We start from the raw sequence: 288,358 nt of genomic DNA on the forward strand, positions 1-288,358 counted from the left end.
GAATTTTACAATTGGTATTATTTTTCAGTGAGTAATCTCAAATTTAATTTTGCATATGTATTATCTGAAAAAACTAAATTTAAATATCCCCTGCTGTCTCCATCACTACACTAGTTGCTTTAGCATTGATAAGTTGCCTCATGATTAATTCCAATGAATCTGCTCCCTCAAAGGCAAACAATGCCTTATTTTCATCGTCCAAGGTTAGCTTTACCTCCTGTTGAATTCTATATGGACAGATTCATCCAGTATGCATTCATTTGTGTGTAGGGTTGGTACTCAGCATAACACTTTGAGAATCACCCATAGTTTACGTCTATAAGTGCTTCATTTCTTCCTATACTGAGTAGTGTAGACACACAATAGCTTATTTATGCATTCACCTGTTGATGGACACAGGATGTTAGCATTATTAACGATGCTATTTCTATAAGTCTTTTTGTTAGAAGATGTTTTCACTTATCTTGATAAAATACCAGGGAATGGGATTGCCTTCCATAGAGTAGTTGTTGGCTTTACTATTACCTGCCAGATAGTTCCATGAAGTGTTGGCAATATTTAAACTTCCGTTAGACACATGATTCATCTCTAGGGGCTCCTGTTTTACATCAACATTTCAAACAATCAGTAGTTTAGAATTTGGCAATTCTAATATCTATAAAATGATATCAAGTACCAAAAAGAATGTAGAAGTTTCCAAGTATAATTGTGAGTTTGTCTATTCTTTTGGTTCTCTTCTTTTGGTATTTGCATCAGATATTTTGAAGATTGTTTTTCAGTATATACACATATGTCACCATCATGTCTTGTTTAATTATCTTCCTTATTATTATGCCATGCCCTTCTTTGTCCTTAATAATATTACTTGTTCTGAAATCTGCATTTTTAGGATTACTATGGTCACTTCAACATTCTTTGGGTGAGTGTTTGCATGGTATATAGTTTGCCAACCTTTCACTTTTAATCTATCTTTTCCTTTGAATGTAAATTAAGTTTCTTATAGACACCTTTTAACTAGGTCTTTTTTAATGAAATTAAAAGCCTGTTTTTTAAAAGTGATTTGCTCAGCACATTTTCATTTAATGTAATTATGTATATGATTGGACAAAATTTACCATCTTGATAGTTGTTTTATCTTTCTTACATCTGTTCTTATGTCATGTTCTCCTTTATTTTGCCTGCTTATTCATGTTTGTAGTCACATCATATCTGCACTATTGGCTTATACTTACTTTTCTATACTTTTGGGTGGCTGCTCTAGAATTTACAATATACATGTGTAACAAACCACAGCCTAACTTCAAATACCGTTATACCATTTGATGTATGTATGGCTTAAAACTTTTTTTTTAAAGTCTATTTATTATTCCTCCTTCCCATCTTCTGTCCTGTTGTTATCAAATACTTTATTTTTATACATGCCATATGTCTTAGTTCAGGCTGCTGACACAAATCACCATCACCTGGATGGCTTAAACCACAAAACATTTGTTTCTCACAGTTTGGGAGGCTGGGAAGTGTAAGATCAAGGGGTCAACAGACTTGGTGTTTAGTGAAAACTCATTTCCTGGCTTGTAGGTAGCTGTCTTATAGCCCTCATGTGGAGAGCAGAGAGAAGAAGCGCACCAATCCCATGCATGCGGGTTCCACTGACATGTCCTGATTACCTCCCAAAGGCTCTATCTCCTAATACCATTGGAATAGGGCTGAGTATTTCAGTATATGAATTGGGGGGAACGTGCTCAGTCCACACAAAATTGCTACTGCTTTTATACTGGACAGACAAGCCTATTTTAGGGCAATTAAAAATGAGACAAAAAATATCTTGTATTTCCCAATTATTTTTAACCATTTCAGGGTGTCTTTTTTGGTTTATGTGGATGCCCGCTTCCACCTTAAATTCATTCTTCACGAGGAACACTTTTTACAATTTTTTGTTGAGAACGTCAACAAAAAAATATCATGAAAAAATATCATGAAAATATCATGAAAAATATCATGTATCTTTATTTTTAAAAGATGGTTGTGCTATACTCAGACTTGCAAGTGGGCAGTGTTTACCTTTTAGAATTTTAAAGACCTCATCTCATTGTCTTCTGAGTCACCTAGTGGCAGGAAATCTGCTCACAGTCTCAGCTTTATTCCTCTGCATGTAGAATGTCTTCATTCTCGGATACATTTGCGATTTTTGTTAATCTCTTTGGCTTTGAGGAGTTTAAGGTTTTTTTTAATGTTTATTTTTGAGAGAGACACACACAGAGTGTGAGTGGGGGAGGGGCAGGGAGAGATGGAGACACAGAATCCAAGCTGGCTCCAGGCTCTGAGCTGTCAGTACAGAGCCTGACATGGGACTCGAACCCATGAACGGTGAGATCAGACCTGAGCCGAAGTTGGACGCTTAACTGATTGAGCCACCTGGGCATCCTGGTTTTGAGGAGTTTAAAAATTATGTGTACAGATTTTTTTCTCTCTGGGTTTTCATTATTATTTTGTTTTTAATTTTTCCTGCTTGGGTTTTCTGAGAATCTTTATTTGTGGCTTGTTATTTTCCAATGTTTTGAAGAATTATCAGCAATTATCTCTTGGTCTTATTTCTTTGAAACTCTTCATTTCTTCTTTTTCTGGAAGTAGCTTTATGTATGTTAGAAAGTTTGGCATTGTCTTACATCTGTTGTAGTGTCTGTTTTAAATCTTTATATAATTTTTATGTAATTTATATAATTTTTAAATTTTTGCAGCATTTTATTTTGGGTCATTTTCATTGACCTATTTTCATCTCCACTGATGCTTCCCTCAGATATAAGGTCAACTGATGAGCCCCCCAAAGCATTATTCACCTCTATTAAAGGTTGGGGGTTTGTTTTGTTTTTTAGAGGCATGCTCAATTAATTACTCCTTGTAATTTTGATCACTCTGATGAAATCCTTCACATTTTCATACATATTTCCCTTTATTACTAGAGTCTTTAATACATTAATTATAATTATTTTAAACTCTCTGTGTGAGAATGGCATTTCCAAGCCATCTCTGAGTCTACTTCTATGGATTGTTTTGTCTCTTCACCATGGCTTCATTGTTAGTTGTTTTTCCATGCTTTTTTTAGGTGTTTTGTAATTTTTTATTAAAGGCTAGACATTGCATGTAAGAGTAGAGATTGATGTAAATGATACTTATGCCCTGAATAGTATTTATCTTCATTCAGAGTTTCTCTTGTACTGGGTGGCAGGCCCTGAGTATGGGAGGTTGACTCAGTCTAGTCAGGAGAACTGGATTTGGGTTTTGCAGTTGCTTTTGTCATGTTGAACGTTCCTCCAGGGGCACAATTCTCCAGCCTTACCTTGCATGGACTGTGGCAGCCTGAAGTACCTGAGGAAATTTCTCAGTACTCCTGCTCTCCCTGCAGCTGTCAGACTTTACTGCACATCTATAGATCAAAAGGAATCTCTATTCATGCATTTGTTCCTCCTTTAATGGCAAACTGTTGTTTGTTACTCAGTATTTTCTGCATTGGTCCCTCCTTACAAGGCCCTTTCTTTCCTTAGATTTTATACAATTTGAAATGGACTCTTTGGTAACCTAACAAATACTATGATTATTTAGATTATCTGATTTTTCTTGTTTTCACATGGGTAGCAATGCTTTTTTCCAGTTTTTATCATTCAAAGTATAAATAGGATCCCACATAATTGAAATAAAATAATATACCACATAGATTAATAAAAGCAAAGTTATATCACAAGTAGTGTATTTAGGATTGACTTTTATAAGTAAACTTCTGAAAGAACATGAAGGTAAAAATGATACATTTTCCCCTGGCTCACTGAAGAGTACAAGTTCCCAACAGGAAGAATGTATATGGATAATTGTCCTTTCAGTAGGTGAGGAAAGGAAAAACAACGCACATTTCTAAAGAATCAGCAAACTTGCACACATCTATCTCACTGTCTTGTTTTCAACCAAGTGATCTAAATGTTAAATGGGAATGTAACTTCAGTAATAAAGAAACATATTTTGAAAGGTTTAGATTAAGTATCCACAGTTAAAATTATTCTTTTCCTCTGGGGAGGGCTTTTTACTAAAAATCTCCAGATGACATATGTATAATAGAAAGATGTTCAAGCTATAGCTACATCTACTTTCTTTAAAAATCATCAAATATAGGAGCACCTGGGTGGCTCAGTGGGTTGAGCATTTGATTTTGTCTGAGGATCTTGCAGTTTGTGAGTTCGAGCCCCACATTGGCTCACTGCTGTCAGCCTGTCAGCACAGAGCCCACTTTGGACCCTCTGTCCCCTTCTTTCTGCCCCTCCCCTGCTTGTGCTCTCCCCAAAATAAATAAATATTAAAAAAAAATCATCAAATATAGTCTCAACATAGCTCTCTAGGATCTGAAGTCCCAGAAGAAAAAGAGACACCATGATATCCTCTTAGGTATTCATGTAATACTCCATTCTAAATAAATATTCTGTGGATTTGCTGGAGGTTATTTACCAACTCTTAAAATATAGCCTCTGGAAAAAAGGGAGAAAACTTCTATTTGCTAGTCATTATGGCACAGGAAAATGGCCAAAAGACTTTTGGACTTCTGGCCATAATTGGTCGTTACATTTATTATGACTGGAAATTTACATCAATGCTATTCACTAATGAGGAGGGAGACAAGGATGTACCTCTAAGATGGAGGTAACCATCTCTCAGATCGCCCGGTCCGTGTAATGATTAATTGGGAAATGACGTCATAAAGATGAAGATTCCACATAGAAATACAGCCCAGTAAGTATCAGAAATTGGAAGTTTTTAGACAAAATTCTCCAAACGTGATTTGCAATCGAACTGTTTCTTTCAAGGTCATGTCTATAAAGAGTGTTTTAGGTATGTAGACATAATGAAAAAATGGATAAAGATGCTCAGATATTGCTCGCTTGAACATTTGTAGGCTAATTCATGTAGTCAGTTGTGTAGGAGTTTTACAAGAAATAGAAAACAAGCAAAAGTAAGTTTGGGATATTTGTCTTTGTGGATACCTGCTCCATTTTTCCTCTGTTCACTAAACTTCCACCTAAGTAACCTCACTTCTGTTGTACTTGGAAGAACAATTGTTTGTTTTGTAATTCACAAATATTGAGGGCAGACATATTGAAATGCTGGTTGTCGTCACTTTCTGAAAAATATCATGCCACAACAGCAAATATAAAAGATAAACCCAATCACAAGGGTCAGATTTGTTGATTGTAAATAGAATGTTTGCATCTGTGTAAAAATATACCTCTTTTAAATTTTCTTTAACGTTTATTCATTTTTGAGAGACAAAGAGACAGAGCGTGAGTCGTGGAGGGGCAGAAAGAGAGTGAGACACAGAATCTGAAGCGGGCGCCAGGCTCCGAGCTGTCAGCACAGAGCTCAACACGGGGCTTGAACTCACTGAGCGCAAGATCATGACCTGAACTGAAGTCCAACACTTAACTGGCTGAGCCACGCAGGTGCCCCTAAAAATATATCTCTTGGTTCTGTGCAATGATGGTGACATTGACAAACAATATTTATACCCCTTTCTAAATGCCACTTAAATGTGAATTTAAAACTAAATTTTATTATATTATGTTTTACTATAAGAAGAACAATGTAAATAATATAAGGGTGAACACAAATCACAAGTAAGAAAAAAAAATTATACCTGAACCAAGAAAGGGATAGCCTCTTTGAAAGCATTTACTTTAGAAAAACTTATAATTGTGAATTCTTTTTTCTGTCCCTTTATGATGTATATAAACCTTTTAAAAGCTAAAAAAAAAAAAAAAAAAAAAAAAACAATTGCTAGTTTTATAACCCTAGAATGTTATTTTTAAGGACCTGGAAGCCATCCCTTTGAAATGATTGGGAGATAAAGCCCCTATTTTCTAACTTCCAGATGAGGGTAAGAAGCTAACTTCTGGGTGCCTGACTCCAAGCTGCAAACCTACATATTTTCACAAATATATTGGAAATATGTTTTTTTCCTTCCTGTAAAGGCAATTAGCAAGTGCAAATGGTCATCTGATTACTGGGTGAATTTAGAAAGAACTGTGAGACAGATGATGCTGTCAAGTTCTCTCCTACTTGCAGACTAATTATTGTTTATCCTGAAAACATGTATGTCATGGGCTGCTCGGGCTGGCTGTAGAACCGCGAGCTCTCTCTGTCTTTGTGTCTTTAGCGAACTGCCTATGATAAGCATCATGTTCTGGTTGACTGATTTCTCAGTAATAAAGCCTTTTTGTTCTCTTCTGGTTTCGTGGAGAAATTTCCCGAGTTGGCAGGAGATTTTGTTTTTAATTACATTGTCTCAACAATAATGCTCCATTAGTAAGGAATAGTTATGAATAGAAAGTAACAATATTCAAAGCTATGCTTTCTTCCCAAGTCCCCTCCCCATGTTTAGCCCCGTTTCTAATAATACACCTGCTTCTTTACCACTACATTTCCCATTTGGAAAGGTATATTATGGCTCCTGACTAGGAATGATGAGGAATTTATGACATTTACACTCCCTTCAATCCTACCTCCGACCTGTATAATTCACTGTATTTGCCTATTTTATTTTTTACTCTTAACATTTCCATTTTAATTCAGAATTTAAGCTACAATGGATTTATCTTAATAAATCTTCTGCCTCTTCACTATGTCAAACAAGGGAGCTGGTGGTATTGCATTACTTTCTAACCCTCACTGCCAACGTCCACACCTCTTGACTTCTGTCCAATGATGTTCTACTATTATCTTTACCTTGTTAACTATGACCAAATCTTCACAGCTCTCACATTGGTTTATTCTTGAAAAAATATGAAGGCGCATAGTATATTTAGGATCCTGTGGTGGTGCAGTGGTGACACGGCACACGCTCCATATGTTTCTGTGTGCCAATGTGCTTTCCGTGATTTACCCACCTGATCTTTACGGTAATTATATCCAATCAAGGGTACACACTTCCCGTGTTTATTTGGCTCCAACTTCCTCTGAGCCATCAGACATTTGCACAAAGGAAAGTGAAGCCACCCTATACTCTATTGTCCGAATACTGACAAAATCTCAGCCTTTTCAAGTTGGGTTCCGGCCTGGCCTCCACTGGGCACACCTGACAGAAAACCTGGACATTGCTGACCAGACTCCAGCAAGCTATGGTCACTTCCACCACATCAGGACTAAGAGGTACATGACTGATACCACCAGGCTTTTTCAACTACTGCTCAGAAGAGCCTGGGGGCAGTGCAGCAGTTTGGGAACATTCATGTTCTATAGGAAATATTTTGACAAGAGACAGGAGATGAGAAGGAGCTGACCGAATACAGTCTTTTCTTTCCTCATCCCTACCAACTATTCCAAAGCAGGAAGTTTCCATGGAAATTTTCTGCAAGTTCTTTCGCACTGGCAGGATAAGTAAAGGGACAAGAAGGCCGCCTAGCTGAATTTGAATTTCAGATAACACATGATGTTTTACATATATTTTAACTATTTACTTATTTTTATTAGCAGTCACCCTAGCATTTGCAATATACATCTATAATTAATCCAAGTCCCCTTTTACATACACTGTACCACTTAATGGGTAGTGCAAGTACCTTATAATAATAACATATTCTTAATTCTTCCCTCCTGTGTCGTGTGCCATAGTTCCATCCCTTTAACTTATGCATAATCATTATACGTGTGCACACACACGTGTATGCACAACCACATGCATAATCAAATACATTATTGCTATTACTTTTGAAATGTTATCTATTAAATCAATTATGAATAACAAATTAAAAATTTTAGTTTACCTTTCCATAATTTGTCTCAAATGATCTTCCTTCCTTCATGTAGAACCATGTTTCTAATGTACATTATTTTCCTTCTTTTTCTAAATGTTCGTTTATTCATTTTGAGGGAGAGAGAGAGAGAGCATGTGCAAGTGGGGGAGGAACAGAGAGAGAGAAAGACAGAGAATCCCAAGCAGGCACTACGCTGTCAGTGCAGAGCCCAATGCAGGGCTTGAACCCAGAAACCATGAGATCATGAACTGAGCTGAAATCAAGAGTCAGATGCTTAACCAAATAGCCACCCAGGTGCCCCTGTTTTCCTTCTTTTAAGAACCTTGTTAACATTTCTTGCTGGGCAAGTCAACTGGCATCTCTTAATTTCTGTTTGTCTGGGAAAGTTTTTCTTTTTCACTTTTGCAGTAAAATTTCGCAGGATAAGAATTCTGGGTTGGGGAGGTTTTTCTTTCTATACTTTATTTCCCCTCACTGCGTTTGCTTGCCTGGCTTCTGAGAAGTCAGGTGTAATTCTTTACTGTTGACACTCTATAGGCAAGGTACTTTTTCCTCTGATTTTTTGAAAACTTTTTCCCCTATTTTTGATTTTCTGCTGTTTGAATGTGGTATGCCTAGGTGTTTGTGTGCATATTTGTATGCATCTTCTATAATTGTATTTTGTACAATTTATTCTGCCTAGTGTTCTCTGGCTTCCTGTAGTTAGGTGTCTGACAGTAAATTGGGGAATTCTCAGTCACTCTTGATTCAATTGCTTCTGTCCTTTCTCTTTTCTTTCTGGTATTTCCGTGTGTATATGTTTCACCTTTTGCAGTTGTTCACAATGCTTGCATATTCTGTTCTGTTTTTTCCTTTCAATTTTTTTTTGTTTTTCCATTTTGGAAGTTTTTTTTTTTTTAACATGTCCTGAAGCTCAGGGATTCTTTTCTCAGTTGTGGAAAGTTTATCAAAGGCATTCTTCATATGTGTGACAGTGTTTTCAATCTCTAGCATTTTTCTTTTTTCTTTTTTCTTTTCTTTTCTTCTCTTCTCTTTCTTTTTTTTTCTTTTCTTTCCTTTCTTTCCTCTCCTCTCCACTCTTTCAAATGTAGTTAACACCCAATGTTAGATTAGTCTCAGGTGTACAACACAGTGATTCAGCTTCTCTGTATGTTATGTTCTGCTCATCACAAGTGTAACTGTCAGCCTTCACTACACAACACCATCACAATGCCATTGGCTGTATTCCCTATGTAACTTTTCTTTTATCTCTGCTTACATTACTCAGCTGTTCTTGTATACTGTCTACTTTTTTCCATCACAGCTCTTAGCACATCAATCATAGTTGTTTTAAATCCTAGTCTGATAATTTCAGAATCCCTATGTCTGAGTCTGGTGCTGATGTTTGTTCTGTTTCTTTGAATCTTATTTGTTGTCTTTTAGTATTCCTTCTAATGTTTTGTTGAGAGGTGGACAGGATGTACTAAGTAAATGCTGGTAAACAGGCCTTTAGTGATGTGATGGTAAGACGTGGGGAAAGAGAAAGTGTTCTATAGTCTTATGATTAGATCTCAGACTTTTAGTGAGCCTGTACCTTTAATGAGACTATGAACTTCACATGTATCTCTCAGTACCTCCCCCAACCCTTAGGGGATTTGTCCTCAAAATAATTTGCTCTCAATCTTGAGAAAAAAAAATTGAATTTATTCTAAATTTCTGTGCTACTGATAAGAAATATTTGGTACGCCTGAGTGCTCAGTCAGTTAAGCATTTGACTTTGTCTCAGGCCATGATCTCTTAGTCTGTGAGTTCGAGCCCCACATTGGGCTGTGTGCTGACAGCTTGGAGTCCGGAGCCTGCTTCAGATTCTGTGTCTCCCTTTCCCTCTGCCCCATCTCTGCTCACGCTTTGTCTGTCTCTCTGTCTCAAAAATAAACATTAAAAAACAAAGAAATATTCTATCGTTCTGATTTGTCATTTTTAATCTCTCCAGAGTCTACTGCAGTGCTTACTTTTATGGTCTAGAAACCATTGATGAAATCGCTCAATTCATGAATCAAAAGTTCAGTTTCATACTTGCCTTTGCTAGCACTGTGGTTGATAAAGAAGCTCCTGTTTCCCTTTCCACGTAGGAAGTTTGTTTGAAGGACCCCCAGGTGGGATTTTTTTTAAAACAAAAATGAATGGCATAAATGTGTTGCTAAATGTTTTACGTTTGTATTTACATTAAAAATAAATAATGTCTACATATTTATAGCTCCTTCCCCTTGGGTGTCCTCGTATCCAGCACGCTTCAGGACAGCGTTTAGCTGACGTAGCATTGTGAACTGCACACCCGCATTCTGCATATGTTCGTTTGCCACAGAATTCTTGCTTTTGCGGCTCTAGCCAGTACTTAGAGTTCCACATTTTGATATATGATGTTTGGATTTTGCAAAAGTCCTTTCATTACGACTGATTTTCCTAAAGCCATCTATATCTAAAGAAGGTAAACAAAAAAAGGTTCAACACCTGCATTCTTTTTAACTCAAATTGTGGTATGACTCTTGCTGGAACATTTTTCCATTTCCACTTTTCTTCACTTGGCCTCATTTCCTCCATTAAATTCTTTACCTCAGTATTGCTGCCACATCCACTTCAAAAGATAATTCCCGGGAGGACCAAGGAGACTGCCTGCTTCTCTAAAAGACAATGCCTTGTTTAGAAATCTGGTCAGATGCTTCAGCCCAGCACAATTGATTGAAAAGCTGCCATCTGTAGAGACGGTCTGAATTAAGTTCAGTGAGCTTAACCAAGGTACTCGTCACAAATCAAGCCCATCACACTCACCAAATACATTTCTAGAATTAGTACTTAGGCTCATTTCCTTTGATTTTTTTTTTCCTAGTAAGTAGAAGCCAGAATTACATTAGTGTAATCCACTGAGCAAGAGTGTTTCTTTGCATAAAGTTCAAAATCTTACAATACCAGAATAAAAATTTTTGAAAAACAGGCAATAGAGAATGTCAAGCAGTCCAAGTTTGTTATAACAAATAATATTTTTAATGCAAATGGAATAGGGTCATGTGTACACTAAAACAGGAGAATGTTTCTGCCACTAAGATTCTGGCAGTGGTACGAACAAGTAATTGATTAATAACAGTTTTGTTCAAAATAAAAGACAAATGTAAGGAGATTTAAAAATATACTTTTTTTTTTCTAAATAAAAAACTGTTCCTAACCAAATCCAAATAGTTTTGGATTTATGGAATATTTGAACAGAAGGTACAAATTTCCCATGTCACTACTTCACAAGCTTTCACCTATTACTAACATCTTGCATTACTGTAGTATATTTGTTGTAGTTAGTGAACCAATATTGATATGTTATTATTAACTAAGGTTCACAGATTATAGTAAAGTCCACTTTTTGTGTTGTATAGCTATGAGTTTTGACAAATGCATAACATCATGTATCCACTATTATAGTATCATACGAAATAGTTTAGTCTTTCTCCTTTTTGAGTTTCGTTAGTTTATGTCTTTTAAGGAGTTGATCCATTTCATTGAAGTTATGGAGTTGGTAGCCATAGGGCTTTTCATAATATTCCTTTATTATCCCTTTAATATCCATGGGATCAGTAATGAGGATCTCTTTCATGTCTGGAATTAATAATTTGTGACTTTCTCTCTCTCTCTCTCTCTCTCGGTTATCCTAGCTCAGTTACCCTATTTATAGATTATAAATTGATCTTTTCAAAGAAGTAGATTTTGGATCTATTGATTTTTCTCAATTGTTCATCTGTTTTCAGTTAAACTGACTTATGCCCTTATTTTTAACATTTTATTTCTTCCACCTGCTTTCCTTTTTGTCACATTGTGGTTTCCTAAGGTGGAAGCATATATTATTGATTTTAGATATCTTCTCTGTGTGTGTGTGTGGCCTTAAATCCTGGTGATGAGACCTACCAAGGTGTTTTTTGGACCTTTTTCCCCCCCTTCCTGGGACAGGAAGTCTGGTGTTGGAGAGGTGATGGGGGGGGGGGTGTTGCTTAATTGACCTTCTCCCTGATAAAGACATAAGCTCTGATAAGCCTGATAACTGATAACTACTGATAACTACTCTGGTAAAGTAGTTTCTCTTTCAGGGCAGACCATTGTTATGAAGAATGCTCTGGGCATATTTCAAAATCCTTGTTTTCCCCTCCCTTCCTTGAAACTGGAGATTGTCTCTAATCTTTATTGTGAGAACTCAGTGGAGCTCTTGTAGGTAAAGTCCAAGATCATACAGAGACCTCCTAGAGCAAGAACCCTAAGAGCTTTTAACTCTTAAATTAATCTACCCTAGCCTCCAGCAATTCATCAAAATTTATTCATCTTCGTTCTTATTGTTAGGATAAAAGCAATGACTTCTAAGCTTTTTTCATGTCCTGGCTAAAACTGGAAGTCCAAGAACATATTATTATGAAAGAGTTTTCTCACATCTAAGACAACTTATAATTACATCTCTCTAATTTTGAAGTTGGGCTCTCTGATTTCAGTTAAAGGATTAAACTATATTCATTTCCAATACTGCTCTAACAAATTACCAAATTTTAGTGACTTAAAACAATAAGGGAGCAAGACTTCTTGTCCCCTCAAAGGCCCTTTGAGCTGGACTAAGAATCAAATTGACCTGAGACAAATTAATAACAGAAAATCAAATTTAATAAGTATTTAATAGTAATCTACACAGTCATGGAATAAAAGATAGGCAAAAAGAGGTATATGTGTCATCCTGAGCTAAGGAGAAGGGGGTAGAAAATTAAGGTATGGAGCTTGAAAGGAAAGGAAAGTATTTCATGGGGTGATAATAAGAGCAAATGTTTGGTAATGAGATGTTTGTCCCGACATACAGATAGATCACTCAGATGAAATTTATTTCTGCTAATAACCCTTATTCTGGGAAAGACACCCCCCCCCCCCAATTTAGATTCTTCTGTGTGGATAAGGGAGGGAAAAATTGTCTCTTGAGCCTGCAGGGTCTCAAGTACCTTCAGCTCAAAATAATCCACATGCTAAAGTAACACATTCTTAGGGTGGTCTGTTCTGAACCCCTTTGCATCAAAGGTCCAAAATCATCTCCCTAGGCTAAGGTCAATGTGTGGGCAAGATTAGTTCTTTCTGGAAGTTCTGAGGTGAGACTCATATCCTTCCCAGTTTTTAGAGACCGCACAGTCCCTTTCTCCATGTTCAAAGTCAATAGTGAAGCATTTCTCCTTTAGGACTGCTGCCTGCATCCTCCTGTGTTTGGTGATTGTGCCCCTCCCTCACTCTCTTATGAGGACCCTTTGTGGTTTTATTGAACCCACCTGGATGATCCAGGCAAATCTCCCAATCTCGAGATCCTTAGTATCTCATCTTCAGGGTCTCTTCTGTCTCATATTCACACGTTCTGGTATCTGGACATGAACATCTTTGGGGGCTATTATTCAGTCTACCATAATGACTAAGAACAAATACAATTTCAAATGAGATACGTGTTTCTTATTGTTGCTTTTAACTACTTTTGTATCTGTAGCAACTTTATTTCACCCATTTGCTTCTGTCAGGATTTTTAAAATTATGTAGCCTGTGCCTACATATGTCCATTGTTATAAAGGATGAAGTTGTTGAAAAAGAATTCCAAATCAGGGGCTCCTGGGTGGCTCAGTAGGTTAGGCAGCCAACTTTGGCTCATCACGACCTTGCAGTTCCCGAGTTTGAACCCCACATAGGGCTCTATGCTGAGGCCATTTGGGATTTTCTCTCTCTCTCTCCTTCTCTCTCTTCCCCCTTCCATGCTCTCTCCCTCTCTCTCAGAAATAAATAAACTTAAAAAAAACAAAGAATTCCAAATTAAATTTGGTATACTATTTTGTATACCTTGTTGTTTTGATGTATGTATCTTAGTTCTATAACCCTTAGTTTTGTTGAGCAAGTGGAAACAAAGTTAGGTAACTGTCAGAACACTGGACAGCATCAGCAAAACCACTAACATGGGGAACCTAGAAACTATCAACATCACCACAGCTGCAGTGAGCCTGCTCTATTAGCTCAATACCAAATTGTAGGAAACCAAACCTGGTATAATTTTCTTACTCTGCCTGAAACCAAATTACTTTTTTTTCTTTTGTGGAATATCTTTTTATGTGAACTGTGTCCAGTTTTACATTGGCAGATAATGGTGTTTTAAATTTTTTTGTAAGTGATTCTTTAGATATTAAGTACATCAACATGTTCGTTCACATATTGCAATTTATTTTTTTAATTGGTCATTTGTCTTTTAATTCTATTTATTTTTATCATATAAATGTCATCAACTTTTATTTGGTCAAACTTCTCAGCCTGCCTCTTTTGTATTTGATTACTAAAAGAATTCTTTCCAAAAAAAAAAAAAGCAAACAAACAAACAAAAGAATTCTTTCCACTAAATGTAGGCTGACATTCACTTATGTTTTTCCTTTTTGTAAAATCTTACTTCTTTTAATGATCTTCTAAAAATTTAAAATTTAATGTAGTTATATTTTTTGTTTTATATAAGAGTTTTGTTTTCAGTTTCTGCATATTTAAATAATTGTTAACAGCATAATTTAATGAATAACATGTATATATTTAAGAATGCATGGGGGCGCCTGGGTGGCTCAGTCGGTTGAGCGTCCGTCTTCAGCTCAGGTCATGATCTCACACTCCGTGTGTTCGAGCCCCACGTCGGGCCCTGTGCTGACAGCTCGGAGTCTGGAGGCTGCTTCGGATTCTGTGTCTCCCTCTCTCTCTGCCCCTCCCCTGCTCATGCTCTGTTTCTCTCTGTCTCAAAAATAAATAAATACAAATTTAAAAAAATTAAAAAAAAAAGAATGCATGTATACGTTTTTTCTTAATGTGCTGAGAACAAGTCTAAAGCCAGTTTATTTTCATTTTTCTGTATGGGTAAACTCATTTTTTTATCTTGTTTGGATGCTCATATTTTTATGTTTTTATTTTTAATTTATTTTTAATTTTTTAACGCTTTTATTTATTTTTAAGAGAGAGAGAGAAAGAGAGAGAGAGACAGAGTGCAAGCATGGGAGGGGGAGAGAGAGAGGGAGACACAGAATCCAAAGTAGGCTCCAGGCTCTGAGCTGCCAGCACAGAGCCTGAGGAGCAGCTTGAACTCGTGAACCAAGAGATCATGACCTGGGCCACCCAGGAAACCCTTTTTTCAAAAAAAAAAAAATTAATGTTTTATTTATTTTTGAGAGAAAGAGAGAGAGCATGAGCAGGAAAGGGACACAGAGAGAGGGGGACAGAATGTCTGAAGCAGGCTATGCGCTGACAACAACAAGCCCAGTGTGGAGCTTGAACTCATGAACTGTGAGATCTTGACCTGAGCTGAAGTCCATTGCTCAGCCAACTGAGCCACCAAGGTGCCTCATATGTTTTTAAAGTTCAAGGTTTCAATCTTGATATTTATAAGAGTTAGTCATTTACATTAATAGCATCTGGGTCCTAGTATGCCTTTCAAAATAGAGGTAAGATTTCCAGTGTTACCCTGAAATAGTGACTGGAGTACTGACTCTGTGTCCCTTATTTTAAATACTAATATCCTTTATTTGTATTATGGAAATAGATAATCAAACTGTTTGTAATTTTTTTAAGAAAGCTTTTGTTTTCACAGATAAATAAAAATTAGCATTGGAGTCGGGGAAAGAATATATTTTCTAGATAAAGGGAATAGCGAAAAAAATATCAATAAAAGAGTGCCCTTCAGAATTACAGGACGTCCCATTTCCTAAGAATGAAGGTGGGCCAGAGAGGGACATTACCTGAGGCATAAGAGATTGGACCCATATCACAAAGGACACTGTGCACTGAACAAAATAGTCTATTTGATATAATTTATATATTTGTATTTATTACTGAAATATATTTGGCATATAAAATCGTGCAAATTGGGCAACTGGGTTGTTCAGTTGGTTAAGCATCTGACTTCAGCTCAGGTCATGATCTCACGGTTTTTGGGTTTGAGCCCCACATCGCGGCCCTGACCTGACAACACGGAGCCTGCTTGGGATTCTGTCTTGATCCCTCTCTCTGTACCTCCCCTGCTTGCTTCCTCTAGAGAGAGCTCTTTCTCTCTCAAATGAATAAGCATTTTTTAAAAATTGTATAAATTTAAAGTATACAACATATTAGTTTGATACATTTATATATTGTAATATAATTGCCATTGTAGCAATTAGTATCTCTACCATGTTACATAATTATTTCTTTTTAGTGGTTTGAATAATTATATCCCAGTTTGTTAGCAAGTTGGAAAATTATAATGTAATATTGTTGTCTATATTCAATATACCATGCATTAGATCTCCCTTTATACATACCACAATTTCTTTATCCATTCTTTCATCAGTGGACGCTTAGGTCATATCTTGGCTATTGTAAATAATGCTACAATGGATACGAGAGTGAAGATATCTCTTTGAAGTATTGATTTCATTTCCTTTGGATATGTACCCAGAAAAGGGGTTGCTGGATCATATTTGAAGAACCTCCATATAGTTTCCCATAATGGCTGCATCAATTAATATTCCCACCTGTAGTGTACAAGGGTTCCCTTTCTTTTTGCATCCTTGCCAACACTTGGAATCTTCTGTCGTTTTGATAGTGACCATGCTAATAGGTATGAGGTGATAGCTTGTTGCGGTTTTAATTTTTACTTGCCTGATGATTAGTAAGTAGAACACCTTTTAATTTATGTGTTGGCCTTTTTAAATAGACATATGTCATAATCTGTTAGAAATAAGGTTCTAGAACTTATAGAAGACATCAGGAACAAATATGAAACTTAGATATTTAAATAAGCTTATGGATCAGTAAATTCTGAATATTTCAAGTGAGTATATACATATTGAGAAAATAAGACAGAGAAGGCAACACTAGGGAACATTTGTGTTTAAGGGAAGGGATGGGAGAAGAGACTAGGAAAATAATGAGGAAAAAAAACTATCAGAAAGAAAGAAGGAAAAGTAGGGACAAGGGATTATCACGCAAAGGATTAGAAGACACAAGGCAGTCAATTTGATGCAATATGACAAAATGGTCAGAAAATAAATGGACTGAACCTTTCCCCAGGGATTTTGAGATTTCGAAGATAATTGGTTACTTAGGATAATCCAGTGAGCCATCGGGCTGGAAGACAAGTGGCCGTGGACTGGCGAATGTGAAAAAGGAGAATCAAAAACTCTCTTCTATATTTAGAAGCTTTGTTATGAAGAGATTGCTTTAACTCTATGGAACATGGAGAAAGATCTCAGCGAAGATTGCAGTGATCTGATAGTGTTAATACAAGACTATGTTGAGGGATGGGCTGATAAACTGGAGGATATAAGCAGGTCCTCAGACAAATGATACAGGGATGGAATGCAAACACAGCAGGGCCCTTGGCCTTGGGAGGAAACGGCCATCTTCCCTTTAGATCATAAAGGTTCCAGTAAGACTGAGCAACCAATAATGGATGGCTTTTTATGTGTGGAGATAAGGGAGAGTAAATTATTCATCTTGGGTGGTAGTCCTCTAAACTGCCAAATAGGGAGGGATGCCTGTCATGCAAAAGTGAGCTTGAAATGATACTAAATTTTCAGATAGACGGTCTTAGAAATGGAGAGGGAGGCCAAAGGACTAGGTGTATGATTTTTATTTTATTTTATTTTATTTTATTTCATTAAAAATTTTTTTAATGTTTTTATTATTTATCTTTGAGATAGAGAGAGACAGAGTATGAGTAGGGGAGGGGTAGAGAGAGAGGGAGACACAGAATCTGAAGCAGGCTCCAGGCTCCGAGCTGTCAGCACAGAGCCCCAGGCAGGGCTCGAACCCATGGACTGTGAGATCATGACCTGAGCTGAAGTCGGACGCTTAACTGACTGAGCCACCCAGGCACCCCTAGGTGAATGATTTTTCACACCTTTCCTGACCAGGGTAAGTAAGATAAACAAGCTGGGTCTCCTCCTATCTTATATCACTTAAATATTAGCTCGATATACATTAAGTGGTGACAAGGGAGGTGAAAATATTAGCTTGATATACATTAAGTGGTGACAAGGGAGGTGAAAATAAGTAGTTCTTTTAGATGTAATCAACTGAAAGCCAAGTTAACTGGCACCTCATTTGCCTTCTATAAATTGCCCCCTCCTCAAGTGACCTACCCTTTAATCTGGCTCCGCATGTGATGTTCAAAATTAAAATTTGTTTAATGTTCACAAGTTTTTTTCATATTTCATCAGGAAAGTATATTTTATAAGCTCTAGTGGTGCATTTATGATTCCTGTACATTCAAATTATATTCTTTGTGAGTTAAGCAGATTTTAAACCATCTAATAATTTCTCGTTTTACACAGACAAAAAAGTCAGAGCCTTTAGTCACTCAAAGATCTGACATGAGCTTATCCCCTGCTTACATCCTTCAGCTCAGATCCCAGCTCTCTTTTCCAGTGTTTTGCTGGAAACACAGCAGCTGGCTCAAAAAAGTCTGGTGAGCGCCTCTCATCCCATCCCCCCTCCCTCTCATCAGGTCTGTAGCTTGAAATCAATCATGATGCTTGTATTTACAACAGAAATTGACAAAGCCTAAAAATTGTGACTTGTTTTCTCTTCCTTCCCTCCTTCCTTCCTCCCTTCCTCCATCCCTCCCTTTCTCCTTTCCTTCCGTCCTTCCTCCCTCCCTCTTGTCCTTCCTCCCTCCCTCCCTTCTGTCCTTCCTTCCTTCCTCCCTCCCTCCCTCCTTTCCTTCCTTCCTCCCTCCCTGTCTTCCTTTCTCCCTCCCATCCTTCCTCCTCCCTCCCTCGCTCCCTCCCTCCTTTACTATTTTGTAAAAAATGGTCTCTTATTTTTTTGCTGCTCATTAGTGAGGCTCTATGCAGTGTCCTTAACAGCATGTGGAATGGGGCCGTGTGCTATGACTGTGTTTATTGGTGTACGTCTGTGAAAGGTACATGATGCTAGCAGTGATCAGTGCAGTCCTATCATGCAAGCGCTCCCCACATAAATTTATAGCAGGTGGGTATTGTCATGAACCCATAAAAAATAATTTCCTTGGAGAACTATTTCAACTGTGAACACACAACATATATTTAAAACGTGCTACTTTACTCATATCCATTTTCCTGAACTGTATTTTTATTTTTTCCTCCCATGACCATGAATTATAAACCAAAATTGATTTGATGGCAATCTTCTGCTTGCTTCAGTAATAATGAATTGAATCAGTGCCATTCAGCATTTGAATAAATTTTTGATACGGAGAAAAAGTCTGTGCATAAGTGGATTATTTTCCAAAATCTGGTACTGTTAACATAAATAAGTAAACAGAAAAAGGGCTAAAATATGAAAGCAGTAAATTTGCACAGTCAATATGAGCAAAGCAAAGGAAAGCGACAGTATGGAGAGAAAGAAACCAGTCTGGTTCCGTATTAACCTCTTTCTCCAGAGAATCAATTGGACCATTTTGTTTTATTTTATTTTATTTTATTTTATTTTATTTTATTTCATTTTATTTTATTTCATTTTACTTTATTTTACTTTACTGATTTTATCATTTTTTCATTTTTTATTTTAGTTTCAGTATCATTGACATATAGCTTTATATTAGTTTCAGGTGTACTTGGATCCCATTTTCCTTTTTTTCAAATTTTATTTATTTGAGAGAGAGAGAGAGAGAGAAGTATGAGTGGCTGAGGTGCAGAGAGATATTGAGAGAACCCCAAACAGGCTCCTGGCTGTTGTCGCATGGAGCCTGACCTGCGGCTCAGTCTCATAAACCGCGAGATCGTGACCTGAGCCAAATCAAGAGTTGGACACTTAACCGACTGAGCCACCAGGTGCCTCTTTAATCCCATTTTAATCTACTCTTTATGAAACTCACAAGTAAAAATAAATTGAACCATCTTAACATGTGAACTTTAACTCGGAACACTCTGTTGATAAAATACTTAAAATTGTTGATAAAATACCTTATATATATATATATATATATATATATATATATATATATATATTATGCACATCTGGATTTTTAGATTTAGGCCTCCACCCCTTCTCATGGTCTTTTAGCAACCATACTCCAGGCATTTACAGATCTGTTTTAATTTACGTTTATAATCCCCTTTCTTTCCTCTCTCACTTTTTCCACTCTTCCTATAACCTCACCAAGAGCTCTCTATCTCCTACCATTTCCCAAACATTTTGTGTGTTTTCTTAACTCTGAGCTCTGTATCTACTTCTTCTTGGAAACTTAGTTCTGCTTTTCTCCACCCTTTGACCTACATATATCTACGAGAAAGTCAGATCCTATTTCCTCTGTAAAGTTTTCCTTCTCTTCGAACCTTTCAAGGAGTCTGCCATCATCTCACTCGTTCCATAGAACTTTGTCTGTACCTCTATCATTGACATTCATATGCAAGTGTTTTATGACACAGTTTATTTTAAAGATTGTTTGTGTGTCTCTCAATGTCTGTACTGTTTTTTATTTAAAACTGAAAATAAGAGTTTATTCATTTTTTTATTGCGACACAAATCCTATTTTCTGGCCCTTTGTAATTTACAAATTTGTTGTTAATTATGGAATAAAAATGAGTAAGCAGATTGTGTAACATGAAATTCTAGAAAGGCCCTCCTCCCAGGATTCCTATACTATGGTTATTCAATCGAACGCGGATCCAGGTACTGCTGTGAGGGATGTTGCAGATGGAATTAAAGTTACTAGTCGGCTGACCCTAAATTAGGCAGATTATCCTAAATTACCTAGTTGGATCAAGGTAATCATGTGACCCTTGAAAGCAACAGAATTCTAAGGGACCAACTGGGGCCTTGTCGCACACAGGGATGGAAGGAGAGGAGGCAGACGGAAAGATGAGAGGCACTTGGAGCACAAAAAGGACTTCCTGTTGATGCCTTCGAGAGAAGAAGGAAGAGGGCTGTGAGCCAAGAAGTGTGGGTGGCTTGTGGAAGCCACGGATGACCCTTGACTGACAAGCAGCAAGAAAACAGAAACCTGAGAGCCGCGACCTCCTAGAACTGAATTCTGCCAACAACTTGAATAAGCCTGGAACCCATTCATCTCAGAACATCAGAAAGGAACACAGCCTTGCTGACACCTCGATTTCAGCTTTGTAAAACCTTTGTCGGGATTCTGACTTCCAGAACTATAAGATAATAGATAAAATCGTGGCAACTTATAGTGATGGTAGAAAAGAAATATAGAAGCAATGACTTGTTTTCTCTCTTCAGGAAAAAAAAAGACATTATTCATTCAGTGTTCCACTTAAGGCTCATCACCTTAGGTGCCCTTCCATGGGCTAAAAACACGATGGTGAACAGGGCAAAGCCTTGGCTCTCATGGAGCTTAATTCATCTTTCCATCTTTATTACAGGATAAAACTTTTTTTTATCATTAATTATTGCATGACAGCAAACAATCCAGTGACTAATCAGTGTTGAGAATTAAGGTTACTGCAATGAAAACAGATTCACTGTCTCCTACTACCCTTAATTTAGGATTTATGTTCATATACCTACTCTAGTAGAGGTTCTCTGGAATTATTTTTTCCTCAGTGACTGATTGTATACAATCTTTTTTTCTAATATAATGTAGTTTTTCTTTAGTTCTTTTGAGAAATCAGATTGCCTAATGGTAAGAGGCACAATTTAATCCTGTTATTGAGATTTTATTGTCTTAATATTTAGTTTTCTGAGTGATTTTGCAGAAACTGCCACATGTACAGATATGGAAAGTGATTTTCATAAATGTCCCTCAAATTCCATACTATTTCAGCTTTTTTTCACCAAAATTGTATGCATATTTTTAGTTAATAGTATGCATAATAACATAGTAAGTTCTCTATAGGACAAAATGTTTTAAGAATTATGAATATGTTTGAGGCGCCTGGGTGGCTCAGTCAGGTACCCAACTCTTGGTTTCTGCTCAGGACGTGATTTCCCAGTTGGGGAGTTCAAGCCCTGCAATGAGCTCCACGCTGTCAATATGGATCCTGCTGGAGATTCTCTCTCTGTGTCCCTCTCTCTCTGTGCCTCCCTTGCTTGTGCTCTCTCTCTCTCTCAAAAATAAATACGTAAACTTGAAAAAAAATATTGATATGCTTTTCTTTTTTGCCTTTTTGATGACAAAGTTTCATTCTGTTGGGCCCTGGGTGGCTGTTTTCTGTTTATTCCCTCTTGGATTGAGAGATGGAAATGGGTTGAAGATTAGGGTATTACTGTATTCATGTAAAGAGAAAGAGGAACACAAGGACTGTATAAGGTTGGGGCTTAGAAGAAAATATAGAAATAATATAAAGGGTTTTGAGATTAAAAATGGGGTGATTTTAAGGCCCTCCTTTTGCTTTGAGAAAAGATTTTCTAGCATCATTTTGTTCCACGTAGGACATCAAAAGCCTGATCTAGGGAATTCAACTCACAGAGTTGATTCCTCCTATGGAGAAGACTCCCCCTCACCTCTGCCATCAGAGCCTGGAGATTTGCTCATGAGGGTGTCAGAAGAGAAGGAAACAGGACTCACTCACAGATAACTGTGAAATAGTAAGTAGAAGAAAAAGGGAAGCTTAACTATCACCCTGTTCTCAGATTTGCCCCTTTTATGCCTTGGTCTCGAGGTGGGAAATTTTATTACATGAGAGAAGCAGGTGTGGAATCTTGCTTTGGATTCCTCTTTGGTGCTCTTAGGTGGAACCACTGCTGTGCAAAGATGGCTCGTAGGTCTGCATAGTCCAGCCTGGTGGAGAAGGTGCAGAGGAGTGCATGGAGGAAGAGTAGGCCAGGCTCCAACAATGGCTTAGAACCATGAAGCATGGCACAAAGTTGGGCAAGACTAGGCACAGCAAACTTTATTCCTCCCAGGTCAGGGGCTCCAGGAATGGAATGGGTCTGAAGCCAGAGAAATTCTTGAGGAAAAACAGAGTCTTCAAGGGTGTAGGTCAATGATCTCCAAGAGTCTTACTTGATCCCAAAAGACAGACTGTATTTAATAACTACAAATGATGCTCTCCGTAGAGAGAAGAGGGATATTGCCCTGGAAGCCAGGGAGACTCATAAATGCACTTCAGTAAGTCCATGCTCCCAGTTCACAAGGAGCCCACAGGCTTCTACCTGCACGTCCCTGTGGAAAGGGCAGGGAAGGGAGGTGGAAGTCAGAACTGTCTGAGCCTGAAGATGTGACCGAATCCCAAGTGTACCGCTTGTCACTCGAAATGCCAATACTCAAGAGACCAGTGTTGATTGGGAAGGAATATGAGCTTCATGAAGGAGGCCAGCTATCTGGCAAGAAGGTGGACTCTTGTCCAGTAGCCAACTCCATGGTTCCTGTCCAGTCAAGAAGTTTTCAAAGGGACAAAAGGTGGTTAAATGAGGAGGGCAGGGGGGTGGGGGTGCAGTGGCTGTAACTTTTCCTGATTCCATGTAAATGTAGTGGCAAATATTTACAGCTTTCACTGCTTGGGGGTTGGACATGAGGTCTAATTCCTGTTCCATGGGCTGTGAGGGCTTTCTATGCTTCTCCTAGAAAAGGATGTAAGATTTACAGATACACAAGGAGGGTTAGTAAACCAATCATATGAACTTAAGAACACCTATTAAAAATCACCAAGCTAGTTATGAAGATCAAGGCAGCCTCAAGGTTCTTCTTGTTTTTTTAAGAAGAAATAAAATTATTAAATTTTGGGAACTGACAGAGTAAAATCAGCTTCGACTAAAAATCACATAAAAAATCATTATTATTCTTTTTTAGCATTAATTAGCACGTGGAGGATCCTGCTAAGACCCAGATTCGCTGCAGACCAGTCCAAGGCATATTTTGTTGGCACATTCAAACGTCAGTGCAAATTAGAATTTGCTAGCTGCATCATATATGTTTTGGAAGTTCCTTTCTCGTTTTGCGTTTCTGCATTTTCTACAGCTAGGTTACAATTTTTCCCATTTAACAAGATTTTGATTCGTGTATTCTCTGGAGGCATATGAAAACGAGTATTTATAATCCTAGCACCTTGTATTCATATAATTTTTTATAGATTCAGTGTGCTTTCTCATGCATTATCCTTCTCGATCCTATAAAACCTGGGAAGGGGGCAGTATACAATTTCTCTGCAGCATGAAGTGGCATAAATTACTTAGGTTTTCCATCATTGCAGCTCCTGAGAGAAAAATCACTAGGCTGCAGAAGCTGAAGACTGGTAAGGTTGATCATAACAGGAGTACTAATGGAAGCTAAGAACTATTAAGCCTTATTTGCCACACACCCCTTTTACACGGTTTATACCGATTCCTTCATTTCATTTTTATGCAAACATTTCTCAGGGAGGCCATCTCCGACCTAAGGAACTAAAAGAGGCCAGACTTCTATGTCTGGGTTCTGAAAAATTTCTCCAAACTTCTATACTTGATTTTTCTTTAAATATATGGGGATTTAAAGAGTTGAAAATGCAGAAATCTTAACAGTTAAAGAAATTGCTTTTTAATATATAACCCTAGGTCTCAGGGACAATTTCCTTTAAAACAATATCTTTTTTAATGTTTATTTTTGAGACAGAGACATAGAATGACGGCTGATGGGCAGAGAGAGGGGGAGACAGAATCCAAAGCAGGCTCTAGGCTCTGAGTGGTCTGCACAGAGCCCAACACAGGGCTCGAACTCAACCACAAGATCATGACTTTAGCCAGTCAGAGGCATAACCAACTGAGCCATCCAGGCGCCCCTTCCAGGGACTATTTCCAATACCACTCGCGTTTGGCAGCTCTTTGTCATTCAGCTTTTAAAAGATCATCAAAGTAGGGTATCATTTTTGACCATAAACCTTTATTTTCTCTGGTAATTTTATATGTCAAAATTTTTCTCTAAGATATTCTCAGTTTGTTGAGTAATTTTTTTGTATCTTTTTCCTTGGATACCAAGTGACTGATGAATTTAAATATTTTCAGTGCAATATGTTTTTCTTGGAACAAGCTTACTATAGGAGCAGAAAATTCTTTCCCTTCTTCCCTCCAATGTACTTTGGTCTAATAATTAAATTGATATAAGACAGATTGATGGAAGAAAAACAAATTTTGTGCATATGGGAGCCCCATATAAATATGAGACCCAAAAGGTAGTCAGTTAATAGGCTTGTATAACATCCTGAACTAAGGAAAGTGTAGGAGTCTGGGGATTCAGGGGGGAGGAGGGCCATTCAAAGGAAGGCAGGGATGTTTGGAAAACAAAAGCTGCTTTGTTATGCAATATGTTTTTTAGGTAAAAAGGTTTCTCTAGTAATAGCTTTCTTTCTGGTACAGGCCCCCTTTCCAATGTAAATGTATGCAGTTGAGGGGGAGGTAAGGAGCTTTTCCTGAATGTGTTGGGTTTTGATTGCCTTTAGCTCAAAATAATCCTTCTGCCAAAGAGACATATTTTGGGGTGGCAAATTCTGTTCCCCTTCATGGTTAAATAAGGATTCTGTGGTTGTTAATGAAAGATTTGGAATGCCACTTGGTAAACGCAGCTTTAAAAAAATATCAAACCAGTGTAACAGCTTTTTTGGGGGTAGACAAAGGTCCTTAATCAAACTTTGGTTGTTGTTTTCATTCTGTTCAGAACTCCTTGATTTATAAATATGTTTTTGGCATTTTCTCCTAACTAAAATCATATCATGTTAACCAGTTTAATTCAAAAGATAATATTCAAGGCTGAATTAATGTAAATAATTTGTTTTATTCATGATTCCACCATATCATTTGCACGAAATAGGAGTATTTTGTTCAGAATGAGAGATTATTCTAATAATATATGTAGACTAAGGAAACGCGATCAGAAAAATACATTTATTACAGGGACCTAGGTTCCATGTGATGTTTTGAGGTATTTATACATTTATGTCATGGATTTTATATAAATTAATTATCACGGTGTTAAAAATAGAGTCATAACTTGTATTCAAACAAATAGGAAAACAATTAAATTTAGGAAAATCAAGTGTTTTAATGCAGAGCATCTGTTATTCATGCATCCATCATTGTGTAGATATTTATTGTTCTAGGCTACAGAGATGTGTCAGCTCTAAAATAGTAAAATAACCAATCTGATAATTAAAAAAAATTTTTTTAAAGTTTATTTGTTTATTTTGAGAGAGACTGAGACAATACGATCAGGGGAGGGGCGGAGAGGGGGGGAGAGAAAAATCCCAAGCAGGCTCCTTGCTGTCAGTGCAGATCCTGACATGGGGCTTGAATTCATGAAACTGTGAGTTCATGACCTGATGAAACCAGAGTTCGTGACCTGAGCTGAAAGTAGAGTCAGATGCTTAACCGATTGAGCCACCCATCGCCCTTGATCATTTATTCTTCTCTGGATAAGTTAGACGCTCTAGTCCAGATCTTGGTACAACATACATGCAAAATATATTCAATCTCTGGGCGGAAATTACGGAGAGGAATCAGCAAAATAATGGCACCTGTCAAAACTGAGAAGTACAGGGAATGAAGAAGACTTGAACCATGATTGGACCAAAGATACACCCGGAATTCAGAGAAATAGACCCAGCCCTCATTAGGTCTGTGACCTCAGAGAAGCAAAAAGACCTTTCCTGGCACTGTGTTTGCATCTGCAGTATAAAAGGACTTGACCAGAAGTTACCAAGTATATTAACGCAGCTTCTCTGGAGGCCAGGAGAAGGCTGATCCCCAGCTCCAAGAGAGTCAGGCAGAGAGCAAAGTCTCTCCCACTCAGCCTGTGTTTGTTATATTCAGGTTCCCAAGGGATTGAATGAGGTCCATCTGCATTGGAAAGGACCAAGTGTCTGACTCATTCTACTGATTCAAAAGTTAATCTCATCCAGAAACTCCCTCACTGCAGCACCCAGATTAATGTTTAACCAAATTCTTGGGTCCCCAGGGTCCAGTCAAGCTGACATGTAAAATTCACTATCACAGTAAACTCTATTCCAGATATTCTCTGTTCTGGTTTACTAACCTTTTGCTAAATCAGATTCTCCACTCTTTTCATCTTACTTTGACTACAAACCACAACATTTCCTTCAGTTAAAACATGTGCTGTATTTTACTGTTTTCTCTGGTATGCTCTAATTGTACTAGTATTATGAGTGATAACACATTCCACCACATGCTATCTCTTTAGCAGTTATGTTCTCTATTCTTCACCCCAGATCCCAGGGTCATATCCTTGGACTTTCATATCTCTGAGATAAATTCAGACAATTCAAAGGGATCACCTTTTTGCAGAACGAAAACGGAGAAACATTGGCAGTTTTTCTGCCTCAATGTCATATTACCAGCATACCTGTTCTGGAACAAACCAGAACATTCAGTTCATTAATTTTCTTCCTTATTTCTCTAATGTTTATAGTCTCTTATGCTATGTTGTTCTCCTTGCTTATATGCTTAGATTCTATCATCTCCTATCAAAGCATTCTTTAAACAGTACTCTTATCCCAATTTTCTAGTATCTTTCAGCCAAGTAAATCTGGCAACTGAATTACTGACCAATTTTAGAGGAAAATTGCAAGTGAACAGCCCAGATTTACTCTGATCTGTAACATCAATCAGTAAGACCTCTAATTTCACCCACCAATCTGACTCAGTTTTCCTGTTCAGTGCTCATTCCAATTTTCAAAAACAAACATTTCAATATTTGCCTTTGCTATCTCCCCTTTGTTCTCAGCAATTAACTTTATATTCTGTATCACAGCAAATGTAAAAACCATAAATGAGGGTTTTCTTGAACTTTCTATCATTAACGAGAAAACCAAACATCAGGTATGCACACATTTTCACCATACTATCTAGTTAACATTTAAAACTTGTCATTTCTACTATGTTGCTGTTTATTGACATGATTTCAAATCTGCCTGTTGGTGAAAAAAAGAGAAAAAAATTGGTTTTAGAAGTAAAATTGTTTTGGGGCATCTGGGTGGCTCAGTTGGTTAAACAGTTAAGCATTTGGCTCTTGATTTCGACTCAGGTCATGATCCCAGGTTGTAGAATCAAGTCCCATGTCGGGCTCTGTGCTTTCAGGGCACAGCCTGCTTGGGATTCTTTCTTCTTTCTTTCTGCCCCTCCTCCATGCTCTCCCTCTCTCAAAATAAATAAATAAACATTTTAAAATTATTTTAAAAAAAGAACTAAAGTTGTTTTGATACAAGAATGAAATAATTTGTGTCAGGTCAAGGTAGGAACCATCTAATCTCTTCTCACCCATAAGAGCTCTGTACCTCAGCTACTGAGGGGCCCTGCTGGGGGCTTATCAATAAAAACATATGTAGAAGCAACAGTGGCAAGGGCACCTTTACATAAGTACCTAGAGTCTGTGAAAACTCCCTGAGAGTGTTCAATCTGGTCCAAGTGGCTCTCCTCATCTAAAATAGCACTCTGAAGACCTTGGGGCAATTAGCTCCTGTTCCAGTAAAGGTGACTCCTTTACCAACAGTGACAAAAGCCAACCATGCAGCAACCCCAGAGGGTCATCTTGCCCATCAACACCAGTGTCCTAGTTCCCTAGCAATGTGCTCTAGCAAAGGGCACTGGACTTGGGCTCACCATTGGCTAAGCTGTCTCTCCTGAGTACTCACTCATATAAAAGTACACCTAAACTAAGTTTGGACTCTATTCCTTGCATCTCCCCTTGCCCGGAACAATAGTGTGATTAATCTATTATTGGTTTGGACTATGTTATTTCTTTATTGGCTCGTTAAATTTTTATTTATTTATTTATTTATTTATTTATTTATTGAAGTGGGAGGGGCAGAGAGCGATGAGGGGAGAGAGAGAATCCCAAGCAGACTTGGCCCTGGCAGCACAGAGCCCAATGTGGGGCTCAAACTCGCGAACCATGAGATCATGACCTGAGCTGAAATCAGGAGTTGGAAGCTTAACCAACTGAGCCACCCAGGCGCCCCTTCATTGGCTTGTTAATAGACATTATCCTGTATGCTATTGGCTTATAAAATTCCTGAAATGAACCTGTATTAAATAAACTATTGGCTGGGGCGCCTGGGTGGCGCAGTCAGTTAAGCGTCCGACTTCAGCCAGGTCACGATCTCTCAGTCCGTGAGTTCGAGCCCCACGTCAGGCTCTGGGCTGATGGCTCGGAGCCTGGAGCCTGTTTCTGATTCTGTGTCTCCCTCTCTCTCTGCCCCTCCCCCGTTCATGCTCTGTCTCTCTCTGTCCCAAAAATAAATAAACGTTGAAATAAACTATTGGCAAGACCATCTTAGTCTCTGAGCATTGATTTGCTTCTCCAAATGAAGCAAAAGTTAAGTCAAAATTACTCTTCCACTCTGAATTCAAAATCTGTTTTTTCAAGTGTCTTATAATACCAACCAGTTTCCAATGGACTCTGCATTTCTATTGATTTGTTTCCACCACCACTTAAATACTCAACTCCCACCCACAGAGTACAATGTATGACCTCAAGTCTACTATCAGCTATCACCTTTCTCTCTCCTCCCATTGAGTTTCCTTTGACATTATCAAAGTGGAGTTATTTTTGGTTTAACACGGTTTTGCAGTTCTTTGCTCCTAGCATATACAAATAAAATTGATTTTTGTATATTAGCTTATATCTGTGTACTTTGCCTAATTCATTTGCTACTTCTGCTAGTTTTCTGTGTACCATGTGTACAGTAATGCTGTCTGTAAGAAAAGACAGTTTTCTTTTTTTGCAAATTTCATGCCTTTAATTTTTTTCAACTTGTCTCATCAAAATGGCCCGAATCTGCAGTAGAATGGGGCACACATGTGGTAAGAACAGGCACTTTTGCCCTGTTTCCTAATTATGGAGGGTGCAGTTATCTTAAAGCTGGGCTTGGGGCGGGGCGGGGGAATTTGTAAGCTTATCTTTAGGGATGCCTTTATGTCTGCTTTTGACTGTTGATCAAGTTGAAGGCTATGGGATTTGTGGTATGTAGTTAAATTTCTAAATTCTCCTTGTAACACCAGGATTTATTTTATTTTTGATGGCTTTCAATTGATATAACTGGTTAGACACCTTGGTTTGGCTGCAAGACCAGAGAAGCATGAGCCAAGATTACCACCCAAGTCTTGATGGTTCAATGTGGAAACAGAACTTTTCTGCATCAAGGTTTACATAAAAAGGACCTTGAGGAGCTTGTGCCTGGATATCAGACGCACAACTCTCATTTTCTTGCTGTACCATATATTTTGCCTTTAGGTGAATAAGCTCTGTGAAGTCTTTTGAGCCCCTTAAAATACTCAACCTTGAGAAATCTTTGCTCTATTTTATGAGGAAAGCATTCAATTTTTCATCATTAAATATAACATTAGCTGCTGTTACTTTTATTTTCATGGCTGCTCTTTATCATGTTGAGAAATGTTCATTATATTCCTAGCTTCAATGTTCATTTTGTTTTAAAAATTGGCATCTTCCATGTGATACACACACACACACACACACACACACACACACACACACAATGGAATACTACTCAGCGATAAAAAAGAATGAGATCTTGCCATTTGCAACAACATGGATGGAACTAGAGTGTATCATACTAAGTGAAATTAGAGAAAAACAAATATCATATGACTTCACTCATATACAGAATTTAAGATACAAAACAGATGAACATAAGGGAAGGGAAGCAAAAATAATATAAAAACAGGGAGGGGGACAAAACATAAAAGACTCTTAAATATAGAGAACAAACAGGGTTGTTGGAGGGATTCTGGGAGGGGGGGTGGACTAAATGGGTAAGGGGCATTAAGGAGAACACTTGTTGGGATGAGCACTGGGTGTTATACGTAGGGGATGAATCTGGATTCTATTCCTGAAATCGTTATTGCACTATATGCTAACTAACTTGGATGAAAATTAAAAACATTCTTATGGGTTTACAGATTCTAATAAAACATGACATTTTGATTGCCACTTGCCCCCCCCCCAAACTGACATCTTCCAAAATGGTCACACAGTTTTTGTTCTTTATTAATATGGTGAACTGCACTGTTTAATTTTCAAAGTAAACTAATCTTGCTTTATGAGGACAAACTCTTCTTGGCCATTGCACAGGATTGTATTTCTATAGTGTTTAATTCAACTTGCTAAGATTTTGTTAAGACTTTCGCAGCTATACTCATGAGTAATATTGGTCTTTGGGGCTTGCTTGCTTTCTTACTTGTTTTCAATATCTTTCACATATACTGGTTGTATGAAACAAATTAGGAGCTCTTCCTTCCCTTTTTATTTTCTGTAGGTCTTTGGGAAAGATTAGGCCATATCTTCCTTTCATGTTTGGCAGAATTCAGCACTAAAGCCATCTGAGGTTGGGTTTTTTTGAAGGAAGTTTGTTGAATATAAATTCAATGTTTTTAATAGAAATGGAGCTACTCACATTTTATGTTCCATCTTTGTAATTTGTGTCAAGTTGAATTTTTTCAAGGAATATGTGTATTTCACAAAAATCAAGTTGTCAAATTTTTTGGCATAGTGTTGCTCACAATATTCTCTTATTATTTGTATACCGTCTCTATCATCAAAAGCGATAAGCTCTTAGTCCTAGTTGGTAATATATGTCTTTTTTATTAGTGTATTCAAGGTTTATCAATTTTACCAACTTTCTCAAAAATCAACTTCTAGCTTTATTAATTTTCCTTATGAATATTCAACATTTATTTGCCTGATTTTTATTATCTCTTTCCTTGTACTCATTTTGGGGATATTTTGGTCTGACTTTTCTAGCTCCTTAATGGTTTTGGATCTTTGGGATTTGGGATGTTTCTTCTTGATTACACAGTTACTTCAAGCTACAGATTTCATATTAATTACTGCTTTAAACTAAATCCCACAATATTTGATATGCTGAGTTTCTACGATCACTCAATTCATAATCTTTTCAAATATTTTCCTGTGATTTCTTTTTTAATACATAATTTTAAAAGTCTTTTTTAAAGTTTTGGAGATTTGTATAGATATTTTATTATTTTTACTTCTCAAAATTAATTAATTAATTAATTAGAGAGAGAGAGAGAGAGAGAGGGAGTGAGCACATGGGCAGGGGAGGGGCAGAGAGAGAGGGAAAGAGAATCCTAAGCAGGCTCCACTCAGTGTGGAGCTTGAGGCAGGGCTCAATCCCATGAATGGTGAGATCATGACCTGAGACGATATCAAGAGTTGAAGGCTTAACTGACTGAGCCACCCAGATGCCCTAATTATTATTACTTATTTTAAAATAAATTTAATTTTTGGTCAGAGTACAGAATACTCTGTATGATCTCATTCTTTGAACTTTATTAGAACTTATATTTTGGCATGTAATCTATCTTGGTGAATGTACCATGTGCACATGAAAATAGTGTGTATTCTGCAGTACTCAATGTAGTAGCTATAAATTCCAATGGCATCAAGATAGTTGATGATGTCATTACCGTTTTCTATAATTTCACTGGTTTTTGTTTTGACTACTAGTTCTAGTAATTGCTCAGAGGGGTGTTAAAATTTCTACCTTGGTGGAATTCTTCAATTTTTTCCCTTTAATTTCATCAAATATTGCATCAGGTATTTAGAAGGCTTATTATTAGGTGCATTACACATGTTTTTTATGTGATCCCCAGTAGCCACTCCAGTTATTTTATGCTTATAGACTTTAAGTGTCTATGCCTTTATGAAAGTCCTTTTCGTAGGTATAGGCAGACCCTTCCACTAGAATGCAGCGAAGGTGATGGGGTACATATGATTACATGCGTGTGAATGTGATTCGCTCTGCAGTACCCATCACACTAGAACCTCTCTCTGGCCTTTCTGGTTTTGAAGAAGCAAGCTTCCCTGACTCCTACAACCACAAGGACAGAATGGTACCAAGATCCCGGCTATTGGGGAAGCAGATTCTTCCCTAGGCGAGCCTTCACTTGAGACCCCATTCTTGAGTATGGTACTCTGAACGCAGCTCTGTGAGACACCAAGCAGAAAACTCAGCTGAACTGCGTGTGAACCCCTGCCCATGAAAACTGTGAGATAAGAAATGTGTTACAGTCCACTACTGTGTTTGTGGCAATTTGTTATACAGTAATAAAAAGTGAATCCAGCAGGATTCCATTTGTTTATGTTCAAATAAACTCTGTGTATTCATATTTTTTGTGTATCTCTGTAGACAGCAAAGGTTTGGAGCCTGCCTTGTTCTCTATTATGGAGCACTCCTCCAGCGGTGGTTCAGGAATCTATGCTCCTTCTAAGTTGTGATACAGTCATTTCAAAACATGGGTTCTAAGGTTTCTGTGAAAGGGAAAAAGAATTGGCTTTTAACTGCTTCTGCTCAGAAATGACGTGTTTCAAATACGTGCAGTCCATTCGCCAGAAATAGACACATGGCCCCCAACTCTCCCCAGCAGAGGCTGCGGATTGCAGGGAACAAAGAGAACATATAAAAGTTTTTGTCTGTGCCAAATGCTTAACAAGGAACCACTGGTAATAGTATTAGGATAATCAATTTCACAAATGTTACTGTGCTTTCTGGAAGTTCTGGAGAATATAATTATGCAGTGGAGAAAAAACCCTTTAATTTTTAGAAATAAAATAATGAAGTCATCCTTAAAGTATTTGAAAATTAGAGGCTTATGTAATTGGAAAACAGAAGAAAATCAATCTTCATGATGATTATTTTCTCTATTCTCTGTCTTTTTAAAATCCAGTCCAGTCAGGATACAATGTAATCTCCGTTAGTCCAATGAAACTAATCTTGTCCAGTTGTCTATTCTTTGCCAGTATTAATCGACTTCTCAGCAGTGATATGTATATATTTGTGTGTGTATATATATATATATGTACATATATAGTCTTTTATATATTTATATGTATATATCACTTTAATTGTATATTCACTATATGTGCATATGCACACAAACTGAACATATAATAGTGGTTTTACTTTCTACATTTTTATCACTTTTTTGGATGGATTGTTTTATATAATTTATATTTTATATTTTCAACCTCTGTATTTTAGAGTTCCCCAGAGCTCAAACACAGTCTATTTTTTCTCTACAAGATCTCTAGATGGTCTTATCTAGTCTTATGGCTTTAAATGCCATCTTACAGTAAGTGGTTCTGAAATTTATATCTCACAGTTGTGGTCTTTACTGTGGGAGCTTTTAAGATTTCCTCTTTACTATTACTGCTCAAGTTTTGCCAGAATGTATCTAGTTATGTCTTTTAAAAAATTTTATACTGGATCAAAAAAAGAGACAGAATTGAGCATATAAGGGTCAGTAACACCAGATAGAATATGAAGACACTTTCTCCAGATTGAGAAAAATTTTATTCCATTTTTAAATGGAATTCCTCTTCACCATTTACTTCTCTGTCTACATTTAAAATTGCTGCTGTATTGAAAATGTGGTAAAGTATTGCTTTTCCTATTACAACTGCTTCATTTTTCCTTAAATTTTACACAAGATCTTTCTTGTTTCTTAAGGTGAACATTTTCTGGAATATGGTGATATTAGTTAGAATAAGTGTGTGTGTGTGTGTGTGTGTGTGTAGAATCTCATGTCATAGAGTGAAGCAAGCCTCTTGGTTAGGTTGTCCCTAGTGTGTGAGGTCTTAGAGCAGGCACTGGGCTAGGAGTTCCTGAACAGTTGGCAAAGCAAAGTTTTCCTCTGGGTTTAGAAGGTATTCCTGTGGCACCTTCATAGATAGAACTGCTTCTTCTTTATTTTCTTTTCCACCTGGCCCCATGAGGGGTTCTAGATTTTCCTCATGTTTCTACTATGATTGTCATTCAGGTCCCAGTACTTCACTAATAGCTTTTAAGTTCCTGGGTAGAATATGGAGAATGGAGTTATAATGATGAGTAATAATGGATTAAATGGATATATGGCTGTTTAGTGTCTGTTTAGAAATATTAACACTTCTCTTCTTGAGCATTGAAGGCTACCTGTAAAACTAGTGAAGTGATTACTTCCACAAATGAATCATAAATGCTATACTCTTGAAAATAAGAATGGTGTAGCCATATCCCTGTTGCTGTACATGTCCTATGGGCAGTGTTATCACTGTGTCTTGAGTTTGTATAATGTAATGCTGGTGAAATATTTGCTTTCCCTAGGCTATAAGCTGTAAGAAAACAGTAGAGCCTACATTCAAACAGAAATTGCTCTGTAAATTACTTGAATATTTTAACTTGATAGTATTCTCAGCGAAAGTCAAAATAGTTATTGTAGACTCAGCTTTGCTGATCAGAAAGACTTTAGAAAATGAAATATTAAAAAAATTTGTTCCATATAATAAAAATAATTAAGAAACATTTGCTTGTTGGAATGAACATAAGCCAGTATTTATCACCAGGTATGCTTTTGCAAAAAACAGTCTTCAGTATATTAAAGATAAACTTCTATAAAACAGACATCATAGGGAAGAATGTAATGCTGAGAAGTATGGTTTTACTATGTGCCAAATAATAAATCCACCAGTTTCCATGCATATGTCATACAACAGAAACTAAAAAAAAATTTCAAATTCTGTCTTCTCTTACAAATACATGTAAATTGTATTTGTGGGTTTTATATACTATGAAACTGCCAAACAGTTGATGGTGAGGATCAACTAGTCATGTCCTTGCTCAGGACAGAAGTCATGTATCAGAGGTAGTTTGCACATCCTGGAAGACGACAAAGTGTTTAGATCTGTGTATCTTGGAACAAAGTATTAATACCAATAAATAGAAAAATAAATATCAACATAAGCCACCTTGTTTATATTACATAATATCAACAATATAATTGAGCTTATATGTCATAGAGAGCATTATACAATTACTGTTGAAATTTGTAATATTATTAAGACATGATTTGTCTCCAGGTTAATAGACGTAAGGAATACTTACAGTCATCATAATTCATAAATGGTTTTGTAAAAGACCGAGGCTGAGACTTGACTGATGCTCATGTTCTAATCTTCGTCCCCTCTGGCTAGTCTCTTGTCATCTCTGGTCCTCAGTTGCTGTAATATTATTGAATTGGCATAATTGATCTCACAGATCACTCCCTCTCTAATATTGTAGGATATTGTGATTCTATAGCAATATGATGTATGGTGAATGTTACAAGGATAGTACTTAGCAGCTATGATAAGGGGTCTGGTATTTGACTATATTAGGGTATCCTAGCAAAAAAACTTTTCTCTGCTAAAATTACAGCTCCTAGTGTTTGCACATTATTGAAGTATGCATCCTTAAAAGAAAGTGCTACATTCAGAGGGGTGGGAGAGACAGTGAACATGGCCCATTTACCACTACCGAAGTCAAAACAGAGGATTATGCTTTTAGTGTATTAATAAGATCTCAAAGTTTGCAAGTGAGAGGAAGGACACTGGAATAGCAGACAGGTTGACAATTTATTAGCCTTTTGGCATGGGTTCAGATAAATCAAAGCATACACTGTAGAGATGATAAATTTAAACAGTCTTTTAAATAAGTGATTTAATAATGACAAATAAATTTATAATGATAAGACATTTGCTTTACATCCCTAATCATTTGAATTGTTCAAGTGGGAAACAAACCTCAGCCTGATGTAGGAGGGGAAATTAGGAAAAATTTCCTTTTTTTTTTTAAATGTACAAATAGAGTTTCTTCCAACCATTGGAAAAACTGCAAGGTGAAACTATAGAAACTGGGATTCTTCCAGCCCCTCAAAATAAACTGAGGTCCTGAAAATGTGAAACAAAATAGTAATTTTTATAACTTCAAGGGGTTTAGGTAGCTATATTCAGTAAAATTTCTAGTCAAAATTATATGAAAAACTAAAGAAATTTGTTTTAAAGTACTCAGAACAATATGTGAAATAATAATAATGCCAAGTCAAGAACCTTCAAATCTGAATATACAGGCATTCGTAAAAATCTTCAGTCTTGGATAGAGTCGTCTCTGCAACTTTGCAATAGCTAAAGCTTAGGCCGGCAATAAGAAAATTCTTCATCAAACAGGTGTTGCTTTCAGCATTAATCAATACATAGAATAGCAAGCATAGTGAGAAGGAAGGATTGATTAATAAGAGAAATGCAAGTTCCCAATGAGGAAAATGCTTTAGTCCAGGTCTTACTATGATTTCCTGACTGATACTAGCAAAATTTAATTTCAGTTTTAAAGAAGTCTTCAAAGATGTACATCTCTTAGAGTTTTAAAAATAAGCCAAATGATGTGGGGATGTATGAATATAGAGCTAATGTTTTTCCATGTGTCATATGGTCCATATTGCTTTATGTCAAGTTACTACATTCTTTGTTGATTATAGCCCTGGTAGGCCATCTGTTAATATTAGATTATACAGCTTTTAATGTAGTAAAAAGTCATAATAATGTTTATTTCACCTAGGCACATATTATTTTTGTTTTTATTGAAATACATTTGGCATATAACATTGTGCAAATTTAAGGTGTACAAGATGTTGATTTGATACATTTATATATTGTAAAATGACTGGTATTGTAGCAGTAGTTAGGAACTATCACATGTCACAAAATTATCATATTTTTGTGGTGCGGAATAGTTAAAATCTAGTCTTTTAGCAAGTCTGATAATTATAATACAGTATTATAATATTATAATATACTGTATACTGTATCATATAATATTATAATAATACTGTATTCCTAAAATTTGTATGGAACCACAAAAGATTCCAAATAACTCAAGCCATCCTGAAAAAGAACAAAACTGTAGGTATCACACCTCTGGATTTCAAACTATACTACAAAGCTGTAATAATTAAAATGTATGGTTTTGGCATAAAAATAGGTAATAAACCAATGGAACAGAATAGAAAGTCCAGAATTAAACCCCCACAAATACAGTCAACTAATATTTACCAAGGGAGTTAAGAACATTCAATGGAGAAAGAGTAGTCTTCCAACAAATGGTGTTGGGAAAACTGGATAAACAAAGCAGAAAAATGAAATTGGGCCCTATCATCTACCACTCATAAAAATTAACTCAAAGTGGATCAAAAACTTAAACAGAAGACCTGATTCTATAAAACTCCTGGAAAAGAATGTAGAGCAGAGTCTCCTTGACATTGGTCTTGGCAATGATTTTTTAGATATGACACCAAAAGCACAGACAACAAAAGCAAAAATCTAGTGGGATTACACCAAACTCACCCAGGTACACACTAAAATTTTCCAAGAGTCTATTGTTGACACCAAAACACTTTATTTAGGTTTGTAGAATCATAAACAATTATGGGATTGTTTTCAGATGAAAGTTACTCAACATTAATATTACTAAGTATCCTGAGTATTTTACTTTGCAGTTCTGATTAGATTTGGCCACGACAGAACAACAAAGCGCCAACGCAAGAAACATACAGATAACATTGAAAAAAAAATAGATGAAAATCTTTAAATATGTTGGTGTCTCTGGTTAATATTATTCCTCAAAATAAATGAACTAAAATTTCTATACTTGAAGAATTTGTTTCATAATGCATCATGAAACTAAACAATGGTGAGCAGGTCAAGGGTAAGAGATGGGGCTTTCACTAGCAGAAAAATAAAATTATTTCTTACACTGAATAATTCATTATGTTTGTAGAGTGACATATTATATAGTAAACTATTAAGTATTGAGGTCAGAAACTTGTATTATTCAAATTAAGATTCAGTAATAAAATTACCCTTTCTTTAATAAGGGACATTATAAACAAAGGCTGTATTTCCCTTCAAAGGTATTTGTTTTGCTAGAGAGGCACTTGGGTGACTTAGTTGGTTAAGCAACCAACTCTTGATTTTGGCTTGTGTCATAATCTCATGGTCCATGAGTTCAACCCCTTGTGGAGCCTACTTGGGATTATCTTTCTCCCTCTATCTCTCTGCCCCTCTCCCCTCTCTCTCTCTCTCTCTCTCAAAAATAAATAAATAAACTAAAAAAAGGTGTTTGTGTAGCTAGAATATTCTATTGCTTTTGACATTGTATTTGAAAATACCTTTGCAAAGACCATCCTTTGCCATAGACACATTTGCCACAGACACCACATGTTTTTATTATTCAGGCCCTTCCTTACCTAATGTTATTTGCTTTATCCCACAAGCATTTGATTTTATGACTTTAGGACCACTGGGTTGGATTTTACTTGAAAAAAGTAAAGCATACTATAACAGACTGATTGTGACTCAAATTATTATGTTTTTCTATATCATATCTTTGAAATATGACTTTGCTTACTTCTCATCAAACAGTGAAATCACTTTCCTGAAGGCTTTAACATGGGCTAAACTGGTGACGTATTTCTTCCAATAGAACATGACTATAGTGATGTTCTGCCATTCATGAGACTAGCCTTCATAATGAGGGAGACAGAGCTTGGAGGAGAATAAGAGAGCACTTGAAGAAGAGTTAAGTTTCTGGAGCTGAGGCTGTCTATTAGCCTCCAGCCAAACATGAGAGAGCACCTAACCACTGTCAGGTTACATGTTCATCCACAGCTGCATGCAGACACATGAGTGAGCCCAACTGAGAATTAAGATTTCCCGTTGATTCAGACTATTAAGCGTTAATGCATGCTTCTTGTTTACGCCATTAAGTTTTGGTATACCAGTTCCCGGCAGCAATAACAACTACAACAAAAACTGCTTATGGGTACACAAACTTCACTGGTAATTTTCTGAAGGCCAATTGTACACAAAGCCATCAGAATGCAGCAAAACTAAATCATATTACCTGGTTAAAAATGGCAACATTCAATTTTTCAATCCTTGCTATTGGCTGGTAATTTTCTCAACCAGAACCATGCAAATAGGTAATTAAGCAAAATAGGTAATTAAGTAAAACCTTCCACTACCTTTTGTTGCCCAGAGGTCAAAGTTTATTAGTGTACCGTTTGAGGCTTTTCACAAAGTATTCTGAACCAAGCTTAGAGATGTCACCTGCCATAAAACCGTAGGCATCCTCATCACAATATGTCAGTGCATAACTCTTGGATGCACTCTACTTGTTTTTCTTCATGACTTCACTCATGCTACCTGTCTTACTGATAGACTTTTCTACCTGAGGAAAGATGGGTTATCTCTATGACACAGCTAAAAATTCCTCTCTGCAGTAAGGCTATACTTGGTTCTGAAGACAATAGAATTGCCTCCTATCTTGTACTCTCAGAACCTGAGTCGTTTTGAACTGCTTCATGAACAGTCATCATAACAAGGCACTCACTAATATAAAACTGGATTCTCTGCTTGTGGTCTCACATGGCTGATTCCAAGGTCAAGCCACTTCCATGCTCATTAAGGTTGTTGGTCAAATTCATTCCTTGTGGTTATAGGACAGAGGTCTCTCTTTCCTTGCTGGATGCCCAACAAGGACACTCATGTTTCCAGAGCTATGTGCCTTCCTCATTACATGCTCTCCTCCACCTGCAAGCCAGGAATGTCACATCAAAGCCTTCTCACACTTCAAATCTCTCTGATTTTGCTCTCTGTCACCAGCCAGAGAATAACTCTCTGCTTTCAAAGAGTTCATTGTCTTGGAGATTAGATAACCTCCATGTAAACCAGTAAACAACCACATAATCTCCCTTTTCATTACCCCCTTTTCATTACTTCAAAATCAACGGATTGGTAACCTTAATTGCATCAGAAAAATCCCCTGCTGTGTAACACAATAGGATTACAATGTTCTATCTCCATCATATTTACAACCTTAGAGATCAGTGTAGGAAATCTTAGGGGTGAGTGGGAGAGAGTTGGTGTTAGGATTCTGCCTAACACATATGCCTTCTGTAAATTGGTCTGACACTACATAGAGTGTTGTGGTAGAATCATTGTTTAAATATCTTTGTAGCTAGATCATTGGTTCCCTCAGCACAAATATTGTGTCTGCATTCATCAATTATTCCCAAAATCTAGTATGTTTGGTACCTAGCTCGGGTTAAGTATATAACAAATATCCATTAAAAACCAGGATTAATTATTGGTAAATAAAAGAATATGGAATCCCATTCTTATGATGCAAAAGAAGAAAATAAGCACAGACCATCATGTCAGAAAAAAATATCAAATTGATTGACTCTTGGAAGTAGCTTTCTTATAAGCTACTTTATCACATTTACAAATCTCAATCTAAGTAAGTTATTCGAATATTTGAAAAGATATTTGAATATAAATATATATTTATAAATATACAGAAATAATATGTATTATAATAATTATATATAATATATTATATAATTATATGCATATAATTACATATAAAACTATAAATAAAAGTATAAATTTATTATATTAAAAATATATAAAAAGTTCCTTTGTTGAACTTTGGGTCCACAATATAAAGGATTTTTTTTACTTCCTTGTCGCAGAAATTAGAACATTGATTAATTATTATTACTTATTGTATAAGAAAATTAGCAAGTAAAATTATTCTAATCTAAATGTAAAATTAAACCCTTACTTACATGTTATGAGTCTGTAATAATAATTCTCTTATGGCTCTAAAAATCCAATGGCAAAGGTAAAGGATGTTGTGATGTTTTAGTTTACAGATTTCTATTTTCCCTTTTCATAGAGCTATTTTATAAGTAATACATTTCTGTTTCCCTTTTATGAGATGACATGTTACAACAATTCTTGCCCTCTTGACAATGTGTAATACCATTTCTGCTTTTAGTTCCCTAAAGCAAAGCTATTATCCATGTAGGGAAAACAGCAAGTTAGCATTTTTGATGTAAATCTTTCAGTTGTTATGTATTGTATTTTACTTAAAGGCATTTTCTTCCTTAACATTTTATGCAATTACAGCTGGGATAAAAAAACATAACATTACCACAAGAAGTAAAATATTGTTCCTGTGGGTCTGCCTTGAGGTAGCAGGATGAACAATTTTCCTTCTGACATGGATGTCAGTTAACATTAGCAAAATGACCTGAAGTGATGTATTTTGTTGTTTTATTAGAGTAATGCAAGACTAGCTAGACATTAAAAAGTATTCACAATCATCACATCATCCTTGAAATACTCATTCTTCGATAGTTACATATTAATGTTGACAATGGCAAAAACTTTTCACAAATTTATGAGTCCTACATTGTTTTTTTTTTCTTCTCTTTTTGGATCCTTTCTACGCAATTAAATTAAAATATGTTTGACAAACATTTAATTAACATCAAGGATCCTATAATCTAGTTTCTAATAGAAATAACATTCGTACACCTTAATAAGCAAATAGTAGTCTTTAGAGATTCTTATAACCACTATACTATTTGATGCTTATCTATTCTTTTTTTATTAAAAAAAATAACATTTATTCATTTTTGAGAGACACAGAGAGACAGAGTATGAATGGGGGAAAGGCAGAGAAATAGGGAGACACCGAATCCCAAGCAGGATCCAGGTTCTGAGCTGTCAGCACAGAGCCCAACATAGGGCTCGAACTCACGAACCATGGGATCATGACTGAGCTGAAGTCAGATGCTTAACTGAATAAGCCACCCAGGTGTCCTGATCCTTATCTAGCCTATAGTGTATAATGTACTGGCAATTCACACATTTATATCTTTAGGTTTAACCTTCAGCCTTCCATTTCTTTTATCTAAGGCATTTGTCCAATAAATGAAAGATACTGACTATGTATTTTGATGCCATGGGTGTAGCTGTAAGATGTTAAAGTGATGTTTCAGCTACAAGGAAATGAATGAGAAATTACTTTTCTCTCCATCTCAAGTATATAAGTTAGAACTTTATAAACCCAATATTATAAAATTTTTTTTAAAAGTAACATGACTAGGGGCAAAGATAAAGCTATAAGCATCTAAGTGCTTCAGTAAAGAGTCTGGTTAGATAGTTTTCTCCTACACATAGAAGAACTATTTACCCCTTGTTAACAACAAATGTTGTTTTAACAGTGATAAAAATAAAAGTAGCATATGTTAATTATTATGACTGTAAAAAATATAAAGTCATAAGGAAAGGGATGTCAATTATCCCTCATTACTCACTTTGAGAAAAACTGTTATCAAAAATCTTATAAAGTTCCACATTTGAGGAAGTCATGGAGAAGTCTGTGGAATCTCACAGATTAGGGAATAAAATGGAAATTTATGTAAACTAATTATTAGAAATGAGTGGTCCTCAACTAACATATAGCGGATTGTTTTTTAAAATTATGCACTCGTTTGTTTATTCAGAAATCCATACGTGGACTTAATATAGTGCAAACACTGTTCCAGTACTTAGAACACCTATGAGCCAGATAGACAAATGTCCCGAATGTCCTGGAGTTTATATTCTGGTGGGGAAAGCAGGGAGTGAACAATAAGTATCATAAATTGTAAGTTGTAAGTATTGAATAACACGACAGGACTTCATTGAAAATCTGAAGGAGGCAAGGGTTAACCAAGCAGGTGCCAGAAAGAAAAACTAGAACAAGAGTTGTCGGGAGGCTCCTGGGTGGCTTCCGCTTAAGCATCTGACTTTGACTCCGGTCATGATCTCACAGTGTGTGGGTTCGCGTCCCACATCGAGCACTCTGCTGTCTACACACAGTCCACTTCAGATCCTCTGTGACCCCCCCCCCCTCTACTTGATCTCTCTCTCTCTCTCTCTCTCTCTCTCAAAATAAATAAATAAACTTACAAAGCATTGTCAGGCAGTGTGGGGCCTGGCTGAGCTTAAAGAGAAGAAAGGAGATGATATAAAAATTATAATAAAGCAGAGACTGTCCAAGTAAGGCATTAAGATGATCTATTAAATAGCACGTTTGTTTGATTCTGTCAGAGGAGCGTGTGTGTGTTTTCCCTCACACGCAGAGAAAAAGCATAGAAGAAAATAAGAATGGTAAAAAAGGAGTAAACATGTAGAAGCGGCATTGAGATTTCATAGAAGTATTTCACCACCTTACATGTTTTAATTACTAAAGGAGTACAAATGTAGAAAGGTAACAACTATATTCAAGTAAAATATAAAGAAAGAAAGAAAAGCACATTAGACAACACAGTGTGAAAAATGTTGATTTACAAAGCAGAATACCTTTATAATGTAAACAAAGCTGAAGCGGTGTTATAAGAACACAATTTTATCATTATTATTGAATTATAGTTGACACACAATGTTAGATTAGTTTCAGGTGCACATCATAGTGATTTGCAGTTATGCTGGGCTCACAAGTATACCTGCCATCTGTCACCATCTAACACTGTTACAATACCATTGGCTGTATTCCCTGTGCTGTAGCTTTTATTCCTGGGACATATTCATTTCATAACTGGGACCTGTGTCTCTCTTCCTCTTCATCCAGTTTGCTACCCCATCCCACCCTGCGCCATCAGTTTGTTCTCTGTATTTATGGGTCTGCTTCCACTTTTTGTTTGTTTATTTATTCATTTCTTTTGAAGAGCAGAAAATATTTTGAAAAGAAAAAAAGAAAGAAAGATGGAGGGGGAAGAAGGAAATAAGACAGAGAGAGAGAGAAAGGAAAGGGAAAGAGGAAGAAGGAAGGAAGGAAGGAAGGAAGGAAGGAAGGAAGGAAGGAAAGGAAGGAGGGAAGGAAGGAAGGAAGGAATGAAAGGAAGGGAGGGAGAAAAAGGAAAGGACAGATAGAAGGAAGGTAAAATGTAAAAACCTCAGCCAGTCTTCCTGGACAGACTGGAATGCACCTCACAGCCTACGTCATCATGGCGGATAGTGACATGTGGCCCCAGACCTCTCACTTTCTTTTCAGGTATGGAGGCTGGTTTATCTGACAAGGTCTCCACTCTATATTCCTAGCACAGAAGGTCACACTCTTGTCAGAGAGAGAGAGGCTTCCATTTTAGAAAATTAACTTAAGAATCTTATTGCCTCAGAGTATTGGAAATCCCCAGTCTTTCTATCTTAAACAACAAGAAAAGGAAGTACACAAAAACCTTCCCTCATGGGATAAGAAGTCCATCTTCTTTTCTCCATAGTATTACAACTTGAGCAGAAGCATATTCTGTAGGTTTTCTTCTTTTTTTTTTTAACCTTCAATTATGATTTTAGGAGAAATCCTTTTAGCTGGGTTTAAGTCTTGATTTATACTTCTAATTATATATGGCTTCCTGAAATAGTCTCATTAAACACTGAGTCCATAAGCTTATCTTTATGAAGTATTTCAAACTGTAGCTGAGCCTTTTAACCCTCAAGGAAATAGATGAAAGAGGGGAGGATTTTTTCAGGAATATTTGAAATATATTCATAATGCATATCATCAGTCTTTAGCTTTCTATATCAAGCAGTAATGCTTTAAAACCTACTAGTTTCTAGATTTTATTTTATTTTCTTCTGATGAAAGTTTTCTAATTCAAAAAAAATTTAAGTGTATTTATTTAATTTGAGAGAGATTGTGTGGGCGGGATAGGGGCAGAGAGAGAGGGGCGAGAGAATCTCAAGCAGGCTCCGCACTGCCAGCACAGAGCCCAATGTGGGACTCAAACTCATGAACCGTGAGATCATGACCGAAGCCAAAATCAAGTCAGGTGCATAACTGACTGAGCCACCCAGACGCCCCTATATTTCAGATAATCACTTAATTATTCACAACTTTTAGTTTCGGTGTCAATGAAAATCACCTATCCTGCCATATTAGTTTCTTAGGGCTTCCATAAAGTATTATACATTGGTTTGCTTAAGACAACACTTATTTTCTAATAGTTCTGGAGACCAGAAGTTCAAAATCAAGATGTTGGCATGACCATCTTTTCTTCTTCCATAGAAGAATCCTTTTTTGGGGTGCCTGGGTGGCTCAGTCGGTTGAGCTTCTGACTTTGGCTCAGGTCATAATCCCCCTGCTCCTGAGTTTGAGCCCCACATTGGGCTCTGTGCTGACGGCTCAGAGCCTGCAGCCTGCTTCACATTCTGTAGCCTCCCTCTTTCTGCCCCTCCCCTGCTCATACTCTCTCTCTCTCTCAAAAATAAATAAAATATTAAAAAAAAAGAATCCTTCTTCCTTCTCTCATTCTACTAGTTGGTGATTATTGACAATCCTTGACTTTCCCTGGCTTGCAGCTGAATTAACTAATCTGTGCCTCCATGACCTTCTTCCTTCTATGTCTCTGTGACCATGTGTCCTTTTGTCTTCTAATAAGGATACCAATCATTGAATTTAGGACCCCTAATACAATGAGACCACATCTTAACTAATTGTATCTGTAAGGATGCTTTTTCCAAATAAGGTCGTGTTCTGAGGTTCTGGGTGGAGGGGGGAATTATACAACATAGTATACTCATTATGTACAAAATATGAAGATTAAGACATTTAAAAAGTATTTCCAATGTTATTTGAGATGTACGTTTTTTGAGAAGAAGGAGAACTCTCATCTCTGGACTTCTCTGAAATGCTTTCATATTCCTCAATAAAGACAGACTCTGGATGAGTCTGATGTAGATGAATCTCAGGACCACTGAAGAAGCTCTCATCTTTCTAGAAGGAGTATGCATTGGTCAATGCCCACCAGCTGGTGTTTCTCAGTTGAGCTTGCATCTGTAAAAAAACCTGATTTCTGCAGAATTTCTTAATTAATAGATGCCCTCTAAGAATTCTCTAGGAAAGCCATTCAAGCTAAAAGATATATGCCTATTTTCAAATTAAAAATTAATAATTTTGGTAAATTGCAGTTTTGCACTCCATATTCATTGTCTTTGTGAGTAGCTTGTAGAAACTTGTGTTCACGTGATGTATGCTTTGTAGGCATTTGTGGACAGTGAATTCCTGGAGTGACAGGGCCTGTATTATTCATTTATGAATTCACAAAATTAACAAGCTTTCCATCCAGGGCAGGAGCTCTGTGTGTATCTATCATGAATATATGGATGGATGGATGAGCTGTGATGGCATATTGCTCTCTCAATCATCTAATACGACATTTTACACTGCTCTTTTTTTTTTCATTTGTTGAAATGGAGATCACTCAATACAGTTCAAATTATTTACACTATAAAGCAAGCCATGAGTTCCTCTACCATACTATTTAAATATGTAAATGTATACATGATAGTGTTTTTCCAATTTATCTTTAAAGGTGTTTGGCTCTCAGTACTGAACCTCGTTATGACTGAGGACCGTGGAAATACAGTGCTCTTATATGTGGATTTTAAAGATCTTCCTGCATTTCTGGTGTTCATCCAGACTCATAGATATCCATTTATAGATGAAATAGCATAAACCTACATTCTCTTCCAGATATCTTTCATCGAGATATGTATTCAGTTGTTAGTCTCCAATAGCTATTTGTGGGGAATTGAGCAGAGAGCAGAGACATTTGTACCAAGTATCTCTGGGATGATTCGAAGTCCATACATTAACCATGCCGCCAACTGATATTAGTCAAAAGGAGTCATGATCTTCAAATTCCTCGCATAAAGTGTGGGAAGCTTTGCAGTCTAACAAATCTCAACCGAGCTGGATAGAGTTAGGTATGGTCTGCAATTGGCCAGTTGCTAAATCTTCTGAATGTCTATCTAGAAACACTTTCCTGTTCTCCCTATATAATCATTCATGGTAACACTCCAAGAACTGCCAAGAACAGAAATTCCTTGTGGAAATCGGGACATACAATTTTTTATTTTAATATAATAAGCTTCAGGTAGCATGATCACTTTTTTTAACAAAAGATAAATAAAATATACATCCAAATTGATTTGCGTTTAAGTAGGAAAAAACTTCATGACAATGCATGTAGTACTCTCTGCCTTGTCTTCGTCTTTTGAAATTGAGTATGTATCAGTAAGATGCACTACGCACAAATACACACATACATTCACACACCCCATGTGTAATGCTGTTAACGTTGGGGTATTTACTAATGTGTAGAATGGACAGATTATGTAGGTACAGAGTCCTCTTTCTGAGAATGGAATTTTAATAATGTATAATCCTGTTTAGAAGTGTTTCAAGTTGTGCTAGCAGGTGCTTCATATACAGAGTTTCCAAATAAATAGTTCTTTACTGAATAAAGAAATACATGAAGAAACCAGTGTCATCCTTTTCTCTAAAAATTATTATTCCTTCACCTAGGGAGGTGAGGATATTAAATCACTATTTGAAAGCAAAAGTTTATTACAATTTTGTCCTAAAATCTTCGTGTTTGTAGCCTTTCTCAACAGTACAATGCCCAAATACAGAGAACAATTTATTCGATTTTCTGGCTTCTTATAGATGTAACTTATGTATGCATTGCTTACAGAAACTATATTATCTATTAAATTTAAACTTAAATTGACTCTCCAAAATAAGTGTAACATAATTTTCTTATAAAAATTTTATGTATTTTTTTATTATGCAGGAATTGTCTTTGAAAAACACAAGAAAGGGCTATTTTCAGTTTGGACACAAATAACCTTTAAAAATATAATCGTAGTTTCAAATCCGTTGTGGCTTTTTTTCCTTTTACATTCATTATTGATACATGTTTTGCTCCAGATCTTTGTAGCCTGAAGTAATTTGTACAGATTTAACATGGTTGGATATAAAGGAAAACTGATGGCTAGAAAGTCTCTATATCCTCTATAACAGTGTGATATAGTCATGAAAACTGATAACGATTTCACACTCAATCTATATGTCTTTGATTAAAATATAGATCTCTTTTATGAATGCTGATTTACAAATTGGTGTTTATTTTTAAAATTGCTCTGAGCTGTGTATTTTGTTAAATTTCTTCTACTCTTAATACTTTTGGGACTTAACAGAAATTCGAGCACCTACCTTATGTGTAATTTGAAGATAAATGGCCTGTTACTCCCTCTCTCTCTGCTCCTCCCCTGCTCATGCCTTATCTCTCTCTCCTTCAAAAATAAATAAAAACATTTTAAAAAAAGGAAAAAAAAAAAGAAAAAAGGGGCACCTGGGTGGCTCAGTCAGTTAAGCGTCCGACTTCAGCTCAGGTCATGATCTCATCGTTGGTGAGTTTGAGCCCTGCATCAGGCTCTGTGCTGAAAGCTTAGAGCCTGGAGCCTGCTTCAAATTCTGTGTGTCTCTCTCTCTGTCTCTGCTCATCCCCTGCTCATGCTCTGTCTCTCTCTCTCCTTCAAAAATAAAGACATTAAAAAAATTTTAAATGGCCTGTTAATTTTTCTGATAGTCCATGTTACCATGAACACTTAACCACTGAAGCATCCTATGTGTTGGTAATGTTCTAAGACACCGACCTGTCATTAAAACGATACTATTTTATTTATTTTTAAAATATTTTTCTTAATTGTGCTTGTACCAATTCTGAAAATAATGGATGTGTGTGGACTCTTGTACTTATTAATTTGGTGAATACTACGTTTGTAAAATTATCCCTTTATACTTCTGTCCTGTTTCTTTCTAATTATAGGCTTTTCATGCTATCGATGACATAGCTATTTTTTTATTATTTTCTATAGAGGTGATTAAAGTATGAATATAGTTTACTAGAATTGAATTTTACCTGACAACTGGAAAATGAGTAATGAAGAAATTCAGATTGGGCTAGGTCAGGCAACTTGGACGGATGACTACTACAGGGGTGTTGGAGTTAGGATGCTAATGTTTGAAACCTGCTACTCCTCCCTCCCACCATCTGTGTGACCTTGAACAAGTTACTTAACCTCTCTGGGCCACCTGTATAATGGAGTTAATAACAACTAGCTGACACACTAGATAAAGTTAAATAATTTTAAATAGGTAATTTCATTAGCACTGAACCCATAATAGAGTTTCACAAGATTGAGAACCATTTTACATGAATTCAGTAGTTAAATGTTCATTCAATACTTAGAGCAGTGGACCATCACAATCTACCCCTGCTTTATGTGTTTAAAAGTTTTTCCCATGGATATTACCATAAGTACGAAGACGAAAAAGACTTTTGATGGTGGGAATACATTGTGTGACTAAAATGGTAAAAGAGGTAAATATTTATTGACTATTTTTCTTGAATCAGGTGTTAGCCGTAATGTTGCACTTTAAACAATGAGCAAAGTCAAGTCACTGACAAGGACAGTGTAATCTAATTAGGAAAGAATGAACTAGAAATTGTGGTTTTCTCCTGAGAAGATGCACTGGGGAAGACGAAGGTATTAGAACCTTCTGAAAGTACTGAACAGCGTGGAGGTAGAGGAAACCAAAGAGAAATGCATGGGGTCAAACCAGTGTTTGTACGAGAGGAGTAAGCACTACCTTTGTCTCCTGTAGGTCAGCAGTGAGGCATGAAATTAGGAGGATCTGGGGTAGAGAATGAAGCGGCTTAAAAGAATCTTCTGGAATTTTAGCTCTGTTTTTGTGGCATAAAGAATAAGCATTTTTCAGGAAATGAAATAGTCACTGACTTTTTAAGTGTATTCATGATAATTAGGTTTGATGATGAAACCACTGCAAAAGACAAGGCTGTTTAAAGGTAAATACTTTACCTTAGAGGTATTGACAATAGACATGCAGTTTGAGGGAAATGTGTGCTGGTTACATATGCCGGTCAAAACAAAAGGTTGATTAAAATAGAATATCAACCACAGTGTACTCGTTGACCGAAACCATGAAAATGATGAGGAGATATATTTTATGTTATTTTTATTGTGGCATTTTTACTCTAAGTAATAGGAACATATTCACTAAATATTATATGTAATAAAATATTCTGATTCCCAGATAGGTGAGCTTGAAAATTTAAATCATATTTTATCACTAGCTTATTCATCTTTATGCTCCAGAATCTAGGGCAATGCTTGCATTTAGTGAGTACTTCATAAATACCTAGTAGAATGAATTAATGAGTGACTAGCTGAATTAGCAAACATCACTGTTGGAAGGACATCAGAAGGGTACAGACGCAGGAGATATCATATAGGTCGTACTTGTATCTGATATTTGTGGCCGTCAGCGGAAGAGTGATAACTTTGTGTTGTTTACCACAGTGAGAAGCTAAAGAAGATGAACTTAAAAACATGTTCTCTTTTTCTTATGGTAATTCAGAGATAACTGGACCTTGTGTGAAATACCCAGCGAACCACTGAAAATTCTGGGCCAAGCTCAGATCGTGGGGAATCCACAGACTGGGGAATTGCCCATGTGACCAATGAACAAGAGAAGTGGTAGTCTGAGGTGAATGTATGGTGAAAGTAGAAAGAGACTGATATACAGGAGATACAGACTAAAGATAGATTTATAATTGGGGACTTAATTTGACAGGAATGAGCCCTGATACAGAGTCTTGAAAAAAAAGATCACACTTGAGAGGATACTTCAAGGTCAGAGGTTGTAGTTATGAATGTCAAATGCTACAAGGAGCCAAGGATGACCAGGGGTTGATGGTATCAACTTATACTCTCCTTCATTCAAAGGTTTGTTGAATGGGGAGAAAGAAGTGGAAACATTTGGTGTTCTACTACTTTGGTTTTTGTTTGTTTGTTTTTTGTTTTTTTTAACAATTATTTATTTTTGAGACAGAGAGAGAGAGCATGAACAGGGGAGGGTCAGAGAAAGAGGGAGACACAGAATCTGAAACAGGCTCCAGGCTCCGAGCCATCAGCACAGAGCCCGATGCGGGGCTCGAACCCACGGACCGTGAGATCATGACCTGAGCCGAAGTCGGACGCTTAACCAACTGACCACCCAGGCGCCCCGGTGTTCTACTTTGAAACGATAATAGACAATAAAAGGGAAATGAAACGAGAGGTTATCCTTGAAAATATATTTTTAAATCTTGTATACTGACTCAGAGGGGCCAAAATCTTCCAAAGGGAGTCCTTGGGTTTCCAGAGGAGAAAGAAGGGATAAGTGATGCAACAGGGTCCAGAGGAAATGGATGGGAAAAAATTTTATTTTATCCAAAACAGGTTTCTCCAATATGTGTGAAATGAATTCAACGGAAGCAAAAGATAAATTGCCCTCCTTGTCTATGAGAGCTTAAAAATCGAGCTTTTCTGCCATAAATTCGGTTTACTGGGCAGACAGAGATATGTGCCCCATTGTTCAAACTCTAACATAAAACCGTGTATTCAGAACATGTCAAGGAGAAAACCAATTATGCTGTATTGCAAGCAAATGAGCTGTGAAGCTGGTCCAGAAATAAAAAGGAAAAAAAAAAAATCAGGTGAAGTGACAGAAAATATGAACGTATGGAAGATAAGAATATAGGGGGAAGTGGGAACTCATAGATTCTGGCTGCCTATTTACAAGCCTAAAATTTAGATTGGCCCAAGGGTACTTTAATTTTTGAGATAATTGCATTTTACTTCATTATTAGGAACAATTTCATTTTACTTCTAAGTTCTGGAAGCCTAAGGGTAGAGGATTAGATTTGAACATTTGCCTGCCTCTCTTTTCTCCCTCTCATTTTTCCTTTAAGACCATGGAATCACTGGGTCCACTTTATATTTGTTACCTTCTTTTCTCTTTTTTAAAAATTGTTTAAAGTGCTACATGAGGCTATTAGGTAATTCAGGTAACCTAGGATGTTACTAATCAAGACCCACACTCCGAACACCACGCAGTGAATAGAGGAAGAATTTTGGTCCACTTTGCTGTGAGAGAGGTAAAGAGAAAGGCTCTTCCATTTTTAATATTTAAGAAATCTCCCTGTTTTCTATAGCTGCTGTAACAATTTACGTTCCCACCAACAGTGCGTGGGGGTTTCATTTCCTCCACATCCTCCCCAGCCCTTGTTATCTCTTGCGGTTTTGATGACAACTGTTGTAATGGATGCGGGATGAAAACTTACTGGGGTTTGGGGTTGCCTTTCCCTGATAATTAGTGGCGTTGTGCACTTTTCCATATAGCGGTTGGCCATCTGGGTGTCTTTTTTGGAAAATGTCTATCCAGTTCCCCTCCCCATTTTCTAATGAGACCATTTCCTTTTGTTTGTTTGTTTGCTATTGAACTGTATGAGTTCTTTATATAGTTTGGATATGAAGCCCTTATCAAATACATGGTCTGTAAAAATATCCTCCCATTCTATCGGTTGTCTTTTCATTTGGTTGATTGTTATGCCGTGCGGAAGCTTGTGAGTCTAATGTAGCCCCAGGAATTTGTATTTGCTTTTGTCATTTGTGATTTTGGTGTCACGTCCCGTAAACTGCTGCCGGGCCAATGTCAAGAAGCTTTTTCCCTTTTGTTCTCTTCTAGCGCTTGTAGAGTTTCAGGTCTTCTGTGTAACCCTTTTATCCATTTTGAGCTCGTCTTTGTGAGTGGCAGAAAATAGGGGTCCAGTATCGTTCTTCTTCATGTAACAGCCACATGAGTTTGATGAAAAGTCTTTTCCGCAGTCAAACCTCAGTGAAGACTCCTGTTCTTGCCAACATCTTGTCTGGATTTTTGTGAGACCTCCCGAAGCTGGGCATTCTAGCTAAGGCCCTTCTTAGGTTTCTGACCCTCACACACTCTGTGATGAAAAATGTGTCTTATTTTATGCATCTAAGCTTGCGGCAGCTTGATAGGTAACAGTCAACACAGATTTTGGTAAACTGGAAATGAGGTCCTGCTCTAACGAAGAACTAAAAATGTGGGAGTGGGTTTGGAATTGGCCAGTGGACAGAGGCTGGGGAGGTTTTGAAAAGCATGCTAAATTTCCTGGAACAGATAGTTATACATCAGAACTTTGAGAACACTTCCAGCAATGGCTCAAGAGGAAGGGAGAAGCATTTTGTTAGAAAATGAAGTCAGGGAGGTCCTTGACATGTACCAGCAGTGAAATTGTCTTCAGCAGCCTTCTGGAAAGTACAATATACAAGTGATGAGCCTAGTTACTTGGCAAGAAAGATCTCCAAGCAAAGTGCTGGGGATGCCACCTGGTTTCTTCTTTTTGCTTACAGTAAAATGTGAGAGTAGAAAAATAATTCGAGGAAAGAGCTGTTAAAAAGAGGTTGATAATTTGGAAAATTCTGGGCTTTTCCAGATGAAAATTAGAATTTTTTTTTTTTTAAGAATGGTCACAAAAGTATGATCTTCAGGGAAACAAATCAACTAAGGGTGTGACTGTACAACCTTCCCCTGAAGCCTCAAAAGATCAGTTGAGTTTACAAAACTGGCCCTTTGAAGAGATTGAGGTTTTGTCTCAGATTCTGTCAGTCTAACAGTAGAAACCAGGATGTTTAATCACTTGGTCTGCATTCCCTCAGCATCTAGTCCTAGATGGAGGAGAGATTATCTAGAAAAGATACGTGGGCATAGCTTTTGTCTAATGGAATGAACTTCTATGAAATCCGCAGACAGTCCACAGATTTTGAGAAAATTGTTTTACTAAAAACACTGCCAACTTAGGTGAAAATGAGCAGGGAGAGTGGGAAATGAAAAAAGGGTTTCATACTTTTTGAAATTCTGCAGGCGGGAAGCAAGGTGGTAAAGCTACCTGCACACCAATACATACTACTCTGATGGTAGAGGAAGGATGGATGGAATGAAGGACACAGAGGACAGAGGGAGAGCCTCGGATAATTATGACCAGGCCTTGAAACATATCAAGGGATGTTTAGCATTTCCCTGGCACCGTTTTAAAACCACTGTGGAGGAGGGAATCATTTGCACCTTCATTGTTCCCCTTTCAGAATGGAAATGTCTACATCTGTTATCCTTTTGGTTCTACCGCTGTATGTTGGTGGGTGGGTGGGGGGTGGGGGGACAGACAACTTGTCTCTCAAGTTTTATGGATTCTCATCTTCACCTGGATCTGATTTAGATGATGAGTGTCTGTACTCAGAACTGATAGCTTCATGGGATGGAACTCTTGGGTATCTTAGAAGCAGGTGAATGCATCTTTTCCTGTGGGAAGGACACAGATCACTGGGGACTAGACGATGGACTGTGACAGGGTCACTCTTCCATGGCCCAAACTAGTCCCGCCTCTGGGTATTCACACCCCAATGTCATCCTGTCCCTTTAGGTGGGGGCAGAGCCTGTGAAGTGTTCCTAATAGAAAACAACTGAAGTGATGAGAAGTCACTTCCTAAGGAATTCAACCTCTCCATGCCTCACTCTCCTCATTTGCTGGTTGTTTATGATTAAATAAACACCAATACAGGAACTTTATAAGTAAAATTTCTAGGCATTCCAAGGACGATGTTTTCATATACATGATAAGTACTCAATAAAAATTAGCTGGCTGTACCCCTTAACAGCATCTGTTCTGTCCCCTACTCCCCACATCCCCTGGTACCCACCAGTTTACTTTCTGTTTTTATGAGTTTGGCTTTAAAAATCTAAAAGATTCCACATGTAAGTGAGATCATACAGCACTTAGCTTTCTCTTTCTAACTTATCTCACTTAGCATAATATGCTCGAGGTCTATCCAAGCTGTCACAAGTGTCAAGATGTCCTTCTTTTCATATGTCACCTCTTATTTATTTATCTATTCATTGTTGATAGGGACTTGGGTTGTTTTCATGTCTTGGCTAGTGTGAATAATACTGTAGTAAGCCTGGGAGTACAGTTATCTTTGATAACCTATTTTCATTTCCTTTGGCTATATACCCAGAAGTGGAATTGATAATCATGTGGTAGATTTACCTTTAATTTTTGAAGAATCTCCATATTGTTTTCCATAGTGGTTGAACCAGTTTGCATTCCCATTAAAGGCCTAGCGTTCTAATGCCTTGTATAGTAAATATATAATGAAAACTTTATTATAATCATAAAAAGTTGCTAAGGGACTCAAACTTAATGATTCCAACCACTAAAAAGAGAAGATAATTATGTGGCGTAATAGAGGAACTAATTATTGCTACGATCGCAATTATAATATATGAATGTGTCAAATTAATGTGTTTTGCACCTTAAATTCATACATTGTTGCCTGTCAAGTATTTTTCGATAAAAAAGTTAGCTGATATTATTCTTAAGGTTGATGCTATTGTTAATATTATTATATTTAAATAGCTTGTGTCATATTAGATTATAAATATAGGTGGAAATTGTAATTAACCAGGCACGTGAAAAGTGTCAAGAGAGAAGCGTAGTTAAATTTAGTAGAAGAATTTTGGCAGCAATTGGTGGTATTAGGAATAGATTCCAAGAAAAGTTACCATTTGTGCCAGATCCGATGCGATGAACTTCATTTAGAAACGTGTTAACATAAGGAGTGGGCGTTTCATTAAAAGGATGAAGAGAACAGTGGTCCACTTTTCATTGTACAAGAAAGTATATGTGCGGAAATAGCACAGATATTGTACTGGAAAGGTGATTTTAGAGAAGACTGAGAAATCTTGAAATAGCAGATTAAGGGTATGGATGCTATTTTGTATAAAAAATGGGGGCATGCAATTCCTTAATTCCCACAGGACACTCAAAGCAATTTCCAAATGATTACTTATAGTAATTTTATCTTTAGTTTTAAAATTTATTTATTTTTGAGACACTGAGAGAAAGAGACCGAGCACGAATGGGGGAGGGGCAGAGAGAGAGGGAGACACAGAATCCAAAGCAGGCTCCAGGCTCCGAGCTGTCAGCACAGAGCTCCTCGTGGGGCTTGAACTCAAGAATGGTGAGAGCATGACCTGAGCTGACGTCGGATGCTGAACTGACTGAGCCACCCAGATGCCCCTACTTATCGTGATTTTAAAGGAGGATCAGGTGTCTGTGTCTTTGCACACCCCTTTTCTAGTGGTATGCTTTCTTCTCACTATATTCCAAAAATATGAAATTGTTTGACTCTGAGTCTATTATAATATTAGTTAAGTTAATGTTAAATAAAATCAACATGCCCTATTATGAATATGTCTATAAAGGATGACCATGATATTTGGACCACTTAACCTGTTAAGCTTCATGAACTTAACCTGTCCGTTTGTAATAGTGTCTAGCACAGTAAAAGAAAAAAACATTCTACCTGTATTATTTGGGGAAATTAAAAAAAAATCTACCTGAAATAATTGTGGAAGTAAAGGAAGTATCAGGGAATTAAGGATGATACATATGTGCAGAGAACAACTAGACAACATAAAACTCCCTAATAGCCACGTGTTTATCCATGTACCCAAGAGACAGTGTTTACTAACATTGTCAGAGGAAGATGGTCAGTTAGAGCTAGCCTTGAGCACACTGGATCGGGGCTCAATTTAGTGGCGCACATACAATTTAAAATGACACTTGAAGGCACTACTTAAGTTAATACAACAATTCAACAAGTAGAATGAAATGGAATTAAATGGCATGTATCAGTGCACAAAAATATATTAGGTGTGTGATATAATTATTCAGAGCAGGTATAGCTCCTTGTCAAAGGAAGACCATTGGTGGAAATTATCCAATTATCTTCTCTGCAATTTAGAAGATGAAACTAAGCTTAACATTTGGCTCTATCAATTCTCTAATCGATGGATTTTACCTGGTCATTTTTCTCACAGTAACTAAAATACGTTTATGGAAGTTAGGCACCTTGAGGGCATTGTTAGAGACAGTGATTCCTTAAATGTTATGAGGGATTATGTTCCATCGGAACTAATCTTATCTGGTCTCCCAATACCTTCATTTTGTGTTAGCCACTCATCACCATTATATAAAACCTGAGACTGAGGTTTGATTTTTTGCCAATATGACCTGCAGACAGTATTGACTTATAATCACTGCGTACTTTCAGTTTCAACTTCATGAACTTAACTTTATTTTGGCTTTTGCCTTGAGTTGCCCTTGATCAATTTCTCTCTGTTCCACTTGGCTGAACTCTTTTGATTGTTGATTATTTCACCTGAAACAACTGTTGTTTTTCCTCCTCAAATTTTCCTAATTTCTTGTTTGCTGTACGAATAGAGACATATGAGTGTAGTATTTTCACATCACAAGTTAGAGTGAGTCAAACTATTGGTGAATGCTTGTCTCTTGGCCTACTGGGACTGTCTCATTATTCCTTCCAGTTGTGCAATGACAAATTGAAAGATGCTGGTGTTTGTTACTTACCCTAATGCTGCTTAGAAGGGCTTTGAATATTTATATTTGCCCTCCAAAATAACATTAAGCACCTTGCAGTATAAATAAAGAAGATAAACAGATTCCAGAATAATGCATCAGAAGGAAATATTGGTTAATTGGTATTGGCAACCTATGTGTTGATATTGATAACCAAGTAGCTGATTTGTAATAATCACAAATAATCGCAATCAGAGGTATTGAAAATGTTCGAAACATTTACTGTACTAAATTGTTTCAAATAAATAACCACCTTTTATTTTTTCACTCAGAAAATTATCTGTTGATAATCTGAATGAATTGGATGAGTATTACATATTCCTTGATTTAAACTATAACTAGTGAGATTCAGAAATAATGTCAAATAAGTAGCTGGATTATTAAAGCAACAAAAACTCTAATCACGAATTATTTCATTAAAAAAGTGTGTGTGTGCATGTGTGTGTTTGGAAGACACTCCAGACAGCACCTCAAATACCTTTTGAATATTGGGATATATCATTGCTAAGGCATAATATTCCATGGTATCCATAAGCCTTTAAGAAATTGTTAAACTTGAATACTGTAACACATACCCTCTAGGAAGCCCTCCCTGTGTTGGCAGAATGTTGCATAGAGAAGTTCTCCCCAACTACACACGTTTTGATCACTCCTCAAGGTTTGCTGCAGAAACTTTGAGCAGAGAGAAGGACTCTGTATAGTCAATGAGCATTCAAAAATTCATGCATCACCCTGTGACACTGCAGGGTCCACTGTGTGGGGACCTCACTTCCAAACTACCCCGTCGAACAGCTCTAATACCAGCTGCATTGCCCCTTTGAGATGATTTTGAAATACGGTTGTATTTCATAGTACAGCCTTATAAATTAGGCCAGATAGGTTTCCTGGAAATTCCCTTTCAAATAATTAAATTGAAATGTCAAATACTTAATGAAGAAAAAGTAAATGAAGTTGTATTAATATTCTTCTTTTTCACTCCATATGTGTATTCTATGAAGTGCTACTTACCTGTGACCTTAGCTACGTCTCAATTCTGAAGAATCTGAAACTCGTAGATGAGGCAGGGTTCTATATATTACATCAGCGCCTAGTAGAATAAATTAACACAGTTTATGCAATAAATAAGGCATGTCTCATAAAAAAGGCACTAAAAATAGTATTGAGTTAAGTTGTACAAGCTTCAGAATTTAAATTTCTGTATTCTATTCTTATGCTGCTAAGATTTTAAACACACATTGTATGAAATAAGGAAGAAAATAAGAATGTGTTCACTTCTAGGTGTTTAAATGCTATTCATCTATGTTTATATTTAGTCCTCTTAATTTTTAAAAAGGAAAGATAATTTATAAATATATACATCTGATTAAAAATATAAGAAAACTTTATTTGTTTAACGTAATTACTTTTATTTTATATGTGTATGTATGTATGTAAGTATAGATTTTGTGTATTACAAGATTCTAATAACAAGATAGGATGCAGCTGACACAGCTGATAATTGTTTAATGTTTTTAATATGACTAATAATTTATAACTTTTGTGTTATAAAAGTTTTTCTGTACATAAAACTGTAAACACTTAATTTCTTGTTTTAATATGAAATTTTATTGTCAAATTGGTTTCCTAACAATTTAATTTCTAATGACTATCCATTTATAAATTTACACTTAAACATTTCTACAATTTCATCTTCAAAAAATATAAAAGAAAAATACAACAAAGTATTTTAAAAAAAAAAGCTATCAACTCAATTTTGTAATCCGGTTGAAAAGAAATGAAAAGAAAAATCAGTTCACTTACTGATCTTTGGACAAGAATTTTTAACAACAAAACATGGACATTTTTTTCAAACGAGAACCAAAATTTGATTCATAAGTAAATAGAACAGGTGTAAAATACTGAAAATTTTAAATATGTTTTGGTTGATGTTTAATTATACTATGCTTTGAGAAAATTATCTTTTATCTTTTATCCTGCAATAGTACGATAATTTTCAATTATATCTTTATAATTAATAACACGGATTTGGAATATATGGATATCTGTTCAAGAATTCTTTTTTTTTTAATTTTTTTTAACGTTTATTTATTTTTGAGACAGAGAGAGACAGAGCGTGAACAGGGGAGGGGCAGAGAGAGAGGGAGACACAGAATCTGAAACGGGCTCCAGGCTCTGAGCGGTCAGCACAGAGCCCGACGCGGGGCTCGAACTCACGGACCGTGAGATCATGACCTGAGCCGAAGTCGGCTGCTTAACCGACTGAGCCACCCAGGCGCTCCTGTTCAAGAATTCTAACAGGACTTGAGTCACATATCTATCCCAATGAAGAAGGTTTTTTTGATATGTCAAAAATTAATTTTGTGTGTGTTTTTTTTTTTGGTCACTGTCCATTTATATTGACTATTATATTGACTATAAATTGCTGCTTTTATAAAAGAAAGGAAATCTTATTTTCTTTTTATGGTCTAATGAAGTTGAAAAATACGGTATTCTATCTTAGTACTAGATCTGCGTGAATATAGAATAGTTCCTGAATTACAAATATAATTATTTCCTCAATGTTTTTGCAAGATATGAGACTGTGTATTATAATTGATCAATAAAAGTATTTAAATGTATTTTCTACAAAATATTAACATTAATCCTAAAAACAACCAGTTAAACAAGTTGGATAAAGTAAACTCAGATTTGTATCTTACACAACACTCCAGAAGAAATTCCTAGTGAATTTAAAACTTTACCATAAACATAAAGAAGACAGTACTATTTTCATACATTTAAAGATAGAACTATGGAGGGAAGTACTGATGAATTTCACTACATAAATGATTCTGCCTTAAAGATTTTTAATTTTTACAATACCTCTGCTTAAAAGTATTGGTAACTACAGAGCTTGATATTTATAAATCTGTGAAAACTCATTTGTATTTACTATTTAGGATACTATAAGAAAAATATTTCAGTAGGGTGGGAAGAGAAAATACAGATTCAAGTCCCTTAATGTAGGCAGGCAGACGTCATTTTATTTCACCTCAAGCATAATTGCCATCAGCGAAGAGCCTGATATGGGGCTTGAACTCATAGACCGTGGTCATGGTTTGAGCTGAGATGACGTCAGATGCTTAACTGACTGAGCCACCCAGGTGCCCTTAACTTTTTCACTTTTATTATATCTGTTATGTTTATCTATGATCAATGTTCTTTTAATTTGTGTTTTGTTTATTTTTGAAAGAGAGAGGGACAGAGCATGAGCAAGACACGGGCAGAGAGAGAGGGAGACACAGAATCCCAAGCAGGCTCCGGGCTGTAAGCTGTCAGCACAGAGTTGGATGCAGGGCTCGAACCCATGAACCGTAAGATCACGACCTGAGCCAAAGTCGGACACTTAGACTGAGCCACCCAGGGGCTCCTAATCAATGTTCTTTGAGGTTACTATTGGCATTCTTTTGGGGTGCACCCAAATAAAATGGGGAACTAGTAAATGTTTTGTGTGTTCTAACTGCTCCATTGATAGGCCATTCCCTTGTCTCTATTCCTCACCTCAGGCCTCCCTATTCCCTGAGACACGATAGTATTGAAAATAGGCCAGTTAATAACCCTAGAGGGGCTTCTAAAAGCTCAAGTGAAAGAGGGTCAATCAATGAGGCAAATTTCATTTCTGTCTTAAGAAAGGGCATAGCCACCCCAACCTTCAGCAACCACCACCCTGATCAGTCAGCAGCCATCAGCAATGAGGTAAGACTTTCCATCAGCCAAGTGTATATTTCAACATGAAACTATGCTTCTGTTGATTTGGGCTGAAAATGACTAGTGAAAATAAAAATCAAAGAGTGGTGATTGGTACAAGGCTGATGAAGAAGGAAGACAAAATCTTATGATAACACAAGGATTTTGAGAATTGAGCATGTGTGGTAGTTCTGGAGAATGTTAATGAAGGGAAAGGGACACTGGAGGTCAGAGGTTGGGGCCATGAGAGTACAAGATGAGATATTGTGTTATGTTAGGTTCACTGTGGGACAAAACATAATCATGCAAAATGAACACATAAACAGATACAGTAGAAATCAGTATACCCTACCACTTTGCCTTGTTAATCAAAAAAATGTTTCATGCATTTTGCTGTAGAGAATAAATATGTGGTTTAAAAGCAACTTATCTTTAATTATGTGTGTACATTTAAGAACTCCCTATAGAGAACACTGTTTTTAAACATTATTGTCCTTAGCATTTGACAGTAACATTCAATCATTATTATGACAATGAACATCTACCTTCTAATTTTATAGCAATTATGGCTACTATGATTCAACCTATTATGGCAGAGACATTCACAAGCTAAAAAGAAATAAAATGTGTCCTACCATTGTGTGCTTATATATGTTACTTTTTGTTTATCACATAATTACATTGACACATTTCTTTGATAAAAAGATGTGGCTTCCAGCTACTTCCTATTGTGATCATATAATTAACACAAGAAATGAAACATATTTTCTTCACATCAAATATATTTATAACAAATGTTTAAACCTATACTTGTCCAATATTTTAGATGTATTTGAGACTGAGTAATATGTTACCATATATAAGGGCATACAAGATTAAAATAAGATTATTGTTAATAATAATGTATATGTACAAATTACAGAGCTACTTTTTCATATCAGATACACAGCTTTTTGAAAGTACTATATTTTTAGAACAAATTTGGATTTAGAAGAAAAATTGAAAAGATAATACTGTTTCCATATATTCTGTCATTCAGTTGCCGTTTTATGACTAACATATTACTATGGTACATTTGTTACAATTAATGAAACAATATTGCTGCATCATTATTAAATGCATCCACGTTTTCTTGAGCTCTCCTTAGATTTTACCTAGTGTGTTTTTCTCAGTGCCAGGATTCTATACAAAGTACCACACTATATTTACGTGTCATGTCTCCTTTATGCTCCTTTTGGCTGTGACAATTTTTCACAGATGGCTTTAAAGGTGAATTCTACCAAGTAATGGGGCGCCTGGGTGGCGCAGTCGGTTAAGCGTCCGACTTCAGCCAGGTCACGATCTCGCGGTCCGTGAGTTCGAGCCCCGCGTCGGGCTCTGGGCTGATGGCTCAGAGCCTGGAGCCTGCTTCCGATTCTGTGTCTCCCTCTCTCTCTGCCCCTCCCCCGTTCATGCTCTGTGTCTCTCTGTCCCAAAAATAAATAAACGTTGAAAAAAGAAAATTAAAAAAAAAAAAGGTGAATTCTACCAAGTATTTAAAAGAAGCAGTAATGTCAGTTTTTAAACTCTTCTAACAAACAGAATTGGGTGGAACACTTACTAACTCATTCTATGAAGGTAGCATTACCCTGATACCAATGACATAAAAAGACTCCACGAGAAAAGAACATGACAGATCCCTTATGACTGTAGATGCAAATATCCTCAAATATAGTAGCAAACTGAAATCAGCAGCATATTAAGAGAATAAAACACCATGACCAAGTGGGGTTTATTCAAAGAACGCAAGCGTGGTTCAACATAAATACATAACCTTAATGTAACATACACCTCAGTAGGAAACAAAACCAAAAGTGTGTTCATCTTCATTCATGCAATAAAATGATTATAACAAGTCTTATAATAAAACAATTATAATAAAAATAATTTTTATAATGAAAACAATAACTAGGAATAGAAAGACATTTCCTCAACATGATAAAAGGCTTTTATAACAAAACCCACAACTAACATCATACACAGCTTCCCTCACTAAGTTCAGGAATAAGACAAAGATACCCATTTTACTCACTTGCTTTCAACACTGTACTAGATAGTGAAACCAGATCAATAGGAAGAAAGACAAATAAAAGCTATACAGTTGGACAGGAAGTAGTACATTTATTTCTACTCACAATTAATATGATATTATGCATAGAGAAACCAAAAGAAGACACAAACACATCTATAAAGGATATTAATAAAGTTCCATTTATAATACCATCAGAAATAACACTATACTTTAGGGACGCCTGGATGGCTCAATCAGTTGAATGTTTGACCTTGGCTCAGGTCGCGATCGAGCCCAGCGTCGGGCTCAGTGCTGACCGCTCAGAGCCCGGAGCCTGCTTGGGATTCCGTGTCTCCCTCTCTCTCTGCCCACACCCCCACTCTTGCTCTCTTTCTCTCAGAAATGAATAAACATTAAAAAATATATATTTTGCTTAGAAAAAATGCAATCAAGGAAGTAAAAGACACGTACAATGGAAACTACAAATCACTGCTAAAATAGATTAAGAACAAAAATAACGTGAAAGTTACCCCCTGTGTATGCGTTCAAATATTAACATTGTTAAGGTGGCAACATCCTCCAAGATGATTTACATATTCAATACAACTCCCATGAGAGTCCCAATGGTCCTTTTTTTCAGAAGTAGGAAAGCTATCCTAAAATTCGTATAAAATTGCAAGTTACCCTGAGTAGAAAAAATCATTTTTGAAAACAACAAGATTGGAGGACCCACACATCTACTGACAGAAATCCAAGCAGTGGCACTGGTTTAGGATAGACCTATAAATCAATAGATCAGAATTGAGAGTGCAGAGAACAACCATACATCTTGGACAATAGGTTTTTTACAAGGGTGCCAAGACCATCCAACTGGAAAAGAATACTCCCTTCAGTGCTGGAACAACTGGAGAGCAACATGCAAAGAAGAATGAAGTTAGACCCACATGTACTAAATACTGCAATCAACTCAAAGTAGATCAAAGACCTAAATATAAGAATTAACACTACATAACTCTTAGTAGGAATCCTAAGGCTAAATATTGTGACTTTGGAAGTGGCGATGGTTTCTTAGACATGACGTCAAATGGACAGAAAGAATAGGTAATTTGGACTTCATCTGAATTAACCTTTGTGCATGGAAGGATACCATTCAGTTAGTGAAAAGTATGAATAAGTTTGAAATAATGTGATATTAATTACAAAAAGAAGGTTGATAAAAAAATATATGCTGACTAAAAGGACAGTGCCTTTTAAAATAGATAATACATTTTTAAGTCTATTTATTTATTTTAAGAGAGAGAGAGAGAGAGAGAGAGCAAGCTGGGAAGGGGCAGAGAAGAAGAGAGAGAATCCCAAGCAGGCTGATGTGGGGTTCAATCCCACGACTGTGAGATCATGACCTGAGCTGAAATCAACAGTTGGATGCTGAACTGACTGAGTCATTCAGACATCCCCCCAAATAAACAATGCATTTTAAAATAAACAATATAGTACCTGAGCTTATTTATGGGTAGATATATTACAGATATATTCTTATACAATGGCAAAACAAAAAAAAAAAACATTTAAGGAAAACTATACAGCACGTTCACAACAATGTTTTCCCCAGAAAAAGAAAGAGGAGATTTGGTTGTAGAGATTTGGGAAAGCTCGAATACATTTGTAACTGTTTTCCTTATAATAATTAAAAATAAAAAATGTAAAGTTAAATATAGCCCAGGATGGGGCTGTTTCTCATGTTATTCTTCTCAGTTTCCTATATTTTTAAGCATCTCCAAAATAGATGTATGTTTTTAATGAGAAAAGTGTCTTATAGAAGTGGCTTTTGTTTCCTCTGCAGAAACATCAATAATATAAAAATTATTAAACAAGAAACTATACGTATATTCATATTCTATACATTTTGCAACTAAATATATTTACTAATGTTAAAGATAAGTATATCATTTTATATGTATTTTAGACATAGAAGTTTATAGCTTTTATATTCAATTAGCAAAGGACCATATGTGCAATATTGAAAATAACAAAAATCATTTTTGTGGTTAGTCAGGTTAGTTATGTACCCTTAGGGTCACCCTGCTAGGAGAAATCATGGTGGCTTAGTGTTCTCTAGTTTGCGAACTTGTTAAATTGCACTCGAGGATCTTAAACCTGTATTCCATGGATTTTCTTATCCAATAGTTTCCTTTGGTAAATAAAGTCTGGTGAATTGGAACATCTATTACCTGCTTTCCTTGAAACTGAATGGATTATTAAACAGTTCTTTCAAAAATCACAGCAACAAATACTGTTTATTTCATGGGACTTAAACCCTGATTTTTTTAAACTAAGCAATCTCTTTATCTTGATGATAGTAAGTATTGTGGGTTATATAAACATACAGAAAAAGTTAAAAATTCAGGCAGGTGTTTATAATGGCTCATGTCTAATTTGTGGAATATTTAATTTTGTGGCTCTACATTTTATTTATTTTTTATTTTTTTAATCTTCATTTTTATTTTCAAGAGAGACAGAGTGTGGGCAGGGCAGGGGCAGAGAGACAGAGGGAGACACAGAATTCCAAGCAGGCTCCAGGCTCTAATCTGTCAGCACAGGGCCCGATGAGGATTCGAACTCACCAATTGTGAGATCATGATCTGAGCCAAAGTAGATGCTTAACTGACCGAGTCACTCAACAGCTCCCTAAGTTTTCTTTTAAATTGATATATAAGATTACCACAATCTACATTCCAAGACAGCTGTCTTATCCACACACTTGTATATATTACTACATATATACTGTGGACCTCCAATGATACATTATTGAAAGAATATTCAAACTTCTCATATTCAGAAAGATTCGTAATCCACATAGAATAGACCTTTTTCTTCCCAATCTTTAGGCTCAAGGCGTATTTTAAGTGAAACAAATGGTTGATGGAAGTATGATTGGAATAGCTTGTAAGGAGCCATAAATAATGATGAATACAGACAGATATAAAGGAGAAAATTATTTTTCTGAGGACTTATATCAAGCTAGGCATGTAATCTGGGGGTCATTTGTTGAAATAACTTGTATTTAAAATACTCTTGAACTACTCCAAAAAGCTCCTCTAAATGGAAATAAAACTATGAGGTCAGTTTGGAAGGTACTAATATTTCAGTTCATTAAATTCATTTAGAATATTTACCAAGAACCTATTATTGGTTTGATATCATGACAGACCCTGCAGTAGACAACAGTGGGCAAAACACTCCTCTTTCAAGGACACTGCAGCCACTCCCTCATAGTGCACTTGAAGGCTGTCGTGAAATCATCAGACTTCTAGCATTAAATATTGTGTCCAACAAATATTACAAGAAGGTCTCTCTACCTTCTTGTAAAATTCATGGCCTCCTATTTACTCATGCGATCTGACAATAAGTGGATTGGTTTTTCGGAACCCTGAACCATAACATAAATAAAAACTAATGTCAAAACATACACAAGGATGAACCAATGCATTATAGCAGATAGGTAGCTTCGAAACAAGAGCTCCCCCATCAAGTGGTGACAAAAACACTCAGCAATAGGTATGTCCTAGGCAAAAAGGGATTGCTCTAACTTTCAGTATGTTTGGGGAAATCTTAGTTAAAAACAAAAACAAATTCTTAAGTGCCTTTAGTAGGCTAGGGGATGTTGAGGGTCTCAAAATTCAGTGGTATTTTTTTTTTTCCACAAAAGTATTTTAGATCCCTAGCCTGCTGGTTTTTTTGTTTGTTTGTTTGGTTTTTTTTTGTTTTGTTTTGTTTTGTTTTGCTTTTAAATTATCTGTTCTAAGTTACAAAGTGAATGGCAATCACTCATTCAGTTTTGTTTTTCTGTGTATGTATGTCTTACATCTTTCATTTTTAACCTTGTTTTGCTTTGCTGTGATTTTGTGTTTCTTCTTATTGCTGTAGCTTTGCTGTAAATTCAGATCTTAAGTTTGTGGATCCTTTCAAATCCATCTTGTCTGGAACAAAGTCTTGGGAACATTTTAAATACTTAGCCCGTTCCTTACAGTATTTCCATCTTAACATCGAATTATCCATATATCTGGTTTGATATACCTGGCTTTGCGTTACTGATAGTGAATGTCAAACCATTAGGGCCAAAGAGCAAGCTTCAGTGGGCCACTAAACGTGTTTGTTGCATTTTGACAGGAAGGAGTTAACGGACAGCCTTTCTGTAGTTTGGGGAAGGTGTGTGCATGCCTATTATTTCCATGTTACCCTGCTAGTAATCTTCCGTCTTCTTCTCCACAGTATAGGTTCTCTTATACTACAAGTTGAGTACTACAAATGTGGCATGCCATAAACAAAAATTAAAAATGTGAAATTAGTTTTGACACCAAACGGCATGTGGGCCATGAACAGCGATGAATAAGTTACTGGCAAAGGCTGCAAAATCGGTGCAAACAGGGTCATTGGTTTCTGGGAAAATGACATCTGTAGTAGTGAAACAGGTGCCAGAACTATTTCGTGCATTAACTTAGCAGATACACAATGTGTGGAGGAAATTTGGATTTGGTTAAAGGTAGATTGAGGTAGATTGTTCAAAGCATCGGCTGGGTGCACCTAGCTGAGCCTGACAAGGTATCGCAAGATAAAGATAAGCTAAACAAAGAACTGGAGTTTTTAGGCGGAATTTAAAAGGAATCACTGGGGCCAGTTGTGCTGGATTTCAAACTACTGTTTTTAATGTCTCGTTTTCCAGCCAATAAAAACATTTTGAAAAGAAACAATGCAAATGGAGAAAGAGGAAAACAAACAAGCAAACAAACAAGAGCTTGGTGGTATGTTTCTTTGAAATAAGATGGTAAGTGTCCAGAAAGAAAAGGTTAGTGTGGTTTTTGGTATAGAATGTGAGCATCACTCAAATCAGTGCACACAAATTTAAAAATTTTTTGAGAACCTATGGCTAAAATCACTACTGACTTGGCTAAGATTGTCTGAGATAGATCAAATGGCAAAAAATGTCTTGGGGACGTGAATCTTGTGTAAACAAAAAGCAGGCTACTCATAAAGAAATACAGACCAATTCTCTGGTAAGAGGCAACATCATCTAGGAAGGCAGAGCCGAGAACCATGGAGAAAGCCATGATGAACAATGAGTTAGAAAACCATTATCTAGAAGAATTATAGATATTCTGGGAAGTTATTTTCAGAGGGCAGAACTGGATCCTAATCAAGGAACATTCTGGTCCTGTTTAAGCAACTTGGGAAAATTTTCCCTGTGTAATTTCAGGCGTTGCTCTGGACCAATGACTGATACATATATAGATTTGCTGTAAGCATTAAATAATTTCCTGTGCAACATTCTTAAACTAATGGCTGCCACTGTCACATGCAAATGAAAGTATTGCGTTAATTGGTGGTCATCGTTCTTATAAGTGAAAGTGCCCAGTCAGATGTTACAGTCCTAAGCAATATTATATCTCTGATGATAAGACCAATTTATTTCACTAAATTTCTTAAAAAGCCTACAAATTAACCTTGTACAAATCAAGGTTGTGTGTGTGTGTTTTATTTCAGAATTCAATCTTCCTCAAAAGCAAGAAATTTTCACTAATGAATGCATCTAAATGTGATTTCAATTACAATTACATGCACACACGAACACTCAGATACAGTTAAGAGGCAAAAAATATTTAGTAATATTCAAACTAAAATTTCCATCATGTAAGTCACTTTATAAGGATGTATTTGATATTAAAAAATTACTTACTCTGGAGTAAAACGTCCTGAGAATTAGGTATCTAATAAGATTTCATGCACTATAGGACAATCGCAGGACAATATGCAGTAAGTTGAAGCTTAATTTGATCAGCATAATTAATATGTAAAAAAATATTGCTTGATGTTCTGTGTAAGATGGTTCATTTCCAACTTTTGTCTTTATTGATTTACACCCTCAAAGTGTTAGATGACAGAAAATTTCCAAATAGCATTTTATTACATTAAAATTGTGCAAAGAAATAAAAAAAAATCAAGGACAGCTTTCACAGGAAAATGAAATATGGTGGTCATAAGTAGGTTGGATGGATGATTAAAATCACACATAAATCAGCAACTGACTATGATTCAGAAACTCCAGTGGCAGAAGCATGTTTCTAAGTATTGAGTTTGTTTCCGTTGGTTGTTCATACATGGTAGAGTGAGTGTGTTTCCATCAGTTGTCCATACAAGGAAGAGTGATGATTAGGAAGCAATCAATAAGCAAGAGATGAAACTATATTGGTGATGCATTTCAAAAATATTGGAGAGGAGCCTAGGTGACTTAGGTAAGCATCGGACTTGATTTGGGGGCGGGGTGGGAAGTCATCTCTCAGTGGTGAGATCCATCCTTACCTCAGCCTGCGTGGTGGTTGCTGGGTATGAAGACTGCTTGAGATTCTCTCTCTTCTTCTCCCTACCTCTGTCCCTCTCCTGCTCACATGTGTGCTGGCTCCTGATCTAAAGATTTAAAAAAAAAAAGATTGGAAATGCATCAGGGAGACCAGGGTTGAGAAATACAATTGCAATCATACATTGAATTCTTCTCAGGAATTATATTCTCTGTCTCCTACATATTTAAATTCATTCATAATCACAAAAACATTCTATAATTGATCCCTTCTTAAAAAAACATTCCTGGGGTGCCTGGGTGGCTCAGTTGGCGAAGCGTCCAGCTCTTGATATCAGCTCAGTTTTTGGTCTCGGGGTTGTGAGTTCAATCCCAGCATTGGACTCTATGGTGGGTGTGGAGCCTACTTAAAAAAAAAATCCTGACTCTAATTTCCCCTTTAAGTTACCACTACTTTGTTGCCACTCTCATTTACTAAATTTCTTCATAATAATCTATAATCTTAGTATACAATCTCCATTGCTCATTTACTCCTATAAATCCAATTATGCTTCACCTCCACCATATGATCACAAGTACTCCTATGACCTCTGGGTTGAAAATCCAAAGGTTAATTGTCCATCATCCAGTCTTACTTAACTACCAGTATATTTGAAACAGTTGATTGTTGCATCCAACTAAAATAAATACCTTCTTCACTTGGCCTCCACGGTATCACATACCTGATTTTATCTATAGACCTTCATCTTTAGCCCACTCGACTGGCATCTCTCTTCCTCATGATCATAAGCTTCAAAGTGTCCAAGGCTCAGTTCTTAGATATTTTCTTTTTATCACCTAACTCCCTTCATTGATCATCTCTCGTCCAGTCCAAAGTCTTTAAATATCATCTACGTATTGATAACCCCAAAATTTATACCTCCAGTCTGAACTTCTTTTCTGAATTCCAAGCTTGCATATCCATTTGACTTCTTGACATTTCCACTAGTTGACTATAAAGACCTGAAACTGAATATGTCCCAGACTAAGTCCTAATCAATCCTATTGTTTTTTGAGTATGCTTTCTCTGTGGCTTCTCCATCTCTGTCAATGTATACTGCCTTCTTTCTAGTTGCCTAGGGCCAAGGCTTTGACTTCTCAGTTTCTCGTGTAACTATAATTTAATATATCCCTAAATCCTGGCAGCTCCTCCTAGAATACATCTAGACTATAGCCACTTCTAGACACTTCTTGGCTCTCACTCTTGTCTGAGCCGTTATAGTCCACTCCTGAATTATTGCATCCATGCTCTAATTGACCTTTTTAAAGCTCCATCCACCATAGAGCCTATAGTCCATTAGCAATCAGTGATTCATTCCCCACATAAGTGACCAATTGTCTTCTGAAAACCTTCAACACATCTGTATTATTTGTTTATTGCAGGGGACAAATCTTCACAAATGTGGTGGCTATAAACAACACCTATTTACTATCCCACATTTATTATTTGTGTGGACCAGGAGTCTAGGCACTGCTTAACTGGGTCTTCTGCTTCAGGGTCTCATGAGGCTGTAATACTGGAGTTAGTCATAGCTGCAGTTCTATCTCAAGGATCCACTGGGGAAGCATTTGCTGCCAATTTCATGTGTTTCTTGGCAGCATTAAGTTCCTTGAGAGCTTCGTGGCTAAGGCCACAGTCTCTGGTTGGCTGTCAACCAGATGCCTCCCACAGTTCCTAACTGTTTGTTGGCTAGAGACAACCCTCAGCTCCTTGCCATCTGGGCCTCCCCACCATGATCACTTGTTTTATTCAATTCAACAAGGGGGAAGCCTACCAGAAAGACAGATTCTCCAAGTTGATGTAACACAGTCATTCTATACTGTATTCTCTGGTGTAGAAGCAAGTCGCAAGTTGAACAATCCCTGCCTATACTCAAGGATACACACGGATAATAGGGGGCCATCTTCAAGTATGCCCACTGTAGTTTCCCATTGCAATCAGAGTCACGGATTTTTTCCTATGTTCTATGAGACCTTGCATGTTCTTCCCCTAATCATGTCTTTTACTACTCCAGAACACCTCCAAATTTGAAGCCTGAAGTTAAAATATTTTATGATCTGCATTCGTCTACTTTTAGAATCAAAAAATAAATAAATTTATACTCACAAAGCATTCAAAATAATAAAATCATCACTATTTATAAAGTATGTGTGTGTTCTTGAAGACAGAGCTTGAAGAAAGGTGACATTGCTTTAAGAAAAGTAAATCTCTTTGGGCTAGATAGTTTTTGAGATTTCTTTTATATCCATCTATCTGAGAGTATTTAAAAGGGAATAAACAAACCATCATTGAAACTTTTATCCCTTCTTCAATGCTTAATTCAGATACTCTTACAGGTACAAAATATATTGAACAATTTGTTGATCATAGGTTGCATCACAAGTTACATCTCAATCCACATGACATCAAAAAGTACAGTCTTAATAATTTTTAGTGTTCCAAATATAATTTTGTTTTTATTTTATAAGAATTTATAAATATTAATAAGTTAATATGGAATTATGTTATAATGGTCTTTAACTGTAAAGACAGAATTAGAATCAAACAGGTAGAACTAAGAGTTTGAATCCTTTTACAAGTACCTGTAAAGTTTAGCCATATCTTCTAAGACATTACGGTGTAAAAAGCTGCAGTCAATGTGCCATATGGAGAAAGAGAGAAATTGTGTAAAAAGCTTCACAAAAGAAGAATTACATTAAAGAATGTTGACATTCATTAAAAGAAATATCACACTGAGAGACAAGAATATCGGATGAAATCAAGGAAAAGTAAATATGAAATAAATAACAATGTATTAGTATTGATTTTTTAATTTGCAATAATACTGGATTTTAGCTGTAGAATATATTCCCAATTGAAAACATAAATTTATCTTTAATAAAATATTATTTATACTAGATGTCAGCAAACTACAGCCTGCAGCATTGAGCAAATCCAGCCTTCATCATTCATTTATGTACCGTCTGTGGCTACTTTTGTATTATAAATGGTGTGTAGTTTGAGCAGAGACCATATGGCCAGAAAAGCCAAAACATTTACTATCTGACCCTTAATAAGAAACATTTGCCCATGCTAATTTATGTTAATTATGTATCAAAGCATTTTTAGACATACTTGCAACTTGTCTATTTGTTCTATAATTACATTGGCTAAAATTTTTAAATAATAATTTAAATTAATTTGTTCATTGGCTAAATGAGCATCTGATATTCTGATACCACAAGCTAATAATGAAAAACTTGGCTTCCTTATATCTAAGTAATTTTAGTCTTGTTTTATATTTCCTAATAAATAAATTTAAACTGAAATGAATTTAAACCTCAAGAATCAATAAGGTTACTAAATGCCCCAAATGTATATCCTTTAATTAAATATTCTTACTCGAATACAAGAATAGTGACTAACAAAAAACATCAGGTAAAATTATATTAACCACATCAGCATCATAGTGTGATAGGGTAGCATGGTTCTTGCTCATAAGTCTTTAAATAAAGTAAGAAATCAAAGTAAATAATAGGAATCTTTAGAAAACAGTGAGATGCAGTTTTTAGTAATTACTAATATTTATTTATTTTAAAAATAAAATAATATTCATATTTTATTATCAACCTGATTAATGCAGCATGTAAGATTATTCTGCTTATATCTGTGATTGAAAAGACCTAAATTAACTAAAATGAAGTAAAAGTAGTTAAAAATTCAAAGTGGTGTCCATAGCAATTGAGGTATCATGCTCTCTCTCTCTCTCTTTTTTTTTTTTTTTTTGAGGGAGTGCATGTCGGGGAGGGGCAGAAGAAGAGGGAAGAGGAGAGAGAGAGAGACAGAGAGAGAGAATCTTAAGCAGGATCCATGCCCAGTGGAGAGCTTGATTTGGACTTGATCTTAAGACCATGAGATCATGACCTGAGCTGAAATCAAGAGTTGGATGCTTAACCGACTGAGCCACCCAGGCACCCCAACAATTGAGGTATCATAAATGCACACAAAATGAGCTTCCCTGATAGGAAATCTATGAAAACAAATTACATATTAGAATATATTTACATTTATGAGTGGCCACATGCCATAAATATCACATTTGTATCTTAATTAAAATGTATTTTTTTTTAGCCAAAGGAAAAAAAATTCATATATTCAATCCTGAAAGTCTGTGGGTCCCTAACATAGAATAAATTGTATTTAAAGGACACAACATTTTAAACAATGTTATGACATTTAATCCACAGTAATATATGTTGTAGAGCTCAATCTGAGCATAGTGAATAGATATAAATAGTAATGTTTTCCTTAAGTTCACATCTCCCTTTCCTGCCCCCTCTTTTGCTCCTCCTTCTATCTTTCTTTTTTACCATTCCTTTTAGCTCTCTTTACAACTGGATGTGTCTTAGAGTATAAATAAGAAGAACTTGCCTTGGGTGTCATGTGACCTGAGCATGCAGTATTTCATTAGAGGAGAATTGATGGATTCAAAATCCCCAAACTAGTGAAAAAGTGGTTGGAGTCTAGAGAACCCAAAGCAGGAATTAGAAAGAAAAGTTACCGTTTCCTAGATCAATTCTATTGCACTTTTCTTGATATGACCATAAGATTATTTTATCCTGTTCATTTTATTCATGGATATGGTGTTTTGAATGTATGTCATTTCATTAGGGAGTTTTAGCCTCCTCATCCAGTTTTCAGAATTAATTGTAGGCTGAAATACATTATTTGATAGACTGCCATTGTACAAGATTGTAAAATAAATGTCTAAGCCATGGAAACTATAAACATAATTATGAATTATTTCAGATGGTTTCATGGAGAGGGTATTTAGATCTTTCAAAACAGTGCATATTTTCTAGTAACTAATGGTCATCTGAAGAGAGCTGATCATCTATAATAACCAAATTATAACATTTTATAGATATATATTTTCAGATTTTTTTCTCCAATTTCAGTCACAATATAAAAGACATAGTTAAAAATAGGAATACAGATGGCATAGCAAGATTTCTACATTTCTAGATATTTAGAGATTTCTATATTATAATATTATAAATGAAGTGTTTTACTTTCTATTCAATTAAATATATAATTGCTATATATATCTGATTGCATATAGCACTAAATTAGTCTCAAACTAAACATTGATGCATGACTGAATAATGGTAAGTTAAATTAATATACACTTTAAAGATGAACACTTATTAAACTCTATGCTATGGATTCTCCTCAAGGTCCTTGATAATATAAAGCATAGTCTCTCGTGAATTAAAGAAACATTTAATAATTAAGTTAAATAATGAATTGTATAAATATCTACAATCCATGAAAGCTACTATGATGAAAGTATATAATACTTTGTGACCAGATCTCATTTTCTAACATTCTCGAATAAATGGATAGAGGGCTCCTTAGAGAAATGGTTGATGTGGTACTGGGAAGGAAATATACAAAATAAACCTAGAGCATCTCAAGGAAGTGATTAAAAATAAGCAAATGAAACAAAAAACTCACATTAATGGGGATATATCAAAGGGACATATCAAAGAGCCACCTGAAAGAAAACCTAATGGCCAAAGCTAAAACAATTTGAGGAACAAAGTAAAGGAAGTAATTGCATTGTAGCCCAAAGTATAAAATAAACCTTAATGAGTCCATCAGTATGGACAAATAAATTATTAAATTAAAAAAAGTGAGTGATGGGGCTCCTGGGTGGCTCAGTCAGGTAAATGTCCGACTTCTGTTCAGGTCATGATCTCGTGGTTCATGGGTTCTGACAGCTCAGAGCCTGGAGCCCGTTTCAGATTCTGTGTCTCCCTCTCACTGTTCCTCTCCCACTCTCATTCTGTCTCTCTCTCTCTCAAAAATAAATAAAGATTAAAAAAAATTTTAAGTGATAATTCCTTTATGTGGATATTCCACCCTCGATGAGGTGGGTACAGCTCCCTCCTCTTTAGTGTGGGCTATACCTAGTGACTTCCTTCCAAAAAGTACTGTAAAGAGAAAAGATATTTGGTAGGTGGATGGGGAGTGAGTCACTTTACAGTGCATAGTGTAAAATCCTGACAAATATCACCTCAGTCTGCTGATAAAGGTCAACATCAACAATGTAAGTCATTATAATATGCTGATTCCATGTGCCTTTGCTAAGTTGTCATTATAATGGCACTTAACCTTGTCTTTCTTCCAAGAGCATATAACCCCTGTCTACTCACGAGATACTGTAAAGCCCAATATAGAGACACACTGCAAAATATCAAACCAGTGTTTTTCAAAATTATCAAGTTATCAAAACAAGAGAGCCTGAAAAACTGTAATAATCAAGACAAGCCTGCAAAAACATTATAGATAAATATAGCATGGTATCTTGGATGATATCCTGGAACAGAAAAAAGACAGGAGTGGGGTGCCCAGGTGGCTCAGTCAGTTAAGCATCCAACTTTTGATTTCGGCTCAAGTCATGATCTCAAGGTTTGTGAGTTTGAGATCCACATTGGGCCCTGTACTGACAGTGTGGAGCCTGCTTGGGATTCTCTCTCCCCCCCCCCCCCCCCCCGTCTCTCTACCCCTCTGCCACTCACACTGTCTCTATCTCTCTCAAAAATAAATAAACAAACTTAAAAAAAAATTTTTTAAAGAAAAAAAGGAGATAAAACAGAAGAACATCTGTATAATGTATGAATTTTAGTTAATAGTGATGTATCCATACTGGTTCGTTGATTATAACAAATGTAACATACCAACGTGAAATGTTAATTACAGGAGAAATTGGCTTCAGTCTATACGGAGACTTTGTGCTATCTTCTTAATAGTTGTATACATCTAATACTATTCTAAATTACAGTTAATTTTTTAAAAAAGGGTGCAACTTAAATTATAGTTTGTAGTGAGAGACAGACCATGTCTAGGAATTCAGGGAAGGTTTTCCTGAGGACATGATATTTAGACTGAAATCTAAACAATCTGTTATTAAAAGAAAACTAAGTGAAAATTATTTAAATAATGTCTAAAGCAAAGGTAAACACATGGGCAAACCAACAAGATGGGGAGGAGTGTGGTAGAATTCAACATCTGCAGAGCGTTTTGTGGGAATACAAAGGATGTAGACATCTTTGGTAGGCTAAAGATGCAGATCAAGATTGCATCATGCTTGGCTTCTAGGACTGAACATTTCCCACCTATCTATTCTTCATGTTTCTGTGTTGAGGGATGCCATCAGAGCAGAGTTCTCGGCTTCTTGCCCAGGCTTCATTCACTCTTTACTATGGAAGAACAAGGAAATATCTATGGTTCATAGGGGACAGTCAATAGCTTACACTTCTTGCTTGTGCATGGCTATTCAAATATAAGTATATAAGAATGTATACTTTTTTTTTTAACGTTTATTTATTTTTGAGATAGAGAGAGACAGAGCATGAATAGGGGAGGGACAGAGAGAGAGGGAGACGCAGAATCTGAAACAGGCTCCAGGCTCTGAGCTGTCAGCACAGAGCCTGACGCGGGGCTCGAACTCACGGACTGTGAGATCATGACCTGAGCCGAAGTCGGACGCTCAACCGACTGAGCCACCCAGGCGCCCCAAGAATGTATACTTTTTAAAAAGAGAGAGAGATGACAGGGGTGCCTGGGTGGCTCAGTTGGTTGAGTCCAACTCATGCTTTTGGCTCAGGGCGTGATCTCACAGCTTCATGAGTCTGACACCCTCATCAGCCTCTGCTCTGGCAGTGTGGAACTTGCTTGGGATTCTCTCTCTCCCTCTCTCTCTGCCCTTCCTCCATTTTCACTGTCTCTGTTTCTCTCAAAATAAGTAAATAATCTTTAAAAAAGAGAGAGAGAGAGAAAGGACAAGTTAATTTCTAGTTCCAGCTAAAGTGTTATTGCAAACATGGAATATCCAATTGTGTTTAATAGGAATAGAGGGAGACAAGAGAAGGCTAACAGTTAAGTAAGATGGCCAATGAACTAAAACATAATTCAACATACATTTTAATAAAATTCGAAGAAGAAAATATTCAATTCATTTTTCCTTTATGGCAATAAAGAAGAAATTTGAATATATGCCAGATGTTTATTGCTATATTTACAAATATTATTTTGCAATTATATGAGGATAAGAAACTTTATCTTCCAGTCTGAAATTTCTTTGAGACTAAGATTCGTAGCTGGGAACCTTGGAATAATACGGAATGCTTTTTCTAAGATACTCTTGAATTAACCTTGAACTGTCAGACAGAAGATAGGCCATTATCTTGTAAAATCAGAAAATGCTGCAGCTTAGTTACTTCTCAAAATTTCACAATCAATAAGCAACGAAGTGACCTTTTAAATATGTATGTGTTTGATTCCAAACCTCAGTTGCAAACACACGGCAGCTTTAACCGGACAACTGTGGCGAGACAAATGGATGAGAGTCTACTCTTCAATGTTGTATGACGTCTACTAGGCAGTTCTCGAATTTCCTGATCTAAAGTCTTTAAAAATGGTCAAGACCATAGTGTCACCAAGACAAATCCCAAAGGGTGAGTTTGTTTGGGCCATTGCCGAAACTATTTGCATTGAAACTCACTTTCATTTACCAGATATCTACTGAGGGCAAATTCAAAAGGGTCTTGCTAAAGAAAGAAGAGGAATAAAAATTTGAGAAGTTGGTATAAAACACCGTGTGTATATTGGCTGCCAGAGCACGGTTGCCACAGGATGTTTGTATGTGTTCAGAGATGGAAATATGACATTTTAGCAAAAATATATTGCATGGTGCCAAGAGGCAAAATTAACAGTAGTTACTGGCTTTGCTTCCAGCAGCCACTCACCTTAATAAACTAAATAAAGAAACATGAAATCATATTTCAGTGTATTTAGAGACACGTATTTCTCCAACGATTTTAGAACCTTCTGCAGTGGAATAAAAAGTGGAATGTTCATAAAAAGTGATGAATAATATGTTATTCATCAAGATCACTAAATGCCAGTGTTTTATTTCAGGATGAGAGCAATTTGATAACAACATTTCAAAGCTTGCTTTCGGGTTAAGTTGGGTTAGAGTTCTTTCCTAGATAGATCAATGTTTGAGGAAAGAAGGGATACTGCTGGAAAGAATTTGCCTGATTCATAGCCCCTTCCATTTGCATAGGAGAAGAAATTTAGTGTATCAGCACACTCTCTTAATTTGTCTTTTTAATAATATTTTCATGAACATAAAGCCAACATATTTCTACTAGTCTTTAATAAATAATTTATCTCCATAAGTAGACATTCTTATTGTTCTGTGATGACAAGATAGGAAGTCAATGTTTTTCATAACTTAATACTCTCTGAGCATGTTCTATGTTAATATTTTGAATAATTTGAACTATGTGAAAATAACCTCAATATATCAGTTTGTGTCTGCTCCCTAAAATCACATCCCCTAAGGATAGACAGGCCTGAAGACATACATTCAAAAGCTGACATTTTATTATGTCCGTTGAAAGAAGTATTTCATTTATGTCATCATTTAGAGAAAATGAATTCAATTTGGTTCAAAAATGTCTTTCTCTATTTTAATTAAAAATTATCCTTATAGTAAATTAACAATTCTTAGTCAAAAATAATTTTCCCTTTTATTCATGATTTTAAAAAATTGTGGTCACATATGGTAACAATTTTAATTATATGCCATTTAGGATTTTAATATTAAAAAAATTAATGTTTATTAACTTTTTGAGAGACAGAGTGTGAGCAGGGCAGGGGCAGAGAGAGACAGGGAGACACCGAATCCTAAGCAGGCTCCAGGCTCTGTGCTGACAGCAGAGAGCCCGACGCGGGGCTTGAACTCATAAACCGTGAGATCATGACTTGAGCTGAAATCAGACACTTAACCAACTGAGCCACCCAGGCGCCCCTAGAATTTTAATATTTTAAATTTGAAAGCATCAATATTAAAAATATGAATGGAGATGTTACAAGTTTACTGGTATCTTTAACATTTTTAACCAAATGTGTGATACAAATATATTTGATGGGTGGTGTTATGGGAAGAGTACCTTACACTGGAAACAGAAAAAAAGAACACTAAGTTATCATCTCCTTAGTATGAAGTCAATAAAACACACCTAATACTAAAAAAAAAAAAAAAAAAAAAAAAAAAAAAAAAAAAAAAAAAAAAGTTACCAATTCCAATTCAAGGATGTAATTGAGGCTAGTGGGACAAAATAGTAAAGTAACAAGCTAAAGAGATGAATTTAATTGCATATGGGGACAGAGAAATCATGAAGAGGGAGGAGGGGAGAACAGAAGCCTGATAGTCTTTGAAAAAATTTTTCTAAAATTATTTAATGCTTTAAAACGAGGGCATCTATACTGCTGCTCTTTTTGTTTAACTGAATAAGATGAAAGGAAAATGTATTGTTCTATGTTTGTTTGTTTATTTATTTATTTATTTATCTTCAGAGAGAGAGGGAGAGAGAGCCAGGTGCAGAGAGAGAGAGAGAGAGAGAGAGAGAGTGAGAGAGAGGGATACAGAGAATCCCAGTAACCCTGAGATCAACACCTGAGCCGAAATCGAGAGTCAGACGCTTAAGCAACTGAGTCACCCAGGCGCCCCAAAAGGGAAATGTATTGTTAACAAAAGCAGCTGTCAGTGCTTCTAATTAAGAAAATGAGAATTTTTTTCAATCAGAAGTGTTTAAAAACTACAGATTCTAATTTATAAGTAATTGAAATATTTGTAAAACATAAAGATATAGAATTATTAATAGACATAATACTTGAAGGGGGGAGAGGAAGGGGGGAGAAGTTACAGAGAGGGAAGGAGGCAAACCATAAGAGACTCTTAAAAACTGAGAATCAACTGAGGGTTGATGGGGAGTGGGAGCGAGGGGAGGGTGGGTGATGGGCATTGAGGAGGTCACCTGTTGGGATGAGCACTGGGTGTTGTATGGAAACCAATTTGACAATAAATTTCATTTAAAAAAGACATAAAACTTGATAGTTAATGGTATAACAATATAATCTTAGAATACTGAAATGATAATTAATGTCAGAGAACATTGTTTTTCCACATATGAATGTCAGAGAGATTCCAATTCAATTTGGTATTCAAGTCTTCTCTTTGAAGCTCTGTTTCTTTGACAATATGTACAGTTTTCAATGGCAGATTCAAACTTTTTCAAAATATACACATCTTTTAAAAAATCACATCACATAATAACAATTCAAATGATTTCTCAAGGTCCAGAAGTATGCATTGTATTAAATAATAAATAATATAGTTATATTAACAATTCATATTAAGTAATAAACAGTTAAGCTTGGATACAATCTTTTACCAAGATGGGAATTAGCAGATAGTAGTGTAGTGTAATAAAACTGCATTTTTAAAAAATTTAATAGCAAACCTTACCGTACCATGTGCATTTTCCCTCACGATTCTGGTTAATATAATTAAACTCCCACAATTTGGATTCCTTGGTGGTAGCTATGATTTTTCATGGGCAACAGGAAAGCTAGGCCACTCATCCAATAATATGTTTAATTGAATTAATTGCAGAAATTATGTTGAATGCTAAATAAAGACAGAAAAATGAATTAATCAAGAATTTGTAAATCTACTAGGTACTGTGGGGGAGAGAGTCTAATGAAAATGCCTTTCAAAATTGCATTATTCTTAATATCATCAATTCACTTTGAAATTTCCTGACGAAATTTTGAACAATTATGTTTGTTGGTTAAAGGTGTTGTGAAGTTTTATTTTGGTTACATAAGTTAGAAGGCCACTAAACAATATTTTAAATTTTTTTTTCAACATTTATTTATTTTTGGGACAGAGAGAGACAGAGCGTGAACAGGGGAGGGGCAGAGAGAGAGGGAGACACAGAATCGGAAGCAGGCTCCAGGCTCTGAGCCATCAGCCCAGAGCCCGACGCGGGGCTCGAACTCACGGACCCTGAGATCGTGACCTGGCTGAAGTCGGACGCTTAACCGACTGCGCCACCCAGGCGCCCCACAATATTTTAGATCATACACCAGAAAAGTCTGTTTAGTAATATATAATATCCTGATTTCCCAGAATGCCTTCGCTCCCATTTCTACCCAGTCTTTCTAAAATATGCATTCTCATGTAATTTCTCTCCTTAAAACTCTTCAATAACCCCTCATTGTTTTCAGTAGGATGTCCAAGTGTGTTAGGTGCCATCTGGGGTTTCCCCACCACCTAAAAAATTTGGACAATTGAGCTTTGTGTCTCTATTGTAGTGAAAAGCTTTGTGAAGGCCCCGATTTATCAGATCTTTGTGTCTTAGATCACCCCGCTTTCTCCATGGGAAAGGAAGGCATTTGTACTCTCCTCCTACCACCCCATTCCCTTTAGAGAGATATGTATACCTCATCATTTAAACTCATTTCTTGAACCATCCTTTCTCTGACTCCTTTGATACTTCCTCTGTCTCTTGGCAACAATTGACCACTCTCTTCCTTCAGCTTCTCATTTGCTTTTTTCAGATATCTGGTATGTGAGCTAAAACATTGTACTGCACTGTGTAGTGTCTGACTCCCCCACTGCAAGCTCAGTAAGGTATAGAGACTTCATGATTTTTTTTGTACCCCTTGTACCTACATAGAAAAGGTGCAAAATAAGTGCTTGCTGAATAACAACCAAAATCATAATATAGAATTAAGAAATTTGGCCCCATTTTACAAGAACACATTTTGCTAAACTGATATATCTCTGGGAAAGAATTGCAAGCAAAAATCAAGCTAACTCCAATGCCAGTGAGGGGGTTAAGAAGTTGAAACTTGAAAACTGCATCGTTACACTACGAATGTGTGGCATATTTTGAGTTAATAAGACTTTTCTCAAATCTCTTGGTTGCAATTAGCCCAAGAAGTAGAGCTAATATATGATTTCAGATTCCTAAAACATATTTTAAATATTTTAAATATTTTAAATATTTTAAAATGCCATTAATAATGCTATTCTTAGCAAATGAATCTATTTGTTTATTGAGGAAGACCCAAAGGACAAACCAACCAAAAAAAGTGGTTGAAATATATTAAGTAAAGAAGACAAAATATTGCTCAAGTATTTCCATACTCTGGACTAAATGAATATGACTACTCATCAGGAAGTATTTTTTTTTAAGTTTTACTTTTACTTATTTTGAGACAGAGAGAGTGTGAGCAGGGAAGAGGCAGAGAGAGAGAGAGAGAAGGAGAGAATCCCAAGCAAGCTCTGCACATGTCAGTGTGCAGAGCAGATGTGGGGCTTGAACCCATAAAACCATGAGATCATGACCTGAGCCAAAATCAAGAGTTGGTAGCTCAACCGACTGAGCCACCCAGGTGCCCCAGGAAGTATTGTTTTACTTATTCGATATAATTTTTTCAAGGGAAACAAACAACAGTTTAAAAATGCTTAGAAGAGCAAATATCCATATGAACATTACTGTATGCTCTCACATGGCCTAATTGCATGTAAATACAAAATTGTAGAACAATATCTCTGATTATTACATTTGTTTCTGAAAATCATTCTCTTACTGTGAGTTTTGCTGAAAATGAGTTAACTATGTGGCAAAATGAATATGGGAATCTCTGCAATAATCAATATGTTTGGAATAATTTGGATTTTCCAGTCATGTGGCCAGTGTGCTGGTTTTACCTCTTTCTCCAATTTCATGTTCTGTGGTCATTACAGACTTTGTGTTGTGTGATTGTTAGTCACCACTGAGGGCCTAACAACAGTCTCTCTTTAAATAGGAAGACATATGAAGTAAGCACACAACTTCTGAGGCTTGGATATCTTGGATCATGTTAGTGAATCTTTAGACAGGAATTTCCCCCGGCTGGGAATCTCTCTGGAGAGATCCAGAGAACAAACATTTGCCTTATCTTGGACTATTGGTCATGTCGACGCCTCTTCCTCATGATCTGATAGTTTAATTTAGACTCTTCCTGACCCTTCACCATCAGCTAGTAGTTCTGGGAATTGACAAGCTGTTTCATTCTTTTCACATGTTTTGGCAGGCTTTTCCCTTCCATTTTCCCAATCTCCCTCCTCTAATCTTACACAGGCCCCTGCCACTTACATCACCAATTTTGTGCTAAATGATGCACCAATTCCTGAGGCAATTTTCACGAAGGCAGCAAATTCATCCAGCGGCCGCCTCTGAGTCAGAAGCTCTGAGATGATATAGCATCATCCATCACTGTGTGAGCTGAAGTCATCTAACTCACCTCAGACACTCCTTTTCTATTACTCGCATAAACAAAAAATAATTAAAACAACAAAATAGAGAAATAAAATGGTAAGTTTATTTATATAGTCCACCTCTTATCCCATTCTGGATCAGAGCAAGCATATGATTAATTATTGAATTGACCGATCCATTCTTCTATTACACAATGACCAAATCACTATAAAAGCACATCTGTATCCTGGAACATCAGATGCTGTATTTTAGCATAGTAGGGGTATTTTGGGGTCTTAATCAGAAAAATGCCAATTATGGATCTACTTTTTTTATCCCATAAATATACCCTTTTTCTTAAATGTATGTAAGCTATCACTCATTGCACCATTTTGATTTCCAAGTTTTACATAATTCCGACATTTGCATGCCTTGCTTTGTCCATTTGTTATATGTAGCTTTGAATCAAACTACCTTAAAACTTACTAGCTGAACATATAGCCATTTTATTATATCTCATCTTTTTATGAGAAATCGACTGGATGATTCTTCAGCTCTCTGTGGTGTTGACTAGGATTACCCCAAGGCGTTTAGATGGCAGCTGAACTGTGCTGGAAGGTCAAAGATGACTGTACTCGCACGCTGGCATCCTGGTGGAGTCAGCTGGAAGCTTGGGTCCTCTACATCGCTCTCTCTGTCCAAGTCCAGTGTGACACATGATTGGCACCACTGTCCATCTAGTCATCTTGCACAGCTTCTGTGCTATATGTCAGGTCACTGTCCTTATTGCCTCCTATTCCTCCCATTGTTGACGGAGGGATTCCTTGCCATAAGTAGTATAAGATGTCCTAACTCCTGGCACCTGATATTGGACAGATGAGGTTAATAGCAGTTTATTAGTCACATATACTCATAGCCAAGGGCAGCAGGACAAGGTTTATGGAAGGCAGCTTTATAGTAGCAAGAGGATGAGGAGTCCCTGGTTCCCACAAAAAGATATGGTTGGCTTGTTGGAACAATATTGAAGCACGTATTTTTGTCTTCCAAGTTTCCTGAAGTGACATTTTCCTAACTGGTTTGCTGCTAACTAACACAAGGTACCATTTTATACTCTCTTATAGGAGTTTTCTTTGACACACGCCACTTGTTTCCAAAGTTAATAGTACATATTTTAAGTTTGCATAAGAAAGAACCACTCCACTCCTAAGAACGTTCTATTATGCAACCATGCCTTCTGTGAAACAAACCGCTTCAATGCTCAGTATTTGTAAGCAACATGTATTAGTTTTCAATTGTGGGCAGTGGATTCCTTGGCTTGGGTAGGCTGGATTTCAGGATCTGGGCTCCTGATTCTGGGTTCTGAGTTCAGGCCTGCTGCACATATCCATCCTCCTTTTGGTCCAGCAATTAATTATAATTTTATGCCCTTCTGATGGACAATGTCATGAGCACAACTAGGCAAGTGGAAACCCACGATGTCTCATGAGGGCTTGGCTAGGAAATGTCCCAGTGTCTCTTTCCACAGTCTATTGCCCAAACAAACCACACTGACAATGCCTTCACCAATGGAACAAAAATATACAATCCACCTCTGGTATCAAGAACTGTAAAGTCACATGAAAAAGGGCAAGCATGTAATTTCAAGGCAGGAAGAACACAGAGAATGACAATAAGTGATTGTATATGCCATCATAATTCTGGGCATTAGTTTGAAAATTTTAAATTTTTAAAGGAGAACTGGGTTAGTGAAACAGAGTAATATGTGCATGCTTAAGGGCATATAAGAAATTGGATTCCAGTCCTAAAAATGTTTATAAGAAAAACAAAGGATACAGTCTCATAAAATATGTGTATGACAAAAAAAAAAGATTCAAGAAGCAGAGTTAAAGCTGAAAAAACAGTAATTTCAGACAAAAAATGAACAGTTTTTGTCTATATTCTGCCTTCCATTATCTTTTTAAATGTATATTCTATTTATAATATTGCCTTACCAGGGTTTAGGGATGCTTAAGATCATCTTGGATCTCATGACTTTTTGTGGACAAAGGACTGTCTGTACATTATGGGAGGCCTAGCAACAGTCCTAGCCTCTACCTACTAGATGACAAATGTACCCTATCGGTCTTGACTTAAAAATATATCCAAATGTTGACCATTGCCTTTTAGGGACTAAACAAGGTGATCTGATATAAATATATGAGATATCACTAGAAAACATATTGATGTATACAAATATTTATATAGCTCAGAAAATATATACGTACACATTGCATACATGTATATACTTATGTATGCACACATTTCTTATACGCATAGATGCATATGCATATAAGATACGTTATGTGTATACATACCTATATGTATAAACATTTACGCATGTATGCTAAACTAAAAGTTTCTCATTGCTGTTGGTTTTGGTAATGATAATGATGTTGCTTTTGCTACTTTTGAGGAATTATTAAGAATTAGGAGAGGGGCGCCTGGGTGGCTCAGTCAGTTAAGCGTCCGACTTCAGCTCAGTTAATGATGTCACGGTTCATGGGTTCGAGCCCCGTGTTAGACTCTGTGCTGACAGCTTGGAGCCTGGAAACTTCTTCAGATTCTGTGTCTCCCTCTCTCTCTGCTCCTACCCCACTCTCTGTCTCTGTCTCTCTCTCTCAAAAATAAACAAACATTAAAAAAATTCTTTTCTTTAAGAAAAGAATTAGGAGAAGATGATGATAAATAGCAGGTAATATTTCCTTAGAAAAGAATATTAATCAAATGCAAACTTGACAACAGTGGATTCTGAATAATAATTTGAAGTTTTCAATATGCTCCAAAGTGTGGAACAATAGAATTAAAGTATCTAAAAAAGCCATTTAAACCTGTTTAAAATCCATAATATAAACATCAAAAGGGAAAAATACAGTTTGCTAATAGATGACTATGGCTAATTAAATATAACAGATGTTCAATATAAATGATCAATAAATAACTCATTACTAAGGAGTGGAGACTTCAGATAAGTCACAGGTTTTGAAATATATGAATACTTTTAGAATAATTCTTTAATAGGTGCATTAAAAATAAACTTATAAGAAACACTATAAGAGTTACTTAATGAATTTTAAAATCTATGTATGATATACACTGGTTTGAGAGCATGTGAATTAAAATTAAAAATATACCTTGAACTATTAACATAAGAGTAGAGACTAATATATATTAAATGCTATATTAAACAAAGCTAATTTATGGGTCCCTACATTAGTCAGAGTTCGCCAAATACAGAGAATCAATACTTCTAACAATCTATTATAAGAAATTGGCTTACATGATTATGAAGACTAAAAAGTCTTAAGGTCTGTCCTGGGCTAGCTGGAGACCCAGGAGAACTAATGGTGTAGTTCCAGTAAAGTCCAAGGGCCTGAGAATAGGAAAGCTGATGCTATATAGCTACAGTCCAAAGGCCTTCAGCCTCAACATCCGGGAAGAGCCAATGTGACAGCTCAAGTCTGAAGGCAGGGAAAAGCAGGTCTCCAGCTGGAAGGTTGCTAGACAAGACAGATTCCTTTTCTTAAAAATTTTATTTAAATTTTAGTTAACATACAGTGCAATATTGGTTTCAAGAGTAGAATTCAGTGATTCATCACTTACATGCAACACCCAGTGCTCATCACAAGTGTTCTCCTTAGTACCCATCATTCAGCTAGTCCATTTCCCACCCACTGCTCTTCATTAGCCCATAGTTTGTTCTCTATCATTAAAAGTCTCTTGTGGTTTGTTTCTCTTCTCTTCCCTGACTCTCCCTCCTTCCCATATGTTCATCTGTTTTGTTTCTTAAATTCTACATTATGGATGAAATCATATGGTATTTGTCTTTCTCTGATGGAATTATTTGACTTAGTCTAATGCATTCTAGCTCCATTAATGTCATAGCAAATAGCAAGATTTCATTCTTTTGGATGGCTGAGTAATATTCCATTGTATATACATACTACATCTTCTATATCCATTCATCAGTCAGTGAATGTTTGGGCTTTCTCCATAGTGTAATTATTGCTGATAATGTTGCTATAAACATTAGGGTGCATGTACTCCTTTGAATCTGTATTTTTGTATCCTTTGGTAAATATCTACTAGTTCAATTGCTGGATCGTAGGGTAGTTCAATTTTTAGTTTCGTGAGGAACGTTTGTACTATTTTCCAGAGTAGTTGCACCAGTTTGCGTTCCCATCTGCAGTGCAGGAGGGTTCCCTTTCCTCCACATCCTCGCCAACACAAGTTGTTTCTTGTGTTGTTAATTTTAACCATTCTGATGGGTATGAGGTGGTATCTAATTGTGGTTTTGATATGTATTTCTCTGATGATGAGTGATGGTGAGCATTTTTTGATGTGTCTGTTAGCCATCTGGATGTCTTCTTTGAAAAATGTCTGTTCATGTCTTCTGTCCATTTCTTAACTGGATTATTTGTTTTTTGCATGCTGAGTTTGGTTAAGTTCTTTATAGATTTTGGATACTAACCTTTTACCAGATATGCCATTTGCAAATATCTTCTCTCATTCCATAGGCTGCATTTTAGTTTTATTGTTTCCTTTGCTGTGCAGAAGCTTTTGATCTTGGTGAAGTCCCAATAGTTCATTTTTGCTTTTGTTTCCCTTGCCTCTGTGTGTCTAGTCAGAAATTGCTATGGCTGAGGCCAGAGAGGTTATTACCTGTTTTCTCCTCGAAGGTTTTGATGGTTTCCTGTCTCACATTTAGGTCTTTCATCCATTTTGAGTTTGTCTATGGTGTAAGAAAGTGGTCCAGGTTCATTCTTCTGCATGTTGCTGTCCAGTTCTCCCAGCACCATTTGTTGAAGAGATTGTCTTTTTTTCTGTTGGATATTCTTTTCTGGTTTGCTGAAGATTAGTTGGCCAAATATTTGTAGGTCCATTTCTGAGTTCTCTGTTCGGTTCCATTGGCCTCTGTGTCTGTTTTGTGCCAATCATACTGTCTTGATGATTGCAGCTTTGTAATAGAATTTGATACCTGGAATCATGATGCCTTCAGTTTTGTTTTTCTTTTTCAACATTACTTTGGCTATTTGGGGTCTTTTGTAGTTCCATACAAATTTTAGGATTGTTTGTTCTAGATCTTCAAAAAACGCAGGTTGTACTTTGATAGGATTGCATTAAATGTGTAGATTTTAAATGTACTTTGATTTAATTGCATTAAATGTGTAGATTTCTTTGGGTATTACAGAAGAGAGATTCTTTTTATTCAGGGTGTGAGAAATAAGTCCACTGACCCAATAAAAGGAGGGACGTGAAGACTTGGAGCACAGTGAAATGAGGCTTTAATCAACGTTCTCTCAAGGGCAGGTGTTTGATGGACAGGCACACTTGGGTCGCTTGCAGCAGGCAATTTGTCTTCTAACATACAAGTTGCTCCCCCGATTCCTCATTGGCTGAGTACCACAGAGGTTACAGCCTTTCCCGGAAGTCACCTATGCCCATGTAAGACAAAAGTAGTCTGATTGGAACAAATGTCCATTCTTTGAGGTAACACGGACTTTATTTTTTTGGTGCATGCTCATTGCAAAGCCGGTGAAATATAAACCTGTGAAATGGAGAGGAGTAGACAAACCAGGAAGTGAAGTGTCTAAGGGTTTGGGACTCCATTATTGGTGGGGGAGAGTTCGTACATATTTCCAATAGGTTGTAAACCTATTGTTAACTAGACAGCACGGCTATCATTTGGTATTTCTGAAAATGAATCATCTCACTTCTCACAAGGGGAGGGTCAGTCTTTTTATTTCATTCAGGAGTGTAACTAACTGGTGGAGGTCCATCCATATTCAGGAGGGCAGTTGGCTTTACTCGGTCTACTGATTTAAATGTTAACTCATCAAAAAATACCCTGAAAAAAAAACCCACAAGAATAATGTTTGACCAAATATCTGGACACTCTCTTGCCCAGTCAAGCTGACAAATAAACTGTGACATCTCCTAGCAACATTTTTGGTTTGTTTGTGCTTATTATTTCCAGAAGCAAAGAAAACACAATAAACAAAACCCATTTCATATAAAATTCACTAGTGTAAGTATCTTAGCTCAGAGACCTAAAACAATTCATTTTTACTAACCTAAAGATAATCTCAGGAAAAGGAAAGCATGTAACCAGATTGTGAGGATAAAGTTCACCTCCAGTATCATATGAACCGTCAAGGAATTTTGATGTGACCTGGCTTCCTGTTTTCTTTTCTTTGTTATTCACACGATATATTCTCTGAAATCAATAACTTGTCTCTGTTGTGTCTATTTCTTCTTTTCCTTATGCATATTTTCCAGAATTTCAAAAATTTTAGTTACATGTTGAACCTGAAGGAACAACAATTTCCATTCTCTAAGCAGATTTGCATTTTAAGAGCCCTCCTTTGTTTTTTCTATGCCGTTCTGGAGCATGACTCTCTGTAGTTTTTCTTCTTAGCTTTCTAATTTGCTAAATTATTACCTATAAAGACTGAAAGGCAATGCAGTATTATTAAAATTACCCAATTCAATTACTGATGTGTTTATAAATCCCTGTGAGTATTGCTGATACAACCCTCATTATCTTTAAATATTCTTACTTTGTAATCTCACTCAAATATGATACTTGAGGCCAGTCATAGTGCTGGCTGTTTGGCTATTTCTCATGCGTTGCTGCTTTTGCTATTAAATTGTAAACATAAAACACATAATGGATATTAGTTTTCAACAATATCAACAATATCATAGACCTGTGTGCATATGTAAATGCTTTCCTTTTTGTTTTGTTCTTCTTTTAGAATTTGACTTCTTCATGGAAGATCAGTGAGGATTAACAAAACATCTGTTATAAGATTTAGTGGGCAAAAACAGTCTTGCTATAACCTTGCTTCTTAATCACTGTGTAGTTCTCAACACATTTTTTGAAGAATTTAGTAATCTTATATCTCAAAATAATGACGAGTTTTTCTCCACCTTTGGCATGGTATGAAGCAGGAATTCAAAAACCATTCAAAAACTGTGTGCAGAGAAGGAGTTACATACGGAAGAATCTAACCACCTCTGTTTATCTAAAGCATCAACTATACGTTAATCATTGTAAATCACAACACCCTTGACTACAAAGGAGCTTACTTAAATGCCTCTTCATTTTATATTTGGTATTAAAAGAAAATAAGCAATCAAGATGAAATACTTAAAATAACAGCTAAAAGTTTCTCTCTTTAAGATCACTGATTCTTAGCCATGTTAAGTCTACTGATGAGCTCACTGAAGCCATTCTTTATTTTTCTTACTCTTTTTGATTTCTAGAATTTCTTTTGATTCTGAGTTTCCATCTCTTTGCGTACATTATCCATCTGTGCTTACATGTTGTGCGCATTTTCATTTAGAACCTTGAACATATTAATCACGGTTATTTTAAATACTATATCTGATAATTCCAACATCTTTGTCATAGCTGATTTGGGTTTTAAGGATGGTTTCATGTCTCCAGAATGTTTTTCTTGCATCTTGCCACGTTTTGTTTTTGTTGACACTGGACCTGTTAGGAACTGAGATAAACTGTCCTTTAGGATGACGTTTTATGAGTGTGAAGTATGAGTTTTTAAATATTTTTTAAAAAATAAGTTTAAGTGTCTGAATTATTTTTAATAAAGGTATATCATTCACAAACGATCAGGTACATTAAGTAGCCAAAAAATATATATACGATGACCTTTTTGTGTTGGCTTTCTGTCGCTTATAATGTAATGTACTAAAAACATTGATCTTTTCATGTTGATATTCTTTTATTAAATGTAGCTGCCTAAGTAGATTATCATGAAACTTAAAATAATAATAATTTAGTTAAAAATTATCATAAGAGGGGCGCCTGGGTGGCTCAGTCGGTTAAGTGTCTGACTTCAGCTCAGGTCATGATCTCACACTCCGTGAGTTCAAGCCCCGCGTCCGGCTCTCTGCTGACAGCTCAGAGCCTGGAGCCTGCTTCAGATTCTGTGTCTCCCCCTCTCTCTGCCCCTCCCCTGCTCATGCTCTGTCTCTCTCTGTCTCAAAAGTAAAAATAAAAACATTAAAAAATTTTTAAATAAAAAATTATTATAAGAAATAACTTAGTTAAAAATCTACCTGCAGAGGGGCACCTGGGTGGTGCAGTCAGTTAAGCGTCCGACTTCAGCCAGGTCACGATCTCGCGGATCGGGAGTTCGAGCCCCGCGTCGGGCTCTGGGCTGATGGCTCAGAGCCTGGAGCCTGTTTCCGATTCTGTGTCTCCCTCTCTCTCTCTGCCCCTCCCCCATTCATGCTCTGTCTCTCTCTGTCCCAAAAATAAATAAAAACGTTGAAAAAAAAATTAAAAAAAAAATCTACCTGCAGAAATTATTTGCAAGGCCAGCATTTGGATTTTATTTTGCAACATTCACTGTAGTAAAAAAATTGAACAACTTTGATCAAGTAGCACAGGTAAGTACTGTTAGTGATTTAATGATGTGATATCTAGAATAATTTGCCCACAAGGTATTTCCATCCTTAAATTCCTAAATGATACTACTTGGCAATGAGAAAGAATGAATCCAGCCATTTGCAGCCACGTGGATGGAACTGGAGGGTATTATGCTAAAAGTGAAAAAAAGTCAATCAGAGAAAGACAGATACCGTATGTTTTCACTCATATGTGGACCTTGAGAAACTTAACAGAAGACCATGGGGGAGGGAAGGGGAAAAAAAAAGTTACAAACAGAGAGAGAGGAAGGCAAATCACAAGAGATTCTTAAGTACAGAGAACAAACTGAGGGTCAACGGGGGGGGGGGGGGGGGCCGGGCGCGGGTAGCAGAGAGCGGAAAATGGGTGATGGGCATTGAAGAAGGCACTTGTTGGGATGAGCACCGGGTGTTATACGGAAGCCAATCTGACAAATTAAATTAAAAAAATTCCTAAATAAACTAGATATATCTTATTACATTCAATTGCTACATTGGGATCCTGTTTCAATATAATTTTGGTTAATTTATAATTCATACAGGAATTACAGGAAACAGGAAAAATCTTCAGGTATGTTTCCATTTTATATAATTGGAATTTGAGACTTGAGTTGAAATCGCTTACGATTTGTTTGCACCATTTTGCATTGTTTTTTTAGGGATTTTTTTTTTACTAATTAGTAGTTATTCAAATTATATTTCTGAAATAACACAGGAAAACATCTCATATGTAATTTTGCATTCAGATCCCATGTTGCCATACTCTAATTGTAATACCAACCAAATTCCGTTCAGTCAACATTTAACAAACAATTATAGGTTGTCCACTAGTTCCAGATATTGTGATAAGATTTGGACATACAGATGCTAACAGCAGAGAAAAAAAGAGAGGTACACATAGATACAAAAGTGGAGGTACTGGTAGGTATAAAGACAGGTATAGGTATATCTCTACATATACTTTTATTTCCAATCTTCACTCATGAACTTACCCCTCAGCCCTGTTCTTCTTACATCCTGTCTATTCTCAATAAATGGTAACAACTCTTCAGTTGCTTTTACCAGATATATGAGTCATTTTTGCCTCACTTACTCCCCACACACCTCACAGTCTACCAGCAAAACTTCTTGGCAATAAAATACTTTCCAAATATATTCAGAATTCAGCCTGTTCTAACCACCCAGCCATTATTACCCAAGTCAATGTTGACATTATTCTTCACTTGACAAATTGAAATGACCTCATCACTGGTCTTTCTGGGTCAATCCCCTCACCCCCGTTTCCTGGTCCACTGCCTACACAGCAGGCAGAGGAATCCCATAAAAGAGAAGACACACAAGTCTGTCGGCTCAAAATACTGCAGTGGCTTTCCAATTTACTGAGTCAAATCTCCACCATGGAAGACTCCTTGCCCTTCCTTCCTTCTACTCTAACTTTATCTCTCCTATCACTCCCTTCTCAAATTCTAAACACTGTAGTCTCTTCATATCTTTCCTTTGACATGCTAAGCAATGCTTTTTCTTCAGGGTCTTTGCACCCCTTGCTTGGAGCATCCTTCCTCAGCTGTTCATGTGTCATGAGTATCCTTACCTTTTTCAAGTATTTTCTCAGTTTTGCCTCAATTAGACCAACACAGTCCAGTACATTTAAATTTGAAACCACCTACCTGGAGCCCTTCCTCTTGCCCATTTCATTTCCCCATAGTACTGATTGTCATCTAACACAGTATATATGTTACACTTTTGAGTTTATCACTCGTCTCTCCACTCTTGAGTAGAAGCTAGAAAGTAGGGAATGTTGTTTTATCAGTTCAGGGAAGTTGCTACAAAACTTGGGAAAATGGCCAGCCCTAGTTAAGTTACATAAAAAAATACTTGATTCATTTGTTGATTGAATAAACATATATAGAAAGTTATAATTATAACTATATAGTATATTTCTATATTTATGAATGTTTTCATTCCCAATTTTTATTTTTTAAGTCAGTTAAAAGTAAATACTGAATGCATGAAAACTGAATTAAAAAGTAAAGATACTAATGGGTCTTTAAGACACATAAGTTATTCAGGAATTTTTGGAATGTCAGGCAACGTGATAGTAAACAGTGAGGAAGAAAACAGCACTAACCATCTAGCAAAAGTTGGACTTACCACAATATTAAGATTGTTTTCATGTTAGTAGTAATTCATTTTAACAAAGTCTGAACTTTTATTAAACTGCAAATGCAGATATATACTTTATTCTAAATAAGTAGTGATCAACATATGTTTCTTTTGAAGTCATCCAAACTAATTAAGATCTTTGGTCATAAAAAGAAAGTTACAAATCTCAGACTTTTTCTGTCTAAACTCCCTTTGTAAGTTAGGAAGTAATTGAAGTAATTAAATCATTTTATCTTTAAGATGTGCTTACATGTATCCCACTTTCAAACATGGCGTAACATTTTGTGAACAAGTCTAGTGAATTAAGACTTTGCATCTATATACTACTTTTCAGGGAAAAATGAATGTGTACCCGAAGGCTGTCTGCAATAATGAATGCCCCTTATTTACAAATTATGCTGTCCCAAAAATGTTAAACAGTCTTCCAGAATTGTATGTCACAGTGACCAGCTTTTCAATGATCAAGTCTCATTTTTACAACATCATAATTCAAAGGAAATACTTGTGCTTGTCTGACCTGCCATGCAGGAGATGGCCGATGAGCCCATGTTTAGTGCAAGGTGGTTGATGTCTTTGTAGGTTTGCAACGTAAATGAGCCCGCTCACTTCTACCAGGTAATGTGAAAGTAGGCTGATGAAGGCAACTGTGTTGAAGACCTCTTCATATAGATATAAACAACTATCTATCTATCAAGGGGAAATATTAAGATTACATTCAACTATTTTCAATTTTCTATCTCAGATATAAAGACGACAATTCAGATTATGCAAACTCCACTTGTGCGTTTTCAAACCCTGCAGAATCCCAGGTAAAGTAATATTAATAGAGTACAATGTCCACATTTCATTTGTATATGCAACAAATGTCTTTTCATAGGCCAAAATGATGTTAATAAACATCATCTACAAAACAATGCATTGTGAATTTTGCAAATACTCAAAAACAAATTTCTGAAAACAGAATTCACTTTTGATTTGATATTAAGTTCTGTGTGAGTGTATGACACAGTTTGGATTATTTCTTAAGTAACATTGTTAAATAATATGTGTATAGTAAAAGAATTTTAAAGGGCCAATTTGGGGCTATGTTAAAACAAAGCTAATGAGATTGGTCCCATAACCATATGATTACGTTTAACACTACCGCTAACAATGGTTAGGATAGTAAATTTTGTGTTGTTTACCACAATTAAATTTGTTTGAATCCCTTTTTTTTCTTTTTTTATGTTTATTTTTTTTTGAGAGAGAGAGAGAACACGAGCAGAGGAAGGGCAGAGAGAGAGACAGAGGAAAGCAAGCTCTGTGCTGAGAGCGGAGAGCTTGATGCAGGGCTCGAACTCACAAACCATGAGATCATGACCTGAGCTGAAGTGGGATGCTTAACCAACTGAGCCACCCAGGTGCCCCTAAACTTTTTGTTTGTTTGTTTTGTTTTGTTTTGTTTTTTTAATTGAAAGAGAGAGAGAGAGCGCACAAAAAAACAAGAAGAAAGACACAGACACATGGAGAGGAGGAGGCAATGGACCTCAGAGGCTGAATGGAGTCACCAGGATCTGGAAGGGGCAAAGAAGGATCCTCCAGTGGAGACTTCAAGAAAAGTACAGCCCTGCTGACAGTTTGAGTTTGGACTTCTGACCTCCAGAACTATAAGAAAATAAATTTCCGTAGTTTTAAGCTATGCAGTGTGTGATAATTTGCTGTGGCAGCCAAGGGCAATAACACACCGTTTAGACCCAACTTTGCTTGGATTAAATAGGAACAGGAAGTAATGAAAAATATATAAAGCAGCTCATTGAATAACTAGGATGGCTGGAGAACCACGTTGGAAAATAAGCATTTATCAAGAGAGACAGAGAAGCCAGGTCCACAGACCTAATCACGTGATGGGAATTATCCAGAGAGAGGTTGGCACAGCCAGCATCACATGGCAGGCGAATTAGTGGACACAACCCCTGGTACTGTGACAGCATCAGCCTTTGGAAAATGTCCCATGAGCTGCCACCCTCCTGTGGGGGATTCCTCAAAGGCAGTATCAGTTAATGAATAATCTCTGCTTATAACCAGAATGTCAAGTCATTTTATAAAATGAAATGAATTAGCCCAGCTTTCCACATCATGATAAATCACACCTGGGTAATAGTTCCTTACTATGGAATCTGTAAGAGAGTATTAACCTTGTAATTGTTGCAACTTATGTCAGTTTTGTACCCTTCCTAGACCTGAAAGTGAAACTAGTCTAATTTGAAATGTTCATATCTGGGGCACCTGGGTGGCTCAGTAGGTTAGGCGTCCGACTTCAACTCAGGTCATGATCTCATGGTTCCTGGGCTCCAGCCCAGTGTCAGGCTCTGTACTAACAGCATGGAGTCTGCTTGAGATTCCCTCTCTCTGTCTCTCTCTCTCTCTCTCTCTCCCTCTCTGCCCCCTCCCACTCATGATCTCTCTCTCAAAAATAAATAAAAGTTAAAAATTTTTTGAAATGGTCATATCTACTTAAAACTGTTTTTATATTGTCAAACAGCTTTTATTACAAAGTGTAAATATAAAGTTAGATAAAGTTAAAAATGGTACACTAACTTTGCTGAATATGTTTGTGTGGCAATCTTTAGGGATAACCAGGAGAGTGAGTGATTTACACTGTACTTTAAGTCAGACTACCTTCCTGCTAATTGTAGTTCAGGCTTGTGTTAATATTGTTGCAGGGATAGAAAAGGCTATGAAGGCGATGTGTGATTAAGACGGGTATTTTACAATATGTCCAAAGCATGTTATATGCAAAGTATGCTTTGGACATACTGTGTGTGTGTGTGCACATACATATATATATATGTGTGTGTGTGTGTGCACATACATATATATATGTATATGTATATATATATGTGTGTATATATATATATGCACACACACACACACACACGCCCATACACGTATCATAAATAATTCCTCCAAGTTGATGGGGACGGCCATGTAAATAAACATTTACAATACAATGGCATAGGTCATAAATGAGGCCATGCTTCGACAGTTCAAGAGGCCAAGAGACAAATGGATCCACAGCACGAAGAAAATCTTCGCCCTGGCAAAATGTAGCCAAATGGATTTCAGATTCCTTATGGTTTTTCCGATAAAATCAATCAAGTTTTTCTCATGGGAAAAATATAATGGAGGGTTAGGATGAACAGGGTTTCATCAATGACTCATTTTATTGTTACATCCTTCTTTCTTTAAAACACTAGCAAAAGTGAACTAAAATGTCTCCGCACATTTTTTGTTCTAAGTCCATTGAAATTAGGAACTAAGCCTATTGTCCACTACATGTGTGCTGGTGCCCAGATAAAGACCAAAATTGTGGGTGGCGGGCAGCCTTGTGCCTGCCTTTCTGAGGTGACTAACCCCTAGCAACTCTTACCTCTTCCTGGGAAACATTTCTTGCTCAAAGACAAATGAATCAAAATAAGACGTTAATTCAATAAATATTCAACGCCTATTTTTAAATTGGCCAGCAATTCAATCCTTATTCTATTTCATAGTTAAAACTTTGGTCATATTATCTAATATTTAAACTATATTTATACAAACATTCAAACGACAGCATTAAATGTGGAAAGTATGTCATAGAATGAACTTTCTTTTAATATTAAAATTTCTAGAAAGAATTGCAATTGACAGTAATTACCTACATATTTTAATTTTTCTATTCCACCCTTTAATTGCTCTTCTTATGCAATATCAGCCATGAATTTTCATTCACATAACTAAATGGAGCCATATTTCTTTATCAGCTCTCCCTTGGGCTTCTCTTACTGGCAACTGTGCATTTCTTTCCAGATTTGCAAAGCTACATCAGTATACTCTTTCGTCAGCGATGTGCCCTCTTATTTTTAAAAAGCAAGATCTTCATTAGAAGGATCACTGTGATGGCAGATACACATCAACACATTTGTTTAAAACCACAAGCAAACCACAAATCTCTGAAGAATTTTCTGAATCAAAATTGTGTTTCTAAAACCTAGTGGAGAGTTCAATCCAAATGCCTCTTTCTGGAAATTGTCAAGTGTATTAAAATAGCTTATTCATATTTGGAGGAAGGTGGGCAAACAGGAAAACAGAACAGAGCAGGAGAAAAAAATTCAGAAATCTGCTTGATTTTCACAAAAGCAGGATGAGAGTCAGGAAAGCACAAAAAGTCAACATAAATGAAGGTGGGTGGGGTCTCGTGGCACACGCATGTTCTTCTTCCACAGGCATTGAAGACACGCCTGGACTCAAATGACTTAGATGAATGGTGACTGTACCAGTGCTCAGACCTTACTTCAGTATTTGTACTTCCCATCAATGAATATCTGATTAAATACCCTAATTTCTACCGAAGATTTGATATACGAGCATCTGTCATTTCAGAGCTAAACTGAGTGCAAGTTTATCCAGTGACACATTTCCATTTGCTTTTGTGATAAGGTGCCACACGTTTATAAGTACATTTCCAAGTATCAGAGTGACATATGTTAGAGCCACCCCAAAGGAGTCTACCAAAAATCATCTACTTTCCAGTGACATTACCAACTTCTTTCTGCACTGGACAGTTCTATCCAGGATGTATGCTGCAATCATTTTAACACCTACCCTGAGCCTTGATAATGGCATATCCTCCGATTGTTGCCATCATATACCTGACCCCATAAATTTATTAAAATTATCTCTCAGAATATGTGGCAACTCTGTTTTGGGGTCCACGTATCCTATGTGTTTTTTTTAATTAAGTTAATTTAATACTAATGCTATAAATGATGCCTAAATGCTGCATTTATTTTCTCAAACCTTTCTAAAAGGATTGTTACTATTTTTGGGGGGAGGGTTATTTAAGATTTCTTGGAAGATTTTCTTTTAATTTCTTTATTAGAATTTCATAGGCCGTCCTCATTCCTTCAGATATGGTAACACTAATGATATTAATTCTTAGCCCTATGTTTGTTTCCATTGTGGAAAGACTACATCTGTATTTCCCTTTATCATCTGTCCAGTCTGGCTTCCATAAACTCAGCCATCATTTAGGAAAAAAATGCGTCTTCCTTTATTTCATTCATTTTCTTTCATTGACTCATTTTTATGTTTTTCTTTAGAATTGTTCCCATTTTTTTTCTGACTATAGGGCTACAACATTGTAAACACCAAGTTGATGCCTTTCCATTTCACTCAGTGAACTTGATTCTTAGTAAAAATACGTTCAGGTACAAACATTTTTCTTTTTCTTTCTTTCTTTTTTTTTTTGTAACTTTATTTATAATCCCATTAACATTTTCCTCTCAACTGAATAGAAATGCAGGAAGATTTTTCAGGCTGGAAAAGTTCCAGGATTGCTGTAAAAATGGTATGTGGGGTTAACAAGAGAGAAACGTCTGCAGGGGATTGATGGTTTTGAGACTAAATGTGTTCAGTGTACTCAAAGGTGGAGAACAATCTAATTGAAGCAGAGGTGTAAGTTTGCAAAAGTCATGATATAGTTGAAGTTCTAGTTTTCCTGAGAAACCTATCTAAAGTAAAAGATTCATCACAAATGAGCTGTAATATGCTTTCTAAAATGTTAGAGGAGGAATAAGATAATGAATGGAAATGGAGGCTTTCTTTTAGGTTTATTAGTTGGAAGGAAGGAAGTACTTACACAATAATTTAGATTTTTACCTGTGAAGGAGAGAGAGAGAAAGGCAAGGGCTACATATTGCTAGGATCAGAGAAGAAAGGCAGAGCATCACTATAGATTTTTCAGGTGTTAATAAGATAATAAAAATAACATGAATAACATTAGGGCAAAAAATTGGCAATGTAGATGAAATGAGTAGATTTCTTTAAAAACACACCACTTGTCAAAACTGAGACCAGAAGAAATGAAAATTTTGAAAAGCTTTCTATGTACTAATGATATTCCATTCAAGATTAAATCTTTCTTTCAAAATACATTCTAGGCCCATAAAGATTTTCTGGTCATGAAGAAACAGTTTTAAACTCCTTGGAAGCTTGATGTAGCTCAGCACCAAAACCATACGTATTTTAAGAATGAAAGACACAGATGAATATCCTTCATGAATATTGAAACAAACTATCTTAACAAGATATTAGCAAAGCAATTCCAAAAATATATAAAAAGGTTAGTACACTGTGACTACATGGATTTTACCAAAAAAATGTAAAATTGTTTTAACATTTGAAAATCAATGTATTTTACACTGAGCAGAATAAAGGAGAAAATCATACGATCTTCTCAACAGACGCAGAAAAGCATTTGATTGGATGTCAAATCACACATGGTATCACCTTCTGACACATTAGTAATATAAAGTTATTTCTTCAGTCTGATAAAAGACGTCTACAAGAATCCTACAGCTCACGAACCACTTGTGAATTACAGGCACCAAGAACAGAGAAGAATATTCTCTGTCAACAATAGAATATTCCTTGTTGTACGGAAGATACTAGCTATTGAGTGAGGCAAAGAAACAATAGAGAATAAAGTACGCATATTTGAAAAGGAGACGTAAAATTTTCTTTCATACAGTCAGCATGACCACCTGTGTAGAAAATCCTAAGGAATCTTGCCCAAAACCCAACTAGAATTAACAAAATTAAAAAGCCAACCCCTGAAAATAATTCTATTTCTACACACTAGCAATTCCTAATTAGAATCTTAATTAAAAACTTAACATTTTCAATAACCTCAAAACATAAAATGCTTAGAAATATGCTTCATAAAAATGTACAGATTGTATATATTAAAAAAACGTGAGGGCCCCTGGGTGGCTCTGATGGTTAAGCGATTGACTCTTGATTTCGACTCAGGTCATGATCTCACAGTTGTGACATGGAACCCTGCATGGGCTCCATGCTGACAGCCCAGAGCCTGCTTGGAATTCTCTCTTCCCTGTCTCTCTCTCTGCCTCTCCCTCTCTCTCTCTCTCCAAATAAATAAATAAGCTTTAAAAAGCAAAAAAAAAAAAAAACTTGTGGAGGGAAATTAAAGGATATTCAAGTAAATAGAGAGATATGTCATGATAATGTATGGGAAGGCTTATTATGTTAGTTTCCTCAAACATATAAAAATTAGTGAGATTCACTGGAGGAAGAATTTTTTTTCAACAAATTGATGAAAAAAATACTAAATTTTTGGTATAAAAATTGAACCTTGCCTTCTGACACAAATTATACACAAAAAGTAATTTACAATGAATTATAGAGCTAAAGTCAAAATGAAAACTGTAAGACTTTCAGGAAAAACAATGACTAAATCTTCATAACTGTCATGTAGGCAAATTTTACACCAGAAAAAGGCACTAGAGCATGAGGAAGAAAACATAATAAATTGGACTTTGACAAATTAAATATTTCTGCTCTTTAAAAAACACCTATAAGAAAATGAAAATATAAACCAGAGACTGGGAAAAATACTATAAAACACATTTCTAACAAACGGCTTGTGTCCAGAGTGTATATTTTTTAGGTGGGCAAAAAGTTCAAACAAATATAAAAGAAGATAGGAATGACTAATATGGACATTAAATATGCTCAACATGTTCACTATCTTTAGTCACATAAAACTTAAAGCCACATAGAAATACCATTTTACATTGACTAAGTAGATAAAATTATCAAGTCTGATTCTGTCTCATGTTGATGGAGAATTCCTGCAACCGAAATTCACACACTTCTGGTGAAAATGTAAATGGTACAACCACTTTCGAAAAGGGTTGGCAGTTTCTTCCATAGTCAAGTATACATTTACCATATGACTCAGAAATTAATTCTATTTTTATCTATATTCAAGAAAAATCAAACCAGTAACCACACATCAAGCACACACACAACTGTTTATGGAACGTTAGAGCTTTTCCCCCCATATATTCCAGAACCCAAAACAGGTCAAATTTTTTATAGATGAAGAAAGTAAATATTGGTACACCTATACAATGAGATTTTACTCAGGAGTAAAACTGAGTGAGTTACAAATGCATAACAGCACATATTAGTCTTAAAAACATTTTGCTGAGGAAAATAAGGCAGTTTGAAAACAATACCTCCAGTATTGTTCCATGGATATGAAGATTAATAATGGGCACAAATAATAAATGATCATAGAAATTAAATTATTGAGTATTTGGGGGGTGTGAATAGGAAAAAATGATTGCTGAGCTCATGAGGGAACTCAGGTTGGTGACAGCAATGTTCTACATACTGATTGAGACAGGATTACATAGGTATATATATTTGTCAAAAATCTGTAAATTGTAAACTTAAAAGCATACATTTTATATTAAGTAAATTATATCTCACTGACAAAATCAAATGTTGGCAGAGATGTGGAGTGACTAGACATGTTATACCTTGCTGTGGGGAATACCAATTGGGGCAGACATATTGGAAAATGCTTCGGCTTGTGCACTGAGGTTACATACCCTCACACTCGATGATCCAGAAATTCTAATGCCTGTATGCAGAGGAAATGAGTACACATTTGTACAAAAGACAGCATCACAATAAATCAAAATCTCTAACTGGAAACAACCTTTAAAATAAATAAATAAATTATTGCAATGGGGTACTACACAAGAACGAAAATGAACAATTATTGCTAAACACACACACACACACACACACACACACACGTGTAAGTCTCTCAAACATAATGCTGACAGTAAAAAACAAAAGCTAGTATTAAAAAAATAGTATTATAAATACAGAAGAGTACAAAACAAAAATTAAACAAAACTAAATTAGGCCATTGGAAAGCATAATAGTGGTTCTCACGGGCAAAGTTGGAAGTAGTCACAGGGCTTCTTCAGATACTAAAGATGTCTATCTTTGATCTGTTATACAGATAAGTTCATTTCAAGGAAACATATGAAATACACATATATGTGTGTATATATATATCTATATATATTTGTATTTTGCTATATGTGTATCTTCCTTTATGAGTGTTACGTTTGATTAAAAACACTTATTAAAAAATTGAGATATATTTCTAATTTGTTACTGTTTTCTAAGCTTAAACAATCAAAACTGATTCACATTGGTTGAACAAACCAGTAAAATTACCACATTTTGAGGGGCACCTGAGTGGCTCAGTTGGTTAAGTGTCTGACTTCAGCTCAGGTCATGATCTCACAATTTGTGGGTTCTAGTTCGACGTCAGGCTCTGTGCTGACAGCTCAGAGCCTGCTTTGGATTCTGTGTCTCCATGTCCCTCCCCCATTCGTACTGTGTCTCTCACTCTCTCAAAAATAAAAATAAACATAAAACTCTACAAAAAATTACTTCATTTTATTGCCCTCTGTATCTATTAGTACAGATTGAATTTTTATCTTTCACTACCACAAAATCTAATCAGGTAAAAATTACAACCAAACATAGCCCTACAGATAATAGGTCACTTAGATAGTTTTAGAACAAAGCTAAAACATCGCTTTCTTTCATTGCATGCTGTTATCTGCTTTTTCTAAATGATGAAGGAAGCAAAGTTCCTCCTGTAATCAGAAAAACAGCAACTAATAAGTTAGAGAATGCATCATTAAAATGTTTTTCCCGAACGCAATCTGATCTTAGAAAGTAAGTAAATTCGGAGCACGTGGGTGGCTCAGCTGGTTAAGCATCTGAGGTCATGATCTCACAACTCCTGAGCCTGAGCCCGAGCCCCGCATCGGGCTCTGTGCTTGACAGCTCAGAGCCTGGAGCTTGCTTCAGATTCTGTGTCTCCCTCTCTCTCTGGCCCTCTCCCACTCATGTTCTATACCTCTCTCTCAAAAATAAAAAAATATTAAAAAAATTAGAGAGTAGGTAAATTCTAATAACTTAAGCTTAATTTTCTTTTCATCGATAAAATTGTAATTGTAATATTTTATTTATTTAATCTATTTTAAGTTATACAGTTGGTTTCCAATGATCAGAATTACAATGACCCTCGTATTTTGTACATTGGTATAGAGTGATGTCAGGTGAACCCTTTCACTGACTTATTCCTAATTGTTTTTTCCATTTGTTTACACTGTAGTTTTGAAATATAAACTTCGGCATATACCTTTATATGTTTAGAATTATAGATATTTTAACATAAAAAATAAAAGACACCATTTCATACAAAAATATAAACTAAGTTATAAATTTTCTTTCTCATCTCCTCTTTGGATTTAAATGTAGAAGTGAGCTTCATTGAAGCATAATGCATTAGAATACATTGAATTCGATACTGATAAAATAAATACTTCCATATGAAATTTGGCTATATTTTATTTATTTATTATTTATTTAATGTATTTTCTTAATTTTTGACTTTTTTAAATGTTTTTATTTATTTTTGAGAGACAGAAAGAGACAGAGCATGAGTGGGGGAGGGGCAGAGAGAGAAAGAGACAAAATCCAAAGCAGGCTCCAGGCTCTGAATTGTCAGCACAGAGCCTGATGTGGGGCTCGGACCCCACTAACTGTGAGATCATGACCTAAGCTGAAGTCGGACACTTAACTGACTGAGCCACCCAGGCGCCCCAAGTTTATTTATTTTTGAGAGAGATAACGCAAGTGGGGGAGAGGCAGAAAGAAAAGGAGAGAGAGAATCCCAAGCAGGCTTCCACACCATCAGGACAGAGCCTGATGTGGGGCTTGGTCTTACAAACCATGAGATCATGACCTGAGCCAAAATCAAGATTCAGATGCTTAACCAACCGAGCCACCCAGGTACCTCAATTTTACTATATTTTTTAAAAAACACCTGTGTATTCTGAAAAGTGTTGCTTCTGTAGGATAATAAACTGACCACGCCTCTGATTACTTAAAAGTTTTGTTTTGAAATGAAAGACCTGGAGCATTTGCTTTGTGTATCATATTGATTTGAATTGCCACCAATCAGAATCACAAGCACACATTCATAAACAAACCAAGGCAAAAAATAATAATAATAATAATAATAATAATAAAGGATGCAGTAATGGTCTTAAAGTCCATGTATAATTAGCTAAGCTTGCAATTAACTGAGTGCTTTTTGTGGGGCTCAACATACAAAGTCCAATGGCAGAATTAACACCCTGTATGTTTCTGAGGCTCCTGAGTTCCTTTTTACTGTTTTGTTTGTGCCCCTGCACTCTTTGTAGAGCTCCCTGCTCCCTTCCTCCAGCTCTCACCTCCCTAATTAGTGAAGCTTATTTTCCACTCCTCTGTGCATGGCCAAATGTTTCCTAGGAATAAGACAGTATATGAGATTACCAGTGAAACATCTAAATAAAGCTCATTGCTAAAAACATATGAAATTATATTGTGGTTTTTAAACCATTAAACCAGAACTTGGAATGGATAAATTATCTTTGGTTTTGCATTAGACACAGAAAACCGCATAAAACTGAACAGAAATTTGTTAAATGGATACTATGTGCCAGGTACCAATTCTAAGTGCTAAGATTTAAGCAAAATACAAAATTTGTTGAAGATCATGTTGCTAGAGAGAGGTAAAGCCAAAGGCCCATGTCTACCCGACTTCAAATCCCGAACTCTTCTTTAAATGCCACAGTATTCAGTTTTAAATACGTGTATGCACACATGTTTATGATATGTGCACTATATGTGTGTATATGCATACTATGTCTAAGTTTATATAATGTGTGTAATGCATACTACATATATAATAATGTATATGTATGTATATTTATACATGTATATATGATTATATATATATAGTATATATAGGTTGATAGATATAAATATATGTATTTGTGTGTATACATATATACAGTTTTAAAAATGTGTACATTTAAATATACATATTTAAAATATATATATTTAAAATTTATATATATACACACAGATTTTTAAAATTTGCACTATGTCAGCTTGAGTGCCTCAATTGACTCTTCCATAAAATGGGAACAATATAATAGAACATAAATCAGAGAAATTTTAGAATAATTAACTCAAGAAGTGTGCTTAGAATGGTAAATTACACATAGAAATATTTCAATACCTTTATCAAAAATGCGTATTTACAGGCTACTCTTTTTATTATTTAATTTATACTGATTTTTCTTGTCTTCTCTTGGCTCTGGTTTTTTTTTCTGAGTCCCATATAATCAGTTTACCACTCTATAAAAATTTAGGATGGTCACTTTCTTCTACCAAAGTTTAATAGTCTATGTGTTTATAAACTTGATTAAAGCTGATGCAAACCAATATTTATAGAGTGGCCAAATATTTTAACATCCAGTCCTGGAAGTCTTTGAGAAAGAAAGCAGGTGCTACCACTAACACAAGGGCAAGAAGCCTGAAGTGTGACTATTATGGGAAGATGGAGGCAGATGTTCATGATACCGTGTATCGATTGTGTTGCCAGAATGCTTTTGTGTCTAATCAATATGGTGTAATAAATGTATGCTGTATGTCATCCTGGAACATTACTTTTTACATTAGTATTGCCGATGAATGAGCTCTACTCATCTCTAAATTGAGAAGTTCTGTCTTGTATGACAGGTTCCATTTGTTTTTCTCTTCTGGCTTCAGTGAGAGATTAAGTAATTTAAACTCTGAAATTTTGGTGGGAAAAAATACACCCTCAGGTAGGGTCTAAGAATTCCAATTTGTACTCAGAGAAGGTTCACAAAAATTTTATTTGAAACAAATGGCCTGCCTTTCACAGTCTCTGATTTTACACTTTTACCATTTCATGATAGCTCTTATGAAGATTGTATATGATTACTGTATGTTATAGTATAGGGTTGTAATTCCTCAAATTATTTTCAATATGGGTAGAATTTAAATTATAAGTACAACTAAGTATTTAATTAATTTTCCATTATATAGTCTATCAATGTACCTTTTCAGTCAATCTTGTAGATAAATTGATACACATTCTGAATAAGATCAAAATTAACAGTGTTCACTGTTTTTACACATGTATCTATACTATCACTTGGTTATGTGATTTTAACAGGATACTAAAAGTGTAGAGTTGAGGGTGATTGACAACAGTTATCATGACAATACCGTGACTTTTCAAGCTTTAACCGGGAAGGAGAACTGTCAAAAATGTCCTTCAAAGTACCAGGCAACTCCTCAGCTACAGCTAATGGAATCTGTCACTAAAACAAGTTTAAAATTTTGGATATGCCTTTCCAGAATAAAGAACCTTAATATTAGATACTATATTAGTTAGACTGGAATGATTCTGTGTTCCTATAACAATTTATTAAATTTTTCCCTTTAATTACTGCAGATTCATGATTTGAAAGAATGGGGCAGGGATGAATTTGCAAAAAAATGATCAGTTATTGTAAGAGAGGCAGGGATTCTGAGTATGGGAAAGAGACTGGGAATATATTCAGATTCTAGGAACAAAAGAGATGAGTAAGTTTAGATGCAAGTATCTCATCCTTTTACTCTATTGTCCCACCTTAACCTTCCAGTAGTCCCTCTTACTTTTTCTAAAATGCACATTTTAGTTGTTTTAATAGAAGTGACTTTATTTAAGTTAAAACATGTTAACAGAGCTTTATTACCATGATATGCAGAGCACTTTCAAATGTTGGGCCATAGGTAATTTAGCAGAACACCTTAATAAGTTGGGATCAATACATTTAGATAAGGAGACTAATTTGGATAAATGATGGTAAGGAAAATTAATCTGTTGAAAAAAGTGAGAGCGATATTAGGGGCGAAGGCTGATGGATGCATGGAGCAAGAATGGAAAAGATGACATTAATTGAGGTCTTAACAGAGGCATGGGTAAGCAAAAACAAATAAACAAACAAAATCAATACTGTGAGTAAAATGTTTAACATTCCGCTTTAAGTTGTTGATTGTATAATGATATATCCTGAATTCTCTGTTGCTCCAAACCTTCAATAAGAGTTCATTGTATAAATAAGCAGTATATTCACAAAACAGTGTGGAAGGAAGTAAAACAGTAGAAGTATTTCTTAGTGTAGATAAAAATGGTGTGAAAAGATTGCAGATTCAATGAGGCCAATCACGTAGCAGAATTCCATGGTGTAGGAGTTTATAAGAAGGGTGTAACCCTTCTGAAGATTCTCCTAGATGATTAATTATTGGTAACTGAACTATTATATTTGAATATTAAAGGCAATGATCCCCTCAAAGCAGACTTCTCCAGGCACCCAAAACTTAAGGCACACATATGCAATGGTGTATTTGTCTGTATTTGTTACTAGAAAAGCATATCTACCATACTCACTCCCCTATTAAATTGACTTTGAAACAGAGGACTTATCTGAGTTTTTAATACGATTATATGCCCAGAACTGGTCTTAGGATAGGTCAAGGACAATGAATGATTGGTCCTCCATGCTTAAAGTGTGCTTGCTCTACACAGAAGCTTCACTGGCATCAACTTAGAAACTGTAGAACATGGAGAACCTCCAGTCCTGAACCCAGACCACCGAATCATAACCTGAAATTTATCAAAGGTACCCAGCAGATTCAAATGCACATTGAAGTTCCAAAAGCACCACTAATTGCAGTTGCCTACTATTTTGTAAAAAAATACTCCAAAGTTAATGGCTTAAAATTAAAAAAAAAAATTGTATCTTTGCTCATGTGTTTTTGAGTTGATTGGTCCTCCTGCTGGACTCTTTAGAATAGTCTATGCTGCTGCAGCCAGACGGTAGCTTACGCTGGAACATTCAAAGTGACCTCACTCATGAGGGTGTAGTGGGGATATCTGGAAGTCTGGGACCCCTTTCTCTCAATCCCTCTCTGTTCTTCCTTGTGGTATGTTGGATTTCTTTTCAAAATACTTAGATCCCAAGAGCATTCCGAAGAAAAACAAGCTGCAGTGTAGACATGCTGCAATGCTTACCAAGCTTTTATTTATGTCATGTTTGATTATCTTCCGCTGACTAAGGCCAGTCACAAGACCAAAGTCAGAATCCATGTGGAAGGCAGAAATTCAAGGCTTTGAATTTCAATGTCATCCTGTTATTCCATCCTGTTATGAAATTGGTGTTCTTAAAGGTAAAATGGACATATCAATTTTCCAAGTGGCAGATAGTTGGTTATTTTGCATTTGGCAATCAAAATAACGGGGGCATGTAAACCCCCATTTTCACAAGGCAAAGAAACATTACTGAGACTCATGTAGGCCTTGTGTTCAAATACATTCAATAAATGTTGTTCTTTTAATAGGTAAATAAATCCAAATTTGATTAAAAGAATTAAGCTGGCCAAAAACAAATATGGCTAGTTGCTATAAAAATTAATTATGTGTTCAGGATATTCATTTGGTCTGCAAATGTAAAATAAATAAGATAAACAGATCTCTCTACAACTATTGATCACAATGTTGAATAAGAAAAAGGGAATCATATGGCATTCTTGAATAGAATTTGACTTCCACAGAAGGGTTGCATTAAACTGAGTTGTCTCTAAGGCCAAGAAGTGAGAACATGAAATCATTGGGTGACCCTCACACTTAAAATCAGCAATAATTTTACATTAATGTCTACAAGTAATTTGGCAAGCCTGTCTGAGCACCAGTTTTGGCTAATATAAAGTCTCAGCTATAATATACTTTTGGAAAGTTTTATATTTTGTAATCAGAGTTGAGGGCTCTAATGGGTCAGTGATAAGCAGCCTCAGCTACTGGCATATTCATTGTTCCATGACCAGAGATAACATTAAAATTTATATGCATGGCATAAGAACAGCTTCATTCATCTTTGTAGTCGTAAAGTATAGTCACCAAACAACACTTCTCCACAAAAATACTTCTGTGAGACTTAGCCTGCTTTCCAGTCTTTGGAAACCTGAATATATGGCCATGTCTTACACAGTTGCATCACTAGAATAAGATATCAAATACGCAAAAAGTCACAATTTCTCAAATAATGGATCTTTCAGTTTTCTCGGGAGCTGAAACGCAATGCTTAGAATTCAATGATATAGGCTAAGAATAGAATCCATAAAGATGCAGACTCTGTGTAGTAAAATGATAGCAAATGCTCAGACTTTGAGAGGAAAATCAGAGCTTCAGTTCTGTGAAACCAAGGCAAGTTCTTCAATGTGAAAGCCACGGCTTCTGCTTTTATATGTAGTCTACCTGAGGAGCTGGTGTGTATTTAAGAATGTTTTGATAGGTCTAGGGAAGAAGGGCAGTGGGGTTGATATATTATGTCTCTTTAGGACTTTCCTGAAGATATCAGACGTTTGTTTGCCTGCTTTAATTGACCTCTGTGTTACATACGTGGGCTAAGGCAAATTTAGAAACATCTTAAGTACATATAATTTACAGGGAAACAAAGAAGACAGCCAATTCACCAGAAATTTAATAGAGAGAGATCCCGGAAAGAGAAAATCTCAAAGAGCCCTCCTAGGAACTAACGCAAATGTGTGGATCAAGAAAACTGCACACATGTGCTAGCCTCCACTCACATAGAAACAATCAGAGAAAACATGAGGCAAACTTGGTAACATTCCCCAAGCTCTATGCAGACCATCAACATAGGGCAGAAACACAAATGGTGAAAGGGAACCTCTCTCTAACCAAACACTGAAAGGTAAGCTGTACCTACCCAGGGTCAATTCCTAGGAAAATAGACTTAAAATAACATCATACTCATCCCGGCACTCTGAAATACTGTGTGCAGGACCAAGTTAAAGTCCTAAGCCCAGTACCTCAGAGTGGGACCTTATTTAGAGATAGCATCTTTAAAGAGATAATCACATTAAAGTGAGGTTATTGACTGAATCCTAATCCAGGATGACTGGTCTCTTTATTAGAAAGGGAAACTTGGACATAGATTTAACAAAGGTAAGATGATGTGAAAAAAACGTACAGAAAAGACAGCCATATACAAGTCAAGCAGAGAAAACTAGAAAAGATTCTTCCCTTTTAGTCTTCAGAAGTAATTATCCCCTGCCTTGAGGTTGGTCTTTTAGCTTGTGAGCTATGAGATGACAGTTTTCTGTTGTTCAAACTATAGTATTTTGTTACAGCATCCCTGGCAAACAATTGCAAAGGTGCAAAAATCTAAACTCTTTGGACTATAATAGTGGCCTCCCAGGCATACACACATACACACAATAGCAGAGGATAGAAATCTAACTGACCAAGGGGGCATAAAGAACAAATTCTGAACAAAAAGTGGTACATGTTGATCCAGGAATGACTCTTAGATGGCTAGGCCAATAAAAACAAAAGGAAAGATCTGTGTAGGGACATCTGAGGCTGTGGGAAAATAGACTGGAGAATTAGCCCATCATGTCTCTAAATAAAGAAGTAAGGAAGTAAACAAAGACAATAATATCAATATCAAGAATGCATCAGGACCCAGAATTGCTAAAATCTATCATTTAAATTGTTTTCTAAGAAGCATGAGACATGCAAACAAATGGGCAATTTGAACTGTAGACATTAAAAATAGCAGACAATAAAAACTCACAGTGGTGGACAATTGGTATGGTTTGCAAGCAAAGTCTTCTCAACATTGATTGTAAATATAGCCAAAAATCTAAAGGAAACCATGTTTAGAGAATTATAGGAAGGTGAGATAACAAGGTCTCATCAAATAGGCAGATGTGAATAGGTAGAAATTATTTTTATTTTTTATTTTATTAAAGCTTACTTATTTAGAGACAGAGACAGAGACAGAGACAGAGACAGAGAGAGGGAGGGAGAATCCCAGGCAGGCTTCAAACTCACAAACCATGAGATCGTGACCTGAGGTGAGTTGGATGGTTGACCAACTGAGACACCCAGGTGCCCCAAAAAGAAATTATTTTTAAAAGTGGGAATTATGGGGCGCCTGGGTGGCTCAGTCGGTTAAGCGTCCGACTTCGGCCCGGGTCAGGATCTCGCGGTCCGTGAGTTCGAGCCCCGCGTGGGGCTCTGGGCTGATGGCTCAGAGCCTGGAGCCTGCTTCCGATTCTGTGTCTCCCTCTGTCTCTGCCCCTCCCCCGTTCAAGCTCTGTCTCTCTCTGTCTCAAAAATAAATAAACGTTAAAAAAAAAAGTGGGAATTATGATATACAAAAAGTATAATAACTGAAGTTAAAATTTCACTAGAGGAAGTTTGATCATCAATTTGAATTGGCAAAAGAGAGAATACGCTAACTTAAAAGTAGATCAAGATAACGTGCAATCTGAAGAATGAAGAAAAATGAATAGAGTTCCAGAGAAATGTCACAAATGTATGATTCCATTTATATGAAATGTTCAAAATATGCATATTTATGTGACCAAAATAGATTAGTGGGCTTTGGGGTTCTGCATTTAAGAAGCTTGGGAGTCACTAATCTACTCTACCAAGAAGTAACAACTCAATAGACTGGGAAATCAACAACTCTTTTTGGAGGGGACCCAGGGAAAAATCACTGCTGCCAAGTTTCAAGGAAAGTAGGTGAATACAGGAAATTGCAGTTTGAACAGAGACTCAAAGGGCTTTCCACCATGGGAACCAGCACCAGGATAAGAAAAACTGCACAATAATTGATGAAATGCTGGAGATCAGGTGTGGAGAAGTCTGAGAGTTAAAAACTGCTGTAGGAACCAGTAATAAGACAGACCTCACAGTGTTGTGAGATTTATCTCACATTTACAAATTTACAAATCACATACCAATTTGTGTGACTTAGAAGTCACATATCAATAAATGGAGACAAAATATTTGATAAAATTCAACACTCATTCATGATAAAAACTCTCACTAAATTAGGAATAGATAATGAACTTCCTCAACTTAATAAATAATATCTACAAAATACCTGCACCTATATCATACTTAATGGTGAAAAATGTAAAGCTTTTCCACTAATATCACGTACAAGGCAAAGATGTCCCTTCTCTGCACTCCTTTGCAACATTGTACTGGAAGTCCTAGCCAGTGCAATCAGACATGAAAAGTATATAAAAGTATATAGATGGGTAATGAAGACCTAAAACTCTCTTTGTTCACAGATGACATGATTGTGTATGTAGAAAATGGATAGAATCAGCAGGGAAACTTCTGGAACTAATAAGTTATTATACAAGTGTAATTCTGGTTCTTGCTATCACATTATTGGTGGAAGTGAAACTCGATCCATATTTCTTCAATATTTTTCTTTTTGCTTCAGAGAGTGTCATTTGTTTTGATCTATATTCAAGGTCACACACATTTTTTTTAAATCTCCAGTCTCCTGTGAATCTAAATGGCATTTCAAAAAATTTTAGTTATTTGAGGAACCTCCACACTGTTTTCCAGAAAGACTGCACCAGTTTGCAATTCCATCAACAATGCAAAAGAGTTCCCATTTCTCCACATCCTTGCCAACATCTGTTGTTTCCTGAGTTGTTCATTTTAGCCACCCTGACAGGTGTGAGGTGGTATCTCATTGCGGTTTTGATTTGCATTTCCCTGATGATGAGTGATGTTGAACATCTTTTCATGTGTCTGTTAGCCATCTGGAGGTCTTCTTTGGAGAAGTGTCTGTTCACGTCTTCTGCCCATTTCTTTACTGGATTATTTGTTTTTCAGGTGTTGAGTTTGGTAAGTTCTTTATAGATTTTGGATACTAACCCTTTATCTGATATGTCATTTGCAAATATCTTCTCCCATTACATTGGCTGACTTTTAGTTTTGTTGATTGTTTCCTTTGCTGTGCAGAAGCTTTTTATCTCAATGAAGTCCCAGTGATTGATTTTTGCTTTTGTTTCCCTTGTCTTTGGAGATATGTCAAGTAAGAAGTTGTTGCAGCCTAGGTCAAAGAACTTGTTGCCTATTTTATCCTCTAGGGTTTTGATGGTTTCTGGTCTCACATTTAGGTCTTTCATCTATTTTGAGTTTATTTTTGTGTATGGTGTAAGAAAGTGGTCTAGTTTATTTCTTCTGCATGTTTCTGTCCAGTTCTCCCAGCACCATTTGTTACAGAGACTGTCTTTTTTCCATTGGATACCCTTTCCTGTTTTGTCAAAGATTAGTTGGCCATACATTAGTAGATCCAGTTTTTGGGTTCTCTATTCTATTCCATTGGTCTATTTATCTGTTTTTGTGCCAATACCATACTGTCTTGATGATTACAGCTTTGTAGTAGAGGCTAAAGTCCAGGGTTGTGATGCCTCCTGCTTTGTTTTTCTTTTTCAACATTACTTTGGCTATTTGGGGTCTTTTGTGGTTCCATACAAATTTTAGGATTGTTTGTTCTAGCTCTGAGAAGAATGCCAGTGTAATTTTGATTGGCATTGTGTTGAATGTGTAGATTGTTTTGGATAGTATTGACATTTTAACAATATCTGTTCTTCCAATCCATGAGCATGGAATATTTTTCCATTTCTTTGTGTCTTCTTCAATTTCCTTCATAAGCTTTCTATAGTTCTCAGCATACAGAGTTTTACATCTTTGGTTAGGTTTATTCCTAGGTATTTTATGGGTCTTAGTACAATTGTAAATGGGATCGATTTCTTGATTTCTCTTTGTTTCTTCATTATTGCTGTATAGAAATGTAACCAATTTATGTACATTGATTTTATATCCTGCAACTTTCCTGAATTCATTTATCAACTCTAGCAGCTTTTAAATTACCCTACGACCTAGCAATAGCACAAAGGATACAGGAGTGCTGATTCGTAGGGGCATATGTGCCCCAATGTTTATAGCAGCACTATCAACAATAGCCAAATTATGGAAAGAGCCCAAATGTTCATCAACTGATCAATGGATAAAGAAGATGTAGTTTATATATACAATGGAATACTACCTGGCAATGAGACAGAATGAAATCTCGCCATTTGCAACAACATAGATGGAACTGGAGGCTATTATGCTAAGTGAAATAAGTCAGTCAGAGAAAGGCAGATATCATATATTTTCACTCCTAATGTGGAATTTGAGAAAATTTAACAGAAGACCCTGGGGAAGAGAAGGGGAAAAAAGTAGTTTCAAACAGAGGGAGGCAAACCATACGAGACTCTTAAATACAGAGAACAAACTGTTGGGGGGAGGGCGAGGGAGAGGGGAAAATGGGTAATAGGTGATGGACATTGAGGAGGGCACTTGTTGGGATGAACACTGGTGTTGTAAGTAAGTGATGAATCATGGGAATCTACTCCCAAAGCCAAGAAAACACTGTATATACTGCATGTTAGCTAACTTGACAGTAAATTTATATTTTTAAAAAGTATAAAAATATAATTTGTGAAAAGAAAAAAATAGTTATTCTGCCTTTCAGCTTTGAAAATATTACTTTTAAAGACATTATTTCAATTTCTTGTTTGATAGTCCTTACCTGAATATGCATTTTCCTTTATTTTAAATAGATACATATTTTAAGCATTTAACCATACGTTCAATAGCTGTTCTTTGTCTGATAAGTATAATTTCTGATCTCAGAGTCTGTTTCCATTGACTGCCTCTTTTCTTCAGTGGGTCTCATTTTCCTATTTCTTGTTATTTTTAATAATTTTGGGTTGAAAATTGGACATTGTGGAAAATATACCATTTTATTTGCTGCTCTATATGGCAGTTAATTTCCTTGGACTCAAAGAACAAAATTTTTCTTCTCTGTATTTCACAGAAACTAATACCTATGCTGTTCTTGTTTTCCATCATTGCCGTTTTATCCCAACCTCCCGGGGATGTCTCTCTAATTTCTGTACAATTTACAGCTCCTTGCCAGCCTCTGACTCTGTCATCTAATGTTTGAAAATCAGAGGGCTTCAGCTTTCTGCTTCCTGAGCTGCAGAGTTTTAGGAGTGCACTGTTCTAACAGCAAAACCTCACACATCTCACCCCACCCAGCTCGATCATTCCCGCTCCCTCTCTCCCCCTACTGCTTCTGTTTGGCCCTGGGGCCTCCCGAACACGTGCATATATATCTAACAGTCAGACATTCGGAAGACCATATGCTCAAAATATGTGTTGTTCTGTGATATCCTTGCTACCAGAATTTGCCTCTTTGAATCCCCAGCTGTGGATCCCTATTTCTGGCACCCGAGTTAAAGCTGTGGCTTCCACTTCTGGTTTCCACAGTTTTAGAAAAGAAGGTTGGCAGGGGATCTCAGGTTGGATAGCCTCAAAATCCTAATTCTTCCCCTTCTGTTTGCATTTTCTTGAAAGGTACATTTTGCGAAATGTTCCTCTGACCTCTGTGTTATGTTGCATCGCTCATGGTGTCATCCTCTTCCTTTTCTCCTTCTCCTCCTCCTCCTCCTCCTTCCCTACCCCCCCCCCCCCCCGCTTCTCCTTCTCCCCCTTCTTCTTGGAGCCACATAGTTTATTTAGTCTGATTTCCAATTTTAACAGATTACAGCAAAATAGACCTAATAATTCAAGTGTATCAGTCTTATTTCACCACATAAGAAATGACTAATAATGAGAACTATAAGAAGTACTTATATCAGGAAATGAGAAAAAAAAAGAACAATATAAAGCAAAAAGAAATTAAGAGGAGGAAATAGTAAAGGTAAATAGTGAAATAAATGAACTATGCCAAAAATAGCCAACTGGATAAATAAACCCAATCACTTGTTACTTTGAAAATATCATTTATTATATAAATAACTGGTAAGCCTGATGTAAGAGACAGTGTAAAATATGCAAAATTAGGGATGCTAAAGGAGATATACCACCAAAGCATAAGTACTACTGCTAATTATTGTTATCCAGTCCCATGGCAACAAATGTGGAGACTTGGAGATAATGAGAACATTCTTTGGAAATGTTCCTCTGGACTGTATCATTTAAGAAAAAAAAATGACTTAATGTGTTAAAATGCACCTGGACCACAATATTTTGTGAATTAGTTTTATCTGACTTTTAAGAAGCAAGCCAACCCGAAGTAATCGCAAATTCTCCAGATGATAGCCTATTTAGAAATCTCCCCAATCAGTTTTCTAATGCTAGCTTAGTATTAAAGCATGGTAAATAATACAGTCTAAGCTGAGGCCATAAAGACGTAAATTCTACACCCCCATTTTACTGACAATAACTGAACATTAGAAATGGTTTTCTCACCTCGCAGGTCCAGCCAGCCCTTAGAGCATGATGGAAAAAAAAGGAAGCTCAAGAGAAGCCGAGGACTGCTCAAATTAGTATTAAATATCCTAGAGATGGACTGTGCAAATTATTGTGATATACCAGAGATTTATCCAAGTCCTCACCTAGAAAGGTGTCTCCTCCTTTTAAAACTAACTTAGGAGCACATGAAAAGCTCATCTTATATTTCTTATTATTTAATGCATCTTTACATGCTCAACTCCTTTCCTGTGAACAGAAGATATTGCTTTTAAATGAAACTCTGTGGAATTACCCTTAACTGCTTTTAGAGCAGAACAGCTGTGCATGATTAATGTTATTATAATAAATACTATGAGAATTTGTAGCAAATTGTCAACCGCCATTACCTGCTAACAAAATAATTTATCACTTTTTAATTTCTAAATTCATAATTCTAACCTAATTAATCCATCTTAAGATTACTCAATTCATTAGCCTATTTGATTTGGTTCATTGGCCAGGCCCCAGTATGTATGTAAAAACTATATTGTAAGTCTGTAAATCAGCTGCTCTCCATTGGAACAAAGTGCTTATGACTTAATATGTTATTCATGTGAATATTTTATGTTTATTCTTATGAACTTTAATTAACTTTATTGAGCTTTAGGAATAAAAATTAGCAATGTCTCTAATATCCAATAAATGTGGAATCCAGACATTTTTGTCCAGGATGCCACAGGGTATGTTTTACTCTTTTCTTTATCTATTTTTTTCCTTCCGATGACGTGTAGGAAGTGTACTTTTCTAGCTTATGTCAAAATTCAAACAAGGAAGAGTTGCATTGTTACCTACCTCTTTAAGACATTATATTTTCATAAACTACCATTGCTCAATGCTCAATGTTAAAAGTCAAATGTCTATGATATGTACAAAGGTAAAACACTTTGAGTATGTAAGCCTTCATTCATATATTTGGGATTTAAAATTTTTTTTAATTTATTTTGAGAAAGAGAGAGAGAAAGTGAGCAAGCAGGGAAAGGGCAGAGAGAGAGAGAGAGAGAGAGAGAGAGAATCCCAAGCAGGTTCTGCACTGTCAGCACAGAGCCCAGTGAGGGGCTCAAACTGTGAGATCATGACCTGAGCTGAAATCAAGAGTTGGATGCTTAACCGACTGAGCCACCCAGGCAGCCCTCATTCATATATTTGTGACAAGTATTATCAACTAAAAAAGTTTTCCACGGTCTGTGTCTCCCCTCTTCACAAATAATGTATGGTGTTGGTCACACATTCCTTTCTATTTTGCATTTCACAAATACATATATACTTGTTTCAGAATGGTTTTGGAGGTATTGTGATATAAAAAAAAATTGAGACAAAAGCAGCAGTTAGTATGATAAGTTTGTACTGAATAGGAGTGCAGGAAAAACTTTCAAGGATTTTTGATGAGAAGTTGACAAAATTGCTACAGGGCATGAAGAAGGACGGGAAAGATATTCACGGGTTCTCTATTCCTCTATGTGTATGTACAACATTTGATACTTCACTATAGTTCACTGCAATAAACTTCCTACCACTTAGAAATGATTCTTTTGCTGCTGGACTCCAAATTTCTGACTTCAACTCTCTTCTATAGTTCAATCATGCATTTTCTGCTTCCACTTGTCACATTTTGAAGAATTTCCAACTGATACTCGGTTTTAATTATGGTAAGTAATTGTACCAAATATAAATGTGCTACTCCCACACGAGGGAGGGGCAAACTAAGGGGCACTTCATAGTTCACTAAAACCATATCTTTATTCTTTCATTTTATTTTGCCACAACAGAGGGTACCTGGGTGGCTCAGTTGGTTAAATGACTGACTTGGGGTCATGATCTCACAGTCTGTGAGTTCAAGCCCCGCATCTGGCTCTGTGCTGACAGCTCAGAGCCTGGAACCTGCTTCGGATTCTGTCTTCCGCTCTCTCTGCACCTTCCCCGCTCGTACTCTGTCTCTGTCTCTCTCTCTCAAAAATAAATAAACATTTAGAAAAAATGTAATTTTACCAACAAGTTTGCATAGCACATAGAAAGACAGTCTTCATGAAGTTCCAAAATAGCAGATTAGCTGGCTCTGCTCCACCTAAAATGTTTATTGGTTGGGATTATGGCGGTAAATCCTGAAAATTAGAGTTGAGTCAATGCTCTGTATTTGTTCAAACACCTGGCATGGAATCAAGTTGTTAGAAGGAAACATGGTTGGGGTGAGGGGTGACCTTCACTTTTCCTTTCTACATGTTCCACTTCAACTCTTCAGGATTTCTGTAAGAAGAACCTAATGATGGAATGCAAGAGTGGTTTCCATTTGACCTTTCTTTTTGAATCCATGAATTCAGGCGAATGAAAACAAAAATAAAACTACAAAAAACCTGAACTGGAATTGAGAAGAAATGTAGTGGATCAGCATACATTAACATTGCTATTAAAATATTTAAAAATAAAACCATTTTTCCAGTTATCTAACTTACTCACTGTATGATCTTAAGACATTTAAAAATGTATTGTGTTGCTGATTGTTATTTTCTTTCAAGTTAAAAAAGTCTATAAAACAGCATCATTTCCCTGAACCCATTTTTAAATTAAAATAATTTTTTACAATGATTTGAAAGTGATTAGATTCCCAGGCTTTTTTCTAGATGATTAGTCACTAAAGAGTAAGTTATTATTCTTAAAAAGAGTTTAAAGGTAAATTAAAGAACCTCAAGATCCCATTTAGTATATAATGCTGTGGAATTCTGATTTAAAACTATGACTTGACTTAATGTTTTCTGTTTCCCATGCGCACACGTGTCAGGGATCACCTAAATCACATGATTGCCATTCATTTCACCTTAGCATATTTTCTCCGAAGTTGTTAAAACCAAATATGTGTTTTCATCTTAGATTTATTTACAAAAGGAATAAAACAGAAATTCAATTGTGGTTGTGTGTGTGTGTGTGTGTGTGTGTGTGTGTGTGTGTGTGTTTCAGCAGCCCAAATCTTAGAAAATTCTTCCTTGATCATTTCCCAGGAGTAGATCAAAAAATAGTTAATTCACTGATACTTACATGCAAAATTAACTCAGGTAATCACAGATTTCATTGCCCATGCATATTTAACAACATTTGAAGTATCTGTTGCACCTCAATGATATCCTCCATTTAATTTTTACCCCGTCATGATTTTTTCTTATATATTTTTAATTCAATTTCCCACAATGATGTGGAGAAAGGAGTGTGATAAGAGCATATTTCTTGGATATAGGAAAATTTTAAAGGTGAATGGAGTCATTCAAACCACTATTCACATTTCCTGTGACTGCCATTCACATGTATGAAGAAATGACAGTTTTCTTCTCAGATCTGTACTCTGGAATTAGTATTGCTTTGGTTAAACTACATTTAAAAAACTAGCATCTCAGGGGAATATAGTCAATCATATCATAAAAATTCTGTGTGGTGACAGATGGTAATTATCCTTATGCTGAGCACTGTGTCATGTATACAATTACGGATTCACTATTTTGTGCACCTGAAACTAATATAACATTGTACATCAGCTGTATCGATTAAAAAAATAGCTGTGAGGTAGTCCTTTCAGATGTTAAATTCTGATAATGCATGCAAAGAAGACAAGTAGCCAACTATTTACTGGTCTGTGGAGACCTTTCAAGGGATTTAGGACAACAAGAAAAACTTCATTTCTCAAGAAGTGTTACGATTCTTCTAGTGACAAAACCATTTTCCCTCTCACCGAGTTGGTCATGAATAGGCATACACTACAAATCTGGCGTGGACAGGCAACGTTTGCTAGACATTTGAGGGAAAGTTGTATTTACTCTCAGGAAAGACATTTGGGAAGCCAGACATTAGTTTCCTGCTGGATGAGACGGCGAGGCTGTATGTGAGGTGAATTTACCTTAGAATAATGTAGAATTCCAGTAATGTATAGATATAGTCATAGATCCTAAGTTATGACATTCCAAAGCTATTAGTAATGGCAAAATTGTGAAGGCTAATTCTTAAAGTGAGTTTAACAACCACTCACTTACGAAGTAACTGACTCAATTTAGCTCAAATTCTGCCTAGGCTGATAAGTATATTTCCAACATCTTCACATAGAGTTCCTTATATTGTTCTCCAAATGTTATTGTTTTTTTACTAGAAAACAGATAGTCTTACCTAAAGAATGTATTAAAAAATTGGAGGTGCAGTGCGAAAGTAAGTGAAAATCCAGGGAATATTTTTACTTCGCAGGGTCCCGTAGCTGGTATTTGTTTCCTTGCTATCTTCATGATGATACTTACCTAAGTCATCAACTCTTCCCACAAGGAAAACAAATTTTCTCAAGACGTTTACAAGGTCAATAGCACTAATATAGATATAGAGCGTATTTATATTTTTACTTTATTTGCACAAAATAGTTTTTATCTCAATGACTGACCATGATCTACTCTCACCTGCCAGCAATAGTGGAAAAGTATTCTGGATATGTGTTCTGTGTCTTATAGTTCTTATATTTCAGGGGTGTTTTGAAGTGAATAGTGATTGTTAAATTTTCATTAAATGTCACACAAGTTCAAACAATTCCATCCTATCATTTCAGCTTTGTTTTAATTTTAAATATTTCTCTTAGTAAAAGTCACTAATATAATAAATGCAGAATTAGTCATGATGTAAAAACATGAAATGGAATTTTGTGCATCATTAAGATGCTTTTTGGTCATGATAGATTTCATCATAAATAGAAAATCATTCATCTGTATAAATGTTTTCCCTGTTTATTGTAGGGTTGTAGAGTTTTGGAGACAAATTAAGGGTCTAGCACTTAATTATTTAACTGTATTATAATACAAACTAGCATTGCAAAATCATGTAGCCATTAAGTAGAAAAAATTTAATCCATATTTATTGTCATGGAATTCTAGGTCATATTGTTGAATAAAAACTCAAATCATATTAATAAACAATATGATAATAAAATATGTAAATATATGTATAGAAATACGTGTATTATAATATAAATATATTTTATTACCATGTATAAGTTCATGGATTATTGTTAAAGGTGCTTACTTCAGATGATGAAATATTATTTGTTTTTCACTTTTACCTCTATAATTTTTTATACATAGGTATGATTTTAAAAACTTTGTTCTGTTTTAAAATTTATTTTTCCTAAACAAAGGTTCTTATTTTTCCTCCCCTCACAGATCTCTTTCAAGATCTAATAAAAGTACATAGCTTTTTCCTTAGAGAATGCTTTAAAATATCGCAGTAGCTAAGAAAGTAGTCATAATTGCCAGCACCAATGATTTCTGATGTAAAAATAAATATGTCATGCTATCTAATGGACGACCTCTATCATTACAGCAGCAACACCAGAGTCATTAATGTGTTCATTTATTTATTCCAGAAAATTAACTGAGGGATGGATTTGTATCAGACACCATTCTCATAAGAATTAATGATAGTGACAGACAAGGTGAGGTCCATAACCTTATGAAACATTCTATACTAGGGTAAACAATACAAGTAAGTAAATAGAAGCATATTGTACTGCAGGGCTCTGGCAAGTGGTATGAGTGCTAAATAAATCTGGGTGATAAGTAATTGAGAAAATAAGAGATTGAGAGTGATGGAAGAATTTTTTGGAGAAGTTAGTCAAAAAAGGAATTGTGATTATGTGAAAATTGAGTGAAGACCTATATGAAGTAATTGATTTGCATCAATATGTAAATCTGTAAATATTCTAAGTCATGCTTTTGAGTTTTTGCTCTTTTTATGTACAGCACCATCATGAAAAGAAAAATTTCTGTTTGACTCCTGGATATGGTACGATCTGATGTTTTGCTCACAATGACAAATATTTTATTTTATAAAATAAAAACCTTCCTATAGGAAAAAAAAATCTACGCATTTCATGAAGGGATCAAATGTCTACAGCACTGAGTCACATGTCTCTTCTGATCTGCTCATTTATGACTGGTCCTTTTCTTTTCTTTTTTTTTTTTTTTTTTTTTTTTTTTTTTTTAGTTTTTGTCCCACCCAGTGTATCATGATGCCTGCGGGGTGGAAAAAAAATCTGTCCATTGGTCATTTCTGTTATTTAAAAATGTTATATCTTTTTTCTTTAGAGAACAGTAGCTTTTTAAAGTATCCTTTTAGTGCCAATTACTCCAGACTTGGAAAACTATTTGCTACTGACTCATAAATTTCTCTCCGTTAGTACTCTCACAATCATTTTTGATGAATTGTTAGGTCAACATGTAAATCTGTCCAACACCTGTTTCTATTCCTTGACCTCCTTCCTCATTTTCTGGTGATGTTTCATCATTACATATCAACCATTCGCCTCTCTGGGTCTAACATATCACCTTCAAAATCTTGACATCAAAGTCATACTTTCTTGGGGAGCCTGGATGGCTAAGTCAGTGAAGCTCAGGTTATGATCTTGAGGCTCCTGAGTTCGAGCCCTGCTTAGGGCTCTGTGCTGACAGCTCCCAGCCCGGATCCTGCTTCCAATTCTGTGTCTCCCTCTCTCTCTGCCCCTCCCCTGCTTGTGCTCTGTCTCTGTCTCTCTCTCAAAAATAAATAAACACTGAAAAAAAATTCAAAGTCACACTTTCTTAAAATTATTCTCTATCTTTCCAAATAAATTCATCCAGAGCAACTTCAGCATCCATCAGGATTATTCAGAGGGTTTGTTCAAACAGATTGCTAGGGCCTGCTTCCAGAATCTGAAGTAGGCTCTAGGCCCTGAGCTGCCAGCACAGAGCCAGAAGTGAGGCTGGAACTCGTGAACCATAAGATCATGACCTGAGCCTCTTAGCAGACTGAGCCACACAGGCGCCCCAACCTAATTCCAATCTAAATGCAAATATCTATCTGGTCTGTGCCTCTCCCAAGCAACATAAAATGACAGGTTGTCTAACTTCCATTCATATTTTTCTCATCAGCTTCATATCCCACTTTCTAAAATGTTCACTCTTTTCCATTTCTCAACTCCTTTTAAGAGTTATTAGTTGCTCTTGGAAAAATAAAATAAGATTGCCATAGCTTTGAAACTCAAATACATCATAGTTACCAAGGAGAATGTCAATGATAAACAAATGAGCACGTAGACCTAAAACCCATGGAGCCTCTGAGTAAAAAGATTGAGGCAACATGGACACAAAAGTCATAGAGATTTTCTTACTGAAAAGATATGATTAGATATTCCTGGGCATAATCTAAAACTTTCAAAATCTGGAAGAATGTTTCAAATCAGGACAAATCAGGAATCCAGACCCTGGATTTCTAAATTAAATTTGATTCTACAAAGTATTAATATTCAATTAATTATTTTAAGAAATTTAAATTATACCAGTAATATTCAATCATTTAAAAATTCTGATGTGTATAAGGGATCAGCAAGGTTTTAGAAAGAATTGGAATCCTGGAAATTAAACCATGTGGACCACTAGTTCATTCTTAGTTTGTCCTGAAAGATTTTCTGAAAATTTTAAATTCATATACTTTTACACGAAAATGATATACTTAGATCTCTCAAGATGCTAATATGTCATTCTGATGGATACCAGATTTGAGGCTCTGAAAATAATCTTGAAATCCTATAGTTAATAGCTACTGGCACAAAGAAAGTTATTCAAATACAAATTTTATTTCAACTATCGCTTCAAAACTCGTATGAATGCATTTTTTTTCTTTATGGCTACTGGGTATCTCAGTGCAGAAAACGAAGTTGTGCATTGATTTTGCCCTTGCTCAGTCTTATTTTTTACAGCATACTGAAATCATGTATTATCAAAGGTCACAATTTACATTTTTCCAGAAAGAAATGAAGATCAGGGAGAAAATTATTGATAATTGACTATTGAATTTACATAATAGTATACAGTTTGACACATAGGCATAAATGCATACATTCTCCAAACAGTGACTTTTATTACTTTATTTATTTCTGCTGTGTCAATACATAAATGAGTGTTCTCTACCTCACAGCTCACAAAAAACAAGAAAACAAAACCCTTTATCTTCTAATTTTCTCTATGAAGAGAGGTCAAAATAGTTTTACTTAAGTACTTATCACCATCATACCAAACATTGCATACTGAGGATTTAATAAATTCTAAAGTTTTGATAAACACAATATAATCCTGTCATTAGGCAAAAGATTTTTCCCCAAAACTTGGTTTTACTTTTTGTCTGAGAATATTTGCCATTACTTTCCATCACATTTTATGCACTTCTCAGGATAACTGTGACTTTTCGGTTTTTACAAAGGAAAGAACAACTTTGAATAATAGCCCCATAATTTTCTTCTCTTCCTCTTCTTTAGCTGCTAAACTGAATGCTTATAGTGAAAATCATCATTTAACCCGTCTTAGGAAAGTTCAATAAATTAATGAGAGAGAAACTTTGGATGTTATGCAAAAATCTTAGGCTGCTTCTGTAAAATGTACTTTCATTAAAACTAGACCATAGTCCTAAGGTCACTTTTCCAGTAAAATTCATTTTCAAAGATTCATAGTATATTCATATTTTTTCCTGTTTCATCAATATCTCTTTAGCAGCAGGATTAGCTGTCCAACAACTATAAATTTGAATTTGGTCATCTTTTAATCCTGCTTGTTTTTACAGTACATGATTACTTAAGTAAAGTTTGGTGATTAATAATTATTTCATTGAGTTTAAGATCTCACATAATGTAAAGTTCATCACTATCTGAAAACAACTACTTTCAACTAAACTTACATACAATCTGGGGTGCTTGGGTGGCTCAGTCAGTTGAGGATCCAACTCTTGATTTTGGCTCAGGTCACGATCTCAGAGTTGTGGGGTCAGGCTCCGTGCTGACTGTGGAGCCTGCTTGTTGGGATTCTCAATCTCTCTCTCTCTCCCTCTCTTTCTTTCTCTCTTCCTCTCTCTCCCTCTCCCCTGCTCATACTCTCTCTCTTTCCTTCTCTAAAATAAAAAAATTTTAAAAACCACATACATATGATATCAGAAATGTTAACATGAAATATGGCTCATGCAGCTCTTAAACAATGGCATACTTACAATTAATTCGCACAACAACCGTCCACTTTTCTAAAAACACAATACATAGTAACAAATGCAAATTTAACAAAATTTTTAAAATTCCAATAACTTGAAATAAAGAAAAGAACCCTCATTAAATATACCTGTGGAAATTACCTGAAAGAAGAAAACATACTTTCTAGAACTTTGGCAAACTTGGAGAAGGTAATGTTTAGTATACATATTATGAGATTTCCATATGAAAACCTCAATTGATCTTCCATTTTAAGTCTGTGAACTGCATAGTGACACAAATACCGAATACGTTACAGACTTGGCTAGATCTACAGTGCATCGTCAACAGTGGACCCTGAACTTAGACTCTGAAATTAGACCCCCGGCAAGCCAGCTGAGAAGGTACCTACCTAGTTTCACAGCCTGTTATTTGCCAAGCCAAAAAAGTGCCCATATAAAAAAGAAACAGTCCCTGTCTTAAAGAAATGTAAATTATGATAGGAACATTGAAAATAGAGCAAATAGATGCAGACAAACAACTTCCGCAGTGATCTGGGTGTTTGTAGATTGAGTAGGCATATGGCACCCATAGGTGCAAACTCAAGGACCGTGTGCAAGAACAGACATTTTAGGAGGTATTGATGTGTTTGTGTGTAATGAGGTAATATGCTGAATGGGACAAGGAAGCGAGTTACATAGTACAGTTTGGAGAGGTACGGGCAGGATTAGAAGGTTGGTGCAATGTGAACGAACTGGGGTTTTTATCTGTGAGTAGTAATAATAAGGTTTTTTTTCTTTAATGTGCATGATAAGCATTTCTTTCTGAGTTTAATTGAAACCTCCCATCATTGCAATTGATATCTGGTTCAGTTAGACCAAGAAACAACAGTTCTGTCTTCTAAACTTCTAACACACAACGGGAGAGCTATTCCAAGCAACTTAATAAAGGTCCTTTCATATATATGGTGCTTGAATGTTAGAAAAAGTACACTTATAAGACATAAGACAATAACACTTGCCATTCGCTGTGACTTACTTCCATTAAACCATTTCATTTAATTGGTTTGGAATATTATTCTTCAGTGTTTTTCATCTTCCCCACAGTCATCTGAAAATAAATGGAAGGAGTGCATTTTTTTTTTTTTGTTCTTGTTATCAGCATTCAGAATCAAGAGTTTAAATAATCTTGGGTAGCAGGGGAGATTTACAGTAAGTAATAAGCTGGGCCTGTACCAGGAAAACATTGTAACTAAAACATCCCTTGCTATCTTGATAGATTAATAGGTCTATTCCCATTTCCCATTCTGCATAATAAATTGAAGTTTCACAATGAATTTGTATAGTGACAATTTCAAACTTGGCATTTTGGGAGAACATATGCTTGTAAAGGGGTTTGGCTCAAAGTCAAATGTAAGCTTTTCTGAGTTATTAGAGCCCAGGGATCTGGTTCTAACACACAAAGTGCTTATGGGAAAAACATTTAAAATAAACACCCCGAGAACAGTGGGAAGGTTAAATGAATCTCCTCCGGTGACCCATCCCAGGGGCATATCAGTCACCGCGCTGTGGAACATGCAGAGCATCAAAGGGAAACTATGGAGCTATAAAGAGACAAAGAAAAACAGCACTTTCCAAAACTCTACATGAAGAGTTTGGAGATGAAGTCCAACATGAAGTCCAAACCACTCACAGTATCAAAACCACTTGTGCATGAAGTGTTAAATTATACACTTTTACAAGTGTTATGATGTGTAAAAAGTATCGATTTTGTACATTTGTTCATTGCCAAGTAAAAGCAGGCTAATATTTTTTACAGGTTAAGATTTCTAATTGATATACATTTTGTAGTTAAATATCACCTTCTCATAGACTACCAGTAGATATGAGCTATTTTATAAATGTATCTTAGTCATAAATGTTGAGAATTATAACATTAAAACTATTTTATACAGACATTTTAATTACATACACAGTAATTACTAACTTCACTTGGTACTAATTTCTCTGATTATTAGGCCATCATCATTACTAATTGGAAAAAGTCCCACCTTTGTTAGGAGGAAAGATTACTTGAAAGAAGTTAAAGAATCATTTAACTCACTGGCCAAAAGTCATTCATTTAAAAGGCATTAATTAAGTATTGTTCAAATCATTGGAATAAAGAAGAAAAGGAAACACTAGCGAATATATATTTAAATTCTTAGAAAGGGTATAGAGACAGAGGTTGACTATTCAAACTTGAAACTCTTATGGGTATTCAACTGAATATATGAGTTGTACCAAATACAGACTTAAAGATATCATACTTGGGGCGCCTGGGTGGTGCAGTCGGTTAAGCGTCCGACTTCAGCCAGGTCACGATCCCGCGGTCCATGAGTTTGAGCCCCGCGTCGGGCTCTGGGCTGATGGCTCGGAGCCTGGAGCCTGTTTCCGATTCTGTGTCTCCCTCTCTCTCTGCCCCTCTCCCGTTCATGCTCTGTCTCTCTCTGTCCCAAAAATAAATAAATGTTGAAAAAAAATTAAAAAAAAAAGATATCATACTTTGTGATAATTATGAATGTTAAAGAGTGTTGAGAATTGCTGTTTTGTATGAGGTCATACTGAAAGAGAAAAGTTTAAAATTGTATGGAAGATGGTGATGTTGAAGTCTCTTCCTGCTTCAGCTGTAGGAAAATGGGAAATTTTTCCCTCCAAAGATTGCAGAGGATTTGAGTATGATTTTTGAAGGTAGACTAATCTAATTTGACCAAGAAAAAAATGCCTGTGAACCTACAGGCATATGAATTATCTGAAAACTCAGACTCTTAAATCGGTGAACACTCACTATCACATTACACAAACCATTTCTCAAAGAAAGCAACAGGTATGCGTTCTTTTGATACAGAACCCGGAAAAGACCCTTAGTTAAATAACAGGTGAAGTATAAAATGACGACTATTGGGGAACTTGAACAAAATATAACATGTGCTATTGTGTCCTAATTCCATCTATGTTTGCCATATTTTCTTATTGTAAGCGCTCTACTAAATAGGTATTGCTATCATTTTGATGCAGAACCCCACAAAGGTCAGTAACTTGACAGATTGTCCTTATATTCTAACGTCCTACGATAGTTTTAAAGCATGCCTGTAAATTATTTGATACTCTTCCCACTGAAAATCCCCTACTCTGAAATCTGGTTGGATTTGAAACCAATATAGCCAAGAGAATATAGGTAAAATAACACAAGGAGATTTCCAAGCCCAGGTCCAAAGAGACTATTCTGCTTTAGCCCAATTTATTTGGATAGTTGATCCAGAAGAAGCCAATTGCCATGTCAGAAGCCTGACTCTCCGTTCCTAGAGTCCACATGGAACTTCTCTGACCGAATCTCCCAGAGGACAGCCAGCATCAATGCCAGCATGTAAGTCACCTTGAGTATCCGGTCCACCTGACTTGCAGATGACTGCAGACAGCTGACATTTGACTGCACCACATTAGACACTCAGATGAATGAGAATTGCCCAGACAAGCTCTTTCCTTATTCCTGACTGGTGTAGGCAGAATTCTAAATTGGCTTCCAGGTACATCCAGCCTGGAGCTGGATATACACACCCAGTATATTCCCCTCTTCTTGAGTGTGGGCAAGAGTTGTGAATACAACAGGATATTCAGTCCCTTGATCATGCCATGTTCCTTGAGGCAAAGATAATGAGATAGTCACTCTTGTGTTTGTATTTATAAGATTCTGTGGTAGGATACCAGAGAGACATTTCTTACGCTGGCTTAGAAGATGCAGGCTGTCTTGTCTAATCCCTGAGCAGAAAGCCCAGCTCTGCATGGCCAGACTCCTAACCCACAAGACCTTCATGATAATAAATGGCTATTGTTTTAAGCTCCTAAGTTTCTGGTGACTGGACAAGTAATAAAAAATGAATGGCACGGCCCCACAAAATATTATGAAAAAAGTAAACCAGTTGTTTTAGGATGCTTCAATTTTGTAGTTTGTGGCAACCATTAGTAAACAGACAGAATTGGGGATAATTCATTATGTAACAAATTCGTCATGTTCCCTTCTGTTTGACCTTTCATTTACTGAGAAAAGTAGAACATAGGTCATTTGCCAGAGTCTACAACACTAAGGGATAAAGGATAACTCAGAGCATTATTGTAAGATTCAGACTGATTCAGGGAAATATACCACAAAGGTTAAGACAAGAGTCACGTTTGTCTATGTATTTGTCTATATATTTGCCTTGGAAATTCTTAAAAATATCTTCTGCGAGTTTATGAGAAGGCACTGAGTCCCTTAACTCAGTTCCATTAACTGCAAAATGTCTCCTGACTTCTCTCCACACTAAGCCAGTCTCTATAAGATATGGAGGTCCTATAGTTTACCAAAACGAGAGCAGGTTCCCATTTCTGACATACTCTTATCACCACCCCCCGCCCCTTGCAGGGGACCCAGTGGGCTACTTCCAGAACTTCTGTGGTCAAAGCAAACTTGTTTTCATCGTCACTATCCACAAAGTGTATTTGTTTATCAAGCAAAATTTCATCAGGCTTTAAGCAATTATCTATTCAAAAAATGGGGTGATTAATAATACATGAGTCTCATGAGTTTTTTTTAATGTTTTTAATGTTTATTCGTTTTTGAGAGAGAGAGAGAAAGAGAGAGAGAGAGAGAGAGAGAGAGAGAGAGAAGGCAAGGGGAAGAAAGAGACAGAGAATCTGAAGCAGGTTCCACTGTCAGTGCAAATCCCGACACAGGGCTCGAAGCCACTAACCGTGAGATCATGACCTGAGTCAAAGTCAGACACTCAACTGACTGAGCCACCCAGGTGCCCCATCTCAGTGGTTTAAATAGATGTGGTTTTAGAGTATTTAAAATGATAGTTGAATTGAATTAACATATCAGCTTGTTCTTACCACATTTGCTTCCTATAGCAGTTGTAACAAATGATCACAAACTGGATGGCTTAAAACAAAAGAAATTTATCCTCTTACATTTTTTTTTATGTAAATAATTTCTTGTCAAGTTGGCTAACATACAGTGTATATACAGTGTGCTCTTGGTTTGGGGGGTAGATTCCCGTGATTCATTGCTTACATACAACTCCCAGTGCTCATCCAAACAAGTGTCCTCCTCAATGCCCATCACACATCCCCCCCACCAACCCTCAGTTTGTTCTCTGTATTTGAGAGTCTCTTATCGTTTGCCTCCCTCTCTAGTAGATATATTGACATGACATTAAGATTTCCTACTTTGTGCACTTTGTCTTAGAATTATGAGGGCTTAAAATATTTGAAAATATGGACAGCACAGGGGCGCTTGGGTGGCTCAGTCTGTTAAGTGTCAGACCCTTGGTTTTGGGTCAGGTCATGATCTCACAGTTTGGTGAATTCCAGCCCCGCGTTGGGCTCTGCACTGACGGCATGGAGCCTGCTTGTGATTGTCCCTCTCTCCCTCTCTCTGCCCCTCCCTCACTCCTGCCGTCTGTCTCTCTCAAAATAAATAAATAAACTTAAAAATAAAAGAAAATATGGACAGTATGATACATGAGATCCCTGGGTAAGTCTTATCTTTCTTATTGTGGAGCTTTGCTGAGTCAAACCACTCTTTCCGAGCCAGATGGAGGGAAATAACAGTGCACATTGAATTCTAACAATGCACTACGTGGACAAGTCCCTGCACCGAGAGCATTTCATGCACCGAGAACTTCAGCACATGCTGGTTAGTGTTAGTTCTTTTGTTAGAATCACTTCGGCTTGTCTGAGGAAGCACTGGCAAATATATAGTCTAGTGTTCCATAAATAACTCCGGATATGAACTGTTTTATTCCAAAGGAAAGGGATGCTAGTTGATGTCTGGTTATTTAAAGCAGAAATGCACAAATATATCATTTAAGATGACTGGGATGTTCATTTGCATGGCCATAATATTTGAGAGGAAAATATCCTCCTACCCATGGACACACAAACATACATACAAAAACACAGTACGCAGATCACCTGTTCAGGTCTTTGCCAAATTTACGTTATTGTTAATCTCCCAGGGCATTGTTTTCATGGTGTCAAAGTTTACCTTGACTTTACAGTTTTAACAGGTGTTCCTTCTGCCACCTTACATTTTTATTATTTGAATGCTGTGATTATAATGGTTTTTGAAGCATTTTTCCCTATGAAATCTGTGATGTAAAAGTAAATTTTATTTACTTCAATTGCATTCTCTTTTTCTATTAACATTTCAAGCTGTTAAATCTCTGATAGAGCTCGTCAACTTTTAAAACCCACAAAAGCAGTACTTAAAAAACATAGCTTTTCCTTTCCAAACCACTGCTATGGTATATGAATGAACCGAACTCATTTTCAGATAATTGAACTTTAAATGTTAGATGGAACCATCATTTTTTTTCTCCCTAGAGGGAAATGAATTTTTTTTCTTTTTCTTCTTTTGTAATGATTACTGCCCCATCTTTGCACAATTAATGAGGTTTTACTCTGTGTAGTTCTTATATGTATTGATTTAAAAATCTTTAATTGCTTCCTCTCAAGAACGACTGAGGAGAAATTGCTTTTCTCTTTCTTCCATGTTTTCTTGCCCTATGTCAGTCCTGAATAACAATCCCATACGAGAAGGGTCATTCCAAAATACACTATATATTAAAAATTGTGGCATTTTGTCAATATAGATTGCCTCCCCGCTAATATAGAAACTATGCAGTATGATGAGCTTAAGCACAAAGCCAGGATTCAGGATCAGATATGCAACTAGTTCTCCTCACCTTCCGATAAGAAAATCTTGCCCGCTCCTATAGAATGCGTTTTTCATCCTTGCTATTTAGATGTGGCTCTTGTTGTTCTTGTTTTTAGTAATAAGAACATAAATATCTTATGGATTTATTATAAAATAGGGAAAATCAAATTTTATTAATATATTTTTACTTTTGTGTTCCACTTATTTGGCAGCCTAGAGGTAGGGGGCAGAAACTAAATACTATGGTTTCTTTTGAGTGTGTTAGAAGAAGAAAAAATACCACCTTCCCTTTAAAGTCTTGGTGCATCTGAGTGGCTTTGTCAGTTAAGTATCCAGTTCTTGATTTCAGTTCAGGTCATGATCATGGTTTGTGAGTTTGAGCCCAACGTCAGGCTCTGTGCTGACCGTGTGGAGCCTGCTTGGGATTCTCTCTCTCTTTCTCTCTCCCTCTCTGTTCCTCCCCCACTTGTGCTCTCTCTCTCTCTCTCCCTCAGAATAAATAAACAGACTTAAAAAATTGTCTTGATCATATATTTTCCTCTTCATCCTGTGTCATGATTTTGCATTCACCTTCATTAGCATTGGAAAGGCTTCAACCTATGGTTTAACTAAGCATACTGCCACCTGAAGAGGTCAAGGAATTGTAGTGGTCATAAATCTTTCCCTTCTCTTCACTTTTGTTTTTATGTTAACAAATTAACTAAATTGTGCAGGAAGGTCCTCACAATTTTTTTCTTTCTTTCTCTTTCTTTCTTTCTTTCTTTCTTTCTTTCTTTCTTTCTTTCTTCCTTTCTTTCTTTCTTTCTTTCATCATTTTGGAAAGAAAAGTATGTCGCTGATGAGCAATTGTTTTCCCACTATTGGGGCTACTATAAATAAAGCTGCTGTGAATATTTATTGCGGACGTATGTGTAAGTTTGCTAGGTACATTCGCAAAGCAGCAATTACTGGAGTATTGTTATTGGTATTCATATTTTTAGCTGTTTTAGGAAGTGCCAAGTTCTTTTCCATACTGGGTAACCATTCCCACTCTGCCCCACCTCCCATCAACAATGGGTGAGAGTTTTAGTTGCTCTGTATCCTCATTATGTGTTGTAGTAGCAGTGTTCCGAATTTACATTACCTTATTGTAAGGAGGCTGGGAGCTAGCGACTTGAATTCTCCTTATGCCAAGTGCTTGAACTTCAGAGATGCTGAAATAAATATCACACCATCATTCAGCCCAGAGAGCATGCAGTTTAGGATGGAGAACTATGGCTAATGGAATTTGTGAGCCAAGAAATCAGAGGGCTATGCACCAAAAACTAGAAGGCTCAGGAAGATACTCTGGAGGAATGAAATTGTGGAAGGGAAGACATCTGGTCAGTGTAAATGACTGCAGAGAGGAATTTGGACAAGTAAAGTTAGCAAAGCTATTTCAGGTAGAAAAACAAATAGGTGGGGCACAGAAAGCAAGAGTCTACCTGGTATGTGTAGGCGTCCTGGATTTTACGCTGTAGAATAACAGTTTTCAAATGTGAAAGTTTATCAGAATCACAGCTTGTCAAACAAAGGTTCTGGGGCCCATATTTAGAGTTTCTGATTTGGTAATTTTGTGATGAAGCTTGAGATTTTCATTTCAAACAATTTGCCAGTTAATTCTGATCTTGCTGTTCTGTGGACTTCACTCTGAAAATCATTGTTGTTCAATTTTTTTTTAATTTCATTTAGTTCATTTGATGGTTCTTTAAAATATGGACGTGAAGCAGAAATGGCAGAGAGGGTGGCGAACTCAATCATATTTGTTAAAAAGAGATGGGAAAAGAGTATGAGCAGTATCAGTAGATACGGAAGTGATAAGATGAATTGGGAAATAGAGGATGTAAAAGAAAGAAATTTTAGTTGATTGGAAACAATGATGAGAGAGAAATCCAGGATAATTGCAAAGCTTCTGAAATTTACATGTGGATGATTGTGCCACATTCTGAAAACATTGAATAAAGACAGAAGAATAAATTTCAGAGAGAAGATGATGAGTTCAGACATACATGTATTGATATAGCTAGGGGTGAAGATATTCCTGATACATACATTCTGCAGAAAGTTGGATACTGAAATTTAAAGTTCCAGAACATTATGGGAGAGAATTGTACATCTGCGAGTGATCAGAGAGGATTGTAGTTAATGATGACCAAAAAGAAGTGGGAGGTGGGAGGGGAGAAGGGAGGGGGAGTGAAGGAACGTTCTGTGTGTCTCTCTCTCTTAAAAATAAATAAACATTTAAAAAAACAGAGTTACAATAGAGGGAACATTGAGGGAGACAGAGAAGGTTGGAAAAGGGATGAATGCCACAGAACTCAAGTGAGTGAAAAACTCCAAAATGGAGTGAGTAGTTTCCAAATGTAGCAATATGATGGTCATTGGCTAAATGATTAGAACAATTTCTGAGGAAGTAAGGGACAGAAATCAGGATTTGGAATAAGAAAGGAGAAAGTGTGCATTGAAACTACTAATAAGGGCTATAACTCTTAATGAAAGCAGAAAACAGAACAAAGATATCCTCCAAAAAATTTGAATGATTCTGCAAAATATTAGGTGTTTTTTGTATCTTTTAAAAGTATAAATGCTTGCTATGGTCACTGTTCAAAGCCCTGTCTTTGCAGGAGCATACTGAGGATCAAGTTCAACATTCTGCACTTGGTATTGCATACACTTCTCTCCTTCGGGTGAATTTGCATGCAAAATACTTGAAACAATCAGTCTTCTGAGAAACTTGACTACATATGTTGTAAAAGCCAAACACCGGGCTAATTTCAAAACAGTCTGCAATAGATTATTCTTAAATTCCATCCAATTAAGTTAGAACAAAAGTGGTTTTCTTTTTGCTCTGAGATTCTTTTGAAGTTAGGCTATGAGAGTTTGGATAATGTTCTTTACATATTTACTCTACCTCCCAGAAGCTGATACATCAAGATGGCTTTGATTATTTTAAAAGTAAAAAAAATAGATAGATAGATAATTTCCTACATTTGATTATGGCAATTTGCTTATCCTACTTTAGCTTACTTAAAACCAAAATTGCAAAGGGTGACAGGGAGATCCAAAAGAAGTAGGTCTAGATTATAATCATTTAATTCTATCCACTTTTGTGTGTACATTTTCAGGTGTTCTATTGAAGCAGAATTAGGTATTTGCACAACTTGGTTTCTTTGTGATACTTTGTACTTACTTTTATTGTTGCCAAAATCCTCAAGATGCCAAAGCCTTCACCAATTTCTAAGGGTCCAATCTACACTTATGTTTTACTGCCACCAGGTGTTACAGATGCAGGTGTTTTGCTAACTCTAATTACTCTAGAGACATTGGGTTTTGTTTGGCCCAGGTGCATAAAGATTATATAATTTAGGAACCAAGCTTCTAAACCCTACATGATCTATGTAGAATTCAATAAGCAAAGTAAGAGATATACAAATTACCCAAGCTATCAAATCTTAACATAGGATGAGCATGCCTATTTAATAAGTTATTTTCTAATTAAATGACATTTTACTAGTTTATGGTTCTTAAATATTAACATGTGCAATAGATCCTTATTTGCCAGTGGAAAAGTATTGTGAAGACAGTGCAGCAAGTAATAAATAACTGTTCAATAAAATGTAAATATATTTCTAATTTATATGTAATGAGTCTGCATCGTGTTAAATTTAAGGTGCTTCTATTTAAAGTTTCTTTTATGTTCTACTTGAAAAGAACAACTATGTGGCAAAATGATGTGCTGATATTATATTTTAAATAAGCCAATATTGGTCATTAAAAAAAATTTCCAATGTTTATTTATTTTTGAGAGAGAAATATAGAGCGCAGGCAGGGGAAGAACAGAGAGAGAGGGAGATACAGAATCCGAAGCAGGCTCCAGGCTCCGAGCTGTCAGCACAGAGCCTGACGTGGGGCTCGAACTCACAGACCGCCAGATCATGACCTGAGCCAAAGTCGGATGCTTAACCAACTGAGCCGCCCAGGCGCCCCTGGTCATTAAAAAAAATTTTTTTTCCCCTAAGGAATGCCTGAAATACGAAACCTGTTGACTGGATGTGGTTGTATTCTAATAGAATGCAATAGACCCTTTATTCTTGGCTAAGCAATTCTCATGGTAGTGAGAGTCTCAAAAGACTATTTTAGTGATGCAGAGATTATTTTAGTGATAAAAGTAGTCGATTTTAAGGGAACATATCTTGTACAAACTCATGGAAATTTCAGTAGAGGCAATACTAAGAAAAATAAAACAAAGTGCATAATATACTTAGTGGAACAATGAAGAAATAAAAGCAACTATTGACTCATTATTCATTAGACTGATTAAACTTTTATTATTTCCTTGTACTTCCAGCCCTGTTCTACCCAATATCTCCTTGCAGATACTTTCAACACCATTTCTTGCGGGGAACACTAGGGATATAAAGTCAAAAATAGATCTCATTTTTCTTTTCATGATGTTTTTATGATGTTTGCAGTTGAGTGAGGAAAGATAGAATAGTAAATGCATAATCATCAATCAATATGCTGGGCTCTCTGTTAGGGATAATCATGGAAAGAGAGGCTTAGCACAACAGATTAAAAAGACCATGTGATCTGTTAAATCCCCAGGACTGAAAAAGCTCTCTGAACACAATGCTACCTTCTACTCTATTCTAACATTCTGTCAGAGGGTGATAAAAAAGGGCCGAAGAGAAGAATGTGGGCTTACTAGGTCCTTCTTGAGTGACAGAGAAACAAGGCTTTGTCTTGTTTGGATGGTCTCCATGGAGTCTGAGCAACTTCTAAGACTGAAGACTTAGGTTGGTGTCTGGAATATATTCATACAATGTTTGAAGAGAACTGATCCCTTCAGACCAACTCATTCATTTCACAGAGGAGAAAATGGATCTACATCAAAGAAGGGAGATAGGACTCAAACACTGATGTTTTCATTTCAAACACATTGCCTTTTCCCACTTCATTATCTTCTAAACCCTAAACTTCTGATTATCTCAAGGAGAAAATAATTCCAATTTTACAAAGTATTTAGTTTTATTTATTTATGTTTAATTTTTTAATGTTTATTTATTTTTGAGAGAGAGACAGAGTGCAAGTCGGGAAGGGGCAGAGAGAGAGGGAGACACAGAATCCGAAGCAGGCTCCAGGCTCTGAGCTGTCAGCACAGAGCCCAACAAGGGGTTTGAACTCACTAATCCTGAGATCATGACCTGAGCCGGAAGTCAGATGCTTGAGTGACTGAGCCACCCAGTTACCCCTACAAGGTGTTTTAGATTCTTCCATTAGTCACAACAAAGGGAAAACATCTCTCATTTCTTTTCATCCTAAGGAAATATAAGAATTACATACAGCACTCTAAGTGATCATACGAGCAACATTGTAACAGAAGTTCTATGAGGAGGATTTTTTTTCTGTAATATTCACTTCAAACCCCTTTTTGTAGATGGTATAACATGAAATGAAACAAAATTTTTATATGCCACCACTACTTACATTAGAAGATTACCATATTCAAAATGGGGCAAGTATTGAGAATCTGCACTATGCTGTTTACGTGGTTTGCATCAACTTTTTTATACCTCAGATGTGAATTTTCCTTCTTTGCCTATTACTTTGTCAAATGTCCTAAGAACAGGACCTACTCGATATGCCTATTCTTGTAGTCATAGAAACATGTTACATTATTCATTTTGTTGTCTTAACACTTTTTTCCCTTTTCTCCAAATAACAAAAAGACAAGTAAATAAGTGTGTTCATTTTTCATAAACACAGACTTCTTTTTATATTTTTTCTGGCATAGGCTTCTTGTAAATGCTGTTTAGAAAAACGTAAATGTGGATGGAATAAATTTATTGTTATTAAAATTACTGAAAGCAACATAATTTTTTAAAAAATGATTTTTTTCAGATATGTTAGTATATCCCCCCTTGAGGCTTTCTATAAAATAAGAATAAATACTAAAGCTAGGATGCAGGGCCAGGAAACTATTCAGAGATCAATTTCAGTATGTTTATTTAATTTCACTCACAGCCGGGGGATGGGGGGTGGCTTTGTATGATGGGCACCTGTGATCTGGGTGAAATCATGGCTGCCTGTTCAATGACTGAAATCTCATTGAACACATAAATATCCTAACAGCAAATATAAATGTTATACAGAGCCTGGGTAATTATGAATGATGAGCTGTACAGAGATGGGAGTGAAGACTTGATTTAAGTGTTCTAAGGAGCCTCTGACGATAATCAGTCCTGATGATTCTTTAAGATAGAAGCAAATGGCATTTTAAATACATAAGAATAGAAACCTACCACGTGACAATTTCCAAAGGATATGGTCATCCTATTTTATATAGCAGAAGAGGAATCATATCAAGATTCTAAGTAGTCTGTTCTAATTGCTCACCAGATAAATTCCTATTTAGTGTATATATCCTAACCCATGTGCTTACATTTTCCAGGGTCAATGAATGCATACTGGGGCGTAAATCTTGAAGCCAATTGCTGTTGCCAAATCCCTATTGGATTAAATGATTTCCTAGGGCTGGAGTACATTCTCTATGTTAGAAATTTGATTTTCCTAAGCCAGAATGTAATGCTAAAGGGATTTATAAACAGCTGTTGGCCCTTTGTTTGTGTAACTAGAACACAAGAAGGTATCTAAATATTGAATAACTTTCTTCCCTTTGTGGAATTTGGAGTTTTGTTGACTGAGATAGATAAACTTTGCTTCTAGCCAGAATCCTTAAAGGTTAAGTGAGGCCTATATCCTACCCATGTTTTTTTAATGAACTACCGAAGAAAATTAATATATATTCAATATAGAGTTTACAGAGTTCCCTTTTAAGTAAAAGTATCTGTATTCCAGCAACTACTGATTAAGTTACTATGTTCAAAGTGCTATACTATGTGCTGGAGTGATACAAAGATAATTACAACACAACATGTGTCCTAAATTAAAACCATAATGTCACATTAACCTAGAATATTAATATCTTACATCGTTTCAGAAACAGAGACACCAGCTATTAGCTTTGTTTTGCCAGGTGATTATAGAAGACATCGTATTTATATCAAGAGGCTTTCTGTTATTTCTCTTAATTTAATTATTTCACAATATGCTTTGAACATTTACTATGAACAAGACACTGAAAGACTCTAGTCATAGAAAGGCATTTTAATACATTGTGTCTTATGTAGGGAATTTGTACTCTTTTAAGGGATTTAAGGAGATCTTAAAAATTAAATCCCCTGAAGGGGCACCTGGGTGACTCAGTTGGTTGGACATCCAACTTCACCTCAGGTCATGATCTCACAGTTCATGGGTTTGAGCCCCTTACTGGGCTCTGGGCTGACAGCTCGGAGCCTGGAACCTGCTTCAGATTCTGTGTCTCCCTCTCTTTCTGCCTGTCCCCTGCTTGTGCTCTCTCTCTCTCTCTCTCTTTCCCTGTGTCTCAAAAACAAATAAACTAACATCTTTAAAAAATTAAAAACAATTAAATCTTCTGGAAAAAATCTTGGTCCACAAAAATATTAGGTCTTATGTTGTGATTTGTTGTGACTTAAAGAACCAATTGCATCATATTCTTTTCCCACATAGATTTTAAACCAGTTGAAAAGTAGAGTACATAAATAAGATATTGGATAAAATACTATCCTTATTACCAATACATTTGACTAGAAAGTTTTGTGGGGATCAGAAATTAAAATGTACTTCCCACACATTTTCCACCCGAATTGAACTTGGCTTCAGCAGTTCGTGCCTTAGTTATCTAACACAAAGCTGCTTCGATCATCAAATATGAAAGTGTGGGTAGCATGAGAAAGGTGGGCAGAAATACGTAAGAGTTTAGTGATAAGCAATGAGTTTGTAAGGGAAAGATGATCCAAATCCTCTGTGTTGGGATGTGTGCTCTTGAGAGGCTTGGCTTCTTGCCACTAGAGCAGCTAAGGTTCATTAAAGATTTTCAATTAGAGGAAAATAAAGATTAATTTTTTTATTTGAGAAAGTCCTTTGTGAGGTGTTGAATATTAGTGAAAGCTAGAATAGAGAAAAATCAAGAAAGATGGCCGCAGTCATTTTGTGACAATATTAAGTCTATTTCAGTTTTAGATTATTATTTTGATTCATAGATATTTTCCCAGTGATTTTATGTCTGATACTTGTTAAAAATAAGTTAAAATAAACTCTGAATGTCAATATCTCACCGTGATCGTTGGTATAGATTTTATGCTCCATCATTCCAGTAATCACATAAAATGAAAAGGGAGGACATTTATAAGTAAAGAAAGAATATACAATAATTTTAACAATCTCATGTTCTAAACTTGGCAATGAACTCTAATTATGCCACAGGAAATAAAAGCACTTTAATTTTGAATGCTAATGAAAACTTCAACATTATATATCAATATTGACAAGAAAAATTAATCAAAGGTGAATGTTTTGAAAATACTAATGTGTTTTAAACTTAAAACATAGTACTTTAATTTTTTAAATTTAAGCAGAGAAGAATCAAGAATAAGGTGATAATAGGCCAGTATATTAAACATACAAAAAAATGTCTCCTTAGATGCAAAATCAGAAATGAGCCATGTGATTATGTTTATTGATCCAAAGATAAATTAGGTTACAGTTAAAAATAATACCTTGTAGTTTCCGAGCAAGTTCATTAACCTAGATACAGCAGAGACAAAAACATTCTTAAAAGATCTGTATTTTCTTTGGGGAACTAACCTAAGGGAGTTTGGTGCATGCAAAGACTATGGGAAAAGAGAGTGAAATATAAATTAGGATGTAGAACGTATCACAGAAGAGCAGTGTGTTCATGCCATATCTGATATATGACTAACCAACCCTATGAGCCCACTGATGTTGAATTTCACACAACATGCCTTGTGGTGTTTGGTAAATGTTTGGAGATATATATACATATATGCATATATACATCTATACATCTATATATACATATACATATACATATATACACATATATAATTTGAGGCAACTTTCTAGGTGAAGTGATAGTTTGCTCAGTGAAAACTAAATGCTATTTTTTGCTACAGGATTTAATAAGATGATCTACTTGCACTGATATTGAGTGCAAATAGATCCACAATTATAAAGTCATGTTGTCAAAGGGCACTGTTCCATCTCACTTAATAATTCCAAACCAAATCATAGTCAGAAAATTTAAGTTGAGGCTCAATACACCAGTCAAGGAAAGCAACCTAGCTGTGACCCTCTGGCCCACTGCAACCAAATCCTGGGTGCACCCAGGGTGACTCTGAACTATCTTAAGAGGTTAATGTCCTATCTTCTTTTTTCTTGATTTAGTTGCTAATTTTCATACTAAGGTAATTGCCATTCAAGAAATTCAAAATAGCCCTCAGGTTGTACCTCAATCTAACCTGAATTTAGCTATTTTTCCCATCTAAGTCTACTATTGGAAATCCCCAGCTTGATAATATACTCATATTTTAACTTTTTCATCACTCAGTCTTTTTTGCATTCTATACTTGTATTGCATTACTAGACATTAAAATTTTTACCCTAATTAAAAAATCAACTCATCCCGAAAAAGTTACATAAGAATCCTTGGCAAACAGGGAGCTTCCTCTTCACAGATTGTTTTCATGTATTTATTTCTGTTTATTTTATCATATTCCGTAGAAATGTGGTCCCCATATGCATGAGCCACCGATCGTGGAGCTGTTGAGGATAAGTAGGAAAAGTGAGAATGGGAGAATATAGTTAAAAAGTAGACAGAAAATGTGGCAAGGGAGAGTAGAGACTTTGCAAGAAAGACATGAGAAACACAAAAGCAAAATAAGGGAGGTTAGACTCAGGATTGAGTTGCCCCCTGTAGATAGCTGTGAAGGATAAACAATGCACTGGCAATCCCAGTAGAGATACTTAAGATTTTGGAACAAAAACATAACTACTTATGCAGTTAATTATTCATATTTGGGGGGGGGGAACAAAACCGAAGACATTTTCTATCCTGCCATATATATCTGAAGCATTACCGTGTAAAACCATGAGACCTGAGCTTGCCATTATTTTGAGGGGTGTTAATTTGACCAACCGTGTTATCAAGTTCATTGATCACAGAAAAATTTCATCCATAAATGAAATTGGAATGTATGACACAGGACTTGAGAAGGTTCTCAATGCAAAAGTAAGTAGAAAGAGCAGCAAATTAGACTCCCATGACATTGAGCGCTGGTGTATAGACACCTCTCTCTTGACCCTCCCTCATGGCCTTGAGAGCTCTCTCTGTCAGTGCATTGAAGAATTAGAAGAAAAACTGTGGTTTACCAATGATGCACACATACACAAATATCACCCCAAATTGGGAGTCTACCAGAGCCGGCTCCACACCGGTGTTTCCCTGAAGGACAGTGAGAAAGGGAAATAACCCCAACAAGCATGATATGAGTGGAACATCTGATAGTATACTTTCTTTGCCTTACAAGGAAGATGGCAACTATCTGGCAGTCACTAGACATTTGGCTGAATAATCTGTGATCTAGAAAGTACAACATAAGAACATTGGCAGCACAGAAGCTTAGGAATAAAGTTTGTAGATGAACCCCTCAGAATAAGTGAGGGTAAAAGGGTATTTTTGTCCTGTGTCAATCTCATTAAGGCCTTTGTTTCAGTGAGCCCTTTCCATAATCAGGAGTTCAAGAAGACCTATTCTAGGGATTTAAGGCAGCTTAGTACCACATACCACAGTCTTTTCTGTGCTCGCCTGATGACCACATGAGAGAGGTGGCCATAAGGAGAGATACAAAGGTAATTCAGGATCTCAGCAATATCTGATCTCTCCAGTCATTGCAGAGATGGACACTGAGCCCCTCACAGGGCGTAATCATGACTAAGAGAACTAGCAGCCTCCTGGTGGAAGATTAATTACACTGGACCGCAAGGGCAGCGATTTATTGGTAAGCATTGTTCCTCTGCATATGGATTTATCCTTCTTCCTTTCAGCGATTTTGCCAACCCTCCTCTCCATGAACTAAAATAATGTTTTATTCATTTCCATGTTTTTCCATGCCAAGAACTTAGGTTACAGAAAGAAAAGTGTAACATTGGTTCATTTGTTCATTCTTTATCTCCATACATTAGAGACATTTTAGGCTGAGTACTATGACCATTTATGTTCTCTCTCCTTGATTTTGACCTTGGCCATAAAGAGAAGAATGTGATTATGAGATTAACAAGATAAGTCTAAGTCTGTCTCTGTCTACATCATTCAATTTCTAAGTTCTATGGAATTTACAGCTGTTCACTTGGACTGTCTTTAGGGAGAGTCTAGCTGGTTAAAATCTGGTATCAGAAAAGATAAAAGATAAAATCAGTTTTAACTGCCATTTTCTGGCTAATAAACCAAGTAACCATTATAGATTGTGGTTCATAAAATATTGTTAGAAAGCCAAAAATAAAATTCAGGAGAAGACAGTAATACAAATTCCTAAATTTGAGTTAAGATGAGTAAGCAAGTATGTAAATCAGTTATGTACTTATTTTAATTAATTTTAAATAAATTATTTTATTTAAAATAAATTATAATAGCTTTTAATCAAAGAATTTTGACTCATGTCAAAGATTACAAGGACAAAAGAAAAATATCTTGGCTTATTAAGCCTCTGTAAGAGGAAACAGGATATATCTCCGATGATAAGACAGGTTATTCTTCTCAATTTTGGAATCCACATTTTGGTTTTTCTTTTTTTCTGCCAGAAATTCATGAAATAAAATAATAGTCATGCTCTTATACCACCATAAACATGTAACTATTTATCCAATATTTTCCCATAGCTACATCAGGTGTCAGACCCATTAGCCTCTTGAACGTCTTTTAAAAATATGACAGTTTTTTTTTTAAACAAATTGAAGGATGGGGACCCAACACCTATTAGCAGACACACATAGGTGTTTAGTAGAATGTTTGATATCATTAGGTTTATATTATATTCTATTCATTAAACAAACTCAACAATTTCAAAGAAGTTTTTTAAACACTGGATAATTTGGAAACAAGAATGTTTGTCATATGTTGATTTGCATGTGGACTGAATTATAAATCTAACAAATATACCCTATGTTTTGACAATTGTTTAAATCCCTTTGTGTCTTTCATCCTTTCAGTTGAGGCTCTCCACGATGTGTCCCTTGCTCATCTTTCCAGGCTTTCCTCTCTCCAGTCTTACCCCACCTCCACTCCAGCCACTAGACCACACTGCTTCTCATTCTCATGGCTTTCGTCCCAGGGACAACTTCCTGCAAAGAAGACCACTCCTCGGGACCAGCCTTGAACATCTCAAAAGTGAGGAACATCTATTCATCTTTTGAGACTCAGTCTGTTCTTCTATTAAGCCTTCTTTAAAGGTTTCCAAAGGTCTAGAGTAGGAGTGCAATGAACTAGGGTAGAGCTCTGCCAATTACGAATTGCATTATCTGAACTTCTATGATCCTCAGTGTTCTCCTATTTTTAAAAAAAAGGTACTGTGGGGAAGATGGGGTGAATGATAGACAACAAAATATATACAACACTTATTAATATTAGGATTTTACACACCAGTATAATGTGTCTAATATACATTATACATACAGGTTTCTATTTTGCCATCTATAATGATTTGGAGATTAAAGCTATTTTATTTTTAACACTCTATGGATACCTTCTTATTTTGTAGAATAAATCATGTTTTTTCAAAAATGTCATTTTCTGATTTGAAACATCATCTATAAATGTGTGAAATACATTAAAATATAAACCAAAAAATAAAGGTAACCCAAATAAAGCTCCAAATCAAATCACAATTAAATATTGTTATATAGCTACAGCATCTTACAGGTAATGGTGTATAGATGTGTTTCTATATACAGTTCATTCTCTTTTGTCCTTTTCTTTCTTCTTTCCTTTCTTCCTTCCTTCCCACACATATGTGTGTACATGACCTTTATCTATATTCATATCTATATCTGCCTACATATGTGTATTTTGATCCACACAGGAAGTGATATAAATATGTGCAGACACACACCTCTCAACATTTATTTAGTTGGATTATTCCGGCTCATAAATGAGTTTTCTTGTGCCTAAATATTTTAATTTAGCTGTTTGGCTGGAAGCGGAATGCTTATCCTGGTGACTATCTTACAGAAAATGCTTAAGAAGTTTTGTCCCATATACTATTGGTGTTATGATAACTATGATGATAATTATTAGGATATATTATCAGATTCCACAGCTTAAGGATTCTGTCCTATAAGACTGCCATCTCCCCCCATCCCTTCAACCACCAGGGGCAAGTCGAGGCTGTCACCTGTACTTCTGACCAATGGGCTATAGATTAGATGTTCCCACAACCCCCTCCTTGGTTTTGACTAATTTGCTAGAACCGCTCACAGAACTCAGGGAAACATTTCACCTACTAAATTACCGATTTAGTATAAAAGGATATAACTCAGGAACAACCAGCTAAATAGATGTGTAGAGCAAGGTATGGGGAAAGAGGGCACAGTTTCTCTGCCCTCGCAGAGCATCCCCCTTTCCCCTAGATTTCCACATGTTCACCAACACGGAAGCTCTCCAAACCCTGTACTTTAGGGTTTTTATGGAAGCTTCATTACATAGGCATGATAGATGAAATCATTGGTCATTGGTGATTGATTCAACCTTCTGCTCCCCCCCCCCAGGATGTCAAGGGTGGGACTGAAAATTCCAACCCTCTAATTACTTAGCTGGTTTCTCTGGTGATGACCCCCATCCTTAGGTGATCTGGGGACAATAAAGCCACTTTATTCACCTAACAAAAGATACCTTTATCACACTGCTTATCACTAGGGGAATTCCAAGAGTTTTAGGAGCTCTGTGCCAGAAATGGGGACAAAGACCAAATACTATATCTTTCTTCTTTGTATTGTAATTTCACAGTATACAACACCAAGTATTCCCAATGGAAGTCAAGCCACCAGAACTCATATGCTCAGCTAGTGAGGGTAAAAATTGCTATAGTCTCTTTGGAAAACTGTTAATCAATATCAACGAAAACTGAATTATTCATAATCTAGGACCCAACTATCCTCTTCCTGAAAGTCTCAAGAGAAGTGAAAATCACATGTTCAAAAGAATCACATATAAGGATATTCATAGTGGCATTATATGAAATTGTTGCCAGGTAAAAATATCTAAAAGCCCATCAACAGTGAAATGAGTCTGGAAATTTGGGTGTGCTCACACAATGAACCCAAGAAAGCAATGAGGCTGTGCAGGTGGTAATAACACAGGGATATGGATGAATCTCACAAATTACTTTTTTAAGAAAAACAAAAGGTAAACAGAGAATATAAACGGGCAAAACTAACCTATAGACTTGGAACTCAATGTATTGTTTGCAGTTAGGCCCTGGGGAGGCCTCCTGGTCTGGGTGATGCTCTCCTGCTCCTGGTCCCACATTGTTATCAGTTGGTGAGAATTCATCAGGACAAACTCTTCAATTTATACCCTTTCATGTGCATGTACTATCATTTATTACAGAGTTAGAAAAAAAAAAGACACCTGATGTAGTAAAGTCTGAGACACGAAAAGATCAATCAGTCCTGCTGAAAAAAAAACAAACAAAACTAACTCATTCTTGCCAAGACAATTAAATGCAGCAGAAACCGTGAAAAGATATTTCCTTGTGTTAAATAACAGTTTTTGTATCCTACCAAATGCTATTTGGTGTATAAGAGGGGAAGAGGTCCCTGGTTATTTCTGTCTCATAAAAAAACGATTTCTCACTTAAAAATTTTTCTCTAGCTGAACGTCATTAAGTGGGTGAATTAAATGTTTCCGATAAAAGGCAAATATTTAATGATCCACTTTGGGAAGTCATTTGCACGAATTTCTGAAAGATAACGCAGTATCAGCAGTTCTACATTAGTACTAATAGGGCTGAAGAGGAAAATGTAGACACCAGTCCTATATTACAGACTTGGTTCTCCACCAGCTATAAAGCGAAACAAACGCGCATTGTGTTCGGACCTGACACACGTGGCTTGTTCAAATACCTTCAAACAACAAGCATCAAGGGCAAGGCTCTTTTACTTTCTAGGGCAATTTGTATACGGGGAGGGAGACTAATAGTGGTTTAACTGCTCCGTTTTCAAAATTGTGCTTGTGACGATCCTGCCATGATAAAGTGGTTCGCCCAACACTTTTTGTTTTTTTTTTTGGCAGACTGGTCTAGCAAACCTATGGCAAAGAGGTCATCACTGCTAGGATTCAGAGCAGTATTTTTAAGACTTTGTGATCTCTGTCATGGTTTAGACAAAGTGGAAATGTCTTTCCTTTTCTCAGGCTGAAAAAGATCCTAGGGAAAAAATTATGGGAGAAGAGAGAGAGAGAGTCTGTTCATCAAGTCAAGGGCATATGGGCAGTAAGCATATTACAAGGCTAATCTCCGTGTTCTCCCATGTGGCCACCGCTGGTGGAGACCAGAAGGCATCTTTCCCGCCAGGGCCCTCAGTGCCTAGGTCTTTGCCATGTATTTCCGGCAGCGTTGGGGGGAGCGCCCTGCAGTTCCATATCTCAGAACAGCTTAGAGCAAAAGTCACCATCTGGATTGCATTATTGACTTTTTTTTCTGCCTTCCTCAACTCTTAGAGGTGTTCATACTTTATCCAGATCCTCCTTTCCCATAGGATTAATGTTTTTTTCTTCTCTGAATGATTGGTCCCAGGCCAATCTTTTTCTGTGTGAAATTAAAAAACAAACAAACAAACCTCACCCAGAGCTATCAGTGGCACTTCACAATGCTGTCCATCAAGCCCTTTCCATAGAGAGGGAAGTTTTGGGAGCTTCTGGGAGCTTTGCAGCTGGGGATGCTCTGCTGTTAAAAACCTTTGACACTCAGGGCACCTGGGAGGCTCAGTCAATTAAATATCTGATTCTGGATTTTGGCTCAAGTGATCCCAGGATTGTGGGATCAAGTCTCACATTGGCTTCCATGCTGAGTGTGGAGCCTACTTGAGATTCTCTCTCTCTCTTCCCTCCGTCTGCCCCTCTCTCTCCTGCTCACACGCATTCTCTTTCTGAAGAAATAAAAATAAAAATAAAAAATAATAACTTTTGACACTAGATACATTCTGAAGGAGATCATTTCCTGTTGGATGAGATCCTAAATGCTGCACAAGGCTGTTCAATTTTCACATAGTCTCCATGGTTTTCACCAGCTCTTAAGGGGAATAAATGCCAATGTATGTTTACATATTGCTTTTCTTAAATAGATTTTTTAGAACAATTTAGGTTCACAGAAAAATTTAAGAGAAGGTACAGAGATGCCTCATCTATCCCTTGCCCCCACATATGTACCACCTTCCCCACTATTAAAATCCTGCCCCAGACGGATACCTTTGTTACAATCAGTGATCCTACTGACATATCATTGTCACCCAAAGTTCTGTAGCTTACATTAGAGTGCACTCTTGGTGTTGTGCATTTAAAGAAGTTTAGACGAGTGTATAATGGCTCTAGCCACTACCACAGTGTCATACAGAATCGTTTCACTGCCTTAAAATTCCTCTGTGTTCTCTCCATTCATCCCTCCCTCTCCCCAACCCTGGCAACTACTGATACGTCTATGTCCATAGTGTTTTGCTTTTTCCAGAATGTCATTTGGTTTAAATCATACAGAATGCAGCTTTTTTTTAGACTGGCTTCTTTCCCTTAGTTATAAGCATTTAAGTTCCTCTATGTGTTTCCATGGTTTGAAAGCTCATTTCTTTTTAGTGCTGAATAATATCCCACTGTCTGGATATACCATGGTTTATTTATCCATTCACCTACTAAAGGGCATTTTGGTTGTCTTCAAGTTTTGGCAATTTTGAATAAAGCTGCTATAAACATCTGCGTGCAAGTGTTTGTGTAGACATAAGTTTTTAACTCCTTAGTGTAAACACCAATGGGTGTGATTGCTGGATCATATGAGAAATGTATGGTTAATTTTGTAACAAACTGTCAGGCAGTATTCCAGAGTAGCATTTTGTATTCTCAACACATTTTTAAATACTTTTTTACAATATATTTTTTTAAAATTAGTTTATTTAGTTTTGAGAGAGAGAGAGAGAATGAGAACACGCAGGGGAGGGGCAGAGAGAGGGAGACACAAAATTCCAAGCAGGTTCCTCGCTGTCAGCGCAGAGCCTGAGGTGGGGCTCAAAACCACAAACTGCGGGATCATGACCTGAGCCAAGATCAGGACTTGGATGCTTAACCAACTGAGCCACCAGGCACCCCACCTCTTTTTAAACAGTATTAGTTGTAACTTGTTTTATTCAAGCGATATCTCTCCAAATAGAGGTTATAAGCTTCCTAAAAGTTATATTATACGTCTTATTTTTCAATCTTTATGTATTCTGAAACTAGTGTGTCTGCAGGATAGTAAGGACTGAGGACTTATTACTTAACAATTGTATTATTAACAAAAAAGTTATGTTTTGTACCAATAGAAAAAGACGTGACTTTTCAGTATTTGCCATATTTCATAGTTAAGAAAATGTTTTGCTACTAAAATAATATAATTATTCTTGTATCACTTCAAAAATTTCTTCAAGCTTCAGACTTTTTATTCCAAATGAAGCTATAAATCAGATCCTTATCATATTACCAGTTATTGCACAATTCCCTAAAATGATCTTAATTCTAACTTTTTAATTATTTAAACATTATCTTTAAAAGTAATTATTCTATTCTACTTCCCTGTGTTTTTTAAATTATAAAATCCTTGAAAACACATGTATCTAAAGACAGTAATTAATGGCACATTAAAATATATTACTATTGACTTTATTGTTTAAGATTCCTCTGTATAACTTACCTCTACAATAGTTTATTCCTGAATCACACACACACACACACACACACACACACACACACACATATTTATCCCCCCACCCACACATCTTTCTGGTCAAGCTTAATTTTAATCTGAAACTTTACTCAAATCACTTCTTTTTTTCTCTAAGCCTTCAACAATTTATATACATTAACTCAGATATTCCATTTAAAGAGAATTTTTCACCTATTATCACTTTTCTAATGATATTTAGTAGAATGTATATATTCTACTCACTTTCTAATAAATTCTTTACAATTTTAATTCAGACATAAATTAGATATGATTTTTAAAACATTAAGGTTTATTTATTTTTGAGAGAGAGAGACAGAGCGTGAGCAGGGGAAGGACAGAGAGAGAGGGAGACACAGAATCCAAAGCAGGCTTGAACTCACGGACTCCAAGATCATGACCTGAGCCAAAGTCAACTGCTTAACCGACTGAGCCACCCAGGTGCCCCAGATATGATTTCTTTTATACCGAGGCCTATTTCATAAAAAACTATAAAAATATATTAACAGACAAAACCTGACAAACTGGCAGTGGACAAAAATATGAAATATTTCTTATCAACCTGTCATTTCCCTGGTGGGCAAACAGCAGGAGTCTCTTCTCCACAACTCCATTAGCCAAAACAGTACTAGGATTAAGAGTCATACGGATGGTGTAAGCAGAGTGACATCACCTGGATCGCAATGTATGAAGTGCAAAAAACTGAGCATACAGAATCATTGCAAGCTTGAGGCCATCATAGTTGGAGTATATAAAGTGAAAATGTCCATGGTTGTTATTCCAAATAAAGCTTGAAACAGTGCTTTCAAACACATTTGTGTTCTTTAACAAATCAGCCTGTTAGAAATTTAGCACAAAGATAGGCAAGAGAATAAATTATGTTCTCTAACTCAACATCATGTTTCACACTGTGCTGTATTGTTTTAAATATAGGAATATAATGAAAATCAGCATGCCCCTTGTTCTTAAAATGTTTTATTGTTTTTTCTATTTGATTATCGTTCATATCTACACTTGTATCTATAATTATATTCGTATCACTCTTAGGCATACATCGTATGCTATTTTCTATTTGTTTACGAGTCAACCTAAAAATCAGTCTCTATTAACTGTATTCATTTGATAGTGAGCATGAATTAATTTAGATGTTGTTGCCTTTTTGTCGCTGATCGATTATTCACATCAATGACTATGTGTATTAGGTAACTGATAGGAGATACTTGCTTCTGTTTCGGCATTCGAGGAGAGTTGAGAGTAGCACATTAGCATTTGAGGGGAAATATTTAATGATAGTCCTCTTTGTCTACACATGAATTAATACTAGGACTTTTTCTGTTAGTCTTCAGCTGTTGAGATTTTGCATTGGATTTAAACAAATGACAAAGATTTGAAAATCAAACTTTAAATATGTTTATCTCTGTATTTGAACATCCCAAAGGATGGGAACAATCAGCCAAAAGGAATTTTTTTTTTGATTACAAGAAAGAAAGAATAAAGAAGGGGAAGGAACAAAGGGATAGAGGAAGGGAAATAGAATTGAGTTGTTTTTTTTATGTTTGTGAAAATATTCTTATGACAGAGATTAACCAGGAATGAATACACAGTCTAGTGTGTTTTAAAGTCATTTCTCAATTAGTTTTGGTTGTATATACAATAAGTAGTTAAAGATAGTGTAATGTGCTGAGTTGTATATATCCATTTTAATCTTCTTATTCAAATTTTCTAACGCAAGATTTTATTTTGAAATGTAACATTTCATCCAAACGTCATTTAAAAAATGAGATTGTTGGGGTGCCTGGGTGGCGCAGTCGGTTTAGCGTCCGACTTCAGCCAGGTCACGATCTCGTGGTCCGGGAGTTCAAGCCCCGCGTCGGGCTCTGGGCTGATGGCTCAGAGCCTGGAGCCTGTTTCCAATTCTGTGTCTCCCTCTCTCTCTGCCCCTCCCCCGTTCATGCTCTGTCTCTCTCTGTCCCAAAAATAAATAAAGGCTGAAAAAAAATTTTTTTAAAAATGAGATTGTGTAACACAGGAGGCTCTTTTTGATGATTTAAGGGGGTATTGAAAGACCCAGTTGAACTATCCTGACATCTTTCTTTGCAAACAATAGCTTGTTCCACTGGGTTATTCTTTAGATGTTTTCTACAGGTATCTTTTATCTGTTCAACTACCCAATTTTATATATACATACTCTTTTCTGAAGTATCTCCAGGGGTATTCTTTAATTTAAAGGTTAGAATTTGACTTTTTCTTAGTTTAAGTAATTGGTGCTAAACTCATATTAGAAACAACTATGCCAAGTGCATATTATCTTCAGAGAACATTCTTTTCTAAGTTTCTCTTTAGACAAACACTGTAACATCTTGAATTCTCGTGAATCACCTTAATATAAAGAAAAAATATAATAAAATAAAAAGAAACAGCTAAAAATCACAATGCCTTGAATTATATGATATGGCATAATGAATCAAGTATCAGTCTCAGAGTTATGAGATCAGTAGTGCTCTCCTCCTTTGACACAAAATACCACTGTGTTATTCAGAAATTCATTTATTTTATCTGGATTTAATCATGATTTTACAATAGAATTTTTGGCTAGTCTATGTCTACTAACCCTTATAGCCCTGGCATTCTTTAATAATACATTAGCAGTTTTGAGACACAAGGAGAACATAATCTACATAGGCAATAGTAACCCTGAAGATGCCAAACCATTTGAGGCTAGAAAAATGTAGATTCTAGAACAATAATGTTAAACTTTGCATTCAAAATCTGAGTGTTTCCGATGAGGGTCTAAACTTCTGGCTCCACTGAATTTTATCTTTTGCCATGATGCCCTAAATGGGATGGTTATAAAAAAAAAATCTTCATTCTATATTTGTATCTAACACCCTAAAATTACAGGTCTGAAATTACAGCAATGCTTTCTTAATTTTGGCTCTATCCTTTTAATTAGCTGTACAGGAACAATAACAATAAACAAATATTCCAAGTTCCCCCCCCCCACCCCTCCCCAACACCTTCCAGATAAGTCACTGATTTTTGTTTCAAATATTTATTAAAAAATGTGTCCAAGAGACTCTACTTTGTAGCAAAACAGAAGTTCCAGATTTGTACAAGCCATTCTTTATTATCGTTTTTCTCTTTTTCTCCCTAAATGAGAGCACTGCTCTGATTTCGCTTCTTGATTAACCAATTCTTAGCCATTTAACTTGGATATAATACTTTAGAAAGATGTTGAGAATCATATAAGAACATGCTTAACACAGCATGCAGCACTAACTAGATCAGTTCTGTTATATAAACTTTGTGTTTTATTTGCTGTTTCAAACCTTATTCCAAATTAAAATTCAAGAATCAAAAAAAAACCCATGTATTTTTAAATGTAAATGTAAACAAACCTATATTCTAGATCCCTTTAACTTGTGTTGCCTTGTGTCACTTTGAGTGAAACTTAAGAACAGACTGTGCAGGGGTGGCTGGGTGGCTCGGCTGATTAAGTGTCTGACTTCAGCTCAGGTCATGATCTTGCCATCAGTGAGTCTGAGCCCTGCTTCAGATTCTGTGCCTCCCTCTCTCTCTCTGCCTGCCCCTCCCCACCCCCACTCATGTTCTGTCTCTGTCTCTCAAAAATGAATAAATGTTAAAAAAATTAAAAAAGAGAAGAATAGACTGCACCCATACCTCCCAAATTGTAAAAGAGATTAAGGTGTGATCAAGCTGAGAAATGGACAATTCTATCACCAGAAACTCTGAAAAACTAGTTTCATGTGGAAACCATGTACCACACAGGAAGCATATAATTTTTCATTGGTTTATGGGCAGAAAATAGCATTAATTTTAACTATTTATTTTTCTCATAAATGGCTATTTGGTTTCTAAAATAAACTTAATATGCTTGTAGCATGTGTATAGATGTAACAAAATATATGCACGTAATCAGGCATATTGAGGATTCATCTTCCAAATGCTTACTTCTTGTGTGAAGAATCAAAACATTGGATTTTTACCCTATTTACACCATATACTCTCCTATGTAGTCTCAATGTCTGGCCCACTCTCTGCCACATGTTAGATATCTAGCAATTAACTAAATGGTCTATCATTCTATAATGAAATTTCTGGCTGAAAATTATCAGGACTCAATTACCATAATCCAACTAGAATGTTAAGTTTTATTGAGAATCCCTCTTCATGTCAATTTTGCCTAGAATATCCTGTGTTGTCCTAAACCTCTCCGGGATTATATTTTAAGAGACATATACATTGGATGAACTTTTTCAAATTTACTACCCAATATTCACATATATACTTTTTAGACTATCCGAACATTTACCAGAAACTTGAAGTGACTTGGAATTGAATGTTGTCTATTTGTGCCTTGCTTGAAGTCATAGGAGGAAGACTCAATATCACAAATGTGCCTTATCTCATGTTTTCTGAACTTCCAAACCATGCTGCATTAGTGTACCTAAAACTTTATTAAGCATTTTTGTGAAATCTTTTTTCTTTGCCCCGAGCTTACAGAAAACACAAATAATTCACAATATCCTGGCAGGAATAGAATGTTGCTTCATCCTGATGGCATGAAATCATAATTATAAGTGTTTGTCATTAAAACTACAGTGGAGAATAAGCATATTCTGTACTTTGTTTAACATTTTAAAAAGAGAATTTGAGATTAGCTCTGAGCTGTACATAGCCTGGTATTTTAATTAAAAGTGGAGACTATAAAGCCATTTATAAAAGCAATACAAAATTAGCAGGTTATTTAATTTTTACTTTCATGTCCCATTTCTCAAACTGCCTTAGGGATTATTTTGAAGACTGTGCTTGTCATTTTACCATAGAAGATAATATAATATATTCTTGGGAGATGCTCATTGTAATGAAACTACAAAAAAGTTGTGACCCTCTTAATGAAACATACTATAGATTTTCAATCTTTGTTACATCTGAATTCTAGTTTAAAATGCCCTCAGTAAATGGTATTTTTTATTCTAGTACAGTACCGTCTTTCTCCAAAAATAAAGAATTCCTAGCAATTTTAAGTTTTGGAATGTCCCTGTGTACAATGGCTGAAAGCAAGAAGTTGATATCAAGCAAAAACAGTGTATCCGTATAACTTGTGCTGGTAGAGTCTTGAAATACTAGTTTTCGTTACCTAGGTTTCTGTTTCACATGTTGTGTACATTATACTTCGTCATGGCACTAGAATGTACCTTTGGATATCGCCTCAAGTTAAAAATGACCATACAGCATCCATACTTAATGGTTCTTGAAGTAAATATGCAAAACCAGGAATAAAAGACCTAATAAAAATAATTAACATTTAGAATAAAAAAGAGTAACATGATAAATGGAATATTTGGAAAACTGCAAATATCTCACTATTAAAAATGAGGGTGAAAAAAGGCAGAATAAAATTTTTGAAGCGATGCTAAATTTTCCCCCATATTGTTTATTTTTGCTTGAAGATAACAATAAAAATGGTGTTGTCTGTTTAAAAGGCTTACTAACAATATCCTAAGATATTAATGAGTAACTCATCAAAGAGAGAAACTCACTTAAGAAGCAGTACTTGATTTAGATAGCTGATCTATTGCCACAACATGAAAGATGTTTATTTTTTTGGTGGCTGGAAAAGTCCAGCCTACAAAAGAGTTTTTTTAATAAACTCTTCAAAATAATAGCTTAAATTTACAGAAAAATTGAAAATAGTACCAAGAATTCCTTTATGCAATATATCCAGTTTTCCTTGATAATATTTTAAATTAGAATTGTGTATTTGTCAAATTGAGCCAATATTGATACATTATTTTTTAACTAAAATCTATACTTCTTTCATATTTCCTTAGTTTGTACTAAATGCCCTTTTTCTCTTCTAGCATTTCATTCAGGATACCACACTACAGTCAGTATTCTTGAGGTAGCCTTCTATAGTTCATAGCCTTCTCTTGGCTATGATAGTATCCCAGAATTTTCTTATTGTTTGTGACCTTGACAGTTGTGAGGGTAATAATCAGGTATTTTGGGACTGCCTCCCATAGTGATATGTCTCTGATGTTTTTCCTCATGATTAAACAATGTTATGGGGTTTTGAGAAGAAAGAGGTAAAATGTCATTCTCATCATATCATCTCAAGGGTACAAACAATCATCAACTGTCTGTGGTAGTGTAATAGTATTTGCCAGGCTATTGTTTCTAGACTGCAAGATTTTTCTTTTTCCATGCTTCTATACTGTTTAAAAGGAAGTCACTATGCACAGTCCACAATGAAGGAGCTGAGCAGAATTATAAAAACTCTATGCTAGCGACAGACAACCTACATATTCGGTATTATTCTGCGCTTAAGATTTGTCCATTTTCTTTGTCTTATTTATATCTTTAATCATGTATTTATATCAGTGTGAAGTTATAGATATTTTTATACTTTGGTCTATAATCTAATACATCTTTGTTATTCAAATTATTCTACTTTGGACCATTGGACCATTGGAAATACTTTCCGTTGGCTCTCATTGACATAGTGGAGTGTGTATGTTTACTTTCTGATAATCAAAAATACTTCAAGGCTCTATCTTCTATGTTTCCTGTTCAATCCTAGTATCCACCATTTTACTAAGAGTCTATGCTCTTCTTATTGGAGAATAGTATTAGAATCAAGGTTTAGGAACTAGATGTGCTTGTTGCTACTGAAGTATTATTGGTGCTTATAGGTCCTCTCAGTTGACAGAGCAAGGGCACACATAGGTATAGTGACCTGTGTATATGCACATATCTACAATTATTTCTATATGCCCCCATATGTGTCAATATTAAGGTAAACAATGGTTTATATACTTATGTCTCTATCTATAATCCTTACTTAGTAATTGTATCCTAACCTTTTTTTATTTAAAATTTTTAAGAGAAAAAGAGAACACAATGGGAGAGGGGCAGAATGAGACAGAGAGAGAAAGAGAGAGAGAGAGAGAGAGAGAGAGAGAGAGAGAGAGAGAGAGAATCCCAAACATGCTCCATGCTCAGCATGAAGTCCAAAATAAGGCTTGATCCCATGACCCTGGGATCATCAACTGAGCCAAAATCAAGAGTCAGACACTCAACTGACTGAGGCACCCAGATGCCCATCCTAGCCTTTTTTTTCTTGTTGATCTATAACTTCCCAATCCAGCAGTGAGAAAATTGACACCCATCATCTCATTACTTGCTATTTCTTTACTTTATTGTTTATTTAAAGAATACATTCTGCATTGCATCCTATAATCCCTAACCTTCTACAAATATAACATATTTTAAAATATATTTAAATATAAATATATATTTAAATATATTAAATATATAAGTGTATACTTATATACGAACATCTTGTGTTGTAAATGTCTGTGTCAAATATATAGTCAGGGGTTTGTAACTACCAATAAATTATCACACAGAATTGTTTTAAAACCACAAAATGTTCCTATCCTTCATTTGGTTAACACTCTTCCCATAACACCCAACCTCTTGACAACCACTGAACTATTTTATAATCACTGTAGTTTTACCTTTTGAACAAGGTCAACTGAGAGATTCAAACTGTATATGGCTTTTCAACTTGGCCTTCATTATGTAGCCATAAGAATGTAAGATTCATACATGTTTTTCCATGGCTTGAGAGCTCATTCTTTTTATTGTTCAATAGCATACCATCGTATGGATTTACCACCACATATTTTTCTTTCCATTTCTTTTCTAATCCTTCATAATTAGTAATTGCTTCTAGCTTCTGGAGATTATGAATAAAGTTTTTATTAGCATTTGCATGCAGATTTTTATGTGAGCATAAGTTTCCCAATGTGTAGGATCAATGTCTAGGATTGTGATTGCTGGATCACATATGGTAAACCTATGTTTACCTGCATAAGAAACTGTCAAACCGCTTTCCAAATTTGCTCTAGCATTTTTCATTTAACCAGCATTTAAAAAAAAGCTCTTCCTGGGGCGCCTGGGTGGCGCAGTCGGTTAAGCGTCCGACTTCAGCCAGGTCACGATCTCGCGGTCCTTGACTTCGAGCCCCGCGTCGGGCTCTGGGCTGATGGCTCAGAGCCTGGAGCCTGTTTCCCATTCTGTGTCTCCCTCTCTCTCTGCCCCTCCCCCGTTCATGCTCTGTCTCTCTCTGTCCCAAAAATAAATAAACGTTGAAAAAAAATAAAAAAAGCTCTTCCTTCTCTACATCCTCACCAGCATTTGATATTGTCAGATTTGTTTTTAATTAGCCATTCTAACAGAATATAATGTTACCTCATATTTAATTTGCTGTTCCCCAATGGCCAGTGGTATTGAGCATGTTTTCATATACTTATTTACCACCTTTATACCTTCTCTGTTGAGGTATCTCCACTGATTTCTGACATCTATGGTTTCTGATGAAAACTCAGCTGTTTGTCATATTGAGAAATCTATGTCCTATTAGTTTACTAGGGCTACCACAGCAAAACACCACAGACTGTGTGGCTTAAAGAACAGAAATTTAGGGGCGCCTGGGTGGCGCAGTCGGTTAAGCGTCCGATTTCGGCCAGGTCACGATCTCGCGGTCTGTGAGTTCGAGCCCTGCGTCGGGCTCTGGGCTGATGGCTCAGAGCCTGGAGCCTGTTTCCGATTCTGTGTCTCCCTCTCTCTCTGCCCCTCACGCCGTTCATGCTCTGTCTCTCTCTGTCCCAAAAATAAAAAATAAAACGTTGAAAAAAAACCCAGAAATTTATTTTTTTCATAATTCTGGAAGCTCAAGTTCAAGATCGAAGTATAAGCAGGATTGATTTCTCCTGAAGTCCTTCTCCCTGGCTTTCATATAGAGGTCTCTCATTGAGTTCTCACCTGGCCTTTCTTTTGTGCTTATGCATTCCGGTCTCTTCCTCTGCTTACAATGACATCAGTCCTATTATATTAGATTTCTACCCTTATGACCTCATTTAACTTGAATTACCTTCTTAAAGGATTTATCTCCAAAGTCAGTCATAGCAGGAGTTAGAACTTCAACAGAATTCATAAATTCTGTTTGGGTGTACACAATTCAATTCATAACAAATGTAATAAATCATCTCTCTGTTTTTTTTTAAAATCTCTTTTCCTTTATCTTTCAACAGGTTGATTTTGATGTGAAATTTGAGCTTCTTTGAGTTTATCAAAATTGGCATTGAAATTCTTGGCAGTGTAGATTAATGCTGATCATCAAATTTGAAAAATTTAGGCCACTGTTTTTTATAATACTAAATCTCTCTCGCCACTTCCTGGGACTCCATTATGTGTATGTTGGTGTGCTTTATGGTTTTCTAGAGGTCTCTAAGGTTTTGTTTATTTTTCTTCTTTTTTTTTTTCTGCTTTTAAAATTAGATAACCTCAGTTTTCTCTTGCCAGCTTAAATCTCCCATGATAGCCATTCCAGTGAGGTTTTCATCAGTCACTATAATTTTCAAGTCTTGAATTTTTATTTGGGTCTCATAATTTTTATAACTTTATGAATATTCTCTATGCAATGCGACATTATTCTCATAGTTTCCTTTAGTTTGTTTAGCATAATATTATACATTAAATTTTTTTAACCTCAAAATTTATATGTTTGAATTGTAACTCCCAATGTGATTTTATTTGGAGATAGGACTCTCAAGGAGGTAGTTAAAGTCAAATGGCATCATAAGGGCTCTAAAGTGATAGGATTGATATCCTTGTAAAAAAAAAAAGTGAGAGACACTAGAGCCCCCAACCCTCTCTCTCCACAGAGAGTGGCCATGTGAAGACACACTGAGCAGGTGCTGTCTTCAGGCTGAGAGGAAATGTGTCATCCAAAACAAACCCTCTTGGCACTTTGATCTTGGATACTCAGCCCCCAGAACTGTGAGAAAATGAAGGTATATTGCTGTCCATGCAAGCCAGAGAGTGTATTTTGTTATGGCACCTCTAGGAAATTAACACATATGGTTTCCTTCATTTCTTTTAACATATTTAAGACACCCAATTTTAAGGCTTTTTTTGGGGGGAAGTCCAACATCTGTACTCCTTGATGGACAGTTTCTATTTACTTGGTTTTGTTTTGCTTGAATGTGATACACACATTCATGCTGCATTGCATAGTTCATAAGTTTAGGTTGAAAATTGGCCACTTTAATCAATAGAACTTTGCTGAAGTAACTCTATAAAGACTATGTTTTGTTTGTCTGTTTTGTTGTTTTGTATTTTTGCATGTGGAAACTAAAGTCTTCTCAGCTTATTGGTCAACATATAATTGTACTGAGGTTTCTTTCAATGACTGGAACTGATATTCTCCCGGATTTTGCTAAATAATTCTGTGTGCATGTTGGGTCGCACCTTCAATGATCAGACAGGCAGGAAAGGCAATTTTGCCTGAGTAAACTCTGATTAGGTATAAAAAAAGATAAGCCTTGTCAGTGGGTACTTCCAGGCAACTGCCAGAAAAGTCAAATAATCACAGTTCTCTTAAAATAATACTTTTGGTGAGGTCCAGACTCCTTCTACCTCCTCCAGAGACCGCTAAGCTACTCTTTGTTCCCATGATTGTGGAACTATTGGTTTTTAAAGTTACTCCGGATTTGTGGAGAGGGGAAAGGCAATGGAACAAGTTAAAATATACAAAGTTCACTGTTTTTAACAAGAGCCAATTGTTTTTTTGAATAAACACTTTCTATTGTTGCAAACATTTGGTTAATTTCAAGAGTTCTGAAAAATTCAATTTTGACAATTTTTGCCATGTTTTCATAGCATTTATGGAGGAATAGATTTTTGGAGTTTCCTACTCCACCATCCCCACTAACAACATCTTGCTGTAAATTAAAGAAAATTAAATGCAAATTAAAAATATGTAAAATAAGGGAATTATTAATAAGAGAATATTTAGGTATTGGGTGGACACAAATGCTAAAACTATTCAAGCAATGCTTAATTGCAAAACCTTTGCATTGGTTAATAAATATTAAAAGAGAGAAATTGTTTCATATTATCTCATTGAAAATGATGTATAACCAATTATTCTTTGCTTTGAATTTAAGCTCAGTATGTAATTTTTAATCTTACCAATTCCATACCAAATTAATTCATATCATATCCTTGAAAGACTGAGTGTATCTTTCTTAGAGACAAAGAGAAATGCAGTAATATCTAGTGTCTTGTTTAAACTCTGGGTTTTGACTACAAAGTAAATCCCAACACTGTCTTTTACAAATGTATTTCCCTGGACAACATATAAAATATGGGAGTTTTTTCCTAAGACACAAGACTGGTAGGATGACCTCCATTCTGTGCTGACCAGCCAGTACATTCATTTCCCTTGGCCCTTGGTTGTTCAAAGTTTATACTTATCAGATAAATTAGCTTTATTTATCTCACATACATCTGTGTATGTTTCTTATGAGGTACTATACTGTGTCACAGTCTGTCTCCCTTTCTGTTTCTCTGTATTCATAGAATTTTACTCCTAAGAAAAAAATTAACAAGAAGGTAAGATGGGGAGACAGGAAGGTTGAGGATACTATATTCATTTTCTATTTTTGCTATAACGAACCCAAAATCAAACAATGCAAACTTATTCTTAGAATTCTTTAAATCTGATGTCTGGTAAGAAACTCACTAAACTAAAATCAGGATTTTAAGTCACCGTTTCTTTCCTGGAAGCTTAAAAACAGGACCAATTTCCTGTTTCTTTGGGTTGTTGGTAGAATTTATTTCTGTGGGGCTATAGCACTGGGTTCCTGTGTCATTCTTGGCTGTCAGCTGAGGACTGTATCCAGCTTCTATGATTTGCTGTATTTCTTGCCTCGAGGGCCTCTTTCTCCGTCTTCAATGCCAGCAAAGACAATTTGTGTCTTCTTGTGCCATAGTCCTCTGAACTAGCCAAAAAACATTTTCTGCACTTAAGGAATTACGTGATTACATGAGTCCACATAGATAATCCAGAATAATCTCACCTTCTTAAGGTCCATGTACTTAATCACATCTGCTAAGTTCCCTAAACCATGTAAGGAAACATATTTTCAGGTTCTGAGAATTAGGATGCACACATCCACAGGTTGGGAAGGCATTATTTCACGTACCACAGCGACAAATCATTGGCATATTTCCACTGAATTTTGGGAATGTAATGCCCGTAAATTAAAACTTTGTATCAGGAACAGAGAGGGAAGAAACGTGTTACTAGAGATTTACCCCCAAAGAACGCAGTTTCTTCTGTTGATGAATTTTGGAAATGTCAGGAAGGCAGATGAGATAGGGAGAGAATAAACTGTTTTCAGATCTGCATATCTACAGTAGATGGAAATCAGACAAACAATGCAGGCATTCCTCAGGTTTGTAAAACTCAACCTGCCTTTCAGATACAGATCTGAGAATAGGTAGGATGTGGATAAAACCCAAGCAGAAGAGAGGGTGAATGAGCCTCTTCTAACTAATCTGTTGGAAATAACCCAATCTGAGGTAATGGGAGTAAGTAATGAAACAACAAATATTGGAACTATGAAGAAAAGACCAGTGGCCAAGGAAAATTCAAGCACTTTCTGAAGACAGAGAGAGCAACAGAAAGACAATGGTCTAAAATGGTAACTATAAAGACAAACAAATAAACGTTGGTAATCTTACCCCAAATCAGTAATCCTATCCTGAAGTTGCCAAAAGAAAACTTCCTCCACGAGGAAGTTTAAAAACTGAACAAAAAGAGACTTTGTGTAGCTGAAAAGGAAATGAAAATGTAAAGAACGATTGTGAAACTTAAAAACATAGCAGAATTTAAATCTGGTTTGCAGATTAAATATGTGTTACATGCAGAGGGCAGATTCTCTCGTGTATTTGTAGAAATTGTATTTAAACACATGCATTCATAAATACAAAAATGTCCTTGCGTAATTTTAGGAAGTATATGATAAAATATGTAATGTTTCTAAAAAGAAGAATAGTGTTAAGATTAACGGTAAGGAAATTACTACTAATTTATCAAGCTGAAATTGCTATCATGGCAAACCACCGATTTTCCTTACACATTTCTAAAATTATTGTGTTTGGAAGACTTGTTTTCTTTCTGAGTACGACTTTGTTATCTTTTGTAAATTACAAAATATTCAGAAAAAAAAAAAAGGAATTTCGTCTGCGGTCGCTAAGAAAAGCCTCGGTAATATATTCTGATCTCTTTATTCACATAGATGTACTATACAGGCCACATTTTAATTACAGAAAAATAGTGATATTTGAGTTGCAGTGATGCAAATTAAACATATTCTTCTATAAGTGAAGAAATTATTATAGGGCCTGTAGCTCAGAGAGATACTTTACATTGTCAGCTGTAAATTTTCTGGATTCCCAAGGGATATTACTTCATGTGCCTTCCATCACTGTTATCGGGAGTTGGATTACACAACAAATTTCATGCTTTAAGAAGGCATTTCCAATTAAGATTTTGTTGCCTGATATTAACGATCTACTTTTGAAATGGAATTAATTCTGATCATTAGTTTAATAGTTTCCTTTCTAGACAATGAACACCAGGCAAAATATAGCTCTATTTTTAGGGTAAAATAAAACCTTGTTTTGAAGGGTACTAGATAAAATTATGCAAAAAACGAGAGAATTTAGCTTCTCATATAAAACAAGTGACTTACTTTGTCCGAAAGTTAATTGCCGTGCACTTGAATGACTTTAACTCAAGAGCTAAGTTTCACCACCTCTACACTCATGAGATCCATCCAAAATAAATGTTTCTAAAACCTCTATTCATCAGGTTGTCTCATCAAATGAAATGTATTTTTCACATAGATGGTAATATATTATTGAATAGGAATGACCCCTACCCTCTTTTTTTTTTTTTTTTTAATGATAAGATGTCTCTGCACCTGACTCTGTCAGTTGCTAATTGCGTGACCTTGAGTGTTACTAACCTTTCACACATCTCTGTTGCCTCATCTGGAAACCATTAAAAATGTAGTCCATATTTATTGGAGTGTTGTGATATTTAAATGATTTAATACAGGTAACTTGTCTTGAAAAGTGCCTGGCATTTAGCGGGCACCCTGATATTAGTTATTTTATGATAAAAATTATTATTAATATCATTATTTAGATAATAAAATATAAATATAATGTATTAGTCATCCTTTTCATTATTAACATGAAATAGATTTATTTAAACATAATTTTAAGAAACAAATATATTTTGAAAATGATGTGCAAGAAACAAAAATCATTTTCTGATTTTAAATAATTTGTTTTGAAATATAAGAATCCTTCCTGGTTTCATTCTCACAATTAAAGTAAATTAGAACAGACTTAGGTATTATATCTACATATATGAATACATTTACATGTATTAAAATTATCTAAAAATTTTAAATATTTTAAATAATCCAATATTTATTTTTTTTCAATGTTTATTTATTTTTGGGACAGACAGAGACAGAGCATGAACGGGGGAGGGGCAGAGAGAGAGGGAGACACAGAATCGGAAACAGGCTCCAGGCTCTGAGCCATCAGCCCAGAGCCCGACGCGGGGCTCGAACTCACGGACCGCGAGATCGTGACCTGGCTGAAGTCGGACGCTTAACCGACTGTGCCACCCAGGCGCCCCAATAATCCAATATTTAAAACTAACATCCCATTTCCTAAAGTTGAAATTTAGCCAACATACCATCCTTTACATTCTGAAACCATGAATTCAGACTCTCATTTTTTAGACCACTACTTTCACGACTTCAACAAATAGACCCAAGAGCATGACATTCTAACAATTTTGTAGTCTTGACCATTGGAGTTATCAGTATCTGATAATATATTAATTTAAATATGCAAGCCACACCTCAAGGTCAACCTACCTCTAAATCAGTTATGTGATACTAACTTCATCTTCTGCCTCCCCCGTACCATTGTACCATGAATTATTGACTCCCAAAATCTTGATTACTTCTTCCTTCCCACAATTTGAATCACTTACCATGTACTTGTATAGTTTCATTTATAATGCCTGTTATTCTTACCTCCATTTCCAGGCCTTGTCTTTATCTATCATATGCAAATACTCCGTTAATTACTAATTCTTCATTCTTTATTTGCTCTGCATTTCAGTTTATACTTTATAGCACTGCAAAGAGACCCTTCCTTAAATACCCATTTCTCCATGTGACTTCCATTCTCAAAAGCCTTCAACAACTCTGCAGTACTAACTCTGTAGAGCCCAGGTCATGTGTTTGCTGTAAAAGTTCTAAGAGACCCTGGACAAACTTTGCATCATGGAACCTTTGTACATTTCCTGATCTTTGAAATGCCTCCCATTCTACTTACTTTTACAAACCATTCTCATCTTCATGCTTTTATTTAGTATAATGCATGGGATTATCTAGACTCCTAATTTTCTAACTACTCCTCAGACTCACCAAGTATATCCTTGCCTCAGTACCTTGAACATGCAGCTTCATCTGCCTGGAGTATCCACATGGAACCTCCCCCGACTTCAGATTTTTGCTGACTGTTGCCTCTTTCTCCAGACATCTGTCTTCCTCCCATCCTCACCGCATGTACCAACATCTTCCTGCTCCACCACTTTATACTCAATTACCATCATGTTACATTTTCTCAGGTAGGACCTTGAAACATCTAAAATTGTACAACACAGCTGTGCCACCTTACCTGTAGTTCCTCTGTCCATAGTTTCAGTGGCCAATCACAGTCTGGGAGCAGACGATCCTCCTTCTGATGTATTGTCAACGCATGAATGGTAGCCCAACACAACGTCACAGTGCCTACATCATCCACTTAGCTTCATCTCAACACATTGGCATTATATCATCTGAGGAAGGGTGAGAACAGTACAGTAATTTGAGAGGAGAGAGACAGAGATGTCATACAAGCATTTTATTACAATATATCATTGTAATTGTTCTATTGTATTCTTAGTTTATTGTTACACTCTTACTTTGCCTAATTTATGAATTAAACTTTATTGTAGGGAATTATGCATAGGGAACAAAACTATATATATATATATATATATATATATATATATATATATATATATAGGGTTTAGTGTATCTGCAGTTTCAGACATCCACCGGTCTTGGAATATATCTCCCATGGTTAAGGGGGGCTACTGGGTATTTATTTGAGAAATAATTCAGTATTTATTTTCTGTCTTTCCCTCTAAAACATGTCTGAGATATAAGGGACTTTGTCTATTTTTGTCCCTGGCATATTCTCAGTGGTGTAAGTAGGTTTTCAAACATGTTGAGAATCCCGTAAATGCTTGCTGAATGAGTTAGGATGTCTGATACTAATGGCAGGAATTGAGATGCATGATGCATGATGGGTGCTTATCCTGAGAAAGGTTTCAGTGAAATATCTTCTCCCTTCAATTCCGGAAAATTACAAGCACAAGATCACATAGATTGTCCTCTAAAAGTTTATTTTTACTCTACAGAGCTTTACAATGAGCAAGCATAAAGGACAGACTGGGTCTTTCCATAAGTATTTCTCCAAAAATAAAAATAAAGTATGCCATTTAGTTTGCACTGCATTTATTTAGCCATTTTAGGACCGTAATAGCTCATTCAAGTCTCTGCCAATGAACTTTTGCTGTGATCTATGTAGACAGGTAGAACATATTATAAAAAAATATTCAATTATCCTGAGAACCTTCCAGTATAACAGAAAAATTTGACCTTATTAATGACTCTGCAGTTCTTGGTCTTTCTAATGTGAGTTGGTATTCTCTCTGATAGCGGTGTTCTCTCTGTCCCAATCAGTGCTCCATGCTAGAGTAAATCATATGTCATTCAAAACCTCCTTGACATGAAATAGGTCACTTCCTACCTGTAGTCCAGCCAGACAAAGATTCACCAATTTCCCGTGAATGAGACCTTTAAAGGTCAAAAAAATGTTTCTCTTGGCAGTAATTTTTTCTCTATTCAATTTATGTTCAAACACATCTAGTAATTTGCAAATTTGGTAACATATGAAAAAGCCCTGGGATGGCGATTTTTAAAAACAACAATCCAAAGGCTCACCTAGAACTGCTAAACCAGAGTCTCAATATGGTGCCTCATAATATTAGAACAGGAAAAAGCCCACCACCAATAAACTGCTTCGAACAATTTTTACACCAGTTTCAGCAAACATTGATTCAGCCATGTACAATAACATCATAATTTCCAGCAAAAATGTCATAAAGTACATATTTTTCTTGAGACCTAGCGGGCACCCATATGACTATTTAATAAGGCGAATTAATATATGCATAGTTATTGCAAAGTTCTCATGATAATTGAGATTCTCTTATACCCTGATTTTAGCTCCCACCACCCATCTGCTGTCCTCCCCAGGGTTTCTGCACACGTTAAGTGCTTTAGATCTCAGAGTTATTGGCTCCAGGTACCGTGTCCACAGGACTCCGAATATCACTCTCACCATATGCAAGGGCAGTGTTTATCTCTTTGATTCATATCAACCACACATGAAAATCAACCTCTATTCCTTAGTAGTCTCTGTAGAGGCAAATAAGCAAACATAGGTCGCTAAAAATTTTATTTTATGGTGTGACGGTCTGTCAAACAAATTTTATTGGAAGTTCAGGAGGTGGAGGTGCTTACACGGCAGTTGTATAAATTGCATAAATTTGGATAATAGATCATGCTATGGTCAGGGAAGTAGCGGAATTCCTTTCTGCCATCTTTTGCCACAAACCTAAGTGGCCTTCCTGCCTGATACTGTTATCTCTGTCACTCCCTACCACCTCCCATCCCATACCCACAAAGTTCTGATGTGATGCAGGTACTAATTTACCCCTTATTGTTGTTTTGTAGTCATGTTTCCTAGTATTTATTTATTGTGGGGAGAGTGCAATCAGGGGAGGAGCAGAGAGAGGGGGACAGAGGACCCAAAGTGGGCTCGGTGCTGACAGGCTGACAGTAGCCAGCCTGATGTGGGGCTCGAACTCACGAACTATGACCTCAATACCTGAGCCGAAGTCAGCCCAACGGACTGAGCCAGCCAGGTGCCCCTCATAGTCGTGTTTAAATACAAGCTCTTAAAACTTCATTTGGAATCCAGAGCCTGGCTAAATTACAGCCTGTGAACCCCATAATGTCTGAGCACTGCAGAGTTGAGTGGTTGCAATGGAGACTGTATGGATGGCAAGACTAAAATATTTACTAAAATATTAACTGTGGCCCGTTACAGAAAGCTGTCAACCCCTTGCTAAGAAACTTCCAGAAGACTTTGCTAAACAGAGACTCTCCACTCCTTAACAAGACTTATGGGCCAGATATTGTTACATTTATTTTCCCACCCTTTCACTTTTTATCTAGGGAAGTATTTGCAGTGCCTGAAAGTAACAGCTGTCCTCCCAATTCTTTCTCCATGTGCCTTATGGAGTACAACATAATATGAAAAATGTATTTTAAACATCAGGTACTTTCTCCTGGCAGTCTTCTGAGGGTAGTAACGCTACATGCTGAATAGTCCTTAACTATGTTGGCAGCTTTCTTCTTTTGCAGCTCAAATGCAATATAAATAAACCCAGTATGCAACGAATTACTTATTCTCTTCATCTAGAATTGCTGCCATGAGTACGCCTTAGAGAGTCTTCCTCATCACTAATTTTTTTAAATTTTTTAATGTTTATTTATTTTTGAGAGAGAGAGAGAGTACACACGAGGGAGTGGAGAAGGGGCAGAAAGAATGGGAGACAGAATCCAAAGCAGGCTCCAGGCTCTCAGCTGTCAGCACAGAGCCCGAAGCGAGGCTCAGACACAGGGACCAGGAGATCATGATCTGAGCCAAGGTCAGACACATAACCAAATGAGCCACCCAAGCGCCGCCCCTCCCCCCCCCCCCCCCCCCCCCCCCGCCCATCACTAATTTTAATTTTTTCAAGTTTGCATCTAGTCCGTCATTTTCTACTCTGGATATTCTGACTGAAAAGAACCATAGTTAGATTAAGGGAAGTTTAATTCTACATTTCAGGTTGTTGGCTGTACTTACTGCTTCCTCCAACTCAGTGCTCAGCCATCCCTTCATTTCTCCTCGAAGGAGGTGAGACCTATACTCTGAACATCCCATTTGCAAATACTGCTTTCTGACTGTGCCCGATAGGCTGGATGCATAAAAAATTTGTTCACACTGCCATCAGGGAGCCTGTTTAATCACACCAAGGCTGTTTCATTGCAGCTGAGTTTCCTCTGGAACCCAGGGCCAATAGGTCAGGTTGAGTTCAGGCAAAATCTTCCACAGGTCTTCTGGGAGAATGCACGAATGAACTTGGCTTAAAATTACTAACATCAAGATTAAGTTTTGACTGAGAGGGAAGTTTGCCTCCCTAGCTTACATATCTCATTGGTCCTCTTTCCCTCACAGCCAGATCCACTTCTGTATTCCTGAGACCCACAAATTAGAAAAGAATATTATTAAGAAGTCTGAAGAAGTAGAACATGCCTAGAGATAATCTATGAAGTCTGAAATTTCCAGGAGTAATTCATTATAAATAGCCATGTCTCCTGTTTTCCAGATAAGTTTGGACCATCCTCCTGTGCTGAAGAAAATCTTTCAGAATTGCCTTTATAGTACAAACTAAAAGGGAAAAAAAGGCCTTTATGCTACAAATTTCCCTATTTTTAAGCATGTGCAGAATTGTTCTCTCCTGTTTGTTAATACATTGTCTTAACTAGGGACAAGCAAGCCAGCCACTATGAACTGTAACTTACTTATGACAAAGGAGCCAAGAATAGATGATGGGAAAGGATAGTCTCTTTAACAAATAGTTTTGGGAAAAATGGTTAACCAAAAGAATGAAATTGGACCACCATACACAAAAAATTAACTGAAAATTGGTTAAAGGATTAGAGACTTGAAGCAATAAAATTCCTAGAAGAATACATAGGTGGCCAGTTCCTTGACATAAGTTCCTTGATGACTTTTGGAATCTGACACAAGCAAAAGCAACAAAAGCAAAAAAAAACAACCATCAAACTAAAAAGTTTTTGCACAGCAAAAGAAATCATCAATAAAATGGAAAAGAAACCTACTGAACAGAAGAAAATGATTGCAGATTGTATATGTGATAAAGAATGAATATCCAAAATATATAAAGAACTCCTACAATTCAATAGAAAAAAAAATAAATCTGACTAAAAACTAGGTGGAAGGCCAAAAATGACATTTTTCCAAAGAAGACATACAGATGACCAATAACATCTTGAACATATTCTCAACATCCTTAATTGTCAGGAAAACTCAAATGAAAACCATAAGGAAACATCACCTCACATTTGGTAGAGTGGCTACTTTCAAAAAGACAAGAGATAACAAGTGTTGGTGAGGATATGGAGAAAAGGGTGCTGTTGGTGAGAATGTAAGCTGGTATAACCATTGTAAAAATCAGTATGGAGGCTCCTCAAAAAATTAAAAATATAAATACCATACAATCCAGCAATTCTATTTGTGGATTATTATCTGAAGAAAACAAAAACAATAATTCAAGTGATATATACACCCCCATGTTCATTGCAGCATTATTTACAATAACCAAGATATGGAAACAGTCTAAGTCCTTCCACAGATAAATGGACAAAAAAAGTTTGGCATGTATGTACAATGGGATATTATTTATCCCATTTTTTATGGGATAAATAATGGGATATTTATATATCCCATATAAAAAGATGGAAAGAATGAAATCTTGCCATTTGCTGAAACATGGATGGACCTCAAGGGCATTTTGCTAAGTGAAATGTCACATAAAAACAAATAACATGTGATCTCATATGTGGAATTCAAAATAAAACATTACAAAACAAAACTCTAAAAACCAAGCTCATAGATAGAACAAACTGGTGGTTGCAAGAGGCAGGTGGGGTGGAGGTGGGAGAAACAGCTAAACTGTTTTTTGGTTTTGTTTTTGTCTTGGTTTAAGTAGATTGAATCAATTTTTTAAAGCAGCCATGTAGAATAGAAAAAAAAAATAAGAACAGGTATTTAAGCTAACAAGACATAATAAAGCAATTTGTATAGTCTGACAAAAATTAAGAGCATAAATCCAATAATTTAAAAAATATATCTCAATTCACTAGTTCTGTACAAAATGATATTTTATTCCTCTTCCTAGCACTCAGAATCAGTATGAGAAATTTAAAAACTATTGACATTTCATGCTGATGCTTCAAATTGGGAAAGACAAAAATTAAGAGGCAATTTTATCCTTTCTAAATTTCAGCTTGTGCATTCCGAAAATAACTGCCTGGACTAACGGTCTAATCTGGAAGTACGTGCATTCAGATAAATCCTTTCTGACTGAAGAAAAATCCTCTATGCTATCACCTGTATTAAAGATCTAACTGGGGGCTAAGACTGTCTCTCCATGGGAATGGATTTCTCCTCTCCTCCCTAAAAATCAGAAATATATTGAACACTGTTCAAAATATGGATTATTTAATAATTTCAAATAGTGGGAGCAATGCCCAGTACTTATCATTTTAAATGTTAAAAATTCCTTCTCCCTCTTCTCCCCCATGACTTCAACTTACAGAAAAGTTGATAAACATTAACATCTAACTCTCATTTCTTATAGAATAAATTGCTATATTGAAATTTGCAAGGGAAGGAAAAATAATGTGCACACACCATATAAGTTCTATCCCAAGCTATTCATATATGGAAAATATGAAGAAACAATCTCTATGCTGTGTCTTCCACACATATCTACATGGTATACCAATAGCTCACAGGTGAGAAATAAATTCCTCACAACTTTCTTGAATTTTTAGTCAATTGTTACCTGAATTTAATTAAACAAAGACAGTAGAAGAACAGAACAAAAATAGAATAACAACAAGATCATGAATCAAAGAAAACAAATTGTCCAGCAGTACAAACGAAACGAAACGAAACAAAACAAACAAACAAATAAACAAACAGGGAATCTAAAAGTGATGGAGAACAAAGAAGAATCAATACAGGGGTAAAAAAAAATTAACAAAAATAAATAATTGGAAGTGATTTTCATTTTCCTCAATAAGAAGGTGATTATTAAGAATATTCAATTCTCCAAAATTAAATTAATATGGTTCCAATTGGATACATGATAACATCTTATAAAAATTGAAAAGCAAATTTTAAGTTATTTACAAAGAATATATACAAGAAGAACTAAAAATACTAAAAAAAAAACACTGATGTATACCTTGCTATGGTATAAATCAAAACATACTCTATATTAATTAAAATAAAGATCAGGTGTTATACTTAGAAGAATGGCATCTTCTACTTGGTGTTTATTTTAATATACTATGCTATATATCTAATGTACTATGCTATATATAGTCACACACACACACACACACACACACACACACACACATATAGTAGCTCTTAAATTACTATTTCTCTTTCAGAGAACTAGGCCAACTCTTTGATTTAATAGTTTTGCAGCCGAGTGATGCTCCAAGTGATATGAAGTATTTTCCCTCCAATACAACATCCAAAGTATTCTTTATTGTTAATTACCTGTTTGTGTCTTTTATTTCCAGTTAGATTATAATTTACTCAAAAAATAAAAAATATTTGTTGTGTCATTTAAAATAATTTAGCATAACATTACATACATTGAAATTCTTCATAAACACATAAATAATTATTGATTTATCTCAATTTCTTGTAGATTTTCACCATAAATGTTAAACAATCATTAACATCAGATAAAACAACTATATAATTGTCTAATTATCAGAAGCATAAACATCAATAAGTGATGTCAATTATTGATGACAGCACATGAAAAAACAAAGACACTGAATTCTGTGATATGTATAATTCAATTGTCTATTTACAGCTTATAGAGGTTAAACAGATAAATGTGATTCACCTTGAGCAATACTTTATTTGATAATGGTAAACTGAAGTTTTAAAAACTCACATAACAATGATCACTAAAATTCACTATTATATATATCTATATATACAATACATAAATGTGTACATATATGTATATATATAATCAACTTAAAGTTCATTTTTAGACCTTTTTTAAATTTACATATGAACCATACTTTATTATCTTTAGTTTGCATGACAATGGGGCGGCATGGCCCAAACCCTATTGCTAGAAAACTGCATGTCCTGGATTATAGAACTGTGTAAATATAATCTCTTAGGAATGGTGATGACATTTGTGTGGTATCTCCTATTAATCCCAGCTCCCCACAATGTGGCAGGTGACAGCTCTCATTTTTAGACTCCTCAGGAATTGTCTGAAGACAGTTGCTTCACTCAAAGTTATGCCCTATTCCTATGCAACCTGCAACCAATTACTAGTCATCTTGAGTCCAAAATCCCAGTGTCCTAGCCCCATCTTGGAAAATTCTGAAGGGTTACTTCATATTTAGAGCTCACTCTTATAGTTAGTGGTGGAGGCCTTTTTGTAGAGACTCCAATGAGGCCAGCTCCTCACTCTGCCCGATGTTGTTTTTCTTCCTTTCCCTCAAGTGTTGATCCTGGAACATGATCTAAGAAACACTCTGCCCATTAATCTGTTTTAGAGTCTGCTTTTTGAGGAATTCAGCCTGTGACAGAGTCCTTTACACATTATCTTCATGTTAGTTTTATACATGTAGAGGCTGTGGAACTCTCTTCCCACTGATATAACCAATCTTGCTAAAAACCCATCAAATTTGTATTGTCTTTATGGGAAAAAGTAGACTTTATATAATTATTTAAATGTCTTTAATACAGGACCCTAGATCTTATATATAATGTCTATACCCATAGCTTGTAGGTGTTTGACATTATGTAAAACTTGTTCTTAATACAAGATAGCAATGTATTATAAAATATAATTTCATTTCTATTATCTAAGATATCAGAAATTTTTCCTAATTTCTTGTGTGTTGAGTCCAGTTCTTCTGTTCAAGAATGACATAAACATTATTATTACAGGGTGTCACTTAGCATCAGAAATTATCAATCTATATTTTCAGAGCTGCTTGCCAATTAATATTAAGACATACCATTAAAAAGGACTAAGAATATTTCCATTGTCCAAAAAATAGTTTGTTAGTTTCAGCCACACGTTTGTGTTAAACAGCTTCTTTAGAGTAAAAGACAGTTTGTAGATGTCTTGCTTAAGTCAGCATTACTTTCTCATCTATATTCATGGTTTTTTCAGGGTCTATGCAGTTAGATTTCAGAATCACGAGTCACAACCTTATTTCAGAAAGAATCTTATTTCAATCCATTGGTGAATATTGAAGTCTGAAGTGATAAGATTTAACGGTATTATAGGGTGTAGCGTTGCTCTAAAAATATAGAGAATTTTGGACTCATTGCCCCATTGAGAGTCACACTGAGAAAGAATTTTAAAAGATTTACCAGTCTACACTTTTATGAAGAAAAGCACTTTTACAACTGAATTTTTTTTAACTTCAGGAAACTCCCCAAATTGTATTCTCTTTTCTTTTCAAGAAATGGCTTGCTAGCTAATTTATCCATATATTAAAGACTAATAAAATCAGAAGTTGCATGTTGAGATATATATATATTTACTTGTACTAGGATCCTTGTTTGAGCAAATAGCTACAGACTTTTTCACATAGAATTGGAAATAGCTAACCAAAATAGTCTAAAAAATAAAGTGTATATAATTAGCAGTCAGGTAAAAATTACTGTTTAAGATAAATATGATTTAATAATTATATACTGACCTGAATTAATTTTAGTAAGAAACTTGATACTATTGCATCAAAAGGATCCATTGGGCTACACTCGTAAGTATTAGTTGAGTTTTAAAACATGGGTATTTTTTAAGTTAATTAATTCATTTTAAGTTTATTTATTTTGTGAGAGAGTGAGACAGCATGAGTAGGGGAGGGGCAGAGAGAGAGGAAGACAGAGAATCCCAAGCAGACTCCCCGCTGTCAGCACAGAGCCCTACGTGGGGCTCAAACCAAAGAAATCATGAGATCATGACCTGAGCTGAAACCAAGAGTCAGATGCTTAACCCACTGAGTCACCCAGTCACCCTGTTAAGTTTACTTATTTATTTTGAGAAAGAGAGTGCAAGCAGGGGATGTGCAGAGAGAGAGAGAGAGAGAGAGAGAGAGAGAGAGAGAGAGAAAGAATCCCAAGCAGGCTTCACGCTGTCTGTGCAGAGCCTGACATGGAGCTCCATCTCATAAACCAGAGCCATGAGATCATGACCTGAGTTGATAACAAGAGTCAGCCACTTTACCCACAGAGCCAACCTGGAACCCCAAAGTACGTGTGTTTTAAAATTCAAGTCATTTTTTTTGTATAAATAGTTTATGATGCTTTTCAATTTTAATTCTATGCTATGATCTACTATTTCTCAACATTCCCTAATTAATTTTTATATTCTATTTAGGAAAAGAATTTATTAGTCTTATCTTCCACTTAGAGGTTATAAATTCAGCATGACATTACCTACCAGACACGTGAATGAAAGGCTATCAAACACCAACTAGTTGGTTGTATAAGAATTTTCTGAATGAAACACGTGTTTCTATCACTGTGATAGACATCGATAGATGTACTTGACAGAATAACTTCCAGTAAACTGGAAGAAATGGATTTTCCTATGGATTTATACTCGATATATAAAATATAAATAGCACAAATGTTTATAAGCCCTGTCTTTACACTTTTCAACTGAGAGTATGTTCTCTTCCTCTTAGTGTATCTGCCACTATAGTCCATATACTGTCAACTGTTTTACTGTTACCTGCACCCTTTCTTTAAAAAGAGTCATTACCAGTCAATTTCAGGTGTTATTCATGGTCAATAAAGCTGTATGCGTAAAAATAGCACTGCTCATCCAACCTTAAAATGGAACATAAGAGCTAAGAGCTTCTGGCAATGCAGACTCTCTTGAAAATATGACATTAAGTTTTTCTGCAATGAGAAATATGTAAAGTGCCCACTTCCAATCCACTGCAGTGAACAAAAGCTGTGATATTTATCTAGAGCCACATTTTTCAAGATCAGTGAGGTCATCACTGGTTTGCGTTTGCTAGTCAAGGACATGCTTCTGGCACTTAGCCTTGTCATTCAGGCACACGCTTGAAATGCATTAAAAAAATAAATATATAAGAGTTATTTATAGAGCTCTGTGTTGGGTCCCCTTCTGTCCCACCATGGGCAGCCAGGCCTCCCTGTCTAGAGAAAAGGAATCAATTCAGACATTGCCTTCTCTTCCCTGCCCCCAGCTCATATCAAATTCATATTGTCTCAGTGTTATTTCATATGGCCCCACCAAAAGAAGACTTGCTTTATATTCTCTGTATCAAGCACTTGGACATGATTAAATATATGTTGGTAAAAGTAATTAATTGGATTACAGATAACTTGATGTAGGAAGAAGTCAGCTTTTAATTGGGTGGCTATATATTATATATACACACACAGATTTAAAATTTTCACCTAATAAAAATTCCAAGAAGTTTTAAACCTAGACTAGAATTTCTTAAACAATTATATCAGAATATTTTAACTTGGCCATTGGTTTCAATGATATTGCCATCATTTTTAAATGGACTATTTAAATTATTTTATTAATATATGTGAAAATAATGCAAAAATATTAGATATGCTGTAGTGTGTTGCCATGCCTAAGACTCCAGACTTCTCTATCAGAAACAAAACTTATCCATTTGTAGAATAAAAGTATTTTCTAGAACAATGTGTCCTATGACTTTCTGCAATTATGAAAATATTTATAAATGTTTATAACTCAGTGCTTTCCAATAGAGTAATTGTAGCCACCTGAGACTATTAAACATCTGAATTATGGTAGGGAAACTATGCAATTAATTTTTAAAATTGGTATTATTTTAATTAATTTTAAATTTAAGTATCCATAGCTATATAAACTTACGGGTTACAACGCATGTCTAGAAAGTCAGAGAGGAAACAAAAGTATTCAAACTACTTAAAATGTGATAACTGAGAAATTGTAAACAGATATTGTAAATATGAAGGTCATAGATGGGACACCTGGGTGGTTCGTTTGGTTGAGCATATGACTCTTGATTTTGGCTCAGGTCATGATCTCACAGTTTGTGGGGATGAGCTCCATGTAGGGCTCTACTCTGACAGTGCGGAACCTGCTTGGGATTCTCTCTCACTCTCTCTCTCTCTCTCTCTCTCTCTGCCCTTACCCACTCCCACTCTTTCTCAAAATAAATAAATAAATATTTAAAAAAATAAAGGTCATAGAATAAATGAACCAAGAACTATTATAAAATAAGACAGAAAAAAGCTTTTTTTTAATTGATTGAATGCCAGAAAAATAATTTGTCTTTTAATTACTCAAAAGGACATTTCAGTTTCTTAGCTGTCCAGAAATCATCAGATGACCATTGGCCTGTGATAAATATAAAACCACCAATGTAATTAACAATAATTTTGTATTTAAAATAGAGAATTCAAAAGACGAGAAAGTAGTGTAGTGTCATCCATTGTTCAAAACAAAATATCTATTTAAGTGATTTCGTGATGTAAACAATTAAAATAATGATCATTAACTTATTTGATCTCTATACTTGATCTCAATAACAAGTATCTCAATGTATCTCTTCTCCTACTATCTCTTTAGTAGGATTTTGTACAATGCTCTGGATCACACAAAAGCAGCTTTTTCAGTTATATTCACTAAACTTAGACCAATAAAAATGTCTTTTTTTTTAATTTTTAACATTTATTTATTTTTGAGACAGAGAGAGACAGAGCATGAACGGGGGAGGGTCAGAGAGAGGGAGACACAGAATCCGAAACAGGCTCCAGGCTCTGAGCTGTCAGCACAGAGCCTGACGCGGGGCTCAAACCCACGGACCGCGAGATCGTGACCTGGCTGAAGTCGGACGCTTAACCGACTGAGCCACCCAGGCGCCCCTAAAAATGTCTTAATTAAAAATTAAAAGTATAAGTATACAATTAATTTTTTGTTTATTTATTTATTTTGAGAGATCCCCTGTGCCAGCAGGGGAGGGGCAGAGAGAGGGAAATAGAGAATCTCAAACAAGCTTCACAGTGTCAGCACAGAGCCTGACTCGGAACTCAAACCCAGGAACCATGACATCATGACCAACTGAGCCAAGTATACAATTACTTTTAATATAGAGTCATTTTTCGTCACGCAAAATGCTGTGATGAATTGTGTATGAGAGAAAACTCAGTTTAAAAAATAAATTTTTACCAATGTGAATTTGGTAAAGCCATCAACAAAACACTAACTCGATATTCATCGCTGTTGGATTTGGGGGTGGAAATGTTAGGTGTACTGACTACTATCCTAGACTCCCCGTCTTAGATGACAAAATTAAAACAAACAAATGAATGACGACATAAAACCTCCTACTTTTTAATCCATTAAAAATAAGTCACGAGAAATGGCTGTAAATCAACACGACAGCCAATAGGAGGACAGAGCAATGAGGGCATGTGACAAATCTCCAGTCAAAAGAGTTTTCAAAATATCTGCTATTGTTAAGGCAACCTCTTCCTTAGTGACCATCCTTCTTTCACCATACAGATGAAAGAATATGCCTTTCCTACAAGAAACACACATTCTTAGGTGAGGCCTCGGAAGGTACTATGCGTTTTTCATCCCATGAATAAAACTCTCTAAAGTTAAAGTCGGGGAAATGAGCCAAGAAAGCAACTCTGGTGTAGAAGCACCTCCCCCAGAGACATGAGTCCAGAGAGTTACCCATCCCCCACCAAGAAAGGTGAGGAAATCATACCAACTGTGTAGTATGTTGAATTTCTAAGATGTCATTTACCATGTTCACTGAGATTTGACTTTGATTTATAATTTTTCTTTGTCCACAAAGGAATCTTGGTGTTTGGAGGGTGAAGGGTTTTTGGTGTTTTGGGAAGGCAAGATTATGCTAATATTTTTAATTTTTTTCTTCTGAATTTATACTTCAGCTATTTCTTTTCTGCCTTTAATTCTCCTTCCTGTTTTCTCCTTCCTATTCTTTCTCCTTCCCTGTCTCTTCCTGTAGCTTCTTTCCTGCTCTCTTCATCCTGGTCCCCTGTCTGCTGTCTCTTCTCTTCCCTTTTGTTCTTTTTTCTTTCTTCCTGAGTCTGTTCCTCTTTGTTTCTCTTTTCTCTGATCTGTCCCCATCTCTAAAATACACATAGCACCTATCCCACAAACAATCATTTTGCTGTACAGGATGGAAAATACCCTTTACTCTCTGAAAAGTCCATTTAAAAACTCCTCTCTTTCCAGCTAAATATCTGTGGGAGGTCATATTTTTTCATATATGTTAAAAAATGTATCCCAAGAGACTGGATGTTTATGCCTATATAAGATACCAGCTCTCTTCTATTCAACTGGACTTCAAGGATATTTGTAAAATTAAAAAAAATTTTTTTCACTATTTTTTTGTTTTTTTAAAAATATGGCTATATAGCATAATCTATACTTATATATTATGTGCATATTTGTATTTTTCAGAAACTATTTCTATCTTATTTTCTGTCTTCTATTTCTGACAATATAAACCTTATTGTTTTGTCAATATATTTATTTTCTTTCTGTTTTGGGTTCTCCTTAAATTATCAGGTTTTGTCAGATGTGTACTGACACTTGACATGTTATTCATATATAGGATTGGGGTTTAGAAATTTTTTTGAGTATCTTGGGACACCTGGGTGGCTTAGTTGGTTAAAGATCTGACTCTTGATTTCAGCTCAGGTCATGGCCTCACGGTCCCTGAGATCAAGCACCACACGGGGTTCTTGGCTGACAGCATAGAGCCTGCTTGGGATTCTCTCTCTCTCTCTGTCTGCCCCTCCTCGGCTTGCTCTCTCTCTCAAAATAAATAAATAAACACTAAAAACAATTTAAATTATGCTAGATGCTCCCTTTTCAAATGACAGCATAGAGAAAAGTGCAAGAGACACACTCTTTGATATTTATGTGGAAACTCGTTTATAATTCTTTCACTTGAATGTACTGCTGCCTCTTGGGTTTGTCTGTCTCTGCCTCTTTGTCTTTCTTTTTCATCAAACACTAGGTCTGTATAACTCTCTTAAAGAATGAGTAAACAGAAAATCCTTTGAATGCACATTGTCAAATATGTTCCAACACATGATTTTTTTTCCTTCATTTGCTTTAAATATTAAATTCTGTTTGTCTTCATTTGATATCAGGATTATAATGCCTAAATTAAAACTGACTACTGGCTCATAATTGGTCTCTGGAAGGTTGTAGAAATGTATATGTTTTAGTATTCTTAAAGTTTAGTCTCTATTGTGCCATGTAGAGTTTGGTTATCTATCTTCTTTAGAATTCCAGCAGCTGTTAAGTTTGAATTCTTCCATCTTTCTTTTTTAGTGATTCTTGATAAACATTCCTTCAGATGCTTCTTATTTATTTCTCTCCTTTTGAGACTCCAATTTTATGATAAGTGAGTATTCCTGTCCAGGATAGAAGCGTTGTCTCTTCTATTTCTGCCTTCAGTGTCTTTTAACTTTACCTTCATTTATATTCCTATAGTGATCACTTCTTTATGACTTCTGAAAGAGTTCCCCAATGGCATCTTTCAGCTCAATTAAATCTCATCAACTACGTATTTTGATACTTAGTTCATTTACGGAGTTTTTATTTCACCCATGATATTGTTTGTACCTAGAATTTCCCTTTGATTTGGCATTTTATCAGGTTAGTCCTGATTTTTATTTAAAAAAAATTTTAATGTTTATTTATTTTTGAGAGAGAGACACAGAGTGCAAGTGGGGGAGGGTCAGAGAGAGAGGGAGACACAGAATCTGAAGCAGGCTCCAGCCTCCGAGCTGTCAGCACAGAGCCTGATGTGGGCTTGAACTCACAAACCACGAGATCATGACCTGAGCCGAAGATGGTGCTTAACTGACTGAGCCACCCAGGTGCCCCACCTGCTTTTAATTTAAAATACTATTTCATGACTTTCTGAGGGTGTTTATGTACTTACATAAGATTTTTTTAAAACTTCTGTTATATTTAACTTTACTTATGTATGTATGTATGTATGTATGTATATGAGCTAGAGGGCAGGGGGAGAGGGAACATGTGCATGCAAGCAGGGATGGGGCAGAGAGAGAGGGAGAGAGAATCCTAAGCAGCTGAATGAACTGTGAGACTGAGTCAAAATCAAGAGTCTGATGCTTAACTAACTGAGCCACCCAGGCACCCCATCTCTGTTACTTTTTTTTTCTGTTTTGCCTATTATTAGTTTTCTTAGCAAATTTATTCCTCTTTAAGGCCATTGTGGTAGCCAGAATACCAACATGGTCTTCCTGTGAGCTCACATTCCCTCGGGGTGATCAGGTCAATTGGCTGGTGAAATATACAAAGAGGAAGGAGCAAATCTCAGCTCTCTTTTGTGCCCCTGTTGGTGCGGATGGACAGGTGAGAAAATCTCTAGGCCAGCCACCTCCCACTCAACCACACTATGATGGTTAATTTTGTGTGTCGACTTGGTTAGGCCACGGTACCCACTTTTGGGCCACACACCAGGGTGGATATTATTATGAAGGAATTTCTGTTTTAGATGTGATTACGATTTACATCAGTAGATTTGAGTAAAGCATATTACCCTCCATAACGTGGGTGTGTCTCTTCCAGTCAGTTGTGAAAGCCTTCAGGAAACAAAACAAAACCAAACCAAACCCCTGAGGTATCCAGAGGAAGAAGGAATTCTGTCTTCAGATTGCTTTTAGACCAAAAGTGCAACACCAGCTCTTCCCTGGGCCTCCAGCTTGCCTGCCTGAAGGCCACACCCTCTAATAACAACCCTGCCCTACCTGTTTACTCATACCTGTCCCAGGGTTTCGGAACCAAAACCACGTTTCTTTTTGATTATACAAAGTATGAGAATGCAAGGTGCCTCCAGAACAACATGGAGAAGAAAGGTGGCCACCCATCAAGTCCTTCCCTTCAACGGAAATTTCGTCCTCCCCTCGCCAACTGTCTACCACTGACCTCACGCTGCTGTGCTGTGTTAGCACTGGCCTGTGCACCAGAAGGAAAGCCACTGATGCTTTGAACACTGATGTTTGTTTCTCAGTGTTCTGCAATTATGATATCTCTACGTTTGGGTGTTGGGAATGATGTCAGTAGATATTATGCGATATTCAGTTATTTATCTTGTCAGACACAAAGGAGCAAAAACGTTTTTTGGTTCTGTGACAATTGAAAAATGTATCTACAACTTTAAGTGTCTCTTTGTCTCTTTTTTGACAATTGTAATACTTTATCTTCCCTGCATATATTGAAGTTGCGTGTTTTGCTTTGCTTTTGTTTGTTTGTTCATTCATTTTCACCACTTAAAAATACGTTTATCACATGATTCCCTAACGTAACTGCAAGTAGAAAATTATTAATACATAAAGTCTGACATGGAGGTACAACTTTTGCAATAGCAAAAAACCCAAAAACCCTCCATACAAGCCATCTATAAAGAGTGAGGAAGAGAAGGAACAGGAAGAGGAAGGAGAGGAGGAAGAGAATGATGTCTACTGATGAAGAAGTCTAAAGCATAACAAATGAATAAAGCACTATTTTTTTTTTTTGGTTTTACTTTGATCCCCCACCCAATAGAATGCTTTAAACACTGTCTTCAGCTCTGAGCGTCTTCAGCTCTGAGAGTCCCTGTGTGACGAGGCGACACTCAATGCTCTATACTTGTTTCAATTCATCCTTATTATGCATAAAATCACACGTACCTGCAATGCTTTCAAATAGCTTTGTAATGATACAAAGTTGTAAATTCTGTTCAAGATCACAAAATTAAAATAAAAGTGTCATATGAAATTTTAGTTATAAAACAAAATTCAGTTTGAGATGCTCTAAATCAATAGAGGGAAGAGTTAAGTAAATGACAATAAGGTCATTGGCTAGTTACTTCATGGGCAGGTCACTTCCTTTTCTCATCTCACACTATAGAAAATAAATTACAAATTGATCAGACTTTTAAATGCAAACATCAGGTCTAAAGAAAATATGGTTGATTTAAAAGTTTTAAAAAAGGACACATTTTATCAAAACATTTATTGCCTGACCTTCATGTGCATTTTTTATTTAGATGATCTTTTAAATAGACTTAAAAATAAATTCTGCCAGCTGTGTTTTTGTCATGATATTGATCTTGTAAATTAATTTAGAGATAATTGCCAATATCAGATTAAATATCAGATTAAGACAAAACATTTATGTATCTCAATTTGATCCATCACTTTTTATATTGCTAAATAGATTTTTGTGATATTTTTAATACCAAAGTAATATACAATTTTTACATATTTCTTTGTAGCTTTACTTTTCTTCATGTTTATTTATTTATTTTGAGAGAGAGAGAATGAGAGAGAGAGAGTGTGTGTGAAAGGTGGAAGCGGCAGGGAGCGGGGGGCAGAAAATCCCAAGCAGACTCCTTCATGTCAGTTCAGAACCTAACATGGGGCTCAATCCCATGAACTGTGAGATCATGACCTAAGCTGAAATTGAGCATCAGAGACTCAATTGATTGAGGTACCCAGATGCCTCTGTACCTTTACTTTTGAAATGCTATTTTGAGTTAACTACTTTTGATTGTTTATGAAAGTTATAATAAAAGAAGGTAAGTTAAGGCTAAAAGAGTCAAGAGAGATTTCTGAAGCCATTATCATTTATTGCCTACTATTTTTCTAACTTTATCCAGTCTTTCTTTTGGGTTTCTTATACTTAAGTCATTAATGACAAATAATTACAATTGATAGTGTTTCTTTCTTGCCAATTTACATATCATTAGTCTTGTCTGCCTCTTTACATAGATTGGTTAATTATTCCATTAAAACAGATAAATAATTATGCAGTAGCAGGAATTCAACCATTTCTGATAATTGTCTGGAATGTGACAAAATAAGTCATACTTTCAGATATATTAATAACAGAGTATCACCTGTTTTCTGGTTTACTAATCATAGATTTCTTAAGTAAACAAACCATACCCTAAGGTTTAGGGATGTTAAGGAATACATACATAGGTGGTAATACAAACAAATGGAAAATGATACAGTGAATGATTATCTTAAAATTCAGAGAAAAGAGGGACATCTGGATGGCTCAGTTGGTTGAGTGTCTGACTCTTGATTTCACCTCAAGTCATGATCCCAGGGTATGGTCATGGTCCCAAGGGTTCTGGGATTGAACCCAGCATTGGGCTCCACACTAAACAGGGAGCCTGCTTAAGATTCTGTCTCTCTCCCTCTGCCCCTCTTCCCTACTCATGCATGCTCTCGCTCTCTCTCTCCAATAATTGTTTTAAAAAAAATCAGAGAAAGAAGACAGCCAAAGCAGTAAGGTTAAGAAAGCTTCTGACAATTTTTTATTCTTTCTTTGGTTGGTGGTCCCATCAGTTTTCACTTTATAACAAACCACTCACCTCCATTTTTAAAAGTTTTATGAGCATTTTGGTATTTGGCTCACATTTCACAATAAAAAAAATGATGGCCATACTTATGAAAAAAATAAGCTTTAGGGAAGATATCCAATACACTGGATAAAATTCCAAGCAACCAAAAAGTTTAAAAATAGTTTGAGCTGGCAGATTATAGAACAGTTCTGTCTCACCCACACTTAACATAATTTGGGGGTGGGGGTGGAATGGTTGGGAGTGTGGAGAGTTCTTCAAACTAAATATATCAAGAGCGTAATATAGCTTTCAAAAGGAAAAAAATGGCATCGAAAGGATCAGGACTTATAATACTACCTAGTGATCTGGTAAAGTACCAACTTCAATCAGATAGAAGAACTTTCTATTCCTTCCCATGCCATGTTCTATTAACTTATAATGCAACAGAACATTTTCGCTGCTACTAACAAAATCAGCAATTGTAAGTTCATTCTATAAATTGTAGAAAGCTTATTCTCTGAGCTGATTTTCTTTCTAACAGTGCAATATGATTTTTAAGTATTTCATCTAAATTATACTGTGTGAAATATTGTGATCCATCGGCCTTGTAACTGGCATGTTTACAAACAGAATGTAGACAGAAGTGTCCTACCCATCTTATTTCCAGAAAACCTACCTAGAGGGAATTTTTAATTAATAGAAAATATGAAATATGTAGCAGTTATTTGTTTTGACAGAAAGATGTTTGCTATTCCAGATACGGGTCCTTATGTTTTCAAGATTCCCTAATCCAGGATATTAAAGATATCAGTGTTAAATGATCAATAGTACTGAAATGTAAAACTAAGTTACCAGACAAAGTTGAACAGCACTCTCATAATTATAATGCTCAAAGGTTTGATAATCAGTTAAGTACTTTGATTTACTCAGTGTAAGTTACCATTTTTATTAAATTGATAATCCCATGGTGACAAGGCTTGAACCTATTAAAATATGATGGTTTGCAGCAGTGAATCCAGAAGAGACATGCTGGTTTACATTTAATCTTTATTCCTTGATTTTTTCTTTTATTTTCTCTTTTTCTTTTACTTAGAATAATGGCTTCAGATAGTTACATTTATTGACTAAATGGAATGATTTTCCTTAAAAAAATTTTTTTTAACATTTATTCATTTGAGAGAGACAGAGCTCCAGCCGGGGAGAAGCAGAGAGAGAGAGAGGGAGGGAGACACAGACTCTGAAGAAGGGTCCAGGCTCTGAACTGCCAGCACAGAGCCGGATGAGAGGCTCCAACTCACTGACCTTGAGATTATGACCTGAGCTGAAGTCAGACGCTTAACCAACTGAGCCACAGGTGCCCCCAGACTGAATGATTTTCTAAATTCACACTCCTTTCCCCCCCCCCCATAGCATCATATTAGATATTTCACTACTACGAGGATTATAGCCTTGAGAGCCTTTACTGAATTTAAATTTCCAAGTGATTTTCTCTTTTTCAGGTTTTTGATAGCCATCTGTTTCAGAGTGGCTTTCAAAACTTGAATACAAGCATGGTGTGAAAATGTTGGAACGGAAACTTGTCCCAATCAGCACCGGGAGAAAAAAGCAGGTGAATTTCTCGGCTCGGCCACGCTCAACGCCAGGTGCACGCAGGGTGCCGCGCACGTTTTCATGCCGTTCCTCGCAGCGGACCACTTGACCTTTCCCGGTGGTTTTCAAAAGGGCAGATACTGAATTTAGCACAGGTCAAGAATAAAAGTACCACTGACGTATGCTCACTTCTCTGGGTTGACTCTTCTGGAAACTGAAGTGGAGTGAAGCCGTTACAAATCCTAGGGCTTCTTTCATCGCTTTTGAAATGCCGTAACCGCTTCCTGCATCTCACCTCTCCGCGAGATGCTGTACAGTCATTCTTGTCATTCCAATGACAGACCTGGATCCATCACCCCCTTGGCTTATTCTCCCACATTAAAGACTGCAGCGGCACCATCAGGTAATCCAATGCCCAGGTCAAGGGAGGCTCCTCTCTGGGCTCCTGGCACTGCGCTGGGTTCTCGCAGCCCTTTGAGGAGAGCCATTTACCCCTGTTATGTTTTCTCTTCCCCGTTAGGCTTAATCCGTAACGTTTAGGAGGGACTTCCAACTGAGTGAGACATCATTTACTTGCTCTAATGTCTTCCCGGTACACAGGGGAGGACGCATTTTGAACCAGGGTCTAAATTAATGCCAAATTCTGCCCTGAGAGGCCTGAGTGATCCCTGCAGGGGACTGATGGCATCTCTGTGTAACACTAAGGTTGGTTTTTACACATTGGTGGGAGGAAAGAAATGTCAGAGTATTTCTACTTTCTCTGGAACTAACAGGTTGGACAAAAATAAATGTGGTCCACCAGTCAAAGACCTTTCCGGTCCTCTCCATCTTGCCTGGAATGCGTCTTCAAGAGTGTTTGCCAAGGCTGTGCACCGAAGACAAATTGAATCCAAACCCTGTTATCGTCATGTATTTGTTGCCTTTTCCAAATATTAGAATTGCTACTGTTCGTCATCCATCTGTTAAAGTTTAGGTGGTGATTTCTCCTGGGTGTGAACTACCTTTTGCAAATGCAACTACACTGTTGTATCAGAGTGCTCCAGATAGCATCCTTATTTTTTAGGTGAAGTTAGAACATGTATGTGCATCTGTGTCACAATATCCTTTAAAACATGACTAGTTTGCTTTAGTCGTATGTCACATTGTTTGTTTCTTTAAATGGTGATAGGCTCATTGATCCCATGTGACTATATGACTGATTCCTCAACATGAATGGATAGAGTATTGGTGGGATTTAGGAAATAGTTCAAGATGATTTCATCTTTCAGAAACCTCTAAAACATGATTTAGTCATCTAATTGAAATCTAGTTGGAGCGATATACATTTTTCTAGGAATCTGGAGAAAGGAAATTACTTGACAGTACAATTTAGAATAGATATTCATGTTGTCTTCTGTTCATTAGTTTCAATTAATTTGTAACATCTCCAAAAGAAAAGATGGAAAGCTCTTTAGCCTCTTACAGATACACCTGTACTTTCCCAAGTTCTAAATGTAATTGTAAATTCTGTGTTTCCCTATGGCCCTCTCTTAATTCCACTTAGAAAAAAATTATCATTTTTTGGCCTTTCTCGTAAATGTCACCATGCTCTAAATTTCTGTCCTACCAAATGATCCAAGATATAAAGAAATCAATTATCTGAAATGGCAAGTTTTGATCATGATTTCATTTGTATAATCTGTTGACCTTTCCCTGAATGATATATTTTATGTAAATAAACTCTATTTTAAAATATTTTTAGACTCACAGAGAAGATGCAAACAGAGTACAGAGAGTTCCTATGTGCACCACCCCCTGTTAACTTCTTACATCAACATGGTGCATTTGTCAGAACTAAAGAAGCAAATGGCATGTTCTCAGTAGCTGAACTCCACAGTGTATTTGGATTTCATTCCATCCCGCCTAAGTCCTTTTTGTGTTTCAGGATCCCACCCAGAATAACACTTTACATTTAGGTATCAAGTCTCCTCAGTCTCCTCTGCTCTGTAACTTTCTCTAGACTTTCCTTTTGCTTGATGGTCTTGACAATTTAGAAGGATATTGAACTGATATTTTTAAAATGTCCCTCAATTTGGGTTTATCTCATTGGTTAGACTGGGATTAACATTTTCTGGGAGAAAAACATGGAGAGGAAATTCTATTCATTGAATGAGTAATTTTTTTTAAGTTTATTTACTCATTTTTTGAGAGCAACAGAGACAGCTTGAGTCAGGGAAGGGCAGAAAGACAGAGACAGAGAGAAGGAGAGAGAGAGAGAGTGTGTCCCAAGCAGGCTCCATGCTGCCAGGGTAGAGCCCAATGCATGACTCTAACTCATGAAACTGTGACATCATGACCTGAGTGGAAACCAAGAGTCAGGCACTTAACCAACTGAGCCACCCAGGCACCCCATGAATGCTGGTTTTTAATTTAATAGAGTATTATGCAAATTGAAGCGTTTAATGTATAACTCTTACTCTTTTCAACTTAACACATCCACAATTAGAGGTTATCTGAGGAGTGAACTTTGACAAAATTCATTAAAACAACAGTTTTCAAAATGAAAAGTTTTGGTAAAACAAGAAGTTTTTTCCATCTGGCAAAACAATTTCACTCAGGATTTTAAGACACTTTAAAATGTAAACATTGAAAATCTAAAAAAATGAATACAAAATTAAAACATAATTTAGTTATTATTAAAGTTGAGCTTACACATTATTGTAGGGAAAATTTAAGTATAAATATATTTAAATTTTATTTGGAAGGATAAGGAGGAACTCTCTATCAAAACTCACTAAGGGCAAGGCATCTGGGTGGCTCAGTTGGTTGAGTGTCTGACTTCAGCTCGGGCCATGAACTCGTGTTCACGAGTTCGAGTCCTGCATCAGGCTCTGTGCTGACAGCTCAGAGCCTGGAGCCTGCTTCCCATTCTGTCTCCCTCTCTCCCTCCTCCTCCCCCACTCCCACTCAGTCTCTCTGTTTCTCAAAATTAAATAAAAACATTAAATTTTTTTTTTAAAGCTCATGAAGGGTGCCTGGTTGGCTCATTTGGTTAAGCATCTGGCTCTTGGTTTCCACTCAGGTCATGATCTCAAAGTTGGTGGGGTCAAGCCCATTGAGCTCTGCTGTGATAGCCTGGAGCCTGCTTGGGGATTCACTCTTTCTACCCTCTCTCTGCCCCTTCTCTGTTCATGCTCTTTCTCTCAAAATAAAATAAAAACAAAAACAAAAATGAAAACAAAAAAGCCTCACTAAAAATTTCCTCAGCTGGAAAATGAGACCCACAATCTTGTATTGTGAGAGTAGATGATGGGGAAACATTCACTACAAGTAACGGGAAGTCTCACTTTACATGATTTTATGGTGATCAGTGTTGAATTTCAGTTACCAAAGACAGTTGCAAATCAAGGTTCAGAAGTAATAGACCCAAGTCGCCATTCATGCAGAGTTATGCGGGGCAAGCAATGCAGGTGTTCATTTCTATTAAATGTTTTGCTTTATTTTTGTATTTAGATTTTCAAGAGTAGATTTAAGGATGATCTTGGCAAACCTAGATGTAAATTTAGTTAAGAAACCATCCAGTGACTGGAGTGCAGATGAAGTAGAATTCTGGAGTACAGAGAGCATTTTGGGGTTTTTCAGAGTATATATGGAACTCAAAACCATGAGAATAGGCTTGCACCATCACAAAAGCATAGAGCATAGAAGCATTAGTTACAATGTCTAAGGAAGGAGCATTAAAAAATCCAATATAAGCCTTAGTTGTCATAGTTTAACTTTCATTATATAATATTCAAATCTCATAGGTACATTTATATATAGAAACTGTATATTAACTGTGTGTGCCTAATGACTAATAAGATTAAAAAGCATAAACATAGAAACATTTCTATCCTTTAAGCTTTAAATATTCATATTTTACATTAGTAAATGTCCTTATACTTTTTCTTTACAAAATATTTCACCTATTTTCTTCATGATTTATCTCAAAACACAATTAAAATTAAAGTCGAAAGCTAGCACCATTCTGCAGGGTATAATTGGTTATTGAATATATATAATATAAACATATTTTTGACCCTTCTTTGATAGACTGAAAATACTCATTTGGTACAATGGTTTGGGAGGTCTCCTTGCTTGAGATATAACAAATTTAAATTATTTTCACTTCTAAGAATGTTTAAAACGTTAGGCAAGAAGGTGAAAGTGTCATCAAAAACAAAATACTATTAATATGAAATGTTCTCAAATGAAAAGAAATGCTTTTTTGAATTAGTAAAATGCTTTCTTTTCCTGAAAACAATCTCTATGTAAAACTCTCACATTCTCAGAAAACACTTATTTATATTATTCAGTATTCAAGTATTACAACAATAATACTTATATAACATATAATGTGTGACAGCTACTACTGTACAGACTTTATAAATTTTAAGTAATTTGATACCACAGTAATTCTAAAATGTAGGTACTATTATGAGTGTTTTATAGATGAGTAAACTAAGGCTTGCGCTATGGCTTGAATTCCCAAATTTCCTTGAGTTCCCCAAATTCCTATGTGGAAGTCCTCACTCCCAAAGTAATTGTATTTAGATGTGGGGTCTTCGGTAAGTGATTAGTTCATAAGGGTGGTGCCCTCAAGAATGGGAGTGGTGGTCTTATAGAACAGATGCAAGAAAGATGATCTGTCTGCCATGTGAGAACACAATGAGAAGGCATCCATCTGAAGCCAAGAAGAGAATCCTCACCATGAATTGGATCAGCTTGACCTTGGCCTTTCCATCCTCTGGATCACCATGAATTGGCCTTTCCATCCATGGATCACCATGAATTGAATCAGCTTGACCTTGGCCTTTCCATCCTCTGGAGTGATAAATAAATTTCCACCATTTAAGCCACCCAATCTATGGTGGTTTTGTTATAACAGCCCAAACTGACCAAGACAGCATGTGATATTTAGTAATTCATCCAGGGTCATACGTATAGTAAGTGAATTTTTGACATGAGCCTAAATGATACAGTTCCAAATTCCAAAACGTTGACACCTTGCTTTCCTAAAAGTAAGTAGTTTTATCTATTGGTAGCATATAACAATTGGGACTTCAGGACTACCGGCACTGTAATCATAGTTTGTTAGATTTGGGTTCAATAAATTAAAATATTGAGTCCTTAATTTCTTATATCTTAAAATAATTATTATTTATTATTCATTTACCAATTATAAGAGGGTTTCTCAACCTCAGTATTGTTGAAATTTGGGGCCATATAATCCCTGGTTGTGGGGGCTATCCTGTGCATTATAGGATGATTAGCATCATCCCCAACTTCTACTCACTAGATGCCAGTTAACAGCCTCCCCTTCCAAATCTAACAAGCAAAAAATGTCTCCAGACATTGATAAATGTCTTATGGGGGGGGGGGGAATTACCACTAGTAAGAACCATTTGTATATATTAATCAACAATGGGGAAGATTAATATAAACAACTGGGTATTGATATTTGATATTGACAGATGTGCATTGAGTAGATGGCAATTCAATATTCTGAAGTTAAATATGTATCCGAGTACACACACATATCATGTATGTTGCATTATCTATATAATTACTATGCATATATTACAGTGGACCAAGGAAAAATAAATTTGATACTATTTGAAGAATTTAATCAGTGGTATTGGGAAACTCAACAAGTTTATCCATGTCAGTACCCAAAAAACCCATTATTAATATTTTCGAGGTCGAAAGTCTCTACTGTGTGTATGAATCAGGAATTTAAGAGAAGTTTGGGATTTATTCATACCCCTAGACACCCAGAAAAGAAGGGCATTGCAAAGCCCTTCTTTTGTCGTTACACAAAAACTATTGGTTCATTTAAACTTTTAAAAACCAATATATTCATTTAATCATTATTAGAAAAGCAACAAGTTATTAAATAAAACACTAAGGTACAAATGTTTGGGAATTATAGATCACAATCCATAGTATCATTCCCTGAAGTTCAAGTCCCTTAAAAGACATCTTTGTACAAATAACTTCTCTGGGGCAATTTAACAATAGCAAGAATTTTAGACGTTCTTCCCCTGATTCTGACCTGACTTGGTGAGTGTTCTCACTTCATGAGTTTATCAGAACTCATATTAGGATGCAGTTAGTACCAAATTTTCTGCAGGGGAAAGGGGGATATTTTTCTCTTTATCTTCTGCAGATTCTTTTCACGAGTTTTTAGCTAGGATGTGAAATATCGAGGCCAAATACGGAAATTTCGTTAACTAGCACTGAGGACAAAGCAATTTTGAGAAGTTTAAATCTAATAATATGGAAAAGAAACTGCAGGAGATAATGTAATGAAAGACATAAGCATCCTAGCTCATACCAATGAGGACCTGTCAATAAAAATTTGTATCGTAATTCTCTATTTCTATTCACTCCACAAGGTGAATGAAGTGGATCAAGTCAATAAACTGGAAACTCCTTAAGCAAAATCTGAGGACAGCCTGCCTTAACGCTAACTATACTTCAAAACACCTCAAATGAAGCATTCCTTACAAGTTCTACCTCCACAGGCCCATCTTTTTCTCTGACCCTCTTTGACCTAAAGAGAAAAATGGGACAGCTAAGCTAATGATTCTGCATAGTCTTTTCTGTTCTCAAAGTGACTCAGAACAATTGAATCATTAATTTTATTGCCTTTATAATCTTAATCCCATAAGTATTTTGGTCTTTAATTATAATGTGTTACAGTTGAACATAAGCATAACTATTTCACAGTGTTTTATATAATCATTTCTACTATCAAAGGTGGAGGGAGCTCGAAGTCCAGATATCAGTGGTTCAGAGAATGGTGGAGAGAGCAGGACAGGAGCTCAGGGTAAAGGACTGTGCACTGAGAAGCCATTGGAGCTCTCATCGCTTAGTCCCCCTTTATTAAGTGAAAATCCTGACAATACAGAGCCAGAACTCTTGTGTCTGGGAAACACACTTAAGTACATTCTTTTTTTTTTTTTTTTTTTTTTTTGTCTTCTGTTACTATTTCAATTCACAGTGAAACTGAGCATATTCAATAACCAATGAAGACAGATCAGGTAGAACTTAACGGATGCTTAAAATCAGGGTTTTACAATAGACCTCAGTCTGCTAAAGTTCTGAGGGTAAGAGAATAGGTACCTGTCTTTGTGGTACATTTTATGACAGAGATAGTATAGGTTGTTTGGGAAGCATCCTTTGAAGCATTTTATGAAAAATGAAATAACATATTTGTGCTTTGCATTTGAGCATTGATTGTTTTCATTCTTGCCGTTTAGCTGAGATGATCACAACGTCTCTAAGACATGGTGTCTTGCCAGGAGAAAATATAAAAATCAGTGTGTCACAAGCATGTAAACTAGGTCATGAGATTTAATTTGTTATTTACAAGTACTTGTATTATAGTGGAAAAATATGTAAGCCATATAAACATTCTTCTACTTTCATAAAATACGTCATGCTTTTGATTTAAAAAAAAAAAGCCTGTGTATTAAAAGTTAGAGTTTTAAAATGTAATTTCCTTGTTAACTTATACTTCCTATATAGCAGTATTTCTTTGCCATCCAGAAATTAAGAGGGTTAAGGCAGGTAATTCCCTCTAAACCAGGTAATCTCTTAAGTAAGCTAATGTACTTGAGCCCTTCTATAATCATTAGCTATCTATCTACCTGCTAAAGGAAATTGGACTATCGAATAGCAAAATCCTTTAGCAATCATTCTGAATTTGTAAAATAGAGAGCTAATACATCATTATCACTTGGCTAATTTTCTACCATGTATCAATAATTGTGGTCATAAAATGTTTCTGAATGCATGGCCGGCATTCCGTGAAACGTGCTCTTCGATGCTTAAAAATTCTGAAAGAAAAATGTACGTATATGGTTTTTTTTTCTTAAATTATTTTTAATGTTTTTATTTGTTTTTGAGACAGAGAGAGACAGAGCATGAGCAGGGGAGGGGCAGAGACAGGGAGACACAGAATCTGAAACAGGCTCCAGGCTCTGAGCGGTCAGCACAGAGCCCGTCGTGGGGCTCGAACTCACGGACTGCGAGATCATGCCCTGAGCTGAAGTCGGACCCTTAACTGACTGAGCCACCCAGGCACCCCTTACATGTTTTCTTTTATAGTTATACACGTCCTTTCTTTTTTTATTCAATATAAGTCAGTGCACCATATTGATGAGGAGAAAGTCACCCTAATAATAGTTTAGTGGTCGACTCAACTGTGTATAATTGAAATACCTGTTGTATATACCCTGGTAATCAAAATGCAGCAGGAAGACAGAACCCAGTAACACACAAATACAAGTGCCTAAAATATTAAGATTATTTTATTATTACTTATTGTAGTTATTATTACCATTATAAACAATCACACATAATTACATTTCTTCCAGATATATCGGAGCCAATTTCATTGATTCAGTTTGCGGTTTGTTGGTACCTCCATTAGAACTCATTAGCAACAATAGACTCAATAGGTTAAAACGGAACAAAAACAACAACAACAAAACCTAGCAAGTTCATTGAGATCTCTTTTTTGTTGAATTTCCAGTCTTAGCCATTTTCAGCTGTTTGCGGCTATTTCAGGAACAATGCAGAGTAACTACTGGGGGCGTGCTTTGATTAATGTTACACAATTCAGGGAGGAGTTTGGACCCTCTGATCTGCCCTTTGATGACGCCTGAACAGTAACATCTGATACATACAAGGCAATGACATAATTGCCTTGCAAACAAGTCATTGTCTCACAGGTTTGGGGTTCTAATTAACAATTATATGCGTGTATGGTTGGGTTTTTCCTTTTGTGGGCTGCTATTCTAATTTCATCTTCATTGGAGAGCTGTCAATTTTTCTGACATTTTTGGAGAGTAAAAAATTCCATGGGGAAAAATCTCTGCTTTCCAGAGTAAAAGGATTAAGCAAAAACAAAGAACTGGAGACAAGCAGAATAAATAAGTTTTAGTAGAGGTACTTCCAGAAAATTATGTAAATTCAGAGTTAGCAATTTCATTAAAAATATTCAAATACATAATAATTTAAATTAAACATTAAGTGTTTTCAATGAATATTAACTTAAAATATATAATACAAAGATAGCCTATTTAAAATAATTTCTAATATTTCTAAATATTACCAAAATATTTTACTATGGAACATTGATAGTAAGTAATATGCTATTGTAATTGCATCCATTTATAAGACTATATCCTCACATGCCACTGATATAGGATAATACATTCAGTATTATGTAAACACTTGTAATAATAAGGATATCAATAATCTATAGTAAAAGAAAACAAAAGCATGGTGATTATATACATAATCAAGATAAGAAATCACAAACCAAACAAATTACATTCAAACCAAACAAATTACAACTTTCTGAGCATGACCATATGCTAGGAATTTTTGCTTGGTTGATGGCCTTCCTACTCAAAATTGAACTGTTAAAGTGCTAATCTCTATCCACCAAATGTCATTTTATGAATATCAAATGATAGCAACTCAGGAAGTTGCTAGCAAATATCCCTCTATGTCATTCACAGTTAAAATTAAATGTGACAGAAAATTAATGATTAACTGACATTTCTTGTTTGTTCTTTATTTCGTTAGGAAGAATGGCAAGTCCATATTGTGCCTACACCTTCTGGGCATATTTATAGTTTAAGCCCTTTCTCCTCTCTAGGGAAAAAAAAAAGTCATTTGTTTAAAAATCACCAATAGGGGCGCCTGGGTGGCCAGTCGGTTAAGCGTCGGACTTCAGCCAGGTCACAATCTCGGTCCGCAAGTTCGAGCCCCGCGTCAGGCTCTGGGCTGATGGCTCATGGCCTGGAGCCTGTTTCCGATTCTGTGTCTCCCTCTCTCTCTGCCCCTCCCCCGTTCATGCTCTGTCTCTCTCTGTCCCAAAAATAAATAAATGTTGAAAAAAAAATTTAAAAATCACCAGTAATTAGAACATTGACTATAACAATCCATCGAGTTCCATCAGAAAAGAACAGGAACAAAATAATTTTGGCAAATGAAAGGTAGATACAAAGGGATGGAGTAGATGTGGTAAGGAACTGGAGAGTGGACTGAGAGAATTAAAGAAGGAGTGAAATTTAATAGACAGTGATTCCCAAACATGGGAACTCTTTCTGGGAAACTTTACCAAAATGGGGGAGACTCTGCTATGGTATGAATGTTTACGGTCTCTCAAAATTTATGTTGAAATTCTAACTCCCAAGATGATAACATTAGGACTTCTTTGGGAAGTCATGAGGGCAGAGCCCTCAAGAATGGGATTAGTGACCTTACAAAAGAGACTCTAGAGAGCTTGCTAGCTGCTTCCCCTATGTGAGAACACAGTAAGAAGCTGGCAGTCAGCAACCTCCAAGAGAAACTTCACGAGAACCTGACCATGATAGCTCCATGATCTTGAACTTGCCAACATCCAGAACTAAATAATATCCAGAAATACATTTCTGTTCCTTACAAGTTATCCAGTCTGTGGTATTTTGTTATAGTAGCCCCAGGGGTCTAAGACGAAGTCCGTTCTCAAAGAAGACAGAATAAGGGGATAGAGCCATCGGCAAGCCCCAGTGCTTTTGCAGTCAGAGTACATGAAGTATTAATCCACCTGTGACATAGTTTCCACCTGCAGGATAATCTCCCAGTACCTGTACCCAGATCCAGTGCAGGTTAATCCTCTTATCTCATTAACATCTGCCTGGATCTTACACATCTTTTGCAACAGCTCAGACAGTTTTGGCACAAGATATCATGTGGTATTTACACACTATTCAGGGTGAGTGCCAGACCTCAGCTATTTCCTGAACTAACTAGTGGCTTCTGGACATCTGGTAATGTAGTTGGAGGGAAGTCCTATGAGTGACCTGGAGCTATGGACAGAACAACTTTGACAAACCTGTGCTGGGAAGGGAGAAAATTACATCACTGATATGCAAACAGGGCTGGTCCCGGGGATGAACTTAGCCCTCCACTAGCAGTTAGGAACACACAGTGAAGACACATGTGTATGGAGAGTCTACGTCACCACAATTTGCATGACTAACCATTCATCTCCTACTTCCATTCTTAGGTCCCGTGCATCAATCATAGCTTTAATTTCTCTAAGAATTTTATTTTTAGTTTTTTAATGTTTATTTATTTATTTTGTGAGAGAGTGTGATCAGGGGAGGGGCAGAGAGAGGGAGAGAGAGAATCCCAAGCAGCCTCCACACTGTGAGCACAGAGGCCCACGTGGGCTTCAGTCCCAGGAACCATGCATGAGCTCATGACCTGAGCCAAAATCAAGAGTCAGATGTTCAACCGACTGAGTCAGCCAGGCATCCCTCTAACAATGTTTAGACAGATTATAGAAGATAGGCAAATTGACACAGACACATTTGTCTTCCTCGGGAAGCTAATTAAGTTATTGCTAAGCTGCTAAATCAGAGCCCTATTTTATGCTTTTTAGTGACATAATATTAACAAAGTATTCAGCTATTTTTCTATTCACCTCACAATCAGAATATTAGCTGATTAACAAAAGATTGGGTATCGCTCTGAATTTTAAATGCTTGCTAATCTCTTTTTGTTTTCCCTGTGATTTGGGCAAAAATTCCTAACTCTGAGGATTTAAAAGATTAAAGATTACAAGCTTCAACTGATAATAAATAATTATCTCTTTTGCCCCAAATTATGTACGTTCTCTTTAATTAACTAAATATATGTGATATGCAGTCTCTGTTGATTTTCAAAAAAATATTCAAACTCTAAAATTTTTCAAATATTTTTAACTAAACATATAATATGGTAACATGGCACACAAAAGGAATCTTTGTTCCCAATATTGAAAGACCCATCTCTTTCTTTCTATAAGTACCCAAGAAAATTCAGCTTGATTAATTAAATACATTTTTTAATGCTGCATATAATTCTCAACTCAATGTGATTCATCATCTAAATTTTAATTCCTGCCATTCAGGCCAGATGCATGGTTGATAATTCAGCATAAATTAACATTCATGTGTATTTAACAAATTCCAAACAATTTCTGGTGCATCTTTCCTCACCATAACATTTACCACTTACGCCAACAGTTCATATTCTTTTATTATACAGTAAGGATGGTTACGTTGAATTTTCTTCCTCTTCTGGCTACTAGTTGAACAAGTACTTAATATGCAAAAATACATCTGTATAAGCAAACATGAAACTATGTACACAATATGTTCTTTAGTAATAACAGCAAGTTCAAAACAGACTCTATGTATCCATCTGTCTATAATTCTATTTTAGTCAAAACAGAAAAATAAAAAAAAATGTGCTTATCTTGCAGGGAAAGAGAGAGAGAGAAACAAAGAGAGAAAGAGACAAGATTTCTGTTCTACCACCTCCTACGGCACATCTAGGATGGCTCTGTTTCAGTCTAGAAGCTGGCTGGTGGGATGCAGGTTGTTGGTCGGGTTCAGGTTTGTGACATATGTGTTCATGGATACAGTATTGTGGGGAATAAGCTTAGAAATTCCCTGGGCTTATACCAATGGGTTAACAAGTCACAAAGAATTACAAAGCCATAGGATGCTCTCACCTAGTCTTGGGTAAACAAGATAAGACCCCTAGAATAAAGTAGGGAGGGGCCAAGCCCCCAGAATAGAGAAGGAGGGGCAGAGTCCCCAGAACAGAGAGGGGGGCAAAGGTCCCCAATATAAAGGTATATGAGGTAAGCAAGTAGGCATTCAAGGCAAAAACGCCCTCCCAATTTAGTACTATAGCAGAAAGCTACTTCCACAGGAAGGAAGGACCGAGTTATGTAAACAGGTAAATAGGGCTATAGACTGTTGCTCTGTGCTGCAGGTAAAGCAGCCCAGAGCAGAGATGATTAACAAAAGAGAGGTGTTTTGTTAACCCTGAGGTCACATACCCTACCTGTCTCATCCCCTAGGCTAGCTAAGATAAACAGGTGGTGCCTCATGTACCCCGTAAAGAACCTTCAGCCCAGCTGCCCAGGGACAGGATTTTGTTTTGTATTAACCCAGATCCCTAACCGCAAATATCTTCGTGACCCCCTTTCCCTCACATCCATGAGTTAATGTTCACAATTTCATTGTCTCTTTGCACATGTCCATCACCATGTTTGTAAGCCTTCTGGTCCTAATAAAAATGGGGCAAGGACCCTTATTTGGGACTCTTGTCTTTTCTTGGACATTAGCCATCACTCGAATTTTAATCCTGCATCCCCTTTCTTGCTAGACAAGAAAGAACTTTAGACCCAGTGTCTACGACTCTATATTAGTTTCCTTTAGAGTCTTAGGGGTCAGCAGCCCAAACCTCCAGGTGTTGACAGGGCTGTGACCCTTCCACAATCTCTAGGGAGAACGTTCGCTAGCTTGTTCTGATTTTTAAAGTTCACTCACATTCCTTGGCTAGGGATTGCTTCCCTGTATCTCTCCAACCTCTACAACTATCATCACATCTTCATTCTCTCTCTTGTCTCTCTATTCTGCTTTCTCCTTATGAAGACCATTGTGAGTAGATTTACTCCATCCAGATAATTCCAGATTATCTTCCCATCTCAAGATGCTTAACTTGGGGCGCCTGGATGGCTCATTAAGTTAAGCTTCCGACGTCATCTCAGGTCATGATCTCACAGCTTTTGAGTTTGAGCCCCATGTTGGTCTCTGTGCTGACAGGTCAGAGTCTGGAGCCTGCTTCAGATTCTGGGTCTCCCTCTCTCTCTGCCCCTCCCTAGCTTGCGCTCTGCCTCTCTCTCAAAAATAAATAAATGTTTTAAAAAAATTAAAAAAAGATGCTTAACTTTATCACATCAGCAAAATTCCTTTTGTTATATAACAAATCTACATTTTCTGGGGTTTCGGATGTAGATGTCTTTGGGGACCCTTTATTATGCCTTCTTACCACAGAATGCCAAACTACTTGGGGATTTTATTCTTTGGAAGACTCACTTGAAGGTAAGAGGCAAGTCAAACCAGGTGAGTCCATTTGAAGCCTAGGTTCACATCTTATGCAATGACATTCCATCCACCAAAGGAAGCCACATAGCCAAACTCCACATCATTGGTGGGGGCAAGTATCATTGGCCCAGAGTTAGAAAACACCATATGAAAACCATATGTGGTTGCAGTCTATTTTGTAGTGTAGAACAAAATCTTCTCATTATATAAATAGCCAAAAAGAAACCAGCATCATACCTCCGAAGAATTGTACTTCTGCTCAAATTTTCGTGTTGGGTATATTCACTTCCTTATGGGTAATACCTGTGGGAAAATATAATTCTCTTGTTTTCTGACTTTCTGGAGCAGTGTCCTCATTTACAGAGGAGGAAGATGAACAAAAGACAAGATATAAGCGATCCTGCAAAACAGATGATATACTTTGGAAAACTTTCTCTTCTGAGTCTACTCAATACCAGTTCAGTGTAAGTTTGAGCAAACAAGTCTACGGGACAATACCCAGGGGTCTTCTAGGACCTAGCTAGGGAAAGGCTTCCATGTTCTGCTTCACTTCCTGAGAAATGCTCTCTAAACAAGCCAAACGTGCAAACTTTAATAATTTGATGTATGGACTTCTGAACAGATATCTCATGCTACACACTGAAAATTATTTTTATAGAAATCTGTCTAATTAGGAAACCTTGCCAAATATTGCTATAGTATCATTTATGGAGTGTAACAACTATAGTTCAAAGTGACATATTATTCTAAAGAGGTTAAAATTTTTTTTAATGTTTATTTATTTTTGATAGAGACAGAGCATGAGTGGGGGAGGGGCAGAGAGAGAAGGAGACACAGAATCCAAAGTAGGCTCCAGGCTCTGAGCTGTCCACACTGAGCCTGACCTGGGGCTTGAGCTCATGAACATTGAGATCATGACCTGAGCTAAAAAGTCAGACGTCTAACCAACTGAGCCACCCAGGCAATTCTAAAGAGGTTAAAAAGTGATTATATTTTAAGATGGACTTTAGCAATTTTTTAAGAAGCCAGGCAGCCAGTACTCTCATATAACTTGAGAAATTAATATTTATCCAATACACTCTGGCATTTTCCATTACAAGATTTGAAGAAAGAGATTGAAGATTTTTGTACATTCTAAAGAAATAGATCATTGAGACTTCCATAGAGTAAACTAGTCAAACTAATTTCACAAAGGTCATCTTGATGTAGTAACAGCTGTACTTTGAAAAATATTTTTGCCCAGCCTTATCTTCGGGCCCTTAGAGTAGAGATTTTCACAAAATAATTTTGCTTATGGGGTGATACATCCAGAGCCTAACTAGAGCCAAAATTGCTGCTGGTTTCAGCTGTTATGTTACTGCTGGAGCCTTTCATGGGAATATCACTTTCTGATTTTCAATTGCATTTTTAAAATTTCTTGTCTTAAATTGCATCTGGCATTTTATTTTTGAATAGGTAGGCAGTATTATTAAAATGGAGAGGGAATACCCTGATCATCACATATAAAAAAAGAAATCAATCAGTTTGAATCAGTTCTATTAAATTAAGAAACATTTAAAATAATATATGAAACCTACTTTAGAAGAAAAATATACCATATTTCTAAATATAAAACACATTTCACTAAGCATAATGAACAAGTCTCAATGAAGAGAAAATTATTGTAATCACACAGGGTATAGTCTCTGACTAGAAGTCTTATATATTTACCTATTTATTATTTATCTATACATAACATTTCCATAATTATATCAAGGGAGCACCAGCTAGATTCTTCTATGTTTACAAATGATGTCCCTTTTAATGTCTTGTTGGCAGAAACACAGATTAGGTGCTTTACTGTTTCATTTATCATTTGGACTATCTTCTAAAATATAAATTTAAAATTGGTTACTACAAAATTAGTTAAGTTTGATTTAGTCCAAAAGGAATAAAATGAATCTTTACTCTTTATGCTCCCCTTGTCCTAATAATAACATTTCTGAATGTTTGCTTAACTAAGACCAAGAAATATTAATTTTTAATTATTACTAAAGAAAATAAAAAAATAAATGTTCTCAGGTGTCTAGGTGACAAGAAGGAAACTTAACTTTAACTTAGGAATCAAAGTCTCACAACACAGAAAAGCCCATGACCACGTGGTTGAATTCACCACATTGGTGAATTCTACCAAACAATTAAAACAAAAAATTAATGACAATCTTCATCAAAATCTTACAAATAAAGGAATAGAGGAAACACATTCAAAATCATTCCATGAGGCCAGTTCTACTCTGATACCAAAGCAGGATAAAAACAATACAATAACCCAAAGTCCAGTTTGTCCGATATACATATTGCTACTCTGACTTTCTTTGGACATCCATTTGTGTGGTAAGTGTTTCCTCACCCCCTTGCTGTCAATCTGTATGTATCTTTAGGTCTAAAATGAGCCTTTTGTAGGCAGCATATAGATGGGTCTTATTTTTTTGTTTTTATTATTTGTTTTTAATCCATCAGAATGGACTCCCTATGTCTTTTGATTTGAGCATTTAGTCCATTTACATCAAAGTAATTATTGATATATACGTATTTATTGCCATTTTATTACTTGTTTTGTCATTGTTTCTAGAGCTGTCCTCTGATCCTTTCTTGTCTTTGTCACTTTTAGTCTCTCCTTTGCACTCAAAGAGTCCCCTTTAATGTTTCTTGCAGGGCTGGTGTAGTGGTCACTAATTCTTCTGTTTTTTATTTGTCTGGTAAACTATTTATCTTTCCTTCTATTCTGAATTATATCTTGCTGGATAGAGTATTCTTGTCTACAGATTTTTCCCATTCGGCACTTTGAAGATATGCCACTCCCTTCTGGTCTGCCACGTTTTTGTTGAGAAATCTCCATTTGGCCCTATGGGTTTTCCCTTGTAAGTTAAGGACTTCTTTTGTCTTGGTGATTTTAACATTTTTTCTTTATCACTATATTTTGCCTCTGCAGACAACTTGCCTAAGGATAGAGCAGCCAAAACACTGCAGCAAAGCAAATGCCACACAACACATCACAGACATCCCCTGAAGCACCAGGTCCTAGGAATTACATGCCCTCTTCCTCATAAGACCATTACTTTCAGGATCAGGAGACATAAGTGGCTTTTCTAATACAGAGAAGGAAGCAAAGACTGAGACAAAATGCCAAGATGGAGGAATTTATCTCAAATGAAAGAACAAGATGAGGCCATGGCCAGAGATCTAGGCAAAACAGATATAAGTAACATGCCCGATGGAGAATTTAAAGCAACAATAATAAGGATACTCACTGGACTTGAGAAAAGAATAGAAGACATCAGTGGACCCTTACCACAGAGATAAAGCAGTTGAAAAAGAATCAATGAGATGAAGAATGCAATAAGTGAGATTATAAAGGCTTGATGCAATGAACAGCAGGCTGGAAAAAGCACAGGAACAAATGAGTTTTCTAGAGGAGAAAATAATGGAAAAAAATTGAAGCTGAACAAAAGAGAGAAAGAAGAATTATGCAACACGAGAATAGACTTCAGGAACTCATGTCTCCATCAAACATAATGACATATGTATTATAGGAGTCCCAGAAGAAGAAGAGAGAAAGGGGGACAGAAGTTTTATTTGAGGAAATTATAGCTGAAAACTTCCCTAACCTAGGGAAGGAAGCAGACATCCAGATCCGGGAGGCACAGAAAACTCCCATCACAATCAACAAAAGCAGGCCAACACCAAAACATAGTGTAACTAAATTTGCAAAATGTAGTGGTAAACATGAAGATATATATATATATATACATATATATATATATATATATATATATGTATATATGTATATATATATACACACACATATATACATATATGTATATATATACATATATGTATATATATATGTATACATATATATAATAACATTAATCGTTAATTGTTAATAATGGTATGTATTGGCCATGTTTATTAGACTTGTTTTGTTGTTGGTTATTTCGTTTTGCTTATATGCATTTGGGGATAAACCAAAATTCATAACATTAAACTATTAAAGTTCATTTTAAAACATGAGTTTCCATATCCATACAAGACATATCCTATTTTAAAGTAGAAAGGTATGTAAGGATGCTGAGTGAAGGTGATGGGACAGGACAAGGGAACAGAGTTCTAGAAATACGAAGCATAGTTCTGGTTCTATTCTCCTTTCCTGCCAGCAATATGATGTTGGATTCCTATGAACCAAGTGGCTCCTGAGACCCAGGCATCTAGATGTATCTGCATCCCAACAAGGGGATTGTCCACAGTTTTCACCTCATTGGCTGAGAAAATTCTCAATAACAGGGTCAGAAAGGGATAGATTCTGCAATGAGATTGATGATCCTCATTTTTGGATAACAACCTCATTCCCATGGAAGTTTTTAATTACACATACTAGGGATTTCAAACCCAGGAAAGGCTGAGAATAAGATAGAATCAGGCTGAGTCTTTCAGCCTTTTGGAGCTGGAAGAAAACCATCTGATCAGAGAGAAGAGGTCCTTACCCATGTCACATGGTCTGCCACACTTCATATCTCCTGGCCATGTAAGTAAATACCACATTTCTAGAATCACAAAGTTAGCAGCCTCAACTGACATGTATTATCCACAGTTTCTGTGGGTCAGGAGTCTGCCCACAGCCTATCTGGGTCCTCTGCTCAGTCTGACAAGGCTACAGTCAAGACATCTGCTGGGCCATGTTCCTCCACGGAACATAGTGTCCATTCCCCACATCGAGTGGCTGTTGGCAGGAGTGTCTTGTGGCAGTAAAACCAAGGTTCCCACCTCCTTTGGGCTGTCAGCAGGGGGTTTCCTCACTCTCAGAGGCTGCCTGCAGCTTCCTTCCTACTGGCCCTCCCACAAATGATCTCACACCAGGGAACTCAGGAAGAGAGCTGGCCCCTTCAAACCTCTGAAAAGGAAGTTTGCATAATTTAAATAATGAGGAGAGTGACAATCCCATATGGTTTGTCATATTCTGTTGGCTAAAAGCAATATCGGGGCTCCTGGGTGTCTCAGTCCTTTAAGCCTCTGACTCTTAATTTGGGCTCAGGTCATGATCTCAGGGTCCTGGGATTGAGCCCTGTGTCGGCTCTGCACTGAGCCTGGAGACTGTTTGGGATTCTCTCTCTCCTTTTCCCTCTGCCTGTCCCCCCCCACCCACCCCTCCCATGCACATGCGCGCTCTCTCTCAAAGTAAGTCAACATTTACAAAAAGTAAAAGTACTATTTTTTTTAACACAAGTATCAACTTGTACCTGCACTGAAGGGGAGGGAGTTACTGCAGGTGTGACTTATTGAAGTGTGCCGGCATCAGTTAAATGTCTAAAGTGTTGTTTGCTGTTCATCTTCCAGCCCGTGAATCTAGGCATAAACCAAAAGCTTGAAAAAGTGGAATGCATACTACAGAAGATAAAAGGATTTCGAGATATAAAAGAGCCATAGCATAAAAGCATGAAAATATAAGTGATAGATAAAATGTAATGATAACAGAGAAATATTTCCCTCTTTCAGAATTAAAGACATAAGAGTTAGCAAATAATTCAGATTCATGTAATGCCTTAGGAGTCCAGGAAAAGAGAAGGCATCTATAAATAGAAAGGAAAATGATTTGCAAATTTACATGGGAAAATTGGAAATGAAGAGCGATGATCCAACCAGAGAAAAAAGAGAAAACAGTGGCAAAAATAAATAAATGTCCCAAATAAGCTCACAGAAATCAAAGCATAGAAGTTGACACCCTACATGTTAATGTTCTGAACACTTCCATATGACAGAATGCCATGAAAACATAATATTAATAACCAGAAAATGTACTTATCCCATTAAAAATAACAACCCATTTGCAGCAGACTTAAAATAGGTTGAACATAAAGAGGCAAGTAAAGAGACAGGCAGATGCTAACAAAGAGAAGGCAAAAGAGACACTGGAACTTAAAGTGGGGAGAGCAGGGAATCCTCTGGTACAGATGTGATCAAATTGAGAAGATATAGGTCATCTCTGCTTTTTGGTGCAGGAATGTCACAAAGTGTAAGACTTCGGCTATATTCATTAGTGTCCGGATATTATGGGGAGTATTTGAGTGTGTGAGGGTTGTGACAATTGAAAAATATGACTGGGGAAGGACTTGTTTGTTCTGCCTTCTCTTTGTCTTTTCATTATTAATTTGCAAATGCCATCACATGATCTAAGACTCTGGGGTCTTGAAGTGAACTCTTAAACAAAAAGGATTCAATTCCCCACACCCTAATTAAAGGAATGTTTTGACTTAAAATGAAGAAGAAGTTGTCCCCAATTGTTGGACACATTTGAAGTTCTCGGTAAAATTATTTATTCATTGACAATTAATAAATTAAAACTTGGCCTACAGAGCAAATATTGCCTATTTGTTCATAGATTCGCATTATCTATGACTATAACCAAGAGCTTAATCGAACTTGAATGAATTACAATGACTTTAATTCCCCTCCCTGCCTCACTGGGTATTTCTGGAGGACCACCCATTCTACTCTGATATTGGCAATTTCTGTCTCAATTTTTATTTAGCTTTAGTACACAACAGATAGATGACAATGATAGGGCAGTAGGTACATAGGTAGGTAGACAGATGATGGACAGATGATGATAGATAGATAGATAGATAGATAGATAGATAGATAGATAGATAGATGACAGAGCAAAATGTTTAAAAGACTGAAAGTTATATGTCACTTTCCACTGTTAGTAAATATGTGATAATGTATTATTTTTCCTGTAGGGCCCCAAAAATGTGAATGATAACATACTTGTGGGCACTATGTTCACTGAAATCATTTTTGCAAAACATCAGTAAACTTACACAGTGTGGAAACAAAAACTCTCAGAAAGTCAATTCAATAAAAATCAATCAGATATAGTAAAAACACTACAGATATATTGCTTAGATTCACATTGTTAGAATAATGCATTTCTGTAAATTACTTAACACCTTCTGTCTCACTTGTCTTGTTTCTATAGATGTATAGTAGTACCTACTCATAGGATTATATGTGAGGATTAAATGTGAGTTATTTTTCATTTGAAAATGATCATTGACAAATATTTATTTACCAAAATTACATTCACAACACCTATTTTCATATTTACTGTGACATGGGATATTTTTAACGACCTGTGATATTTTTAACGTTACCATGTAGCTTAGCATAATTAATATTAGTATAGCATAGCTGAAATCATTTTCCGAGAACAAGCCCAAATGTAGCTAATTTCAGAATATAAGACACTGCAAAAATGAGAATTTCTTATATATTTTGAAATTCTAGCATAATACACAGGGCAAGTTTCTTTCTTCTAATACATTTCTGCTCTCCTTTTTTTCCCCCTAATTTCTTTAGTTACCAATTTACTAGGCCATTATGATGAAAACACTGTTTGGTATGTCTGGAGATTATGACATTTAGAAGCTGAAATAAACATGTAATTATCATTTCACTCAACAACACAGACAATTTTGACTAAGCAAGTATGATATTGTTGCTCAAATAAAAGAGGTCCTGGGAAATTGAAACTTCAAAAGAATTTTCAAATTGTTGTAACTAAATTTGAAGAATAATTTATAACATTAGCTAACCTATGTCAAGTTTTGGTAAAGCAAAATTTTGTTCAATTGGTTTTCATGAACCAATTAGTGAATTAATGGAGTTCACTAATTTGATTCGGGCAAATAAGTCCAATATCCAGGATTTTACACACACATATGCACAGACACACACACATCCATACACTCAAACCATGCACACTCACAGCATTAGAATAACTAAACTCTAGAAGTGTGAAATGAAACAATTACAAATGAATCACTATCTATGCTCCTAAAGTACTCATTGTTTAAGAGAAGGTAGTTTCCCCAGTAGTGGGGGTCACATGTATTTTATTCTTTCTCTGCCAGGCACAGAGAGACAAAACCAGGGCATTGCTTGGAGAGTTATTGAATGTTTTCCAGTGAGAAAGATCTTAGTTTTAAAATTAATTTCAAATAACTGGTGTAGCAAGGGAAACGTGTGCCTTGTCATATATGATTGGTGACAGATTGCCAAGCACAGCAGCTAATAATTTGATCAAGTAATAGTCACTACAAGAAGACACATAAAAACAGTAAGTAGGCATTGCAGGTATTGTTTAAAAGATGACTTTTCTAGACCATGAAGGATGCTGCCTAATTCTAGAAATGACTGTAACTACAGTGTGCCTGGTGGCAAAGGTGAAGTTTTAGAACTTAACCATTGTAATAGATTTAAGAGTGGTATTAGAAAGCATTCAGCATCAAATCGAAGACACACATAATAAAAAATAATAATAATGTAGCAATATTATACCTGATTGTAAAACATAATATTACATTTTCAATTTTATGGAGTTAAATTTACCACGGATCTATTTAAAAACTTTAGAAAATGTGTTATCTAAAAATAATGGGGGAGGACATGTGTATTTTACTTTTAAATAGTTCATAGTTCAGAAGTATTTCTTAAGTTACATTTTAAAACATATGATTTCAAAGTTTATTTTTGCCACTTATTAGCATGTCCCTATATGTTTCCCTTTTTTCAGGACTTATGATGAAAATTAAATACATTTTTTCTGGATTTTTGTAGTACATAATATTTTACTTCTCATCTCTACTTGTGATATAAACAACTCTATGAAAGAAGAACTGTAAAGGAAGGTGGTTTATTAGAAACTTTTATGAGAGCCTAAATAAAAATCCCTATACAAATCTAAGGAACCATAAAATGTTTTGCAATTATGACGCCTTAATCTATAACAATAGAATCTGGTGAGATGAACAAAACAAAATAAACAAAGAAAAAATGCCACCCAGTCCACTCTTGGGCACTTGTAATGATGAAGATTTCTTTCCTACTAGAGGTTCATAACCAATGGTGGTTAGGAAAAGGACCGAAGCAAAAATTCCGCCATTTTGCAACGTTTTTCATGGCATTTCGCAACTGCCAGCTCATGAAAATTGAGCATAGAAAACCAGAGCGCTGGCTCCTGAGTATTTTTGCCTGGATGTAACATACCCTCCCACCACAACCCATTGGCCAGTTTTTGGTTATAGAGCACAGCCTCTCTCTCTAAGGGGCTGAGAAATGTGGGAAAACAGGGTTTCATTAGTAAACGATACCGGTCTCTGTTACAGTCTTCCCTCCTGGTGTTTAAATACCCTTTTGCATCCTTTTTTTCTATACATAGAACTAACTAGATCCCTGACAAGGAAAATAGCCCTAAAGTACTGTCTCATTCACTATCAACTGAACATTTGTGTCCTGTCCCCAAAGTTCATAGTTGAAATCTAATACCCCATGGATGGCATTTGGAGGTGAGGCTTTGGGAGGTACTTGGGCCACGAGGGTGGAACCCATGTGAATGGGGTTAGTGCCCTGATAAAAGAAGTCTGAAGATAATTACTTTCCCCTTCTACCAGGTGAAGACACACTGAACAGAAGACCATTTGTGAACAAGGAAGCAAGTCCTCACAGGGCGCCACATCTGCTGGAGCCTTGATTTTGGACATGTCAGCCTTCAGAACTGTGAGAAGTACATGTTTGTCGTTTAAGCCATACAGTCTGTGGTACTGTGTTATAGAAATCCGAACAGACTAAGGAAGCGTCGCTGCATCCAGCTTAATGTCTGATGCACAAGTATTTCTGCATCCTCAGCAAATTAGTAACCAAAATTGTAACTTTTGGGGTCTCTGGTTTATTAGAACAAGTTGCAAAATTGTTATGCATTAATATGTATACCAGCACAGAAAAGAGGAAAAGCATATACTCTGCAACATTTTACTCACTGTAATCGAAGGCTTTCATTGGACTGATGGCATGCTTATAATTACCATGAATGCTATGTATGATATCATTGTTACAATTTAGTGTTGAAAAATGCCTGGAACCTTTGCTTTGTTGGTAAAAGCTGGAAGGAATTCAAATTTATATGTAATAAAATGAAATGCTTTTAGCCATCTGCAAGCTAAAACATAAAAGTTATCCAGCATTCATAAGTATGTCCTCCAAAAAATTTTTTTGAAACATTGAAGACAAAGGAAACATTAGATTAATAATTAAAAATGCATGAACTTAGTGCTGCTTACACACCAGAGTAGACTATCAGGCTAGTTTTGTAAAGCTATTTGATTACTTAGTATTTTATGTGAGTTTCTATCTCTTTGGTCTTCTTCCATAATGGATTGTTTTGAGGGAAAAAAAAAAATAATGTGCTCCTAAAAATTGACTTCTGACCTCAGGTACCATGTTTTCAGATGAATATTCTTTAGTGTATATTTTCTTTAAAAATTTTTTTCAATGTTTATTTATTTTTGAGAGACAGAGCATAAGTGGGGGAGGGCAGAGAGAGAGGGACACACAGAGCCCAAAGCAGGTTCCAGGCTCTGAGCTGTCGGCACACAGCCCGACGCTGGGCTCAAACCCATGAACGGTGAGATCATGACCGGAGCCGAAGTCGGATGCTTAACTGACTGAGCCACCCAGGTGCCCCTAGTGTATGTTTTCTTTTAAAAAAATCAAATAGTCTGTTTGTGGTTTGATACATGTTTCCATGGAAATTAATCATTTAGCTATCAAATAAAGGATTTTTTAAAATGAGGATTAGTATGATACTTTTATGAACCAGCTGAAATAATGAATAGAGAAGACCACAGGCATCTAGCTTGCGCAGTTGAAAAGTTTGGGGAAACTGGCAACTATTACCTAGCTTATGTGTTTGCACTTTAGTTTCCTATTAAACCAGCAAATAAGCAATGCATTGGATCTAGGACTTTTTAAAAATTCTATGTATTTATTTTCAGGGAGAGAGAGAGCACGTGCGCACAAAGGGCAGAAAGAGTGGGAAAGAGAATTCCCAGCAGGCTCCACTCTGTCAGCACGGAGCCAGGTGCGGGGCTCAGTCCCACAAACCTGTGAGATCATGACCTGACACTTAACCAAGTGAGCCACCCAGGTGCCCCAGCAATGTGTTGGATTTAGATGCTAAGTATCCAAGTAGAACTATGGGTCAGAAAATATTTGTACAAAGAAGACTCACTAAAAAGTTGTAACCACAAAATAAACACAAATTTATAGATAGTATTTCAAGAGCAGTCATATATATTAACTGGATAAAAAAAAAAACCATGAAATAAGACAATAATAAGGAATTATAAAATATTATAATTTTTTTTTAATTGCCAAAAAGAAAAACTTGGGAAAAAAAGATCTTACAGACTCAGATAAAATTGCAAATGGAAGAAAATGTTTTACACGTGATGATCAAACTAGAAAGAATATAAGAGAACAATGCACAAATTACAGTATGCCAAAAAGTGGTGAGAAAGAAAATTTCTTAAACCAGAAACCATAAAACAATTTCAAAAATACATAAATACATTCCTTTTGAAGGATTAAAAATACATTACAGATCAAGAGATGCTGGAAAGATACAAATCAAAAAAAAAGCAGAGGACGTAATTCTTATATATGAGTCCTGACCAAAGAACTAAGAGAGAAAGACAGATACTTTATAATGATTAGGGGTACAGTTCCCACTGGCTAGCTAGCAGATAGGAAAACATATGCACACGATTACATAGCAAAAACTGACATGAGATGAAATAATAGAAGACTCAAGGAGAAACAAGGATAATAAAACCTTTTTATATACTTTTCAGTTACTCAATATTTTATATGAATTTCTTTGTTATTCTTCCAGAGTGAATTGGCTTTTGGTGGGGTGGGGGAAAAGTGATGTACTTGTACTAAAATTTGATGTGTGAACTAGTAAAGCATGTTTTAAGATGGAAATTCATACCTGTATATAGCAACAATAGTAATTGTACCATTTATTTTATTTTATTTTTATTATATATTTTAATTTATTTAATTTGAGAGAGAGAGAGAGTGCACCTGCACCTGTAAGTGAGTGGGGGGGAGGGGGGGAGAGAGACAGAGAGAGAGAGAGAGAGAGAGAGAGAGAGAGAATCTTAAGCAGGCTCCACACACAGCATGGAGCCTGACTCACAACTTGATTTCACGACCCTGGGACCATGACCTGAGCCAAAATCAAAAGTCTGATGCTTAATCTACTGAGCCATCCTGGTGCCCCTGTACCATATTTTTCAGATACAGTGGAATATTCACAACATTTTTAAATAGCGTGACTAAAGTAAACAACTCAAGAAATTCAAAGGAATAATATAAAGAAATTACATACCAGGTTCTGGAGATCTAATGTGCACATGGTGACTACTGTAATTGTATTATCTACTTAAAATTGGCTGAGAGAGTAGGTCTACAGTGTTCTCATTGCACACACATACATGAGAATGGTAACAATATGAGGTGATGAGTATGTTAATTACCTTGTCTGGTAACTATTTCACAAAGTATACATATATCAAAACATCCCATTGTATACAGTAAATATATACAGTTTTTATTTGTCATAATGCCTTAATGAATCTGGGGATTAAAAGGAAATAGTAGGAGGAATTAACATCGAACAGAAAACAAGAAAAAACAAAACACTTTATGCCAAAAAATTAAAAACAAATAAACAACAATGACAATGTTTTTTAAGGAACCCTCGCTTCAAAAACAAAATTAGGTAAAAATTTTAAATTTCTCAAATATAATGATAACATATAAATAATAATCCCCATACTAAAGAATCCAGAAAAATCATGTACAGAGGAATATTTGTAGCATAATACATTAATATCAATATAATTTTCAAATGACCTATAAATCTATAAAACCTATAAAAACATATAGTACTTCTCAAAGGCACATTATTATGCCAGAACAAACACAAAGCCCTACTATGTCCCCTATGTTTAAAAGACTGTGGTATTGGCCTATAAATAGACCTTTGGAAAAAAATAGAAATTTCAGAAACATAAACTATAGTATGTGGGAATTTAGAGTACAAAAAACGTCATTTCAAAACAACTGGGGAGACCTGAATTTTGTAACTAAGAATATTTGGGATAACTGGGTAGTCATATGGAAAAAAAAAGAAAAGGTAAAACTATATCAATTCCTTACACCTTAGCCAAGGATAAATGACAAATAAATCAAATTGTTAGATCTAGAAAATAAATGATTCTATTAAGCCATGAAAAAATATGGAGAACAAAGTGAATGTTACTAAGTAAAAGAAGCCAATCTGGAAAGGGTACATACTGTGTGATTCCAACTGTATGACGTTCTTTAAAAGGCAAAACTATGGGGGCAGTAAAAGATCAGAGGTTGCCAAAAATTGGGGAAAAAGGAACTAATAGGGCAAGCACAGAGGATTTTCAGGGCAGTGAAAGTACTCTGCATGCTATTTAATGATGTATACATGTCATTATTCATTTGTCCAAACCCATTGAGTCTACAACACCAAGAGCGAACCCTATGGTAAACCCTATGGACTCTGCACTGATGTAGGTTCATCAGTTGTAACAAATGTACAACTCTGGTGCCATATATTAATAGTGAGGCAATATGTGTGCATATGGATGCAAAGGGCGTATGAGAAATCTTGTACGTTTCCATTCAATTTTGCTTTGAACCAAAGAACTCTAAAATCACTAGTCTTAATAAAAAAGAAATGATTGATTCTAGTTAATAGGTAAAGAAGGAATAATAGAACTTGAATGTTATCATTTAATTTTTTAATTTTTAATTTATTTTTATTTTTTAAATTTATTTTAATGTCTATTTTTGTGAGAGAGAGAGAAAGAGAGAGACAGAATATGAGTGGGGGAGGTGCAGACAGAGAGAGAAGGACAGAATCTGAAGCAGGATCCAGCCTCGGAGCTGTCAACACAATGCAGGATCCAGCCTCGGAGCTGTCAACACAATGCAGGAGCTCAATGCAGGACTTGAACTCACGAACCATGATCATGACCTGAGCAGAAGTGGGACACTTAACCCATTGAGCCACCCAGGTGCCCCATCATTTTATTTTTCTAAAGTTTATTTATTTTTGACAGGGGGGAGGGCAGAAAGAGAAGAAGAAATAGAATCTGAAGCAGGCTGCAGGCTCTGAGCTGCCAGCACAGAGCCATACACAGAGCTCAAACTCATGAACCAGAAGATCATGACCTGTGCTGAAGTTGGATGTTTCACTGACTGAACCACGCAGGCGCCCCAATGAATGTTATTATTTTAAAAACCTTTTTGAAACAAAAAATGTAGACAATAGTTATCAGTAAGGTTATCATCGATACTGGAAGACCTTGGATAGTATGTGTATTCCGTTTGGGTTGCACCTCACCATCTATGAAGCATTCGTACTGAATATGGGAACTGGATCAAATTAGATCTCCAGATTTAATACCAGAAAAAATAACTGGCAGAGTGTAGACAACACCAGGGAACAGAGGCCTATGCCATGGGAATGCATTTTGCAGAGTCTAACATATGATATACATAATTTACAGCATAAATTTAATAAATTAATAAAATGAATTATAAGGCCAGAGGAAAAGACAAGAAAGCCACAAAAGATAAAACATGAATATACAATGTATGGACTTTGACTAAATCAACTAGATTTTTTTTAATGCTGTGAGTGGAAAACTTTGAACACTTTCTAGATTAAGTAAATGTTTTATAGTAACCATTAATTTTCAGGATGGATAATGGCTATGTCTTCATTTTAAAATATGCTGTATCTTCTTTTTAAGCGTATTTATTTATTTTGAAAGAGAGGGAGAGTGCAAGTGGGAGAGGGGCACAGAGAGAGGGAGAGAGAATCCCATGCAAGGCTCATTTCCACAAACCACAAAATCATGACTTGAGCTGAAACCAAGAGTTGGATGCTTAAACAACTGAGCCACTCAGACCCCCTTAAAACCTGTGGTATCTTTTAAAGATGCACACAAATATTATCATGAAAATTTTGATTTCTATGGTTGATTTCACAATAAGTGTGTATGAATGTTATAGATGACATAAGAATAATTAAGTGTTGGGAGGGGACTGGCTGGCTCAGTTGGTAGAGCATGTGACTCGATCTCCGGGTTGTGAGTTGGAGCCCCATATTGGGCATAGAACCTACTTAAATAAATAAATAAGTAAATAAATAAATAAATAAATAAAGCTATGTCTTGATATTTGTTGGATGGCCGCTCTTTATACTCTTATCTTTTCTATTGTATACATTGGAAATTCTCCACAATAAAAAAGTGCAATTTTTTGAAAATAAATAGCTTACTTCTATAGGAGTGATACTAAATAATTTAATTTACTGTTTATGAGATGATTTTCTTCTCTCATAGTTAAATATAATTTTATAAGCTTATGTTTTCAAAATATGTTAGGTTATTTTGATGTAACCTTGAATATATGGACCTCATGGAAAACTTTGGGGTGTATTTTACACTTTATTTGACTGGATAAGTTGAAAAGGAAACGTATTTCAGACAGGAGCTCAGTCTGAAACATAATGTAGAGGACACTGCTCTAGGTTCTCATTGTTAATCTCACTCTTATTTTTAGTTGAAGATCCTGCAATCAATGTTGAAGCATTAATTTAGAGCAAGAAAGTTGAAAAATCACCACTTGTAACAAATTTGGACCTTTTGTCATTGATCACGTTCCCGAGGAAATGAAGATTGCTGAAGCAGAAAAATTCTACTGGACTGCTAAATGCCAGAAACATAATGGAAAGTTGCCACTTTGACAATATTGATATTATATACATATACATATACATATACATATACATATACATATACATATACATATACATATATATATGTATATATATATAGGTATATATGTATATGTATATGTATATATGTATATATATATGTATATATATATATGTATACATATATACATATATATACATATATACATATATATATATATATATATATATATATATATATATATATGGTTTGAAGGGAACATAGCAATAAAATAAATATTTTGGTCTGCTGTGTTTGATTTGAAAAACAGCAAAGGATGTCACAAGTGTTATAGTATTTAGATTAGACTCAATTCCAAAAAAATAAAAAATAAAAAACCGAAACCATAATATATACACCACTAATATATAAACTTATATTTTGGTGGGAAGAAAATGAAATACATCTATAGTTACCTTTCATTTGGCATTATTGGGCATTAGTAAAGTTTACATAAATGAGGCACATAATCTTGTTTGCCTTTGTCACAATTTAGAGGGTTTTGAATTGAAATAATGAAATAATTAGTTAGATTCCTATTTGAATTACTAAGCTTTAATTTCTTGTAATGACTAAAAGAAATAATCAATAGTTTGCTACCTGTTTTACATCACATAACTCAATTGGAAAATAGAGTGTCTTGTCAAATAAAAACCACAAATTTATTTTGTGATTTCTAATAATGACTGATTGGATCATTATAGCAATCTATCTTTATTATCCTACTCTAAATTTAAATAGATTTAGTACTAATTAGTTTAGTATTCAAATTCTTTAAATGACCAAGTTGTCTGCCATGATATGCTAATTAGTTGCTAAAGCCAACACCGTCCCTTGGTATCTCTTGAAATCATGGCAGCTCATCTCCAGAAAACGTACTTCTTGAATACACCCCATATTCTTACAGACCCAAGATGATTGAAATAAAATATATATACAATTTTCCTGTACTGAATCAATTGTATCAGAAGCTGTCAGCACCACATTCAAATCCTTCGGTCCTGATACTGCAGTGATACTTGTCCAATTTCCAACAGTCAGCACCTGTGTTTCTTTGCCTGATAATTTTCTCTGTCAACTGGCACCTGATTAGACCTCATATGCTCTAGGCCTGTAATGCTGTGAAATACTGACCACCATCTTCAGACCCCACTCCAGGAGTCATCCTGTAATGACTTGTAGGGCTTAATAAATAAATAAATCTGTCTCAAGTGGGATTACTTTTAGATAAGTGTTTCTAAACTAGAATTCAGGTTTTTTTTTTTTTAGTGGGATCAAGCTCCAGTTATTCATAAAGGTGATTATTGATAGTATACCATTTAATGTAGGACCTCTGGTTTCCATTATACTTTCCTATTTTACACCAGTGGTTCCTAGGATAAACTTCTAAGTAAACTACTGGCACTTGCACTCTTGTTTTGTGTTGTAGACTCTCAGTCTAGCAAGAGACTTGTCTAGCAAGAGAGTAGGATGCAGGATGAAAAACAAGAGATGACTAACGTCCAGGAAAAGACAAGAGCCCTGAATAAGGGTCCTTGCCCCATATTTATTAAGATCATAAGGCTTACAAGCACGATAGGCATGCACAAAGAGACAATGAAACTGTGAACATTAACTCATGGGCATGAGGGAAAGGGGGTTTTTAAGATATGTGGTGTTTGGGGCTTGGGTCGCTATAAAACAAAACCCTGGCACTGGACAGATGGGCAGATGGTTGTTAATGGCAGACAGGAGGTGCCATGTCTGTTTATCTTAGCTAGCCTAGGGGAGAAGACAGATAGGGGGAATAACCTCAGGGTTAACAAGGCACCTTTCTTTTGTTAATCATCTCCGCTCTGGGCAGCTTCACCTGCAGCACAATGCAGGGTCTATAGCCCTGTTTGCCTGCTTTCTTAATTTGGTCCTTCCTGTGAAAGCAGCTTTCTGCTATAGTATAAAATTGGGGGGTGTTTTAGCCCTGAACACCTAATCTTGCTTACCTCATATATGTTTGTATTGTGTGCCTTTGCATCCCTCTCTGTTCTGGGAACTTTGCCCCTCCCTCTCTATTCTAGGAGCTCTGCACCCCCTCTCTAGTCTGGGTACCTTTGTACCTCCCTATTCTTGGTACCTTTGCACCTCCCTATTCTGGGCTGCTAATCTTGTTTACCCAAACTCTGGTGTGAGCATCCCGTGGCTTTGTACTTCTTTATGTCTTGTTAACCCATTGGTGTAAGCGTGGGGGATTCCTAAGCTTATTCCCCACAGTTTTGGGATCTGATTTGGAGAGCTTAAACATAGACACCTAGTAACAGACTTTATCCTAGCAAGTAGGTCCTTGGGATGGAATCCTGTCATTGACTGACATGTGAGCCAGATATCAGCCAGCCTCCCTTTGCTGTTTTTCATTCGGGTGATGTATATGGTATTACTGTTTGTAATACTATCACATATTGTGAATAGGGATGGCATGTAATTGGAAACATTCACTTGTCAATGCAACATCTATAATGTTTGAGAGGAATAACAAGTAATTATAAAGATTGTAGGGTTTGTTGCTCATTGCAAGGAGCCACATACAAATGACAGGCCTAAGATAGATAACTATGAATTCATGGCTTGGTGTGAAAGCTAGAAGGCCACTGTGGCAAGGGCTCATTTCTTTAAGCTAGACAAAAGCTGTGCTGATAAGATTCCCAGTATCAGATTGTGTGATATCAGAGTTACAAAAACATAAAGCATACAAAAACATGTTTTATGCTAGAGTTGTAGTCTGATAAGTTAGTCATGGAACCCTGAAACCTTGAGTACCTGCATTTAGGTGAATACACTTTAGATCCCCCAAATTCCAGATTTACATTGATCCTTACCACTCTTGTCCTTAGCATCATAGTCATTCATGTCCAGTGTCCTGAAATCATTATCTGTGATAGAAGAAATAATCCTCTTCTTTTTGCTAGGGGTAGTAGAAAGGAAAGCACATGAAGACCTCAGTTGAAGTACACCTCTCACAAGATTATAACTGATATTCTTAAATTCTGCTTCAACTTCATGTCAATAACATAGGGAAGGATAAAGCCTTATCTCCCACTACATATCAAGAGCAACTATCAAGGTAAAAATGTTGTGTATATTATCATGAATGTCAATTCAGAGGAGCTATGTGTCATTATCAAAATCTTACCAGTTTTCAATATTTACATAGTAATTTAGCAAATGAGTGGTTTAGAAAAATGAGTTTTAGCTTAACACTGGCAATGGGAAGCCTTTCTTCTGATTACCTTCACTTCAATAAGTACTTGCTCCAAACACACTTTCAAAATGAAATGCTTAGCAAGAGGCAGGTGGGTAGAGCTACTCTATGATCAGTTGATGATTTATTAATGTCTCAGGATGTAATTGTTCTGCTTTCTATGCACTGCCATCATCCATATGTCATAGATCACCATTCTGTCTTCCCCATTTGCTGGCCTTCTATTTTAACTGTGTTGTTTCCATATCCAAGTATACCTGATTTCTACGTATTCTTTACCTCCAAATATGTCAGCTATATATATCAATTTCCAGGAATACAAAAACTGATGTCTCAAATTATTTTGTGCTTATGTGTGTGGCTGTTGGATTGCAACCCACTCAGGAGCTTACTGGGTATAAACTGAAATTGACCCCTGTTTTTAGAGGGCAAAGAGAAACTAAAGAAAAAGGCCACTCCAGGTGGCTGGTAGCAGTTTTAATAATAGCAAAGGGAACTTACATGAGTCTTGTCTCATGTGGCAGCAAGACAAATGGATCCCACCACCTTCCCTTCAATTTTCAAAGTTTAAAAAGAGACCTTATCTCTGTGAACTCAGTCACATGTATCATCCTGGTGTTTTCAATACCATATCCCTATCTTAAGGCTATGTCCTTGGAGCAGTTTCTGGGAGTGGAGGGGGAAAGGTATGAAGAACCCACATTGCAAAGACACGGAGAGGATGAGGAGCCTCTGAGTGCTTGGGTCCAGCTCACCAATCAGTGGTCACATCTTTCGGATGACATTTCCCAACAATGACTCTGAAATTACATTTTATGTAGATATTATTATAATACTGTAGCATTGTAATCTCAACAAGTTTATCTCAAAGGAATTTAAAAGTAATTAATCTCAAGTGTAGAATAGGAAAATGATTATAAAGAACAAGGCAATTTACAAGAATTTTTTAAGTTAATGTTTTTTTGTTGAGATAAGGTGTACATTGTGTTGATCTGATAATTTACTACTGTAGCATTACCTCTCCCCTACATTATATTGCAAAATTATCAGTTTTGTGTGTGTGTGTGTGTGTGTGTGTGTGTGTGTGTGGCAAGAACATTTAAGGTCTAATTTCTTAGCAACTGTGAAAGATACAGTAGAGCATAGTTGACTTTAACCACAATACTGTGCATTAGATCTCCAGAGCATGTTCATTTTCTGTCAGTTTTTACACTTTGGCCTGTATCTATCTCCCCAATTCCACCACCACCTCCCAACCGCTGAAAACCAACAGTCTACCCTCTGTTTCTATGATTTTAATTTTTTTTAATTCCACATATAAGTGGTACCATGCAATATTTGTCTTTCTCTGACTTATTTCACTTGGCATAATGACCTCAAGGTCCATCCGTGTTGCCACAAATGGCAGGATTTCCTTCTTTCTCATGGTTGAGTAATAGTCCTTTCTCTCTCTCTCTCTGTGTGTGTGTGTGTGTGTGTGTATATATATATATATATATATATATATATATATATATAATTTATTCAAAGGATACAGGAGTGCTGATGCATAGGGGCACATGTACTCCAATATTTATAGCAGTGCTTTCAACAATCGCCAAATTATGGAAAGAGCATAAATGTCCAGCAACTGATGAATGGATAAAGAAGATGTAGTTTATATACTCAATGGAATACTACTTGGCAATCAGAAAGAATGAAATTCTACCATTTGCAGCAATGTGAATGGAACTGAAGGGTATTATGCTAAGTGAAATAAATCAGTCAGAGAAAGAGACACATATCATATGTCTTCACTCATATGTGGAACATGGGAAAGTTAACAGAAGACCATGGGGGAAGGGAAGGGTAACAAAATAGTTGCAAACAGAGGAAGGGAGGCAAACCATAAGAGACCCTTAAATACAGAGAACAAACTGAGGGTTGATGGTGGGGGGAGAGGGGAAATGGGTGATGGGCATTGAGGAGGGCACTTGCTGGGATGAGCACTGGGTATTGTATGTAAGCTATGAGTCACGGGAATTTACCCCCAAAACCAAGAGTATACTGTATACACTGTTAGCCAACTTGTCAATAAATTATATATAAAAAAAATAAATAAATGAATTTGGAGGTGAAAAACAAAAAAATAAAGGACAATATATAAAATTTGATAGGAAAGTTAATGTTTAAAAATAAGTGTTATTGATTTTAATTTGATTGTAAAAATAAGTGTTTTTATTAATTTTATGCATTTGATTTATGTTCATTTTTGGATTTATATTTTATAACATGGTTGTTTATGAAAGAAAAATGAAAATCTTCCTAATGGAATGTAAATTGATATTTTATTATGCCAATTGAATAACTTTTTTATAAAACTTATACACAGAGAAATGAATATCTTGTCTCATAAGAATTTAGAAACATTGAAATTCATTGGGGAAACTGATTTACTTTTCCTATTGAAATTTACATAACCACTTAGCATCATTATCTCCACTTTTCTATGAATTTCTATAAAAGAAATAAACTGTCTTTTGTTTAGTATCAAAGAACACATAGATAATATATGACCTTATTTATTTCATGTCCCAACATTGGTGATAAAAAGTCATTTGACAATGATGTAATAAATCATCACTTAAAAAAATGTAAAACTGTTAAGTCAAAAAACCAAGATGTTAAAGGGAAAGGTGGGTGTATATTCTGGAATGTAATCATCATCATAATAATACAGTTATTATGGGGGTAGGATAATTTACATTGAGCTAGAAAATCATTCATTTTCTCTATTTTTCAAATTTTTACAGATTTCATGTAGTTTTTTTTTACCTTAAAGTTATTTTTTTATTTTTATTATGTGTACTTTTGCATACTTTTAAACGGTAACCTTATTAGCAGCAATTATTAATAAGAATGGAATTTTTCATGACACAATTATAACCACCACACATGATCATGTACAGTATTAACATTTTAATATTTTTATCTCTAATTGAGGTATTTCTATTGCTGGTAAATTTGGGGGTATCATAATATATTTCAATGTGTCTACATTTTATTAATAACTTTCAGGAAGCTATAGTATGGGCTAAAACTATGAGACTCTTTAAGGATCTTTAATAGAGATTTACTAAGAGAAGATTCGGAGTTACACAGGATCTCCATAGCCTTTTAAATGGTGGATAATTTATTTTTTAGAGAAAATCAGGATATATTAAACCATTTTGCAGTTTTTGATACATTATATTGCATATTAAGATTATGTTGGGATATCTTACCATTATTCATATATTACTGATACTTCCTATTTGGTAATATTCAGAAGCATACTTATTGGGTTAGGTGTTATGAACATTTTTAAGAATTCTTATGCAAATTGTCAAATTGTTTTCCAGCATTGGGCTGAATTCTGACAAGTGATCACAATTAAACAGAATACGAATTTTTTATCAATTAGGATGCCATTGTTAGAATTTGCAATGACTTGATAATGAGGTAAGAATTTTTTTTCAACCTGTTGATTAGGGTTTTGACCATCGTCTTCCATAAATGTTCATGTCCTGAGAAAGAAAGATCTAGTAACAGACTGGAGTTCCCTTTTTCACTGGGGTACTCTGATGGAATGATTTCGCCAAACAGACGGACCTCTTTGTAAATATGCTAATCATATTTGCTAAAAGAATATTACTGACAAGTTCTGATCTCTACCAAATTGTACTTAGCAGGACATATCCAATCTGCTTAAATAGTTCATAGTTAATACCCCTGCATTTTATGGTTTTAAGGGGCATGTCCAGAATAATGACTAAAACAGGGATGGCTTGCTTTCTGGTCCTGATAATACTCTGTTTCTTAATCTGTGTGCCAGTTACATGGATGTGATCAGTTTGTAAAATTTTGGCCAGCTGTCCACTTTATTTTGTGTTCTATTCTGCATGCATATTTGAATAAAAATAAGTTTATTTAAAAGGAATGAGTTTCTTACGTTTCTGAGGGATTTTATAGCTTTTGCCTCTTCCTTACAAACATTTTGACTCGCCATCATTTATCCACCCATTCATTCAATGTATATTTATTCAGTACCTAATGTGTCTTTCAGGCATTTATCAAAAAACTAGAACAAGGGAAAAGTATTCACCTCTTGCCTGGAGCTTGCATTCTACCAGAGACAAGCAAAATAATAAAATAAATGAGTATAATATTTCAAAACGAAATAAGCTTTGGCTGTCAAAGGATGTATGAAGGCATTTAACAGAGGTGTTTGGGCAGATTTTACAGGGAGGTAGTCTTGTTGTGAATCTTGGCTCATGAGAAGCCAGCTATGTGAAAGGCCAGGAAAAGGAGTTTTGAATTGAATTAAAAGGTCCTGAGAAACTTCTTGGCAGGTACTTGGCATAAAAAACCATCAGCATGGTGGAACATGATTGGAACATGGATTGGCTGGGGTCCCTTAAGCCATGGTAAAATGTTCTCAGTATAAGAGAAGAAGATCGAGTGTTGAGAACATGTAGTTTGGACCCTCTACCTTGAAAAAAACAGTCCTTATTCAAAACCATGGATTTTTTTTCCCTTGTGTTATTGCAGTCCCCAAATTAGGTAAACATTTTTTAGTAATGCACTCTTTATCAATATATAACTAATCTGTGGAAGTAACTACTCTTCTAGTTGATGGCTCTCATGTATAAAATTCCATACAGCCACAAGCAATTATCACAGAACTTCTGAAAGAGTAGAGGGTCTCCTAATAAATTGCTCAGGAAGTAAAGTTTTTGCTCCAGAGTCTCCATAACAAACTGCTACTTACAGCTTTAGTGTAAAACAACACACAAGTAATTGGTCAAATTCAGGGTAATTAGCTATAATGCAGATTGTGATGTTGAACTTGCATAACATTAAAAAATAAAAGAAAGTTGATTTGCTTGTCAAATGTTAAAGACAACATTTTGGATTAATTGGGTTGAGGGTATTTGCATATAGGCCACTCTAATCTATTTAATTTTTATTTCAATGAAATGGAAATAATTTTAAGAGAATCTCACACATTCAATGGTCCACAGAGCTGTCTGTGTATGTGTCTAATACAAAACTTCTGCTAATTCGGATGAAACCTGAGTATAATTTATTACTCTTAATTAGTGTAAATGTGATGTAGTGAATTATGATGAAGCTGATAATATGCATTTTATAAAAATGTATGTAAAGCATACATATAAAGTATGTATATATATTCCTTTAGTCCCTTATAAAATAAATACCTGTCCTCATGCTCTCTAATGGAAAATGCTCAATGATCTCAGGCTATCTATCTCTCTGGGTGTCAGTAATCATGTATTTCCTGGTAAGTCTTCTAAAAAAACCTAAAAATATATTCAGCAAAGATTCAGACTGCAGCCCGTTAGCTTTCTTCGTCTTTTTCTCATTCATGTCTTTTCTTGCCTTTTTGAAAAACCCATCTTCTGCACACTTCTGTGATACAACTTGTACCTTATCTATTCATAAATATTTATAATCAACATTTTATTAATCCATACTGCTACCCACTGCTCCATAAATGCCATTGGATATACTTATGAAGCATTCTGCATGTGTTGTCTTTTACTCAGGTAGGTACTGTGCTGTCGTATAATATAAAAATATGTGCTTCTAGAGTATGAGTTTCTGGTAAGCCTTTAACAGGTTGCAGGACAAGAACACACCAGTCAGGTAAAAGACTCATTTCACATCAGGATATAACATTGACAGGGATATATTTTGTCAAAACAGCTGTTTCCCAACGATTCTAAAACACAACACACTTTCCCCTGAGTAGTTACTATGGAGAAATTAAATTGGTTAGAGCAGATGCCGTCCTCTCCGATGTTACTTGCTCCTTTTTATTGCTGAATCTGAGGAAATGCACCATGACCTAGTAACTGCAACGATGAAGTAAGTACGAAAGTGCCAACAACCACTGTAGAAACAAAACATAAAAACCACTCTCACAAGAAGGGCATGGAAAATCTATTAATTATCCTCTAATCTTCTCCCCATGAAGATGGTAAATGGGATATGTAAGTGACGAGAAAAACTGAATTATACTGATTTTAAAAAGAAAGTGAGGGGCGCCTGGGTGGCTCAGTCGTTGAGCGTCCGACTTCGGCTCAGGTCATGATCTCACGGTCAGTGAGTTCGAGCCCGCGTCGGGCTCTGTGCTGACAGCTCAGAGCCTGGAGCCTGTTTCGGATTCTGTGTCTCCCTCTCTCTCTGACCCTCCCCCGTTCATGCTCTGTCTTTCCCTGTCTCAAAAATAAATAAACGTTGGGGCGCCTGGGTGGCGCAGTCGGTTAAGCGTCCGACTTCAGCCAGGTCACGATCTCGCGGTCCGTGAGTTCGAGCCCCGCGTCAGGCTCTGGGCTGATGGCTCAGAGCCTGGAGCCTGTTTCCGATTCTGTGTCTCCCTCTCTCTCTGCCCCTCCCCCGTTCATGCTCTGTCTCTCTCTGTCCCAAAAATAAATAAACATTGAAAAAAAATAAATAAATAAATAAATAAACGTTAAAAAAAAATTTTAATAAAAACAAGTGAAATTCGTCATCAGAGAAGATATCTTAGAAATATTGCCAACTGATTCAAAATCAAGGCAGATCAACCTAGCTGTGATTTTTCTGACTATGAGGGAGGTAGCAGAAGATTCACCAGCCAAATCAGTTAACTCAGAAGGTCAAGAGCTGAAGGTCAAGGTTCAGAGTTGGGGCTCCTTATGATCCCTGCAGCATCCCCAGGAAGCATATCTAGGTTCCAGGTGGATATACTAATGATATATAAAAAGTGAGGACAGCCATGGTAATCAAAACTGGGGTGTTAATTGACTGGCCAGTGCAATTATGATCAGCAAAGAATGGCAATTCTACCCAAGTTGATCTACAGCTGCCACAAAACCATGGAGAGTAAAAAAGAAACCAGAGTGATTATGATGACCTCCTTTAGAATAAACTGATAGATATCTGAAATGTTATAACCTTCTTCCTTGGTCTATCCCTGGAAAGCAGGGACCCACGCGGTGTCCAAGAAAAAGAACTTTGATTATTAGCCACTGATCAACTTAGACCATGCCCTCTAAATATAACTTAATAAAAGTATAGAGACAGTATTATTACCATTATTGTATGATTGATATTTATTGGCTAACATTGAGATTCCAGCCATGGGAACAAGTAGGTTGCTTGCTTTATCTGTTACCTCATGTAATCCTCACAAAACACTACACCCTATTTTTAAATACGAGGAAGCAGAGAAATTTAGATATAACCAGATTACTTAAAATGGTCAAGCTAGAAAAATGACTAAGCTAGGATTCAAACATTGGAATGTATGAATCCAAAGCCCATAGTAGCCCCAGCAGATATATTCTACAGTTGTGTTGTAGAGAATTCTGTTGCTAATCTCTCATAAAATTACATGAAGAAGGACAAATAGTGGGTAACATGTATAAGTGCATTATGATGAAAAAATGTAAGCAAAATATTAACAAATAAAATCCAGCTCTATGTGAAACAAGCAATGGAGCCTAAATAGAATTGACAGTTTTCAAGAACACTAGTGGGCTTTACTACCAAAGAGCATTTTAATATTTCACCATGATAATGCTTAAAAATTTAAAAACATATTAATTTTTACCAAATATGCTGATAGGCACTTGATTAAAGTAAAAAAAAAAATAAAGCTCAGATGAATGAATTGGAAGGATATTTACTCAACATAATTCAAAATGTGAACTTCAAAACAAGTATCTATTTCTAAAACATATGCACAAACATAATGTTAGAAACAAGTAAACATATCCATGGCTGTTTACCAAGTTATTTTTCATGCTTTGACTAGTGTTGTACATATTGGAACAAATACATTATATTATATTATCTACATTGCAAACCCTAGGAAATTCATTAGAGTAACTGGACTTCAAGTTGGGCATTGGTTTTTTAATAGATAAGCAAAAATCAATAGCTTGACTATGTAACAGAAATTACCAATTAAGACATATAATGAAAAACAAATCCCAGTCACAAAAGCTATAAAACTTTAAATTATGTAGAAATGGACTTTATAAGAAATTGGGAAAGTCCATATTAAGAAAATCATAAAAAGTTTCACTCTTAAAATAGAAATAAATGGTGATACAAACCATATAGGACAGGCAAAAATAATATATAACTTTAATGTAATTGAAAAGCAAAATATCTATATCCTTTTTTTGGGTGGGAAATTGGCAAATTAACTTTAAATTTCATGGGAAATAATAAATATGTGAGAACACCAAAATATTTTTTAAAGATGCTTAATTATACTACATCACGGATTATGCTAAAAAACTACAGTTGTGAAAAGCGACAAATTTCCTCATAAGAAACATTGATTAGATAAATACAACAATAGGAAATATACAGTCAGATGTATGTACAGGTTTTAATTGTATGAAAAATCATATTTTCAAATCAGAAAACAGGTTTGGACTTTATGTTAAGAATTTGAAAGAAAAATACTTTATATCTCTACCCCACATCATTTAAGAAAATAAGTTCCAAATACTTTAGGGCTTTTAAAACAGGGATATTTAAAACTACATATACCTACAGCAAACACAAGAAAAATATTATATTAATTTTGTAAGAAATAGCTTTTTTGTCACAAGAAAGCTAGAACCTATCATAGTTGTATTTATTTATTTTTAATTTTGTTAATGTTTATTTTATTTTTGAGAGAGAAAGACAGAGAATGAGTAAGGGAGGATCAGAGGGAAGGAGACACAGAATCTGAAGCAGGCTTCAAGCTCTGAGCTGTCAGCATAGAACCAGATGCAGGGCTTGAACTTGTGAACCGTGAGATCACGACCTGAGCCGAAGTCAGACGCTTAACCTACTGAGTCCTCCAGGTGCCCCCCCCCCACTGCATAATTTTAAAAATTGGTTGAACAAACCACATAAAATTATATACCCGTATGTGGTACATCAAAAAATATTGAAACTTAGAAAACTAGAAAATATGTGCAATCCATATGACTATTTGAAAGAATGCTTCAAAGCAGAAACCATCGTGAGTTGGAGGTGAAGACAAGGACTTTATTAAACATGACTGCCATAGGAGGTGGTGAGCAGTAGGAATTGGTATTGAACAAGGACTAGGGCAGAAGTGTTCTGAGAGGGTTGGTGGTCAAGCTAGGAGTCCTTTCTCAACATTCGTGTGAATTTATAACCAGTCAGCTCCTGTTGAGGAAGGACGGAGGAAACTGCAACCATCTACCTCCTGCTTGGTAATGGTTTGTTCCTCAAACTATATAACCACCATTGCTCTTCTCAATTCTCAAAACTGCCTTCTGTGAGAAAGTTACAGATTGTACGTGGAAGAGTACAGCTTCTCAAAAATGATTTATTGTGAGTAACAAGAAGCCAAATTAAATTGGCTAAAGCAATAAAGGAACTCTATCTCTGATATCATTATCACTGAAATGTTTTGCCTCAAGTAAGACATCAGGAAGACAAGGAGAGTCACAATGTAATCGGTTTAAATTTGTTCCCTGGGTGTCTGTAGTCTGCCATCCTCCATATTTGTTGGCTCTCTTCTCAGCTGACTCAGAAGCTACATCACTCTCAACAGCTGGAGTGATCACATGTTTCTCTTTCATAATCAGAGACATGAAGATGGTGTAAGTTACCATCAAGTTTATGAGTATAATTTCTAGGCTTTCCTTTAATTGGCCCAAAGTAGATCTCCTTCCTACTCTTAACTCCATTTGGCCCCACGTGGGTCTTCCCTCACCAGGCTATGAATATATATGGCGAATAAACAACTGTGGATCTCATCTGCCCCATGTTGGGCGGTGGTGTTCCTCCTTGTAACCCTAGAGTGAGAATCCCTCCCTCGCTTACAGGGTGGATAGGAGGTGATCAAAATATTCCTTGTCCAGACCACCACTTGTCTAAACTCAAAACTCATCTAATTGCCTGCTGTGTAACTCTGGATGTCCAGTAAGTGCGTCAAATTAAAAACTTCCAAAACTGAGCTACAATAGCCTAGAACTTAGCGCAGACCTTGGTACACTGTGTGCATACAATGTGTGTTGCATAAATGGAGCTACAGGTTAAATGGGGACTCTCCTATTACCCACATGTCCTTACAAGTTAACTTGAAAAACAAATGAGATGTTTAACAAGGATTCTAGATTTTTTCATTTTAATAACCTTCTTGATACAGATATAGATATGTGCTTATACGCTTGTGTTTTGTATATTCGTGTATACATACAAATGTGTATGTCTCTATACGTATGGATGTCTTTTTTAGTATTTAGCATTTTGTCTTTCCCTCTTTTTCTCACTTTTTTTTTTTTTTCCCTTGTCATGCCAGCACTTTTTCGGGACTAAAAAATTTTGTATGGGCACTCTACACACATAGACACTTAATTTCCTGGCCTCTCCGGAAATTCTGGACAGGCTCTGCAATATAAGTCTGATTTAATGACTGAATTTCACAGCAAGTCGTTCAAACACGTGCATTACCATTGAACAAGGCTCAGCATTATCCTTTTGGCTTCTCCCAGATCATCCAAATGATGGTGAGTGGTGAATCCACTTACAGAGAATGGAGACTCGTATTTACCCTGACCTTTTCTAAACTGGGCAAGGGCCATGATAAATCCTATTTCAGTGGACAGTACCATGCCAGAGTGATAAAGGTGTCAGAAGGCCGGCTACGTAGTGGTTTGAGTTCTGGGAGTTACGGGGAGGAAAATACAGATAAGAGATCTACAATCCCAGGTCCCTTCCCACAAAAAGAGAGGCGGCCTTTGTGAGCCCCGCCCTCCTCCTGGCTCACAAACAAGTCAGGGGTCCCGGTTTTTGTTTCTCTCCCCAGCTCTCCTTGCGCACCCCCTTGCAGCCCGAAACCCATGCCACCTGGCTGGGGGTGCCAAACCCACACCCTCTTTTTTTTCACTTTAATATAAACGATTCTAAACAGCAGTTCAGTCATACTATTATATTTGTCTTAGGTATTGCTTTGCCGGTGTTGACAATGCTATTAAATAAGCATTTTGCAATTTTAGAGGGTTCAGTTCACCTTCCTAATCAACACAGAGAGGTAGATTTCTTTCATCATCTTCTGAAGGGAGGCAATGAGTGCCCAGAGATAGGAAAAGGTTTTTTTTTTTTTTTTTTTTTTTTTCTAATTTGTACAATTCGGGCTGAATTTTATTTCACTGGGTTTCACTAGAATTTCAAAGTAGCCCATAAATCTACTGTATGCACATATAAAATAGTATATAATATATACACGTGTTTAGCTCATTCTAGGAAAATAAAGAAATATAGAATATTTAGAGCCCATATTATATAATGATATTGAAATGTTTATTCCTCATTGGTAAATGGAAACATAATGCACAGAAAAATAGTAAAATAATGTAATCAATTGTTAAAAGTATTATACATTAAGTCAGGGATTGTAGACTCTTTCTACAAGGCAAGACAATAAATATTTTAGATTTTGGTTGGCAGACCTTAGCCTATTGACCCCTACTGTAGGTAGTGCAATTGTGTTTTTTTTTATTAATTATGTATTATACTTTTCCAAATGTTCAAACTGTCAAAATCATATATTGCTTTTCTAATAAAATGCCAGTAAATAACATTAAAAATCAGGAGTGATAATTGAAGCATGTATTTATGATAGTGAAAAAGACACAGATTTATTTAGTTATTAAAAATAACTAATAAATGACCTATAACTAATAACTAATAACTAACTAATAAAAATAACTAATAAATAACCTATAAATGATCACTTCCTACAGTGTTGAGGAAATAACAATACATCTGAAAGTTGTCTTCTAGCAAAAAATAAAAAAAGTTCATTTATTAGCATTGCTTAGTCCCTATGACTCTCAAGAAGCTTTTTATTCACATTTAATTCTGCTGCTCATGGCTGGCAGAAAATTGCAATGCATTTTCACGTGCTAAATGCACTTCACACACATTCTTAAAAGTCAATCCAGCGTGGATCAGCAGTGCTGGAAAGAGAGGCAGACATTGAGAAATGGCACATCAGAAGTGTTAATCTGTCTAAAAGCTCATGAATTTTCTCAGACAGAGCTTGTCAGACAAACCTTGATTTATAAAGTAAATATGACACTTCCTGTAAATGTCACCTAGTCCTCACCTGACCTTACTGAGCCTCAGTTTTATTAGAGCAAGATGGGATTGTTGACCCCACCTCGTCTATTTGTTGCTACATAAAAAGTCTATTCTACTGTCCTAGCTTAATCTCTAGCATACCCAGCATGGCTTAATCTTTCCCTCTTTTTTCCCTCTGCATTTCTAGATAGATTTTAAAGGCAAATTTAGACACTCAGGCTATAATGTTCTATAATTTCACTAGAACTCTTTATTCATACTAAAAAATTTTACTCCAGTATTCTCCAAATCTACTTATCAATAGTCTGTAAAGTAATTTAGCCTATAGGAAGAGCTCCCCCAGAGAAGAGCCAATTTTAATTAAGATATGCAGAAAATTACCAGCCTCATATCTACAAGTCAGAAGGAGTCTAGGATTAGTTTCCATGCTGTGCCTTTGCTTCTGCATCAAGCTGCAGGATTCCATTAATGACTACCATATTGATCAGTCAGAACAACTTTGTTTCTGCTTTTGTTCCGGGTAGTCTGCCCTACAGCATGGAACAATCTGCCTCATACATGCTTCTACTGTCATCCAGGAGTTGTCTCTGCTCCCACCAGCCTGAGCATGGCCTAGCACCCTTATAAAAGTGACCCATCCCATGGAATGACCCTAAAGCCATTTCAGCCTGACAGTAAATGTCCACAAATGCACTTCTGTGTTCTTACCGTAGGCCTGAATCGACTTAAATATTAATGGCCAAATGCTCTATTACCATTTGGAGAAGAAATAGATCTAAGTCACAGGACCACCTCCTCTGACCCATATCTTGACCATTCTGACTTATTGCTGATCCTTCCAACATTCTCATTATGGGCCTGCCTAAGTAGTCACCAAATAATCTGTCATTTCAGAATAGATCTACGGAACAATAAAAATAAAAGGAGAGAGATCTAGAACACCATGAGTGTCCTGCCATTTTCTTCCCTTCTATATTTTTTCCTTAGCATTTTGAAAGTTTCTCTTACACAGGAAAAGAAGTGAAGCATTTTACTTATAATGATAGTAATAATAGCTGACTCATAATTTCCATGAAAAATATTATCAATCGAACATGGTTTTTATCCCACTTTCTATTCATGACTTTAAAGAAAACAAAAATGTCTTCAATTTCCCATTTATATTTAAAGGTTATTCTTTGTTTACTAAAACATAGTTGTTGTGGTAAATATTACGTAACACATGCTGTAAGTTAAAAAGACATACTATAGATAAGTAAAATGCTATATTGCTATGATAGTTCCTTTACTAGAAAAATATTTAAAATAACCTATCCTCAAGAACTGAAATGATACCCAGACTAATGGAAAGGTTGCATCTACCTATGCTTTTCTTTTGAGAAAATTCTTGATTTTGATTTTGAAGTCGATCAGACTCAACTAAGCCATGACACTTCTTTTTTTTTTTTTTTTTTAATGTTCATTTTTGAGAGGAGAGACAGAGACAGAGCACAAGCAGAGTAGGGGCAGGGAGAGGGAGAGAGAGAATATAAAGCAGGCTACAGGCTCTGAGCTGTCAGCACAGAGACTGATGTGAGGCTTGAACCCACAAACTGTGAGATCATGACCTGAGCCAAAGTTGAATGCCCAGCCGACTGAGCCACCCAGCCACCCCCCAGCCATGGCACTTTCTAACTAGTATTGCTTGTTATGATTTTATGTGTTTCAAAGTCCTAATATAAACATAAATAATAAAAGCCAAATGGCGACTGTTATAATCATGATGTAAAATAAGCAGCCATGCTTGCCTCTTCTTCTTCTTTTTTTTTTTGAATATTTATTTGAGAGAGAGAGAGAGAGAGAGAGAGAGAGAGAGAGCATGAGTGTGTGAGGAAAGGAGAGAGAGAGAGACACAGAGTCTGAGGCAGGCTCCAGGCTCTGGGCTCTGGGCTGTCAGCACAGAGCCTGCTGCGGGACTTGAACCAATGAACCGTGAGACCATGACCTGAGCTGAAGTCAGACGCTTAATTGACTGGGCCACCCAGGTGCCCCTGGGCTTGCTTCTGTATCCCTACATATCACTACCTGACATATGGTATGTGTGCAATAAAGGAAAGCACCTCTGCTTTCATTCTATTTTATTTGAAGTTTCATGGACAATTTCAAATGTTTTATGACCAGGTCATCTACTTCGTCATTTGAAATGATGGTGGAGTATAATTTAAGCAGATACAATGACTGTGAAATGATACTGAAGTGTTATTAGCAACAGTCGGTTTTAAATAATTGATCCACTTTATTCTCAACCAGCTGAAGTCACTGAGTGAGTAGTTTCAGGTGTGTATACTCAGTGAATTATAGTCATCAAATCTAGAAATTATAGAGCTGGGAACATCTGTGGCTTGCTCTGCGTTCCTGGGATGAGGTTTTGACCTCCATGTCATCTGCAGGTGCAGATTTATTCCATTTGCTTCAAAATGAAAATTGATTCTCTCTTGTCCCATCACAGCACATCATGTAGCAAATTACATCTTGACTTAGAGTTGGGTTGAGTCAGAGGTTTCCACTAATAGCCACATCTGAGGGAATTCATGACAGATGACTAAGCTGGTGTATCTCTATTGGCAAAGTAGACTATTGCACTCCACTCAGGAATTATGCCACAGTTTTGAGCCTCACAAATGCTTACACACTAGACATGTTCCTTAATTATAGCAACAGTCTATAAAATTTGACATTGCAAAATAATACTATTGGAGATAATTTTTAAAATGATGTTATTATTCAAATATAAAGCTCTTTTACTGAAATTTGTGGCTTTCCTTCTAATATAGAAAAGTTGTCAATGAAAAGCTGTATATAATTTTGGCTCTTTTATTCTAGGAATAAAAAAGCCTACCAGAAAACATTTTCAAATAATTTTAGATTATATTCTCAATGCTATCATCTAGAGTTATAAAGTGATAGTTTTCAAATGAGAGTTGGCATCTGTGACTAGAAAAGGGGCAGATGTCTATTTGGGCATCTTTTTGAAGCACTTTGTGGACTGTTCTATCTAAATCTGTGTTTTTCTCCTCTTATCCATTTCATTTCAACATAATGCTCCTTCTCTTCCTTTTTATTTCTATTATGAAATTATTCTTTGTCATTGAAAACAATGACATTGCTAATGTCTACACATCTATTTATTAATTCATGCATTACTTTGTGCATTAATTCCATAATTCAACATTTATTAAGCAATTACTTCATGTCAAGAGGAGACCTAATGAATATGAGATTAATAGATGAATACATCAATATTTTGATGTATAGTTTACATTGGAGCTGGTGAGCAGAGTTCATGTTTAAAAGATATGATCCTTAAAAATGGTTGATCTTGGCTTCCGGCTAGAATGAAGTTACAGGGACCAAATTTATCCTCTCAGCTTAATTAAAATATTCACCAAATATATGAAACAAAGAGTTCAGATTTTGGAGAACTGGCAGTTCAGAGAGTTATCCCTGAAAGAAAGAAAACAAAAACTGATGGGAATGACTTTGCCCCAGATTACAGAATGGCGAAAATTTTCAAGTCACAATTTAGGGAATAGAGAAACCCAAACTAAGGCTAGCTAATCTTGGTTGAGTTGAGAAACAGCTAAGTATTCATGGAGGTAAAGGCAGCCAGAATCCATGGGCTGAGTACTAAGGAGAAGGGTGCACAGAGAGAACTGTACAGAAAGAAAGGTCTAGTGATCAGAGGGTTTCTCGTTGAGTGTTCAGTTGAATTCCCACCAGTGCATGCACATGAAGAAACTACTGGAGGATAAGAAAGAACCACCAGAGAGAAAGCAGGTGGAATCTCTTCCAAAGCTCACATTTTAGAACTATGAGTCAATGTCAAACAGGGTAACATATATGTATTATCTCAATGGAATCATATAAATTTTGTCAATAGACCTACATGTATATGATCCACTGATGTTGACAAAGGCACCAAGGCAATTCCAAGGAGAAAGGATAACTCTTTCAACAAATAGTGCTGGCTCAATTAGATAGTGATATAAGAAAAATAAATAAATAATAAATATAAGATTTGGACATTTCACAATGGGGTTGAATTGTATGCCCCCATCCACTCAAAGAAATGTTGTATTCCTAACCCCTAGTGGCTATGAACATAGCCTTATTTGGTCATGGTATCTTTGCAGATGTTACCAAGGTGAGGTCATTATCAATTAGGATGAGCCCTACTCCAGTAGGTCTGGTGTTTTAAGAAGAAGGAAAACAGCGACACAAGGAGAAGCGTGCCATGTGAAGACACAAAGACATACATACGTGAGGGAAGATGGCCTTGAAGAGATAAAGACATAAATTGGAGTTATTTTACCCAAGTCAAAGATGGATTATTCCTAGCTTATTTCACTTAGCATAATGCCATGTGGTTCATCCATGTTGAAGCATTTATCAGAACTGCATTCCTTCTTGAGGCTGAATAGTATTCCATTGTATGTATGTACCACCCTCTTTAATCCGTTCATCCATTGATGGACCCTGGGTCACTTCTACCTCTCAGCTATGGTAGATAATGCCTCTATTAGCATGAGTATGCAAATATATCTTCAAGACCCTGCTGTCAATTGTTCCATGTATACCCAGAAGTGAAATTGCTGGATTATATAGGGACACAGGTATCCTTTTGCAGTGATGAAATTATTCATTCTTTTGATTGTGATTATAAGGACAGAGTTATAGATGTTTATCATAATTTAATAATGCCGTTTCTTGAAATAGATTTCATATAATATGAATTACAAAGATTCATGAAGAAATAGAATGGTAAAACCAAATTTGCAGAGGATGTGAGGCAAATGTGAATCTCACGTTGCTTATGTAATTGTAAAATTGTCAAAACGCTTTGGGAAAACCAAGTTTTACTCTTTCGACTTAAGTGCTACACTTAAGCCTCCATTCTCACCCAGGAATCTCATGTTTAAGTGTGTGCTTGAAGGAAATGAGTGCACTTGTACACAGTAACATTCACAAAAGTTTTATGTCACCAGTTAGAAGTTGGAAACAACCTAAATATCTATGAAAAGAATAGACAAGTGTGGTCTCTTCTTACATGAACATTTCAGAGCAATGAAACAGCATTCTTCTAATTATCTCACAGCAGCATAAAATGAATTATGCAGGAACACAGATGAATCTCCAAACATTATGTTGAGAAAAAAAATATGAACTATCCATTTTTATTTTAGTTTTTTTCTGGGTTGTTACATGGGTATAAAAATTTATAGAATTGTGCCCTAAGACTTGTGCATTTTACCCTTTGCAGATAATACCTCAAAACCCAAAAATAACACTTTGACAGTATTTTGACATCTGGAAAAGCATTTATCAAATGTTTCCATGGATGCGTGCTTACTGCTTCTTTGGGAGAGTGTGAAAGTCTCCTTGCTCTTTCTGGAATGAAGGTTGTAGAGTGAAGCTTTATATGTGATTTATGTGTGATTCTTCTGTAATGTCTAGTGTTCAAATTAATGCCAGTGCAATTTTTCTCTGCATCTTATCTATATTTGGATTATAACTAAAATCATTTCTAAAAATCACTGATTCCAAGAAACTTGTCATGCATATAGTTTTGCTTGGCATATTTGCCTGGGGACTCAGATTCTAATTTGACAAGCTTCATCTTGGGGCCTTCCTGTCATACTATTTGTAAAATAAATAAAAATTTTAAATTATATTGAGAACAAAGTTCCCAAACCATGTTTCATTCTCTTTCAAACATGAGAAATATGACATAAAATAACAAAGACATAAAATAGAAGACATAAAAAAGAAAGACATAAAATAACAAGACAATATTGAACTATTCAACTATATTAAATGACTAAAACTTAACGAAGATTCTTCTGAATGTAACGTGATATTCATAATTTAATACAGGTCAGAGAAGACATCTAATTCATGGCCAATCCTTTCTGAACATCTCCTTGTGTCAGGGACATTATCAGCCCCAGACCAGTCAAATATTGTCACACATGCTGACACATTTACTGATAGAAACTCAAGCATGTGTTTAGAGTGTCACAAAATCCAATGAACTAACACAAATCTTAATTTGTAGAAATAGTTTGATATTTGAGACTTACAAAGGTATTGACATTATTACAATATTTACAAGTGTCATGGAACAACATATAACTTTGTTGGATTTACCTATGTATTTCTAATTATCTTATTCTGTTCTTGTTTTCAAAACATGTAAGGAAGCCATCATGATTTTTCAGATGCCAGGGCTGTCACATACAGTGTTATTTGTGCATCCAGTCAATGAAGTGGGCTCTCAAATTTTATCCTTGGAGAGGAAGAGCAAAGAGAGCAAAGTGTGAAGGCAGGTTCACACTTAGGATTCATCTCCCTTTTTTTTAAGTTTTTTTTTTTTTAATTTTTAATTTGAGAGACAGAGAGAGAGAGCGTGAGCAGGGGAGGGGTAGAGAGAGAGGGAGAGAGAGAGAGAATCCCAAGTAGGCTTGATGTCATCAGCACAGAGCCTGATGTGGGGCTCCATCTCATGTATCGTGAGATCTTGACCTGAGCCACGATCAAGAGTCAGATGCTCAACCAACTGAGCCACCCAGGTGCCCCATTTCCTCTTTTCTTAAATAACAGAGATCTTGTTAGATGAGTTCTTTTCTTAAATAATAGAGATCTTGTTAGATGAGTTAACACTTTGAAATTTTAGTTTAGAAAGAATCTCTGTCAGTTCTGTAACAATGAGATAAGTCATTGAGCAAAGTGGTCTTTTCTCTGGGGGAAAGTAGTTAATTGGTGATATTATCTTATCAGTTTAAGCTGTAGGTATATATGATTCAAGCATTCAAGTTTCATAATTGATAGGAATAGAAAATATTATAAAATACTGTACTGAAGGTTTTGTATATTTTTTTACTGAACATACATAAGTTATTTATAGAAAAACAACTATATATTTTCAGGAACATCTAAGAAGAGAATTACAAAATAAAAATAGATCGGAAGAGTCAACATTGACCAAAATAATCTATAAAAGCAATGTGATCACATTTATACTAACAAAAGACTATTTCCATGGAATAAAATAAACTGATTGTAAATGTACGGAAAAGAGAAAGTTACATCAGGAAAGATATAATGGTATGATTAACAGAGAAAGAAAGAAAATAAATTTAGAGTTTTAATCTGCCAGATTTCAAATTTTATTTTGAAGCTATAATAATTAAAACATGTAACAATATAATGCTAGTTAAACAAACTGATCTCTGTATCCATCTATATGATATGTACTTTTCTGATTATACTTATTCATGTTTACATATAACAGTATATACTCATATAAATATATTACATATGCACATATATGTACATGTGTAGATATATTATGCATACATGTATGCAGAGACACACTTAAAAGGTCAAAATAAAAATAATAAATTAATTTTAATAATATATTTAACCTATTTCCAAAGTAGTATTATTTAAACATGCATTCAACATAAAAAATATTAATGAGATATTTTACAGTCCCCCTTTTTTATGAAGTTTTTGGAAGTCAAGTGTATACTTAATACTTTCTAGAACATTTAAATTCATACCAGCCACATTTCTATTGTTCAATAGCCACGTAAAGCTGGAAGCCACTATATTGAAGAACATGTTTCTAGTGAAACTCTAGCTTATGTTCATAGGAAAGACTGAACAAAATGTTTACTGAGAAAAAAAATTGATTTAAGACATTGTTAATATCCAACAATAGGGAGCCAGAGAATATCATGTAACATATGATGGGACCAACAAAGTTTTCTTTTCCCTAGAATCTAGGCTATACTTGTAAAGGTATGTAATGGCCCAGGGTGGTTTGTTGTAAATTCAAGCAGTGCTTCTTCTCAGGAAAGGAGTATTGGGATTGAGAAAAAAAAACTTCACCATAAGAATTATTTTATTTTATTGATTCAGGATAAAATTGATCAAGTGATAAAACAACAATAATTTCAAGTCCTGGTTTTTTAAAACAGTGTCCTTCATATCTTACATTTGTTACTTTGTGAATCTTAAATATTGCGTCTCATATATAAACTTTACTAAATATAGTTCTCTAGAAAGTAGTACAGGATCCATTCGATTTCACTGCTTCTGTCATCACTACATCAGTATAACTACCACTATCCCTATTTTATCCGAATCAGAATATGTTCAGAATCATTCCAGCTTTAATTTTTTAAGGGAAAATATTGTAAAAATAACCCATCAGCTCCGAGGAGCAGAAATGAGGATTTAGGAAAACCGGAAAATTTTCTCTATTCCCTGTATATATTTTCTCTTAGTAACATTTTTATTTTTATCATATGCATGCATTTAAATTTAAAGCCAATTTAAAATTATTTAAGCATATTTCATAATCACAAGCAATTTGGGTTAAAGCTTACGAACACATTCTTGATCTGTAGAGAAACGTTAGTTTTGGTTTACTTTGATTTTTCTATAGATTAAAAAAACAAACAATGTTATTCAATCTAATGAATCTGATTTGCCTCAATGAAATAATAAACTATATAATAAATGAGCTAATTATAAATCAAAAAGTCCTAGGAATAAAAGGATGCAATAACTACCTAAGTTATTACCAAAAAGTATAGCCAGGAAGAACATAACTCACACTCTTTCCCTTTGTTCCTATAAATGCCCAAGTGAAGTAAGATCCCTTCCAATACCATCATAGATACACCAACAGAGTTTTTAAATGAAAAAGCAAGTATTTATAGTACAGTATATCTTAATTTGTTTTCCTACTAATCAACATATTGCTGTGCAATCATACAGCTGCCTCTATTTGGTTTTCCTCTGCCCAGCATCATCATGAAGATTTACATACATTTTTGGTTTTCTCTTAGCCCAAATCAAAGCTATATTTGCAAGAAGTTGCATCTAAATGACTCATATAAGATATGAAATTAAACATGCAAAACTGATTACTGCATGGAATTGCAGCTGAAACTGTAAAATTTTAGTGCAAACTTAGCATGATTTGAACATTTAACAGTAAACCATCATAGCAACTGAACCCAAGGCTTTCCTGAGCTATCAAGCCATTGCAAGTCAGATGTAGCAAACTAAACTGGGTCCATGCAGCAAGACCAACATTTATGTATTTAATCCTTAGTTGTAGTGGTCACACACATGTATAATGAGAATTGCAAGGACAAACTTGAAAGGAATATGTTGAAAATTGTTTTGAAAGTGGATAGTACCCACCACCACTGTTCAGACATTCATGATATAACTGCTACAACAGTGTTTTTCAAACTGTGACCTTTCTTTTCTTCTTTTTTTATGTTTATTTGTAAGAGAGAGAGAGAGAGAGAGAGCAAGTGGGGAAGGAGCAGAAAAGGGGGGGGGGGGCAGATGCAGAATCCAGAGCAGCCTCAAGGCTCTGAGATGTCAGCACAGAACCCGACACAGGGCTTGAACTCATGACAGAAGTCAGATGCTTAATCGACTGAGCCACCCAGGTGCCCCTTTCCTTCTTTAAAAAAAAAAAAAAAGATAGATAGATAGATTTATTAAGGTGGATTGACACATAAACATTATATATATTTGGTCTGTACAGTGTGGTTTTTAAGGTGTATAATGGGATGACCGAATATGTGTATACACAGTAGAATGATTACTACAATTGGCTTAATTGGTGCAACCATCCTGTGACCTTTGGAAACCTAGCAGTTGACCAGAGCTCATCTAGGGGAGGAAAGGGCCTGGAGAAAACCCTTCAGGTTTTTTGGATCACCCATACTGGCTGCAGTCAAAGAAGATTTTCATTGTTTTCTACATTTGGCAAAAATAGGAAGATGGTAGAAAGAGATGTGAAACTAACAATGATTGGAACATCCCAAAATCAAGGGGTACATTCTCGAATTTTGTAAGGGGAATGAAGTCAAGGATTGGTGGTAACTAACACAGGCCAACTGCAAAAAAGTGTTAAAAAGCCAGGCAAGGTGGTTTAATATTACTCCATTATAGTGCTCATGTAAGCTGTATGGTATTCCCTACTGTGTTTATTGATTGCCCCAGCATTATCTTCACCCTTCAGGATAATTATAATTTGCCATGAGACCATGGTAGAAAATTCTTTCTAAGGGCATCTGGGTGGCTCAGTAGGTTAAGCCACTGACCCTTGATATCAACTCAGGTCATGATCTCAGGGTTTGTGAGATTACCCCTGCATTGCTGACAGTGAGGAGCTTACTTGGGATTCTCTCTCTTCTCTCCTCTGCCCCTCCACCACTCACCCATGGGGGCTTTCTCTCTCTCTCTCTTTCAAAATAAGTAAATAAACTAAAAAAAAAATTCTTTCTTTCCTCAGACACAAAAATAAATCTTTGTAAAAATCTGGTGATCTAAGAAGATCCTTATCCTTCGGAGAACTAAATTCCAAATGTATTTTTATCAACAGTCTGATAATTTATACATGACTCTACATATATTGTATATGTAGGTATATATATGTATAATATATAATTTTAATTTATGATGAATTACATTTATACTTTTTGCCTTTTCATTTAAGGATAGGCATAGTATTTTTTAAAAATAACTGAATGACACATTGTATGTAACGGCCCAAGATTGAAAATAATCAAGCAATCAATAGGGCACCAGTTTCAAATTTTATGATACATGTACACACATACCCACATACAACTTCAAGGGATTCTGCCCCAGTCATTTGCACTAATCTGCATTTCCAAAGCAGTGTGTAGCAGTGTGGGTTTCTCTTACTGTATTTTCTCGCAAATACTCAGTGTTTTCTTTTTTTAGTTTAGCCACTTGCTATAAGAATTTGGTTTTAAACTGCATTTCTCTGCTAATCAATAACCTCATGCAACTTTTCCTAGATTATTGGTCCTTCGGAGATCTGCCCCTGCAAAGTTTCTGTTCATGCATTTTGCACATTTACCCAGTGTATTATCTCTTTTTTAATTAGTTGCATGTATTCTTTCTTATATATTCAAGACAGGAATCTTTTCACACATGTATCAAGAATATTTATATCTGGGGTGCCTGGGTGGCTCAGTCGGTTAAGCGTCCGACTTCGGCTTGGGTCATGATGTCACGGTTGGTGGGTTCGAGCCCCGCTTCAGGCTCTGTGCTGACAGCTCGGAACCTGGAGCCTGCTTCGGATTCTGTGTCTCCCTCTCTCTCTGCTCCTCCCCCACTCATGTTCTGTCTCTCTGTCAAAAAGTAAATAAACATTTAAAAAAATTAATAAAAAAAGAATGTTTATGCCTTCTCTCTGTATTGCCTCTTTCACTCTCATGTTATTTTTAATGGACATAATTTGACTTTACTATATAAGTTCTCCTTTCTCCATATCACTCTTGTTAAGAGTGGAGATCACTGATTGTAACCAGGTTTAGTGAAATAGCATTCAATATTGATTGCCATTCAGCTGGATATTAATAGATATTCTCTATCAGATAAGGGAATTCCTTTAAAATACTAACATGCTGAGAGTTTTCTCATGGATTGGTGTTAAGTTTTATCAAATGCTTTTTTGGCAATTTCTCTTTTGCTAATATGATTAATTATATTAATTAAATTTTCAATATTGAATCCTTTTGAATTCGTGAGTAAACATCACTTAACCATCATGTATTACTTTTTTATCACACTGGGCTAATATATAAGGATTCTTATATTTAAGTTTGTGATAAAGATTGTCTATATTCTCTTTCTTATAAAATTTCATCAACTAATAATGGGAAGATTTTGCTGGTCTCACAAGAAGGGTTAGAAAGTCTTCCATATCTTCTATTCTTTAAAAGCGTTTCTGTAGGATTAACATCAATTCTTCCTTAAGTATTCAAAAGAAATTCTCAGAGGAGCCCTCTAGCCTTGGGATTTTCTTTATGGAAAACTATTTAATGATGGAGTTAATTTCTTCAAAAAATATATTACATTCATTTCATTTGTATTTCCTCTACCAAATTTAATAGTTTGTATTTTCCAAATAATCTGGATAATTCTTTGTGACAACTGTATTGTGGAAAGATATTATATATATACACACACACACACACACACACACACATATATATATATATATAATTGTATGTATATAATTATACATATATTATATATGTATGTATTATATATGTATGTATTGTATATAATTATATTATTCATATATATGATATTTGTTTGATATTTTGAACAACTACAGGGAGTTCTTTTTTTCATTCACAATATTGGAAAACTTAATTTTCTATCCTTTTAAAAATAGTTTGCAACCAGGCACCTGGATGGCTCAGTCAGTTAAGCATCTGACTTTGGCTCAGGTCATGATCTCGAGGTTCATGAGATGAAGCCAGCTTCAGGCTCTGCATTCTCTCTTCCTCTCTTTCCCTCTCTCTCTGCCCGTCACTCATTTGCACTCTGTCTGTCTCTCTCTCTGTATATTAAAAAAAAAAAAAAAAAAAAAAAAAAGCTTGCAACCTACAAGAAATTACAAGTTCAGTACACAGAACTTTGATATATCTCACCTACAATATTCAAATTTTTTTTTTAAGTTCATTTATTTATTTTGAGAGAGACACAGAGAGGGCTTGCACACATGAGTGGGGAAGGGGTAGACTGAGAGGGAGAGAGAATCCCAAGAAAGCTCCATGCTAATAGTGCAAAGCCTGATAGAGGGCTGAAACCCAGGAACCATGAGATCATGACCTGAACCGAAACCGAGAGTCAGATGCTTAACCGAATGAGCCGCCCAGGTGTCCCAACAATATCCAAATTGTTAATATCATGCCATCTCTGTTCCATAATTTTCTTTCTTTCTCTCTGTATATTTACCTATCATCTAACTGTAATGTGTCTATATGCAAAATCACCCTAAAATGCTCTACCATATACCTTCTTGACCAATGACAATTCATTAGTTCCATAGAACCTTGGTGATAAATAAATCAATATAGAGATATAGATACTATTCTAACTTACCTGTTTGTCATACATACACTTAGTTTTCATTGATGGCACCCAGCTGTATCAATCACCATTACAATGATTTCTAAATAGGAATTATCTATTTCTATCAGACTCTATGGAATATCAGTTCGAATTTTACTTTAAGGGAGAGCTTTATCTTCTGTTAATGTATTAATTTATCTATTCATTTATTTAGATTAGTACATACTAATGGATATCTATTGTGCTCAATCTAGAGGTTGTTCAAATTACTGTTCTTCTGTATGTAGTGTGCTATTTAATCTGGGTGTTTTAAAGATTTGGTCTTTATTTTTGAGCAGCATAACTATGTTGGTTTAATCTGACTTTATTCTTGTTAGGGTTTGCTTGTCTTCATAAATCTGTAAATTCTTGTCTTGGACCATATTTGTGAAATTATCAACCATTATCTCTTCAAATACTTAGTTTTCTGCCACATTCCCTTTCTCACCTCTATGGAATCCTTGTTACAATCTCTTTAGACCTTTGGATATTGTCCAAAAATTCCATGAGAGGCTGTTCTCTTATATTTTCTTTATTTCAACATTTTATATCTTTTTTGGATCATATAATTTCCATTAATCTGTCTTTATGATATTGAATCTTTCCTCCCTTAAACTTCTTATGGGTTGAATTGTGTACACTCCAAATCCCTTATGTTTAAATCCTAATTCTTAGCACATCAGAATGTGACCTTAATCAGGAATAGGGTCTTTCAAATATAATTAGTTAAGTTAAAATGACATCATTAGGGTGGGCCCCAATCCAATATGACTTTTGTCCTACTAAAAAGGGGAATTTTGTACACAGACTCATATTGGGAAGATGAACATATAAGGAGGGGTAGTACTTCCACAAACCAAGGAATGCCAAAGATAGCCAGCAACTATCAGAAGCTAGGGATAGAGGAGAACGGTTTCATATTCAGAGCCTTTAGAAGAACCAACCCTTATGATACCTTGATCTTAAATGTCTTGCCTCCAGAACTGCAAGACAATAAATTTTTTCATATTTATTTCTCCAGTTTATTACTTTGATATAAAGAACCCTAGCAAACAAACGTAATCTCCATTGTACTATTGAGCTCAATCAGTAACTTTCTTCAGATATGTTTCCACTTCTAGAATTTTCTTTTCATTTGCATTTATATGTTTTGTCTTCCTTGCTGATATTTTCCTACCTTTACATTCATGGTAAACATACTTTCCTTTAAAATATTAAGCCCAGTTAAACATACCTTTGTAAAAAACCTAACCTGATAATTCCAACATCTGGATTATTGGGTTGTCAATATCTGATGTCTTTTTTCTTGAGAATAAGATGCGTTTTCCTATTTCTTCTAGGTCCAGCAATTTAAAATTATATCTTCATTAAGGTCTGAATAGATGACTCCCATCTCCAACTCTGTTGTGTGCTACCTACCTACCCCCACCTTGGTGAGATTTGTGATTTTTCCTACCACTCTCTTCTGTCTTTGTAAACCAGTCTGATAGTGAATATTCTATGAGAATTTTCGCTGCTGCAAGTGAAGCAAACTGCAGTGTGCCTCCAGGCTAAAAGCTGCTAAACACAAGATATTCACCTTCTGTCATTCTGTTCTTGCAAATTTCTACTTCCTTTTAGAATCTGCCTGCTTTTATCCACATTACAGTAAGTTCAGGTTGTTATTTTTTCCTCCAGAGTGTATAGTTGTTATCTTTTTTTACAGACTTTTCCTCTCAATATTTTCAAAAGATTCAATATTCTATACTTCATTCTATATACATATATGTATGGTCACTGGATTTTGGGGGGGAAAGAATTACATTAATTTACGGATAATCACAAAACTAAAAGCATTCCTTATTTGTTTTAGATTTTTAAAAAATCTGCATTACTTACTTATTTGCTTACTAGTTTTTTTAAATTTTTTATTCATTTTTGACAGAGAGACAGAGAGACAGAACATGAGCAGGGGAGGGGCAGAAGGGGGGGGGGCGGGGCGCGACACAGAATCCGAAGCAGGCTCCAGGTTTGGAGCTGTCAGCACAGAGCCTGATGCGGGGCTCGAACTCACGAACCATGAAATCATGACCTGAGCCGATGTCAGATGTTTAACGGACTGAGCAATCCAAACATCCCTTTATTTGCTTAGTAGAAGAATGTGTTTTTAATTTTCTAGGTCTTTACCCATAAAATGTCACCTTTGTCTTATTACACTTTTGAATAGCTTTAGGACATATGCCTCATGGTGCACGATGATTTTAAGCACATAATTCTTTCCTTATAAATTCTATGAACATATAGTAATTACTCCATCACCTCTATTTACCTTATTTCACATTCTATCCTTCAAGTCTCCAATTCTAGTTCTTCAATTTCTTTGTAAAATTCATTCTGAGTAAATTCCTTCTTGCTGAGATATTGCTTGCCAAGTGCTAGACTAAATCATATTTAATGTGTTTGGACTGAGGTTTAGAGTGATGGGTCCAGAGCTGAAGGACAAGAATGAGAAGACTACGAAGATACTAGAGGCCTTGCTATTGTCAAACTAAGGTTGTTTTCCCTCTAGTGAGTCATTGAATCTAAAGACCGTTGTTGAGTTCCTGGAAGAATGTTTTGCTCTGTATTTGCCTCAAGTATTTGTCAATGGGCTACAGGTTACAAAGAAATTTAATTTTACCTACCATTTCCTTCTTATCTTTGTTCCCCAAATCACTATGGAGGGGAGGGTGATGCTAGGCTCCAGGAAACTGAGTCTGTAGGTTTCTAGAGGTTAGGCTATTGATAAGATTACCTTTTTTTCTTGTAATTTACTAAGACCTTTGTAAACTGATGGAGACTCTGTCCTGCAGTGATCTCTTATCAGTGAACCCTTTGTTTTCTCCTTCTGTTAGCTTTAGGGCAGGCAGGAGTGTCTGAGGAGTGTCACATTTATCCTACAGGGATGGGGGTGGGGAGGAGCAGGAGGGGGTGGTGGAGGGAGTTTGCAGGGTATCAGTTTGCCTTCTGCTCCCTCCTTATGCTGCAGACTTTGCTCAAAAGAAGGAATTGAATGGGGCTGGGGAATATTGGCTCAAACAACTCAATCAGTGAAAACCGGACTGGAATAAATACTTCATTTTTTTAAATGCAATTTATCTCTGTCATAAAAGTGTAGAAGGTGTTGTGATGGTGTTTCATTTACAAAATGCAAGGCAGTACTATCCAGATAATTAAGTCATTGTTTGTAAGGTCACTAACAGAGAAAAAAGACAAACAAACAAACAAGTAAATATGCATATGTGGTGTCATTTTTTTTTTTAAGGAGGGATAAGGCCAAGATGCCATTAATATTATCCATAGTAAAATGCTTGTTACTATCTGATAACTAAAAGATTCAATCTCTAAATAATGCAACATGGACAGTTGCACAACAAATCAATCAGATTTACGTTCTGTGAGCTTACAGATATTTAAATAAATGTAAATATATGGTGTTTATCTTAAAATGTGCTTACTAAAAGAAGAAAGGGTACAATTTGACTATAAAAACCAAATGTCTTCCATTGATAATTAGTTTCTTTTGGATTCTGAGAAGAAAAAAAAATCATATTGATTTAAGAAAACTCCTTAACCCTTTTAAAAGCCTATAGCCAAAAACTCAATTTTTTTTAGCAATAATGATTTTCTAACTTGTGGTACATTAGGCTAGATCATCACGTTCTTCAATACAATGGAATTCAGATTCATTTATGGTAATAAGTATTAAAACTAACTAAATCATCACATTCAGAATAGTATCAGCTGTATTGACTGGATTGATGTAATCTACAGAAAAATTTGCTTTCTGTACATTCGTTGTTACATAGACATAGGTTTGGATTTTCATATCAATATTGCTTACTTACCCCCACTCCAAATAAGCCAAATATACCTCTCTTTACCCTTTCATTTCAAATTCAAGTTTTATATACTTGATACTTAATCTATATTTATAATGAATGAATGCCACCCTTTAATATGATTATATATTTTATCTAGCCTATTTTTACTTGTAAATAAATTTTCCAATTATTGAAATTTATCAGATTATTTCTAAGTGGTTGAATGAGTCACTTCTCAATTATTTGATTTCACTGTCAAATTGGTCTTCATATAGGCTGTGTGCATTTTCCTTGCCAAAAACAGGTAGTGTGTGACCACTTAGGTCCTAAAAAATTGGCCAACACAAAATTTGAGCAAACTTTTATAAACCTTGCCAATGGAATTTTTGTAATCTATCACATGTATGTTATTATAGTAACATACAGTACATAATATAATATTAAAAACTTACTTTTAATATGAAATTTACATAGTTATCAGATATATTTACACATTTAATATTTTATTTATCTTATCACTATTACTTACACTTGATCACTTCTTAGAAAATTTGAAAATACAACTAATTTATAGTACTTTTTGTAATAGGTCAACTTATAAGATATCAGAAAGCTTATTGTATATAAGTTCAGCTTAAACTCACCTTTCATGAATAATTGAGATAAAAGCTAATGTAGTTCCCTTTTAGGGTTATCAGAAATTACTAACCGCCCTATCTCCCTTCTGTAACTTCGCCTGTTTGCTAAATAGATAACTTAGGTTGCAAAACACTCCCCCACCCCTTCTACCAAGATCTGGCCTAGGCAAGACCAACATGCAAAAAGTCATGAACTCACTGCCCCATGGTATCTTAGGTGTCTAACTATGATTGGTCATTTTAAACCTTCTTAGGACAAAGAACTTTAAATTGATAGGTTCCCGCCAAAACTAACGTCTGTGGGTCACAATATAATTGGCTACCATGAAATGCTGTAAATTGTAATTGGTTATCTAAATAATTATGTATTCTGATTTGCTAAAATCCGTATAAGCTCACTGCTACCTTTGTTCAGGGCCATTCTCTGCACTTTTCTCCTTAAGATCAGGAGATCAGGCCTGGCCCAGCCGTGAATAAAATCTTGCTTCGCTTCTATTCAGCGTCTGGTGGTTTTTTTGACAGTAACCTGTTTCACTTTTGTATTCTTCCTATTGTGCAGTTGTGATGAATATTTTCTTGTACCTTTTGCCTTGCATGCTATTTTTTTTTCCAATTACCTTGCAAGAGCTTTTGTTACGGTTTACCAGTTAATAAGTGGTTAAATAGGGGCGCCTGGGTGGCGCAGTCGGTTAAGCGTCCGACTTCAGCCAGGTCACGATCTCGCGGTCCGTGAGTTCGAGCCCCGCGTCGGGCTCTGGGCTGATGGCTCAGAGCCTGGAGCCTGTTTTCAATTCTGTGTCTCCCTCTCTCTCTGCCCCTCCCCCGTTCATGCTCTGTCTCTCTCTGTCCCAAAAATAAATAAACGTTGAAAAAAAAATTTTTAATAAGTCGTTAAATAAAATTGAAATTTATTTTAAGTTTTTATTTATTTATTTTAAGAGAGAGAGAGAGAGTGCACAGGGGAGGGGCAGAGAAAGAAGGAGAGAGAGAATCCCAAGCAGGCCCCATGTTGTCAGCACAAAGCTGGATGCAGGGCTCAATCTCACGAACCATGAGATCACGACTTGAGCCAAAATCAAGAGTCAGACACTTAACCCACTGAGCCACCCAGGCACACCAATAAAGTTGAAGTTTAAGTAACATGGGAGTTTATGTCTCTCTCCCAGGAAAGATGAAAGGCACTATGTTTGCATGACATCCTTCTTTACAGAGTCTTTCAGGAACTCTACTCCTTTTGGGACACAGTGTTTATATTTCTAGTCTGAGAGCCTCATACTCACTGTCTGTATTTGACACCAAGGCATGGAAGAGAGATCAAGAAAAAGAGATGTAGGGATAGCCCCTTTGTTCTAAAAGGAAAACCCTTGGAAGCTGCCAAACTATTTTTCATGCCTGTAAGTAGGTAATTCTTTAACCACCTGACCTCTGGCTTTAGAAATATAATGTGCCTACCTTCCAAAACTTAAAAAAAAAAAAAAAAAGATACCACCTCAAACATGTGAGCAGTTTGATAATTTTGATATGAACTTGTGCTTGATTCTGATATGAACTAAAATCTATCTTGGATCTAGGTGTTGACTTGATCAAGCTCTCATCATGGCATATTATATTATGTTGCTAATTTTATGTTTACTGATATGGGTATTTATTATATCTATGCAGTCACTTTAAAAAATTTTTTTTAATGTTTATTTGAGAGAGAGAGAGAAAGAGAGACAGACTGTGAGTGGGGGAGGGGCAGAGAGGGAGACACAGAATCCAATGCAGGCTCCAGGCTCTGAACTATCAGCATAGAGCCCAACTTGGGACTCAAACTCACAAACGGTGAGATCATGACCTGAGTGGAAGTCAGAAACTCAACCAACTGAGCCATCTGGGTGTCTACATTGACACTTTTTTGAAATTTAGCTATAATTAATTTTTTGCACATCTTTGCCAATGAATATCTGATTTAACCAACTCAAAATTTGTTGGGAAGCTAATATAAACTTGTGGCATTCTCATGGAGCTGGAATGACAAAACACTGGTAGTGATGACCTGTTATGAAATGGTATGTGGTAAATAATCTAGGCTTTCATTTGAGACATCCAAAACACAGCCTGTATTCTAGAAAATGTGGTCTTTCCACAACTGGCCCTAAATGGCATGATTATGCTACCTTGCTTTCATGCCCATATTTGAGCTGGTCACTGGACTTTCGAGGTTTATGCAGAATTCAGCAGTCGGTGGCCATAATGAAGGCTCTGAAGCCTTTAACGGATGTTTGACTGCTGATGGATTGCTTCTCCCCTTTGCCCACATCTGGGCAAGCTGGCAAGCTGATCAGAAGACCCCAGTGTTCCCTCCTCTGGCATAAACTAGAGATTCAAAGCACACAAGGGGCGCCTGGGTGGCTCAGTCAGTTAAGTGTCCTGACTTCAGCTCAGGTCATGGTCTCACGGTTTGTGAGTTCGATCCCCGCGTCCGGCTCTGTACTGACAGCTTGGAGCCTGGAGCCTGCTTCAGATTCCGTACCTCCTTTCTCTCTGTCCCTCCCCCACTCATGTTCTCTCTCTCTCTCTCTCTCTCTCTCTCTCTCTCTCAAAAATAAATACACATTAAAAAAAATTAAAAAACAAAAAGCACACAAGCCTGTACACAACCTCACGAAGCCTCACCCTGTCCCCAGCCCCTAATCACAATAAGATCCCAGAAGAGTTGCCTTTCTAAGACATTCCATCCTCACTTGACATGCCTGTCCTGCTCTCCCCAGAGTCCTCAAGTATGAGTAGTAGTAATAACCTTTTTCATATCTTTTTGGGGGTCTGTATGTATGTACAGGTGTGTGTCTAGATGTCATCTTTAGTCACAAAATCCCAACCAGATTTTGGGGGGAGGGTTTATCTGACTCTGAAGGTTGAACATTATAACAACCAGCCCAAATTATGCCGCACCAGCAATAGAATGTGCTTCCACATCTTCTCCCAGGGTTGGTCTTCTAGTAATCCCGCCTCCTTACAGCATTTATACCTGTGCTATTATTACAGGCCCACCATTCCTCACTTCTTTCCAGTGTTTCATTATTTTATTTGCTCTCCATCTTATTACTAAATCTTCCATTTCCCTTTTGCCATTTCTTTCATCCATCTTTTTTTTTTTTTGACATCTCAATATTACATATACTGTTTGTTCTGCGTTGAGAGGCAGCTTTCTCCTTAGCCAAGCAAGGTGTTCCGTACATGTTCTAGTCAGCCATGTACACTCTTATTTTTTTATTTTCTTTTTTTTTAGTGACTTACCACTAGTTTAACCTGGAATGAGTAAAAGCAGGTAATGTTTGAAATTAATAGACACCCACCAAAGGCTTACACCAGAAAGTCAAATGCCTTCCCTTATTAACTCCACCTATATTAAGGCGACTACAACTGAGGCCTGGAGAATTCCCATTAGCACAGTCAGGATGGTGCTGATTTTCCAATAGAATGCTGCTCAGTGGATATCCAGCTTCATTTGCATTTGTCAGCTTTGATATTAGAGAATTCTCTTAACACTTATTCATTTTTAAGAGCGAGAGAGAGATTGAGAGAGAGAGAGAGGACACGAGCAGGGAAGGGGCAGAGAAAGGGAGACACAGAATCCGAAGCAGGCTCTGGACTCTGAACTGTCAGTACAGAGCTCAACGTGGAGCTTGAACGCATGAACCTCGAGATCATGACCTGATTTGAAGTCAGACGCCCAGTTGACTGAGCCAGCCAGGCACCCTTAGAGAATTCTCTTAATGCAAAGGATTTACCCTCTTAAAGTAGGATTTTTCTTTCATCACATTCCCCTCTGCCTGCTGTATATTAACCTTTCTTTCTTAGTATTTGTAAAGCAATGTTTAACAGTGGCCAAAGATCCTACATTCTTAACCACCTGTCTACCATTATTTTAAGTCATCTTCAGAGGGACCTTCTAGTACACATCCCCTGAATCCATATAAACACACATTCACATAGGAAAATGGAGGACTGTCGACCCAGACTATCCATTGGAAATCCCTGCTATGGTCAACTTGTACCTGAACACATAGCATAATAAAGGCACCTTCTTATCCTGGGTATAAAAACTACACTGACAGCAGACACAGTAGAAGCCTGAAGGCTACAGATCTTTCTTGTACAAGTTGCTGTTCTTGAACACAGGCCTGCTTTGCTAAGGCTCAGAATTTCTGGGAGGGTTACTTTTCCCATGTTTACATTTGCACCTGCTCCATGCAGAGACCTAACGCAGGAAATTAAAATAAAAGTGCTTTTGGCGGGGGGAACTTCATGCTGTGATTAGAAAAGAGGGCCTGAGAAGATCTCCTTAATTTGTAGAGAAGAAGCTCCTTTCTAGCAGAATTCCAAAAGAGACAGATAAAGACAGCACATGCCAGGTAGAAGCCCGAAAATGTAAAAATCTAGCGCAACATGTTGAGAAATCCAATCTCAACCTTGACTCAAGAACGAGTCAACAGGTACCTGGAAACCCCCTAAAAGTCCACAGTGCTCTAGAACTGGATGGAACTTAGAGACTCAGCCAACAAGCCTGAGGTCCTTTTGCAGGACAAACATACAACCACACATATTAACAAACCACTTTAGCACAGGGATGATGGTATTTTTATGACAAATCTTTTCTATGTTTTCTTCTCCCCTCTTAAATGGCTCTGGAGCATACACGTATTTGTTTACTCATCTGCTACTTGGTTGATGCCAATAACCTAGTAAATGCCAGAAAAGCATAAAAGGGAACCAATTATTCATTACACAGTGTATGCTTTCCTCTTGTAGCATGCTCTTTGCTCTCCTTGCAAATCATACAGTAACCGTCAGGTCTCCTGACTCTACTCTGAATTGCTCCTTACTGGGAGAAGGCAAACCAGATCCTTGGTGTATTTTGCTCTGGTACATCTGTTCTTTTATGAAAAAAGACATAAGAAAAAAATAAGGAGACCTAGTACTATTCCCCTGCAACCTTTTTTTTTTCTTTATTTACTACATGAATTATTTAGCCACACTAAAGGAGGGCGTCCTTTGAATCACACAGCTGTAAATATACCAAGAGATGGGTAATACAAACACATCCAAGAAACTGTCAGTGAGCTTAACTTATCAGCTTCTTTCTCAAAGCCTGTTGAACGTATGCCGTATCAAAGTCCACATGAGGTATGAACTATACACGAGAGAAGCTCCATCATTACCGGAAGCTTTAATCAGATATAGAGAAATCCATTTCAAAGAAGGGTAGTGTAGTAAAAACTCTAATGTTGAGGCATAAGTGGCAGAATAATTGAAACTCTGTTAAAATAAAATATTTTTAATAAAACAGTTCATGAACTAGTAGATACAACTGCAGGTAGGACTCTTCTAACTAGAAATAAATTTAGCCTGCTTTTTTTTAAGTTTATTTATTATTTATGAGAGACAGAGACATCATGAGTGGGGAAGGGGCCCAGAGAGAGGGAGACACAGAATCCGAAGGAGGCTCCAGGCTCTGAGCTGTCAGGGCTTGAACTCACAAACCATGAGATCATGACCTGAGCCGAAGTTGGACGCCCAAAGAAGTGAGCCACCCAGGTGCCCCAAATTTAGTCAGCTTTAAAAAACAAACTGAGAGGAAAGAGAGGAAATTTAATCCATCTTGAAACAACTTGTAATATGAAATCTGTTTTTATGATTTTTCATAAATGTGGCCAAAATTGCCTTTGTTAATGGTTACAGAGAAGAAAAAAAAAGTTTCTTGATTTTGTAATAAATGTATAGACATTTTATGAAACTGTTGCAGAGAACTATTTCCTATCTAAGACTTTTGGCATTTTTTATATGTACCAGTCAACATTTCATCACATATAAAATATTAAGATAAACTCCAATAAAAGTTGCAGAGGGACTCCTGGGTGACTCAGTCGGTTAAGCTTCGGACTTGAGCTCAGGTCATGATCTCGCTGTCTGTGAGTCCGTTGGACTCTGTGCTGACAGCTCAGAGCCTGGAGCCTGCTTTTAGTTCTGTCTGTCTGTCTGTCTGTCTCTCTCTCTCTCTGCCCCTCCCCTGCTCATGCTCTGTGTCTCTCTCAAAAATAAATAAACATTTAAATTTTTTTTTTAAATTGCAGAAATATATTGCATTGGTATTGACTTTCAGTATACTAATTAATGAGGAATAAACACTTATACTATTGTACAAAATACAAAAACTCACAACCTTAATATTAAATAAGCGTCATTAAGGTATTTCAATAACAAATACAATACCTGCCTGAATTTATTTTCATGGTAGTGTTACTTCCTTATATAATAAGTAGAATAATAAGAATTTTTGTGAAAAGGTTGGTCCCCTCTTCAGACTGCATGAGTTGGCTTATTGATGATTTCTGAAACTTTTCCCAGTACCATTTTAATATGCCAAAAGCACACGTATATGATGGCAGTAAGTCTTCAGCGGCAAAATTTTAATCCCAGGCAAATCTAACACCTTAAACACTGCACTGTGGAGCTTTTATGGTAGTGATCCTTAGAAAGAACCTAACTGCCCAAAAGTAGTATTTTTAATAAAACTATTACATACCCATAAAATGAAAGATTAGGATCCTATTAAAATAGTAATGCATGGGGCGCCGGGGTGGCTTAGTCGGTTGAGTGACCGACTTCGGCTCAGGTCATGATCTCACAGTCGGTGAGTTCGAGCCCCACGTCGGGCTCTGTGCTGACAGCTCAGAGCCTGGAGCCTGCTTTGGATTCTGTGTCTCCCTCTCTCTGCCCCTCCCCCTTTCATGCTCTGTCTCTCTTTGTCTCAAAAATAAATAAACATTAAAAAAATTAAAATAGTAATGCATACATGCATTTATTAAAATTAGAATAGGCCTGTGATAGGTTAAGTGAAAGCAGGGATTTGGGGTACAAGTTAATCTGTATGTATTTACATTAAAAATAACGGGTTGTATTTATAAACAGACTAGTCTGTTAATGAGAATTAGGATTACATCCGTCTTATTCACTACTTTCTTCCTAGCACTTCTGCTGATGTGTGTCTGAGTTGTGTGTCCTAATGAAGTCCATATTTCCATCTCATCATAGTCATTTCCATCTGGACTCTTGGTTCTCCTACTTCAGATCAAGGTATTTATCCTAGTTTGCTATGTCTACCTTAACAAAATACCATGGACTATCTCTCATCTATCTGTTTATCTATGTCTCCATGCCTTTCCAAAAGTGGGATAACACATGGACATTCAGTTAAGCTTGAGGGAGAGCCCACAAACTGCAGCTGGGAATTTATATTATAATATCATAAAGAATATTATCAGTTTCTATGTCCATTTCTATTTGGCATAGAGATGACAATGCCATAATAAAAGAGTTACATTTCACCTCAAAAATCCAATCAATCTCAGCCCGCACACTCACTAGCCCAACTTCTATCTGCACTGGAGCCTGTGTGTTTCTCTCTAGGATCATGCGTCTCTGAGCTCATTTGATTGCCATTGCAATATTGCTATCACTGTGAGTCATACAGTGGTGTGAGAAAGTACTTCACTTAGTTTTCTTTTTAAATGTTCTAGTGTCCTTTTGTCATGTGACTGACTTCTGTGATGCCCAGAATACATTTTTCATTTAACTGTTGATGTTGTGGTCTGTATTGAAGTAGACTTCAGATTCATTCACAGATGCCATTTCATTCAAAGCAAGCTTGTTCAAATGCTGAGTCCACAAATGGAAATCTAAGCATCTTCATGACATATGCAGTTTACATGAAAGTATCTCATGCAAGGGGTCCTGGTTGGCTCAGTCACAAGACCATGCAACTCTTGATCTTGGGTCGTGAGTTTGAGCTCTCTGTTGGGGGTAGAGACTACTTAAATAAAGAAAAAAAAACTTTCAAAAAATATCTCATGCACGTCTCTGCTGCATTGAGATCTCATGTACTCCATTGTCAAAGTAACTTGTAGACTTTCAGATTGAGTCATTGTATAATGCATTTAGGAATCTATGTTAGATTATAATATAACAACCACCGTTCTACGCTGCTTCTTTGGGTTTGACTCTTGTATGTACCTCACAAAAGTGGCATCAGATAGTATGCGTCCATCAATGACTGGTTTATTTCTGTTAGTGTAGTATCTTCAACATTTATCCTGATAAAGATAAATGGTTTATCCTCAAGTTTATTCATAAAAGAAGGCAAGATTTCCTTCTTTTTTAAGACTAATATTTCATTCAGATAGATGGATGAATGGATATATATATATCTTAGGTTTCACCATTCAAAATTAATTAATTCAGAAAATCTACATAATAGAAATAAATTTCTTCCTAAAATAATTTTATGTAAGTCGTTATATTCACAAGACTGACCTCAAAGTATTATTTTAGGCTGCATTTCACGTAAGATTAGTTAAATATGTACCTAGTGCTTTTAAAATAACACTTCATTAAACCATTTCAAGAAATCTTTAAAGTACATTTTATTTACATACCCTTAACAAATTAAAGAATTTATTCTGAGTGACAGTGCAATAGTGTGTCTAAATGTATCTCTAATGTCACTTTTGTAGTACTTCGATTATAGCTTAAATATTCTCTTTCCTGTAGCCAGAATTGAGAAAAATCAACCTATAAATTACACATTATATATAGTGTAACATTAAATTATAAGTGTATATTATTCATTTTAAGCATATACTTATAATTATAGGTATTTAAGTATTATTAATACATAGTAAATTATAAGTAATTATAATATATAATTATGTATAATCTGTATGTGTGTATATATAGATAAGTAGCTAGTCAGCCATAGTATACGTCAAAGACTTCTGTACTCTACCCTAAAAATTAACTTACTCTTTTTTTTATTATATTATTTTATTGTGGAAATGCATCCTAAGGACTGCAGAATTCAGATTTTTAGGACTAAATCTCTGTCTCTTTACCAGCCCTACTCATCCTTCATCTGTAGGCAGAGTGATAATCGGGCCTGGGGAGAATGAAGGGAAGTAAAATATGGAGTCAGAGACTGTAGCACAAGGGTTAGCCAAGATGATATAAGCTTAGCCAAGACTATATATAACCTATTTCACAGGGAAAATTTGAAGACTTTTATTAAGTGCTTAAAGTAGATCCAGAGGCATTTTATATGCTATATACAGGGGTTGAGTTTGTTAATTTTACTTTGTTTCTGTAGAAAGCATCAGCCACACATATGCATGGACCATGGGTATTACTGAGTCTCCTGTTTGTAAAGATGATATTATTTGAAAAGAACTGTAGGATAAGGAGCAAGGAGTTAGCTGTGTTGAGATGGTCTGGTCTGCAGCTTAATCATAATATTGCCCTTCTACTTGGTTTTGAATGACTTGAAGGTGAGACATGTCATGTTTTTGATATCAGTTTCTTTGTCTGTTAGGACTTTGTCTCTTAGATAGCAAAGGGTTATGTATAGAAGATTTAATTCTACTCTTCTGGACCCTTCCATCCTTTTCCAGCTCTACACTGCTCCATCTTCTATAAAAGTCTCATGATTAAAACTGATTGCTTTTCTACATTATGCATCTGTTGCTTTTCTACATTATGATTAATTCTGCCAGCCCAGAGGGCCATCACAAGCTTCTCCTCTTCCTATGGAAAGCCTAGTAGAGTCCTTGAGCCTAAAACATGCACAAACCACAGATAAATTCAGACTCAGTAAATGTCCTCAGGTTTGAATTGGTCAAATATCTCAGTTCCACTAGGAATGACCCTTTTAGATATATTTTTTCTTTTTACTTTATTAAAATGTTTACTTATTTATTTTTGAGAAAGAGAGAGGGATAGACAGCAAGTGGGGAAAGGGCAGAGAGAGAGGGAGAGAGAGAATCCCAGAAGGCTCTGCACCATCAGCGTGGAGCCCCGCATGGAACTCGAACCCACGAACCATGAGATCATGACCTTGGCTGAAATCAAAGGTCAGACTGAGCCACCCAGAGGCCCCTATATATATTTTTTCCTTAATTGTATTTTAAGTGTTTGCCATAGGATTGGGGCCTTCAATGGCTTCTAATAACTGAGACATACTTCTTGGAAAGAAACCCAGAATTTATAATTTATTCTCTGACTTAAATATTCTTCTAATGTAAAATCTCTAATGTAAAATATGGAGAATTAGGAATATAAATATTTGGAAAGTAAATGCATGACAATGCATAAATAAATTCCTATATTTAAAGCATACAGAATAGTTTCTGATAATTACAATGCCATATAAATGAGTGCTACTTTCATCTTGTGAATATAGTTCATTCATACTAAGTTCTTTAAGTTGTTAAAATTTATTATTTAACTTTAGGTCAAACATATGAGATATATTTTAGTATATATGTCAAAAAGTAGACCTATACTATAGAGCTTTCAACTAACTAAAGGGGAAATGACAGCTTAAAAAATAGTCTGCTGGAAGGGAGAAGAGTCAGGAGGAAGTAAAGAATAATCTGACTAAATATACAATACCAAATAAAAGAAAGGAAATATGTCAATTTGCCACTTTCACTAATCACAAATTTAAGTGGTTAAACATTTCCCACTCGAAAATATTTTGTAACATTAGGAAAATTAAGCAAGAGAAAAATAAAAGTAAAAACTTAAAAAAAAACGATAAAGTTTAGTCTTTGCTCTTTTATCAGTGAACATTATCCACAAGCTTCAAGAACTTTGAAAACATTTGTTTTCGTGCTGTTCTCTTGGTGTCAAATTTCTCAACGTGTGTTTAGCTCAAATGTCTATTTTTCTCTCATTTGGGGGATACAATGGTTGGACATAGGGTTGTGGACCAGTAGTCATTTCTCTCGAAAATTTAAAGGGAATCCATCATTTTCCATATTACATCATTTATTTACAAATGTCAGTGACTAACTTATTGCAGTATTTCAAAGCAATATGTTATTTTCTCATTTTTTCTTGATTTTCGCCATTAAGATTTGTCACATTGTTGAAGTTGTAGTAATATTTGTATTCTGAAAAATTTAAACCAGTTTCAAAGTAGAATACATTTTGAATCTGAAAATCAATTAAGGTATTAGCTGACAATATTAATCTAATAAGGGATTTAAGTGATTCTAAATTGATTTTTAATTTTTGAGAAGACGTTGTATGTACTTTACCATGATTTCTAGAATAAAGACTGTGTTTTGGATGTCTCAATGGAATCCTAGATTATTTACCACATACCATTTCTTAATAGTCCATCATTACCAATTTTTGTCATTCCAGCTCCATGAGAATGCCAACAGTTTGTATTACCTTCCCCCCAAATTTCGAATTGGCTAAATCATATACTCATTGGTAAAGGCACACAAAAATTTAATTATAGCCAAATTTCAAAAAATGCGTATATAGATACAATAAATGCCCATATCAAAAAATATAAAATTATTACTATAATATAATATGCCATGATGAGAGCTTGATCAAGTCAACACCTAGACCGCAGGTGATAGTGGCTTCAGTGAATCTTAGATGTAAAACTGAATAGAATAACCATTTGCAATAACCATTTCATACTGGCTAAGTAAGATCTTTGAAAGATAAGGAGAGTCAGTCATTGGAAGGCATAGAGAGTGAAAGGAAGGGTATTTTGTTATTAGTTTTGTTAATTTTTTTTGTTTTCTTTCAAGATGGAAAAGAGTTGGCACTGTCAGGTATCTAAAAAAACTATTAGTAAGAGGTCAAAATATTAGAAAAGAGGGTATGTTTGCATCAAACACGATGTAATTTACAATTACCCTGTTAAATCCTGGCAGTGTGAAAGCAACTTTGGGATTTGGGGAACATAGGAAAGACCCCAACAAATTGTGGGTGGCTATACAGCCATATTAAATTTCAAGGGAACATGAAAGTTTGATCTTCCCATGTTCCTGGAGAGAAAAGAAAACCAGACACATAATAACCACCTCTAATGTCTAAAACAGTGTATGAGATTCAGATGTAGATACCATAGTCTTTCGCTGGTTACATCTTATATACACATCTTCAAATTAACGTCAAAAATCTCTAAGATTATTGCACTGTCCAAACTAGTAACACATCAAGAAATGTGTTTTGCAGGGGCGCCTGGGTGGCGCAGTCGGTTAAGCCTCCGACCTCAGCCAGGTCACAATCTCGCGGTCCGTGAGTTCAAGCCCCGCGTCAGGCTCTGGGCTGATGGCTCAGAGCCTGGAGCCTGTTTCCGATTCTGTGTCTCCCTCTCTCTCTGCCCCTCCCCCGTTCATGCTCTGTCTCTCTCTGTCCCAAAAATAAATAAAAACGTTGAAAAAAAAAAAGAAATGTGTTTTTCTTCTGAAAACTCCAAGCTGTTTAAGTCACCATGGTCCTCATACTTCCACGATGCCCTCCTCCTCCTTCTTTCAAACACAACACGCTCTTCACAGCTGAGCTTATATATATATTTGTGTGTGAATTTGAATTACTTTCCAAATCTTTATGGCAGAGTTAATTATTGTTGTTCATCATGGTGGTGGTGTTTTTTTGTTTATTATTTTAATAATGCATTTGTTTTAATGTACTCTAAATGTATACTGTGCATTTCTTTATTTGGAAAAGTAAACCAAGAGCTCCTAGAAGCCTAAGAAGCATGTCTTCTTAACCTTTCAAAATATGCCTATCCCCATCGAGAATCTTCCCATCATTACTATTCAAAAAAATGACTATTAAATAAACAAATTAATAATAATGATAATAATAATAAACAAATTAATGTATGAGTATATGAAGAAAGTGAGTGGGCACTATTCTGTGAAGGGCATTGAATAAGACGGTGTTACTAAGTTATATTGTCTCTTGAAAAAAATTATTGTAAGCACACTGAAATATGCACAGGTTGCCATTTTAGAGGCATTTACATGATCCTTCAGAATCAGAAGGAAAGGAGAGAGTTTGAGAAGTAAGAAAGTCTTGCCCAAAAGGTGACATACAATCTTGCTCTTATCTCTGCAATGTGTTGAAAGACCTCTGAAGGGAAGGAATCAGCCTGATGTATATATTCATTTCCTAGATTTGCCAGGCAGTATTGGCTTCATAAATTGAATAGTTAATAGTAACACCATTGAATTAAAGTGCGGCACATTAGTAACCATGATTTTAGAAGAAAATTAGTATGTACAGGTATAGCAATTTTTTTGATTACTCATTTAGTATTATACCAATTGCAAATATCAGAACACCCAACTAATAGTGGCTAAAGAAATAAATACTTAATTATCCTGCTTCCAGGGAATCTTACAGAAGGTCAACAAATTAACCTATCCCTCTTTTCAACCATTCTCAGTGTTTTGCCCTGAATCTCATTACGCTGTCTCCTCATTCAGTTGCACTCTTCAGTGCAAATTCAGACAGTGTGCATGGTAAGCAAAGGGGCTTTTCTTCACATGGATCTTTTCTCTCTCAGAAACCCACCAGAAGCCTGGCTTATTGCCTTATGGGAGATAGAAATATATTCATAGCTGGGGCGCCTGGGTGGTTTAGTCATTTGAGCATCTGACTCTTGATTTCAGTTCAGGTCATGATCTCAGGGGCATGGGAACGAGTCCTGTGTAAGGCTTTGCACTCAGCACAGAGATTCTCTCACTCCCTCTCCGGCTGCCCCTCTCCTTCACTCACACTTGCTGGCTTGCTTGCTCTCTCTCTCTCTAAAAGAATGAATATATATATATATATATATATATATATATATATATATATATATATCTCCATAGCCATGTCTAGTTTGCAAACTAAGCTGAGAAAACAACTATCTGGGAAAGTTGCATGGGGTTATCATTGTCACCCAGCAAAATATTTTGGCTTTATTTTGTTTTGTTTTCATAAGGAAAATGTGAAATGGCCTCTCGATAAGCAAATAATATTGTCTGCCATGAAGAAGGTATGCGATGCTGACTTAAGAAAGAACGAGAAGGTTGAGATGAGTATTGAGGAACTTAGGATCTATTTAGAATCCTCTGTCTGAAAGCCCCGTGGATACTCCCCATGTGTTATCTGATTTGGAATTCTAATCATTCAACATGTTGCTTATTAAGATTGCTCTGATGCTTTGGCTGATGCTGATATCCCCTGCTTTTCTTCCTTGTTGCTAGCCGAATCTCTACATCTCAGCCTTGCCCTTCTCTAGATAGGGTAAAACTGAAGTGGGCCCTTCATGTGGTGTCCCTGAAGGCGGGGGATGCTGGTTCCTCACTCTGCCTTCCCTTTCCCGGTGAAGGAGACTCTTTCCAGTTAGAGAGTTACTTCTTGGCAATGAGCAACATTGACTTAGAGGTGCTGTGATAAGGCAAAAATGAAGCTCCCTCCCCTTTTTGTGTAATTATTGTCAGGTTTTTTGTTTAACTGTGTGGCTGAGGCTTTTAAGTGTACTCTAGAGGGTTCTTTGTGGATAGCAGTCTGATTATTGATCTTTGTCAGGGGACAGGGGTTAGGGACTCATACTTTGCCATCTTGGAGACTCCACCCTCTCCATTTATTAAAGCCCAGGTAAACTTGGCTGTCTGTTATCAAACTATTAATGTACTTAGAATATGGTATATTTGATCTACTAATTTGTTAGAATGATGCAAGCTGCTTGTGCAAATAATATGAAAAATTCTCAGTATGAAGTAGAAGTGTTAGCGAGAGCTGCCTCGTTTTTAAACTGATTACCTCAAGGACACATTTTGGTTGACTGGCAACAAAATAAGCATTATTGTGAGAAGAACAAAATGATTAACTGCAAAAAAAGAAGTTTACATCTTATCAGGCATTTGTCTCCTGATAGCTGTAAATACAGGCTGTTTTCTCTTTATAGAGACTGTGCTTCCAAGAAGTTGAATGTGTTCTATTTATATCTCTCTTCTGTGTTAGGCAAGTGTGCAAAATTTTCTAATTTAGTAGTTGAAGGGCTCTACATAAAATGCAATGAAATTCTCTTATTTCCCTTGAATAGGGAATAATTAAGCAGAGGGCATGAATCTATGAGTCTAGCCAAGAGATATTTTTAAATGTTCTAGAGAATTTTAACAATTGAATGAAGAAAATCGGTAATTCTTGTTATTTTTCTACATTTTAATCTATTTTAAGAGAAATAATACTGGCATGAAGTTAAATATTTTATTGTTCACTGTTTCAGAGGCTATTTCTGTAGAGATGCACTCCATACATAAGAATTTGAATTGATACTGAGATTTTATATTCATAGTATCATAATGTTTACCATCTAATCATGTGAGTGATATTTCTTCTGATATTATATTCACTAGCAGGTGAATATAAACAGGCAATATTATTAACATTTTAATGGTGAGTAAACTGAAGCTCAGAAATGTTAGTTGATTTGTTCACTGTTATATAGCTTGTTAGAAGTAGGAGCAGGACTTGAATCCTAAGACACAATGTATCAAATAATACACTTTTTGGTAGAGAACTGACAAGAGCTGAACTACAGTTAATAATGTATATTGGAGTGCCTGGGTGGCTCAGTTGGTTAGGCGGCCGACTTTGGCTCGGGTCATGATCTCACAGTCTGTGGGTTGGAGCCCTGCGTCGGGCTCTGTGCTGGCAGCTCAGAGCCTGGAGCCTGCTTCTGATTCTGCGTCTCCCTGTCCCTCTGCGCCTCCCCTGCTTGCTCTCTGTCTCTTTCTCAAATAATACACATTAAAAAAATAAAAAAATAAAAATAAAAAAATAATATTGTATTGTGCCCCTAAAAATTGGGGTTCTTACTCCAATAAAATAAACTGGTTGCTTTAAAATTTTAAAAAGAAAAGGAATCCTGTTACAGTAAAGCTGACACAATTCTTCCATGGGACACTTGACTAGCACAGTGTACAAAAGAACATACAAAGATATGCGAAAATACATGGTACAAATGTTTACAAATATCCCTTCAGTGACATGATACTTATGAAGGAGTCTTAAGCGTATGCTGCTGGGTGCAGCCATATGCTTGCAGCTATTTGACGGAGATTTTTTTGTTTTGTTTTTTGAGAGACAGAGAGACAGAGAGAGAGAGAGAGAGACAGAGAGACAGACAGAGAGAGAGACAGAGAGTGAGTCCAGGAGAGGAATCAAAGAAGAGAGAGAGAATCTTAAGCAGGCTCCATGCACAGTTCAGAGCCTGACACAGGGTTCAATCCCACAGCCCTGGGATCATGACCTGAGCCGAAATCAAGAGCTAGAAGTTTAACCAACTGAGCTATCCAGTTGCCTGTTTTTTTGTTTTTTTTTTTGTTTTTTGTTTTGTTTTGTTTTGTTTTGTTTTGTTTTGTTTTGAGTGGAGCCAGATATTTGGGAATGAACATATCCTTAGAGAGAAAATACTATTCTGTAAATAAAGGAGTAGGGTCCTAGTTATGCATTGGCTGTGCTCCTCATCTTGGCCAAGTTCAGCTATACTCATCACTGATTTTCACTTCACTTGTCCAAGGATTTCCTAAGGTATTAAAAGCTTATGGTAATCAATAGATTTATGAAGAAAGAGGCAATCTCATGAAATAGAACCCAAATCTACCTGCTTGGTAAAATGCCAATAGAAATTTAAGTATTTTAAAAATTGGAGGGGCACCTGGGAGGCTCATTCAGTTAGGCACCCGACTCTTGGTTTCAACTCAGGTCACAATCCCATGATTCATGAGTTTGAGCCCCACGTCGGGCTCTATGCTGGAAGCTCAGAGCCTGGAGCCTGCTTGGGATTTTCTGTCTCCCTCCCTCAAAATAAATAAATAAACTTAAAACAATAATTATTTATCATTAATTATACATTAATATTTATAAAATCAATAATTATAAGTATTATAATTCTTACTCATTTACAATTTAATATGTAATATATAATGTATAGGTTGATTTTCCCTAATTCTAGAGACTCAAAAGAAAAAGTATTTGTTTTAACTACCATTGAAGTACAATGGAAGTCACATTAGAGACATATGTAGACACACTATTGCAGTTACTCTGAAAAAATTCTTTAATTTGTTAAATATCTGTAAAAAATAATAAAATATTAATGATTGTACCTACATAACAGATTTTTTGAAATGATTCAATTAAATGTTAACTCGCTAAGAAAATATTTAACTAATATTATGTGAAATGCCTGCTAAAATAATACTTTGAGGACAGTCTTGTCAATATAATACTTTACATTAAATTATTTTATGAATAAATTTATTTCAAGAAAGTAAAAATACTTCTAAAAGAATATATGTATGTACATATGTGTATCTCTATAAAAAAATGAGTCTTTGGCGCCTGGGTGGCTCAGTCAGTTAAGCATCCAACTTCGGCTCAGGTCATGATCTCAAGGCTCATGGGTTCGAGCCCCGTGTTGGGTTCTGTGCTGACAGCTCGGAGCCCAGAGCCTGCTTCGGATTCTGTGTCTCCCTCTCTCTCTGCCCCTCTCCCGCTCATGCTCTGTCTCTCTAAGTTGTTTCATCACTGATGAATTGGAAAGATATGCATCCTCAAAATATACAAGAAAATAGATCTTGGGTAATGCTTTTCTTATTTGTTTATTTATTTTTTTAGCAGACAGTCCATGATGCATCTTAATTTGTTCATGTACATAACTAAAATTTTGACATAACAACTAACACATGCTATTTGATTTAAAGGTAGAGTGTTGCATTCTAATGGCACCGATATAGTACAAACCACCAAACTGGTGGGGACCTTATAAAATGTTACCTATAAGTTAAAGTAAAAAAAAAAAACAAAACTGCAAGAATAATACAATAGTAGAGTTGCTTTTCTCTTTTTTCTCTACCAAACTTCTTATATATGGAAGCAAATGGATATATTTGAAAATTAAATAAGATTTAATATTTTGGCACAGTTCATACAGTCATTGGATTGGTGATCCACATTGACAAGTTCATATTTTAGGAGGAAAAGAGGAAAACACTGAAGTCTTACATTTATCTGGTTTAATATTATATTCTCATGGTCATTCTTAGAAGCTTCTCTAATAATATTTTGCTTATGAAATTTCTTCTTTTTTTAATGTTTATTTTTATTGTTTGAGAGAGAGAGAGAGAGAGAGGGAGAGACAGAGCATGAAGGGGGGAGGAGCAGAAAGAGAGGGAGACACAGAATCTGAAGCAGGCTCAAGGCTCTGAGCTATCAGCACAGAGCCCTACACAGGGCTCAAACTTGCAAATCATGAGATCATGACCTGAGTTGAAGCCAGACGCTCAACCGACTGAGCCACCCAGGCGCCCCTAAATTTCTTCTTTCTATTCTACTTACAAAGATAATGTATGTATCAGCAAGTAATACTTGTTCCTTATTTTGCTAAGCTAATTTTTAAACAAATTTATCACAAAATACCCATTGATATTTAACTGAATAAAATAGGGATGTTGTCTCTTGGAAAAATGAATGATACTTATGTTGAAGGTTACACTCATGAGGAGAGTAAGGAGATGAGGAGATACACCATCTTTTCTTACTTATATTAGAATTCATCAAAAATTTAAATCATTAGGATCACAAATGGTACCATCCCAGATGCTTGGCAGAGTGAATTTCAGGACCCGTGAAATAATAAATGCTCATGGTTGAAGTTTTAATTTTAATAAACTTGAAATGCTAGTTGATTTATACTTTCATTTATGATTTATGTTTGCCTTTTGAATATTTAAAAAATTTTTAATGAATGCTAAGTAAAGAAGTAAAACAAAAATGTGAATTCTATCACTGAAGATTCTATTATTATATATTGCAAATTGAAGCGTTTCAGTAACACTCATGAATACATGTGAGACTGGGGTTTCTCTGTTATAGACATTTTCATCATACTTTTGGAAAAGATTCAATTTTCTTATTATGTCATAGCTTTGAATAGAAAAGCAATTGCTTATGAATTTTTTAAGTGAACCAAAATTGATATGCTTATTCTATCAAAGCCATGCTAAATGCAGAAATAAAAATCAAAGCCAATGTTGAATGTACTATTTTCACCTCTTAAAATAAATCCTGTGGTCTTGTCAAATAAGCCATTTTGTAATGTAGCATCTTTAAATATAACACGGCACGTATTCTGAAATGGAGACATTTATTCTGAGCAGCTCAGATCTATCTTTGATGTCATTATAAGCTAAAGGGCATGCGAAGAAAAAAATGCCTTAACTTCCCCTATATAACTTCCACGCAGGGGAGATTCAAATGATAAATTATTTAAAGGAATTAAAGAAGACACTGCGGGGCTCTTGCTGCTTATTAAGGGTGAGTGATTTTCAAGTTTGGTTAAGTTACATTTCAACAGATTTTTTTCTTCTACTCAAGCTTTATTTCACCAGGATCATAGCAAGGAAAAACATGTTGAAACTTTTTAGTCATTCTTCAAAGAAGATAATGATGAGTATTTCCTCCTTCATATCATACCGAAGCATTAACTTGTAATTGTATTAGCAGATTAAATTATTAAGCAGGTGATACAAAGCAAGTCCCGTAGTGATCAATTTCTTTTTGATACTCCCATAAGGAAATTTATTTAAAGATTCATAAGATGGATGGTAAAAGTGCTGTTTGAGAGCAATATCGGCTCGTTTCATAGTACTAAAGGAAAAATAGTCAGAGGCAACTTCAGGTGAATCTAGCATATGTTTTCAGATCAGGCTGAGTCTTTTCTCCAGGCAGTGAATTTCACTAGCTGCTAGAAAGACCTAAGGAGGTGGGAGCAATTATCAGGGTTGTCTAATAACTAAAACCTGGCTCCAAACCATGGAGTTGCCAAGAAACGCACAGTTAGGTCTCATAGGCTCTTCTCATAGGCTCTCACAGTAAGCTCCAACTGACTGCCTGTTGTCTTTCAGGAGCTATAAAGTCATAATGTCCCAGAGGGTTTGAATGTGACCTCCATGGTTCCAAAGTAGACCTAAATCGATAAGGGGAAAAAGTAACTAAAGGTAGGTTTCCACCTGTGTAGGAAGTCTTTCCAAGAGGAACAGACCACATCCATTGACCCATGGGTATTGGTGTATCAATAAATACTTCAGCTCCTTGTCCTTGATTTTGTGATAACTCTGAGGCATATGATTTTCACTGTCTGATAGTGTTCTCCAGAAGGATTTCGCTTCAGGTACTCTCAGTGGTTACATGCTTCATACATTCTTCCCCTTATCTATTGTGTTTCCTTCACAAGAAAACCTGGGATTATCTTCCACATAAATTATTTGCACTATAAACCTTGCCTTCGTGTCTCAGTGGCTGCTATGGATACTGCTGAATTTGGTGTCCCTATAGAACTAGTGAAGAACAAACATTTCTCTCATAATCTCTCCACATCTTTGGCTTGCTGGAGCTTTTCAGTATTTTACCTCTTGAGTAACATTGGGTATATTTTCCTTGTAACAGCTGAACATGTTTTTGTTTTTTAATTTTATTTTTATTTTTGTATGCATCAGGGTTTCTCAACCTAGATTTTACTGACATTTTATGCTGGATGATTCTTCTAGCGAGGGGTTGTCCCGTGTATTCGCACTGTCGGATGTTTAGTAGCCACCCTGGCCGCTACCTACCAGATGCCATTAGCACCCTCACTCCCAGTTGTGACAACTAAAAAAAGTCTCCAGACATTTCCAAATGCCCTATGGAGGGAAAAATTACGAGTTGAGAAAAACCCTGTTCCACATCTTTCAAAGTTCTCAGTTACAATAATAATAAAAACTGTGTTATTATTACTACTATATTTTTCATGTCTGGCACTGATGGTTGCTTCTAGATCACGCTAGATTTTTTTCCCCTTAACATCATTATAAATAAGTTAAATAATTCATACTAAAATATGTTGTTATATTTCCAATAGAATGAAGCTTTTACACAGTTCAAATAATTAGTCAAATCTTTATAATTATTACAAGAGGAAAATTGTATGGCAGAAAAAGTAGTAAATTTGCAGTGAGAATCCCTATAATCTAGTCCCTGCTTAGGAAATTTCTTTCTGATATTTTAATACTTCATTCAACTTGATTGGACATTAACTTGCTTTCCTTTCTTGTTTTTGGTTGTTAGAAAATCAAACAAAAATATATTTAAATTTTTTGTTAATGTTTATTTATTTTAGAGAGAAAGACAGAGTGCGAGTGGGGAAGGGGGAGAGAGGGAGGGAGACAGAATCTGAACCAGGCTCTCAGCTGTCAGGACAGAGGCCGATGTGCGGCTCGAACCCACAAACGGTGAGATAATGACTTGAGCCGATGTCGGATGCTTACCCGACTGAGCCACCCAGGTGCCCTGAGAAAAATATATTTAAACAACTTTTAAACTATATAAACAATGCATAAAATATTTTAAAATATGAAATGTATTTCACAACACACACACAAAAAAAACAAATGAGAGTTTACTAGTATTGCACAATATAAGTAATATATAATCAATGCAAACTTTTCAGCTGAAAGTTTAAATATTTATTCAAAAATAGAAATTGCCATTATTTATTGAGAATTTGCTTTTGGCATATACTGTGCCAAATTTTCAACATATTTTTTCCCATAATTGTTCACAACTCTCCTGTGGGGTGCATGTTGCAGCTATGCCCATTTTCTATTGTAAAACCACAATACATGGGTGCAAATAATTAAATTCAAAAGTGAACTAAGCAAGAATGATCAGTCTCCAAAATCCACAAAAACGTGAAAAAAATCTCTAATTTCCAAATATGAAGCTATATGGAAATATTAAAAAGGATGATTGAGACTTGTAATTTTCACTTTCTTGAAAATGGCAAGTATTCCTAGTTTCAAAGACTAAAAGAGACCATTTCTTAATGTGTATTTCAAGCAGTCCCGTACCAAAAGGAGAGGAAAAGGAACGAATGTCTTAAAATACATTATTTTTATATGAAATTTTTACCAATAAAATCAGATCTCACATTTTGAAAACATTTTTAATGTGAGATAAAAAATATATATTCTCTTATGAAGGATGTTTAATGATTATTATGAGGGAATATACTTTGAACAAGCTGGCTTCATTACCAGAAATCATCTTCAAGTAGACAAGAAATTAATTTGTATTGTCTTGTATAAATACAAATTTAAATATGTATCAACTCTAAAAATTTCAATATTAAACTTTTTCCCCCAATCCTGTCTTTTTAATCAGGATACTCTATAGATATAGGTAGGTAACCAATATAATAATCAAAGTTCTACTTATCAGTTATTAGTCTAATTTCAAAGTCAGCAATTTAAAAAAATAGATTGCCACAAAATAGCAAAGCTGTATTTTTACATGATGCCAAATGTTATTTTTTTCAGTAAGGGAAGATGCTAGGACTGTTCAGTAGATAACAATATATAGGCAAATTTGGAGAAAACATATTTAATTATCTGAACTAAAGTCACTACTTTTCTAGGCTTTGCAAATAGCAGAAACTAGTTCTCATGCATTCATAGACCCCCAAAAAAGTCAGATTAACAACAAATCAGTGAAATTAGATTCCCAAATATATCTAGTTCTGTGCTCCTTACAGGATTAGCTAAAAATTCTCACAGACAATAAATATGAATTATACTGATTAAAAAAATGTCTTCTTAGAAAATAATTGCCCCTACATTGTCATCAAAGTTCAAAACTGAAAAATATCTTGCTGAAATACCAAATACATTCTTGGAAATACATTAAAATAGAAAAGCGGAGATTCTGTAATTTTCTAAAAAATGCACTGGGATTTTGTCACTCATTCATTCATCCACAAGTGTATTCAACATTCTGCATCTATACCATACTGTACTAAATCTGTATTAGTAAATGAACTTCGAGTATTGAATGAAAGAGATAAAAATTTCCATAGCCCTGGCTTCACGATGCTTATATTTTGGTGTGTAACGTTCTAATGTTGGAAAATATACACGATCAGTAGAACATATAGCATGTTATTTTAAGTGCAAAAGATAACATTAGGGACTGCTAGTCTAGAAGGGGACTGCAAATATAAGTAGGGTGGTCAGAGATTCACATATGGAAAAAGTGGTATGTGAAGTAAAAACAAAAGCTGAAGAAAGGAACATGGGCATATAGGAGAAAAGAGCAAAGCGTAACGGTGTGAGGTGGGCTCTGTAGGCATCATGGTCTAGAACAGCAAAGACACCTCCATGCTGCATCAGAGTGAACTAGGGAAAGAACAGTAGAGAATGAATGCATCATAAAGCATTGGAGGAACTAGATTTTATAGGATGTTAGAGTCATTTGTGTTAAAGGGATGGGCATTTCCTCAGTTTGATGGGAGAGATTAGGAGAGGTTTTAGCAGAAGAGTGAAAATATATGACTTACTTTTCAAAGGAGCCTTAATCTGGCTACCTCTGGAAGCATCTGAATTGCCATGTAAAGGGAAGGTTGAGGACTTGAGTATAGATAGTCAAGGAGGATGCAGGGAAGACATATAAGACATATACTAAAATCAAAGAGGTGTGAAATGATGGCAGCTTCAACAGGGTAATAGCAAAGGAGGTAAAGAGAAAACTCAGTCTTTGGATGTGTTTTGAAATTAGAATAGATAGAATTAGTATGGATTGAACGTGTGTTGGGACAGGCAGAGAAAAAAAAAGTAAAACAGAAGAATGATAGTGGTGCTTTTCAGAGAGATAAGAGAGACTCCTGGAGGAACTTAATCATGGGAGAAGAGCAATTTGCCTTCCCAATTCCTACTTCCAAAAAGTCTAGTAACACTCCAACAGCAGTTTGGGCTCCCTCTTTTCCTCTGGGCTATCACAAGCAACTGCCTTTCTGGTGCTTCTTTTCTCAAAACAATGTAAGGATTACTGTGATTCTATTTTATTCTCAATTGCTCATATTTTGGCATTTCTTAGAATATGTTGTCACTTAATGTGGCGTATTAACATGGCTGCCAATTCTTAACAATTTTTCCATCAAAGATGGAGCCTTTGCCCTACACCTTAAATTTGGGACGTTTTCATGGTGGCTTCAATAAATAGCACCCAGTAGAATGACACTGTACCAGTGCTGTTAGAACTGGAAGTTTCATATTGCTGTTGAGTCTAAAATGTATAGGGCAACCAGATGTTTTTCCTGAATTCCAGTATCATAAAATCAAATTACGTTCCATGCTTTGAACACTTCCCTAAGTTTGTCTAAGGAACTCTCTACTATATGAAGATAGCTGTTTTCATTATATCTAATAAATATTGAATTGTGGAAAACTATTTTTCTCTATGAGAGATGATCATGTGATTTACATATATTCTATTCTTCCCAACTAATTACTAAATTGCTTTCCGTACTTTATTTTCACACTTTAAGAATATTTACTGCATCTTTCTTCTGCCAACATTCAAATTAATCATATATCTCATATCATCCAAAATAATTTTTTATCAGGCTCATTATTTTTTAAAGTAAGATGCAATACATTAAAATATCATATTTATTATTTGAAAAAGACAAGCTTGCTTTAAATATCATTTAATAGAAATATTTGCAAATGTAAAGATTAAGATAGTATTAGTAAATTATTCTTTAAAATTAAATATAAGAATGCACTTTCTATCAGGTCACTCTTACTACTCTACAGATCATGATTTCAATGAGCTCATTACAAAGTAAACTTAAAAAAACATTGCTTTAATGTTTATTTGTTTTGAGAGAAGAATGAGTGCAAGTGGGAGAGGGGCAGAGAGAGTGAGGAAGAGAGAAACCCAAGCAGACTGCAGTCAGCCCAGAGCGTGATGCAGGGCTTGAACTCACAAACTGTGAGATCATGACTTGAGCCAAAATCAAGAGTCAGACGCTTAACCAACTGAGCCAGCCAGATGCCCCTAAAAAACAATTTTCTAAGCAAAGTGTTTAAATTTATTTATTTAGTAGTATAAACATAGTTTAGGTACCCGATATATATATTTTAATAGTATAAGGTTTTAATTAACTTCAGTATTAGCCTTAATACCAATTTAAATAATTCAAAGTAATTAGTTTCACAAAAGAGTGTATTTGCTACAACCAAGATTGAAAATGAAACCGGAGTGAGTAATCATTTACTTAGCTTACAAAATTATAATGCAACGTCTACATTACAAAATTATAATGCAATGTCTACAAAGGTAAAGGAAACCAGAAATAAACATAACAAAATGATTCTAATCTTCTGTCTCTAGATCTATGAATTCTAATTATAAGTTATTTCTTTACGACCTCCCTATGGAGAAAATGAGAACCACTCTTATTATCCTATAGCTGTGGGTTAGGAATGCTTTTAGCATGGCATACAAAGTGATATTAATAATACCCAAGATTTGTATATCACATCTCAAATAAGAAACTACCAATATCTGCTAGGTAATTTATTTCCTATAACAGCCTTAAGAGATTGGTAATAACATTTAATTATTGTTCCTGTCCTTTATAAAGGAGAAACATGAAGCTTCAACAGCTAAATAGCCTTTCTTAGGTGATAATAAATATTTTCTTTTCCAATTCCTTAAGCTCTATTCACAGTATTCTGATAAAAACATAATTTAAGAAACTGCAACTAATTAAAAGTCATTTATTTATCTCTTGTTATGGAAAGCAAATAATCGGTACAGGAGAAAATGGGCTGAATAAGATAGATTTCCCATCTTGAGGAACTCCTAGTCAAGAGGAGCCCTAGGACCCATAACTACTTTCTTCTTAATAGCATGCAGGAGGTGAAATTGGATTTAGTGATGGCTTTTATCATGTTGAAAGTTCTTCAGTCATTTCTGTGATATATTTTAACATCATTTATGCATGTATAATATAGGACTATTTAGTTAAGGCCATATGAAAAATTGAATCTTCATGATTGATTATAGAAAAATGTATACTTAAATAAATGGAGTTTTGATGGGAATTCATAATTATAGTAGAATCATTAGCATGTTTACTAGGCAACCTATGGAAGAGAAAGTTTCTAATATGTGATGAAACTGTACCATCCTAGTCGAACCAGTAACTTGTACAGTTGAGACTATTACACTGTGTGGTAACTAACTGGAATTGGAATAAAAACTTAAAGAAAGTACACTGTCATAAATGAATCAAGGTTAACACATATAATCCTTTGAAATATCAGACAAAGATAGAAGGAACACAAAATTAGACCTTCTTTTACAGACCTACCCCAAATAAAAATATTTTTAAGTGACCATTTCACATGTGTGTGTATGTATGGGCATGTGTGTGTGTATGTGAGTGCTTATGTATGTATGCCTATACGCATATATACTGGGCATAAGTCATTATTTTATAAAATTGGCATTCAAAAAATAGAACTCCAAGCCTTTTAGTAGTAATACTTAGTTTCATTAAGTTTTTAGGATTTTGAGAAGCAATGAAAAAAATGAAGTAAATAGACATCTAACAAATATTATAATAAAGTTGTCTTTACATCATATATATATATATACATATATATATATATAATTCCTCAACTGTTGCCAAATATTAAAAATATATGTATATATAGATCAGAGAAGATCCACACAGAGCTTTTAATTCAAGCCTACGACTATCAATATATTTTAGGGAAAAGCATAGAATTCAGGACGAGACTTCTCCACATACACATTTGGATAGATAACCAAAGATTACCAAATATTGGTTAAAACCAAAAGCATCAGATAAAGGATCATTTTTTTCAATGGGATCACACAAATGGAGAATGGATGTGAAGAATGAAGCACATATTAATTTTGAGAGAGAAAGAACATAACATCTTCCCATTTCCCCAAAGTTATGTGCTTATCTCCGTGAATTGGACGGGAAATATTTGTAATGTGACACATAACACCCAGCTGTGTGGGATGGATTGCCAGAAAAAGACCTTGCATTCAGTCCTTACAAACCCTAGCCTTTAATCCACAAGGGTTCTGTTGCCAACACCATGCCTATTATTATGGCTTCTGGCTTTCAGTACTATTGCATGAATCTGATTTACTTATTCAGCCAGCATGTGCAAAACACATCCTATGTGATATTCAGTGAAAATATAAACTTTGCTAGAACATACTAGTCCTTCAAGGTATTGAGGCAGTGAAATCTAAATTTTCATTTTACCATTTTAAAAAAAAGAATTAGGATAGAATGCCAGAGAGTTAATAATGTGCAAACATTGCTAGAAATATTAAGGGAAAATGAAGTTTCTGTCTGTTTGTATACAGGGGGAGGGGACATTTTCAAGCAGAGGAAATATCACATTCAAAGGTACGGAACAGTCAGGTCATGGGACAATTGTTGCGCAATCATGTTAGAACATAGTGGCTCTGAAGCAGACCATGCTGGGTCGACATCTAACTACTAACATTTATTAACTGTGTGATGTTGCCTAAGTTTCTTAATGTCTCTGGGCCTAGTTATCTGCAAGACTAGAATACTAAGGTTTTCTATCTAATAGAATTGTGATTTTAAAAAAATCAATGTTTATTTATTTATTTTGATAGAGAGAGCACATGTGCACACATGTGCATGCAAAGGAGAGGCAGAGAGAGGGAGAGAGAATCCCAAGCAGTATCTGGGCTGTTAGTTCAGAGCCTGATGGGGATGGGGGAGGAGGGGACTTCATCTCAGAAACCAAGGGTCTGACACTTAACCTGCTGAGCCACTCGGGCACTCCATTTTTTTAAGTGTAGTTATATGCAACAAAGAGAGTTTATCAGAAAGAACCATTCAATAAATGTTAGCTATAAATAAAGTGTAGATCAAGTACTGAGGCATAATTAGTGATAATTCTCTATATGTGGATAGGAGCCAGATTATGCATTACTTAAATGCTACAGTAGGAAGTGCGGAATTTATAGGATACCACTGAGTATTTTAAGGAAATGATCCAAGTCTTATTTTAGAAACATTATTTCAGTAGTAGTGAGAAGATTATAGGAAAATGAGACAAAGAAAAGGAAAATACATGGGAATGTACACTATTTGAAAAGCTGAAAAAAATGATGGGAGCTAGCAGTGATGAAAAAATAGAAAATTTCCGGAAATTATTTAGGAAATGGGCATATCTTAGGGATCTATTGCATTTGCATAATGTAAGATGTAAATTCAGATGTATGTTTAGGCTAATTATAGTAATCTCCAGCTTTTCCCCACAAGAAGAGAAAAGAGGATTTAGGAGAGATTATGAATTCGGTCTGGGGTGTATTTAGACTATCTACAGGCCATTTTAGATAGGAGAGACCAAGAATCTTTTGACTGTTTGGGTCTGAAACTCAAAAAATTCCAAAGGCTGCATTTATGTCCATCATAAGAGATACTAGTCCTTTAGTAAATTATAGTGTTCCAAAATTCCATTCAAAACTGCAGATCAGGATAACTACCCATATTCCAAATATCTTCACTTGGTTTTCTAACAATACTACAGTACTTTTTTTTTTCTATGAATACAGCAGTACTTTTATTTTTTTTTAATTTTGTTTTTTTAACGTTTATTTATTTTTGAGACAGAGCATGAACAGGGGAGGGTCAGAGAGAGGGAGACACAGAATCTGAAACAGGCTCCAGGCTCTGAGCTACCAGCACAGAGCCCGACGGGGGCTCGAACTCACGGACCGCGAGATCATGACCCGAGCTGAAGTCGGCCGCTTAACCGACTGAGCCACCCAGGCGCCCCAAATACAGCAGTACTTTTAGATTGTTGTTTAAGATTATGTTTGTTTTGCCCTATTGCAAAAATACAGAAATAATGAATCTGTGGTTTCTAAGAAGTAAAGTATTGTGAGGAGCCCATAGTATTAGTGTTATTAATATGACTCTATGAGATTGCCTTTCAATGTTTTACTTAGGAGGAGGGTTACCACTCAACATACAAATTTAAAAATCACCCCAAGTATAGAGAGGTAAGACTGTAAGTTTATAGTAAGACATCTCATCAAGTTTTTCTGAATGAAGAAAGAAAATGTTAATAAAATGGCAACTAACAGAAGAAAAAAAACGAGGTCAAAGAGCAGGAACTTTTGGAGGCTTCTACATTTCTAAAGGATCAGGTGTTCTAACTATTTGCAGTAAACTTTTCAGTCCATTAATTTCTGGAAGGCATAAATGTACGTGTCACTGCATCTTACTACGTGTCAATATCTATAATTATATTATGCAATCTATTATTTTTGCATGCATTCATCTCTTTGCTGGATTATGGCCTCCGCAGAGGCAGGCATTTGTGTAGTAGATCATACCCTTCCTCGTAAACCCAAAGAAATCATTCCCGAAAATATATCCAGTTTGCAAGAATATTCTGTGTTTTCTTGTGCTAGTCAGGTTTGCTGTGATAACAAAAGCCTCAAAATCTTAGTGACTTACACAAAGGATTTACAAATGGTCGTGACTTACAATTGTTTGACTTAACGATTTTTCAGTGGTGTGAAAATGATAAACATTTAGTAGAAATAGTAGTTGGAATTTTAAATTTGGATATTTTCCCCAGGCAGTGATATGTGAGATGATCCTCTCTCGTGAGGTTGGGCAGCGGGGGCAGCTCCCAGTCGGCCACTCGATAAGAAGGTCAACAACCATCAGCAACCAAGATGCTGACAACCTTCTGTACCCATTCAATCATTCTGTTTTTCATTTTCATTACAGTATGCAATGAATTACATGAGATAATCAACACTTTATTATAAAATAGGCTTTGTGTCAAATGATTTTGCCCAATATAGGCTCATGGAAGTGTTCTGGGCTTGTTTAAGGTAGGCTAGGCTAAGCTACGGTGCTCAGGAGGCTAGCTGTGTTAAATGCAATTTCAACTTAGTGATATTTTCAACTTATCTGGCTTTATTTGGATGTAGCCCTATCATAGGCTGAGGAAGAACTGTATTTATTATTAACAGTTTATAGTAGCAGCTATGCTTTTGTCTCTATGGCAAATGGGTCTGCTTTGTTTTGCTTGGCTCTTGTCCATATACCTCCTCATACTGGGGTCCAGCATGAAGTTGCTATCTGTCTCTGGGACAGATCTGCTCTTGTGGGGAAGAAATCAAATGGAATTATAGAGTATGTATAGTTTTGGCCAGCTTCGTTTGCTTGGCAATGTTTTTGATATCAGCCATATCATATTGTGCAACGATAGTTCATTTCTTTATCTGGATGAGTAATATTCCATTTTACAGATATACCCAAATTTGCTTATCCATTTACTCGTTAATGGACATGTGACTTGCTTCCAAATTTTGACCTTTAGGAATAAAGCTGCTATCAACATTTATGTAGAAGAATTTGTATGGAATTAAATTTTCTGTTCTTTTGGACAAATTGCAAAGTAATGTGGGGAAATTGTATTTTTAAGTTTTCAAAACTTGCCAAATTATTTTCCAAAGTTGAAATATTTTCCATTTCCACTAACCATGTATAACTATTTGCTCCACAAATCTGCCAACTCTAAACATTATCAGTCTTTAACTGTAATCATTATGCATGGAGTACTATGTATTGATATACAATAGAAGCTGTAATTTGTATTTCTCTGATGATGATGAGGTAGAATTCTTGTTTACATGGTTATTTGCCTTCATAAAAGTTCTTTAGCAAGGTGCCTAGTCAAATATTTTGTCCATTTTTGTTTTTTCATTTTTATTATCAATACTTTTAAAGGTTCTTAATATATTCTGTGTACAAGTCCTCATTAGTTTATATAATCTCAAAATAATTTCCCAATTTGTGTATTTTTATTTTTTATTTCCCAAATGGTGTCTTTAAAGAGAAGACATTATATTGATCTGTTTATCCAATTTTTATTGGCTCACGTTATTTGTGTTTTATACAAGAAATTTTGCTGGCCTAATTTTGCAAACTTTCTCCTGAATTTTCTTGTAGTTTTACATTTTAGTTTGGATATGTAAGTCTATGATCCATTTCAACAATTTTTTATCTATGGTATGAAGTGACTTTTAGAGTTCATTTTTTTCCATACTGATATTCAGTAGTTCCTATGCAGCTTGTTAAAATGAATGCCGTTTCCTCATTAAATTACTGTAGCTCCTTCAGCAAAGTAACTGGTGAGAAAGAATGAATGAGAAAGAGAAATAATTAAAAAAAATTAAATAAAGTTGCAAAAAACTACATGAAGGAAGAACCACTGGCAGAGCTGAGTGGTCAGAAAAGCTCCAGGGGCACCTGGGTGGCTCAGTCAGTTAAACATCTGACTTCGGCTCAGGTCATGATCTCATGTTCATGGGTTCAAGCCCTGCATCAGGTAACGTGCTGACAGCTCAGAGCCTGGAGCCTGCTTTGGATTCTGTGTCTCCCTCTCTCTCTGACCCTCCCCAACTTGCACTCTGTCTCTGTCTCTCAAAAAATAAAATAAAACATTACAAAAATTTTTTTAAACATGAAAGCCTCCAGACACAGGAACAAAGAGGTGAAATATTTATTAGTTCAAAATTTAAAATGAGAAACTGAAAACAAAATTAAAAAGGTCACCATTAAGGAAATGGATGCAGTTATTATTTTCTTCCATAAATTTGAAAAAGTTTCCTTGAAAATTGACTAATTAGCCTTGCCACCACTATCCCAGAATTCACTGATATTTGTAGCCAGCTGGATGCTCTTTCAGAGGGTTGTTGATGGACTCTGCACTTTGTGCATCTGTTTGTAAAACAAAAATTGGAGATGCTCTTTTAATGGGGGTGGGACCCAACAGGGATAGCAATAAGGATACGATTGGTGCACTGAGACAAATACTTCAGAGAAAGATGAACTAGCACCATGCATTTCGGGGTGTATCTGTTGTCTCTGGATGTGCAAAGGTTGTAGGAGTCCAAGTTCTAGGGTCTCCGTGAGACATTCTTTGGCAGGTGAGAAACACCAATAAATTTTTGATACGAACAATTATCCTGTAATTCTCCATTTCTCCGGAGTTTTGAAGAGGAAGATAGTGACCTAAAAATATTCCTTGAAATTATTAATTTGGAAAATAGATGAAATAAATTGACTTAAGTGATTTTATCATAGCAGTGATTACACATAATATCCCAGGAATGCCAAGAACCGATGAATGTTGTGCGAGGAAAATACAGTGCGTATAAATTTTTGGATAGTAAATACCATGAAGAAAAATAGCAGAGTTAACTCCATCTATTCCAATTCCCACTAGCATGAGTTAGCATCATGTACGTTTAAATTAGCATAAATTAATGCCACTAACATTGCACGCTGAGTGTTTTAAACAGATACACTGTATCATGCAGTTGTCATAAAAGCCCAAGAAATAGGGTCTTACGGTGACAGGTATGACGAAACTGAGGTTCACACGGATGGAACAACTGTCTACATATATTGGCTGGTAAGTAGGAAAAAGGGTGTGTGAACCCAAGACTCTCTGACTCAGAAGTTCACATTCCTGCCACTGTATCATACCGCCACCCATTAATGCCCCGATTAACATGGAAGGGGAGAAACATTTACAGCCAAATGATAGATTGTGGTTCTCTTTCACACACTCCCAACATGTATGGCATCCTTAACACACACTGTATCCCCCAGGGACTCGCCTGGATGACTCACTGATATTTCCAGAAATCTCACTTTCTCAGGAACCTTATCCTGACCTCCTAATTCACTAGTGCACACAGCCATTCCCGCATCACACAATGACAATCGTGTTGAACCCGCTTTGCTTTGCTTTTCCTCACTAGCACATATCATCTTCTAATATACCATATCATTTAAATATTTATTATAGATTTTTCTGCCACCCCAAACAGAAGAGAAGTTCCACAAAGGCAGAGCTCTTTTATTATTATTATTGTGTTTGTTGTTGTTGTCGTTGAAGTCAGTATGGTTATTTTACGTTTTCTTATGTATCTAGAATGGTATCTGGATACATAAAGTAATCATTCAGTAATTTTTTGATGGAAAAAATAAAGAAAGGAAAGGAAGGAAGGAAGGAAGGAGGGAGGAAATTGAAAACTATGGGAATTCAGGAGAAAATAATTTTATTCTTTATTTAAATTGGGTATATCTTCCTAGAAATATCATGCTGTTGCTACTGTAACCATTTTATTGTCAAAATTGAAATGTAAGAAACAGTATTCAAAATTGAATTTCATCTCTATTTATAATTTTTGTAATTACATTAATGTGCCACATTTGCCTCATAGATGATAGTCACAGTCACCTACTTTACTTGAAAGGACACCTCTGTATTGGCTCAAGTTGTATTTGCTTAACTAAATCATTTAATATGATTCTTAAAGTTCTGCTTCAGCATGAAGACTTTCCAAATGAATTATACATTCCCTCCGTGCATTGCTCTAAATAATCATTTCCCACCCTCTTGACAGATTATAACAGAAGGAAACCATCATGACAAAGAATAAGGCTGCATGCCAGGAGACAAAAGGCGAGATCAAAATAAATAATATCAAAGACAGAAGTCAAAGATGTAAGAGAGTCACAAAAAGTGAATGATGCAGCCAAGTGACAGGAGTTGCAGTAAATTCAGAAAGACTTACAACTTCTTCTTTAGTCAAATATATGACAGGCCCTGCTTTGTGCATTTACACCCCCCATGGTATAACGCGCTTCGGGATTCTTTAGAGGGCATATTACTGACTAGAGTGCTTTGTAGCTTGTGAGGTTCAAAGTTCTTCATGAAATACACCTGAGATCCTGCAGGGCTTTGCTGATTGATTTAACATACCATCCGCAGATTTAATTATCTTAAAATTCAACATGAAACTACATTTTGATACACTCTCATGAGAAAATGGTCTAATCTTTCATTATACTAAGGCTTTTACAGTTCTATGAGGCATATCTTAAAAATGAGAATTCTCTTCTGAATGGATGTAACGCTAGCCAGGTAAATAAAGAAAGACAACTTCTACCTGCTAGCCTGATCCCCAGTAGTCCTCTCTAATCATGGATACCAGAGTGCACCCCAAAATATAGAGTTCTTGTTAGGGTTCAATCAATGAAAAGCGTAGTCACCTGGCAGCATTTTAATTAATACAGAAAAGAAATGAACTAATGCAAGCTGATCGAAATAACTCTTAATAAATATGTTCCAATGTCAAATAGTGTTTTGATAAGAAGGTTTTAGCTCTGTCTCCAGGGACTAGAGGTGAAGTACATATTGGCTGAACAGTAAAGATGGAGATAATTGCAATGTAATTCATGAATCGCATCTTTCAACAAGTTGAATGTTATATTTACCCTCTCTTAAAATGATATTTATTATATCTGAACTCTAGCATCTTAAGTGGCTAGAGTGTTGCAGGACGTATCCTGTCAGTATGAGTCTTAGAAACATAACCTGAGAACTATATTGAAAGGTCAATCAATGTTTCCATTTCCAGTTTCTCATCGTTTTACTTCGTCATGTTAAATTACATGGTAATATAATGTGCTTTCTTTCCATTTAGATTTCAGCTTAGTAAAAATAAGACAATGGCAAGCTGATGATGCGACACATTTTAACATTCTCCAGGCACATTAAGTGTTTGTTACTGCTGTTCCTTTTGAAAGCAAGGAGTAATCAAAGGAAAGATAGAGAACTACATCAGTTCCACTTTGTGCACGTTTTTGGCAAATAGATGTAGAGAAATTAATGAACAATGGGCTAAAGTAGATGCGTTCTTATTTTCCCCAGAAAATATGAAATGAACAGATATAGTCTTGAAACTCTCTTCAGGCTTTTATAAAAAAGTCCAAGGACATTTCAAGGTGGGGAAAAATTAAACTTTGATTTGTTTGCATTTATACCCATAAGCCTACAATGTTGGAATAACTGTAGGCATTGAAAAAACATGTCTGGGTAGAATAAACTGAGAAATAGATAATAAGGCTACCCTCTTAAAAAAAAACCAACATCTCACATCCCTTTGATGTTGGAGAAAGCTTTTTAGTTCTCTATTCGAGAACATGCAAAATTTTGTGAGATGTAACATGATTTTATGTATTCACTCCAAATTAAAAACTACAGCTAGAAGGCCACTAAATTAATTTTTTTATGACTCCATTTTAACATCAGTTATTTAACCGAATGTAAAGAGGAACTAGATGAAGATAAATATTCACAAATATTTATCTGATTAATATGATTACTTTTTGGATACTTATTCTTGTACTCTGCACAACATATCATATCAGATTCTATAGAGAGAAAACAAATTTAAACTGAAAATAATCCAAGTACTTAAATGTTTTTTAAATTTACATCCTACTGCTACTGATGCATTCATTTTGAAAAAAAAACACATATATACACACTCCCACATACATACACCCACAAACATACATAGGGGCATGAAAATCTATCTCATTTCATGCACTTACTAGAATAGGAGCAGGGCTTCTGCCTGCCTTCACAACTCAAATGAGCTCTGTCCTTGGGTTGGTAGCCAGCCTTTTCCCAAATGCCACACAGCAGATAGCTAATTTTTTTTTCAAATGCATGTTTCGGTGTTGTTACAGCTTTATTGATGTATAACTGACAAAGAAAAAATTGTGCATATTTAAAGTATACAACGTGGTGTTTTGATATATGTATACATTGTGGTATATTTACTACAATCAAATTAATTAATGCATCTATCACCTCATATAGTAACCTTTTAAATTAGTTAACTGAGTGATTAATAGTTGTAGTGGAAACATTTAAGATCCTTTTTTGGTAAATTAAATATCTATTTATTTCCCTACTATTTATTGTGATATTTTTCTTCTGTATTTTTCTTATTGATATCTAATAATGCTATTGATTTCTTTACTTTAAAATTTTAATGTTGATGATGTTCATAGTCAATTTTTCTATTATTTCTTATAGATTGTGTGTTAACTTGGTTCTCTATGTGGACAATATTTTTTTCAAACCTAATTTTTGTATGAAATCCCATTTTTATTTGAAAACTCTAAAATCTCTAATTGCATTGATTGTTGCCTCTACTACAATGGCAGATAGAAATAATTGGTGTGGGCAGATGATGTTTGCTCATGGACTTAAGAGGAATGATAAGAAATATTGTATGAAATACAATACAATGAAATATTGTATGAAATATTGTATGATGGTATTTGAAGATAAGGCCTTTAAGGAGGTAATTACAGCTAAATGAAGTCATAAGGATGGAGCCCTAATCCAACATGATTGGCGTGTTAAAAGAGGAAAAGACACCAGTGGTGTGCGAGCAGAGAGGAAAGATTAGGGTTCAGAGAGAAGGTAGTCCTCTGCAAGCCGAGAAGAGCAGCCTCACATGAAACAAGACCTGCCAATTTGACACTGGACTTCCAGCCTTCAGTACTCTGGAAAAATAAATGTCTGTTGTTTAAACCATCCAGTCTGTGGTATTTTGTCATGCCACCTGTACAAACTTTTAATATAGTGACATACATTTCAAGTTCTTCTGCAATGTCTTTGCATAGCTTGATAGCTCATGTCCTTTTTTTAATTCATTCACTTATTAAAGGACATCTTGGTTGCTTCTAAATTTTTACTATTATGAGTAGATCTGTGATAAACATTCATGGGCAGGTTTTGGGGTGGGTATGCTTCCAACTCATTTGGGCAAATATCTAGGAAACTGAGTGAAGGATTATATGATGACCTGATATTTAGCTTGCCAAGAAACTGCCTGACTGACTTCCAAAGTGACAAATGGCGAAGTGGACACCATTTTGCACTCTCACCAGCGATTAATAACATTGTTCATACTGCTCCATACCCTTACCAACATTTAGTGTTGTAAGTGTTTGGGATTTTAGCTATTCTAATAGGTAAAGAGCCTGAATAGACCTATTGACAAAGAAGATATTCACATGGCCAAAAGGAACATGAAAAAGTAGTCAACATCTTTAATCATTAGGGAAATGCAAACCAAAACCACAAGGAGATATCAATTCACGCCTGTTAGGTTCAGTGCCATTAATATCCAATGAAATACTATTTAGCCATAAAACAGAAGGAAATCCTATGCTTTGTCACAACATGGATAGACCTTGAGGACATTATGCTAAGTGAAATAAGTCAGACAGGGAAAGACATATATTATATGGTCTTTCTTATATGTAGAAACTTAAAGCAAACAAAACTCATAGAAAGAGAAATCAGACTTGTGGCTGGCAAAGGGAGGGGTGGGGGATGGGAGAATTAGGAGAAGGTGTCAAAGGTACAAACTTCCAGTTATAAGATAAATAAGCACCAGGGATATAATGGACAACATGATGACTATAGCTGATAATGCCGTGTGTTATATTTGAACGTTGCTGAGTTTTAGACTTCAGTTACAGAGTTTGGTTGTTGTGAAAGTCATACATGTAATTAAACACATAAAATGAACATGATACAGTGATGAAATGCGAAAAAATATATACTGAAAAAATATGTGTTCTACAATGTGTGGTTTACATGAAAATGTCATTCATGTAATTTTAATCATACAAACATTTAATAATAATCTATATAACTGTATATCTATTATTATCTATCTATCTATATATCATCTAAGTATCTATCTGTCTAGAGAGAGAATTGGAGAGAGAGAGAATTGCACAGAACCTAGTTAGCTTAAGAAAAAGGAGCATCTGTAATGGAAATTTATATTTAAGTTCTAAATTCTAATTTTTTTTGATCAACAGATACTGTGTAAATTTGAAAGCTTACATGTAAATACTGGTATAAGCATCATATTTATACAACTTTATATAATACTTAAAACTATAGCGTCTGGTCATTTGAGAGATGAGAGATAAGGAGTATTCTTTTTAATAGTAAGTTTATAGCATTACTTGATTTTTAATTATGTACAAAATAATTGTGATGAAAATAGTATTAAGTAGAACAATTATATAAACTCTACTTTAAAAGAAAGTTGCAGGAGGGGCGCCTGGGTGACTCAGTGAGTTAAGCCTCCAACTCCTGATGCCATGTCAGCTCTTGATCCCAAGATTGTGAGTTCAAGCCTCACATTGGGCTCCGTGTATAAAAACAAAACCAAACAACAACAAAATACATAAAATGATAACATCATTTACATGAAACAATGTTTACTTTTTCATAATTATCATTAAGACAATGATGATTTTGCCTCATATTTGCTTTTGCCTTCGATTCATATAGTGATTTTTAGTGTCATACAATATTGTCTATATAATAAAACTTGTTATAAAGGACACAGGTGTAATAAAAATAAGATAAAACCCAAATTTGAAAAACCTCAAGGCTTAGACTCAGCTGTGTGAAAGTAATTGAAAACCTCTAATAAATAAAAGAGGGGCACCTGGGTGGCTCAGTCAGTTAAGCGTCTGACTTCGGCTCAGGTCATGATCTCACGGGTCATGAGTCCCAGCCCCCCTCCCCCCCCCCCATCGAGCTCTGTGCTGACATCTCAGAGCCTGGAGCCTGCTTCAGATTCTGTGGCTCCCTCTCTCTCTGTCCCTACCCTGCTCAAACTCTGCCTCTTTCTCTCTTTCAAAAATAAGTAAACCTTAAAAAACAATATAAAAAAAGATTATGAAATAATTATCTGTGGATACAGGGATAGTAACTACCCAAAAGGAAAAATACGAGTTCCCTTAGAAAAGAAAACCCAACCACATTTATGAGTAAATTCCAATGAGGCTGAGAACAAACAAGCAGAAGGAAGAACTCTACAGCAGCCAAGCAGGATGTAATC

The sequence above is a fragment of the Felis catus genome, chromosome A1, assembly GCF_018350175.1.
Source record: "Felis catus isolate Fca126 chromosome A1, F.catus_Fca126_mat1.0, whole genome shotgun sequence".
In the NCBI taxonomy this organism is placed as follows: Eukaryota; Metazoa; Chordata; class Mammalia; order Carnivora; family Felidae; genus Felis; species Felis catus.